The sequence below is a fragment of the Thermothelomyces thermophilus genome, chromosome 2, assembly GCF_000226095.1.
Source record: "Thermothelomyces thermophilus ATCC 42464 chromosome 2, complete sequence".
Taxonomy (NCBI): domain Eukaryota; kingdom Fungi; phylum Ascomycota; class Sordariomycetes; order Sordariales; family Chaetomiaceae; genus Thermothelomyces; species Thermothelomyces thermophilus.
This window is the reverse complement of record NC_016473.1, coordinates 362,887-614,499: the sequence shown is the minus strand read 5'-3', so window position 1 is coordinate 614,499 and position 251,613 is coordinate 362,887. Positions and strand designations below refer to the sequence as shown.

Sequence of the window (251,613 nt, the reverse complement as noted above, 5' to 3'; positions counted from 1 at the left end):
CAAACTCCCGAGCCGTAAATGTGAAGGCCGTCCGTGGAAAAAGGGGGGGGGGGAAAGAAATGATGAAACTGGAATAGAAGCCGCCATGCAGTCAGTCCCACAACTCACCGTAGCCGCCCGTAACCAGAGCCATAACCGATGCAATGCTGTAATACCAAATGAACCATCGCCAAGACAGCCTGAAATCATGCACCTCAAAACCCTAACGCCCCCCTTCTTCCGGTGCCTTGCGAACGTAGTATGTCCTATGCCTTGATGCCAAGTCTAATAAAGGGTGCCTCTTCACTCCTTGCCATTCCTTCTCACGCCCCAACGCGAACCATGCCATGCGAATCCCGGCTCAAATCCTTCACCTTTGCCTTCATCTCCTGTCGCACCAACTCCTCTCTGCGCTTTTTCTCCTCTGCCGCAGCGGCTGCCGCAGCTCCAACGGCGGCCTTGGCTCTCTCGGCGATCGCCTTCCAGTTGGCGGGATCCTTGGTCAACGTGGGGTCTTGTTGTTGCTGGTATTGGCGCATGACACGATTGGCCTGGCGCATTTTGCATTTCATGTGGTAGCCAGGCTCGTTGGCCTTGCGCCACTCTAGGTATGCCTCATACAACTGCTGTTTGACCGGGTCATGGTCGCGGGGCTTCGTAGTCACGGGGAAGTACGGGCGGGCTGGCTTACCGTTGGAGCCTATTGCGACCGGTACTGGTGTCACTGGTATAAAGGACACCGCATGAGGCGGGTATACGTTGACTCCTGAGATTGCGCTCTGTGTGCACACCGGCAACTGGAGTCCAGCTGTTGGCGGAAACGTGTTGAAGGCGTTGGTTGCTGGCAAGTTCGTGGTGGTGAGAACTTGCGGGCTCGCCATGGTGGCCGCGGACATTGTGGCTGCCACTCCAGCATGTGATATGATCTGCCCCGGGTACGCACCAACTGGCAACCCATTCGGGATCGCTCCCTGAACAGGGGTGGCGAACTCGAAAGGACGACTGATCGGTTGTGATCTGGACAGCGGGGCCTCAACATTGCCACTTTTGTTGACAAGACGATGCTCGTGAGAGATCGCTGTCGCTGTTGAGGCTAAAGTGGGCTGGGACGACCGAGATGGAGTGTTCCCCTTTGCCGCTGCGTGTGGGGTTATAGAGTGGCTCAACATCGCGTCTGGGAAGATGTTTGTGAGAGGGGGCCGTGACATCTTCTTGGGCGGCATCCAGGGTGCCGCGTCACTCTGGGCTGCCGACTTGAACTTAGCAGCGGCAGGGTTAAGGCGTTGCTCGATACGCAGCCCCGCCCCTGAGCGGCCGTCTGTGTCGTCACTTCTGTCGGTCGACCCGTAGCCAGAGTCGTTGGAACCTTGGCGTTCAAGCTTGCGCATCTGGTCAAGCTGCTGAGCGAAGAAAGTGTTTGCGGCCTCCTCGCTCTGTCCTAGATGTATGCTTCTGTCCAGAACTTCGGCCTCATTTTTGACCTTCAATGCCATAATTGCAGGGTCAAAAATGCGACGAGATGGCGCCGCCGCAACACCGGCCTCAGGCTTCGGGGAGGGATGCCGCCGGTTATTTTGCAGCCTGTCCAGCATTCTCTGAAAGCGCAGTTCTTCCTCGTCCGATCTCACCGTAGACGCATTGCTGGGTTGGATCTCGGAGGCCGATGATTCGGACCCACCGAGACCAAGGTGTCTCTGTTTCCCTTGAACACTCGGCTCTTCCGCAGACTCTCGAAGATGTGAAGAAGCCGAAGAAACTGAAGTGGCCGGATTACCCACATCTCGGCTACCATTCACCACCTTTTGCAGCTCAACAAAGAGGTCATCCGGATCTTGCGATGATATGCGCCGAAAGGCTGTGAAGCCATTGAGGCGTCTTAACTCGCCAACTGCAGGGCCTGGCGACATGTTTCCCTGATTGGCGGCGACGACATCAAAAGAGAAGCGGTTGGGCAGCGCGATGGTCTCCCCATTTACGCTGGCGAGTATCGGCTTGGCCTGCTTTAACTGAACATTGATGACCTCCTTTGCGTCATCCCCCGACGTGGACGAAGAAGAAGAGAGGAGCTGCCAAACCGGAGCGGAAACAGTGTTTTCCCAGGCAACCTTCTTCTCTTTTGGGAACCGGAACTGCGGTCCCGAGAAAGACTCGTCAGTTTCGAGGTCGAGACGGATACAAACATCGTCGCTTGGATCATAGGCTTGCTTGTGGATCTTGGTGCTGGCCTCTGTTGAAGACGCAGCAGTTGCTCTCTTTCGCCAGTCGTTTGATGCGATGCCTTGAGTTGTCTTGGTTTTCAGGCCGCAGGGCCTGAGCCGGGGAGCGCCCTTGATGCTAGAAACATGCTTGGTGTACCCGGCCATGTTGGCAAATTGCCGAATGCCAGCGGAGGCTGCTGTAGTTTGTTGAGCAAAGTTTGGAGTCACTATAGGGTTAGTTAGGTCATCATCATGACGAGTAGTTTGCCAAGGCACATGAGCGTTGTCTCAGCCGAGCGTGTTTCGAGGCCAGGCATTGGGAGTGTCATAGGGGACCGAACGAATTGTGGGTGAAAGCACGAATCCTGGGAGGAGAGAAAACCGGAGAGAAGGGAAAAAAAAAAACGAAGCCTAGATCTGTTCGTGCCAGCTGCTGGCTGATGTTTCCTGTTGCTCAAACTCACCTGCCGCTAGCGACTTGTTTGCTCTTTCTGTCATCCGCAGCCCAGGACTAGCTCAAAGCCTCCAACGTGCTAAGTATCTATCGTGGCCCGGGCTTATATCTGGAAAGACGAAAAGCGAGAAGAGAGCTTATGGAGCGGCCAATGTCAGCGTAGTTAGCTGGGCAGCTGGGACGCGGCGGCGGGGATCGATCGCGTTGGTGGTTTCTCTCCTTCGCCCGGGATGGAATTGCTTCCTCTCGCCAATTGTTTGCAAACAAACGCTCTGGTGTTTTGTTCGAACCCCGAAAACAACAAGAAGAAGAAGTCGTAAGGCTGCGGGAGAGACGATACGCGCAATGTACCCAAAAAAAAAGATCAGCGACAACTTTGTGGGATTGCAGCCTCTTCGCTTGGATGGTTTGGGTTGGTGAAGACGGGCGGGAAGCAGACAACAGCACGACAAGAAGCCGAGTAAGTAAGCCTGCGTTTGAACTGTCTTTGGGGGGGGGGGGGGTACCTCGACGAGGAAGGGAAGGCGATCGCCCGTTAAGTACCTGAAGCGCATGTAGAAGAAGGTGCAATTGCCGTCATCAGCTGCATGTGTCCACCGCAAACAGCATATACTCCTCTTTCATGCCCGTATCGGCGCTTGCTCTTTCCGGGGCGAGACCATGGCAGTTTACGCGAGGAAGTCGCTTTGTGACTATCCTCGGTTTCCAATTTGAGGTTCGAACCATTCAATGCCGAGTAGCTGCCCCTAGCACAGTGAGATTGTTGTGTTTGAGATGGGAGTTGTGACCTTGCTCAGGGAAACTGGGAAGTCATCGCAAGACGACGAGGAAACCAATGTTGGAATGAGAAAGCAAAGCGGCCGTTCGTTCGCATTGTACCATCGATTGTACCATCGCTTTCTAAACTCAGCAATGATAACCGTTCCAGGAAGGTGAACCTGATATGACTGATGAAGACCTACGGAGGAGCTCAGTGAGTTTCGCTTTGCTTGGCGGCCAACAGCCCAGCAGGTAGGCGTTCTCACCTACATTAACAGGCCAATATGAGACGGGTCATGTTCACCTATCAAAGCAAACTCTCGAATACTCAACTAACATGTCGCTTAGATACAAACGGCGGGGAAATGTTGAGAGATATAAACCCAATTTCAGAAAAGATGAGAATAGGAAAAGAGGAGCGAGTTGCCACTTGCTTCTATGAGCGTGACCAGGGGTGGCGTGAGGCGAGCACCAAACCAACTTAAGCATTTACCTGCTGGCCCCCCATGTAGGCCGTGAAGGATTTCTGCACAACATTGGTTAGCTTTCTGCGGTCTTTCGTCCTTCCATCGGGAAGTGCACGGGGAGGAATCGACGTACAGCGTTCCTGGTCTGAATAAAGACGGTGCCGGGGCCGGTGAACTTGCACACCAGGCCCTCACCGGAAGCCAGGCCGGAGATGATGCCGCCCGAGGCGACGCGCTCTAGGACGTATTTGGTGTTCCAGGCGACGAGGTGCCCGTTGTCCACGATGTACTTCTCGCCTTCCACGAGCTTAAATGTCGGTTAGCATGTGCGCCACGATCGAAGGCGGCGAACCAACTCGCTGGCGGTTCAAGATCAAAAAACGCAAGACGCAAGAGGAGAGGCAAGAGACTCACATCCTTGCGGATAATGGCGCCGAAGCTCGTCAACCAGAGCAGCCCCGTGCCCGAGATCTTGTACACCCACAAGCCCTCGCCGCTAAACATGGCCTTGCCCAGGCCTTGGCGTTTGTAGTCCTTGACGACGTTTTGCGTGCACGCGAGGAAGCCGTCGTGGCTGACCGACCACGACTCCTGACCCGTCAGTCGCAGGCTGGTGATGTCGCCCAGCATGGGCGGCCCCAGCAGCAGCTCGCCGGGTCCCGTGTAGGTGGAGCTGCCCATGTCGCCGCCGGCCACGAGTTTCTTCACGCTGAACTTGACGCTGCCCTTGAGAACGATGGAGGGAGACATGGCGATCATGGCGCCTGAGTTGAAAGCCTCGTGTGTCAAACAGGCGCAATGATGAAGACGTGATGATGGGTAGGGGCAGGGTGGTTGGGGAAAGAGACGACATACCTGGCCTCGCTTCGATGGGGCATCCGATGGCCAGCTGGATGGTCAGGATTGAGTTGCAGTCGCGGTGGCTAATGCGGTAGCTGCCTCCGTTGAAGGTGCCCACGTCGTCGACTATCGTACTGGCGCCGACGAAGTGGCCGGCGGCAGGAGTACCGGTCGGATCGATGATGGGGACCTGGGGCTGCAGTTGCGGTTGAAATTGCGGTTGCAATTGCGGTTGCAGCTGCGGCTGTGGCTGCTGCAGGTGCTGGGTCTTCTCGGGCGGATAGGTGCCTTTGTCATCCTGCACAGGGTATGAAGGAGGTGGCGCAAATTGCGGCTGGTTCGGCGAACCTTGCGACACGGTGGAGGGAGTCCGCAAGTGCTGGGGCAAAGCACCGTGCTGCATGGGAGAGGGCGACGCCTGGGGCGAGGGCGCATACTGCTGCTGTTGCTGCTGCTGCGGCGGGGGAGGATACTGCTGCTGCTGCTGGGGAGGCGGGGGGCTATATTGCTGCTGCTGCTGTTGTTGCTGAGGAGGGGGCGGATAATGTTGTTGCTGTTGCTGCTGCTGCGGCGTTGGGGGAGGCGGGTCTGAAGGTGAGGACGTCCCTGACGGCGGAGTGGGAGCTGGGCCGGCTTGAGGCGGAGGGGGGTAATTGACCGAGCCCTGCCCGTTGCCTGGGGGAGGGGGATACGAAAAGTGCGTCTGCGTGGGTGGTGCCGACATGGGAGGGGGAGGGTAGCTTTGTTGGCCTAGTTGTCCATGTTTCCTTGTCAGCGTCTTTCCACGGTGATGCTATACACCTCATTGAATGTCGTGCGTGTCCGGGGCATACATACCTCCAGGGGCAGCGCCGCCAGCTCCGGGAGGTACTAATAGACTGGGTCAGTTTGCGGCCAATGGCCCAAAACTCGGAAATTACCACTCACGAGGATAGTAGGCCGACATGTTGCGCCCTTCAAAAAGCTCGACTCTGCTGAGGCGATGGTGTTCTTCTCCGCCTGTTTTCTCCCTCTTCTTCGCGGCTGTCAGCAGAGATGTTGGAGAACGCTAATAAGTCGCCCGCACCCCGCACTCAGGATAGCCGTCTAACCACTCACCCCTCGCTCGGAGTCCCGGTCCCGTCTCAACTGAGAGGTGACAACTATTGCTGGGATGGTCGAGGGAGCGGGAATCAGATTTGAAAAAAAAAAAAGAAAGAAAAAAACCAAAAAACCACCGGCGGAAAGGCTCAATCATAAAGGAATCGAGTCGAGGATGGGAGCTTGCTGAACGCCCCGCGGCGCTTTTTGGGGCTGAGCACACAAGCAAGGGACTTGGTATCCCCTCCTCAGGTCGCATCGATCATAGCTAAATTGAGAGCTGACTGCCCTGGCGACCCAATCAGCGAGCTCCGTCGTCCATGGAGACACGCGCCGAGATGGTGGACAAGGGCGCTTAACTGGGAGGAGGAGCGGGTGGTAAATCAAGTCGGCGATTGGCTGACACCGCACGCGAATTGCAGACATCTCACACTACGGAATACAGTAGTGATTATAGTGTTCCAGTAGCTCAGCGGAGGACGCCCAAAGGGGACCAACTTGGGTTGGGCTGCGGCGACCGGCGCGTACGTCGCTCACTCACTGGTGTGCCTATTACACTACTCGCACGGAGGAATCAGATCGGGTTATGTATGTATGTACGGACGTGCTACAGTAAGGTACGTACCGGATTACTGTATTAGTATGTACCTCTTACCGAGCCTTTCCTTCTTCGGCGTCATCCAAATCTGGCCCCTGCCAATTCGTAAATAATGATTTGTTGTGGGCGACTCAGAAAGGGTTGCGGAAGTATGCAGATAGCTAGACTACTTAGTCTACGAACTACGAAACGGAGCGCAAGGAAACCAAGACCGACCTACACACACGACGTTGGAGATCCATGAAAGCTAGGAATGGGCGATGCTTGCTTGGTCTGTCAACGGACTTTGATCGACCTGAGGTGGGTCGGGAGGCCGATGCTTTCCGGACCGGCCGTTTCTCCGAGGGATTCAGGCTGTCCAATGGTGGATGAGCTGGAGCTCCCCACAAAAGAGCTGCCTGCCGGAAGAGGTGCATCACGGGCGGTGCGGTACGGAGATTCGGGAGCTGGGGGACGTCATTAAATTTTATTCCCAGCGTAAATCGCACCCAGCTCACCACAAACCAGCAATCAATCTTGAAATCGCCCGAACACCGCCACCCCCCCGGCAACCCTTTGGTTGTTCTAGCGTCGAAACCCGTCTTAACTGTCGAGGGAAAGACAAGTCCTGCTAACCCGGCAACACATTCGGCTTGCCCGGCCTGTGCTGGCTTCAAAAACGCGGCGTGCAAAGCATTGCTCTCGAAGACCCGAACACTCCCCTCCCGGCGGGCGCTAGAGCCTTGTCGTTGCTGAAGGGTAGAGATCGTCGATCTGGGCCGACCGAACACCGATGGCGATGCTACGAACCGCAGTAGGAGCGTTTGATGCTCTCGTAGGAGGGATCGCTGCCCGCGGGAATGGGAATATCACAAGGACTGCTGTTGGGGAAAGAATATGGATAACTAGGGCTTGTGCGGGGCCGCTCGCCGTACCTTGGCACCAGAGGGCGTTGATGTCGCAGCTCCGCACAGCAAGGCCTGCCAGCGCGCGACCCAGGCTCGCACTCACAAGGGCGCCACTCCCCAAGCCGAGACGCCCATTTCATTCTACAAGGCCACGGCGAGCGGATTCCTCCCAGAAGCGTGGGGAGGCGGTGCCTGAAGAACCACTGTCGCTGAGTGCCAGGCTGAAGAAGCTGTCGAGGGAGTACGGCTGGTCTGCGGTTGGGGTATACCTTGCGCTTTCCGTGCTGGACTTTCCCTTCTGCTTCTTGCTGGTCCGGACCGTGGGCACCGAGAAGATCGGTGAGTATGCTCGCACGGTGGAGCACACCGGCAAGAGCTGACTTGGCGTGATAGCCCATGTCGAGGACATCGTGATTCGCAGCGTTCAGAAGGTCATCCCTGAACGGGTTCAGAATTGGTGGCGCGAATACCGCCAAGCGGCGAGGGAGTTAAAGCGACAACGGACCGGCGGTGTGGACGAAGTCGAGGTCATCGGCCACGGTGTTGCTGAGGCTGAGCAGAGGACCAGGCAGGAGGGAGCTAGTGAGTTCTGGCCGGATGTCGTTGTTGGGGTGTGCCGCGGCTGACCTCTTCTCTCCTAGGCCTGGCCACGCAGCTTGCGCTTGCATACGCCATTCACAAAAGCTTCATCTTCGTCCGCGTTCCTCTAACGGCTGCTATTACCCCCAAGGTGGTCAAGGTACTGCGCTCGTGGGGATGGCAGATCGGCAAGAAGGCCAAGCGGTGAAGCATGGAAGCTTCCGTGTGCGTATATCCTTGTAAATGGCCCATACACATGCATGGGTACGCAATACCCCCCTCCATTCGCGTCTTTGAAAGGTGACGGCGAAGGCTTGCATTTGGGGTGGCGGTGTTGGGCGGTTAATGGCTGCATATTCAAATGGAGCATCTCCTCATAGACTGTAACATCACCTTGTAGTAAGTAGAAATCTGTATCGAGTATTTCCCTGTACACAAAGGGAGGTTAAGCAATAGACTTGCTCTTTCTCACCCGAGGTTTAGTGCATCGGGCCGTGGGTAGGGCTGCGTTCTGCTCCACCTCAACCGGGTACGCGATGATAAGGCAGGTAGGTACCTGACTAAATGGTAGATTCCTGCGAGAGTTTTCTGCCCCGCGCTACTCGAGTTCGGAGAATCCCTGTCCCGGTTGCATGGATAAACTGACAACAGCCGAGACTGGCAAGTCGCCGCTATAGATAATGAATCCGGATGCATGTACTGTACAGTACCTTACCTGGAACGCAGCATCTTGGATAGGCGCACTTCGGCAGCACCACCCCTCCATCCCGTCCGGTGTAGTATCAATCATCAAATGAGCATGGGGTAGTGCACCCTAGCAATTCAACGGCCGACAACCTCCGCATCCTCGACTGGGGCAGTTGCCCGCTGATCCCGTAGACGGCTCCTTCCATGGGACCTCTTGGTCGCAACTCCACCGCTGGTTGACTTTCAACCTGAGGCCGGGCCGCCACGCCATCGATCAACCATGGCCTCTTTCGACCTGGAGAAGCGCGCCATCGCCTCGGCCGAAGGCAACTATGTCTCGCAAACCTTTAAAGAGAATACTCCAAGGCGGCGGGGCTTCCATTGGTTGGCACTCCTCCTCGGCACCCTTTCCATCTTTTCAATCGCTGTGGCAGCATCCCGCCGATGCTCCGCGGCGACTTCGCTGTTCTCCAGCTATGGCGCATCGCGGACCTCCCGTTCTCATTCCGCGCCCGGATCGCAACCAGGCTACAACCGGTTACCAGGTAGGAAGGCCTGGGAGGCCACCACAGCGACCACGTCGTCCGCAACACCTCACCCAACCGTCCTCAAGACCTTTGAGGTTGCCCAGCCGGTCTTGATGCCGGACGGTCCCGCTGAGAGCGACGGATCTACTCGCAACGCGACGGATTATTCGCCCGAGTTGTGTACCGTCCTGCTGATGCGCCATGACTTTGCCTGGAGCTACGATGCGCCCTTCATGGGTAAGCTAGGCCACCCTCTGCCCTTGTGACGGGGCGGCAGTTTTGTGAGCTTGTATATGGGTCTAATGTTCGTGCGCGCCTGGCTTTAGGGGAATACACTCCGCCCGATTGCGAGTTCAATCGAGTGGTGCTTAATTTCAGCGTCGTGAGTGAGGGCCGGCAATTTGACCGCCTTGCCATCATGTACTTTGGTGATACGGAAGTTTGTGAGTAGCGCGACGATCAACGCCGTGGACGGGCTGATTGCGCTGACAGTTAAATGACAGGGAGAACATCGACAGCTGAACCCACTGCGCCGCCTGGGATCAGCTGGACATACCTTAAGGATATGACCCAATACCTTTACTTCTGGAAATCACCTCAAAAGATCATCTTTGATCTCGGCAACCTAATTGGTACGTTCGCAGCCCGGTTTCCACCAAGGGCCACTCAAGACTCACCCGTAAAGATGACAAGTACACCGGGATCTTCAACACCACCTTGACGGCCATTTTCTACAATCGTGATATCAAGACCGACCAGGCACCGCCGAGTGACCTGATCATCCCAATATCGGCTCACCGCGGGGCCAACAACTCGATCAGCCGCTTCATTTTGCCCACGGAGAACGCCACTAACACCATCACCCTCCCTCGAAACATCCGCCGAGCCGTATTCTCAGTCTCGGCTAACGGCCAAGCAAGCGAAGAATTTTGGTGGAGCAATGTCCTGCAGACAGACGTTGACACCTTCAGCGCCACCGCGGGCGAGCTTCCGGGTCTGAGCCCTTTCCGCGAGGTCCAGGTGCTCATTGACGGCCGTCTAGCTGGCGTTCAGTGGCCCTTTCCAGTCATATTCACCGGCGGAGTCGTCCCCTCGCTGCATCGGCCCATCGTGGGCATCCACGCTTTCGATCTCCGCGAACACGAGATCGACATCAGCCCGTTCCTCGGCCTGCTCTGCGACGGTAAGGAGCATACCTTTACCATCCGCGTCGCCGGTCTCAACAACACCAGCCACACCGCAGCCACGCTCACCAACACGGTCAACGAAAGCTGGTACGTGACCGGCAAGCTCTTCCTCTGGCTCGACTCGGACCCCTCTTCCATCACCCGCGGCGAGATCCCCATCATCATGCAACCGGCCCCGGCCATCTCCACCACCCGCTCCGTCACCAGTTCCCTCATCAACGGCACAACCGAGGCCAACGAGACGCTCACCTACACCACCTCGGTGCGCCGCTCCCTGCGCATCACCTCCAACACCGCCTCGTGGACCCAGTCCCTCACCTACACCAACAAGGGCCACGTCTCCGCCTTCGGCTACACGCAGTTCAACAACCTCCTCATCTCGGGCTCCGACACCCTCAGGATCGCCTCCCCGTCCGTCCGCTACCACGCCACCTACCGCTACCCGATCCTCTGCAACTCGACCTACTCGGTCTCCCCCCAGGGCAACCTCTCCATCTCGGCGTACCTCAGCCATGGCAAGAGCGTGTCCGTGTCCGGCGCGAGCGTCTTCCCCACGGGGCTGGAGGCGTTTCAGCGGTATGCTGGCAAGGGGTCGACGAGCCGGGTCGAGACGACCAAGGTGGGCACGGCCGAGTTCCGGCAGACCGGGGATGGGAGATCGAGCACCGGGTGGGGGGAGGCGAAGCAGTGGTTCTGGTTCGGTCTGGAGGAGGCGGTGGTGGAGGATGGTGGCTCTGGCACCGGTGCGAACCCAGGAACTGGCGGCGATGTCGAAAGCCCGGAGGACCGACGCGGAAAGGAATTAGAGCTCTACTATAGGGAGGTGGAAGCTGTCAACGGGACTGTGGTAGGAGATTTGAGGAGATTGGACGGGAAGGCAGTGAGTAGTGGCAGTGGTGGTGATGGTGAAGGGCAGCAAAAAGTTCTTGTGAACGCTGCTGCTATGCAGTATGCTTAGAAGGACGGATTGTAGGTTGGAGATTGATGTTTCCTCGGAATCGAAGCAGTCTATGGCCGCTGATTGATGGAATGAAGAGGTTATAGTTGCTCTGTGTGGCATAGTTGTCGTACTCTAGCAAGGATGATCTCGAGAGAGACTGGGAGTTGCGATGACAACCCTCCAAAAAAAAGTATCGAGATCCTCTGAACGTCTTCGTTCGACGTTTTGAACAAAGTTAGGTAGATCAAGTGCTAGTCGGGGAGCAGAGGCCCATGGCCTTGGCTGTAGTGAGATATCTAGGTCTTTCGAGAGGCTGGAGATAGCGTTCGGTTCCAGCAAACAAAACCTCTTGAGCAACTGTTTCAACAAAGTGGACGAAGCTTATCAAAAGTTCTAGTGATGTCTTGTTGAACTCATTAAGTTCACTCTACTGTTAATATCGGCTGTGATGGTCGGTGGTCTGTGGCATACGCGCAAGTATACATGTTAGAACCGCCATGACTCGTGTAAATAGGTAATCACCCGTTTGGGAACTGTCAGCTCATTGATGACCTCATTCACACCTGGAGTTACCTGTCTTGCAATGAACCGGATTATTCCGTCCTCTGTACCCTTCGGCTCGAGCAAACGCCGTCAGTTGTCCGGCCTCGGACTGGTTCAGAGCCACCAACCATTGATACATATGTACTCGTACACAGTTGCCCCAAGAAAACTCTGTAGTGTTGTATGTATGGATTATGTTCGTTTGGTAGCTCTGGAAACGATGTTTCACATTGAGGCGTTGCGCGGCACTTCGCACCATTCATGCACGATCGTTGCCGGGCCAAGAGTGGGGCCGCCCTATGTGGGTCGGGAAATCGTTTGGAGACCAGGGCCGTGCAGATCAACGATAGGTCTAGCCCCTCCCACAGCTGTGGGAGCACGGAGCGAGCGCATCGGGCGATCGAGAAAACTTGGCGTGTTGCCGCCTGTAACTGGTCAACCCATCCTCCTTAGTGTAGAGCAAGTGGCTCAGAATCCTTCGCTATGTACATATGAACACTAGTTTGGATTGGATGCATCAGCGCAGGCTTGTGGAATCAGAATGATCCAGCGGTTAAAGACAGCGGCAGTTGCATGTCGGGCCAATCGGACCCTGCAGGCAGAGAAGCAGGTTGAACGCACTTGCCCCACGCACCTGCCCCACGCTTGCCGTCATAGTCCGTACACCCGCTTTTTTTGTCCCTTCCCATGATGCTGCTCCCTTGCCAACCATCTTAGGAAACGACTCGCTGTAACTACACTCCCACGAGTGAAAACACACCATGTCATAGTGCAAAAACCAGTCAGACCCCGCCTCATATTATAGCTCTTCCCCTGCCCAAATTTGCACTTGACTCCTCCACAAATGAGCAACCTTCACCCACTTCACTAATACAATACGATAACCAGCAGGAGTCCGTTTTAGCTTCAGTTGGCCTCCAATACAGCCTCTCCAGTCAAACGCAAGCCTTCTGAGCCATCCTGTGAAAGTCTCGTTACCCCGAAGCGGATTCACCCCCCCCCCCCCCCCCCGCAACTATAGATACACAGTCGTCGTTGTCGTCGTCGTCGTTGTCTCACGCACTCCGGCTATCTTCAATAAATCACAGACGAGAACCGTCATCATGCAAAAAATACAGCTCATCCTCCGAGCGGTTCAGCTCCTCTTCATCATCATCCTCACCGGCCTGATCGGTAACGTGATCGCGAGCAACGAGGACGCAGCCAGCTCCGCGACGGCAGCCATCAACTTCTCCATGTTCGTCATCGCCCTCTCGTGGGTGGCGGCGCTGCTGGGCCTCGCAGCGGGCCTGTTCGAACGCATCGTGCTGCCGGTGCTCGTCATCCTCGCCGCCGACGGCTTCGCCACCCTCTTCACATTCATCGACGCCATCGTGCTTGCCGCCAAACTCGGGGCCGTCAACTGCTCCCGCACCCAGGGCCATGCGGCCAGCTGGATCGCGTACGGCAGCCACAACGACGAGAAGCGTTGCCGCGAGATCCAGGCGTCGACAGCCTTTATGTGGTTCCTCTTCGCCACCTTTGCGGCCGCGCTGGTGCTGAGCTTCCTCAGTTTCCGCCGCGGCGGCGGGAGCATGAGGTCCGGACCGACCATGTCTCAGGTCAGGGTATGAGGCTTGCGGCGCCTCGATGTCTGCTGAGATGCCAGGGCTTGTCTAGGGTCTGGCGTCTGGTCACAGGGTGCATGGACTTGGATACTCGACGGAAATGCTTAATGGACAGGGATTGAAACTAGGTATATGTATATGACCGGATTATGATTTCTATGGCTTTGATGATGGGACATGGGTACTATTGGGTCAGGTGTTCTCTAATGGGCATATATGTACATGGGGGAATTGTCTTGTTGGGTTCGGTAAGGGACGGATAAGGATCATAGGGAGGCTCTCTCTTAAACATGGGCATACCCCAGAAGTGTAGTTAGCCGGGAGGACTATTGTCTTGTTTTTCTTCAACCTCCCTGTTCCATGTTCCACCGGACAAGCCCCGTGGCGGGTTGACGCGTAGTCGGCATGAGCATATTCAATGCCCAGGAGACGAGCAATCGATTCAGATTGGAACAAGATGCTCCCAACCTACCATACCCAGAACCGTAACGCCGTGGCAAATGTGCGCCGCCCGTACAAAAACAGTCCCTAACCAGTATGTATATATATACTCAGGCGTCATCCCAGCCTGTGAAACCTCCCAGTCATAATGACGACGCAGCTTCGGCCGCCCCGGCAGCATTGAATGCGCTTTTGCTTGTCCACCGAATCTCGACGTTGTGCATCCATTCCATGTACCTCGCCCAGCCTGGAGAACAAATGCGGGTCAGCGAACGATCAACCCCCTTTTGCGCACCCGTGAGCAACCTACTCCAGTATGCGAACTTCCGGCCAAGAAACTTCCCCGCAAAGGGCAAGATAATCATGGTTAGCAGGAGCTGCAACTGCTCCAGACTGGCCTCCCATTCCCGCTGCGCGTCCGACGAGTCGGTCTCGGAGTCGGAATCAAGTATGCTGCTGGAGATGGAAGGGAGCGAGTCAATGTCATCGTCGCGGTCGGAGGAGGACGATGGCGGTACTTCGGGGATGACAAAGGAAGAGGACGCGGACGGGGTCCTCATTCCTCCCGATGAGGAGGTGCTTGACATGGCGGGTTTTGGGGGGGGGAGGAAGACGAGGAGGCGCCGCGCTGGTATTGGAGGAGTTGGAGTCGACCGATTAGGGAAATTGAAGGTCGAGACTGTAAAGACTCAGTCGGGCGCCGGCATCGGCTTCAGGTCGATTGGGGAGCTGCCGGAGGTCGGGTCGGAGCTCCTCTCGCTGACGATCGGCGGAACGAAGTTGCTTTGATGGAGGTGCACCGAATCCGGCTACCCGCGCCGTGGCTGCGATGCGAGACGGCACTGTGGCTTCCCGGAAGCTGCCAGCAGCTGCCAGATAGCCTAGGAGTGGCCATTGTTCTTTCTGGAGACCCACTTGTCAGGTGATCGTGGGACTGAGTCACAACGAAGACGGCCAACGTCATGAGGGTGAAGGGAAGGCGGGCAACCTCAGTCGGCCGCGGCGACCTTCCTCCTGACACTGGAAAAATACCGCTGCAAGCAGCAGGGGAAAAAAAAAGCCCTGAAAACAGAGGCGCCAAGACCCGGATTAAATTTCCGATTCTACAGAAGAAGTGAAAGTCTACTGCTACACATACATACAGCCAGCTTGGGACACGCAGAAGGCGGTGGAGTGAGCGACCTGGAAAGCACCAGGGTGGCCCGAAGATGAGCACCGAAGTAAGTTTTATTTGACCTCTCAAGTTTTCCCCCTCACCAAAACGACTCGCTTCCTTCTGCAACACGGCTATTGCCCCTCCAAAGTCGCAGCACCCCGCGGCCATCCTTTCTGTTTCACTTGGTTCTTTGCTTTTTTCCCCCAAGGGGCAAGAAAATCGACGGCCGAAACTTCCAAGGGATTTACTTTGTTATTTCCTCACCTAATTGTCGGTCGCCACATACGACCTTTTTAAATCAACAAACCTCGAGAAAGCGTAGGGACTAACTCGGACAGGAACCCACGCTCCAAAGACGAGCGTCATCGCGCAAATCGGTTGCTTTCACAGAGGAGAAGCTGGTAGTAGACGCCGACGGCAGCGTAACCATGGTTGCCACACCGAACGACGAGACCAAAGAAACGGCCTTGTCGCACACACCTCGTACGCCGCCTCTCACCGCCGCGCTCGGGGCGTTTACTGACGCCTCTTCAGCACCGGCCGACGGTGCGGCAGAAGGTGCAGCTCCGGCTGCCGACTCCAATCCGGATGGCCTCGATCTCTCGCTCATGAAGAAGAAGAAGAAGAAGGTCAAGAAAGATGATGACGAAGCCGCTGACGGCGCCGCTGCGGCTGGCGGCGAGGAGGCGATCGACCTGTCGATGAAGAAGAAAAAGAAGAAGAAGGTTCCCAAGGAGGAGGACGAGTTCGCCAAGAAGCTCGAGGCCCTCAACCTCGATGGTGGCGAAGGTGCCGAGGCCCCTGCTGAGGAGGGTGTGCAAGAGGGAGACATGGAGAAGGGGACGGGCATCTGGGCGCATGACGAGACGCGGACCATCGCCTATGATCCGCTGCTGTCTCGCTTCTTTGCCCTTCTGGCGCAAAAGAACCCCGATCACGCCTTGACCGGCACACGCTCCTACAAGATCCCGCCGCCGCAGTGTCTCCGCGAAGGGAACAAGAAGACCATCTTTGCAAACCTGCCTGAGATCTGCAAGCGCATGAAGCGAGCGGAGGAGCACGTCACTGCCTACTTGTTTGCCGAGTTGGGTACTAGCGGCAGTGTGGACGGCAGCAGGCGGCTGGTCATCAAGGGCAGGTTCCAACAAAAGCAGATCGAGAACGTGCTGCGCACGTACATCATCGGTATGTGGCCGACCCCGCGTCAGTTCTGTGCTGCTGCATGCGCTAACTAGGAATTCAGAATACGTGACATGCAAGACATGCCGGTCTCCCAACACGGAACTGTCCAAGGGAGAGAACCGTCTCTAGTATGTGCATTCCTTCCCCCTGCACGATGAACAGTCTGCTGACCCCCGACCAGTTTCATCACCTGCAACTCGTGCGGTTCTCGTCGTTCCGTCCAGGCTATCAAGACTGGTTTCTCTGCCCAGGTCGGAAAGAGAAAGAAGATGAAGGCCTAAATTCTCTCCCTGCTTATGGGCCTTCCTCTCTTTTGATGTTACTTTTCTGGTAGGATCCTGTCTGCTCTTTTTAGAGGGTGGGTTCCACAGCACTGTTGGGGTCATTTTAGCCTTTCTTGCAAAATCTTGGTTCTCGGTGGCAGGCCCTGGAACACGATCGCGTGACGATGTGACGACGGGCTCATTTGGGATCTGGGACGGTAGACCGGTTATCTGGTATGCTGCAGAACGGCCGGGCATGAGATTCATCGCAATGGTGAGCATCTGGGAGCGGAAAAGGAGGCAAAGCATTGTTTCTTGGGTGCGCATGACTGAGCAGGACAAGGACAAATTGCAGCAGGTAGTTGCTACGTCTTGACAAAACTGTAACGTCGGACCAGATTGGCAAGCGGAATGCAACAAGTACCCAGCGGTCAATGGTCATTACATTCGAGCTGATTTGGCGCTGTCTGTTGAATGTGATCGTATTCCGTACTGATTGTGAGGCAAGGTGGGGGGTGTTCCAGAGCTCCATCATCCCCATACTGAATCAATCAACCCACTAACTGGGGGGGCTGTATCCGTATCAGCCTCTCCCCTCTTTCTCTCATTCAAGACACTGACCGTGCTGAACCTGACTTACCCACTCGCAGCCCACCCATTCCCAACCGATCCGTATCGACGATTTATTTTCTTCTTTATTCTTCTTGTCGCTCATATACCAAGGAAACGAAAGGGAAGAAGAAAGGCCAAAAAGAAAGGAAAGAAGCAGGTTACAGTATAGGGAAGGGAACAAGAAGCAGAAATGACGATTCGCAAGATCAGCTCTACCGAAGCAGACAAGACCGGGACGCTGTCGGTGGCGCCCGCGGGCCTCCCGTCGCGCAACCCGTCAAAGTCTTACTGGCTGCGGGAGCCGTCGCGGACGCTGCTCGGGCACCGGGGCACGCCGGACCTGCCCGAGACGGCCGACGTCGTGGTAGTGGGGAGCGGCATCACGGGCGCGTTCGCCGCGAGGTTCCTCAAGGAGGGTCCCGACCGGAAGGGTCGGGCGTCCGACGGGGGACGCGGTGACTTGAGCGTGGTCATGCTGGAGGCGAGAGAGGCTTGTTCGGGCGCGACAGGGAGGGTGAGCCTTCACTGCTCTCTATTCATATTTCTTTGCTTGTTTTTCTGTTCTCCTTCTCTCTCTCGGAGAAGCTAACAAATAAGAGCCAGAATGGAGGGCACTGTCAGCCGTTAGTATACGGCTCCGTACCGGCCGTTGCGGCATTTGAGTTGGAGGTGTGTGACTTTCTGGAGAGGTTCGTGAGGGAGGAAAGTGTGGATTGTGACTGGTATGTTCCCCCTTTTCATTCCCCGATTTTCTCTCCACTTCTTCTGTCCCTGTCCCATGTGTTTTCGAGTTCCTTGTAAAGTAAAGTCTGTCTGGATCGATCTTCAGGGGGTGATGAATCTTGTATGCGCATGTTCATACATGAAATGCTGACTGGAACAGGGTGAGTCTCACCGGCGTCCACGCCTTCCTGTCCGAGAACATGTTTGAGCTTGCGGCTGCGGATGCCGAGAATCTGAAGAAGAGCCACCCCGAGCTAGCCGCTCAGCTTGAGGTCGTTCGAGCTTCAGGAGGCACCGAAACCCTGGCGTCCCTCCGCGTCCCCTCCGCCCAAGGTGCCATCATCCAGAAAAAGGCCGCATCCCTCTGGCCCTATAAGCTCGTTGCCACCGTGCTCGAGCGGCTCGTCGCCAAATTCCCCGCCCCGAGCTTCAACCTCCAAACTAACACCCCGGTCACCTCCCTCTCACGCGCCGAGTCGGGCCCCGGCTGGGCCCTCACTACGCCGCGCGGCAGGATCACCGCCCGCCAGGTGCTCCTCGCCACGAACGGCTACACCTCCCACCTGCTCCCGGCCTTTTCGGACTTGATCGTGCCCGTGCGAGGGCAGATCGGCGCTCTCCTGCCGCCCAGACCGGACCCGTCCGCCGGCAAACCCCCCGCGAAACTGGCCCACTCGTACGTCTTCGCCGCCGACCCGGAGCCGGGCTCTGCTTCCACGGCGCCGCGCGACGACTACCTCGTGCAGCGGCCGCTGCCCACCGGCGGCGAGCTGATCTACGGCGGCGGGCGGCGGCTCGCGCGCGGCCTGGGCGTGGGCGAGTGGCGGGACGATGAGGTCGAGCCCGAGGTGGCCAGGTACCTGCGGCGGGAGCTGTGCCCGCCGCTGGACCTGTCGCCTACAGCCGGCACCGCGGAGGAGGAGGAGGAGGAGGAGGAGGATGATGATGAAGGGAAGAAGAGCCGGGGGTTGGAGCTGGAGGCGTCGCTTGAGTGGACCGGCGTCATGGGGTACAGCCGGGACCGTCACGCCTGGGTCGGGCCCGTACCTGAGAGCCTGGGTGGCGGCGGACCCGAGGGCGGCTTGTGGATTTGCGCCGGGTATACGGGACACGGGATGCCAGCTGCTGCATTGTCTGCGCGGGAGGTGGTGAGGCAGATGTTGGCCAGTGGGGACGGAAACAGTGCGGCGCGGGAGGAGGAGGAGGAGGACGGCAAGGTGAGGCTACCCAGAGAGTTTGTGTTGGATGAAGAGCGGGTGGAGAGGGCAAGAAGACTTCCTCAGTTGACGCAGGGTTGGGAGGCCACCAACTTTGCGACTCTGTTCGGCGCTGGCTCGAGTGTGCCGCCTACTGGCGCAAAGGGGGAGTGAGGGCCGAGTCGGGAGGTCTGTCTGTTAGACGCTCACTCACTGGCTAACAACCCCCCCCCCCTTCTTTTTTTTTTCCCCCACCTTCTCACCTTCCTGCCGAAAACAGCTTTGTGATTTTGCTTGTCGCGGGTTGAGTTGGACTTGTAAACTTGCGCCGACTAGATGTCATCCTATAACACCCAAGTTCTCTGGGCGGGAAACGCAGGTGACTGAGTATGAAGACAAATAACTTACGTCTACCCTACAAACTACTGCTTGGTGGTCTAGCCCCTCTAGGTCTCTTTCATCGTTCCCCTATCTTGCGGTCGTCAAATTCACGTGTTTGTGCCATTTCAACGCTCGTGTCAAGTAAACAGGCTTTAGGGGCGAGCTTCAAAGTGACTGACAGCACTCCTTGATGGCAGAGGGCGGAAAGAGCCTCACGCATGATAGCCATCTTGTACATGTTCATTGTCGACGAATATGCGGTAGCATGTACTCCCTGATCAACCCCGGATGACCTGGAGTCTCTTCGCTGTTGAGGGGCCATCCGAACCTTCATCCGGCCACAACATGTTCTAAATCAAAACCATAGCCGATGGAGATGGGCTGCTGCCATACAACTTCCCAGCTTTCCGAGTCTGCAGTGTTGATGCCACCGATGATGGTAGGCGGGGAAGGAGGAGCTGATGCTCTGCATCGTCGACCCCTGCGGGATCTGCTTCAGATCCCAGTGCTGTGCCTGATCGACAGGACTCTCTGGGTCGTTCTCGTTTATCTGGACCAGCGGGCTTAGCCGCATCCACTCGGCTCGGCGCAGATGAGCCCTTGAGAAGATGAGGAGACGAGACTTGTCTATTTGCACTCAGAAGGTTCTTCTGTTTATGGCTGGCAACTGCTGTCGCCTGCCCCGCAAGGAGTGATCAATTGGGTCCTTCTTCAACCCGAAGGATTGCGGGTCTTAAGTCGTTGCCTGAGCCGAAGTGGCAAGTGTCAGCGAGCAACCTTAGGCAACAGAATAACGACTCGGCACCTTAAAGAAGCATAAGACGCTTCGTTCGAAATGCTTGGTGCCGTACCAGACTCATATTGTGTCAAGGCAGAGAACCAAAAGTGAATGGCGAAACAGGGCAAAGACAAACCAACCAACCTGTAAACCTGAAATGATGAGGACTGCAATGGATGGAAAGAGGTGGAAAGCCCAGTCGGTTCTAGTAGCGGGTATTTCAGGGAAGGAGCGGCGGTTGCAGCGGTCTATTCGGATCCGATCGGCGGGGGCCAGCGCTGAGGCGGCCGCTGTACGGAGTACCTCCGTACCACGCCCGATATTCGGTACCTGGCAGCAGACCCGGGTTCATTCGCACGCCGGGACGACCACCGACCACCGACCACCGACCGACCGAACGGGCATGCGCCCATTCTGCATCAACCTGACCGACATGCTTAAGCCATCGACAGAACCGGAAACCTGATGTCTTCGTGATTGGGGGAGTGCATTGACCGGATTTCGATTTTTTTTTCTTCTTCATTTCCATTCGCTTGTTCACAACGACCAGTCTGATGGAGCACTTCACCGACGAAGAATGGGCCGACCTTGTCGCCCACGAGCTTCCCAAGACATCCGACCCAGTCATCCAGCACTACCTCGAGAACCGCCGCGCGCTGATAGCCCAAGAGCAAAAGGACCGAGGCGGTACTGCGACCTCCCCCCGCTCCGATGGCCACAATCATCACCACCCTGCTTTGTGATGCCCATATCGCCACTGACCACCGCAGCGCAGACTCGTCCTTTCGGCGGGGCCTCTCGCCCATCGCGAGGGAGGCATGTGAGATAGTGTCCCGGATCCGACGCCAAGGCACGAGGTCGCCGGCTGCCGCGGCGCCCGCCGATTCGAGCAGGTTACGGCAGATCCTGAAGCGCATGCCCAAGGGCGCCCTCCTCCGTGCCCATTGCCATGCTCTCGTCGACGTCGACTACCTCGTGACAGCCGCCTTGGACAGGCCTGGTATGTGCATTTCGTGCCCCGTCGGGAGCCTCGCCGGTCAGCATGCCAGGAGGGAGGCGGACTTCGGTATCCATTTTAGGGACAAGGCAGATCCCGATCGCTCTTCCATATGGGCCGCCGACTACAAGGCGGGCACTTTTGTCACCCTTTCCAAGGCAGCGAACGAGTATCCCGAAGGCGGCAGGCCCGGATTCCTGGAGTGGTTGAAGGGAAGATGCAGGACTTCTATGCAGGACTGTCATCTCGGAAGGGGTGGGATGGGTTCGACTGTTGGCCGGGGGATCATCGGCGGCATGATTTACTATGAACCTATGTGGCGAACGTTCCTCCAACGGGTCATGACCAACATGGTGGAGGACGATGTCTACTGGCTTGAAATGGGGTGAGAAAACGATCCGCCGTGGCCTGCGAACCCGTCCTGTCTACGTCTGATCTTACTCTCCCCCTTCTCTTTCCCTCCTTTCTCCCACCCTCTTTCCTCTTTATTCTGCCAACATCCAGGCTTGAGGGCTGTGTCGTGGAGGGAAAGAGAAAGAGTGGCTGGGCTCAGAAGAGGGTGAGCTTGCTGACGTTTTTGATGGAATAGCCTTACATTTCCGTTGGCTTTTTACAGCGAAGGGTCGGAGGCACCGGACCGAAACTATGACCGAATGTTCCAAGCGATCGATGAAGAGGTGGCCAAGTTTCAATCTACCAGCCTGGGGAGGCAATTCTGGGGCCTCCGCGTCGTGTGGTCGACGCTGCGCAGCCAAGAGTCCCGGGCGATCGTCAACGACGCCGACAACTGCATTTCAACCAAACTTCTGTGGCCGCAGTTGGTGGCCGGCTATGACCTCGCGGGCCTGGAGAACCTGGGCAGGCCGCTCGCCGATTCGCTACCCGAACTGTTCTGGTTCCGAAAACGGTGCGCCCAAGAAGACGTGCAGATCCCCTTCTGCCTGACCGCTGGTGCATCTCCCGGTGACGACGGCGACGTGGCCACGGAGCGCAACCTCTTCGACGCCCTCCTCCTCGGGACGCGGCGAATCGGGAACGCCCTCGCTCTGCCTCAACACCCGCGTCTCATCGAGGCCGTCAGAGACAGGCGAGTACTGGTAGAGATCTGCCCCTCCCTGCCTGCCGGCGCGTCCAGGCATTACCCTCTCTGGGTGCTGTTGGCGCATGGTGTGCCTTGCGCCCTCTGCGACGACGATTCCGGCATCCTCTTCGGACAAGGACGTGATGGAGCATCGCGGATGACCAACATTTTTTGGCGTGCATTGCTAGCCGGGGACATGGCCGACCTCGCCACGTTAGGATCATTAGCTGAGAATAGCGTCCGCTGGGCCGCCTTTGAGGATCAGGACGCGGAGACGTGGTACGTGCGACCAAAACCTCCCCCCCCTTCCCCCCCCCTTCCTTCCTCTGCTGTCTCTCCGCTGTGTTCAGCAGTCGCTTGCTCGGCAAGCAGGCAGGCAAAGAATCCGGTTGCCTAAAAAGCACTGCCAGCGTTCCAACTGGACGGGGAATGGGGAGTTTCGGCTGACAGATTACCGTGTTCTCAAGGAGACGCGAGGTCCGCGCGGCTAGTGTGGGGGCCGGGATCAGGTCGGCTCGGCTGCAGCAATGGGCCGTCGGATGGGAGCGATTTTGCCTATGGATCGTCACTGAATATGGCGACGGCAATAGCGCGGCCGCGACGTAACTAACGCTGAGCGAAGAAAACAAACTTGCAACGCTGGGTTCCAGCAGTTGGGTGCACCCTCCCCCCTTCCCCTTCTCCTCCCTCTTCCCCTTCCCTCAATCATCCGTGAAGGAGAGGGGGAGAGGGGGAGGGACTGAAAGCGTGTTTGACTACTGTTCGGCCTCCCCGAGGTACCAGTGTGATGGATGAGATACGGCTATGCTGTGTTCTCTCGGCCTCCTGATGATGGTGTGGTGTGCGGCAATGCGCAGCTGCGATGTTTCATGCTACTCTACGAAGTAGTGGCATTAGCGGTCACTCCGCGCGGCCGTTGAGGCGCGGTGAGATCCAGTGTGGTGCGATCCAGTGCGGCTCTATTCCGTTATGGAGGGTGTTTCGTCGGCACGGATTGCTGGAGCAGCATTCTCATGCCTCCTCCACTGCTACCCATTGGACCCTCAGGAGCTACGACGTCTTCGTTGCATTTGCGAGTAGCTCGTTTACGCCAATACACAAAGAATCAACCTAAAGCAGGGAGTATCAGCTGCGCCGTACCTATGCAGTCCTTGGTATGGCCAACACACCCGGTGCCGGCCGCCAGAGCGGAGAAAGCTCGAGGAATCGCGGCAATTTCCCGCCATTCAGAACCTGTATTCGTCTAATATTCCAGCGAACGAGTGTTTCGCCATGTTTTACAATTGACGCCGCACCGCCGAGCGAGCGGGCAAGGGCCGGATCCCACAAGAAGTCAAAGCCACACCCGCGCTTGTTCACTTCCTTCGCGGCAGCCCTACCGGGACTCTCCGTCTCCCCAAGGCCACGGGACTGGACCGGGCCTGGTCGCGACCCCACTCGGTCGCCGAACCAACAGCGGCGCTCCGCAATCCGGCCTTTCACACCGCTACATAAAGGAAAGAGGAAACGGTATGGTAAATGGATATCAACAAAACAACAAGCTGCGCGGCACAGCACCCTGCCTCTCTACCCAAACGCCTAAAGGACAAAAAAGCAAAATACCACCCAATTGAAACAGAGAGAAGAATAGAAATAAAAAAAATAACGCGGTGCCCGAGATGGGACGTGCCCTGTCTAGAACGTGAACGCCCAGACGTTATCCAGCCATCTCCTGAAGGTCAGGGGTTGGACCTGGGTCGCCTCGTTGAGGTTGGTCTGGCGGACGTGATAGCGCCCGTTGGCGGTCTGCTACAGCCTCTGAAAGTAGTGTGTAAGTGGGTTCTTGATTTGATTGCGGCGTGATTCGGCAGTGCCTTTTTGGTTTATGTGAGTCGATGTTGCTGATGGTGTAAATGCCAGTCAGAGTAGTCAGCGATGGGATGCGGTTTCTTATATCTTCGCAAATTGCAAACTAAATCTACGGTCGTTTCCCAGTCAGTCCCCAGTCGTTTTCTGCCTATCGTCCAACTGTTGCTTGTGTTGTTGCGTGCGAGACCAGTGATATAATACGCCGCTCGTTGTAGGCAATGACATCATAGCGACCCCTGCGGTGCTGCGCAAATCTTCAGCCCTATGGATTGGCGTGCGCACGCATCTTCTTCTAGCAGGAGCACACAAACTGAACAGGGTTAATCCTTTAGAAACTCGGCGCATTCATAACATACTCGGGATGAAAGGTAGGATACCCACAACTCGCACATGTACGAGTAAAAGCTGCTTCTGTCCATTTTCTCCAGAAGTCGCCAGGTCACGGAACCGGCCAGTTGAAGTCCTAGCACAGACTACGGACATACCAAGGTACTGTACATACCTACCACATATATAGTAAGCACACACCCCGAAGGTCCTAAACTTCTTAGCTTACTTGTTCTCTTGCAAGCACTTCCAAAAGTTACCGATACGGGCTGCTAGCTAGACAACTCAGAGGCCCTTCACGCTGCATCAGCCGCCAAGGCCAAGACCAGCCGTGGCTTGTGGTATCATTCTTGCTGCCGACCAACAAAGAGGTATATGATATTATACAGATCGCCTTGCTTGTTCCCAGAACCGGCCGGGCTCATTGCCCGATAAAAATATGTAACACGCGTATTTTGTCTTGTTGCGCCCAAAAATCAATCCGCGACCGTCCCGCCAGCTTCCTCCCGCACGGACTCCCCTAAGCGATCTATCCCCTACTAATGCTGAGTCCACTCAATCGTGTTGAGATCGACGCCCTCCTGGACAAGCTCCCACAGGGGGCTGAGCTCGCGGAGGAAGCCGACGCGCTCCTTGACCGCCTTCAGGACATAATCGATCTCGGCCTCGGTCGTGAAACGGCCAATACCAAAGCGGATGCTCGAGTGCGCGTTCTCGTCGCTGTTGCCCAGCGCCCGCAACACGTAGCTGGGCTCGAGCGATGCCGAGGTGCACGCGCTGCCGGACGACAAGGCGACGTCCTTCAGCGCCATCAGAAGCGACTCGCCCTCCACGTAGGCAAAGGACACGTTCACGCAACCGGGGTAGAAGTGGTTCGGGTCACCATTCTGGTTGGTGTGCTCCATCGACAGGAGGCCCTTGAGTAGCCGATCCGAAAGTGCCTTGATCCTCTTGTGGTCATACTGTGCACAGTCAGCGACTGCCCGGGCCAGGACGGAAAAATGCGCCAGGGGCGGGTGACGGGGAGGAGAAAGGGAGTAAGATCAGAGAAGGTGCTGTCTTTCAACAAGATAGCCTGTCTCACGAGGCTTCAGAAAGCCATGCATGTATTTGAAGCAACTCATCATGATGAGAGGGGTGCGGGGCACCAAACTGGTGTCAAGAGAAAAGAAAGTTGACCGAAACGTACCTCCATCTCCTCCGCGGCAATGCGGCACGCCTCACCGAACCCGACAACGAGAGCCGGAGCAAGCGTGCCGCTGCGCAGGCCGCGCTCCTGTCCACCGCCGCTGATGAGGGGCTCCAGCCTGACTCTCGGCCGCCGGCGGACGTAGCACGCGCCTACCCCCTTGGGACCGTAGATCTTGTGCGACGAGATGGACATCAGGTCCACGTTCATGGCGTTGACATCCAGCGGGATCTTGCCGACAGCCTGGGCCGCGTCGGTGTGGAAGAAGACCTTGTGCTCCCGGCAGATCTTGCCAATCTCGGCCAGCGGCTGGATGACACCAATCTCGTTGTTCACCGCCATGATGCTGACGAGCGCCGTGTCCGGGCGGATGGCCGCCCTCAGCTTGTCGAGATCGATCAGTCCATTGCTGTTGACGGGCAGGTAGGTGACCTCGTAGCCTTCGTCTTGCAGGTTTCTGCAGCTGTCGAGCACGCACTTGTGCTCCGTCTGGCTGGTGACGATGTGCTTCTTCTTGCCCGAGCGGCCAAAGAACCTGGCCACGCCCTTGATGCTCATGTTGTTACTCTCGGTGGCGCCGCTTGTGAAGATGATCTCCTTGGGGTCGGCGCCAATCAGCTTGGCGACATGGCTCCTCGCCTGCTCGACGGCACGCTCGCTCTCCCAGCCGTAAGCATGCGTCCTGGAGTGCGGATTGCCGAAGATGCCGGTGTAATAGGGCAACATGGCGTCCAGCACGCGGGGATCTACCGGTGTTGTGGCCTGCATGTCGAGATAGATGGGCCGCTGGCCTTCGTCCATCTTGACGGCCTGTTTAAGGACATCTGGCGACACATCATGTTAGCTCCGACCTAGCTCCGAGCGCTGCGCGGCCAAGTGTGTCTGTCTCATACCAGCCATGGGGCTGACGAGCGTCGTCGACCCGTTTTGGGTTGTTTCCAGGGTAGCTCCCGCCTTTTCCAGCTCGGCCCGGTCCAGCCGGATGGCCGTGTCTGTTTGGACCTGAGCATTGTCGGACTTGCTCTGGGTCACATAGCACCTCCTGCAGTCGCCGCGCGCGGGCGCGGGCGCTGCCCTCGACAAGACCCGAATGCCACGTCGCGATGCGGTAGAAACAGACGATCTCGACGCCAGACGTGATGCCTGCCTGAGGACCGATGGCGCGATGTTGGCCATGATAGCGTTGAGGAATCAGGGGTTGGCGACGCCACGGTGTTGGATGCTGAGAGAAAAAGTTCAAAAGCTCTCGATGCGGGACAGTCGGAGTCCGTGGCTTTGTCACCGCAGGCCCTCCGCGGCGAACGAGAGGCGTGCCTCGGAGAATTGCCATCCAACTCCTGGCCAATGGGCGCCTGAGTTTGTGACTATGGTGCTTTTGATTGGTTGCATTTAGCAGCCTGCCCCACAATTTTCCGGTCCTGGAATCCGTACTGTATGTACATACACAGTAGGAAAGAGCCCGATTCTGTAAGGTGGGGTTCACAATACACCACTGGATTACGGAATAGTCAGCTAGCAGTGCGCACCATGCTCTGGTAGATATCAATCAGTGCCAGTGCTGTTAATACTGGTTGCAGGCGTAATGAGTGCTCGCGTTGGACTACTTATATACACTTGAGTTATCAGCATGTTGATTCTAGCGCATTCTTTGCGCTGGTCACGACGCCAGCAACCTTGGACAAAATCTCACTGACATTAATTAACTGCAATGCACCGTGTGTAATGCAAAGGGTAGCGACCCGAGAGAGAACCGAGAGCTTCCATAACTGCATCAATTCGCGCCCATTTCTGATTCTACGTGGGCTCGGCCACACGCTCCCGCAGTGCTAAGCATAAGATACCTGCGTATTCTTAGCTCCGGCACATAAGGCACATCGACTGCACATCTCCACTACATCCGTACACTAGGCTATCTCTATCTGCACAAGTAACGCAGGCACTCGGGCTCGGCATCTGGCTGCCGGACGAAGCGACTTCATTGGCGGTGCAGGCTTGGCAGAGGTCAAGATTCGGTCGGTCTTTGACGGCCGGCAGCGCCACCTTCCCATCCGTCAGCCAAGGAAAGCTGAAGCCGGGCTCCGCCCCGACAACATCGTCATCGCCCCGAACGGGCATCAGGCGCAACCTTCGAAAACGGTACCCTACAACTCTCCACACACGACAGCCCTATCCCGACAACCTTCCTAATATACCCCCACCACGCGACCCGACGGCCACCCAGCCAACCGAACCGCATTATCTTGCCTTCATAAGCGCGGAATTACGGCGGGAAGAGATGAGTTTGCGGGGTTTCCAGAAGGGGTTGGCCCGCGTAAGTAGTTCCTGCTGCTGCCCCGCGCCGAGGGAGAGAGATTGGCCGTTCAGAGGCGACTGACCGTTGGATCGCGGGACATGACAGGCGCCCCAACAAATTAAAGTCAAACTCAACATTGGCGAGCACACCAAGGACCCAGTCTACATCGATGCCGAGCGCCGGTTCCAGGATCTCGAGACCGAGACGAAGCGGCTGCACGACGAGAGCCGCAAGTACTTCGAAGCCATCAACGGCATGCTCGCGCACCAGATCGAGTTCTCCAAGGCCATGACGGAGATATACAAGCCGATCAGCGGCCGCATGTCGGACCCGGACTCGCTCGTGGTGCACGGGAACCCGGAGGGCATCCGGGCCTGCGAGGAGTACGAGGCCGTGGTCAAGGACCTGCAGGAGACGCTGGCGCCGGAGCTCGAGATGATCGAGAGCCGGGTGATCCAGCCGGCCAACGAGCTGCTCGACGTGGTCAAGGTGATCCGCAAGACGGTGACCAAGCGCGAGCACAAGAAGCTCGACTACGACCGCCACCGCGCCACGCTCAAGAAGCTGCAGGAGAAGAAGGACAAGACGGCCAAGGACGAGAAGGCGATATGGAAGGTCGAGAACGAGCTGGAGCAGTCGACCCAGGACTTCAACTACTACAACGACCTGCTCAAGGAGGAGCTGCCGAGGCTGTTCGCGCTCGAGCGCGAATTCATCCAGCCCCTCTTCCAGTCCTTCTACTACATGCAGCTCAACATCTTCTACACCCTCCACGAGCGCATGCAGCGGATGGACATTGGCTACTTCGACCTGACCCTCGACGTCGAGGACGCCTTCCACAAGAAGCGCGGCGACGTCCAGGAGCGCGCCGAGGCCCTGACCATCGTCCGCTTCAGGACGACGGGCCAGAAGCGCCCGCCCAAGTACGCCAAGCCGCCGCGCCCGGGCGCCCTCGAGGGCCCCAAGACGGCCGGCCTGCTCACGGCGGGGGGGTCGCCTTCGGCCTCGCCGTCCACGCCCGAGCTCGAGCCGGCCACCACCACCACGGCCTCCCCGGCCCCGACCGCCTCGTACCGCCGCCCGTCCTGGCAGGCGGCTGTCGCCGCCTCCTACTCCTCCCCGGACAGCAACCCGCCCCCGCCCTACTCCCCGGGGCCGGGGCTCGCCGCCGCCGCCGCCGCCGCGGCCAAGTCCAAGCCCCCGCCGCCGCCGCCGCCCAAGCCCAGGGCCTTGTCGGCCGCGCCCAAGGTCGAGACGGTCACGGCCCTGTACGACTACGCGGCGCAGGCGGAGGGCGACCTCAGCTTCCGCGCGGGCGACGTCATCGAGGTGGTTTCGAGGACGCGGAACGAGAACGAGTGGTGGACAGGGAGGATCGGGGGCAAGGAGGGGCAATTTCCCGGTAAGTTTTTTTTTATATCTTCTTCTCCTGTGTTTGTGTCTATCGATCTATCTATATCTCCTGTCATTTCCCTTTCAGTTTAAACCCTCCGGCCCAACCTCGCCTTGATGTGATGATGATGATGATGATGATCTTGAAGGGGGGTTTCTGTGTTGGGCATTTCCAGAGGCTGACTGTGTGTGTGTGTGTGTGTGGCAGGGAATTACGTCCGGTTGAATGCATAGCCGATATCGATGTGCGAGGGCTCGGCAGAGGTGGGTTGTCCGACTTGGGGCATTGGCAAGGAAGTGTGGGCAGGCTGCGCCAGCTCCTAAAGCGGGGTCGTTGTTGTTGTTGTCCCGGCTAATACCATTGATCACTTCCACCAAGTTGAAATCGGCCGCTTCGCGTCGTGATGAATGGTTTGTTCTTTTTTTTTTAATTATTTATTCCCCTTTTTCCTTGGGCAAGTCTCATTCTGGGCATACATTGGAGCGTGAACCATACTGCATATGTCTTGAGCGGGGGGAACAAAGGACGTGACACTGCGCGATCGCCGTGTCACCCGTGTCACCCGTTCTTGTGTTCTTCCCTTTCTTCGGCTTCAATCGGCCCAAACACGCACGCGGCCGGGGATCTGGTTGGCAATGAGGCCGCAGGCGATGGCGTGGTCGTATGCTTCGATGCGTGCGTGCTGTGCTTTGGGAGGTAGGGGAGGGGAGGACGCGGCTCTTCGAAAAAGGCTGTGGTGCTGCTACTGCGATGGCTCGCTGATGGCTGGATGGATTATGGGGAGGGGACATGGGGGACATGACTGGCCTCCGTTATATCGCCGAGGTGCTTAGACTCTAGACATGGCGTGTGCGCGGGGTTTGGCAGGTCGGTAACATCAACATACAGGGCGCTATTTTCAAATGCCGGTCGGCAATTGTTCTTTCTGATTGGGGTGTTTGGATTGGGGGGGGGGGGGGAGGGGAAGGGGTGTGTGTGTCAAGAGGCATCCAGGCAAGGCTGCTCTCGTTGCGCGGTGTTTTAAAAAAATCCATGAGGCTCGTTCCCTTACTTACCTCTGTTCTTCTGTGGGGGGAAATGCCTTGGGGTGCCTTGGTTCAGTCCCATGATTTTCCTCTTCCGAGATAGTCTGCATCTTGTAATGGGATGCTGCATTGGCATCAACCACTGCATCCACATGGTCTGTTTGTTTTGGGCGAGAAGGAAGGACGGCGGTTCGAAGATCAGGTTGTTGCTCGCTTGTGATACCTTACAGCCCAGGTTGACCTGAGATCCGAGGGTAAACGTTGGTCTGGTTCCCCCTATATCGGAGAGGCACGTATGTATTCCGTATATCGTACTACTTGCTGTCCCAGTAATGTGCTTCGCGACGTTTGTGCAACGTGGTGTCGAGGTCCTCACGCTATAATCGGGCAAAAAGTCCCTCAGCTTGGGGAGGGGTAAGGCGAGGCTGCGGCAACGTCAAAACGGTCTGCACCCAGTTGGGCGGAATATGCAATGTTGGGATGGAGAATCTGTTCCGGGCAGTCATGACCTACCCGAGAGAAAGTTCTATTGGCTCGTGTTGCATGCATACCATTTGTCTTTTTTTCTTTTTTTCTTCTCTGTTGAAACGTAGCAATAGCTCTTCGCTGTCGCCCTTTTGTTTGTCGTTAGAGGAGCTAATCAGAGGAAAAAAAGAAACATGGAAGGAAACGGGAAGCACACAAAGCGCTTCCTCGCTTCCAGCGCCTTTCCCCTCTTTATGTTGTAGCCCCAGTTTTTGCCCTCCATCACTCATTCCTCTCCCCTCGCTTCCATTTTGTCCCCCCCAACCGGGGACTTCCTCTTCCTCCTTCCCAGGCGGTAGGCCAAGCGATATGCCTGAGCCTCATGCGCTGCTCCTGCCTATGCAGAGACCGGGATCGTGCGTAGTGGTCACTATGCCTCTCTGCCCCCCGTAATCTCCTTTCTGCTCAACATCAGATAATATCGACCGCCGAGGCCAATAGGGAGCTCTTCCTTTCCAAAACACGCAACCATGGTGAATAGGTTGACTCAGGTAGGTTTGCTTTGTGGTGGGATAGGTGGTGGCGACTCTCACAGAGCGAAATGGTACCCTCTTGAAATCTCGCGGTACATTGCTGGCTGGATTCTCCTCCAAGAGACTTGGGTGCCGCCGCTGATACCATCCCGGAGGGGCGTGGCTGAGCAGGGGCTTGCCGTTGGACGAGAGGTCGCATCAGGCAGCAAAGTTGAATGCCGCCTGGCCGTGCCCACGGATTTGTACTTAGCGGGCGGGGATTCCTTGGTAGCGCAGCTGGGCGCCCAACTTCCAGGCCTGCGAATCGCCAGATTCCCGGGGAAAGCAGGCACGCCGGCCAAGTAGATTGCGGGGTCCCAAGAGACAAAGACCAGAGCGCTGAGGCCTCCAGAGCCGCCGCCGCCCGTGGCATACACCGTGGAGCGCTCGTCCCAGCTGCCGTGAAGATTCCCGACGTAACCTGGCGGGTTGAGAACGGCATACAAGTCGGCCAGGGCGGGGTCCTCGACGGATGGGTCCTCCTCCTGATCGGGGGGCCAAAAGAGGCCGGTGTCGCTCCTGTAGATGCGGTCGATTTGTCGTAGTAGAGCCTCGAGCCCTTCCCCCCTTTCCGCGGTCTCCTGGCGGCCGGACTGCGTGAGTTCGCCCGGAGTCCAGGGGCGGCGGGTGCCCCCGCGGATGCGGACCTTCTGTTCGCGCGGGTCAGACGAGCTAGAATCGTCCACGAGGTCTATGAAGGTCTGGCAAGCCGGATAGTAGGAGCGCAGGGGGCACCTGGCGAGCGTTATGTTGAAGGCTGAGTTGTCGTCGCCGGGGTGGACCAGGTGGGGGTCTCGCGGCCATCTTCTCGGGCCGCCTCCGTGTCGTCTCTTAGCCGCGTGGGTATCCGGAATGGGCCCCGCCATGACGTCAAACCCGATCAGCGAAGTATAGTAAGTGCGGCGCGGTGTGATGCTGCCCTCTAACCACTCCTTACGGGATTCGATGATCATGAGCCGGCCGGTCCCCTCGTCCTTCAGGAGACGGAGGAAGGTCCATCTGTCGTCGAGAGGGCCTTCGGTGTGGTCTCTCCGCCAGAGCTCCGGCGCGCGGTCTAGGGCATGGAGGGAAGCGAACCCGTCCACCTTGAGAGGGAATCTGAAGCAGGAATAGTACGAGACCCAGTCGACCTCCTCGACAGCCAGGCTCCGGAGGTTTGACAGGCCGTAGAAGTAGCCATCGATGATTTCGAAACAGACGGTCGAGCCGATATCGGTCCCGATGGCTTCCGGGACGTTCAGCTGGCCGGCAATCCAGGCGCTGGCGGTGATGTCAAAGCCCCGGATGGCCCAGTACTCATCTCCATCCTGATCCGGCCCCGTAGTGGTGCCGTAATAGAGGAAGAGGTCGTTGTTCCGTACGAAGAGCTTGGAGGTGGATTGCAATTCGACAGCGGTGATCACCTGGCCCTCGGAAGCGTCGAAGGCGATAAGAAAGTCCCTGCGGCCGGCTCGGCCGCCGCGGATCAGGGAGTAGAGACACGAGACGATGCCGTGGGAGTAGTACAGCAGCTTGAGCTCGTGCTTATGGGGCGCAGACGCGTCCGGCAGGGCCCTACGGACAAGGGTCCGGAGGTCGACGACGATCTCGGCGTCGGCCGAGCGGTGGAGGTCAAGAAGGCGCAGCTCACGGCCACGGCAGTAGCAGAGCACGCCGTTCTCGTAGATCCACTCCTGAGCAAAGCCGACAACGGCGACCAGGTACGGCGACACGGAGGCAAGGGCTTCTCGGCGCTTGAGCAGCCGTCTCAGCCCGGAAGCGTATTTCTTGGAGGCCCTGGCATCGCGGGCCTCGGCGCTGTGAGGGGCTCTGGTCTGGGGAGCAGGATCCTCTTGTGTCAGCAAAACCAACAAGATTGCTGCGTGAGCGTGCTGCGTGAGCGTGCTCGCAGAGCTCGAGCGGATTCGGAGCTCACCTCGAGAAGCCGCTTTGCCATTTCCGACTCCTGGATCAGGAACCGAAACCCCTTACATGTGCAGCTCAGGTTGCGGATGTCGTCGAGATCCAGGCCTCGGATCACCAAGGCCACTAGCTCGTAGGGCAACTGCATCAGCGACATGTTGCCCGGCTGCTGGGATGGGGCGTTTTCTGTCGAGAAAGTCCCGATTCAAGCTCTTTGGGCCGTAGTCTTGCTGTCGAGTGATGATGATTGTTGTCGGCGGGTGTGAATAAGCTAGGCAAGAAGACCGAGCTCCGCAAATATACCGAGCCAGCATGCCTTCTACTCTTCCATGGATTTTTGCTCTTTCTTTTCTTTTCTTTTCTTTTCTTTATTTCTTTTTCTCGTCTTCCTTTTTTCCCCTTTCGCTTCTTCTTCCAAGAAAAAGAGGAAGGGGGACAGGAAGGTTAGCAAGCAGGAACCTCGCAAAATAGTTCTGCGACACCAATTTCCAGCACATACCTTGGCTGCAGGGTAGGTCCTCGCGGGTGATATATTTATACTTCATAAAGAGTGGTTTTGACCAGGTCATCGCCATACAAAGGACAGAGAGGAGACAAGGCTGAGTAGAAGAGCCGCAAGACCCGGTTCATGTACATACGTGGAGGGTGCTGCTGCTAACAAGGGTAGGACCCGATTGCTCGCCATGGCTACCTGGTACAGGTAGGTTAGCAATCGGGGAGCAGTAGTTTGTCAGGTGTTCTAGGAGAGAGCTTCGACGTGGCCCTCTCGCTGGCATCAACAGGAAAGAAAAGAGAAAGGATAAAAGAATTGTGGAAGAGCCTTGCGATCGTCATGGTACGCATTCCCTGTTTTGGGAACTTACCTAATTGTGCTTTTGTTTGTGGTGGTTGGGGGTTTGTGGGTAGGCACGCCCGGCCAGTGGAAACAGCGTTGCATGCACTTTCTGTGGAATATGGCTCTGTGAACCCAATAGCTACATCATAGCCATCCCAAGAGGCGTTTACAAGAGTGGCACATCGCCTGCTTTCTCTATTCCCTGCTCTAGGATTCGGCATACAACGGTTGGTATATTGTACACTAAGAATGGAAGCGTTCCTGTGATCTCTTTCCTGGGTACAGATTCCAGTACATAACATACGCGCCACTGCACATCTGGCAAAAGCCCTTGCGGCTCTTAAGTATCGAGCTCAATCTGGCAGGAACCAATCAGCGGTGCAAACAAGGGTACCTACTCAGATGTGGTGACACACGGGAAGCCGCAAGCGTCCAAGTGAGGGGCTCGAACATTTCGCCCCTCCTCTTCGCTTGTGAATGTGCGAAATACATACAGTACATCACGCAGGTCTGTCTTCCTGATGTCTGTTACCAGATTTAACCACGGCATATATCACCGAGCCTGCATGTAGTATTTTTTTTTTAAAAAAATTCAGTTCCACCGGTACCAAAATGCTGCCGAGTCCATCGTAACTGATGTAGGTCAACACAAATGGCACATTAATCTGGGCCTGTTCTTTTATGCTTTTTTTTGGGTCTGCTGCGTAGCCCATGTTCTGGGGATCACCCAGGGACCCCTAGCACATCCATGGATCATGAGGCTCTTTGCTCGGCTAAGTCCCTGCTAAGTGATAGCCTTCCCTCACTTTCGCTCAATCACCTACCTACACACTTGTCATCACGGGCCAGGTGATGGAAATATCCCCTTCACCGAAACACCGCATTTGTTGATCCTAAACGAATACGATTTGAGACAACGGCAGATCCTCCAGGTTCGGGTTTCATGCACCAACCTGCACGATCCCCGCGTTGCGAGAGCCTCATCTTCTTGAGTTCCCGTTGACCCAGTTTTACACTCGGGGAGCCCCGGATGTCTCCATCTAGAAATGCGGTCTTCCATCACGGAACCCGCCAATCACTCTGCCGAAACGCCCGATAGTATATGCAGTGCACGTGCTTCCGAATGAGCCCCCTTCCCGTCTCTGCTACTCGAGCCCCACGATGGTTGAGACGGCTTGGGGTGGTTGAAACTTAGTACGCCCACAATGCGGACGTAGTGCTCCCTTGTCTTCTTATATTGCGTCGCTGCGGAGGATCCCGTGGTAGTAATGAGACATGCGAGAAGAAAGAACAGGACCGAATACAACGTAACCGCCGCCGATAACCGGCCGCTCGACCCCAAAGCAGGAATCCCGGTAACCTTCTACTTCGTAGTCCAGGCATGTATGTGCGTACTTGCCTCGCTCTTTCCCGAGCTTGCTTGCTTAGCCATCCTCAAGAATGGCCAACCTTTACACAAATGGCCGCATGTGACCAGAAAAGGTCATGCCAATGTTACGTACCCTGCTTTTTTTATGCTCATTACTCGGCGTTGTAGCACAAGGCTATATAGTTACCCCCCGTATAAGCTCGGAGCTTCAGGATCATGAGCGCTTTCGCTGCTCCTCTCTGCCGTAGGTAATCTAGCGCGCTAGGGGTATCACCCGACTTGTCTCCACCCGGCCTTCTTGCGAACCATGAGTAACTTTCGACTACTCTGTTGTAATCAGGCTTAAGGATGCCTTCGAGTTTGGCCCTAGGAGAAAGATCATATAGGGTTCAACGACCATTGGATAAAAAGGGATTTTGTTCTGCCCTTTATACACACGGATTTATTCTTGCTGTTCCCTAAGCAACCGTGCTCTGTAGAGGATGACCTTCCACTTCAAGCTTAAAAGCCTTGGTGTCCCGTCACTTAATAAGAGGATCTTAGTCAGAGCCGAACCTGTCAGATAAATCAGAGGCCATGTAATTGCCGTATTATTGTGATGTCTGTCATTTTGATTAGTCAGGTCCGTGAGGGATTGATAAAATCCGCTTTCGTGCCAAGCTTTGTTCAGAATGAAGGAGTGGGGGAGTAGAGTATTTCCACATTTCCCTTCCCCGTACTGTACCCCGCCATAGAAAGGGAGTTCCCGGCTGGGAAGCGGCTCAAAGACCAGAATACCCTTTCACTGGATCTGCCAACACGCGCTGACTGCTTCACGCCTTGGCGCCACGCCTTCACAGACGGGCATTTCATCCCCTTTCTTGCTCCAAGAAAAGCGGCATATTTGTTTCCTAATAGTTTGTTTCTCATTTCTCTTTATTCCTTTTTCAAATCTTTTCTTTTTATAGGACTCGAACATGCCGCACAAGGTGGATGCAGAGCACCTCCAAGAGGTAGATCTCTATGCCCCCTTCACAAGTGACACCATCCTCGAGGTACGCACAGGCAAAATGAAGCCCCTACCGGGGCTTGCCGTGCAGTCAGGCATCGACAAGACGCCGCGTGAGGGACCGGTGCGCGTGACGGAGCTGGGACTGGAGGGCGACGAGCACGACCCGACCTTCCACGGCGGCGTAGACAAGGCCATCCACGGGTGTAAGTCGTACATATTCTTTTTTTTCTATTCATTCTTTTGTATATATATGTATATGTATATATATATTTTTCTCTCATAGATTCCTACTTCTCCATGATGGGCCGTTGAAGGAGTTGGAACTCAAGATTCAACGCACCCAAGCGCTTACTACTCACACAAGCACGACAACAGACTGCTCGTCGCACTACGCAACCTGGCGCGCCGAGTACCCTTCGGCCGCCGACGCCTTCCGACCCGGAGGCTTCGGCGAGAACCTGGTGACGCGCCACCTCAACGAGCGCAACCTCTGCATCGGCGACACCGTGTCCATATCGCCGCCCGACCCGGGCCCGGACGCGGAGCCGCCGGTGCTACTGCAGGTCTCGCTGCCGCGCCAGCCGTGCTTCAAGCTCAACCACCGGTTCCGGCTCAAGAACTTTGCCCCGGCCACCTGGAGGACGAGCCGGACCGGCTGGTACTTCCGCGTACTCCGCCCGGGCGCCGTCCGGGCCGGTGACGTCATCCGCCTGGTCGCGCGCCCCCACCCGGAGTGGACCATCGATCGCGTCCAGGAGTACTTGCATCGCAACACGGGCGACCCCGCCATGAACGAGGCCCTGGCGGCCATCGAGGAGCTGGGCGCCGAGGCCAGGGACGCGTTCCGCGCCCGGGTGGTCCGGCACCGGGCGAGGGAGCGCAGGAAGGCCCGTGAGCAAGCGGGAGAGGGGGGAGAGAACGGAAACGGGGACAAGGAACGACAGCGCTGGAGGGAGTACCGTGTGGTGGAGAGGACCAGGCAGACAGAGCGCATCGTGTCGTTTGTGCTCCAAGCGGTCGAGCCGCTGCGCGAGGATGGGGAGGAGGAAGTGCAGCTGAGGCACGGGGCGCATGCCCGGATCAGGCTGGGCAACGGCCTGGTCCGGGCCTACTCCATTGTCGATGGCGACCGGAACCGGTTCCAGCTTGGCGTGGCGCTGGATGAGAAGAGCCGCGGCGGGTCAAGGTACCTGCACGAGATCGTTCAGGTCGGGCACACGGTCCAGGTGGGCGCCATCACGAACTCGGTGCAGGTTGCCACCGCCGCGAGCAATGTAAGCAGCACTCCTCTTTCTATTCGCTCCCTCCCCCCCCCCCCCCCCCCAAGGAACCCCTTAGCAGGGACCCCAATTGGGAATTACCTCGCTGACGTGGTGGGCAGCACATCTTCGTGGCCGGCGGGGTCGGCATCACAGCATTCCTGGCGCTGTTTGAACACTACAAGCGGATCCACTACAGCGCGACGCTGCACTACGCCGTGCGCTCGGTCGAGGACGTGCCGTTCCGGGAGCGCCTGGCCAAGCTGGGCGACGACGTCGTCATCTATGACAAAGCGGCCGGCCAGCGGCTCAGCATCCGCCGCATCATCGAGGGCATGCCGTGGAACTCGAAGCTGTACTTCTGCGGGCCAAAGCGGCTCATGGACGAGGCCGCCAGGGAGACGAAGGCGCACGGCATCGCCGAGAAGGAAGTGCACTTTGAGGCCTTCGAGGCTGACGTGTCGGGCGACCCGTTCGAGGTCGTCGTGGCCAATAAGGGCGGCAAGACCATCAGGGTGGGCGAGGAAGAGACGCTGCTCGAGTGCCTGCAGAGGGAGTTTGGCGAGGTCGACTCGAGCTGCTGCGTCGGCAACTGCGGTACCTGCCGGGTTGACCTCAAGGAGGGTCGGGTGGACCACCGGGGGACGGCACTCATGGAAGAGGAGAAGGCGACTTCCATGTTGGCATGCGTCAGCCGCGGAATCGGACGTATCACGATTGAGATTTGAGATCTAAGAGCTAAGCTGGCCGGCTCGGGCGCGCAGGGTGTATACCGAGAATTCACACCGAATTGGTCCGGAGATGGATCGGTCCCCCAGCGCGATCGGCAAACTGTGACAGCCTGATAAGTCAGTGACATTGTTGACTCTTACAGGGCGAAACTACATCTTCAACGAGGCGGAGAGCAGAAGATGATGATTGGGCCGAGTCGTTGTTTCTCAAGCGCCTGTGGTGCACGTGAAAACATGCAGAAAAAGTCGACAAGGCAGACTGAGATGAGTGGTAGTCGTTCACAGCTCGCCAGCTGAATACCCGGGCTATCGTGCCCTTGCAAATTGGAAAGGGCACCCTTAATAGGTACTCTCGTCTTGGTGTGGGACTGCCCTGGGATCGTTGAATGCAGGGCTCCGCGCCGGGCCAAAAAGAAATCGTGTCCATCGATGCTCGAGAGAGAGTCATCTGAAATCTTACTTGCAGTCCGAAGTAGGAACGGCATTTTTCAGAACCCAAGCATAGGATGCTTTGCTGCTGGAAAGTGCTTGGGAGGAAGTGGTCCTCCACACGTAGTGTATATTCATTGCAGCCAATCAGACCTTGAGCTCCGATAAGCCGCATCACTACCTGTGGGGCCCGAATTTTCTTGACAATTGCAGCAGATCGCTCTTAATTTTCCGACTCTCCTTCAGAGCCAATCCTCATCAACCACAATACAAAGATGCCTTCCGGTCCCGCGACCATCGGGGACTTCTCCGTCCTCCCTGTTGCCATCCCGCCAATACCGTCATTTCCCCACAATGTCGTGCACTACCTCTACGTACGGCGCCACACGCCCAAGATTCCCACTCCGACCGACGACCGCAGCCTCTTCCTGACCAATGTCCCCGCCGACAGCACCGAGGCGCACCTCCGCGCCCTGTTTGCGTCTCTCGTAGGCGCCGGCCGCTTCGAGAGCGCAAGCTTTGAGAGCAAGCGGAAGGACGCGCACTCGCAGACCCAGTCCCTCATCGACGCCGCGCAGCCGGCCCACGCGGCCCGCCTGCTCCAGGCTCACGGCAAGAAGCGCAAGCGAGAGGACGAGGAGGCCGAGCGGGCGCGGGAGGAAGCCGCCGCCCGGCTGCCCAGCACGTGGACCCGACCCCTGCGTAGGAGCGGCAACACCGCGGTCGTCCTCCTCGCCGACGAGAAGAGCGTGGAGCAGGTGCTCAGGGCGATCGCCAAGACGCACAAGACGAAGAAGTACCCCACCTGGGGGGCCGATGACGGCGCCGGCGGTGGTGACGTGCTGGCCGGCAAGGTCCCGCCGTTGGGTTCGGTCTGGCTCAAGGCCCACAACCGGCTCTCGTACCCGGACAAGGCGGCCCTGCAGGCGTCGGTGGACGCCTTCTCGACGCTGTTTGCCCAGCGCGAGCAGGAGGCGGCTGAGATCGCCAAGAGGCTGCGGAACGAGCCGGACGAGGACGGCTTCGTCACCGTCACCAGGGGTGGTCGGGCCGCGCCGGCCAGCCGCACCGAGGCGGAGGAGGCAAAGCGCAGGATGCTGGAGAAGCAGGAGAAGAAGAAGCAAGAGCTTACAAACTTCTACCGGTTCCAGCTGCGGGAGCGCAAGAAGGAGGAGCAGGCCGAACTTCTCAAGAGGTTCGAGGAGGACCGGAAGAAGCTCGAGGCAATGCGGGGGAAGAAGGCCAAGTTTGTGCCCGAGTCTTGATGTGTTGCGCGCTGTCGCTACGGGAATGGACAGATGATGTACCTGTTCTACGGCCGTTGCCAGCAGACGAAGAAGAAGAAGAAGATAAAAGGCATGGCACAACCCAGCAGGGCTACGAGGTTGCCTCCATGTGGGGGGCCAACCACCGATTGCAAAGAACCTGGCACAATTTTGAGATTGGTGAGTCATTGTCTTGTTTCTTTCTTATTCTTTTCCTTCCTTCTCCCATTAGCCTGTTGGCCACACCATGATGACGCACGCGGGGCCATCAGACCGTCCTCCTCGTCGCTCGAGCTCTCTTGCTCTTGCGCCGAAGGGTACATGGTGACAAGCACCGCGATTCCAATAATCTTCTCAAACTCGTCTGATGTGTGATTTTGATCACGGCGTATCATCGTCTCACAAGCCAGGACCATCGCAAGCTAACGTTTGATGATAAGCATCGACAAAAACAGTCAAGGTATCAGAACGGTGGATTTGCTTGATACTGAAGAGCGCGCGACTGGAGGGCGGCCGACTTGAGATGATGTGGGAGACCCGTTGGTTCGGTTGACCAAGTGGGCCGTTCCCGACCTTCCCTGATCGGAGGGTTTCAGGGACCACGACAAATGAAACAAACGAGTATGGCCCAGTCGATAGCGTGCCAAACTCGAAACATTCGGGACCCTGAAACACATGTGATTCATCCGTAGTCAAGGACGGAATATACTCGCACTACGCTCGGAGAGTGCATACGCGCATGTAGGGTACAATGCATTCCCGTCTCGGCGGAACCTTTCCGAGCCCAAATAAATGTGTAAATGGTGGCCCCAAATTCGGATCTGCGCCGAGAATCTGCAAGTTTCCTCTCGACATGATCTGACACTGCTGGGATGGTCCTGGGAGCGAGGGTGGAAGGAGGGCGGAGGGTTAGGGCTGGCTATGGGCTCCTCTGTGTAGTTATTGGAATGGGATGCTGATCCATGCCAATGCAATCCCGCTGCCACAGCAACGCCCCACCAAATAAACAGTACTCGACCACAGGCAGCTCGAGCTTGCAGCGGCGTCGCATTTGAGCTCGAGCTCTCGGTTGCACCTGCTAGTTACCCCGGAATTGGCCATGTTGGACATTGAGCGTTGAATTTTTCGTCAGCACGAAAACGGGGTCTTTCCATCCGCATTTTGTCTGCCGTTGCCCTTTCTTCCACTGCATCCAGGAGAGGGAGCTGCTTCCCAGATCGCGCACAGAAAAAAATAACCCGAAACCAGCAGCAGTCGATTGATTCCTTGCCCTTTGGGGCTGTGTGTGTGTCTCAGAACAAAACGATCCGAAGAGAGGAGGAGAACCCCATGAAGAGGAGCAAGCGTCGGCCGCGATGATCGAGTCCGAGAACTTGCGTACAGCGTCGCTGTACATCAACAACCAACTGCTGTCCCGCGGCTTGCTACGCGATGGCAACGGCATCGACTTTGCCCATCCGGGCGACACCGATGCCGAGGTGGCCGAGACCATGAGCCGCGTCATGGCTGTCATCAATGACCTGATTTTGCGGCGAGATGTGAGTTCTCTTTTGTACCCCAATTGGCAAACCCTCTTTCTTCGCTTTTGTTGCACCCCTCGACTCTCGTCACTAATCAAATCATCCCACCGTAGCGCGACGCTGAACATCGCGAGTCCCTCTCGACCACCCTGCGGACCCTCCGTGCCGAGTCCCTACGGCAGGCCAACGACATCCAGCGCCTGCAGGAAAAGTACGCCGAGGCGCAGCGGAAGGTTGGCTTGAGCGAAGCGGCCGAGGCAGCGCTCCGCACAAATCTCAAGGCGTCCGAGGCGACCGTTCACCGCCTGAAGGAGGAGGCCGCTCGCACGAAATCGCTCGTGGCCCAGACGCGGGCCTCCTGCGCCAACGAGGTGCGCAAGCGCGACCGCCAGATTGAGAGCCTCAAGAAGGCCGTCACCGAAGCCGCCCGCGCGAGGGGGGCCGGAAAGGGAACGGGTGTCACAAGCATCACAGTGGTCGGCGATACCGGTTCAGAAGCCGAGCATGGCTCGCGGCCTTGCGGCGCTGACGGGCAGAATTGTGACCTTCGCACGGAAACTAACGCTTTCCTGGCCGAGCTGGCAAGAAGTCTCAGCGAGGAGAACGAGGGGCTGCTTCAATTGATCCGGCGGACGACCGAGCAGCTCAAGGAGATGAGCGGCTGGGACGTCGTCAATGGCAATCCGCCCGAAAACGGGGACGGGCATGCCCTGGCCCTGGCCTCCAATCCTGCCGATCTGTCGATCGAAGTGGATGCGGTGCTCGAACACCTCCGCACCATCCTGACGAACCCGTCCTTTGTCCCTATTGAGGAGGTCGTCGTGCGTGAGGACGAGATCCACAGGCTGCGCGACGGCTGGGAGAAGATGGAGACTCGCTGGAAGGAGGCCGTCCATCTCATGGACGGCTGGCGCAAGAGGATGCAGGCGAGCGGTCGGCCCGTTAATGTTGAAGAGCTGAAGATGGGTCTACGACTCAGCCCGGTAAAGGTGAAGAATGTGGAGGAAACATCCCACGGTTACGCTCTGCGTTTGGGAGACGGCTCCGAGAACGAGGAGGAGGAAGACGATCCCCAACCACACTGCGACGAAGGGCCGTTGGATCTGGTTCCCCACCGGGGAGCCGATGATGACGGCAGCGATGCCTCTAGCATGTTTGACCACGACGTCGATGTCGACGATCTGGACGTGGAGGAGCCAAACGTTGAGATCCTACAACAATCGATCATGCTGCCATCGGCGCCAATGCCCTCTCCGCCAGAGCTCAGCCCGCTGCGTGACTCCTTCACGGCCGCAAACAGAGGCGAGCGCCCACACAACAGGAAGCCGCCAAAGGGCTTCCCGACCATTGCGGAAGAGAACGCCCGGAGCATTGACGCAGAAGAACCTCCCCTACCACCGCCCCACCTTGAGAGGTTACAGCAGTCACCGCACAGGAAGCCGATCCTGTCGCTGCGCACGGTGCCTCCAGAAGAGGCCGCGAAAGTCGAGCTTCCGCCTTCTGCCGCTGTTTCTACGCCAGACACCTCGGTAGAGACCATGCCCCTGAATAAGGCTGCCGACGAGCGCACGTCGAAAAAGTCCGCTGCCGCTGCCCCTGCGGCGAAAGCCCAAAAGCGTGTACCACCCACTACCAGGAACAGGGAGCCCTCCAAGAAGGTTGACCCTGTCAAGATCGCCGAGGCCGCCAAGAAGGTCGAGCCCTCCAAGAGGGAGACTACGAGGAGGGAGGTCATTAGGAAGGAGGAGGGGGAGAAGGCAAAGAACACGTCGAAGCCGCCAGCAAAACCCCGGCCCTCTCGTCCTCCGATTACTCGGGGGAGGTCGGAATCTCGGCCGGACGAGCACTCGAGCCACAGCGCCAGACGGCCGCGTGCCGCCTCGGCCACGTCGGCTGCGTCAGTGAGATCCACCGGCACGAACAGGAGTACAGCAAACAGGAGCGCAAACAAGAGTCCAAACAAGAGCGCAAACGCCGAACCGGCCAAACGCCCTCCATCCCCGTCAGCCCCTGCTGCGGGCCCATCACCCGCGCCTTCACCGAGCCGCTCCCCGAAGCGCGTAAACTCCCGCCTACCACTCCCCCGCCCCGGTTGTAACAATGCGCTCCCGGCGCCGCAGCAATCGCCCCTGAATATGGAGGCCATCACGGCCAAGCTTGCCGCCTCGGAACGCGAGGCTGACGCAGCCCGGGTACGAGCCAAGCTGAAAGCCGCCCGCCTTGGCAAGGGGGTGAACCTCCCCCCATCAGGCGCGACGACAGCTGCGGGCTCGACCGAATTCGCGGACACGGATTTCAACCCCGCAGATGCCGCCACCGCTGCGATCAGCACTCGCTCCGAAAGCGACAGTGCCACGACAGGAACCGCGTCCACGTCGGCCTCGACGTCAGACGGTGCGCCGCCCAGCTGCACTAGCACCGCCACAACCGCGACCGCGGCCGGAGATGAGGACGCGGATGAGCTGGGGTTCTCACCGCCGGTGAAGGCGCCTCAGCCGGGGCGGTCGCAGGCGCAGAAGCAACATGAGCGAAGGCGGCAACCACAACCGCAACAACAACAACAACAACAACAACAACAACAAGAACAACAACAAGACCGAGAACGAGAGCAGCAGCAGAGGCAGCACCAACAACAGAAACAAGTTGTGGACACCGACCCGAAAAAGTCTCCTGTCCGTAAGAGGGAGAGGAGGACGAGCAGGGTAGCATCCCGCAGGCGGAGTACGCTCAACCCGTGGGAGTTGGACGCGTTAATACAGGGGGGAAATGTCACAGTTGGACGGTAGCGGCTGATGAGTGTCCATCCGGTGTTTGGTTCGTGTTGTGAGGGAACGGCTTCATCTGCTCTTTGGTCTTTTGGGATCTGCGTTTTTGCTTCTGTTTTTTGGCGGTTTGTCCACGAAGAAAGACCGGGAGGAGTATTTTCCTCCCTTCATCGGGAAAGGGATAAGGTGGGAAGGTGCGAGAAGAAGGGCGAAAACGCTACGAGAGGGAAGAGAGGTCAGGAGGCCCCAAGGCATATCCGGGCTGTTGGTGCGTATGGAGACCGGGTCAGCAAAGGAGGAGTTGGCACGTCATGGGTTACGATTTTGCATTTCTCGTTCTTGGTCTTTTCTGTGTTTCATGGGGTTCCAAAGTTCTTGAATTGGGAGTTCTCCCTTGCATTCTTTTCTCCCCTCGCTCCATTTCTCGTTCTTTCCATTCTCACACACACACACACACACACACACATACTTACTTACTTACGGGCTGCTACTGGCCGTTGGGTTGCTCTGTTTGTCTGTTGTCCCTTTCGCTACTTGATGCATTTTCTGGGGGGCATACAATTCTTGGAAACGGGCATCTTCGTTCGGAGCACTGTGTTTGCTTGCTGTTGACTTTTGATTGGTTTCTTGCATTCTGCTGCGGTTGGTTTTGGAACCTCGATCCATGACCGGGTATTTACTGGGGATGCGGTTGTTTTCTTGGTTAGTTCTCGAGTTCTGTTGGTATGAACGTAACTCGAGGTAACAATGAATGGCATGGGTTTTGAACAACAGCAACAGTGTAACCTCTCAGAATGCTTTGGTGACGGAGGACCTACAGCAAGTGTTGTTGCATCGTAGAGTAGCCAAGCTTGCTGCGATGATCCTGTATTCCGTCTTTCAGACACTATTCGCACTCGGATTCTATGCTTTCCCCATATACATCCTTCTAGATCAAAGGCCACCCCTCCCTTAGCTCGACCTAGACTTTAAACCTGAACCCGTTGACGGCCCCCTCACCCGGAACGGCATTGATGGCGCCCTCGACCCAGATACCTGCGTCCAGCTTCTTGTTGAGTCTGACGAGGACGACACGCATCACGGTGGCCGTGCAGATGGCGATGAAGGCGGTGCAGCAGTTGACAATCATGGCGACCGTGTAGTGCGGGTCGGCGCTCTTGGGATACAGGTACGAGGCGTAGATGCTGCTGCAGTTGCTGACGGCGTTGACGAAGGCCAGCGCGGCGGCGCGCTTGGCGGGCGGGCGCGGCATCGTGTTGCTGATCCAGGCGAGGCCGACGACGAATCCCGAGTAGACCGAGGGGACCTGCATGTTGTTTCCCTTGTCTGTTAGTCTTGGAAAGGGCAAGGTAGCCCACTCACCCCCCCACCCACGGCGAGGAGAGTTCCAAAGGGAGAGACCGGGGGGGAGGGAGTATGTGAGGGGGGGAAAGGAGGGGAGGCTGACCATGAGCATCATGCTCAGATAGCGCGGCGCGATGCTGGTCGTGGTCGCGGCGATGATGTACGCAATCACGGCGACCCACATGGGGATCGTGATGTGCCAGTAGCGCTCGCCCGTCTTGTCGGCGTGGGTGGCGTTGAGGTAGGTGACGATGACGCCGAGCACGTAGGGAGGGGCGGTCAGCAGCAACGAGATGTTCTTGTTCTCCTTGTTCCCCAAAGCGCCTTCCTGCAGCGTGTTGACGACGGTCGGGAAGAAGTTGGTCACAGTGCCGCTGGCGACGATGCAGAACAGGAGGACCGTCTGGGGAGAACCGGGGATCCCCCACCCCCGTTAGCAAACCGCGCGTATGCCCCTGGATTCGTCTAAGCCGCTACTCACCAGGATGTAAGTCTTGGGGTCTAGGAAGGCCATCTTGGCACCCTGCCAGAAGGTCTGCTCCTCGCTGTTGACCCAATCGTCCTCTCCAATGTCTTCCTGGAGGCGCCTAGTATCTTCTGTTCAGCTTCCTCATCCCTCTCCCCTCCCCCCCCCCCCCGGGGAAAAAAAAACCCTGTCCTGCTTTTCAGGACAGTGAGCACGGAAAGCAACTTACCACGCAGCCAAAGTCCTCTCCTCTTCGGTGAGCCACTTAGTAGTCCGCGGAAAATTGGGCAGCACAAACATGCAAGCGATCGCCACTGCGATGGTAGCAGCACCCTCGATGATGAAGAGCCACCGCCACGCCCCGATCCCCCGGGCGCCGTCCATGCCCCACGACACGCCCGCGGCGATGAAACCGGAGAAGGCGCCCGAGATCAGAGCGCCCGAGTACAAGACGGCGGTGCGGAAGCCCAGCTCCTTGCGAGTGTACCAGCAAGAAAGGTAGTAGAGGCAACCGGGGCTGTCGACAGGGGGTGCCGGGCTCGGTCAGCACACGACGAGCGAGTCTTATTAGACAACAAAGAGGTGGCTCGATGACTCACAAGTACGCGGCCTCGACGATGCCGAGGAAGAAGCGATTTGCCATGAGACCGGCGGCATTGGTGCAGACGGCAGTAAGCGCGGAGATAAGTCCCCATATGGTCATCTAGAGATATTCGAGCGGCCCGTTAACGAAGCAGCCTCGTGAAGCGCCGCTGCAAAAGCCGGGGTGGCCAACACGTACACAAGCAGGTAGGTAGATGGCCGGTTTGCCAAACTTGTTGAGGAACAGGTTCGAAGGAATCTGCATCAGAAGGTATCTAGAGGAATGGTCAGCTGCTGCTTTATCTCCCAAAAAGAAACCAGCGGCCGGGAGGACTCTTACCCAACGAAAAGAATGCTGACTGAGGTCTGAAACTCGGTAGATGTCAGGTTGAGGTCCTCCTCAAGCCCGACTTTCCCGGCAAGCCGAGCAGCGGCGATGTTGTTGCTGAGCAGATTGCCAACCTCCGCGTTAGTTCTCACCCCCCATTTTTTTATCAACTTCTTTGACGGGGAGATTAATCTAATAACCCACCGGTCAATGTAGTTCATGATGTACATGATAATGATGGCCGGCAAGAGGCGAAGGTCAATTTTTCTCTTGAGCACCTTCTCCAGGCGCGCCCGTTCTTCAGGAGTCAGGTTCCTAATGAATTCAGGCGGCTGCATCCTCTGTAGCCTGGCATCTTCCACGTTGATCGTCTCGACCTTGTCGTCCGCGCTGCCCGTCTCGTCCCCCCTCATCTTCGCGTCTTGTCCCATCTCGACTGTTGTGGGCGGCCTGTCCCGTCTTGTTTAATCGGGTGGTGGATTGTATACACGGAGGCAAGTTGGCGCTCAATCTCGGAATAAGGGAGGGAGGGAGCTGGGGGGAAAGGACAGCCTGAAGGACTTTGAGAGAACAAAAGGGGGGAGGGGGGTTTGTTTCGTTCTTTTCCGGAGATCAAGGGACCAACATCCAATGGCTGCACCGCAGCCGACGTGGTACATACAAGTATGGATGTGGATATGTTTCGCTTGGGACCAGGTGGCAGGGCGGGTGCCACCGTCAACAGATGTGGTGCGACCGACCACCACTTATAGATTCCCGTCCCGTCGGGATGATTATGGCCGCCTGGGACGTCATCTCCCACATTGGCAACGAACCCTAACCGAGATCAGCCATTCTCGGGACTCGTTTACGGCTGTTGAGTCTGCCCGAGGGACCCTCCAAGACCCTCTCTTGAACGCGGCAGTGTCTCGACACCAACAACAACGGCTGGGTCGACGGCCTGACGTCAAAAGTACCCTTCGATGTCCCGGATTTCTAGCTCGTGGCCATGGTAGGAACGGGTGGAAGATCAAAAATAACCTCCATTCCGTCATTGGCCCCGGTTGAATGACCCCTGCACCGAATTCCGGGGTACCCAAGGGAGCTCAGTATGGGGCGGGACAATTCCCGTGCGGGGTGTTGCAGCGGAAAGACGATCATCGAAATGAAGCAGGGAAAAGGCAAGATGCAACTCGAGAAATGGGGGTTGTCGGAAATCCCGCCTGCCCTGCATCTCCGCACGCAATGGGGTAAAGGATGCGTCACCCTATGTATTGCGGAGCGTATCAGTGATACCGAGGGCACCTCCACGATGTTGGATCGGGTGGTTTCACAGCAGAGGTGAGGCAGGCGGGCCGGCTTGACAGTCTGTCTTTCCATTGGAGGTTCTGAAGCTTGGTATGCTTAGCTCCTAGTCCGTCTCTCGGCCTGATTCGAGCGGAAGAAAGCCAATCATAAAGGAAGGGCCAGGTTAGGTCGCCCTCGGGCCGGCGCTGACACCCTGGAGCGTCGGGATGATAGAACCTCATCACGGCTGGGAGACTGTCGCCCGATCCTTGTGGATGACGTCCTCTAGTTGAAAATGGCGTCCAAAGTACTTCGGTAGGTCCTTTGTGCGCAGTATTTGTTTGCAACCTGGCGGGAAGTCAAACCTGGCATACCCGAGGCCACACGTCCGATCCATTGCTGTTGTTGCTTCCATGTTCCCAGATCTTCGAAGCGGCGGGATTCTGGTTGGTTGGTTGGTTGGTAACTGCTGCCTCTCTCACCAAAGCCTCATTAGAAATCTTACAGTGCTGTTCGTTTCCAAAAGAATCGCCCCCAACTAACATTCCTCATCCCGTTCTTCGAAATAGAAAAAAAAAAAAAAAAGAAACAAAAAATGTACAAAGGCATCCGCTGGCTCACCCTTTCAAGGAGGCTGATGTACAGTAGTGTACATGCATGCACACACAATTAGTTCTTGGCATCCCTTTCATTTCATTGTTCCATCACTATTCCGTGTCGTGATTGCATCAATGCGTAACCGTTCTAACGGCCTGGAGGATCACCCCGAACATGAGGCCTCTCGCAACCTCCTCAATCTGAAGGCAGTCAAAGAGACGCCCTAGCGCCTCTGACGTGGCCGCCTGGCCCATGACGCCTGTAAGTGCGGCGGGCACGCCGCTTTCAATCAGCATCTTCCTTGCCTTGACCCGGAGGTTCTCCTTCTCCTCGGACGTCATCTCCGCCGGCCAGGCCGCCCGCTCCTGCTCTGTGGGAAGCGTGTTCTCCCGAAGTTTCTTCAAATGCGCCGCGATACCGGCGTCCGACGTGTTGGCGTCCAGGACGGTTGTCTGGATGAGGGATTGGATGGACAGGAGAGACGGGTTGCCCGGCCGCAAGAGGAACGACTTGGCCGCTGCGAGGAGGGTGCGGCGGATATTCCATGCTGACGAGAGCGTGTATAGCTCGTTAATGACCGCAAAGAGGAGCTCGACCGCGACCCGCGTTTCCTGTTCCGTCAACTTCGAGTGTTGCTTGCCCTGAAGCGGCGGTCCGTTCAGCCGTCTCTGCGTGTCTAGTGCGGGCATGGTCAGCGAGCGTGCATGATGGGAGTCGTGGGGGCGCGCGTTTGACGGGCTGACGGGGCTTTCGTAGTCGTCCGATATCAAATCGGGTGGCGGGGGCAATCTGAACTCGTCGAAACTGAAGCTCGACGGCGACCGCATCGGGGGCGCCCGGCTAGGTGCTCGACTCGATGGTCGGCTGAACTCCCGGCTGTTTCTCGCGGACGCTTGGGAGAACCGTCGGCTGTCAGGTTCCGCGTCGCCCTGCGAATTGTTGCTGGGTCGGCGATCCATTGACGGCACTTTGCCAGGCTGCAGCGCAATGACCGACGATCGTTGGCTGTCCAGGCTGTCCCGTGTCCTGCGCATCCCACTCAGCGAAGCACTGCTATCAACGCGGGGCAGTGTCGAGATCGATAGGCGACTGGCCGCCGTGACGTCTTGCAAGGCCGACGGTGGTGGCGACGGCGCAGAAGGCGCAGGCTTCCGCTGCCCTAGACCGATATTACCCAGCACTCCGGTCACGCCGCCGACCACCGCTTTAGATCCTTCGAGGGGAGCGCTGGTCAAAACATCCAGGACATTCTTGCCCAACTTCTCGAACGCCTGAAAACCAGTCTTCGGGGCGCTAGGGATATGTCCGTTGTCTCTTTCAAGGAACTTTTTCAGACCCTCGCTCTCCGCCAGGGTCTGGTGCGCGCAAGCATCTCGGAGGTAGCGTTCCAACTCACTGCGCAATGACGTTCGGGTATGTCCCTTCCACGACGGCAGCGCGCTGTGTCTCTCCGAGAATAGTGTTGCGCCAGAGATGGTTGCGATCCGCCTGAGGACTTCATGCAGTGTTTCGAAATCGCTGTACTTCCTAACAATCATCCACCCAGGGTAGAGCGTTGTCGCCGGTTCAATCTGAACCAAGTAATCCCATGAAGGCTTGTTTCTGATCCGACCATCGCCGGGTTCATCCAGGACCGTGATTGTTGCGTTGTGCAACGTTAAGGGGGGTTTGGGGGCCTCCTTTGCTTCAGCTTCTGGCTCGTCTCGCGCAGGTGGGACAATCTGGTCGAAACTTGTGAAACGAGAACCCTCCGTCGCTGAGGGTGGCGAATCATGCTTCGAGGACGGAGTCACACCAGATTGTGGCGTGGCGGGTGTATGGATGGCTTCGTTTCTGCTAGACGAGCCATCGCTGCTTGCTCTTTTGGAGTCGCCCGAGGATGTGTCCGGACGCTGGGGGAGGTTCTGCGTCTCAGTCGAATCCTTGCGGATGTCCTGCGCATTCGCGTGGCGCTCTAGGGCGTCATTGAGCCTCTCAGAAGCCTCTGCTGGGCTCCGGTTCCTTTCCGACTTTGCGTCTTGCTGTGCCTGCGCATTACTCTGCGCACCACTCTGCGCACCTTCCCTTGCAATCATCTGGTTCAAGCGCTTCATTTCCTCCATGGCCAGTTCCATCTCCTCCTCGGCCTTGCTCAGTTTCTTTTTATGTGCCATTGACTCCTTTCTCCGCGCTCTCTCAAGCTCCAAGGAACTCCTGTTACCCCTAGTGAGACCAATATTGCCCACGTTGCCGTCCAGATCAGCAAACACCACGTCCGTACTGCCGGGACCCGTCTGCATGCCAACGTCTATGGCCTGGCTAAGGTCGGGCTCCCCGGACTCGAGCAAGTAGACGATCCACGCATTGATCCATTCAGACTTGGAACACGACTGAAGCGTTGTTTCAAGAATGACCCCTGCGAGAATCTCCCTCAGAAAGATCCTGACAGGGTCACATTCGTAGGTCGAGCGATCCAAAAACCCCAGCATGTCTTCGGCAGCCAGGCGGAACTTGTGTGCCTGTTGCTTCTTGTCCAGCAGGGTGGCCAGGTTGGACTCGGGATGCGACGCAAGGTAATTGTAAACAGCGTCCGCAGCGTTCAACTTGGAATCGACCGGCAGCTCGGAGAAGGCGTTGGACAATTCGGACATGAAGACGACGAGAATAGAAGATGAATTCGTAAGAAAGTCGAGGAAGGCATCTGCGGGGCGCTTCCTGCTTAGGCGGTTGGAAACGGATGAGAGGAAGGTCGTGAGTGTCTTGCGGCATGCTAGCGGAAAGGATCTGTCGGAGGGCACAATTGGCGAGTACCACCACTTGACGTAGTTATCAATGACGGCATCAACCAGTTCGTTCAGGGCCTCACGGGTCTCGGGCTGAAGGTCGTCGAACGACCGCACGAGCGCGCTCTCCGCATCGCTGCTGCTTGGCTCCTCGACGGCGGCGTCCTCTGAACCCTTTCTCGCCGTCAAAAGACGTGCCACAACGTCTATGCCTCTTTCCCCCCTGACCGCCCGAACAACTTCGGCATTTCGCTGTTCCCATTGTATAAATGACACAATCCCGCCGAACGCGCCGATCAGCACGAGCCCCAGCCTGCCCAACACCAGATATGTGGTAGCGGCCAAACCCACGGCAACACCGCCGAGAGTCTCTGGAGTGGCCGTCGCGAGAAAGCTGAAGACTTTTGTTGATAAGCTCTCTTCACTGCTCGCGCCCGTCGACTTTTGTGGTGGGCATGCCTCGGTCTTCACTGGGCTGGCGGTCGGCCCGCCTTGTTCTTCCATCTTAGCGGGTATGGCGCCCGGCGTAGACGCATCTTCCTGTTTCATGAAGGCGTCAATTCTTTTAGATGGATCATTGATCCGAGCGAACGGTTGGGTTCGTTGGCGTCGAAAACCGAGAGGAGCACCAAGCTGTGATGGTTCGGTACCTCGGATTAGCGTTTGGAACTGGGTAGGAGATGCAACGCGTCTTCTTTCTTCTCGGGTGCGCTTCGGACCGGGAGCTCGTATAAGGCGCCCAACACTTTAAGCAAGCGTTGAAAGAATGAGCACGAGAGAATCTGGATGCTCTGGGCGCCTATGGGATGGGGTTATACTGATGATTTTTCGAGCTCGGTGCCATGCTGACGATTTCTGGTGGATCTTCAGGGGGCCTCTTCCCCAACATACTCTAGTAGACCGGGCTAGGCTCTGCCCGCCCTGAGGAGCCAAGGTCACCCAAAAGTACTCCGTAGTGCGTCTCCACCGGGAGGTTCGTGCCGCAATGCCAAGCCTTTGGTTTGATTGCCGGTGGACCCGTTTCCCCAGTATCACGTGCGAACGCGTTGCGGCAACCAAGGCGGGAATCTCCTGACGTCAGGGCGCCAGCGCGTTCTCTTATCGACAAAGCGCGGGTTTCACCACTGAGAGGTATCGACGGAAGAGTTTCGCGCCAGGAGACAATACTCCGCATCCTGAAAACTCATCTCGATACGGCACATGTAATCTCGGCACCTAACGAGGTCGCCCATCATGCCTTACAACAAGAAAAGGCAGGCCGGCTCTGAGAGCGACGCAGAGCAACAAGTGACCAAAAAGCCAAAGGGCGAGAAGAATGCGCAGAAGGACCTGAAGCAAGGCACGGATGCGGAGGGCAATCCGTATTGGGAGGTTGGTTGACCTGTTTTGTTCTGTTCCCCTTCCCTAGAACGTGGCAAGCGTTGCTAAATCGACAACAGATTGGCAACAACCGACGCATCGGCTCCTCCAAATTCAAGGGCTCCACCTTGGTCAATATTCGAGAGTACTACACTGCCCCAGATGGCGAGCTGAGGCCAGGGAAGAAGGTACGTTTGGTGTCTCTAAGCTGTCCAAACTTGCAGGCTTCTAACAGCCGTCAGGGTATCTCACTCACCCTGGAGCAATACAAAGCTCTTCTCCGGGTCATCCCGGAGCTTAATGAACAACTCCGCTCTCAGGGCCACGATGTGGGCAGCATACCGGCAGCTGAGGCAGGCGCCTCTGTGGTGAAGCGCGCGAAGCCGCAAAAGCCGAACATTGATGCCACGAGTGACGAGGAGGAAGATGACGAGTGAGGGAAACCCAAGCTATTTTACAATGCGTCTTATTTCCATTTCTGCATTTTGGGCGTCGGTTCCGGGGTTTGATTGTTCAATCGGTGCGAAGGGACGCCGGTCAGGTCGCATATAATACCAGATGAGAATTGACTGCGAATGCTTTTGGTCATTGCACTATTGAGATCACCATGATGAAGCTGTCCAAGTCGGTGCTGCCTACAAGCAATCTTCGGTTTTTTTTCCGCTGCAGAGCCAACCTAGTCTTGCATAGTAGTAAACCGCCGCAAGGGAGGTTGTTCGAGCCTCTATTGTAGAGCCTAATGGTAAAGGTCTAGCGGGCTGGAATGTTACCTTGCTTCTTCATACTGACTTCCGGCGGCGTTGGCAGCCGGCAATTAGGAATCGTATGTACATTATCATATCGTCAGCATATCTTACAACTGAACAACCCCAATTTATCATGATTTACTTTCTTCCTCCCGAAGCCTGGCTATCAGCTTCTCTTGCAAGAACGGACTCAGGCCAAGACTAAAACAGCCCGGTCAGTCAGAAAACACTCCAAAAACATACCGCAGGAAAGGAGAAGGGAAGGCGGGGAGGGAGGAAATTTGGGACATCTCACATTCCCTGGTTCGTCACAATCCGGTACGTGCCACTGGCCTGGTAATTGCCAATGATTTCCCCTTTGCCGTTAACCTCCACGCTGCCAAAAATATCCTCGGGCCTGGGCAGAAACGAGTCAGTCGTGAGTCAACACTTCTTCAGGCTCGTTAAACCTACCAAGCGATTCTCCCAAAGTCAGGCGGATTCCTCGAATCACTCAGGTGCACCCAGCCGCCCACCCCGGCACCTCCCGCACCACCTTCGGCACTGGCACCACCCGCCCCGGTGCCCGTACCCCGCTGATTTCTCGCCTGTATGAAGGTGAAGCCACCAGGAGACGCAAACGCTCGCGCTTGACTCTTCAGCCCTGGGTCGTCGGCGGCGTGCTTAGCGAGGACATCGTTGAGGATGGAAATGAAGCGCGGATTGCTTTGGAAGGAGTTAGGCGTCGGCGGTACGGCGGTGGTCGTGCCGATGGCAAGGGAGGGGTTTGGGGGTGTGGTGTCGAGATAGGACAGCAGATAGCTATTGGGTTGTTGAGGGTTTGGGAAGACTTTCTGCGCAGGATTAGATACTGCATTGCCATCTGCAACGTTGTCGAGACATACTATGCTAGGATTCGAAGCTAATGTTGAGACAGTCCTAGAGAAGTTGCGCAACTCTCTTGCGTGGAATAACCGTCTGGTAAACATCCTTACTGCTGCGTATCCGGCAAGTCAACTGCTCGATCGAGGGATGTTGGTAGACGATGCGGTCATGATTAACACGGCCTAGGTATGTCTGTAATCCGTACTTTGCAAGCTTAGAAAGCCCCATTGAGCTCCACATTTTGCCTGCCGGAAAGCCAAATGAACGCTGCCGCAATCAATCAACATCCCTGTTGCCCCCCCGCTCCGCACCGTGTCTCTGCCCCGCTACGGTAAATACACTAGACGCGCTCGACGCGCCCTTTCAAGGTCATTAACGCGTCGCCGAGGACAGACGCAAGATTCATCCACATCACCAAACCCAAAACTCAACAGAACGCCGGCAAAATGATTCCCATACAGAGTCCACGGAAAAGCCCTCGAAATAACCAACAGCAGAGCCCAGGGAAGGGGGACAAGAGGGCAAAGCCACCGCCACCCTCTTTCTTTGGACCTAAAGTCGCTGCTCCCTCAAGCGCCATCCCATCGTCGTCTCCCGCTTTCGCAACGCCGGCGCACCCGTTGAGGCCATTCCAACCACCCGCACCTGCAAAAGCAGCTGTTCTTCCCATAATCCTCCCCCCTGCCACGTTACGGCCGTTGGCGTTTCGAACCTTTACCAAGAAACATAGTTTGACGCTGACATCCTCGGCACTGCAAGAACTCGCAACCTTTATTGGCAGACACTGTGGCTCAGGATGGAGGGAGGAGGGCCTAGCGGAGAAGGTTTTGGAGGAGGTTGCTCGGACATGGAAGAATCGCAATGGGGGGGTCATCGTGGACGGAACGAGTCCGGAGCTGAAGGACATCTTGAAGACGCTAGAGGGGAACATGAGCGGCGGCAAAATAATGAGTGGGCCGAGAGGTTTGAGCCGGCAGAACAGTCTAATGCTGGAACCGACAGAAGATCCAAACCATTCCAAGACCCGACTGGGCTTGAGGCCGACAACGACGCTCACACGAGATGATAGCCAGACCAGTTTCGGCATGTCGAGCGTCGAGATCGACGAGGAGCCAGATGAAGAGGAGCTGCAGGACGTTAGAAGGTGGATGAAGGTTATCAATGCCTTCGAACAGCCCCGGTACACGTATAATGTCGCAAAGAAGCAGTTCGAGAAGTACGGCTACTAACTACACTGCCTCAAAGACGAGTATTGATGCTAACGCAGACAGGATCGCCTCTAAACCCTCCCTCCTGCCGCCAGCCTCGCACAAGACCGAGGCGTTCCGCAACAGGTACAACGCGATCCACCAACGTCTGCTCCGCAACGAAGCTTTCCAAACGTCGGCCGTAACGAGCGCCCGACTCACGGCGCTGCGTCGGAGCGGATCGACAATGCAGTCGCACAAGATAACCCCTGTGGCAAACCTTCTAGGTCGGCACGGCACCAATCACATGCTGCTCGGGATGCTGGTCATCCTACCCACGGGCAACTTGGCGATTAGTGACCTGACAGGGACTATCGGGCTTGACTTGTCTCACGCCGTGGCCATACCAGAGGACTCGGCCTGGTTCACGCCAGGCATGATCGTCCTGATCGATGGGGTTTACGAGGAAGACGAAGAGACGACAGGCAAGGGGTTAAGTGGTAGCAGCGGCGTGGGAGGAACTATTGGCGGCCGCTTTCAGGGCTTCTTTATCGGACAACCACCCTGTGAGAAACGGCGAGCGACACTGGGAGTGAGCGGCTTGGACGGCGGAGTAGACCATACAATCGGGGGCGGGTTTGGCTGGATCGACTTTCTGGGCGTCGGCAGCGCCCGAGCGGTCGGTCCTCGGATGCGAAAGGTGGAGCAGAGACTGGTGCGGCAACCGGCGTTGGCTGATCCAGATAGTCCTGGGCGCGGCCGCGTGGTCATCGTGGGCGAACTGAATCTCGACCAGCCGCGCAGCCTGCAGGCTCTCAAGAAGATCCTCTCCCTTTATGCCACCGACCCCGAGGGGTCGACACCGATGGCGTTCGTTCTCTCCGGCAACTTCACTACCCACGCCGTCATGGCTCGTGGGGGCAGCGGCGGGAGCATAGAGTACAAGGAGTACTTCGACGCTCTGGCCTCTACGCTTGCCGACTTCCCCACGCTCCTGACAACTGCAACATTCATCTTTGTCCCGGGGGACAACGATGGGTGGGTATCCGCCTTTTCGGGAGGCGCCGCGGTCCCGCTGCCGAGGAAACCCGTCCCAGATCTGTTCACTTCCCGTATCAAACGGGTATTTGCCGCAGCCAACGCCGAAGCAGGGCTGCTGTCTACTACCGAAGGGAAGGGTGGCGAGGCCATCTGGACGACCAACCCCAGCCGGATCTCCCTCTTTGGACCAAACCACGAGATCGTCCTCTTCCGGGACGACGTTTCGGCGCGCCTGCGCCGCTCTTCGGTCCGCCTAAAAAGCAAAACCGCAATCACTGCCACTGCCGTCGGAGATCCACAACCCTCCCAAACAGAGGACGTCACCATGTCCGGAGCAAACCCGACCCCCTCCTCCCCGCTGGCACCGAACCTCGAGGCGATGGACCTCGACGACAACACCCAGGCCCGGCAACCTCGGTCCCCGAGAGAAGAAGGAAAAGAGGCGGCGCTGCCTTACGACGTCCTCGCGGCCCGCAGGCTCGTCAAGACGCTCCTGGACCAGGGCTACCTCGCGCCCTTCCGACAGGCTATCCGCCCCGTGCATTGGGACTACGCGTCGGCCCTGTACCTGTACCCGCTGCCGACGGCGCTGGTGCTGGTGGACACGACGGCGCCGCCGTTCTGTGTCACCTATGAGGGATGCCATGTCATGAACCCCGGTAGCGTGCTCGTCAGCGGGCGGAGAGGCGTCGCGAGGTGGGTGGAGTATACCCCTGTTGGCGGCGCAGGGAGAGGTGGTCGTTTGAGGGAGTGTACTTTCTGAGCCGGCGCATGGGGGTTGGGGAAAGGGGTACAAGGAACAGGGAGGGCGGCGGTTCCGTGCTGATATCAGGTTGGATGATTCTGGATGAAGGGGATTAGAGAATTATTTGGAGTTGATGTTCCTATGTAATGGTGTCATGAAATCCGGTATCTGGTGGCGTTGAGTGGGTGATTAGAAGGTGCTCTGAGCGGGCATAACTCGGAGGGCTCTGATGGTACCTGATAGGGAAAAGCAGGTCGACTTGCGCATGGGCGAGGTATGACATGGCGATTTTCTTGACACGCGTGACAATAGCATGTACGGTACGGTACATACAATACATACATTTTATTCGTATATCATACCTCTCTACGAACTCACGGCAATTAGAGGAGCCTGCTTGACATATATAGTTTGTCCGCACTGTATATTCGCAGACGGGAATGTACTACGTGCCTGCCTGTATACGGATTATACCTTATGCACTGTACAAGACATATCTTGCGTGTGTATTTTACCTTATGCCTCGGAATGTATGCACAGTACATACAATACGTACAGTACGTATATTGTTGATTGTCAGCTCGCAGGCCATTGGGCCAGCCAGCTGTCCGTTTCAACTACAATGAAGAGTACATACACACAACGCAGGACTATCCTAGCCACTTTTCCTTTTCTTTATAGTATATTAGTATTCTAAATTAGGCATTAAAGGAGGGATAGAGGTTTTTATCTAGCCTATTAGGTATAATTTCCTTTGTATATAACTAGAGAGGCTCTAGTATACTTATTAGTATAGTGGTATAGGACTAATAATAATAATAATAATAATAATATATAAGTAGAATGTTTATCTGTGACATTGTAACTATATCTGTAGTTTTGTTAGCGCTCCCCTATCGTTCTTCTCTTTGTTTTTCTTTTTGTTTTCTTCTGACAATATATTGCTTTCTACGGCTGCGCCTGCCCTTCTAACTCCTCCCCCCCTTATCACCCCCTTAAGCGCCGTAGGACGGCCAGGGAAGATAAAGCTCGAGGTCTTTTCTTTCGGCGGGGGGACTGCTATGACTCTAGATGGTTTGCTCTGCCGAGATAGACATCATGTCGTTCGCCGGTTGACCGTCAGAGGTCAAGCATCATACCGAAGGAAAGAGAAAATGGCTCTTATGCCTAATTAGCTCATTAGTTCACATGTGATAAGATTTTGAGCGGATCATGAGTGGAGGCTCTCAAATACTACGCCCGGCTGGGTCCTTTTAAATCCTCGGGGACGGTAAAGTAAGATCCCGCTGGTGTAATTCCCTGACGAAACTCTTGCAGAAAATGCGGTCACTACACCTTGGGGCCGTTGTCTGGACAATGGCTTGCATGAAAGTCCGGATATGGGCCAGTTTCGGTCCTCGCTACGCGCAAATTTCGCGAAGCTTTCCCATTTCCGTCACTGTCAGTCAGTTAGGGTCAAGTCGTACGTGTGTGTATGTGTGTGTGTGTGCGTGCGGCAAGTCTCTGGAAGCAGCGTCAGGGGCCAATGCTCTCGTGGCTCGGGAGGGCGTGTTTTTTCTTGTGTCTTCTACGCGTGGAATCGCGTCCTGGGGAGCAGACTGTCGTCATCTCGTACAAGCCATGGCCAACTTGCGGACCCGAAGCGAGTTTTCAGAGCAGACTCCCCGCGGCTTTGCTTCTCTTTTCCTTGCCACCCAAGGAACTTTGAGCCGGCGGAACCCCGGCTGAAGAGCTTCTTGCCCCGAAGTCCTGAGACGTGACGGACCGACGAGCAGTTGCCCAGTGTCAGAACAGGTATGTATGCAGTGTGCTCGAGGTTTTGAACCGGCCTCGTAAGGCCTGTAGTGTGCCGAGTCCATCCGCGTCGTCGACCGCGTTGTGTACGTAAGTTCCCCGTGAGTCTGGTGTATGCGGTGTGCATGAGCCGCAGAAGGTATGGGTAACTGTTCCCTGCCCCCCCTAGAGTCATCTATATATTCTCCTCTTGATCTCCCGTCGTATGGTGGTCATCTCCTCCAAGATCTTACACTCATAATCCTGGCCTGGTACACGACGATTCTCCTCTCTGCTGCACACCATGGCTTCCAACATCACTTTCACCGGGGTCCTCAACTTCAACTACGCGCCCAAGGTGGTTGAAGTTGACGGCATCCCCTCCCACCATCCCGTCAAGGAGAGCTGCCAGCCTTGCTACGGGATGAAGGTCAAGTGCAGCGGCCACAATGACAGGGCCCGGCCCTGCCATCAGTGCATGACACGCCCCAGCGTGGAATGCTTCTTTACCCGGTCCAAGCGACCCGTCCGGAGGGGGGCTAACAACGCCGCCGTCCCTGCCGCCTTCCCTCCCGCCGCCCCTTCTGCTGTCCCGGCCGCCGCGTTCCCCGCAGTGGCAGCCCCTGCCTTGGTCTCCTTCTCTCAAGGACCAGTGGCTATCCCCGCCGCTCCTCCCGCCATCCCTGGCTTCCCCGCGCCCCCGACGGCCATGTCCGGTCCCCTTGGCGTTGCGACTCACGGCGCCAATCCTGCCGACCTCGCCTGGGGCACCCTTGGCCCCTTCCCAGGGGCAACCAACCTCGTGCAGGCTGCTGCTGCAGCTCCTGCCGCCTCCATCTCGCTTGCGCCCGGCCCTCCGCGCCCGCCCGGTCCCGTGCCCCCGTCCCAGTCCCGGCTGCGGCGGTTCGGCTGCGAGATCCACCGGGACCTGTACGACGAGCCGCTGGAGCTCTCGCGGCTCGTCAACGCGCCCCAGCACGCGGCGGTCCCATACTCGGCCGACTCGCTGCTGGGCCAGAACTCGGCCTCGCTCAGGTCGTGCTGGCTGGTCGTCGACTGCCCCCGCTGCGTCGCCCGCCCGGAGGTCGTCGCGGCCACGTACGAGGTCGCGCTCGAGATGTACACCATCTACGAGCGCGTCGCCCGCATCGCCGCCAATCCCGAGCCAGAGCCCGAGCCCGAGCCCGACCCCACCTTCCCTGCCGCCGCCGCCGTCGTCTCCGGCCCCTTCGCGCTGCCGTCCCCGCCGCCCTCGCCCTTGCTGCCGCTGCCGCTGCGGTTGAGCCGCGACGCCGAGGAGTTCGACTGCCTCGCCGAGCGCGTCGCCGTCCTGCTCGCCCCCTACGACCAGGACGGGGCTGTCGAGCTTTGGAACCGGGCAAAGAACCTCCGGGTAATTGCCGGTTGGGAGACGGACGAGTCGGGGGAGGAAACGGGTGGGATCGAGGAGGAGATTCAGGATTGGGTTGGCGAGGAAGAGGGGAACTTGCCGTGGTCTGGTGAGGTGGATATGGGCCTGTAATATTTTTCTTTTGCGTCTTTGTATATTTGGTTGTTTCGGCTGTGGTGAATTGGAAAAACACTATACGATTGCGCTAAACATGGAGACAGGTCGCAAGGCCACGGAAATTTAGGCCAAAATAAAAGCCGGCGTTTGGCGTTCTTGTTCAAATCTCTTACTCTGTTCTCAGCCCGTTAGAGAAGACGAAGAGACGAAATAGCAAGCGCTTTGTTGACACTACAAGCTACTGATTGAATTTATTGGGTTTTGCTGTACACTTGCCACCTGCCGCATTAGAACAATCCCATCTAACATCTCAACGCGCAACTTCCTGGTTCGTAGGCCTCTGCGCGACCTGGCACAGCTGATGTGATGGACAAACAATCAGGTTCCTTCTAAAGTAAAACTTCTGAACGATTCGGTAGCCTCCGGGCCGTATGGCCGCAGAAACGAGGGCAGACATCTGAAGGCACTAGAACACCACTGCCGACAACCTGAGGGGGCGAGCGGTGCAAAGTTCACCGTGATTCGTCGCGGTTTCAGACGCAAAAATGGCGTGCAGAATATGACGAAAGCAGTCCAGTCAACCTCTTTCCGTTGAGTTAGTGGGGGCGCAAGTGCCGAGGTTGGGCATAAGCATTTCTGGAACCGCGAGAGGTCTGGAAAGTGCGCCCGACAATGTGAAAGCCCCATATCCTACACGTGATTCCGTGGCTGCGTGGCTTCAAGAACCTGAATTTTAGACATCGCGCTCTATCACATGCTTCTTCCTATAATGGTCAGAATCGTTGTCTTACTCGCCTAGCCTCTGATATTTCTTGGGTGATCGACTGAAGGAAGACGGTGCCTCACAACCGTTCGAGTTCAGTAAAGACGCTATATTCAAGCGCAGGAATAGAGCCCTGCGTCTCGGTCCCTACCTAGTTCAGGCACCTGGTGCCTGTGCTCGGTGATCGTGTGTTGTGCCTGCAGTGGATGTGCAAAGCAGAAAGGGACTCTCTCTGACCATCATGTGTCCCTGACGCGTTCATCTAGCGAAGTTGCCCAGGCACGCGCGGCCCCTGCGACTGCTCCTTCCGTATCGGGAAGAGAGCGAGGGGTCTAGGCCAATCATAGTTAGTCCCTAGGCGCATTGACTCGCCACTTCCCTACTAAGTCGAGGGCCAGGCGCACGGGCAAAATCCAAGTTATGTACTATACTGTTCAGAATGAAGCCCTGTCTCCCACAAATGCAAGTTATTAAGTTGCTGTTTCATTGTTAGCACTCCCAAGCAGAGGCGAGCGATAGAGCAGGAATAGCCCGACGTTCGCATGCAGTACATATGGGAGTGCTCCGAAAGCCTCAAACCCGCGGATCAACCAGCGGCCTGAAAGCGCTAGAGATGCGATTGGCAACGTTCCGAAGTCATAGATGGAGCAACATAACCTAATTGAAGCGAAGCTTCAATTTCTGAGTCTCTGAGATGTGTATACACATTGAAGAGCGAAGGAAGGAGCTTCACTTCTATCTAAACGGCTAATCCTCCAGATTAATCTGTGCGCCCATTGGATGCCACACTCTTAGCATCCCGCAGTGCTCTTTCCCTCTCTACTTTAACTAATTAGTTATCACAATCGAGGGTGCATTCGAAGCGAAGCTTCATGCCTACTGTGGGCCTCGATGAGAGCTGCGCGAAGTGTACACCACAGTCAGGGTATTTATGCATTTATACAGACATTGTACATTTACTAATTGACGACTGACACATCCCTCTTCCGCTGAAACCCTTGCAGTCGGGGACCACTGCCTGACCGCTACCACTTCGGTTTTGAAACTCGATATATACCCTCCCTCCTAAGATCCGCCGCCTAGTTGTATTTTGACAACCTACGGAGTCAGGTACGACGTCTCAGATGGCAATCAATGTTTGGAGGTTTTGAAGCAATAGGATGGGCTAGGATGACGAGTCGCAGGCGGAGCACAGGTATTTGTTAGCCTGGCCATTCCCCTTGACTTGGCCTGACCAGACCCCCCTTAACCGAGCATCACGTGACGTAATCTGACCAATAGTGTATAGCCTAAAATATACGATTCGATTCAGAATTGATTCTTCGGCTTAATTACTCTATAGTTTATAATCAATTCCAAAGTGATCTAGAATCCCTTATAGAATGATCATCCTCAGGCACCTCTAGTTTAGGCTACTATTCAACCTCCTTTTTAAGTTCATTTATAAGCTAGTAAGAGACCTCTTTAAATACCTCAGGTTCCAGTAAATCAAAATTAAGATATTATTCTTAAGTAAGATATTTATTAGACTAAATTAGTTAAGAATCCATTTTAAAATAGTTAAGTATTATTATTATTATTATTATTAATCCTATACTACTATACTAATAAGTATACCAAAGCCTCTCTAGTTATATATAAAGAAAACCATACCTAATAGGCCAGATGAAAACCTCTGTCCCGCCTTTAACGCCTAATCCGGAATACTAATACATTATAAAGAAAAGGAAAAGTGGCTAGAATAGCCCTATAGAGGCCTCGCCTCCCGGTCTAGCCTCCTTATAAGGCAATGCTTAGCCTCCCTAGGTCCATTAGTCACTATAGGACCCTCCTTGCCAAACGACGGTTATAGGCCCTTATACCTTGTAAAATGAGGTCTAGGTCCCTTTGTAACCGAATTTCCTAGGATTCTCACGTTTGGCTTCTTGGTAATATAGGCTTATATAAGTACTATTAGCCTTTATAACTTTCTATTTAAGATTTAAATCCTAGGGGATCCTAGGGGTTAATACCCCTTATTATACCTATAGCTAAGAGAGAGAGATTATAGAGTACCTAGTTATATAATATCTAAACCTACTAAGAAGCTAAATATACTACTAAGGATAACTTGTGTGCTATACCTTGTACTCTAGCACCCATTACCAAAGCCTAAGACGACGTAGCACTTTTCCATCTCTGACCATATTGCCCAGCACTGAAGAATATAGTTGTATATCAAATATACGATGTAACAATAACTATAAAACACACGCTTCAGTCTGCACCCTTCCGGGTTCGCTGCTAAGAGGACAGGGGCCGAGACGGTCAGTCGCAGCTTTCGTCTATAAGGGCCTCCCTGATGAAGCCTTCCAGTTGCTTGGCCTGCGTTCCTGTGAGTTAACATCGCAGCATCCTCAAGTGATGATCTTGGGAAAGGCATACCAGCTCCCCGTGAATCATGGTGAAATGATTCCCAGGCATGTGTCTGAGCTTCAACTTGTTCACGTCCAGATACTCGTCCCATCGGTTCGGTCCAAAGTCGGTGCGGTTATCCAGAAGAAAGAGGGCGTGGCCCTTCGGATACGGCTCCGGTCGGGGGTCCGTGGGCAGGTGGCACACGCCGTCCTCACACCAGATGGCCATGGTCTTGGGGCTCCTGTCCTTCGGGATGGGATCGGCATAGTAATTGCTCAGGGCCGTGATGGAGGCGGCAAAATGGGGAAGAAGCCACTCCGGTACCTTCTTCTCACCCCCATCTTTCCCAGAATCTTCGCCAAGCAGTCCGATCGAAGCGAACCATGCGTGAAGGCCTTGAGGAAGCGGTTCGATAGTGACCGGGGCGGGGGCATCGATGAGAATAAGGTTCTCTACCTCCTCGCCGGACGTGGTTAATTGATACACCATCTCATACGCAATGACGCCGCCGGCGCTCCACCCCGCAACAGAATATGGGCCGGAGGGCTGGCGACGTTTCATCTCGGTGATGAATTTTGCCGCCATGCCGTACACTCCGCAGACATACTCCTCGGGTGTCTTCATGAAGGGAGAGAAGAGGCCCCAGACACGCCAATCACCCCCAACCTTGGCAATCTCCGTGTACGATGTGGCGGAGCCGCTGCCGTCCGGAATCATGAACAGCTGCTTGGAACACTTTGATGTCCCAGACAGAAGGACAGATCTGGCCGTGCGTTGTGGATAATCGTCCATGATTTCTGTGGGCCTAGGAGGTTTTGGAGGGGCGGGTTCCTCCAAACCAATCCTCGGATGCTGCTTGACAGGAGGGCCCGTTTTTGAAGATTCCTCGGTCTGTCTCCGAGACTTCTCGGCTTGCTTGGACTCCTCTTCAGGTCCCTTCTTGTTTTCCTTCTTAGGCTCCTGCTTGGGTTCCTCTTTCGTTTCCTTCTTGGATTCTTGCTTGGGCTCCTGCCTGGCTTCCTTCCTGGGTGGTGCCTGTTCGTGTTGTTGTTGCTTCGGTTCCTGTTTGGCTTTGGAAGACTTCTTGGGCAAGTCCTCAATACCGAGGGCGCGTTCTATCTCTTTGAGCGTTGTGTTCGTGAGGAAGAGGTCTTTCTCCAGAGCGACACCAATCTCCTCGAGAACACGGCCAACGATAGCCAGACCCATGATAGAATCGACGCCAAGACTGGGCAGATCCCGCACGGCAAGGACTTCTTCGACTTCAACCTTTGCTTCCTCGGCAATGGCCCGGCGAAGTGTGTCCCGCAGTTTTGCACCCTCGTCAGCTGAAGGGGCTTCGGCCGGTTCGCCGGCCTTGGATGAATGGGTTTCGCTGTCGTCGGGCGGCGTCGTTACGTCCGAATCTGAGTCAAGCTCAGGGGACTCGTCGTCCGGCGACACTTCTGAGCCTCGAGACGGCACGCTTTCCTGGCGACCCGGCCGAGACTCGAATCTCGCCAGGTACTGCTTGAACGCGCCAATAGTGGTGTGTTCAAGGAAGACGTCCGAGTCAATATCGTCCAAAGACAACTCTTCACGGAACTTGCCAGTAACCGTCAAGCCCATTAGGGAATCAACGCCGAGATCATTGAAGGAAACGTTGTCAGCAAGCTCGTCAGGGCTGCAGCCCAACTCCCGGACAAGGATGTCCATGACTGCCGTGACCACGCTCTTCAGATTCTGGTCCACCGTACGTATGTTAGAGGGTGTCACAGTCTTCTCCTTCTTCTTCGTCTTGGTGGCCGCAGACTTGTTTGGCGGCTTGGTTGGTGACTTGCTTGGTTCCTTGCTTGTCTGCTTGCTTGGCGCGGCGGTCGTGGTGGGCGGTCGGGCAGCAGCAGCAGCAGCAGCAGCAGCAGCAGGGGTCCGAACCGCTTGTGCGCCTCGTGGGGGAAGCACCGTGTTGAGGACATGGCGCGGAATGCATTGGAACTTGATGTCGCCCGTCATGCCGATGATCTTGTCGCCGTCGAAGACATAGGCGTCGCCGGCCATCATCTTGCTATCCTTCATCTTCTGCATGCGGATATAGCTGCGATACTCCTTGTTGGCGTCCGGAATCTCGGTGAACCTCATGGAGCCCCAGCCGTGAGAAATAAAGACCTGTTCGCGGGAATCCACGGCGTCGGTGCCGTTGATGATGAAACCAGAGATGTGACAGACGCTGTCAATGTGGTAGGGACTGAAGTAGAAGGTACCATCCTGCTCCGTTGTCTGGAAGCGAATCCTGGCAGTCGCCTCGCAAGTGGCACTGTCAAGGGTAACCTCCTCCATGCCCCGATAACGCGGGGCGTAGTCGACCAAGGCGGAGAAGAGCTTGTAGGCCAGGCCACGGCCAACCTTTGACGCTTTCCCCCTCTTCTCAGCCTCCTGAAGGAAGTCAATTCGGGACTTGACGAGATAGGCGGCTCTGTCAAACTCGCTCTGCCAGTCATCACGGTTGCCGTAGTACACTTTGCAGTGGGCATGGTTGATCTTCCTCTTGCCGTCGCCCGTGTGCCAGGTCAAGTCGGCGAAGCCGAGTTTTGCATTGGCCGTCACCGTCAGGCGGAGGATGTGACTTTTAGCTGTTTCATCAAGAATGAGCGTCTTGGGGACCTCCATGTTTGAGACGTTACAGCCGATGTCTCGACTCTCGGGACGCAGCAGCTTGTAGGCATAGTCGCACACGGTCATGGCCATATCGCCATAGAGAGATGATGGGCACAGCGGGGCCCCGTTGACCCGATGGCCAGATACGGCATTCCGGAGCTGCTCCTGGTGGAGGTCGGACTCAATTTCCACCGTGGCCACGTCGCCGTCGACTTCTACCTTGACGACTTTCTGTACCGAAGTCGTGGAAATGGTCGGCCATCGAGGCTTCGACTCCGACTCGCTGGCCGCCGCTGTTCTGTGCTTGATCAGGCACCAATCGCCCGTGTATTGGATCCAGTAGTTACGTTCGTCGAAAGCGTAGCTGGGCAAATCCAGGAGGCGCACAGAGTCGGAAAATTCGCGGTGATACTCGTTGAAGTCTAAGTCGACACCCTGGCTATGAAGCGTGGAAATGCTCTCCGTCACCGTCTTGTAGCACGGTTCATCACGGCGCAGGGTAGGGACTGCCACCGTAGTGGTGCCAAAGGTAGCCCTGACCATGGTCGTAAGAACGGGGTGAGCGCCGATCTCGAGCCAGACAGTTTCGGCATCAATAGTGCCGTTCCTCTGAGCATCAACGAGCCCGCCGAGCATATCGACGGTGTTGCGTGAATGCTCGCGGAGATACCTGGCGTCAAATTCGTCGGCCACAATCACCTTTCCACGGGCCGTCGAGATGACGGGGACTTTGGGAACATTATACGTGACTCCTTGCGCGAGTTTCTCAAAGTCATCCATGATGACCTCCACCTGTGGGGAGTGGAAAGCATAGGCTACTTTCAACGGAGTGCTCCTGAAGCCGCGAGGGGACAGGAACGACGCAACCTCCAACGTCTTGGCAACCGGACCGCTAAGGACAGTCTCACGGGGCCCGTTGATGCAGGCCACATTGAGCCCAAGGGCCCGCCGACCCATGGCCTCCATGATGGCGTCGTGTGCACCCGTGACGGCGAGCATGCCGTGGGTGCCGGGTTCGCATGCCTTTTCGAGCAGTTGCGCACGAGAACCGACGAGGTAGATGACATCGCTGGCGGAGAGCACGCCGGCGATCTCGAGAGCGGCATATTCTCCAAGGCTATGGCCCACGACGGCGGCGGGATTGATCCCCCACGACATCCACAGTCGGGCGAGCGCCATCTGGAAGCATACCAAACCAAGCTGCAGCTCAACCGCCGACAGCCGAGACACGTCTGGCTCGCTGCCGTCGATGAGCCCAAGGAAAGATGGAAAGTTCTGCATGCGAGCCAACTTAACAAAGCCGTCAATGCTCCTGCGGAACACCGAGTGGTTCCGATAAAATTCCTTGCCCAGCGCGGCATAGAACGTGCCTTGACCAGTGAACATCAGGACGACTTTAGGCTGCTCGGCTTTGACAGGCGAAAAGTTGCCCTCGCCAAGGGCGTTCTGAATTGCCTTCTGGATGTCTCCAATCTCGGAACCTGTCACGCTTATTCGCCAATAATGCTGCATCTTTCTCGCCGTCGTGCTGTATGATATGTGCGAGACAGGCGTTTCCGGGTGCTGTTCCATCCAGCGCAGGAGCCGCTCGGCGTTCATCAGCAAGGAAGCCCTGGCCTTCCCGGTCAACGTGACGATGTGGTGACTGCGAGGATCAGGCTTAGCCGGCGGAGGCTTCGGAGGGTCTTCTACCAGAATCCCGGTGTTACCACCCGCAGCGCTGAAGTTGTTGACGAAGACGCGCCTCGGCTTGCCGTCTCTCCTCTTGAAGGGCGTCGTGTGGAATGCGATGTTGACGCCTCGTTCCGAGAGATCCTTGGGGAAGGTCTGGTTAATGATGCTGTTTGGCTTGATACCAACGTGACGCGGAATGAGGTTCTTTTCGAGCATCAAGAGGACCTTGATGAGCGCGGTAACGCCGGAGGCGGCCTCTCCGTGTCCGACGTTTGCCTTGACCGAACCCAAGAACAGCGGCCTGTCGTGGGGCCTTGGGCGGTCTGCAGGGGCAAAGACATCGGTGACTGACCGCATCTCGGTGCCATCCCCTGCCTGCGTACCGGTTCCGTGCATCTCGACGTAGTCGACATCATGAGGATCGACGCCAGCCTCGTCTAGAACAGTGGTTGACAAGATGGCCTGCGTTGGGCCATGCGGGTGAGTGATGGAGATGGCGTCTGCCGAGTGATTCGTGGCGGTGCCGAGGATGACACCAAGAATCCGGTCGTTGTCGGCCAATGCATCATCTAAACGCTTGACGACGACAGAGGCGCAGCCATCGGCACGGCAGTAGCCATCAGCCTTATTGTCGAAGGTGGAACACGGCCCGTTCTTGGAGAGGAACTGGCCTCGACTGAGTCCGGAAAAGATGTCCGGGTTCGTCATGCACGACAGGCCGCCAACAACGGCCGTGTCGCAGTCCCCGGCCCAGAGAGCCGTGCAAGCCACCTGCATCGCTGCCGCGCTGGAAGAGCAAGCGGTATCGATATTGAGACTGGGTCCGCTGAATCCGAAATGGTAATTGATCCGGCCAGGCCCAAAGGCGCGAACGCCGCCCGTGATGAAATACGTGTCAATCGTCTGTGCCGCATTGATTTCGCGCCAGTCGTCGGACGTCTGGCCATAAAACGTTCCGATCCGGTCAAGCCTCGTTGAGGGGGTCCTGTTGGGGACGTAGCCTGACATCTCCAGTGCCTCGTATGCGGTCGTCAGCGCCATCCGCTGCATCGGGTCGGTCTGGGCGGCCTCGCGAGGCGACATGCTGAAGAACCGGGGGTCGAAGAGGCCCGGCTCCGGAATCCAACAACCGTACGGGGTGTGGCTCGTGTTGTCCTTCTGGCCGGTCGGGTCGAAGTGCGTCTTCACATCGAAGCGATCGGGGGGGACCTCACGGTGCACGTCGAGACCCTGTTCCAGCAATCGCCAAAGCGCCTCGTGGCTGGGGGCATCGGGGAAGCGGCCGGCCATGCCGACGATGGCAAGTTTGGGTCTCCCAATCGAGCCCTGGTTTCCTACCGTGGATGCCGTACTCTCTGGTGAGTAGGGCGGCGGCATGCGAGTCTTCACCTTCAACTTTGCTTCCTCTTCGAGGAGTTTCTTCAGCGTTCCCGCGTTCTGAGTCGGACCGAGGGGGAGGATGAGACATCTCCTGTCTTCGAATTTAAATTCGCGAGCAGCTTCGACACAGCCCTTAAGCACCTTGGTAAAGTCCAATGTCTCTTTCAGGATGGTAGTGGCAACCGCGGCCACGAGCGACAGCGTGTCCGTCTCGGTAAACCACGTTCCGGCGCCGCAGTTCATGATGGGTGACCGAGGACTTGTCATGTACAGTGCGTCCCGCGTCTCTGGCTTATCCAGGTCTAGCAAAGCCTTGACGTCTACCTCGGCGTGCAGGTGCGGCGCGTGGTAGGGACCATGGACGGGGATGGAGACCGGTTCCGCTGGCAAGATCTCGTTCTTGACCAGCGTGTCTAGAGTGCTGGGCGGTCCGGATATTGCAATGTTGTACTCGGATACCGCACTCACGTATGCGCGACAAGCGGGCGGGATGTTCTGCGGGGCCCCGGTGACGACGGTTAGTTAGATCACTGGTCTATCCGACACATACATACACATCTCTGGCGGCCGGGTGGGATACTAACACACACGCGGTTGAAGGCATCTAGCCTGGCTACGACATCGTCCTGCTCCAGCCCGGAGAAGACGTACGTCCAGCACTCCGACCGGTCGAATGCCGGGCTCAACTGTTGCGAAACCGAGTGGACGTATGTGCCCGTCTTGAAAGCGAATAGGACAAATTGAACCCCTACATGGACGAGGTCCGGCAACGACGGTGACACCGATATAGCGGATGACGCCCAAAGCCCGGAGCAAAGTCCAATGAGAAAGGTCTGGTGAGGCTGTGTGATGTCCTCGCAGTGTTTTTCAGAGTGACTGGGGAGTAAGTGTTAGAGACAACGGCCTAAGTGCGAGCAGCAGGGTATATTGGTTATTGGAAGCACTCACTTGATATAGTGCACGATCTGAGCCATTGCCAGCAAAGCTGCGTCGATGCCTGCGTGCTTCAGCGTGGCACTGTGGTATCGCTCATTGAGTTGCTGCAGTGTCCTAAATTCGGGCAACATTGCTCTCTCGGCCGGGGGCATCTTGTCGATGAGTTTCTTCAGATGATGAAAGGCCTGAAGCAAGAAGGCCTTCGCCAGGTGGCCCTGGTCCATGGCGGGCTTGCGGAAGAAGTGAGCCAGGAAGGTGTGGCAGTTGAGCGACTGATCTCCAAACAGGAGGAACGCCGGCCTCTCGGCCCAGCGCTCGTCGATAACGGGCTCCATGTCGGCTTGAGAAGCCTGCTATCGTCGCGCTGGTGCTTGACGGGGCGGCAGGAGTTCTGGCTTCTCAACCCTAGAACGAAAAAAAAAAAAAAAAGAAAGGCTGCAGACTAGAGAAAACAAAAGCACATTAAATATAGAAGCCCAAGCCCCGAGCACGTCCATGTGTTAAGTTCAATTCCGTCTGGATTACATTACATGTTTGTAAGGTATGTAGATGTACAGTACCTATGTATGCTGTCACTGCCAAACGCCAAGTCCTCCTTTGCAGTTTTTTTTACTGCGAGCGGCAAACGCCAAGTCCCCTTTTGCAGATTTTGGGGCCTCTACGGAGCTACACCCCTTCAAATACGGCTCGAGACAGAAATCAGGGAAGTTCAACTTATAGAGATGTTAATATGGGGGGTGGTTTGGCCCGGCTTTCTGTAGCCAGTGGGGACTTGGCGTTTGGCGGCCACAGTGTATGTACAGTACAGTACAGGGACATCTCCAATCTGCTCGTCATGTTGACTCTATTAGTTGCACATATGTTCCCGAACAGACATCGGTGCTTGCAGTTCCATTACAAGGAGGCGAAAACGATATGCGTGGAGAATACACCACGTTAGCTGCGATTTTGCCGAGAGCCATCTCATTCCCGTTCCCTTACATTTTCCCCAGTGGAACAGTCATTCTCGGCAATTCTCCCATCTGCCTTCATCTTCTTCAACAGGCGTTCACTATGGCTATCACCCAAGCTCGTAGCTTCCCTCTGCTGAGCAGGACCCACAGCAGCTGACGTCGGTAACGTTAGACATTCCTCCGAGTCCGTAGCCCCTCCCCCAACCCGCAACACCGACACCGTCTCCACACCACCACCGGACCCCCGATTGTCCGGCCCGTCACGCGACTCGGCAGCGGTGAAAGCCCTCGTCTCTTCGCCCCGTAACACGAACTCCTTTTCCCTTTACAACGTCCGATCTAACAATATCCGGTTCCAGAGCAATATTTGGCTCTTGCGAGAGGGCCTAGCGCGTTTCCTCGAGCCAACGAACTTGATGGCCCCCGACTCTGGCTATATTGTTGGTGCAATTTGCTTGCTTACTACGTCTCCAAGTAGCCAGCAGGCTCTCCTCTTCAAAGCAACCTTGTCGAGTACACACTTGTTGTGTGCTGTAACATTGTCCGTACACTCTCCTACCCTCGTGAAAACGGCTCGTATTTGGTTTTAGCTTAACGCCGTCATCACCCCCGAGACGTTCCTTGCCGGTAACACAAATGGGTCAGCGGAGCCAGCGGTGAATCGCTATCGCGCTCCCGAAACTTGCAGGTCCAGCCAACCAAGAGCGGCCGACGTACGGACACCCATCACTTGCTCATGTAGTACATACAAATATTCTACGAGAAGCAAGTAATATCTACCACGGTCAGTCAGACGCTCAGAATAGGAGCAACCCCCTTGAATCATGGCTCAATGGCTTGTTGTGAAGTCAGGTCCCTCGGAGAGATCGCGGCCTTTCCCGCATCATGGTATCACCAAGTGGCTGCTTGACCGGCCGTGACTCGAATCCTCGTCAACCCGCGCCAAGCATGAGGCGCGTCTTGCGAGCTGATGACCGCTTGTTGCCTCTCCTTTCGTCTTTGCTTATGGTTTTCCAGGCTCCCTGTACGACATCCAGGGGGCCAGGAGTGGCCTCTGAGACGCCCTTAACCGCTCGCTTCGGAGTCCTTCTTGACTTACTCACATGGCATGCTCTTGGGTCAAAATGGTCGGCCATCAAGACCAGCCTGACAAATGTTCCCCTCCCTAGCCGCTAAGCACTCCATGCCTCTCAGCTTGCGTCAATAGTTCACCAAATTATCTAATCATTACCAACTGGCTTCCCCAATGTGAGACTGACAACCGACAGATGTGAGAGCCATGAGAGCGAATTTGTGATGTGATGTGCCTTACCCATCCTACCGTTGCATGAACAGACGCGCTGTCAAGGGTAACGAAACTATTAAGTGCCCCTCTCCACTATCATTTTTGGATCATCAACTCTTGGTTTCAGCTCGGTCAACCCCTCCTGGGTTATAACATAGGTATACAGGAAGTTCCCTTCACAGCTCAACTTGGTAGACGATGTGATCAAGACAGGCTCCTACTCGATGATATCTCTCTCTCTCTCGTTCCTTCCCTCCAGAATACGGACCACATATAAAAAGGTGTGGGCTTGGTTCCCTTTCCGTATCAGCGACTTCTCCAGGACCAGGTTTCAGATACAGAAGAGCTGTTTCCTCGTCGCCCCGAGCACCCACGAACCGCGTAATCCTTGTCCTCCCATCTAAACGATACTACGAACGCCCAGCTAACCCTGTGGCCGTTCTTTCGTTTCTCTCGCGCATCCTACTACTATAATCCTTGATGGAACTCCAGACACCCAAACTGTGCACTCCATTGAACTCTCGCGTTCCCCGACACAGTTAGACTGACAGGCCAAAGCCAGGTGGCCGTGCGTTCCGTCTTCTTCTCCAACTCGGTCATATACTTACACGGCACGAAGGCCACAATGCCACTCCCCAGAGGCTTAACAAAAGACTCGAACTTGCGCTGGAGATATGCGGAACCACTTCCCCCTTTCCCCTCACCACCTTAATACCAAACCGATCCAACAACCTACAAAACCAGGAAACGAACTGACACAAGGCATTACTGATTTGGAAGATCAGGAAAAGCCAGCTCCAAGCTACGCGTAGGAAATTCAGCTACAAATGTGTATCTAAGTACCTTTATAGCTATTATGTCAGGAGAGAAGAATGGTTAAAAACATGCCGGACATATTCATTTTGGCTCTCGCCTAGCTCTTGACGCCCGTCAGCCGTGGTCTCAAAAGGAAGCTAATTGTTCCCTAATGATGCCATAGCCAGCCGAGCTTGGCAAATGGTACCACTCTTTTTCTGAGCATTGGCTGTGTCGGCGTATGACGCTTCCGTTGAGACGTGGTGTTCGGGGGCGGGTATGTCGAGCTTATCGGAATGGAGGTTGTCAGTAAAACTGATAACGACGCATTTTATAAATTTCTCCAGCGTTGATGAGACAGACAGACAGACAGACAGAGAGAGAGAGAGAGAGAGAGAGGAAGGGAGGAGGACACGCACCCGTAATAGGTAGTCGGCGGCACCGTGATAAAGCCCGTGGTGTCGGTCGCGTTCCCTATATTCCCGGCAGCGTTTCCCTGGTACGGCGTGCCAGTCTTCTTACAGGCGTCAATGTGGTCGTCAGGGAAGGCCATGTTGCGCAGGCGGTCGGGGGCCTCGATGACGGTCGCCGTCAGGCCCATCTCGACGTGCCACTCGATGTGGCAGTGGAACAGCCAGACGCCCGGGTTGGTCGCGCGGAAGCGCAGGACGACGTACGATCTGGGCATGACGGTGATCGTGTCGCGCATGGGCGGGTTGGCCGCGTAGTTCTCGTCGCGCCCCGTCCAGTTGCCCGCCCCGCTCGCGGCGCGGTACAGCACCTGGAAGTGGTGGCCGTGCAGATGGAAGGGATGGGAGGCGGTGTCAATGTTGTTAACGACGATCTGGACCGTGTCGTCGTAGTCGACGATGAAGGGATTGACCTGGCCGTAGATAACGGGATTCGTGTTGGAGTCGCCTGTCGTGGCGGCACTGTAGAGCGTCGGGACCCGTTGGCTGATGTAGGTCAGGTTGTTGAAGCAGGAGCGAGGGTAGCCGTTCTGGTCGAAGCAGAAGGCAAAGTCGAGCTTCATCAACTTTTGGTACGTGCTGTAGGCCGCGGCCCCATCATAGGGTTGGAATTGGGCATCGTCCACCGGCTGCCATTTGTCCACCACGTCGAGCCTGTCGAGCGGTTTGGACTCGTCCATGACGAGGTAACCCGTGTAATTGTGTGGCCACACAAACCTCTCGGACGAGTTGGTCCAGTCCCGGTTAATGTCGAGAGAGACCAGGAAGGGGTAGTTTCCCTCGTCACTATCATTAGGCGAGAGCAAGACGTCGTAGCGCTGAGCAGGGGCAAGCCTCAACTGATAAGCGTCCTGTTTCTTGATGTATGCTCCGTCGTTCATGATCACGTTCATTGTGTGCGAGTCGAAGTGAACCATGGCGGCGCCGAAGGCCGCAAAGCTTATCATGCGGATTCGATATCGTTTGCCCTTGGTGAAATTGATATGCAATCCCTGCCCTTCGTTCACGGTGAGGTTGTCCGGTATCGGGGGCTGGAAGAGGGTGTTGGACGGGGTGAGCATGTTGCGGACCGAGGTGATACTGTCGTTGTGGTACCTGCAGACCATGAGCCTCTTCTTCGGTCTCGGAGAGAAGCAAGTCTTGCGAGCTCTTACCAATCCGAGACAGTCAAGATGTGCTCCTCGTCATAGTCTCCCTTGTAAGGATCGTTCGGATCCTGCACAACCAAGGGGCCGCGCAACCCGTCGGGATACTGGCCCATGTTGTGGGAATGATCTGATCTCTGTGTGTCAGCGTCTACTAAGGGGTTATGGAAGCACGGAGGCGCAATGAGCGTACACCAAAAGGTCCCTGGGGCGTCGACCGTGAATTGATACTTGATTGTCGAGTCCGGTGGTATTGCGCACTGAGTGACGCCGCTGGGGCCGTCCATGTCGGCTGTTTGTATCTGGTTTATGCCGTGAAAGTGTAGGCCTGTCGTCTGATTTCCCAGCTGGTTGCTCAAGTTTACGACGACGACGTCGCCTGCGGTGGCCTGGATGGGAGGGCATGGCCACTGGTTGTTGATTCCGATGACGGGCCTCCCAAAGCCGTCCGGGGTTGCCCACACCCAAGTCACATTCCAGTCATAGTTCACAGTCTCTGCCCTGGATATTTTTACCAGGCACATTAGCAACCTCGCCAGCGAGAGAAGGGTCGGTCGAAACATGGCAATAACAGCTGGACGGACGTGCAAGCTAAACGAAGCAGGATATCGATACTGAGAGAGATCGGCAGAACATGTACGCAGAAGGAACAACGAACGTCGGCAGAGCTGGCGAGAATGGACTGTCGGCTGCAGGCCGCAAGCGCGGCGCGCGCTGCCATTCTCTTATGATGACGGCAGATGTAGAGGGCCGGAGTGGGGGACTTTGTGACGGAGTAAGCTCGTGATCGAGTAAGCGCAGGATGCTCCAAGCCAATAATCCGGCATGAAACACCTCCACTGGGGGGTCATGGTAGCGATCGCTAGTTCCGCTTTCTTCACGCGTCCAGCTGTCAAGCGATGTGGAAGCCCGGACGACAGACAGGGACGCAACTGCACGGCAGGAAACTGGTCTCTAACGATCAACCGCCACTCCGTCAGGCCGTCTTTCCCATCCTTCCCGAATCCACGAGACTCCAGGTCGATTTCCTTTGCCGTTAGCTTGATCAAGACTGCTGGACGCGCTGGACCTGTCCCATGGCCTCGAAAGAAGCTTGCTGAGAGGATAGCGTGCAGATGGCTTGATGAAACAGCACCTTCATGCAAGGCCGTCGCGAAGCCTACGGAAAGATATCCTCATCCTGCAACACCCCCGGGGCAGCTCTCGCGCGAAGAGCAACACCGCCACTGGTACGGCTGTTGACAGCCCAAGCGCCAAGGAATTACCGATACAGCTCGCGGTGTTTCTTAATAAAACCATGTGTTTCGGGAGCCAAACAAGGCTGAGCCGTGGTAGTCAGTGCGATATGCATGCCGCGAGCGTGACGACGTCGAATTAGCCCAATGGTGAGGCCGAGGAACGCTAGAAAGCATAAAGACGCGGCAGCTCTGGTCTTGCAACGACAATGGGCTTAAGCCCTGGGGCAGCCAGCGTCAGACAGCTGCACAATTCCTGCCATTCAACGGTCGTCTTACAAACCTAGGCCGCCCCCTCATGTTTTCTCCGTATGTCAAAGCGAAGTTCTTGGAGCGCATACTGCATATGTGTGGCCTCGGCATTAAGCGATGTACGCTGTCGTATGCCGCTGTCATGGAAGAGGAGAGTCGCTGAATCTGTTCATAGAAACTCTTGTATTCTTCTGCTTTCCATGTGTTTGCAGAACTGCAGTCACTGGGCCGCGCTGGAACCAACAGAAGGTGAAGAGAAGAAAAAAGAACAACAGAAAAGGGGAAAGGATAAATTGAGGATCGGCCATTGTTGCGAGTGAAGTCGTGCTGGCGAACCTTAGGTAGGTACCTATCTACCTAGGTACCTACCTACGCACGGGAGTCTTGTTGGGATCCAAATTGGAAGGAAAGCTTTCTGTTCAGGGCGATCGACTGCATCGGGCTTCAAGAAGGACCGAAGGTTCGATCAAGTCCACTTATGTCAGCCCGTACACAGTACATGCGTAATACGATAGCGACACCTGAATACGAGAGGACGTGCACTCATCAGCGCTGCAGCTCCTGCAAGGTACCTGCTCGAATGACGTTCAGTCTCCCGATAGTTGAGGCCGAGGTGAGATTCGTCATCATCGACTCGATAGAAAGGGACCAAGCTCGACAATCGGTTTTGGGCCTCGCTGCAAATGGTGCTTCCTCTTCTCGTTGTTGTTTCTCTTCCTGGGGCCATCTCAAGAGGAGCAGGAGTTCATCCTTACCTGCCCGAACTTGCCACTTCGTGCACCTGCCTCGAAGCGAACCCAGTTTCCCAAGCGATTCCGTCCGGAGATCAGCAACCTGCTTCCTTACCTGCAGAGTTGTCAGGCAGCGGAAGTATCGCTGCTCAACACCCTCGACTTCCCTCGACTTGAAATAGCAACCTGATTGAATTGGTAGCTAATGACAAGCTGGGAGTGAAGGCCTGCTTGATTCATGCGTTGACCGGAAAGCCGAAGAGTTCTCCAAGTCGTCGACAGCTCCCACATGCAATCAAGTCATGCATTCAATGCTGTAATCTTTGACTTGGACTATGCAGCATTGATGGCTATGTGTCAACGCAGTGGTTTTTGGTTGGCCCCTGAGCGTCGAATCGGCGTCCATCCGCTTCCCGCTAATGTCATGCAGTGGCGATCCCGTTGGACAGGGACAAGGGGCGTGGCTGACCGGTATGTATGCTAGATTGGGTCGGTGAGAGTGTGCTAGTTAACTCTCAATTCCACAACAAGTCTGGGATGCAGCATTGCACTTCCTGGGACGCAGGGGCAGCCCGTGTGTTAATGAGAGACGGAGCACGCTCACCCACGTCTTGTCTGTCCACTCCACTCCTCTACCGTTTCCCCCCGTTTTCCTATCTGGTTGGTCATTGGCTCGGGTTCTACTTGAGTAGCTGGCCTGTTGGTGCTAATTTTGATGCTGTTCACGAGGATGCAGATCCGAGCGGTTCTCTGGCCAACAAAGTACGGGGTCCGATGACACTATTCTTAGACTTGATAAACACGCACATTCATGCCACCCACCCAGCTGCGGAGAGATTCTATCGTGTAGCATGCTTAGTGCTCAAAGCGCGGGTAGAGACTGCTTTCCTCTCCGGTGTGTTCCCGTTTTGGCCCGGACCTGCTCTGCTCCGAAGCTGAACAAGTGGAACGGTGCGGTTGAAGCTCAATTGACCCCGAGCTGTATGTACACAAGGCTTAGCGGGGCTGAGAGTGAGCTGAATTCGGTCCCAGGACGACCAGGCTGCGACGGAAACTAGAGACCCTCAGCCAAGGTGCACCGACGCAGACCAGCTGGCTCGATCTCAACGCTGACCCTCATCCCCTATGAGGGGTCTGCTCATTTTCGTACCACTCGAGGTTTTCTGCTGTTCCCTGCGCGCCGCAAAGGGCTGACTTTGGGGCGGGTTGAAGTCTGGAAGCCGACAATCAGGTCAAAACCGACTTAGAACCTTCGACGAGAGTACCGAGCAAAGACAACACAGTATGTCAGATGACCAACTCTTTTCGGCATTTTTCCTCCGCCCGTGGTGGTGACAGAACATCCATTCAGAGGCCGCATGCTCATGTCGTTTTGCTTGGTCTTGCCTATTCGCGTGTTTGCTTGGCTCATGACGTGCAAGCCCCTGTGGACCATCCGCGGCCATTTGGGCTCGTCCGCTGCGGGTCTCGTGCCTTCCGCAGTAACACCGATAGATTGGACTTCTAGTTGACTTTGTGTATCCCTTCTCCCTCTACCTCTTGCCCAAGACGGCAAGGGCACAGCTTCCTTCGCGGAGATCGGGGTGGATATTGATTCTCGCTGGGACTCGGCGAGTACAACCGCACCACGTTTCACCAGGTGGATATTGTGGTAATGTCCGCTCTTTGACAGCTTCACGGCTTCCCCTCTTGTTTGTTGTTGTGTTGCTGTTGCAAAAGCATCTGTATGCCGCCAGCCGTCTTACGAGTTGCACTGCAAGAAATGCTTTGGCGAATCAATCGACTCGGAACTGTACAATGTGGGCGTAGGCTGCTCAACCCTGAAGCAATACTACTGGAGCGGGCGACACTGACATACAAAGCAGCAACAACCGAACATGCTTCACCTCGCCAGTTCCCGGCCCTAGTTAGTGATCAGCAGGTGTATGCGGAGAACAGGGTACGCGAACCGAAGGCAACAGGACAGAGCTACGGCTCTGCGAACACCGTGGTGCGAAGCCGTAGCCGCCATGATGACAGCTAGTCTCCTTCATCTTGTCTCGGCCGCTCCAGTGATATTAGTTCAAGTTGTTCGGTGGCCGCGATCGGTTGAATCGGGTGTCAGGCTATCCATACGGCTCTCCTGGCTCAAGTCATTAGCTGACAACCTGAACAAATTTCTCCACATCACCTCTCCGTGGCGGCGAGGTCCCCATTCTCCAACTGGTCAGGTACTACTCATGTAGGGAATCTTGTGAAGGCAAGATTAATTCATCGTCTGGAGGAAATTCATCGTCTGCTGAGCCTGTCCCAATCAAGGCACCCAGTTCCGTTCATCTTCGACATGGCTGGATGAAGCTGATGACGCTAAGTCGGAAATATCAAGTCCATTTATTAGCCTCAACGTTTGATGGATAATCGATACTCAAGGCCTCTTGTCAGGATTGAACGCAGCTGGAGTTGTCTGTCGTTCGGGCTCTGACGTCTTTGGCATGGTACCAAAACATAGAGTCGGTGCTACAATCCCAGCTGGTAGCATACAAGCTACAAGATTGGTCGCCCGAAGCTGCCCTCGTTTCCATCCTGACTGGGGCGCCACAATATGCGGTGGGGGTTCTTGCCACGTGGTGGGTTGGAGCCGCAAGGCACAATCCCGCCAGGAACCTTCTTCGGCATCATCGAATTTCGTTATCGTACCTGGGAAGATAGCATGAGTAACCAATGAATGCCACAAGTCTCTTGTCAAAAACTAACCTCCTCAGGCTTCTCAGAGTCAATCAGCCTTTCCAGCTTGGTTGGGAGTCAAGGGGCAGTCACGATTGACCAGGTCCTCCCGTTAGATCGCCCCTAACCCCCCACCCCCTACGGACATCCGATGTGACTGAGCCAAGGAACGTGAACGTTACTGCCCGATTCTAATACGCTTCATGCACAACATGCGGAAGACGCCTGATCTCTATTTCCGGGTCAAGGATGTTGCTAAACGAAGGATGACAAAGACACGAAATCAAGGACAAGAGACGCCAAGCGATATCGTACAATGATGTTTTGGAGCGTCGTTTTATGCTGGTGTGGATTACAACGAGAGCCTTCCGAGGAAGGTTTGGGCCTACCTCGCAATTCGTGTGGGCCTGGTAAGTGGCTTCACCGCGCTGAGCGGTTTGATAAGACTGCTGAAACAGGCAAGGCAGCAGCAGTGCACAGGCACACAGCTAGCCGAGAAGAAGATTTAGAGAGTGCACCCAGAATTGGAAGGCTGGTCCGACTTGGGTAATTCGCAATTCCACATCTCCTATTTACGCGCGACTAAAGGTCGGAGCTGCTGCTGCTTTTCTTGGGCTCGCTGCGCTAATGGAATCTATGAATTGACATACCGAGGTGCAAGCTTGAAGCCTTTGCCGCGGTGCTCCCTCAGCCCGCATATGTTGCTGCCCTTGAAGAAATCGCAATCGCCACCAATCGGCAGGCACGAGCCACTCATCACGGCAGCGCCTCGGTCCGACGTCAGGGATCCGCTGCTATAACGTATAAAGCGCTACACACGAAGGTACCTCTATGCACGTATGTACAGTACATGGCCAAGCAACTTGCAGCTGCGGGCCAACGGGTACTAATCAGGTTGTCGGTCGTTGGGTTTGCTGATCTGTCTCCTACCTCTCAGGTTCTTTGCACAGAAGCTCGCAATGCTACCGGATGGGCGTGTACATGTACCGATTCGAGCAAGAACACCTCTATCCTGGACTGGTACTTCTCCGTACCTGACCACCAGCGACGGAAGCTCCACCACTCGCTTCAGTCCACAAAACACCGCATCCAGCCGTTGTGCGTTTCCAACACAAGGTCACCCTGCCGACTGCAGCACAACAATTGCGCGCAGGGTTTATTCTTCGGTCAACTTGTCGTTGCCGTACCCCGCGCTTGCCGCGTCCTCAGATCTTTGAGACGCGGTCTGATCCTTGTCTTGCAGCATCCTCGCCTTCTGTTCCGCTATTTGCACTCCGGATAAACACAGTGCCGGTCTAAAGGAACTTCCCGTATTATGCAATCCTGTCCTCCTCTGATATTTTGGAAACAGGAGCACTGGGACCACCTGGCGTTCGTGGGATGAATAGACCTCGCTTCTCGCCGTGCCTCTATACGAGGAGCCAAGGAACTAATGCCACATCGCCGACTTTCAGGCCTCGCCCCTCCGGCCAACATGATCAAGCCAGTGCAACAAGGTGGGGTTGACTGGCATTACGGGTGCCCGCCGGTTGGGTTTCCGCGACCCCAGCTGGACATTCTCCCCAATTCCAGTGCGAGTCATGGCACCTTCGTATTGTGCACTCCCTTGGTCATCTGGATTACTCTCACCCCTCGGGATGCCAGCCTCGACATCTCTGTCAGCAAGATAAGAGGGACACAGAGTTACGCAGTAGAGCTAGTGCAGCCCCTCGGATCGGCACACCGCAGCTGGCTCCACATGGAAAAGAGACTGCGTAAGGGGGGGGATTGAGCTACATTGTCGAACGACCCCGGGGCACGCCGTAGAGTCGAGAAAGAAGCGAAAGTATGTACGTCCTGGAAGCTATCGGATGGAGCACCCCCAGCAATGGTCGGAACGACGAACTCTGAACCAACGGCAACATTACATGGCAAGAAACCAGCTCCTTCTCTTCCATTCGTGCCTCGGAAGCTGGTTTCATTATGTTGTTGTTATTTAGTATCGAAGAAGCTCGCAAATTGCTCAACAGTTTCTAGCAAGGTTGGTCCCTAGTTCTGTCCTCTGGCTTATATGAGCATGACTTCTGTGATATCAGCTGCAACCTCTGCTGCTTCACCATCATGGGGAGCGTCACGTCCTAATTTTGATCCATGAGGAGGCTAGCGGCCAAATTCGTTCGGAAAAAGGTTGTGTTCCGCCTGCCTGGTCTTCTCCCAACTCGCCTGATGGGGGCGAGAGCAATGTCGTCATTGCTGCGTTGGGAATCTTCCAAGAGAAGCCTCCCGGCGTTCACTCCTGAGCCCGGGAGGATACACAGGAGTGTGCTCTTCGGGACTTATACTACTCCGTAGCTCATCGTCTCTACATATTGGGCCTTTCCCCGTGGCATGGGGACAGGTCCTTGTGTTGCAACTGGGGACAGAGAACCCCACACCCACGCCCTTTGTGTTGGGAGGGGAGCCTCCTGTGGGTGGGCCGACAGGGTGCAATGCCAAGCCTGCGACGGTGGATCCTGGATGAGCTTATTCTGAGTACGGATTCCATAGTCCATACATATGTACGTACTCTGTACATACATACATACTTGTGTGGATGTACAGTACGGTACAGTAACCCCCCCCCTTTTCATGTCTACAATGATTTAGGACCACAGGGGCCGAGTGGCAGCCAAGGTGGGAAAGGTTCCAGGTCGACGGCACGAAGCTGAACATGTAGTGTACCGTATATACCGGATTATTGTCCCGCCCGTGGGGTTGAACTAGACCGCAGCATCCTTGATCTTCAACTCGTGTCCTGCCAAGCCCGGAGATCATTGGTTCCCCAGCATGCACACATACCAAAGAATCCCAAGGGGAATGTTCACAAGCATGATCGAGAGAAAGTCTCCGAGCCACCTGTCTGTCGCGCATTTCTTCCGATCCCCCTGTCTACCTGGAACTGTGCAGGCGGATGTGGCACCAAGGCAGGCAGCGTGGCCAGAAAACTGTGACTGAAACGAGACATTCTGAACTGCCCCAATTGATAGGCCGAGATACTGGAGTAAGTGATTACAGAATGGACTCGAACTGATCAACGGCATGCCGAAACGGACCTCCAGCGCCCGCGCCTGCTTCCTCACCAGATATTATTCCCCCGTCTCATGCCCGTCATCACGAGGGTTTGTTCAACTGCCCCACAGCTGACGACGACGCGACTGGAACAACTGATCAACCGTACCACGGTCTCAAGCGCCGCTTGACTCGAAAGATGGATTTGCATTCTGGTGCCATTCATGTGCATACCAGTGTGATCAAGACCAAAACCTGCGTGCGTCCAAGACATTGATGGGAGCGTGTCCAGAGCAGGACAGACCCGGGCTCTTCAAACCAACGTGCCAGCTTGTTCCAAGTGCATCTTGGCTCATGTGAGTGGCAGCCCTTAGCCCTCTTAACTCCCATTCCGTTAACGTATGTGTGTACCAGAGAGATAAAATGCCATCTCCTGAAAGAATGAACCGGCAATCTCAAAGAATCTTCCCAGCAAAGGATGTATGGGAGGTGACCGCAGCATTGCAACGTTGGCTTCAATGTCAAAGGAAAGGAAGGAAGGATTCTGAAGCGCTTTACATAAGAGAAAATGGTTAACTAAATGCAGAAAGAACAGCTAATTCATCTTGAGGAGCTTATCGTCGTGGGTGACTGTTCTCTTTTAGAGAAAGAAAAAGGGTATGGAATGGTGCCACAATCCCGATAACGTATCCGACAGGCCTATAACCCCGAAAGCCATGGGTGTTCTCAACTAGAAAGTAGTTTCGAAGGTAGTCCCGAACATAAGCCAGCTTTTGTTGGGGCGTGTTGCTCGTCTCAGGCTCCTAACATCCAGCACCAGACGGTGACAACACCGACACTTCCAGATTCCAATTCTTCCCTAAGGAGATCAACTTCCGCTTGATACCCTCCCCAATTCTCGAGCTATAACAGGTTTCAATGTCGTTGATAGCACAGGTAAGGAGACGTCCTGGATCATCCAAGCCAACTTGTGTACCCCTCGGTTGCGTCAACAAGGGCATTCCATTGCCGCTCCACAGGTAGTTGATAAGTGCCGGATGCTCGAGAGTTAGCTGATCAATCATGACCAGAACAGACTCCTGAGATCCAATATTCCCATGTTCATCTCCCCGGGCATTAGGATCGACCCTTGATATGCTGTCGGCCCATAGAGTCAGCATAGCCCGGTACATGGCCGCTGGCCACCACGCTGGCCTGCATTCCTTGGGCATCAGACGTAGGAGCCGGATGACCTGACCACAGTGAATGATGGCTTTTTGGCGATGAAAGATGCACTTCCCGTGGCGAATTGGCAATTCCCACTGCAGACCACCGAACTCCTCGCGGCGTGCTAACCTCTCGATCTCGGAGAAGTCAGCTACCGTGTTGAGAGAAACCAGATGGTACATGATCAAGTTGCAATGGGTAGCTGGACACCCTGGGTTGGTCTTGCTGTAGTTCATGGTGATGTCGTACCATTTCTGCAATAACGCCTGCACCTCGTCCAACCGGTGAAGTATCGATTCCTTGGTCACAGGGCAGCCAGCGGGGTGCGGCGTGCTAAAAACGTCGGAAAAACACGACACCATCTGGCGCAAATGGCAGACCATTGCCTGAAGTGGATGTAGAAGCAACCTTAAGTGCTGCGGAGAAAGGCCGGCCTGTCCCATCAAGGGGTGATCTTGGAGGAACTCCTGGAAAAGTCCATGGAGAGATTGCGCAGCAGGCGCGGTGCTGAAAATCGGCTGGGTGCCATTGACTGTACAGACGTTTAATGACTGCATTGCACCAAGCCATTGCGCCGAGTCGGCCGACATCCAGAGTACTTCAGGGGCTGGGAGGGGGCATTGAAGCTCCGTGATCGCAAACAGAGGCGCGGTGTCATGGAAAAGGCTGAGCTCCTGGTCCAGCATGACGTAGTTGTAAACCAGTCTGATCAGGTTGTGAGCCCATACTCCAGTCTACTACTGCCAGCAGTTTAGGAGGGCAGGCAGTTTGGCTTACCTGTGCCGAGTCTCACGCTCAACCCAGGCGCGCCATTGGACCTCGGAATTTATTGCATTGTCATCGAACTTCGGATTCTTCGCAGTCTGTGATCCCAGCATTCCAGCATGCTTGAGCATCTGAAAAACAGATGTTAACATTGACAGTCCTGTCTTGAGAGTGGCGGATCGGTTATCACTTACCGACATATACATGCCCCGCTGGCCCATGGCGATGTCCATGAGCCATTTGTCCCCGCTCCAAGCGCCAAGGACAAGAAATAAGAGCGCACAGCGAAGGGTAGTGGGATCTGCCGACAGTCCCATATCCTTCTCAACAATGTCAAAGAGGGATATGCGGCAAGTTTCCGTCAGGCCCGCGGAGAGATAACGAGCTTCCTGAAGTGGCATAGCTGCAGCTCCCTGGGCAATCATGAGCAGCACCAGAAGCGTCGATGCCTGGTTGTCTTGTAGCATCTCGTTTGGATCTACACAGCCAGCAGTTACCAGGGGGTAGTAAACTGTAAGGCTGCGTAGATAGCTCCGTAAGAAGTACTCGAGGATCTTCGGCGGGGGTAGGACTATGAAGTTGCAGTCTCCGGGGCTGCAATACCCGCTCTTCCTGCAGCTATTATGCCCCCTCCGGTGGATTTCTAGAGCTTTATGCAAGAAGCTCTGGGTGATGGCGAGCAACTTGTCCCGGGTGCAGGAACTTATAGGCACTACCGGCGCCAAGTCAGACGCGTCCCCCTCGACCTTCTCCAGATACTCTTCCAAAGCGCTCCACGTGTCTTCCTGTTTTGACTTTTGCTCTAGGATTCGGAGGTGAACAACCGCCGTTTTCGGGCAATGTCCAGGCGGTGGTGGTGGGTTGCAACGCGCCAGATTCCACTCAGCTTCGGCAAGGACGACTGCTTCAAACTCGGGTACCGCGCTGTCTGAGTGAACTGCCGTAGCAAAATCCCTGGTGCCCGGCACCGCTGCGTATTCAAGTGACATTACGCTAGTCTCTGGGGTGTTGATGGAAGTCCTGGACGACGCCACTACCAGTTCTGAAGGAGACGGGATATTGGCAAAATTGGGAATGGCGCACAGGGACGTGTCCTGTCTGGTGAGCTGAACAGTGCTCGGGTATCTGTCTAGCTCGTCTTGAAAGTCGCTCCACGGAAGATAGTCTGGGTACGAACCGTCTGCGGCTGCGAGGTCGTTTCCCATTTGTTGCATCAGGTCTTCCAAGCCACTCTCCATTCGCATATCACCTAAGGGGAAGCTGAGGTGCGGTTGAAAGTGATGTGGCGAGACTGTCTGTGGTGATCCATTTTCTCGATCGCTCGGTAAAACGACCTCAATAGTGGAAGGAGAGCCGCCAAGTCTCTCGAGCTTCCCTCCTGACCGGCTCATGCTCAAGAATGCAGGGTTGGTCACTCGTGAGGGTTGTGGCGAGGGACCCTGAGTCGTGGCGCTTGCTGCTTGCGCGGCACGAATAGCCGCCTTAGAAGACCGTCTTGCGTAGCGGGCCTCGCATGGTAGATTCTTGTCTGCACACCTCGTACAAGGAACCTTCTTGTCGCAGCCTGTCTTCGCATTTGCGCAGTTCTGACACGCAATTGGGGTGCGACCAGCAGCTGGCGGCAGGCCCCCCGGCAAAGGATCCATGGAGTTCCTCGCCTCGTGGTATGTGGTGAAGTGTCGTTGCAGCAAATCTCTGTTTAAGACGCAAGTCAGGCCAACCACTCTGCCAACACCACCTTTGTACGGCCGCCAAGTGACTGATCTACTCACCGTCTAGCAAAGCCCAGCTGGCACGCACTACAGCGGTGAGGCTTCACGTTGGTATCTGATCGGCAAATGTTTTAGTACCGGCAGTGATCCGGATATTCTCGGAGTACTGACGCGTAGGTAGGTGCCGCTCCAGGTGCTCTTTTCGGGAAAATCCCTTTCCGCAGTATGTACAATAAACTCGCTCGGTGGCCTTGTGCGCGCTCGGTTCCGGTTCTGGCGCTCTTGACTCTGGCATTTCGCTACGGGCTCGGCGGACAACCCGAATGGGACGTTGTGGGAAAAGGTGTAAATCGGCCCCAGGTCAATGAGGGATCAGCACAGCAGTCGCCGTTGTCGGGGCGTTTCTGAACTCGTTTCCGAATGTATCTCTGTAATGGCGTCTAAGGAACAGGGAAGTATTGGTATACCAAACAACAATGAATGGCCATACAACAGAGGGAGGAGAAGGCGAAGAAAACAAGTGTCCGAGACAGGGAGCAGTGCTAGAGTCGATGAGGAGATCAGTCGAGGAGCTCAGGCCCAGAGATGGTATAGAATCGGGAGCAGAACAAGGTTGACCCGAGACGGGGGGTGTCAGGGTGAAAGTTGCCGGGTGATGGTTCCTCTTAGATACCGGAAACGGTGACAAGATGTCGGCCGCCTGCAAGCACTCCTTGTGTGCTCAAGGCTGAGGCGGGGGTGCGGAAGCTGAGCCTGTCAAGACAGTCCAATTGGCAGTGAGATGGCATGAACACTAGGCATAGCAGGGGACCGGGGTCTTGCGCGCTGTGTCGATGAGAGGAACATGGATGGTGGTGGCTGTTCTTGTGATACATACCTGTAGTTCAAGACGCTTTCGAGGAACGGAACTCTACCCACCCAGCCTACTAACAGTGTTCGGCAGTTGATCAGATGGAAACCTTATAGCCATACTTCAGGTCCATTGACACGTACCTGGCTGTTCTTTGAGGAGACCTTTCGGAAACGTGGTGCCGTAGTGGTGAAATTGAGAGTGATGTGAAAACACATTGGTATGCCGACAGCTCCCGGACCTACAGCTTCAACAAGAAAGCATAAAAGAACACCAATATTCTGGGAAGTAAGAGAAAAACGAAGACCATAAACTAGCAGGCCAGGGTATGTTGCTGGAAATTGCCTCTACGTTAGAACCCCGGAGGGCGACTTCCTTTCTAGGGCGTTTTTTTAAGCAGCACCTCTGAGTCTGATCTGACGAGGAAGGTGCTGTTTCCGTTACATCTTCATATGGATACCTCACCAAGGTTCTGTACGCGCCCTTCCACGCGAGTTTGCCAAATCTGAGAAGCACAAACTGGGTTATCAGCAGCAAGAGTTCTCAACGACTCGAAACAAGGTGTGATCGTACACTATACAGCGAGGTGAGGCGATAGTGCGAGAATGACCATTCGGTGTCTGTTTGAGATGCCCTCAGTACCGAAACCAAAGTTGTAACTCCACGTACCATAAGTTGTTCAGTAAAACTGAAGCGACCGGTAGGTACACCCGGAGAGAGCAAACCGCTCATCAAGAGGACGACCCGGCTGAGACCTACAGGTTGGGACGCAGCGGCTTACATACACACTGACGACATCATGTGTCTTTCCTTGGAAAACGCACAAAACTGGAGTCCTCAGGGAAGAGAAACAGCAGATCAAACCCCATCGAAAAGCATCTGTTTTTACAGCATCGGGTACCTTGGGTACCAGGAATCTCGCGCACTTCACCAGTCTCCCCAAACCGAGCGTTGATAATAAACAAACCTTTCGAGAGGTTCTACTCGTCCAGCAATTCGGAAGCCTTATCTGGAGGGGCAGACGAGACACAGGTACTCGACACTAATATGCTGAGCCTGCGGCATCGCAGATTTGACGCCCCGGAGCTCGCGTAAACTGCAAATCCATGGCATAGTTGAGGTGCAGAATAAGGGTTCAGAAGCGCTCTCGTACCTGAAGCCGGAAACAAACGATACGGGCTCATTCAAGGCTGGGAACGAGGCCGTGTGGACCCGGGTAGGCGGTCTCACGAACCGGCCTCGAGGTCTCCTGGTCGCCACCGCCAACAGGTAGTGGCATAAATTTTGGCAAAGGCACCTTTAGCTAGTCTTACCAGGTAGGTATTCATGATACAAGTACGTTTCCTTATGGAAGGAGTCCGTCTGTTGCACCCTGGCACTTCCTTGAGGTAACAGCAGTTGAGAGATTCGCCCGTTATTCGCCGCCATCACTTCCTCGCCCGGGCTTCGATCTTGCCGACATCCAATGCTGCAGCATATGAAGTGTCCAGATAGCCAACCAGCAAGGAGATATTAAGCGGGAACCAGAAGAACACTCGGCACCGGCACGAGGCGTCTAACCAGTGTGACCGAGACGGGCAGGTTCAGGCACAGCGTCAAATTCCCGCTCGTGTTGCGCCAGAAAAGGTACGGCCTGATAGGGCGGCAACCAGGGAAGCTGACTGGGGGCAGATCACGGTCGGCGGCATCGAGCCGAGCAGCTAGAACGGGGTAGGATTTCCTAACACGGCGCAAAGGCACCGTGATGCATACGATTTCGAGGTCTTATCACTAACAAACGTCGAAGCTAGGTGACGTGATTAAGAAGGTTGGTGATCAACCCAAAAAGATTGACGTCTAATACGGCCACCCCATAGTGTAGGGGCGCGGCGGGTTGGATGGAATACAACACCATGAGCGCCTGCTCTAGCACTTTGTGTATATACGTACAGGTGCCTACTTTCGTACTAGCAGGACCGCCCCGTGCCTGCAGTGTGGGGGCACCAACCCCGCCGAGCTTTAACCTCCTTGTAGCCGCTCCCGTCTCGGGAGGATTTCAGCAATCCCTCCAGCTTCGAGACGTTTACAAGGCTCGGCATCGGCGGTTCGTCGGCGCTTTGAGCACTCTACTGGGTGGCCAAGTAAAACTCTGACGGGACAGCTTCTTTACGGGGACTACCTGTGACGCTGTACTTGCTCACGAGAGGGTCGGATGAACACCCGGATGGGGGCCCTGAGTGGGCCGCGCTCCCATCTCATGTCTCTCACATCACTCAGTGCACAATGCATCTCTGGGCAGGCTATGATTCGCCATGCTGAGTTCACGCGAGAATGAGACAGCCGCGGTCTGCAGGCTCGGGTGGACCGCGCTCTGCCATCGCCCAAAGGGGTTCCTGTAAAAGGGGTTCCCGAAACCAAGTTGCCAATAATCCCGTGGAGCGCTAAGAAGAAAAGAAAAGAAAGGAGAGGAGAAGAAAGTAAAGATTTATAATAGCTTCTATTTCACTCGATGGTTAGCAACGTGATGGACAGTGCTGGGTAACTATAGCATCATTCTCAGGCCAGGTTCTCCCATCCATAGCCGATGTGCGACTGGGTTCAGGATTCTACGGCTACCTTATGTGTTTAAACCACAATCCAAGGCAATCCTAACAGACCAAAGACCCTGGAAGTGGGTCTTCCATGTGCCCAAAAAAAGGGGGGGAGAGGCGGGAGAGTGCACTGTTTAGGATCAGAGCTGGGCAAGCTTTCATCTTCTTTTCTGCAACTAGATAGCTGGACCCGGCAACCTGGGACTTGAGGTGTCACCTCGCTGGGTACCGCCACAAAGGCAATGCTACCCGTTAGCAGTCTCTCACAATCTGCGGTGCGGCTAAACAGAGGTTACCAAACTCTGAAGTGTGACAGATTGGTGGGTACAGGATTGATGGAACCACGCGTGGTCGTTCCCTGACCGTCTGCCATCGGAGTACATATGCTTGGGAAATGTTAATATCATTTTCCAGGGTCGAGGCGTCTGTGTAAAGTGCTCGGAACGGGAAAAAAGGAACAGGATTAAAGGATTGGTGTAGGGAGCAGAATATGTGGAATGGATGGATAGATGCGGAAATCAACGATCGTATAATAACTGCTATGGAGTTCGATGATGGAGGAAGAAGGAAGCTGACCAGGGTCACCCTGCAGGGAAGATGTGGGTGGCTGCAACCCTGGTGGGGCCGGGAACCCTAGTGGGGGCCCAGTCCACCGCAGAATAGGAACGGAAGCCTCGCACTGCGTAGGCGGTAACCTTAGGCTGGAGATTATCTATGGCTTACTTCACTCCTCGGCTTTCGTTTTCTGCAGTAGCACCGCATGAGGATGCTGTAGGTCAGTGTCGGGAATTGCTCCCCGCCCGACGGGTGGCAACCCGAATGCCGCTCCTGGAGATCGTCTCCACAAATGCGGGAGAGAAGTAGGCCATGATTTTTTGCCGAAATAACGGACACATTGCGAGTTTATCATTGTCAAAAAAGATCCCGCTGTCTGTTTATCAGAGCTGACCACTGCTGTGTACCTCGAGCAGGGTGTTTGATTCTCGAACGCAGCCAAGATAGGCTGGATAGACACACGTGTTTGAGGACTCTCCAGTCTCATCCCAAAATACAAGTAATGCACCCAGCAAGGATCACTGTGTATGTATTGCATTGGCAACAACTGATTTGTTCCCGATAGGTGATATCGATAAGTTTGACTGGTCTTCCCAAACTCCTCCGGTATCTTTGGTCACTGATTTAGTGTGCTGTACGTCCGTACACTACAGTGGATTACTGACAATGTTCTTGGCCCCGTGACTGGGCCAATTGGGTCGCGGAACGGCAACCCTGAATTTCCAAATATGGATGCTCCCGGATGGCTCCACCGGACTCGCCAAAGTAACCGGGCGTTGAAGCATCCATAAACGTTACCAGCTAGATCGGATTAGCAGCTGGTCTCATCAGCCCGGGCTTTTTTCGCTAGCATCTCCCAATGAAGGGCGTATAGTACTCTTGCTACGCTGACTTACAAAAACCAGTGTTGTCTGTCGCGAAAGTTGGGTGACGGAAGTCATGGAAGCAAGAGCTCAAGATGGCGAAAACAAACGCGATGTCGTAAGTCTCGAGGGAAACTGTATAAGAAATTCCTTGACCGCTAACCTATGAGTAGTCTGCAAAGGGATGGAGGGCCTGGGAATGCCAATTGAAAACGATATGCATCCGACGGCAATTCGGGGCTGAAGATCGCTGCGTGTCTTCGTATTTGGGATTCGTAAATGGCATCATTGCTTGTCTCAAATCTTCCAATTAACAATGTGTGGGTGAGACATGAAGCCTCATGGGAGCGGGGCGGCCTGGGTCTACGCTGCTGGCAGTCGAAGCCCAGTTTGTCTGTGCATAGCACCGGTTCCTTTCTGTTAATGAGGTGAACTGCCGTTCATGCTGCTCGGAAATAACAGAGTGCTTTTTTCCCTGGTTGCACGGCCGTGACTCGGACTCGAAGGCCGAAGAAGTAAACAATATTAGATACTTACTGATTTGGTCATTTGCAGTGATTCGGACCGTCTCAATTTTGTGAATGGTAAATACAGACGGAAACCAGACCTCAAATCAAGCTTTCCGTGACTCAGTCGATGATGCTGCTGTTAGCTTGACCCTACACTTATACGAAACTAATTAGTTCCCACTCCAAGATCGGTTGTCCGGAAACTTTTAGGCATGAAATCACCGTGAACCACCTAAAGCTTTCAAAATACGCACCGGCATGAATTGGTTAGTACCTAAACTCGGCAAGATGGCATAAGCCCCCGCCAGCAACTGGGGCTTGGATCCCGCTCGGGAAGGTGTTGGTGGCTTATGCGACTGCCGTATTTAACCGAATTAGGAAAGATCTCTCCCAGCATAGCAGATCAAGCAAAGCACGACCCCTTTCCTCAGCCTGGCTTCGTTCCTCCTGCCGGGCTTTTTAATTTCTCTGCGAAACACAGAATGGGTTCTCGAGAGGAGGGTGTCGAAACACGTCAGAGAGGCACGAAAGATGCATGTTACACAACTGCAATTTGCGTGCGGCTGCCCGGTTACTCGCATTGGTCGGCGCTTTTCTCTGTCCACCATGACCCGTCTCTGTCTCGCCTTCTCAGCGACCACGGTTGCTCCAGCCTCTTACATCAACACCAAGACGTCCCCTTGGTTGCTGAACCGGAAGGCGGTCCGGCTGCCGAATATCGCGTCTGAAGATCAGGTGCGATATTTCGCCGAGCATGCTTCCTAGAAAATGAGAACAGACCCAATTGCGGCGCCTTGTTGGAAGAGGTCGTGAGACCTCAAGCATGCGGTGAGTTCTTGCGCAAGCATTGACTACTGGCCGATGGATGGAAACAGGCTGCCAACTATGGATTAACCAGACACTTTCCTGTCATTGCCGCTTACAAGCTTACCTAGGACCTGAAGCAGGACAACTGAGCACCCGGGCATTCGCCGGCGCTTTACCTGACCGAGGAACGACCGCTGTGCTACGGCGATACTCACAGGGCAATGGACCCTGGAAAACCCTTTCAAACGCGTCCACCCTAATTCACCAACTTGAAGAGAGCCTGCCTCCTTTTCCAGGACGACGCTGACTCTCCTGCATGCCACCTGTGCAGTCAGGCCATTCATCACCAGTGAGTCTAGCATTCAAACATCTTAACAGCGCTTGTTTCGTGTTGCATTACTACAGTAGTACGATCATGCAACTACGGGCTTCACCAAGACATTGTTTACACTCCTCACGCTTTACTCTGGGCCACCCCACCTACCTAAAGCTGCACTGCTGGATCTCAACACCCAAAACCCCCCCTTCCGCCTGTGACCCTCCGCTCTGACATATGTGGTATGTGGATTCAGCACACCCGAAGAATATCTCATCCGAATGGGCCTTGGAGTAAGGGTCCAGTCACAGTCATCGAGGCTACTGCGATCAATACCCGTAACAAGGTCACAGGAGAAGCTGACTTTCCCACTGCTGAACTTTGCCAGTCTGTTCTTGGTGTGCACCACCCACTCGTCCTACAACTGCGGGATACACCGTGGCAGCCCCGGCAATCGCTTAGTCGGATCACGACTTCCTAAAATTTCCTGTGGTGGGCAATGGCCAGGAGAAAAAAGGCCAAAATGTTTGTCACAGTGGTTCAATGTGGATTGGCAAAGGCGAGGACAGACACGGTAAGTCATCACGGTTATGGGAGAGCGTGGCATCGTCCCAAGGCTGCCTGTTCTTGCCATCGAGTTCGGTCGCAAAGTTGCTGCCAGACACCCACAACGTTCCCTGGCTCTTGATCTGATATGGAGCGTCTCGAGACGGGCTATGACTGCAGGCTGTCTGACTAGCGATCAACTATGGGAGAACCACGTTGTTTGTGTTGCGTTTCCATGACTCTCGAAAACCCCCTCCCACCGAACCAGATGTGAAGTAAACAAATGCATGAAGCAAGCCTCACTATGCTCACTCTCTAGTCTGCGTCAACACTTTGAAGGATTTGCCACTCGACCAGTGGGCGCTTGAGGTCGTCATGAAGGACAGGGGGAAGCATCATCAGGAATGACGTAGGATGCTGCATGAGCGTGGTGCAGGTACTGCGGCGCTTCGGAATATTGAGGCTCTTAGGTATCTTCACAAGATATTTTGATTTCTTTTTCAAGGACAAGCCCGAGTTCAACATTACGTCCGCCAGAGGCAAGGAAACTGTTGGGGTGCTTCGCTGATGCGGTAGCTTAGGTACTCAGTGTTCGAAGCTAGCCATGCCTTTGCATTTGGACCGTGATAGCCCGGAGTCTCAGGGACCTTCAGTTCTATAGCCGATCGGGAGATACTTCTCAGAAGTTTGCATCCCTGTTCAGTTTATTGAGCCATTTCATTTCTTCAGATATCGACTCATCCGGCTGAGGCTGGCTGCTCCCTGAACCCTGGGAAGGGAATTCCTATGCATGGCCGTTAGCTTTGGGGATATGGCCCCGCGAAGTGGGAATCTCTCTTATCGGCATGTTGGAGTCGCGCATGGAGGGATCTCCGGGCCCGTTGCTGCTCCGGCCGGTGGTGCCAGACACGTTCCCTCGTCATTCACTGGCCGTTGCAATCTCCATATGGTGCCGTTGTGAGCTGTTAAATTCTCCAAGAGTTGGGATCGTATTAAGCTCCTTTGTTGCACACGCAAAGGGACGCCGAAGTCGGAGCTAATCGAAAAGCTTCCAAGACTCATTGCGAAGTCAGCCAGAGCATACCAGAAGGTCAACAATGGTGATCCAAAGCCCAACTTCTGTCTAAACAGCTGAAGATGCGGAAGATGGAGACACTCCGATCGGGCTTCCGGTTCAGTTACTGTTCACACACATCACTGCTCACACAAGTCCCTTTTACGATGCTGTTTCCCTGCTCATCCCGGACAAACTACTCCAATATGGTCCTCTCGTTGTCTGTCGCAGAGAACGTTCGAACGGAGCCGCCTGTTATTACCCGAACCCCTTCACATCGAAACATTGTTGCTGTACAGCCAGTGATAACCTCTGCAGGTATCGAATTGCTACAGGTATGACTTATTGTGTCCTGGCCCTGTTTCCGGAACCTCATGCCACCGGTTGTCTGCCTTCCAGATCTACCATTCGTGGTGTAATCGTCCCATTTGTATGCAAGACGGCAGCAGGTCAAACCGCTGATGTTGGCGGACTTTGTCCCGCAACCTAGATTGACCAGCGGTAACAGGAGAAGATGGGTATTAAAGGGATCTGAAAGGACGAGTTAATTTCCGTTTTAACGTTCTTGACTCTCTCCCTTGTCCTATACGCTGACCACGGTGCAGCTTTCCTAGTCGACGCCTAACATGTCATCCAACCGCGAAACGAACGAACTATGCATGTACAAGTATGCGTATACTCAACAAACCTTTATATACTGCGTCACCTTCACACGTTAAATTTTGGCTAATGACGCAAACCAAGATTCGCAAACAATATTCATCGAGGAAATGTAAGGGACGGATGGCGAAGGTCTAATGATGGACCATTGCGGAGCATGTCATGGTACAAGGGCGATGGAAAGGGCGACAAAAAGCGGCCTCAAGAGGATTGTAACAGTTGCGCAAGAGGTGGAATGTGGATACATAGTTGAAGAGTAGGAATGAGCTGGGCATATCACCGTCGACATGCCCGGGGAACACTCGAGTCCGCCTCAACCGCCCAGTCTCGCCCGACCGGATGAGGTGGACTGGAGACGGGCACTTGAACGCAACTTCAAAGAGGGATGATAAGAACAAAGAGATGAGAAAGGATCAGTGTGCTAGAGTGAGGTCGAATGAGATCACAGCCTGTCTGGTTGGGGACTGAAGTGGTCTCGCCTTGGTGAGGATTTGGAGCGAGGACAAAATGGTCCTCGAAGGAAACCTCGACGGGCTCGCTGTGATCATTGGGAAGTGTTTGCAGAACCTTACTCAGCAAATTGGGATAAGCGGACGTAACGCCAAATGTGCAATTCCTGTTTAGGCAAATGCTCAAGGCCGTGAATGGGTAAATGATAAAGGAAGATAATGTCATAGATACGCATGTACTGTAAACAAAGCAGTTTACGTAGGTGTCTTAACAACCAAATCTGGCAGGCAGAAGGATCATGAATTCTTGAGAGCATGCCAGTCTCGGCGCAAGCAAACCAGAGAAGTAGAGACTCGTTTGGCAAGGGTTAGGGCTGCTAATTGCTTCTCTGATCAACCGCCGCACGGGCCATGTTGCAGGTAAGTCGAGGCAGCTGACGAAGCCTAGGATCGGTCATTACCTTGACAAGCGTCGCACCTGCAGGTAGCATTTCAAAAGAGAAAAGGGAAAGACCATGCGGTACGGAGGGAACTGCAAGTAGACCGCTTCTCCCCCGATCTTGGAGTTTCCTTTTCATCGTCTCTCAGGCAAGACAAGATGAAGCCCGCCATTGCCATTCCCGCAACGCTCCTGCTCGTCTACCGGGCCTACTCCAAGAAATCGCTGACGCCGGGCGGTCTCTTGGCCGCGACCTTGACGGCGATTGCGCACGCCATTCATCCCTGGAACCTGCCCTTTGCCCTTCTCGTCGTGTTCTTCCTAGCCGGGACGCGGGCCACCCATGTATGCCTCTCACATCCGAGGAACGCATGATCTCTGCCTTTCTTCCGGTGTTGACGCCCCGTGTTCAGGTTAAAGAGAACGTCAAGGCTAATCTCACGCTGAAATCCGGCGGCACATCTGGCGGTGAGGGCCCTCGGACCCACGTCCAGGTGTTTGCCAACTCGCTCAGCGCGTCTATCTTTTCCCTGCTGCACGCCTACCAGCTGCGGTCTCGCCAACGGGCGCTGCTCAACTCGCCCAGCGACGATGCCGGCAGCCTCTGCTTCGCCTGGGGCGGCGACCTGCTGGTGATTGGCATCATTGCCAACTACGCCTGCGTCGCAGCCGACACGCTCAGCTCCGAACTGGGTATCCTGGCCAAGGGCGAGCCACGGCTGATCACCAGCCCGACGCTGCGAAAGGTGCCCCGAGGGACCAACGGCGGCGTAACCCTAACGGGGCTTGCTGCCGGGCTGCTCGGCAGCGTCATCATCGTCACGGCGGCGATGCTGTTCCTGCCCTTCTGCACCGACGAGACCGCGGGCAGGCTGGGCGGCGGGGCGCCGTGGTCGACCGAACAGCGGCGGACGTTGATCCTGGGGCTTACGCTCTGGGGTCTTTTGGGCAGCATTGTCGACAGCATCCTCGGCGGACTTTTCCAGAGCAGCGTCAAGGATGTCCGCAGCGGCAAGATTGTGGAGGGGGAGGGCGGTGTGCGGGTGCTCGTGTCTGCCGGCGCGGGCCCCCGTGGCTCGGAACGCGAACACGACGCGACGACTGACGGGGCGTCTGCTGTCGAGGACACCGATCCGACCTCGGGGTCAGCAGCCGGGACCACGCCCCGCCCAGACAGGTACAACGCGCGCAACAAGCACCGCAGGCCGAGTTTTGGGAACGAGAAGCCGTCCAGAATAGTCGAGAATGGCTGGGATCTGTTGGACAACAACGATGTCAACTTCTTGATGGCCTTTGGCATGAGCGTTGGCGCCATGGCGGTGGCTTCTTGGTACTGGCAGGTGCCGCTCCGGTCGGTTTTCCCGGGAGCCTAAGGCCTGTCCTTCCTTCCGGTCTGGTTTCGCTGGGTTCTTGGAGCGGTTTACATCTTGCGTTCGCGAGCAGAAGAAGCAGAAGGGCCCCGGGCCATCGCATGTGCATGTACAGTCACATCCAAAAAGTGATTAGCCACATCAGGATTAGTAGGTCTTTTATACACCACCCCACCATCTTATAAGACATATAGCAATAGCAACACTAGGCATTTGAACATAGAAATAGGTCTCCTGATTCCTTAGAAAGTATAGAAAGAGCTTAGATATATAGGAAATTCAGTAGTATATAGCTCCTCCCTTGTTATAAATACATTCCTTACACCTATTTATAAATGACAGGACCACCCTCTCCTAATCCTGGCGCGTCAGTCTGTTCTACTCTTTATATAAGACCTCTTCTATATACCTAAGGTTATAAATTCTATAGCGCTGCTGGCTGATCCGAATCTTTATAATACGTTAGAGGTTCTTAATAGGGTTTAAATCTAGGCTCTAAGCTGGCTACTCTAGAGTAACTATTTATAATATAGCCTTATAGTTCCAAGTAGCCTTTAAAGTATAGTAAGTAGCCCTATCTTCTTATTAAACTACCTAGCCTTAAGCTTTAAAGACCTCTTTATAAAATAGGTAGGTATATTTATTAAAGATAAGCTAGATATATTAGCTAGAGTTTATCTAAGTCCCCCTAGGTAAGATAACTAACTTAGACTTATAATTTAAGGAAATAGCCCCCTAAACGCTAATCAAGGACTTCTTAGATTTGAAGCTTGGCTTTAGATTCTTACTCTTATATACTATACTAGTCTTCCTTTATATCTAGGGGGGTATTATATAAATGCCGAGCTTAAATATAGCTTTATTAGAGAAGTAAATATAAGCTATATCTTCTAGCTTTAAATATTATATCTAGTATATAAATTAGAGCTAGCTTTTCTTATAGGCTAGGGTTAGGTATAGCTTCTTATATAACTAGAAGGTATAGTATTTATTCTTTATAAGATATACCTATATAGTATTTAGGTAAAGCTAGTAGCTAGATTTCAAGGGGGTACTTATATAAGCTAGGGTTTCAAAGGGGTTCTAGGCTATATAATAAATAAGACGTTGTTTAACCTTAGAATTAAGCTTCCTTGGCTAGCTAGTTCGTTTTCTAGGTTAAAAACTAGGCTTAGTAGCCTTTTGTTTATAACAGAGGATAGCTATAATAGTAGACTTTAGAAGGCCATTAATATCTTATATCTTTGAGGCTAAATAACCTAACTTATAGAGCGTTTTGATGACTTCTACCACTATAGGAGAGTGCTCTCTACGGTCGGTTTTCGGTTTGTACCTTATATTGTATATTGTAGATAGAAAAAACTGGTTTTGTTGGTGTAGGAGGTGGAGGGGGTATGTAAGTCAGGTCCCACCTTCTAAAAACGGCTAATCGCTTTTTGGATGTGACTGTACAGTACATAAGAACACATTCCCCTGAGCAATCCGTCCCTAGCATCTCTTATGCGACCTCCGTACTCATTTATTCGGCGTTGCCTCGGCTAGGGGCTCTTGACATGAGAAGAACGCTTTTTGATGTGCTTAAAACGATAAGAATGCGTCGCTGCATGTAGGGACTGATTGAGCCATTTCACCTATAATACGTATGTATGTGCATACATACCTTTTCCAGAAGGGTATTATGGCAGCGCCGGGCGTTACACACTAGTACCCGCGCCGTTTCATCGATTCTCTCGGCCATGCTTGACGCGCTATATCCCGGGTTTATCTCATTGCTTTATCTTTTACCTTTTTCCCTCTTGTTTCTAGTTATTTCTTTTCTTTTCTTTTTTTTTTTTCATTTAATGGTCGTTTCCTTTCTTAGGAGAGAATGTGGGGCGCACACGTCGAAGACCATGATCACTCTTGCGAGGTTGATTTTCTTGGTGGTCTGACCCGAGGTCCCCCGGGGAGGTGAAGGCCGAGTGGGGCGCCGCCAATCTAGAGGTGGGGCAGGGCCGGTGCTGGTTGCCACATCTTGCCTGTACGCAGTAATGGGGTGCAGGCCACAGCCCCTCCAAGAAGCGGGATACTGTGCACGTCCGCTGCCTTCTCTCGCTCGTCTATCCCCGTCCTTCCAACGGGAGTGGACACCTGCCTTGACCTCGACAAGCTGGTTTCTCCAGCGACTCCACACGCACAACCTGGAGGGGGCTCCATCTTGGAACCCATTTTAAAACGAGGAGAGTGGAGGCTAAGCCTGCGGGTTCCCCGGCAGCCATGGCCCCGGCCCACGACGACGAGGAGCTGTCCATCTCGCTGTCCCCATCGCAGATCCGGCGACGCAGGCGGCCAGGTGAGGGACAGGACCAGAGCACCGACAACAGCCACCACCGGCACCACCAGACGACGACCCCGCGCTCATCCATCGACGCTGCCGTCATGGCCTCCGGATCCGCACCCACCACCGCCCAAAATGCCCCGCTCCGCGACAAGACGCGCACCGAGCAGCGCATCGGCGCCTACAACATCGTCAAGACGCTCGGAGAGGGCAGCTTCGGCAAGGTCAAGCTGGCCGTCCATCGCGGCACCGGCCAGCAGGTCGCCCTCAAGATCATCTCGCGCAAGAACCTCATCAGCCGCGACATGCAGGGCCGCGTCGAGCGCGAGATTGAGTACCTCCAGCTGCTACGCCATCCTCACATCATCAAACTGTGAGCCGCTCATTTTCTTCTTTTTTTTTTTTTTATTTTATTTATTTATTTATTTTTTTGGCCGGTTTCTCTTGATCTCCCAACTCCCCCTCCCCGGCAGCTCAAACCCAAGTCATTTCCGTCCCCAGCTGACCATTCTTGTCTTCTTCCGCATCGCCCAGTTACACCGTCATCAAGACCCCGACCGAGATCATCATGGTCCTTGAGTACGCCGGCGGCGAGCTCTTCGACTACATCGTCGCCCACGGCAAGATGCAGGAGAGCGAGGCCCGACGTTTCTTCCAGCAGATGCTCTGCGCCGTCGAGTACTGCCACCGCCACAAGATTGTCCATCGCGATCTCAAGCCCGAGAACCTCCTCCTCGACGACAACCTCAACGTTAAGATTGCCGACTTTGGCCTAAGTAACATCATGACGGACGGTAACTTCCTCAAAACGAGCTGCGGCTCGCCCAATTACGCCGCCCCCGAGGTTATCGGCGGGAAGCTGTACGCGGGACCCGAGGTTGACGTCTGGAGCTGCGGCGTCATCCTCTACGTCCTGCTCGTCGGCCGCCTCCCCTTCGATCACGAGCACATTCCCACCCTGTTTGCCAAGATTGCCCGGGGCAGCTACATGGTGCCGACCTGGATGAGCCCGGGCGCAGCGAACCTCATCAAGAAGATGCTCGTTGTCAACCCGGTCCAGCGCGCCACCATCGAGGACATCCGCCAGGACCCCTGGTTCCTCAAGGACCTGCCCGCCTATCTTCAACCGCCCGTCGAAGAGTTCCTCAACACAGGTGTCGACCCAAACAAGGCCATCAAGGTGAGCGACATTGCACCTCACGCGCCGCCACAAGAGCAGGAAAAGCTGCACAACGAGGTGACCGAGAAGATCAGCAAGACCATGGGCTACGGCAAGCGGGACGTGGAAGAGGCTCTCGAAGCCGACGAGCCGTCCGCCATCAAGGACGCTTACATGATCGTGCGCGAGAACAAGATCATGGAGAGCACCCAACTCGCCGGCCTCGCCACGGACGATGCCACACCGAGCCCGCACCCGGACCCAACCATGTCGTCCACCCGCTCCGTAGCTTCCACCAGCACGGGAACGTCATCAGCCAGACCCCCCTACGTGAGCAAGGTGGGCATCCTTCCGAGCAGCTTGCCCGTCTATCACAAGGCCTTCATGGATCGCGAAAGAGCGCGGGCCGAGGGTATCGACATACCCGAGGCACCGATTGCCGTGCCAGACCCCAGCTCTCACACGCGGAGCCCGGCCGAGCAGGAGGAAACCCTGCGTCGACTGAAGCCTCATTCTCGCAGTCTTGTCCCCCTCGATGACCCGAGCCGTCCCCGAGGGCTTACCCCCGTCAACCCGCCAAAGAAGAACAAGCCCATCCGGTGGCAGTTTGGCATCCGCTCTAGGAACGCGCCCTGGGAAGCCCTGCTGTGTATCTACAAGGCGCTGCACAAGCTCGGAGCCGCATGGATAGTGGATGAAGACTACGACTTGTCCCGCCAGGACGACGAGAACGGCGACTGCAGCGGCAGCCGTCACTCCCGCAAGCAAAGCTCGTCGTCGGGCGTGGACCCGCGCGAGTTGTACAAGCTCCCAGCTGACCCGTGGCACATCAAGATTCGCTGGGAAACAAACAGTACGCCCACCCGAACTCCGCTCGATAGGCTCATTCTCAGGCTAAGCTAACCTCGTCCTCCCTTGCAGACCTCCAAAAGCATTCGGCTGCGTCCGGGCTCGGCGAGACCAGCGCGAATCCGCAGGTCACCCGCGAAGGGGAAGACTTTGACATAGTCGCCATGCGTATGGAGATCCAGATCTACGAAATGGAGCCCGGCGTCTTCCTCGTCGACTTCAAGGTTGACGGGTACGAAACGCCCGAGGGAAAGCTCTTCGAGGACAAGGAAGTCGCGAGCCCATTCCCGTTCCTCGACATGGCCGCCAGGCTTATCATGCAGCTGGCCGATGCGGATTAGAAACCCCGTCAGGCAATGGCAAAGGAATTGGCGCTGGCACAGGCACAGGTACAGGCACAGGTACGGGCAGAGGCACAGGCGCAGCCGCTTGATCAGCAGGTACAGCCTATAATAGATGTCCCGATCGCCTCGGCTGAGGCTCCCTGGCACGACCAGCGTGGCTTCGACGACAGCGACGGTCTCGAGACCAAGGGCTATCCAACGCCTGCCGAGAGCGAGGATGGGGAAGACCTTGTGTCATCGGAGACACAGACACCAAGGCGCGCGGCTTTCTGATCGCTGTGCTGCGGCCTGTCGCTGGTGATTTATTGGGGTTCCCTCGCCACTCGCCACTCACCGCCGGACGTTGGAGTCGCGGTGGTAGGCAAATGGCTTCGCGGGTAGGGCACCAGGCGCAGTGAGAGCATCGAGAAGGGGCAATGGTTGGTCTCCAGCCAGCCGTTTGCGTCTTGCTGTCGGTGGCTGCGCTCCCAGCTCCAGATATACTCGCAACTTTCGCTGGGTGGTAAACAAACCAATCAACCACCTGCGGTGCCCTTGCTGCGGTCACGCTGGCCCATGCACTACCTGGGCTCCGCCAGCAAAGGCCGTTTACGAAGTGGGCGGCGACCCATGGCTCGCCGGCCATTACTGCGTGAAACGGCGACTGCTTTCCCGATCTTCCCATTTCTTACCCCCGGACTCCTCCACATCCGGGTTTCTTCTGATACTTGGACGCTTGGCAAGGAGTCAAGCAAGGGATCAGCGTAGTATTTCCCTTCTACGAGCGTGATAGAGGTGAATGAATAGAAGAACATCAGCCCAAAGATTTGTCTAGTAAGCCGCGTAGCTCCAAGTGGCACCAAATATGGCCCACGCTCCCCCGCCAGGTGACTGCAAGAGACAATGGTGATGATTGCTACTACTTTCGCATCATATGCCTGTCTACTACACGTTTTTGCACGGGAAAACCCATTAACCATCCTTCAAGCCTGCAGTGCCGTCTCTTCCCTCGCGGCATGCGATCCCTTCTTCCAGCTCTGCGTGGGATCCGCCTTCTCCTCGAGTGCCTTGGCCTCGCCGACCTTGCCCCAGCCGCCACCGCCCGGCGTGCACACAATGATGCGGTCGCCAGCCGCCATGAGCGCGCTGTTCTTGGCTCCGAGGTTGATGAACCGCTCTTCGTACTCATCCCCCTCCTCCTCCTCCTCCTCCTCCTGCCCCCCTTTGTCGCCTTGCACAACCCCATTACCGTTGCCGAGTCCTTGACCTTCCCTCTGCAGCTTCCTCAGGCTGCTCTCCCAGCTCGACTTCTTCACCTTCCTCACCCACAGGTTCAGGCCGCACTGGCCCGGCTCGCCGCCGGCCATGCCGTACGGCCGGTAGACCCGCCGCTCGCTGAGGATGGAGACCTGCAGCGGGATGCGGAACTCAATGTCCCTCACGACGCCGTCGCCGCCGCGGTGTTGGCCCTTGCCGCCGGAGCCCCTGCGGATGGAGAACTCGCGCAGCAGGACGGGGTAGCGACGCTCAAAGATCTCGGCGTCGGTGATGCGCGTGTTGGTCATGTGCACGTGGACGCCGTCGGTGCCCTCCCAGGTCGGGCCGGCGCCGCTGCCGCCCGCGATGGTCTCGTAGTAGCCGAAGCCGCGGACCTCGGCCTGGCCCGTGACGTTGCCGCCGAAGCCAAAGGTCAGGTTGTTGCAGTCGCCCTGGCTGGCGGCGCAGGCCTCGAAGGCGCGGAAGATGACGTCGGTGACGCGCTGCGACGTCAGCACGTTGCCGCCGACCACGGCCGCGTTGTCCGACGGCGAGAGGAGCGACTTGGGCGGGATCTTGACCGTGATGGGCTTGAGGCAGCCCTGGTTGAGCGGTATGTCCTCCGAGATCATGCACCGCAGCGCGTAGATGATGGCCGAGTACGAGATGGCCTCGGGAGCGTTGATGTTGGCGTACACCTCCGGCCCGGTGCCGGCAAAGTCGAAGACGGCCTCGCCCTTATCTGGGTCGATGGTGATCCGGAGCCGGATCGGGCTGCCGTCGTCCATGAAATCCTCGGCCCAGAGGTCCTTGCCCCGGAAGCGCTCGTGGACGGTCCGCAGGAGGTTGCGGACCTGGAGCTCGGCGTTGTTCTGGATCGCGAGCATGTAGAACTGGACCGTGTCCTCGCCGTACTCGGCGATGAGCGCCTCGATCAGGGAGATGCCCTTCTGGTTGGCCGACACCTGGGCGCGGAGGTCGTTGATGTTGTCCGCGAGGCAGCGCGTGCCGCTGCAGCCGGGGTGCTTGGCCGGTTCCTTGTAGAACAGCTCGATCACGCGCTCCTCGTTGAACCTACCCTCGCTGACCAGCTTCTCGCTCTTGATGGCGGCGCCTTCCTGGTGCAGTTCGCGAGAGTGAGGAGGCATGCTGCCGGCCGTGATGCCCCCGATGTCTGCGTGGTGAGCCCTCGAAGCCGCGTAGAAGAGGATCTTGTCCCCGGCCTCGTTGAACGCAGGCATGATGAGAGTGACGTCCGGGAGGTGGGTGCCGCCGTAGGAAGGGTGGTTCGAGATGATGACGTCTCCCTTCTTGAGCTTGCCTTTCCAGATGTCGGCCTGCCGGCGGACGCAGGTCGACATGGAACCCAGGTGGACGGGCAGGTGAGGGGCGTTGGCCACCAGCCCCCCGTTCTCGTCGAAGATGGCGCACGAGAAGTCTAGGCGCTCCTTGACGTTGGTGCTGACGCTGGTCTTCTGCAGGGCGCGCCCCATCTGCTCGGCAATGGCCATGAAGCGGTGCCCAAAGATGCTGAGCATGATGGGATCCACCTCGCGTTCTTCGGACGCCTTGGAGTGCCGGTCCTTCTCACTCTCGGGAATGTCGATGACGACGTGCGTCTCGAGCACGAGAGCCGTGGTGTTGGGGGTGACCACAATGGTCTGGGTGCCGTCAGCCAGCATGGCGGGCCCCTTGACGACCTCGCCTACCGAGAGAACCCCGAGCTCGTAGATGGGGGTCTTCACTCGGCCGCCCTCGAAGTAGACGTCGGCCTCGGAGTGCTTCTTGTCTGCCGGCACGTCTTTCCGCGTGACGGTCTTGAGCTGCTCGTCGACGCTCTTCTCGTTGTAGCGGAAGCTTTTGCCGATGCCGCGAACCCGGACGTCGTCGACGATGATGTCTCTGTCGTCGAGGGTGAAACCGAACTCGTAGCGGTGGTGCTCGACAAACGCGGTGCCGAAGTCCCATTCCCGCTCGCCAGTGGGCTTGACGATCATGAGCGCAGATTCGGTGCCGCGGTACCTCATGTTGAGGTACTCCTCAAAGGCGATCTCGCTGTCCTCAAAGCCCTGTTCCCGCAGCGCTTGGCGGGACTTCTCCTTGAGACCTTCCATTTTCCGCTTCAGCTGGTCTACCACGTCCCCCTTGTCGGACCAGACGGCCGATTCTGGTTCTTGCCTCTCGTCAACGACGTCGGCCAGGGCCATGCCGTAGGCCGAGAGGACCGAAGAGTACCGATGGATGAGAATCTGCTTGATGCCGAGGGACTCGGCGATGGCGACGGCGTGCTGGCCACCTGCGCCGCCGAAGGTGGCCAGGCGGTGCTTGGACGTGTCGTGGCCCTTGGCCTCGGTGATGCTCCTGATGGGCCGTGTCATGGCCTCGTTCGCGACGGTCAAGAAGCCGTAGGCGACCTCGTCCACCCCCATCTTCCGGCCGGTTTCTCGGTAGATCTGGTCAGCCAGCTCTTGCAGCACCTTCCTGCTGGCTTCGGGATCCAGCCCCTCGTCCTCGTTCTTCCCGAAGATCTTGGGGAAGAACTCCGGCAGCAGCCTCCCCAGGAACAGGTTGGCGTCCGTGACCGTGGCAGGGCCTCCCTTGCGGTAGCATGCCGGGCCGGGATGGGCGCCGGCCGACTCGGGCCCGACCACGAAGAGGCCGTTCTTGAAGAATAGCATGGAGCCGCCGCCGGCAGCGACGGTGTTGATGTCCAGCTGCGGCGACTGGATGGTGACCCCGGCCGTGGTGGTCTCGAACGTGTGGTCGTAGCGGCCCTCGCCGTACCGCGAAACGTCTGTGCTCGTGCCGCCCATGTCGAACCCGATGACCGGGATCCTGGTGTTCTCGTCGTACGAGGTGATGGCGTATCCCACGACGCCGCCGGCGGGGCCGGACAGGATGGCACGCAACCCGGTGAACCTGTCGACGTCCACCAGGCCGCCGTCGCTCTGCATGAACTCGCAGCGGGCGCCCTTGCCGCCCTTGCCGTGCTCGACGCTCTTGGTTCCCAAGCCGCCCTCGAAGCCCTGCTGGAAGCCCGAGATGTACCTCTTGATGGCCGGCGTGAGGTACGCGTCCGCGCACACCGAGGTCGCGCGCGGGACCAGCTTGATCATGGGCATGAGCTCGTGGCTGAGCGAGATGTGCCGGAAGCCGATCTCGCGGGCGACCTCGCCGACGAGCGCCTCGTGGTCCGGGAAGGTGTAGGCATGCATCAGGCACACTGCCACGCTGCGGATGCCGCTGTCGAAGACGGCCTGCAGCTGCTCCCTCACCGCAGCCCGGTCGGGCCTCCTCAGCACGCGCACCGCCTCCCCAGACAGACCCATGACCAGGTCGGCGCTCGCAGCCTCGGGGGTGCCCACCCTGACGTCCACCTTGGTCACGGTGCGCTCGGGATCCTCGGCATAGTCCTCCAGCGTGACGCGCTCGTCCACCTCGACGACGGTCGAGTAGAGCACCTCGGGCTTGCGGATGGCCAGGTCGAAGATCTTGGGCCGCGACTGGTTCCCGATGACGAGGCAGTCACCGAAGCCTTTGGTCACGACCAGGGCGATCTTCTCGCCCTTGCGCTCGAGCAGCGCGTTGGTGGCAACCGTGGTGCCCATGCGGATCGAGTCGATGCGGCTCGTATCGAGGGGGCTGCCGCGCGGTATCTCCTCGCCCAGAAAGTGTGACATGATGCGGCGGATACCCTCGAGCGGCGCGTCGCTATAGTTGGCCGGGTCTTCCGAGAGCAACTTGATGATGACGTCCTGGCCGTTGTAGTTGCCCACGCAGTCGGTGAAGGTGCCACCGCGGTCGATGGCGATGCGGATCCCCCGCTGCTTGGGCGGGGTCGTGGAGGCATTCGTCATGGTGCAGCGTGGTTTCTCTCTCTTTTTTTCTTCTTTTTTTCCTTCTTTTTTTTTGGTTCTATAGAGGTCAAAAGAGACGGAGAGAGAGAGGGATTGGGGTGAGCGCGTCGTATCCCCTAGCTGGCCAAGTCCCCTGAGCTTCTTTCGAACGCAGCAGGCATCAGATCGGGATGCAAAGCGCCTGGATAGGAAACGGTGCGACTCGAATCAATCTCAAGGAAGCTCGGAATAGCTAATAGTAGCTAGGTAGGAGAGGTGAAATACCCGAAAAAAAAGGAAGAAAGTGATAAACAAAAGAAAAACAAAGTATTCAACGGGGTGTATTCGCAGTCACCCCAGAATCGAATTCGTTCTTGCCACTATCCGGGACCTCCTCGTGAGAGTCGGGTTCTGTTTGCTTGTTCTTGGCTTTTACCAAAAAAAAAAAAAACGGAGCAACTGTCCGGTGCAGTGTACTGCGTAGACTACGTGGAATCTGTAAAATCTCCGTTAAGTGCCTCAATGTGTGCCTCGGTGGTGCCTGAGTGTGCCTGAGAGAGAGAAGTGGAAACGCCGGGTATTGTCGTCATGAGCAGAAAGGGCAACCCTCCGGCAGCGGCGGCCGACTTCCCCGCACTCGGCTTACAAACCGCCGATCCACTCGTGCCAGAGGCACCCTCGGCACTGTCATAGAATAGTTGCAATTTCCGTCATGCTGAGAGAGGAGATTCAACATTACACATCTCCAAAAGTGAATACAAGGTCCTGTTCAGGTTCTCCGGGGTATTCTCGAGCTTCCTGAGACGACCAGCCTGGATTATCTACGTACCTGTGAAGTTGGGGAATGAACTAGAGCATTTGTTTCACCACACCCCACACCTCTCTCTGGTCGGTCGTTCTGATCTTTTAAAGTAGCTTTCTCTTAGTTATAGTACATGGGGTCGGCTTGGGGCTAACCCCCCTGATGCCGCCCACCGCTCGCCAGGAACGGCAAAATGTAAACACAACCTAACAAGATTAAACCATCCCCATGGCGGTACGCTACTCGCACTATGCAACCTCTACGCTGTGATATTATCACATCCATGAACGGTCAAGCACGACGGGCTTTCGAAAGGACTCGCTGGGGGCCGCCCATCTAAGCAGCGAAGAGATCCAACACACCAGTCCAGGACCCCTTTGCCCTCTCCTCCCAGTAGCCGTCCTTCCCGCCCTTCAGCCGCCACACCTCCTCGCCGTCCTGAGTCGTCTCCGCCTTGACGAACCACCTCGGCCGGTACTCCTCCCCGCGCTCCTCCATGGCCCTCCTCCTCTGCCGCTGCGCCTCCTCCAGCTTGACCTTCCACTCCTCCGCCTCGTCCAGCTGGCCCTGCTCCGCCAGCCGCTGGTCCGGCCGCAGCCGGCAGTCCGTCGGCGGCAGCTTCCCCTTCTCGATCGACGTGATCTCGTTCAGGCTCGCCGCGAACGTCGTCAGCCCGTACGTGTTGGCCGCGTTCTCCACCAGGCTCCCGACCTTCCACACCTCCTGCCCGGCAGCCTTGAGCGATCCGGTCCACGTGCCGCTCATGCTCACCCCGGTCTGCTCGCCGTCCGGTCCGAGGAGCTCGACGTGCACCTCCTCTCCGCGCCCGCCGAACACGCCCTTGGAGCGGAACTCGACCGCCGCCTTGGCGCCCGTGCTGTCGTTGCACACGTACATCGTCCCCACCGGCTCGACGTACTTCTCGCCCATGACGACGTTCCGCAGGAACACCGTCGCCACGTTCCAGCTGTAGTACTCCTCGCTGCCGTCCGGCAGGCGCAGCGTCACCCGCACGCGCCCGTCGGTGGTCAGCTCCGCGCTCTTGCCCCAGAACTTCTGCGTCGGCGCCGGCGACTGCGCGAGCGACCACTGCGCCGCGTCGGCCTGCATGGCCAGCCGCACCGGCCGGTGCGACACCTTCTCGACCAGCAGCCGGAACCCGCCGGGCACCTCGCTCTCGGTCCGGACCAGCTCGAACGTCTCGCCCAGGAGCGGGTTGAAGGGCTTGCGGATCGCCCGCTCCTTGGCCCGCCCGTTGCTGAATTGGGAGATGGCAAACGCCGCCACGCGGAGGAGCCGCTGGTGCGCCTGGCTCTGCCGGGCCGCCTCGTCCAGGAGCTGCGCGTACTCGAGCTGCTCTGCTATCCGCTGCAGGAGCGAGATGGGCTCGTTGGCCGACACGGGCATCGAGATCGTGCTGAGGTCTTTTCCCACGTTCTTGCGGACGAAGGCGATCAGGCTGGGTGGGGCGACCTTGGCCGGCGGGATGGTCTTGCGTCGGGCCACCATCTCGGTAATGGGAAGCGGCGAGAGCGCTTTCGGCTTCGTCGGGAAGAGGCTGCCGACCCCGTCCCCGGTGGGCGGTGCCTCGTCCTCGTCCATCGACGAGGCCGAGGAGGACTCGTGGATCGATACCTCCTCGGCGTCGGAAGCCGTCGTCTCCTCCTCGCTCTGGTGGTTGATCAGCATGACTTGGTTCTGCGACTTGTCTAGGTCGCCGGCCTCGGCGTCAAAAAACTCTTCGACAGTCGACGTCGAGGACTCAATGCTCCTCCTCGGAGGCTCGGCGGCTTCTTGCAACGGCATCCGCCTCCGCTTGCTGGCGCTGAGAAGGGTCGAAAACTCAACGACCACCGAGTCTAGGTCCTTAAGCAACGCCGCGCAGTTCTCGTACGTGTCCCGCTCCTGACCCTCCTGCAGCGCTCCGTAGGATTTGGGCCCGTTCGGAACCGGTGCGCCAGCCGCGGGCGTTGTTGGGACCGCTAGCGAAGCGCCCGTGGCAGCCTGGAAGGATTGCGGCGTCATCGGAGACGAGGGGGCGCTCGCTTTGCGCTTCCAAAACGACCGCTTGTCAAGCTGGCCGGCGGAGTAGCCATCAGAATCCTCGGGCACCGTCGAGGTATTGGGAGGGAGGTATGCTCCGTGATTGCTAGGTGGCCGCTTTTCGGCCGCTAGGTCCTTGACCAGGCGCCTAAGCGCATCTCTGGTTCCCACTATCCGGCTGACCAGAGACTCGACGTGTTGCCAATCCCTATCCTCCTCCTCTTGCTGCGCATTTCGAGCAGTCGGCGCGGGCTGCGACGCAGCGTCACCCTGCGGCCCGGGGGCTACCGTCTCGTTCGCCGAATTTTCCAAGCCCCTAGCAATCTTGCTCGCCCGCTCCAGCGACCGGGCCCATTCGGTGAACTCCTTCGCATTCGACGCCCTCAGGTGCCAGATCTCGGCCCCGGAATCGATGGTGATCTCGCGCCGTCTCTCGTCCGCGGCAATGGCCGCTAAACTTAACGGTATCGCACCCCTGAGGGCCGACGAGTTGCGGTGATGGTAGTACGAGAGCGTGCACGTCGTGTAATCGAGGGAAAAGAAACGCCTGGCGTAACCCTGGCCCTTCTTGCGCCTCCTCTTGAGCAAGACGCCAACGTGATAGGGGCTCGAACCCCCTCCGTCGCTCTTGCCAGCTGACAATGTCGACATTGCACGCCCGCGTCCCGGAGCATGGCTGTGCAGGCTATCGACCGAGTCAGAAGGTACGGCGCCCAGGTGCGGGCTGTTAGATCTCCCCAGGCTGGACCTGCTAGTGCTAGCAGCCGGGCCAGCCTGGAGGTTGGGGAGATGACGCGCCGTCTGTGGGGGGGCGCCCGTCGGATAGGTCAGAAGGACAAATGTCGCCGTCTTGGACGTCTGTTTTGAAAATGTGTTGTCGAAGACTAGACCAAACATACCACCTTCAGTGACATCGTACGTCCCAACCGAGACCTTGTCTGCTTCGCATTTCCCGTGCCATTTTATGGGTATGAAGCCCTTCTTGGCGAGCTGGTCTTGTGCGGTGCTGACATCTTTCTTGGCGAAAAGACCAGCTTTCGAGTCGGCGGTGCCGCCCGTGTGCTGCTCGAGGCCGCCGACTTCGTCGGGGTGGGAGGAGAGGCTCGTAGCTCCAGTTCCGGGGTGTTTAACGATCGCAAAGTTTCTGGTCGATGCGAGGTCAGCGTGCCCGCCTGGAAGATGATTCGGGGCGTTGGTAGTGGAAAGGGCCCCGGGGAGGGAGTTTGGGGGGTGCGCACATTGATTTCTTGTGCGGCTGCACGCTCCATGATATTGTGTGACCGGCGTCGACCTTGACCCATCGAACAATGTACGCCTGGAACGAGGGGGCACGGGCGGCCCGAGTTAGCAATTGCTACGGCACGGGGACGGGCAAGCCTAGGGCTAGAAAGAGCCATGGCCAACGAGGCGGTCGGGTCCATCCCGCATGGTTGAAGGATCTCGACGCGGCGGCGAGCTAGGGAACGCACCTTGCTATGGATCTCGAGCTGCTCGATGCCAGCCATGCTGGCGTACTTTTGAGCTTTGGAATTCGGCGCGCCGAATAGAATGCTCTGCTCGCTGTGTGGTGTATCGCGCGCCTCAAGCACTTCATCGACGGCGTGACGGTTGTATTCTGGTGCGGGTGCCCAGGAACCTTTCGGTATATGTGGCAAGATGAGACGAACCGTGCAGGCGCGGTCAGAGAAAATGCGCCGCCTGTCTGTTCATATGGTGTTCAACAGCGAGTCGGCAATGCCGGGCTCGCGTCAGTGGGGCCCCCCCAACCTCTCAACCGGCAATCCTGTTCTTTTTAAAGGCCTAGCTTCCGAGCTTTCCCCTTTTCGAGACAGCTCCCTACACAGACAGTAGTGTAATCAGGGTTCTGGCACGGGCGCACGTTGTCAGCCCTACAGGATTCGCCCCATGAATTTCCAAGCATTTGTCAGAAGTGAATGGGTTATGGCAAAGGATGTCTTCTTGTCGAACGCGAGAACATCCTATGTAATGATTATGGTAATGAGGGGGGATAAATAAGAGGGAGGCACTTTTTCGTCTTGTTCCAACAGCAGTTTACTCCCTAGTCCGAGGTATCCTCCTCCGCTCTAGGCAACAGTGTCTGCTTACTTGTATGTACAGTACAGTACGGACCAATCTATGTACGAATTATATATTTGCTTTGCACGCTTCGTACTGCGATCAGTAATCCTTCGGCAAGTCAGCCTGCTCAAACGCCTAGGCTGGGCATTCCGAGGGTGAGCGGTCAGCAAGAGGCGTTGCAGCTCCCGGGGCGCGCTAAGAGTGGTTGTTGCTATTGCTCTGTCGCATTGGGCTTCTTCATGAGTATTGTACAGTTCGATTTGTCTAGAAACCTCTCCTGCCATGCCTCAAATCCTCACGCCCGCCTCCCTGGTTTAGCCATAGCATAACCTCACGACAAGCTAACCATTTTATTATTAATCACTTGCGCCCCCACCTCCAAACAACAACAAAAGTGATGCTCCGCGATGTTGATCAATGGCCCCTAGCCCCCCCAGCTTGCTGCATCTTCAGCATCTCGCTCTGATATCGCAGCTTAAAGCCGTTACAGAGCGCTCGCATGTCCGGATATTGGCTCTTCATCAGCTCGTACGCGTGCGGGACCACCCGGACCATCCAAGCAACAACTTTTGAGTTGCGTGACGCCTTGAAGCAGAGGAAGAAATATCCCGGATGCTTCGTGTCGAGGCAAAACGCGTAAGTGGACCGATTCGGGTTGGCATCGATATAGGTGGTCAACCATTTCTCTGCAAAGAAACGTTAGACCTAGCTTCAAGCCAGTGCTTGGGGGGGGTTGTGGAACGCTTACCAAGATCCGCACGAGATCCCTTCTGGAACTTCTCATGCTGCATGAGCTCATCCACCTTCTTGGCCATCGCCTTGACGTGGTCCACAATCAGCTCGTCCAGATCCGTGTACGTGTACTTGCTACCGACCCGGAGGACCTTGCCAACGGAGAACTCGTTCTCCTTCTGCAGCTCCAGCACGTCAATATGCTGATAGACACCATCGGCGACCTTCCACGTAATCGCAAGGTGGTCGTTGCCCTTGGAGGACGGGCGAATAACCACTTCGCCAGGTGGCAAGCCGCCCAGGTACTCCTCTGCCTGTGTACTGTTGAAGGGCTTGAACAGAGGGTGCTTGATGACCCTCTGCGTGCGGCCAGTGACCTTGTCTTTCTCCCGCAACTCCTCTCGGTCTTCCTCTTCCTGCTTGTAATCCCACTGGCCCCGGCCATAGTCGTAGTGCCTTCGGTACGGGCGCCGCAGCTCTTCCTCTCTCATGGAAAGCTTGCAAACGAAATCTTTCCTGTTGATATCTATGATCTTGGCCTGCGCGGTCTGCCCGACTTGGAGCATGTCCTTGATCGAGTGCCGGTAGGACACCTCGTGAGCCTCGACTCGCCCCTCAATGCCGCAGTCCAGCTTGACGATGGCAAAGTCATCTTTGACAACGCGGACATTGACAGGTACGATCATCCCCTCGCAAAGCGAGTCACGCGTTTCACCCGTGAACATAGTGAAGATCTGATCCGTACTGAGAATGGCGAAGTTCTTTCGGAGTTCCTCAAACGGACCCATCAGCTCCGCCCGAATCGCCTCCAGGGTCGCTCGCTTGCGCTGCTGATATTCGCGCTCCAGTTGCTCCGCGTACTCCTCAAGGATGAGCTCGTTAACCTTTTCTTGTTCCTCTTCCTTGAAGAGCTTGCGGACGATGGCGCCGGGCCCGTTCTCGTCCGTCTCAGCCTTGACGTCCTCCTCATCCAAACCCAGAGCATCCGCCGCAACCTTGCGGGCCAGGTCGTAGTCCTCCGGGTGGATACGCGTGTTGTCGAGCGGGTCCGAGTCGGGATTGGTGCTGTCGTGCTCGATATACAGGAAGCTGGCGCAATTGTTCCAGACCCGAGGACCGAGAACCGGAATCTTGTGCCGTTCAGGGTCACCAACCAATTCATCGCGCGAGGTGACAACACCGCCGTTCGCATTGATGCCCTTAATAAGAAGTTGCGCTTTACGCGGGCCGAGGCCGGCAACATAAGGTAGGAGATTGGCTGTGTAGGGGTCCCCCATGGCCTCGTTGATGTCCACACCACAAAGGTTGACGATGTCCACCATGGCTGTCTCAAGATGCTTGTACAGCTTATCTTGAGGGAGATACTGCTGGTATGGGTGGATCAGCAACGACGTGACGTCCTTGCCCAGTGCTGCGTATTCCTTCATTGGGTTCTGCATATACCGGGCAAGCGCGATGCAATAGCGCGTGAGTGGACTCAGCGTCGGGTGTTCGGTAGCGGCGCGGGGGCTGTCCTTGTACAAGCGCGCCACCTCGTCATTGACGATGACAACCTCGAGAAGATCGCTGCGGTACTCGTTGGTTTCCGGATCGTCGTACTCGGGTCCCATGAGGCCCTTCTCACTAATGATACCCTCCACGTCTTTGACCAGTCGGTGGCTATCCGCCGAGAATCCGGAGATGCCAATGACATCGGGATTTCTTCGCCGTACCAGCTCGGCGAAGAGCTCTCTTTGGCTCTCATCCCTCGCCAGATTGGCGAACTTCCCGTGCTCGAGGACCCTGCCATCCTCCTCGACCCATGTCCATGAGATGGGGTCGCGGTTGGGATCGCCCATTCCATTCGACATCGTGAGCACACGTGGTGTGGTACCGAGGACCATGCCCTTGGGCTTCAGAGGCGCCTGGTCGAGCCGCTTGAAGTACTCTTCCCGGCAAGTCTTCAGCAGCTCGTCCTGACAGGCAGTCCGAAGGGAGTCCTTCACTCCCTTCGCAATGACCTTCTCAAGTTTCGAAAAGGCAATATCCAAGACCTTCTGCCGCTCCGAGTTCCACGCATCAGCCAGGTCACTGAAGTTATCTGACGCAAACTCGTTGTAGAGCTGTCGCCGGAATTCGCGCTCGTTCTCAAGGGTGAGGTGGACCTCCACAAGGCCCTCATCCTCAGCTTTCATCATCTTGAGAAAGATTTCTGGTCGGACCGCCAGGTCCCTGATGGTGTGATTGATGAGATACTTGATCTCGTAGTAAGGATGGGCTTCGTCAATCTTTCGAAGGCCCTTCTCCGTCCGGCGGCAGCTTACGATGCCCATCGAATAGTACTGAATGCGGAAGTGCTTGCGCATCCGTGGGCTGACGAATAGCTCCTCCGCATACATCTGGCGAGCAGCATTTATTACTTGATCACCAGTGGGGAAATCATCGTCGACCAACTGATCAGCTAGTTCAGTCGGCGGCCTCGGGTCGTCTTCTGATGACTCCTTCTTGCCTTCACGAAGAGCATTTTGGGCAAGCCGATCGGGCGTGATACCGAGCGCCAGAACGAACTTGTACGCTTGGGACCTCCGAATGCGCTCAAAAAGAGCAGTCTTGGCACCGGGTCGCTTCACCTCTTTGGAGACACCGTTGCCCATCGCGGCAATGTCCTTGAGCTGCGCCGAATACTGGAAGTTGAGGTAATCCTGTAGGTCTTGAAGCTCTTCCAGCGTCGCAGCCTGACGTATCATCTCCTCGAGCATGTTGTCTTGGACGCCCACTTCCTTCAGACTCTCGACGGACCTCTCGAGCGCGTTCCTCTTCTCGACCAAAGACCGGAACTTGATGTCGAGTTCTAGGATACGCCACAAATCATCTTGAGTCAATAATTTCTCGGCATCGACAGTGTATTCAGGCGCGTCTGGGTTATCGCGGGCATCCGGGTTCCTGATTTTCTTCGCATGAATGAGGTAGTCTCTCCGGTGTTGGAAGACATAGGGAACTTCGACGCCGTCGATGATGAAGAACTCGAGGACCTTGCCGATTGCTTTGTTGAATGGCCCATGAAGGTCGGCGGGCAGCTGCTTCTTGGGCCACATGAGATTCGTTATCCAACGTGCCTCCTCCTTGAAGTACTCGGCTGACGTCTGCTGCTCCTTGAACGGTTTGCGGTCGAGCTGGAACCGCTCGGGCTCGTCGACGACGCGAATCTGGTTGTCCTCGTCGGTGAGAAGCTTCTCCTTGAGCTGAGAGGGCTCAAACACGTCCTTCAGCTCAATTGTCTGCTCCTCACGCTCCCGATCTTCTTCTTCCTCTTCAAGTTCCAAGGCCCAGGCATAGTCGTCGCCATTGCCGAAGATAGCCTCCATGTCGTCGAGGGCGTCCTTGTCGAGCCCAGTCGTATCGACCGCGAGTCCCTTATCTCTGGGGCGAGCCACCTCCAAGTCCTCCTGGCGCTGGATGCGCTCCTCGTCGTCCTCCGGGTAATCATCCTCGATGAAATCATCGAACTCATCTACGTGTGCGCGGTGGCTCGGACGACCGTAGCCTCGCTCGTCGGCCATGTCCTCCTCGTCGTCTGAGAATATCTCCGCCAGGTCGGGACGCTCATTTCCACGATCTTCATCGCGATGGCCGCGCTTAAGACGCTTGAACTTCGTCTATGTATTGTAAGTCTCCAGCAGCGGCTGAATACACGCAGGGACACATACCTGAGTCTGGGTTTTTCGTTCCCATTCTGGATTAGCCTCACCAATGAGGTCGAGGTCTTCCTCATCAAGCTGCTCTTCTTCCTCCCGCTCGATCCGACGGCGTTTCTTCTTCTTCCGGCGCTCGCGCTCGGAGTCGTCTGCCTCTTCTTCTTCTTCATCCTCATCAACGATGAAGCCTTCTCGAATCTGCGCAGAGACCAAGTCAGGATAGAGCAGTCAACAAGACGGGCCCATAAGCAGCCATACCCTTCGAGCTTCTTCCTCATCCTCGTCATCTTCCTCCTCCTCACTGGAATCATCTAGGATATTCTCCCGCTCTCTGGCATGAGTCTCACCGGTCTCCTCGTCGAAGGACTCATCCTCTTCCTCCTCGTTCAACTCGGCCTCCCCGTCAATTAGATCGCGCATTGAAGTGCTCATCTTGTTGCTGCGGTCGTGACGCGTTCGAACCTGCTGTCGCTTGAGAATATGGAATACAAACGTGGTCGGAGCGATGGGTCGGTTGGCGATGCGCGGAAGCGCTCGAGGGCAATGACGGAAAAGGAAATGGAACGAAGAGCAAGCCGAACGCAAAGCGGGGAACTCTGTTCAACGAGTCGATGGTATTAAGAAGAGAGCGGAAGGCTGAATTGTCCCAAGGTGGAAATTTTGGGGGCATTCGCACGCCGACCAAATCGTCACGACCATGCGCGTTCCGTTCAGCCTCGCCCCTTCAGTTGTCGCAGTGCTCGCTGTGTGATCCGTGCTCCCAGTTTGGGTGGCTACTGTGTGATTTGACTAATCTACCAACGATAACTACCAGGTTGACTTCCTCCTAGATAGGTCTAAGAAAAGTCCTTGAGATATCAATATTTTCGATAATCGATGCGATGAAAAAATGAGAAAATCGTAAAGTAATCTAGTTTCTATTGAAATTTCAATTCCGCGATGAAGCACCTCAACCTAAACCTTAACCTGTCGGTCTTCATAAAAACACTTGGAGCCTTACAGTACGGAGTCCTCTTTCCTCTTTGGGTGTCAATGGCTGCGATGAGGGTTAGGGTGTGTACACACCTCCAACGACCGAAGCTAAACGAGGAGGCGAGCCTTTGTTCTCTTTCTCGTAAGCAGCTCCGATGTAGTCCGTAATGCCCTCTGAACGATATGAGACGCACCATAAATAAAGCAGTGCACGGGATAAATTGTAATCAATGTTTTCAGCCTGGCGATTCCATGCAAGGGATGGCGCTTGTTGATTCAGTTGGCTGGCGTTGTCGCTGAGCGGCATGCGTGGAGCAGACGCCGAGAAGCATGGGCCAACGGCCGAGGTGCAGTTACCGCTCCGTACCATCGACAACCTGGAACAGCCTCTGGGGACCCCACCTTGACTGACCATCGGCGGCAGCCCAGCCAGAAACCTGACCTCCCAAACCCGAAAATTTCCAAAGCACACGTCTCTTTGCTGCCCACATATTCCTGAGGGTGTCGTCGAGGCCGCTATTCCCCTCCCGAGAGTGAGTTCTCGTGCCTCAGTTCCTAGCCGATCTCGTGAACCCCATCCCACTCGCACCGGGACCTCGAGTACTGCTCCGCAGATCACTGCCGACGCCCTGCACGCCTGGCCCACCACTACCATCTGTCCCAGCGACTACACATATCGCGTTCCAGCTGTTACGTGCATCATCGAAGATCACTAAAGCCTTCCACTGCCCCGGCCAGCATTTCAACACAAACTTCGCTCGGCAGGCATCGAAAAGGGGCTTCTCCTCTTGGCGTCATCCCTTCAAACACTCCCCCCGCCCCCTGACGGTTTTGGTCAACCCGCGTAAGTCTCCCGAGAGCCCGAACGTTAGCGCTAGCGCCTTCACCAAGTTCCTGCCTTCGCTGCAACATTTCATCGGGGGATGCGACCGGAACAAGTGCAATAAGCAGTTCCAGAAAATTTCCGTCTCAACAATCACGACTCAAACCAGCGATTTCGACGCTACATAGACCTCCGCCATGGCTGACGCCTTTGCCCCGCGCTCCATGAAGCGCAAAAATGTCAAAGGGCTCGCCTTGAAGGCACCCGCTCCGAAACCCCCTCCGACGGCCGAGAGTGCCGCCCGTATGGGCGCCGGAAATGGAAGGGGAGATGATAACACCGCGCAGCTGGAAATCGGGATTGAGTTCAACCTGGATCTGAAGCCCGAGGATCTTGAGATCATCAGGGATCTAGGTGCTGGGAATGGTGGGACTGTCAGCAAAGTCAGGCACATCCCGACCAACACGGTCATGGCGCGGAAGGTTGGTTTTGTTTCCTTGTAGTTCTGGTGTTGCTGTGGGTAGTGCTAACTTGGGAAACAGATCATCCATGTCGAGGCGAAGAAGGAGATGCGGAAGCGCATAGTCAGGGAGTTGCAGATCATGCATGGATGCCATTCCGACTACATCGTTACCTTCTACGGGGCTTTCCTTAACGAGAACAACGACGTAATCATGTGCATGGAGTACATGGACGTTGGGTGCGTGGCCACGAACCCGCAAGCTTCATCTGGGAAGGAGCTAACCACCACAAAACAGCTCTCTCGACCGCATTTCAAGGGTATTCGGTCCTGTCCGCGTAGATGTCCTGGGCAAGATAGCCGAAGCGACTCTGGGCGGCCTCACATATCTCTATTCGAAGCATCATATCATGCACCGCGACATCAAGCCTTCTAATATCCTCGTCAACTCACGGGGTTCCATCAAGCTCTGCGACTTTGGCGTCTCGGGAGAGCTCATCAACTCCGTTGCCGACACCTTCGTGGGCACCTCCACATACATGGCTCCGGAGCGGATCCAAGGCGAGAGGTATACGGTGAAGTCGGATGTGTGGAGCTTTGGCCTTACCATCATGGAACTAGCTATCGGCAAATTCCCATTTGCCGCGAGCGAGCAGTTGTCAGATGCGGAGAGTGCACCAGCCGGTATCCTCGATCTGCTACAGCAAATCGTGCATGAGCCGGCGCCTCGACTGCCTAAGAGCGATGCCTTCCCGCAGATCCTCGAAGACATGATCCAGAAATGTCTTTACAAGGAGCCTGAGCGGCGGCCAACGCCGCAGGAGCTTTATGTATGGTGTTCCTCGTTGTCCGCGAGGCCGGTAATTCGTTGCTGACCACATATCAGGATCACGACCTCTTCGTACAGGCTGCCAAAAGAACCCCCGTTGACCTGAGAGAGTGGGCATGCAGCTTGATGGACAGGGACAACCGCAAATCTCACCTGGCCCCTCAGCCTTCGCCCGCGACTCAGGAACTCCTGCGTTCCAGTGACTCCCCCACATACGCGACCCAGCAGACACCAACAGCATGTGAGTTTCTAGCCGCGGAGTTACAGTATGATCCATTCTGACCGATATTCTAGCATACCGGGTCGACCCACGGCAGGCGGCCGACCACGCCAATCTAGCAGCCCAGGTGGATCGCCTGTACATCCGCGAATGGGACCACGAATGACTTTGGCAACCTATTCTTGGACAAGCTACAACGAATCGCGGCTAGAATTGTAGAAGTCACTTTCGGCTCTGGAGTCTAAAGGCATGACCGCCATTTTGGTCCCGATACCAGCAAGCGCCTCGCGACGCCCAGAAACGCGTCTTTTACAAACGCTGGCGGGAGGACCAACAGGAGAGACAAAAATGGATGACTTCCCCGCGACGTCGCCCTCCCATTGTGCGGTCATCGATTTTTCCACTTGGGGCCTGGTATGAAGAACCATCGTTTATTTTTGCTTGGGTTCTCTTCGCTTTGCAAGCTTAGCGCTGCATCTTCTCGACAGGGGTCACCTCGTGTTAGCAACCAGCATTTACGGGCGTCAAGCTCCGTCCTGCTCTCTCGTCTCTCTACTCCTCTGACAGGTCTGTCTAAGCAAGAAAGATGACGTTCGCGCTGGGGACCGCGTGCTATATTTGCGTGGCAACAACAAGGCGAGCGTCGCTGCTGGCCAGCGCGGCTGTGCAGACCTAGGATATGCGTTGGGTTTTCCTTTCTGTGACTAGTAGAGCCAGCGTGTTTGTGGTCTTCGTAGAGCATATAGTCAACCATCTACGCTATACATACGTGGACCGACCTTGGAGGGTACAAGGGGTTATGTGTCTGTCAAGTCTTGGTATTCTGATTAGAGCGATCCGTTTTCAAGGACATCGATCAGCTCATCTAGCCGTGTTATTGCCAGATCGGTGTGCTCATGGTCAGCTAGATGGCGGTTGACATCGTTCACAAGCAAAACGGTCTTGGCTCCCGCTCTCCGACCTGCCGTGATATCATCAATGCTGTCACCCACCATGATCAACCCACTCGCATCGGCGACCTCTTCCCCCACCTGGGTCTGCAGCAGATCCGGATTATCGGTCTCTTCGCCCCGGGCGTGAGCGCCCTCCTCCGCAGCCGCTCGACGCTCTTCCTCTGCGGCAGGATCGGCGGGCACCCCGGCCTCGCCGGTACTCCGCCGCAACAGCCCCCAGCTGCGGGCGATATGAAGGATCCCCGCCGGGTCGGGTTTGGGGGGCCGAAAATCTCGCGTCACAATAGGCGCAAAGACGGTCCCCGAAAGGAACTTGCTCAGCAGATTCTTGACGGGCGTTTCGAAGTTGCGCGTGCAAATCCCCTTGCGAATGCCCCGCGAGTCCAGGTAGGCCATGAGCTCGGTAAGCCCGGGCTGTGCCACCTGGTGCAACATGGCGCGCCGCTCGATGTCGCGGATCAGCTCCATTGCGCGGTGTTGCTCTTCCTCGGTTGGGAGGCTGTAGATGTGTTCGAGGATATCTCTGGACTTGGGAATGCCGAGGGCGGAGCGCATCTCGGCAAACATATAGGTCTGTGGTTCGCTGCGGGAAGGTGTTAGCACGAGGGTTTCTATAATTTTAGGCTTACTGTAAGTGTTGAATGCGAACATTGTCGTGGGGAGAGCACCCGAAGCAGCACCCCCCCGCTCCCACCGCTCTAACTCCAGTTCCCGTCTAAGAACTTGGAGGACCTAGGTCTCTTGCCGCAACTCATCTTGGAATGGCCAAGTGGTTCGACTTGCATCGGAAAGGCAGCCGTAAAACTTACCATAATGTACCGTCAACGTCAAAAACGATGCCCTCCAGCTTCCGCCTCTGTGGGCTAGGAGTGTAAGGCCGGTTTAACGGCGCAAACTTCCAGGTTGGCGAAGCAGACGGCATCATGAGCCAGGGTCTGCGCATGAAACAAATGCTAGGGGCAGCCGTGAAAAACCTTCCATGACCTGACGGAAAGTTCACGGAACGCACCAGCAACTTTGCGCTAAGATCCTCTTGTTGCACGCAGTATCAGTTTACTCTGGTAAGTCAAACCCGCAACTCAACCAGCCCCACCCCAATCAAGATTGATATCGGCCCCACGCCGGGGTCCCTGCCGAACAAGAGTGACGTGCTGAGGTGGGACCTCGGCGGCTGCAATTGCCGTGTTGCCGCGCACCAGCACACCCAAAGGCACCGCCCGGTGGCAGGCTGAAGTGAGGTGGGTCCTCACAGCTCTCGTGACAGGCTCGGCACGCACTGAACGGATCCATACGTACTTTACCTCACACGGAATCCGTAAGGTATGTACTGTACATGCAAGTGTTCCGTACAATCTGCCTGGGATCGTTACGTAGTTTGAAGAAAATTAGTAACTACCTGAACTTTAAGTATGTATGGAAGGTACATATCTCCCTTCTATACAATATTAAACCACACCAAGGTATCATCATGTAGGTACTTGCGGATTACTGTGGGTCGGCTTCTTCTGTCTCTCTCCTGTAGTGTAAGCCTAGGCGGGCGCGGCCAACCAACCACAAGGCTCGAGAAACAAGCTTCCTACTTCCCCACATCTTCGCCTCGTTGGGAGCCATGCACAACGGACCATCTTCGTAAAACAAGCACAACAACGCACCGCGACCGCAGCAGACGAACATGGTGGGATCGACGTCCGCGCGGAGATGAACTCGTCGCCAACGCCCTCGGCCGGCCACTGGCCCCCGCGAAGGCCATCCAAGAGAAGCGTAAGTTGGACCGGACATCCAGCCTTCTGTCCTGGGCTTTGCGGGAAGCCGACTCGAACTTTGCCAATGGCGTCTCTGACCAGGCGTCCTACAGAAACTGCGCAACGGGTCCGTCATCATTCCCTCGACCGGCGAGCGGTTGCACCGGGCTTTCACCCTTCGCCCCTCCGGCCTTTTTACTTCCAGACAAGCCGATGCGTCCGAGTCATCCACTACGGAGCCGTTCTTGGCCCGCGGCTCTTTGTCAGACCGACTGCAGGCTGCGGCAAATAGCGCCCGAAAGGGAGGCGCCCGGCTGCTTCGCTGGCTTGACTCGCCTGCCGGCCATGGTGTGATCAAGTGTACACTAGCATACACCCTTGGGAGCTTAGCAACGTTCTTGTCCCCGCTCTCCAACTTCCTGGGCAGGCCGGATGGGAAACACGTCGTAGCCACCTTGACCGTCTACTTCCACCCCGCGAGGTCTATAGGATCCATGATTGAGGCGGTCTTGATCGCGATCGTGGCCGTCGCATACGCAGAACTGGTCTCGATCTTGTCGATGTGCACATCCGTCCTGTTCGGTGGCATCATGGGCATGGTCGCCCTCGCACACGGCCTCGTCCTGGTTGTTTTCATTGGCGGCGGCTTTGGCTTCATGGGATGGGTCAAGCAGAAGATGAATAACCCGCTCGTCAACGTGGGCAGCACTCTTGCCTCGCTCGCCATCACCGTCGTGGTCACCAAGGAGACGGCCGTCTTTACAAGTGTCTTCTCGAACCAGAAGATTGTCCAGTTGTTAAAGATGCTCATCATGGGCATCACCATCACCACCGTCGTCAACATTCTGATTTGGAGAGTGTCCGCCGTGTCGGCCTTGCGTCAGTCGATGAATAAGGCGTCTATCTCGTTGGGCGACATGCTGTCGATGGTCACCCGCGGCTTTCTAAGCGGGTCCGAAGACGACATGCTATCCCCCGAGTTTGCTGCGGCATCGTCCGCGTACTCCTCGGTTTATCCTCAGATGACTAAGAATCTCCGCGAGGCCAAGTTTGAGCGTTACTTTCTGGGCCATGAGAGACTCTACCAGCTTGATAGAGCTGTGGTAAGGTCAATGGAGACCCTGGCCCAGTCCATTGGCGGATTGCGAAGTGCGGCCAATTCCCAGTTTGCCCTGTTGAAGGAGCCATTATTCACTCCCTTGTCGCGCGTCATGTCCCCTACTGAGTTTGCCAGCTCCCCGACGGCCTCACCTGGCCTGTATCGAACGATGTCTGGCCCAACGCGAGTTGGTAGGGATAAGTTTCTCACCCTATCTTCCATTGACGAGGCGTCCGAGGACGGCCATGAGGAGGGGAGGACTGCCGTTGGAGAGAGGCGCCGGTCCGACGCCACCGCCACAAGCCTGCCGCCCTTTCAACATTCGTCGGAGATATTCGAGCTGTTTATCCAATTGCTTGGGCCCTCGATGAGGTCGCTGGCATACACTCTATCTGAGGTGCTCCGGGATCCGCCCTTTGGAGAGGCCCCGGACTATAACATCACCATCAACGCCAATTTCCGGCACAGCCTTACCGATGCCCTGTCACTCTTTAACGAGGCGAGAGCCCATGCCCTCCAAGAACTGTACAAAACTCTCGAGCTAGACCGGACGCGGTCCAAGAGTATCCAAGCCGACTTTGAAGAAGTTGCGGCGGCCTGCGGACACTTTACTTTCAGCCTGCAGACATTTGGGGAAGAGATGCAAAAGTATCTGGACGTATTGGAGGATTTGAAGTTTGCCAACGAGCATCGCAAGCGTAGTTGGAACTGGCTCAAGTGGTGGAGAAACAGTCGCCAATCAGCCCATAATGCCTTGGCTCTGCCCTACGACAATGCGGAACGCGTCGCCTTGATCAAGCCTATCAAGAAGACTGCCATTCCCAGAGGAATAGCGGAGCCATTAGTCAGGCGGAGAGATACGTACAATTGGGAAGCCGCTCCCGAGACTAAGAAAACAGGGCTCGTCGCGAGGTTGTCTCAAAAGATCCTCGCGGTGGCGAGGAGTCTGGCCAGGGATGACGGTACGATACGGTCTCATGCTGTGTTTTACGAGTGCAGAATGCTAACTCCCGAGCAGTTCGATTTGGCCTCAAGGTGGGCGTAGGGGCTGTCCTTTGGGCCTCGCTCGCCTTCATGCCACAGACCAGGGACCTGTATCGGCACTGGAGAGGCGAGTGGGGTCTTCTGTCCTTCATGATCGTCTGCTCCATGACGGTAGGCGCATCCAACACCACCGGCTGGGCAAGGTTCGTAGGGACCGTAATCGGCACCGCCGCTGCCGGCCTGAACTGGCAAGTGTCAGGTCACAGCGCGGTCGCCCTCGTCCCCCTTGGGTCGCTGGTTGCCTTCTGGAGCTTCTATGTAATCATCGCACGGGGGAATGCTCCGTTGGGCAGAATTACCCTGCTGGCCTACAACGTGTCGACACTGTACGCGTACAGCCTTACGCAGAAGGTGGAGGACGACGACGACGATGAGGGTGGAGCGGACCCCATCATCAAGGAGATATTGCTTCACCGCTTCGTAGCTGTGACGGTCGGCATTCTCTGGGGCCTGATCGTATGCCGCGTGATCTGGCCCATCTCAGCCCGCAGGAAGTTCAAGGAGGGCTTCAGCATGCTCTACCTCCAGATGGGCCTCATCTGGAAGCGCGGACCGCTGGCCATCCTTTTGCGGAGCGATTGCAGCCGCTCCTACCTCCGCACGGGCGAGCAAGCAGCGCTGCAGAAGTACGCGGCGCGCCTCGACGACCTTCGCGCTAGCGCGGCCCGTGAGTTCGAGCTCCGCGGCCCATTTCCGTCGGAGCAGAGCCGGCGGCTCATGGCTTGTACGCACCGTCTGCTCGACGCCTTTTACGCCATGTCACTCGTCACACAGCGGAAGGGTCACCTAAGCGAGGGCGAGCGCGCCCTGCTGCTTTACACGGCCGATGAGCGCGCCATGCTGTGCGACCGCATCTTCCATGTCTTCCAGGTGCTCGCCTCGTCGCTCATGTTGGAATATCCGCTCACGGACGCGATTCCCAGCGTGACTCGGCCGAGGGACCGGTTGTTGGGAAAGATTTTCCAGTTCAGGAAGGAGCATCAGCACGATGCTGCGGGTGAAGGTGTGGATGGCACTAGCAACGGCAACGACAGCAGTGTGGCCGGTTCTCGAGGCTTGGGACAACTCAGGCACGTGAATGTACAGGAACGCGACTACGCGCTGCTCTATGCTTATGCCCTGGTAACCGGCCAGGTTGCAGAAGAGCTGAAGGCGGTTGCTAAAGAGATTGAGGACCTGTTTGGCGTTTTGGATAATGAAACGCTTCTACTGCAGTGATCGTTCTTTTTTTTATTCTTGTTCATTGAAGCAAGATCAGCTGTGGGGGGATTCGGTCAGGCTAGGGCTTGGGGTCTAAGGTTGGAAAAGGAGTTGGATTCAAGGAGTTGGATTCAAGGAGTTGGATTCAAGGAGTTGGATTCATTCGTTGGCATACATGAGAATGTTTGGTAAAAGGCGTTCTTCCCGTCATGATTGGTTATGCGCTCTCTTGTGAGAAGTGGAACACCTGGGCAGGAAACAATCGGAACACGACACTGAATCGAATGCAAGTCTCACAAGGCCCTTTTCAAAAAGGTAGTCCGTACTAGCCCAGTATCGGTTGTTCGGAGTTTTTTTTTTTTATAGCGAATGAGTCGCAGATCCAAAGGAAAAAGGCTTACGAAAATTTACAGGATATAACCCTAACCCTAAACTGCAACAGGTGTGGAACCTGCAGCGCCTACTCGACTTCCCCGGGGCGCCTCTGAGCCGCGTCCTGTTCGCCTCAGAACTTGCTGCTGGACCGTCAAGTCAGCAACATTTAACAACCACGACAACCAGCAAAGACGCCATGGCGAGTAGGCGCGATTTCCTTAGCCAGCCGGCGCCCGAGAATTATGTGGCCGGTCTCGGTCGCGGAGCTACTGGCTTCACAACCCGGTCAGATCTCGGTCCTGCGCGCGACGGACCCAGCGAAGACCAAATCAAAGCCGCCGTCGCAAAGCGGTCGGCCCAGCTCGGACTGACTCCCGCGAAAGACGACGACAATGACGACGATGAGCGGTACCAAGACCCCGACAATGAGGTTGGGCTTTTTGCTGGTGGCATCTACGAGAAGGACGACGAAGAGGCTGATCGGATATGGAAAGAAGTCGACGACAGGATGGCCAGGCGCCGCCAAAAACAGAGGTTAGTGACACCGTTTCCCTTTCTTCCTCTTCCCCTCTGCCCAAGCACATCCTCCCAAAATACCAAGCATGTAGTTTATCTGTCCGCGCCTAGATGAGCAAAATACCGACCGGTAATCGCACAGGGAAGCACGAGAGAAGGCCGAGCGCGAAGAATACGAACGCAAGAACCCAAAGATCCAGCAGCAGTTTGCTGGGCTCAAGAGGGCGCTCGAGACGGTGACGGACGAAGAATGGGCCAACCTCCCGGATCCCAAGGATCTAACCGGTCGCACGAAGAGGGCTCGGCAAGAACGGATGCAACGATTCTACGCTGTTCCCGATAGCGTCCTGGCGGCTGCGAGGGACCAGGGGCAGTTTGGGACCACCGTCGCCGACGACGGCACGGCCACCGAGGTGAACAAGGACGGCACCGTGACCGACTTTGCAAAGATCGGCGCGGCCCGCGACAAAGTGCTACGGGCCCGCCTGGAGCAGCAGTCGCAGACCAGCGGTATCGCCACCGCCGGAAGCGCGACGAGCATCGACCCCAAAGGTTACCTGACGTCGCTATCGAACGTCCAGATCGCCGAGCAGAGCATCGGGGACATCGAGCAGTTTCGGAAGATGCTCAAGTCCGCCGTCGACTCGAACCCGAAACAGGCGGCCAGCTGGATTGCCGCGGCCAGGTTGGAAATTGCGGCCGGGAAGCCTGGCGCTGCCCGCACACTGATCGCCAAAGGCTGTCAACATTGTCCTAAGAGTGAGGATATCTGGCTCGAGAACATCCACCTCAACGACAACCGCAGCGCTAAGGTGATCGCTGCGCAGGCCATCCAGGCGAACCCCCACTCGGTCAAGCTGTGGGTGGAGGCGATGAAACTTGAGAACGACTTGAGGTCGCGAAAGAAGGTGATCCGGCGCGCGCTGGATCACAATCCCGAGTCCGAGGCGCTGTGGAAAGAAGCGGTCAATCTGGAGGAGGACCCCGCCGACGCGCGCATGCTGCTCGCCAAAGCCACGGAGCTCATCCCCGAGTCTCTCGACCTGTGGCTGGCTCTGGCGAGGCTCGAGACGCCAGATAATGCTCGCAAGGTGCTTAATAAGGCGGTCAAGAAGCTCCCAACTTCGCACGAGCTGTGGATCGCCGCCGCCCGTCTCGAGGAGCAGTTGGGAGAGGGCTCAAAGCGGCCGGTGATGAAGAACGCCGTCACGTTCCTGGCCAAACGAAACGCCATGCCAAAGCGTGAGGAGTGGATTGCCGAGGCCGAGAAGTGCGAGGAGGAAGGAGCGGTGCTGACATGTAGCAACATCATCGAGGAGACGCTCGGATGGGGCCTGGATGAGGACGATGACCGCAAGGAGATATGGATGGAGGATGCCAAGGCCAGCATCAGCCGGGACAAGTTTGCGACCGCCCGCGCAATCTATGCCTACGCGCTGCGGGTGTTCCCCAACAGCAGGAGTCTGTACCTGGCTGCAGTGGACCTGGAACGGAATCACGGCACCAAGGACGACCTGTGGCGGGCTCTCGAGAAGGCCGTGGAGGCTTGTCCGCACGTCGAAGTCTTCTGGCTCATGCTGGCCAAGGAAAAGTCTGGCGAGCTTAACGAGGCCCGCCGGGTGTTGGCCAGGGCGTTCAAGCAGAACCCGGACAACGAAGACATCTGGCTGGCCGCGGTCAAGCTGGAGGCCGACAATGGCTTCACCGACCAAGCCCGCGATCTCCTCAAGACGGCTCGCCAGAACGCCCCGACAGACCGGGTCTGGATGCGGAGCGCGGCGTTCGAGAGGCAGCTGGGCAACAACGAAGCCGCGCTCGACCTGGTGCAGGACGCGCTCCAGCTCTTCCCCGCCGCGCCAAAGTTGTGGATGATGAAGGGTCAAATCTACGAGGACCTAGGGAAACTCCCGGAGGCCAGGGAGGCATACGGCACCGGCGTGCGCGCGGTGCCGTCTTCGGTGCCGCTCTGGCTCCTGTACTCGCGCCTGGAGGAACGCTCCGGCAACGTCGTCAAGGCGCGCAGCGTGCTCGACCGGGCACGGCAGGCTGTGCCCAAGTGCCCCGAGCTCTGGACCGAGCTCATCCGGGTGGAGCGGCGGGCGGGCAACATCAACCAAGCGAAGAGCCTCATGGCGACAGCGCTCCAGCAGATGCCCAAGAGCGGGCTGCTGTGGGCGGAGCGCATCCTGCACCTGGAGCCGCGCACGCAGCGCAAGTCGCTCATCACCGAGGCCATCAAGAGGGTCGAGGACGATCCAATACTGCAGGTGACGGCGGCGCGGATCCTGTGGGCGGAGCGCAAGCTGGATCGGGCCCAGAACTGGTTCGAGCGTGCGCTGCTGCTGGACCGCGACATGGGAGACACGTGGGCCTGGTACTACAAGTTCCTGTCGCAGCACGGCACAGAGGAGAAGAGGGCCGAGCTGGTGGCCAAGTGCGTGCTGAACGACCCGCGCCATGGCGAGCACTGGCAAGCGATAGCCAAGGATCCCAAGAACGCGGGCAAGAAAACCGAGGAGATCCTGAAGCTTGTCGCAGCGTCCTTGAGCTAGTCAAGGAGAGAATTGTGCACATCGCAAATGTCTGTAGCGTATCCGCGGGCTCATTTAACGTTCGTTGTTCTTTTATTCCCAAATATTCAGAACCCAGCCAACGATGCAGCCATGGATGTTGTGATGTTTATATCAGGTATAATCTGCTGGGTCAACTGAAGAGATTCATCAGAAAACGCCTATGGAATAGAAGATGTTAAACCCCCAAAACTAGCCTTGTAAGTTGGCAAGACAAGAAAAGATTCCCCTTCCTTTCCAAAACACTTCGAAGAAGCCTTTAGCTATTTGCTGCCGAACCACGATGACAGATAGCTCTTGCCCTTGGCGGCGCTGTCCTCCACCTTGCGGTCGAACTCGTCGATCTTCTTGAGAGCGTCGGCCTTTGCGGCCTTTGCGTGCGACTCAGTCTCGCTCTTGGCCTTGGAGATGTCCCTGTTGACGGTTTCGACCTGTTGAATCCCAACGGTTAGCAGGACCGTTTCACGTGTCCGCTCCGCAGGGGAGAGCACGGCAAAACAAAGCGACTTACCGCGCTGTCGACCTTGGCACCGATTTCCTGACCCACTTTGCGACCCTGCTGCTCAGCGTCGGTCGAGCGATGAGGAACCTCGCCCTTGACCTTAGCCGCGACGTGTTGCGCGTCACCTTAGAGGGACGTGTAAGTGATTTCGGCCACGACAATATAGGGTTGAACCCGAGCGGAGGGGCTGTTGTGCTTCACTCACTCTCAAACTGCTTCTCAGCTGCCCGTGGAGAACCGCCGGCCGAGTAGAAGTAATAGCCGATACCACCCGCGGCGGCGAGGCCGATGGCAAGGGGCACTTTTGAGCGAGACATTGTGGTTATGTTATGGAGTGAAAGGTGGTTCTGGTTGGTTTTGGTTTTCAAAAGAGAGGTTTCACCGATGGTCAGATGATGCGAGTGCCCTAAGAGACTAACACTGTTCTGTTTGCGACAGTGTTCGAGGTTGATCAAATATGAGTGGGGTGTGGTTGGATGCTGGTGACGGGTTGTGCTCACAGGAGGGACTTCCCACGGTTATATTTCTAGTCACGCATGCTTTTGTACATCCGGCTCCATGTTTTCCGCAGCAATCGTCCCATTCAACCAATCCCATCCAACCAACCTTTTTCCACCGGATGTGCAAGTTGCCATGCTTCGCCTGCAATCCCAGAGCTTTTTCCCCAGTTCATGACATGTATCTATGACGTATGAGCGGGGGAGAGCGGCGTGCCCACTCGATTTCACAGCGCCGTCGAGCCCCACTCGAGCTTGGGCGTTGCCAGGAATGCTTGGCGCAATAACCAACCGCAAACTGGAGCTCGCTCATGAAGCCGTGGCTGGAAAAAGCCCGGGATTACATCATGGTGCGCGGCAGCCACCCAGCTCCCATCGATTTCGGCCCCGACGCCGTTCACTGCCGCCTCCTGCAGTGATCGCTGCAGCGAAACCGTTCCCCCACACCACATTGCGAATCGTCACTTTACCTGGAAACTGCGCAAACCTCATTGCTATTGTTGCTCCTCGTACTGTATGTGCTAGTGCACCACGAGTCACCACCGTATGTAAGCAAGCAACCCCACCACGCGATATTGTCAAACGGAACGGCGCCGTCTCGGTAACGCCATTCAATTATCTGTCTCGATCCTCCTCTCCCCACTCGAGAATCTCATTGCGCTCACCAAGGCGTCGGGTCCTCTACACATACGCCTTGGGAACTTCATACTGGTCAATGCCCCACTATATGGGTAGTACGGCCGGGCACATGATGGCATGAGGAGCTATGCCCAGGACCAGACATCACCGGTCGTCGCGCCGCGTACCGCCTCTCAAGGACAGTGACTTCGACCACGAAATAAACCTCGTCGACAAGGATGGTGAGGAGGAAGCACCCCTCGGGCCTTCGTCGGCCGGGCCGTCCTCGCAGCGTGGTGCTGCAGCGACCGGTGCCGTGATGTCTCTGGCAGCCGACGGAGAAGGCGACGCGGGCGGAGAGACGGGGGAGCAGGAAGAGCAGGGGCAGCCGTCCGTTGTGATCGACGGTGAGTTAGCAGTCGGCGTTGCCGACCAGCCCTTCCTAGCAGCTGACGAAGCTGACGAACATCAGAGCCCACGCCGCAGGTCGGAGCCGGCGATTCAGCAACGTTGGCAAAGACGGCGCATGTCCACGGCAAGCCCAAGACGCCCGAATCAGAGATTGACGTACTTTACGAAAACCAACGGGGCGGGTTCCTGTGCGGGATACCCCTCTTCTCCTCCAAGGCGCTCGGTAACCTCGACCCGCCCCCGTGGACAAACTTTGCGCACAAGCCGAGCCCAACCGATATATACACGGCACAAGTGCCCGATCCCAGCTGGGAATGGGCCTGGCCCGAGTGGCGCATCAACTATGACATGGACGTGGACGAGGACGGCTGGACGTACTCGTTTGCCTTTTCCAGCAAGTTCTCATGGCATAAGGCGCGGTGGTGGAACTCATTTGTCCGGCGACGGGCGTGGATCAGGAAGCGGGTCAAAAAGAACGAAGGCTATTCCGTGCAGGACCAGTACATGCTGAATCCCGACTATTTCACGGTTCGGCCGTCCTCCGAGATGGCGAGGGACCGCAGTCCCAGCCGGGCTAGCACCGTCCCGGGCAGCAGAGCAAGCATGAGCACGGCCAACATGGAGAGTGCGGAGCCACCAGCCATTGAACATTCCGACGAGCTCTTGCGCGTGCTCCGCGTGTCCCGAATCGACAGGGAGAAGATCGAGGCCGTCGGCAACTATCTCGCGAACGCCAAGGAGGATTTGGAAGGTCTGCAGGCCATCATGCACGAGATCATTTCCCTTTTTCTCTTCCAGGCATCTCGCCGGGTCCTCCTGGCCAACCTGACTGAAGCCTACGACCAGTCGGTCGCCGAACAAAAGGCCGCCAAGGAGAGCAATCCAGAGCTGGACCGGAAGGTCGAGAACCTCGCTGCGGCCATCAAACACGCAGATGAGGAGATGAGAAGGCTCGAATACTGGAGCGATGTCAAAGGGATAGCCGAGGAAGGAGAGTCGAAAGCCGCCGTGGACCACAAGCAAGGGTGGGATTCAAAGACTTGGCAAGGGGTGGACAGTTCTGGCCCATCAGCGCCATCAGCTCCTGAACGCGAAACCAAGACACGGGATGGGAAGGAAGCTGAGGACGGCCAGTATCCTTAACGAATACTGTTTCACGTCGTAGTCGGTTTGCATCTAAGGATCCTCTTCGAGATGCCGGAGGGATGCCATTACGTTTATGTACCCTTCCAAGTCCTTTGTCATTGAGTCAGTCCTAAACTCGAGAATTCGAGGCTTTCACCTTTCTTCCCATCTCCAACCAATAATGAGAAAAAAAAAAAGGAAAACGAGTACACGGCACGGAGAACCCGAGCGAGATTGCTAAGTTCTGCTAAATCAGAAACTCAACACCCTTCACCCGGCTTCGATAGATGGAAACGGGCACACAGGTTACCGAGAATACCTGCTCGGCCATATCTGAATTGAACCTGTCACAATTCCCACGGGCATGAACGGCACGAATCCAGGTGGAAAAGAAATGGCGGAAAAAAAAAAGGGATGCTTTGCGTTTACTAATGAGGTACGGAGTATGTACTTTGGGTACGTACCTAGGCCACCCGGTCAAGAGTTGCTATTGGCACTGTGTAGGTGGCCTTCGGGCGATAACCGAACTGCTGTGTGCAGTGGGTCCCTAAAAAAAGTCCCTGAAGCGTACCATCGCGTTCCGAATCTCTTTGATCAGGGCGATGAGCGCTGCGGCCTGCAGTAACCTCCGCAGCATAGCAACCTTGCGCCAGCCCGGGACCCGGAAACGGCGCAAGCAAACCGGCTGAAACGACACAGACATGCCCCGACCATAGCTATGACCCTAGGTTCCGCGCTGCCATGGAGAGCGTGCTCGCCCCAGGGTCGCATCCAACAGCGATTTGCGCTCGCTGCGCCGAGGAACCCGCCCTTTGTCGGCTACGCCGCGCTCGTCGCCCGCGCCCAGTCCACTGCCTCCGACAAGACAAGGCCCGCGAGGCGCCTCCGTCCTCCTACAGAGCCGTCCGCCGATACCGATACCGCCTCGGCCCGCCCGCCGCCGTCGCTCGTCGACCGCCTCAGTCGCGTCCCCGTCCGGCCGCACGACCCCTATGGCTCCGTCGTCGTGAAGCCCGTCACGCAGTACCCCGACAAGCGCGAGAACCGGGAGGCACTGCTGAAGCATCACCGCGCCTACACGCAGCAGCTCCGGCTCGAGCAACGCCGGCCGCCGGGCCGGGGCGGCGACTGGCGCGCCGTGCTCAACAAGCTCGTAAAATGGACCCCCCCACACGAACGCCAGGGTCGAATCAAGGTCGTCATCCCGAAGCACTCGGTCGCGCTGCTCTTGTCCGATCACGAGCGGAACCTCTGGAACATCCGGTCGAGGACGGACTGTGACATGACGCTGTACCGACCCGCCGACGAGGCGGCCCCCTTCGACCCTTACATCGTCCTCAGCGGACGGCCGACCGCCATGACGGCTGCGGTCGACGACATCTTGAAGGTCAGCAAGGGAGTGACAGTAGTGAACCTGGACGACTTCCTCCAGGCCGGAGTGGAGAGCAGCCAGGCGGGCCAGCCCCCCACCGAAGGGTTGGACGATTCGGCCTTTACGGCGACCAGAGTGCTTCCCCACCAGATGTCGGTCCCGTGCCGGCCCTACAGGCTCAACGTGAGGGCGGACCAGATCCCGCGACCCGGCGAGTGGACAGCCCAGGCGTTTCAGCAGTACGTCGCGGCGCTGATTATGGGCAACCTGGACGCGAGCCGCGCGCGGGAGCTGTACCCAGATGGAGAGACGCACAAGGAAACCGTGGTGCGGCTGCTACACGCGGTCTTCAACGACCCGGCCGCTTCCGCGGCGGTGTCGCTCCCGGCGCTTAAGCTGGCCCTTCGGTACCTCACGGCGGCCGGCGCAACCCATGTCAAGGACGCCCAGGCGCTCTTCAACCGAGCCGAGGAACTGGGCTTGCGCGTCGACACCGACACTTACAACCTGATGGCCGAGACGTCGGTCAGGTCCAAGAACCTGCCCGCCTTTGAGAGCACCGTCAGCCAAATGGTCCGCCACGGGTACAGGCCAAACCTCGGCACATGGCTCCTCTTTCTTCGCCTCGTCGAGTCCGAGGAGGTCCGGCGGTACATCCTGCAGGCCATGGACACCAAGAGCTTCTTCCTCGACCCGACGGTCGTGAACGGGGTGTCGGGGATCATGGCTGACCACGACGCCTATCGCGCGATCCAGCAGGGCCAGAGTTTCGACGCCTTCATTGCCGGTCTGCGCGAGCTCTACGGCCCAGAGTGGCGGCTCGGCCTCCGCGCCGCCAACCGATATCTCGACGTCTTTGGACAGCATAGCAAATTCGGCGAGCTGCGGCAGCTCCTCGAGTACATGTTTGCGAGCGAGCACAGCAAACCCACCACGATATCGCTCAACACAGCCATCACGCGCTGCAAGCATCAGAGGAAGGTCGACCTAGCCGTTGACCTCGTTCGCATGTTCGACGAGCGCGGCCACCACGTGGCCGACCGGACCACGTTTCATCTCCTCTACGAGCTGGCCCGGAAGACGAGGAAACCCCACCTGCTCGGCGCCGTCTGGCGGTACGCCCACAGGGTCGGCATGACGAACCACCGCATGCAGGCGCATGGCACCAAGGTGCTTGCCGGTGAACGGGAGTCCACGCGCCTCACGGACCGGATCCGAGGCTTGTGGGAGGAGCCGCGTCGCTGTGCAATCACCAGACAGGAGTTTATGGAGAACCTCTTGCTGTGCGACTACAAGGATAGCCGTCCCGAGCTCAAGAAGCAACCACGAGCGACAAGCGGTCAAATCGAGGAACCCTGGAAGATGTCGCCCGGTGTTGTCACCTCTCGGGCTCCCTCGAACGGTGACACCATACCTCATGCAAACGTCAGCGCGGTTTCCCCGGAGAACGAACCGCGGGGCTCTTCGCAAACACCTGTTGGGACACAGCCTTCACCTTTCCAGGACATCCACCACGAGACTGAAAACCCGAGCAGGGCGGCGGCCGGGGCGGATATGCCGGCAGAGGGTATCAAGGACACCCCGCCTAACGCTCGTTCAGACGATGGTGCTCGGGGGGGAACCGGCCCGCAACAGACGCTGCTGTTGACTGCTGCGGAGAAGTACGAGCTCTACGCCAGAGCCATGTCCAAGACGGCCCGGCAGTTCGTACCGTCCGTCCGGCTCGGCGACTTTTTGCAGGAGGCGCTGGATCGCGACAGAAGCTTGCACAGACTGGCGCACAACGATGAGGCGCGCAACAAGGCATTGCAGGTTGACTTAGACCCCGTCAGGTTACCCATAGCGAAACGAAGAGGGCCGATGTTTGACGAAAATGGCCTGCTGAGGTGGCTCGCAGAGAAAAGGAAGAAGGAGGAGGAGGAGAAGGAGGAAGAGATGACTACCGCCGTGTCGCACAATGATCACGAGTCCGCGGACCGGGAAATCATTGATGTCCGTTGGACATATCAAGAGAACCCTAAAGTGGATGGGTCTGGAGGAGCAACCTCGGAGAGAGCGAACTGCGAGAGAGCGCCAGACTCAGGGGCCCTAGAGTCCAACCACGGCGCGAATGACGGAACGACAATTGAGAGGGTCTTCTGCAGCATGGTTGAGAGCCCAGACCATTACGGAGGACAAGGAATACTTGGGCAGCCTGCTGCTGGCAGGTTTTGAGACCTCAAAAGGAAAGGCAAGTCAGTCCGGATGTAAGAAAGAGCGAGAAAAAAAAGCTGGCAAGGGAACCAGTTAAAATACGCTTGTGACTATAGACCGTGGAATAACATTAGATGGGGCATGTATATCATCATAGCATCCTGAGGCAATCAACTCAATTTACTTGGCCATGACTCCCGTTGCCTTCAATTGAGCGGTCATAATGTCACGCTAGTCTTTTCGATGAAAGAACGATTTGGGGCTCATTGTGCCACCCACTGGTTCACCCCAATCTTAGCAATGAACCACAGCCGATCATGCTGTTCAGACGATAAATTGGCTAACTCAAAAAAAAGGGAGAGAAAGTAGGTCAAGAACGAGTTTTAATTCATTTCATGTCATTTTTTTTTTTTGTTTCAGACTTACCGCTTTTTCCAGCCCACTTCGCTCCTTCCCCCGAGACTCTTCATCATGTGCGCTCAAGGCATCTTCGTGTCCTCTTAACAATTTCCCAGAGTGGGGGAACTCTCTGCTTCCACACTCAACTTGGATCAAACAAACATCCAACCAATCCTCACGTTCGCTTGACGAGGACACAAACCAAGGCATGGCGTCAAATGAAATTGAGATATGAAGATAAGGGCACTGCCTGCAATGTAACAAGTATTCTCAACCATTCTGCCGTGGGAAATAGCACAGGAAACGTCGAAACACACTTATCCACATTGAAATCGACCCTCGCAAAACAGCAGACTGATGAGATTAGCAATCACTATCTACTAAAGTGTCTATACTACGCGAATCTCGAGCATGGCCAACGCGCTACGGACATCCAGCGTGGTTCCGGCCCAGCTCGGTTTCCTAGCCATCTACAACCCCAGCTTGGGCACGACCGACGAGACCGTCGATGACCAGATTGTCTACTATGCCTCGGCCAGCACCTTGTCGAATGCAAAGGAACGCCGCCGCCTCCTGCGCGCCGCCAAGGACGGCCGCCCAACCGACAGCATCTCCAGCGAGGAGCGCAACGAGCGTCTCAGGCAGATAGGCCTCGCCCAGGGCATGGTTGAGTTTGCCAGGAGCTTTTCCGGTGGCAAAGCCGTCGACTCGATCGACACGGAGCGCGCCCGCGTGGTGCTGCATGAGCTGGAACCGGGCTGGTGGATTCTCGCTGTGAGTTCTTTTCCCCTCTTCCACTCCCTCCCCCGTACTCTCTACCTATCATGGCCGGCCTCGCACTGAGACATGAACGAATTAAATAAACAAACTAGTCCATCGACCTCACTCGCCTCCCCCTTTCGCCAAGCAAGACACCAGCCACCCCTCCCACCTCATCTCCGCCGCCGGCTCAAGCCCGCGGCACTGCTCCTCAGCAAACCCGTCCTCCCGAGTACGAGTACTCGGCTCGTGAGGTCAAGCCGCCCGCCCTCCTGCTCCGCGACCTCCTCCGCGCCCACGCCCTCTTCCTCCTGCACCACGGCCCCTCCCTCTCCGCCCTCTACTCCGCCCTCCCGCGCCCACAGTTCGGCGTTGCCCTGGCTCGCTACTGGGACTCCTTCCTGCTCACCTGGAACGTCCTGCTGCACGGTAATCCGGCCCGAGACGTGCTGGGAGGCATCAAGGTCGCCGCCTCCGGTGAGCTGGGCATGGGCGTCGGCGAGGAGGACAGGGGGAGCGGGGAGCGCGAGGTGCTCGAGGGGATGGCGGGAGGAGCGGTGGCCGGGTTGGTCGATCTGGTCGTCGGGAGGTTTGGCGATGCGGGCGCGGCCGAGAAGGAGGGAACGAGGACATGGCATGCCGGCGGTGCGGGGAGCGGCGGGAGCGAGCACCAAAGGTGGCTTGGGCAAGGGACCGACGTTGGTGCGGAGGATGGGGCCGTGTTTCTGGGCGTAGGGGCACTCTCGAGGCGGTCACTGCGCGCGGTCACTGACTGGATGGAAGACGTGTATACGTGGGGCGAGAGCGCGTATGGCGTTGCTGATGCTCCAGCAGCGGCGGGATCACGGGTAAAGAGACGACGGCGGGGCGAGAGGAGCGGCGGTGTCGCCAAAGCGTCCCCTTCTGGGGTGGGTAGTAAGACTCAGAAAAAAGAGAAGGGTGAGCCTGGGGAACCGGAAACGGGCGGTGACGCCAGCAAGGCGGATCGGAATGACCACACAAAAACCTCGGCCGAAGGCGGCGAAGTCGCCGGTGGCATGGACAAGATGCTGAGCTATCTCAAGTTTGGGTACGGCACGTACTGGTCTCTGGGAACCACCAGCCCCCCAAGCAACTCAGACGCCGGCGATGAATCAGCGGCGGACTCGGCCGCTGCTGAAGATGCGCTCGGCCGGGAGTCCTCGCGAGCCCTTGATGATGGCTACTTCTTGCTTGGGCTAGAGGAGCCAAAGGCAGACCCAGAGCAGCCAGACCGCCCATTACAGGGTGGCCCAGCAACGCCGCGGACCGTCACAGTCGAGCTTGAACCCGAAGTCTCCAGACAGAGGGATCCGAACAATGCCCGGTCGCCGGACCCTGACGCCCCACACACTTCACAGCCAAGGACAGCCCAGTTACGTCCCGTCATCTATATACACAGACCCTTCATATACATTCTGCTTTTTCAGCCGACCGGCACCGTCCTCCCCAGCTGGGAAGAGCTCTCTCGATCCCTCCACTCGCAGCTCACTACCCTCCACAAGCCCCTCCTCAGCTCAACCGCCTACCGGCCGGAGAAGCCCCTTCCGGCGTCGCTCCAGAGCGAGATCTACGACCTCGTCTTTGATCCCAAAACACTCACAATCCACTCGACCATCCCCAGCATCCCCGACCCGGTCTTTGTCGCCGATTCCACCCCTGGAGGGCTCTTTGGCCCATCACCACCGCCGCCACCGCCGCCCAAATCCTCGCCAACAACAGCACCCTGGACCCGCGTGGAAGCGCTCAGCACGCACAATCAGATCCTCAACATGTTTGCCGGTTCGCGCGGGGAGGCGGGTGCGTTGGAGCGGACTTGTAAGACGAGCCGCGGGTGGTGGGTCGTTTGGAGCCGCGTCCTCGAGCAGGGCCAAACAGCCGGGGCGGACAGGCGATCGCCTTCGCCCGGCGGGTCGGATGCGGGTCAGGAGGGCGCGAATGACGGGGATGGATCTGGATGCGGCAGCGGCCCAGCGGTGGGCAAGGAGATCTTCCTCGTCCGGCGAGCGAGCGACCAGGGCGCCGGCGCCGGCGTCCGGAGCGTCGGCGCGGCGTCGTATGTCGGCGGCGGTGCCTCGGCGGGGTGGGCGGAAGGGGCGAGCCGCCTGGCGCAAGGCATCGGCGTCGATACGAGAAGGTACATTGAGGGGCTGTTGAGTCTTAACCGGTGAGCTCATGAACGAGCTATGGAGATACTAGTAAAAGGGGGGATCGAATGACGACTGTAGGAGGGCAAGCTTAGGTCAAGTCATGATTCATTCCTCGAAAATGCCTCGAATTTACCATGGGGTGTCACGACCATCACATCGGTTCGACAGTTGTGGTTTTCACGTCAAACAAGCGAGTCAGGTGCCATCATGTAAATGAGCAGTCCAATTTTCGGTACCGCGCTGTTTCTTTGTAAAATATGTACAACGAATGAGAAGTCTATCAGCCGGACGAAAATACCGGCGCCCTGTTTTCCATTTTGTTTGTTTTCCTGGCTCCATGCCTAGGAGCGATCCGGATGAAAAAAAGAAACGATGTACCAGAAATGTAGCTGTGATTTTTGCCGTTCTGTGCCTCCGAGAGAAAAAAAAGAAAGGGTATATCCTTGTACCACCACGTCTGGAACTGGTAAAGCAGAGCAAATTGGGATCACATCATAACGCCCGGTTGGGAGGATGAGATCATCCAAATCACCAACTCGCCGCTGTCCCGGAATGCGCGGAAATCAACTCCACCCGGGAGGATATCGCCCTCAGAAAAGAAAGGGAAGAGATGAGGAAATGAAGGGCTTATTCGTTGAAGTACCACTCAACCTGGCCCCGACCAAGATCAAGCGAGCCGAAGAGCTCGAGGAAGAGCTTCTCGGAAACATCGATGTCGTTGGGGGCGCAGCTCGGGCACTTGTCGTGGACGACGGCCTGGGCCGTCTTTCCGTTGGCCTTGACGGTGATGGTCTTGCCGCACATGGGGTTACCGTTGGACTGGGCACCCATCAGGGACGAGGAGACAGCGACGATGTTGTCGGAGTTGTCCTTGCCGCTGTCATCGACGCCGCAGGAGCCCATGCCGAGGGCGTAATAAGTGATCTCACCACTGCGGGTGTCCTGGCCGCCTGATCCACTAGATCCGTCACCGCCAGGAGCTTCAGTGGGCGGTGCGGACGATGACGCAGGCGGCGCCGCAACGCTGGTAGTGCTGGGGCTTGGCTCGGGGCTGGGCGATGGGGACTGCGGAGGCGGCGGCGGCGCCTGCGACGTCGGGGGAGCTTGCACCCTGGTCGAGGTCGTCGAGCTTGTCTCAGGTTCCTGGATGAAGACTCCCGGGCTGGCCGCGGGCGTGGTCGAGGTCAAGAAGGTGGTGCTGGCCGGCTTGGTGCTCGGCATGACCAGCTCGGTGGTGGTGTCGTCAACGTAGGCGGTGACCGTCTCGTAAACCGTCTCGGTCACCCAGGTCGTGACCACGCCCCGCTTGTTGTGGCTGTGCTCCTTCCTGCGGTGCTGGTGGGCGTGGCCGTGGCCGTGGGGCTGCGCGGCAGCGAGCGAGGCCAAGAGGCTAGCGACGAAAACAGTTGACTTCATGATGATTGAATGCGTCTAACTTGGCGGGTATCTGATGTGAATGCTGTGCCGCGTGGGAAACACGTGCGTGGTGTTCCAGCCGGTGTATCAGAACGTAAAATGAAAGTAGATCAAAATCCGGTAAAGAGCAATGAATGAGGGTCGAATGCTCTTGAATTGTCGTGCGGAAAAGTGATTGTTCGCGGTGCCGAAGATCAAAACTGCCAAAAGGAAGGTTGGGCTCGCTGAGCCAGTTCAATGAAAGGAATGAATGTTGCCTGTTGCTGGTGGTTGGTACAGACAAGAGGATCAAGAACCGGCGAGAAGAGGGAGCAGGGAGGACTTTTAAAGTTGTCCGACTGGCGGCACAAAACGAGAGTGGACTGGACGAAGAAGCCTGGACTGTTCTTGGAGCCAGAGCTCGTGGGTCTGCCCTGACTTGACGTCCCACTATCCCGACCCCTTGCAGGAGTACGGTGGCGTTTCTCAGTCTCTGTTAAGAGAGACCATCCCCTGAGCCACATGGCTCAGCTCATCTCCGTGCGTTTCAAGGGTAGCGGGCAAACAGGCTTGGCAGGGGTACCGTGTAGCGCTCCCACCTCTTCGTTAGTGGCGCTGAGCCTGGCGCGTCCGAGGTTCGCCAACCAAAATAGCGCCAGGGGCCCGTTCCTTGCAGCTGGGCTGCAAGGCACGACCAACGAGAAAGATCCACATCCCTGTCATTCCAGGAACAGAGTGCCCACGGTCATCCGAAGCGGAAACCAACCCAGCCAATGGGACGTTTGGCCGGTCGGAAACACTTTGGTCTGGCCCACTGGCCAGGCTCCCAAGCAAGTTCCATGACCACATCAACTCGCCTGCGTGCCTGACGAGTTCGATCGGCTGTTGACAGAGTCAGGGTGGCGACCTCTGTGGGCGCTGGAGCGTTGTCCATCCCATGAGGACGATTGTGGAGTATGGAGTCGGCGTGGGAGCTGGACAGATGAAACCGTTCATCCGAGAACTGCCGGCACGGGATGGGACGACTCAAGACTTGGGGTACGACACCCACAGCACGCACCACACTGCGTAATCAAGCCATGAGAGATTCCGTTCTTCGACATGCCTGGCGGCTGATTTTCCGGCAGATGCGTTTTTACTCTCTTCATAGCCGTGATCCAATAGATTTGCAGCGACAATTTTGCACTTGGCAGTGTCGACATCCACAAGGGTTCAATCCAAACCCCATTGTTTGCTCGAGTCTGATGTGTCGCGCCGTGCGTTATAGGGCTGGCTTCGGGTGGTGTGGGACCGCGGGGTCGTTGGGGCTTCTCTGATCGAAACCCGACTTCTCGGCGCTGCACACGTGTTCCTAGCGTACGGAGTACTTCGTAGGGCAATCCCCGTTGAAGCTGCGCCTTGTGGGCCCCCGTCGAGCGTTCGAGCCCTCGCCGGCATTGGCCTATTTGCCTCTCGCCTTCCCCCAAGCATTCGGTCCGAGATTCGAGGTGCGTCATCGATGATCTGGGAGAGTTTCGAGTCATTATTTGCGGGTAAAGGTGTAAAGGAACAAGCAGTCTCTGCTAAATACAGGTCGATCCTCGTCCTCGATCTCAGTCACGGTAAAGGTTTTCCTGGCGGCCTTCAGAAATTGCATATCGGCCCTACGCCTCTTCTTGAAGCAGAAGAAAATGGTGGCGGATGGTTCCACTGCCAACAAGTCCTGCAGAGTTTGCAGAAGCAGTGGGAAAGCGGGTTCAAAGTAGACGCAATCTGCAGCGAGGATGATGTTGGGCTTGTGTTCGAGAACTTCCTGCGAAAGCGGTTCGCCCCTACATCGACACCTGGCGTCAGAACATAACGGGGTCCAAGACACAACCCTGGCTCGCCCAACTGACGAGGGTACGACACCTCACTGTTTTTCTTCTGATCTGAGCCTGGGTGATCCGCTAGCAGCAGGAGCCATTCACACAAACTGCGCTTGGCACTTTGCGGGGAAGTGCACACGATGTGTATGTTATGTATGTACCTGGAGGGGATGGATGGGGGGTGTACGTGTGTGTGTGTGTGTGGGGTATGTCAGGGTAGGCACAGTACAAGCTGTCAGCACTCACCAGTTGAGCACTCTTGCTTTGACCCGGTCTTCGAGTCCGTTCAGTGAGATATTTTGTCGCATCAGCGGTTCCATCTCCACCATGTCGGTAAGGTACAATGGGTGGTCGAGTCTGGCACAACCCTTGGCCACAGTGAGCCCAACAACCCCGCCGCCAGCGCCGAGTTCGAGTCTATCAATGAAACGATCGGTCAGCCGCTTTCAAGTGCAGGAGCATATCGCCTCACAGCACCAAGAAAAAAATACAAACAAAATTGAAATCATAAGTCAAAATCATCTCATCCCCCGCAAAAAAAGAGAAAAAAAGAAAAAGAAAAGAAAAGAAGAAAAAGAAAAGAAAAGGGGAAAAATCTACAAGATTAGATAGATGGAAGAAACAGGGCGATGCGAGCTACAGCAACGGAACTGTGGCCTTGGTCAAAAGTGTAAGAACAGGACTGACATTCTAGCGCTTTGCAGTCTCTCCCGATGGTAGCGCAGCATGTGTTTGGCCAGCACCATGCCGGCGGGCCAAAGCTGGCCGCCGCATCCCGACTTGAGGTCTTCATGGAGCTTGAGTGGTTCGCCAAGGAGGCCCGAAAAGTCCACTTCTGTGGTTCCTGCCGCCTTGTACTCCGGGAGCGGTGCGAGGTCCTCGCCGAAGGCAAGTGGCGAGAATTCGGGCGACGGCGATCTCTCCTTGTCGTCCATTGCGCAGCGGTTGCCGAGGGGTCGGGCAGAAGAGAGCCCGAGGGTGGCGGTCGGATGTCGAAATTTTTTGTGAAGTTCCGTCGGAACGGTTGGGCTGCGCCTGCCCGCTCCGGTGTGCCGCTGCGCCAGCCCACCGAGTCTCGGTGTTTCCACCGAGTCCACATTTAATCGTTATGCTATCCGTTTCTTCGATTGCGGGTCCTCCTCCCCGCAGCAGCGTCGTCATGTGAAGAACCAACACGTCCATACTGAATCGTCGAACATGCGACGCCATGCAGTTGGAACTGCCGTATACCTATCTCTGTCTTGCACCCATTACATAACAGATCTCTGTCACGAGGGTTGACTGGCCCTGTCTTCTTTCCCACTTTCTGTTCTTTACCCATCTTCTTTCTACCCGCCGAGGTGCCTGGTGGTTGCTACTGGAATATCCATTCAGCATGTGGTCCGGCAGGTATGAAGATGCACGCCCAGTGAGACGCAGGTATGCCGTTCACTTGGGAGCAATATCTATGCTGTCCGCCATCTACCTAGCTCTGCACCTCTTCCACGACTGAAATCCTCATGATCGACGAGATTCTCTCTCTACAAAGTTCCTGTCGCCATAGTTCACCGATGGTGTTGTTGCCGGGTCCGTCCATCATAAGGTACTCCCTGAGAAAGAAGAAGCGACGTCAGGGGCGTCAGATTAGAAGGCTGGGAGCACTCCTTGGCCAGGTTCGCGACCGGATGCGCAAGGTTAAAAGAGGCAAGGGACAATCTATGGTTTCTGTACGTATCAACAGCCAGCCAACTATTTTTCGGCTGAACATCCCAACCATGCCGGTTAGTGAAGCTCTTCTGAGATGCTGTCCTTCTCTTCCCCTCACTCGTTGTCATCGTATCTTCTTGTCGGGTTCTCAAAGCTGTCCATGCCACAGGGACCTCCTATTCTGGGTCGTTAACCAGACCTAGAGAGTGCGTGTGACCATGGTATTATGGTTGCAGCCTGGGCTATGGTCTCCTTGCTTCTTGTAAAAAGGCTCTCTGCCGCCAGGCCGGGGTGTCGTTTCCAGTAAACCTCCGGAGTGGCTCTCAATCGACAGCGATTCCCGGCGGTTGCCCGGGGGCTCTTATGCCAGACGATGCCGAGCCGTGAGGTGTGAACCCTCTGTCTTTCTTGAGTCTAGTCGCCGCAGATACCTCTGGGCCGACAGCATTAGGGACAACTCCGGAGGTCCTTGTTGAACCTGGGCCCGCGGCTTGAGGTGCCTCTGCGGAAGAAAGCCTTCGATTTCGACACGTTTTCTCGTCTATCCGCGATTCTGTCGTCCCCTGGGGAGCTTTTCTCGTTCCGGATGCACCCATACATTCTCGAAGCTGTCCGATGCCGTAGTGAGCTATTACGCAACCATGACTGATGACACCCCAGCTTCCTGTTTGGATATCCTTTGATGCGGCCATCCTTCACTTCAGTGGTCAGACACCTCCCGCCAGTTCAGGCATACGGCCATCACAGCGTTTCCTTTCGGTTCATTGCAACCGACATAATAGGCTTCGCGGGGGCGATATGCTTCGATATTGCCGTGGGTGTTCACTGTCTCGCAGCTAACCAGACTACGATCGTTCTGAATGCGGCGCGCGGAGCCGTGTTGTCCTCCTCAGAATTAAGAGGCACAGTCAGGATTGACTACAGACCCTCCTTTCCCGTTAGCACCGTCATAGCTTCCCGTCTCGCACTTCCCGCCGGCTCTTTGTTGACAATAGCACATGAAAGATGTACGGGTGTTCCTTCCGATGCCGCCAGTCGACCGAACTCGCCCTAATACTCCGCGATACCTCCTCTAACAACTTAACACTGACGGGATTCCCCGTCGACGTCCACGGCGGTGAAACAAGCCTCTATGCACAAAATATCCTCACGCTTGTCATTGCCCCAGAGAAAAATCTTTCCCTTCGACTTTCGTCCCACGTTATCAGGCCCTACAGAATGTCCTCGGCGTGTCTCTGACCATATCGTGACCATGGACCAGGGACAGGGTAAGTAGTTCCCTTAGCTCCATCACCGAGAGGAGGCACGATATTCACGGGCTGCAGGGCCAAGTTTCTCCGGATCTACCCCAGCAACGGCCGCTGTGCCGCGGAGGCAAGACTCTCCAGACGCTCCCTATCCCTCGTCTGCATTGCGAGAGAGGAAGACTCTTCTCAGTTAAGAGTGAAGGACAGGAAGAGAGAGGTACGGCACCGGTGGCAGGTGTATGTAGAGACCGAGCGAGCAGCCTAGCTGATTGACGATCTTCCGAAATGGACGCATGATCATACACCAGTATTCCTGTGGCTCGAGGGAGCGATGCAGACGACCTGGAAACACTTGAGCCTGACATTCTTCTCCTCACCGAGTTCTCCGGCCGAGCTTCCCTCAATCAGCCGCCGACCAGGAGAGGCTCAACGACTAGCGGAATCTTTTTTTTTTTTTTTTTTCCCGGGGGGGGGGGGGGGGCGGGCTTGATCCCAGAACGTCTCCACACGGGCGGTGCGACTGCAGGCTCGACTATACCCGTTCCAAGTTCTCTCGGCATGGGGAATCGTCCCGCGCACGGCTCCAAGACACATGGTGGCGGCGGATCCTCGCGGGTGTCTCCAAAATCTGCAATGGCGGCACAAGCTGATATGCAACGGCGATAAAGGTCCTAGAGGAGAACATTGTGTCTTCTCTGGCGCTGTCACACATTCAATAAGGGAGAGAGGTCGAAGGAGGCGGAGGAAGAGGCATCGGTAGCGCGGTCTCGGTTTCTATCTAGCTCTGGCTCGGTTGGTTGGACGAGGAAGGAACGGTGAGCGGGAATGAACGGGACGGACACAGGAGATTCAATCAGGGGGATTGTCGCTGCGATTCGAGTGATTTCGGTAGAAGTATGCTGCCTTCTCATAAGCCTCACACCAAGAAATCAACAAGGAGTATGGGGTCAAGATGTACGGAGTCCGAAATACCTAGCTCAGCGCCGTAACCAGGGGGTGTTTTACTTCCGGCGATGGTGTAGCAATCAATTTAGATTGGACAAGGCGTCTTTGATCTGACAATCTCCACTCAGATGAATAAGTATATTCTTAGTCTTCTAATATTTCTTTGTTTTCTTTCCATCTCTTTACGTGGGTTGTCTTAGTCTCTTCTAATTGATTGTGTGACGGTCGGTGACAGACGTGCCCGTTTGTTGGCAAGATGGAGAGAGACTTTTGTACGGAGGCTTATGTGCTGTTGTTTCCCGTGATTTGCGTCAGGAGATCTCCAGGAGTTCCCCCCCACCCCGATCTTGGCACACTGTGGCAGCCCGATTTGGCAATTGAACAGCCGGCCAGACCTTTCGCTGGCTGAAAGCTGGGTCGCAGGCGCAGACAACGATCACGCAAGGATGTGGGGCCTATCATGGCTTCGTGTTTATCACCCGAGGCACGAGTGTATCGTTGCCATAGTGTCCACTATTTCTTCCTTACATCTAACACATATAAGTTACTGTTTACGTATGCAGATAGAAGACATAGGTACGTACAAACACGTACCTAGCAGAACACGTTTAGGTGGGAAAGTGTACTCGTGAGAGGGAGGGTAATACTCGGTAAACACTTGCATCCGTAGTGGAGATTGGGAAAGGGTATTTGCCCCGTGTATGTAACTTCAAGATGTTAGGTAGGCAAACCCCACTGAAGCCCTCAAAAGCGCTCTCTGCCTTGCCACACGCAACGAAGAGCAAGAGCCGCTGATATCGGGATCCTTCTCAGTTGCCTATTAGTACAGGATATAGTAAGTAAATGTGCCTGGCGTCCCGAACAGGCCAGTTCAGCTGCTGGCATTTCTGCCGGGCTGGAAGCTTAGCTCTCTCTCTCTAACACCCGGCATCTCTGAGAAACTGGTCACACTGTAGGCGTATACTTCTTTCTTCACCGAGTCGGATGAACTTGGTATGGGGGTAGATCGCTGGCAAACACTACAAACCCTGGGGGCTGTTAAGCGCGGACGATAACCCGTTCCGGCCCTGGAACCCTCGTCTGCTTCGCCTTGTCAGCGCTGCACGATCACGCCCAGGCTCGGTTGCCACGCCAAAACGAGCACGTCGCAGGCACCGCCCGCTCCCGCCAAACCCCGCTCCACCACCACTTGAATTTGCTCCGTGCACGAGCAACACAAACCGCCCAGCGAACCGGCACCGGCGACCGAAGGGAAACCTAGAGAGGCACAAAGGGCGAGGAGAGTCTTTGGCGGGGTTGCACCACGACACATCAAATTCCACCAGGGGCGTGACCAATCCATACGGTTCAACGTCATTCACGAAGCTAGCTACTCAGCTTCAGCACAGCCGCCGAGAATTTTTTTCGGCTCGATCGCTGTCTCTCTGCCTGCCCTTCACTCACTTTCCCACGACCAAAACCACCCCTCCACCCCACTGGTAGCTGCGCTGCTGCCGAATCGCATTTCCACACCACATCACCATGGGCCAGACACTCTCTGAGCCCGTTGTCGAAAAGGTACGTTTTTTTTTGCTCCCTGACGAGCCGGGCCCAGGCCGTGTGCTGTGTCTGTCGGGCGTGTTCTGCCTGGAGCGAGCGCCGTGGCTGCTCGGCTGCCCCTCCCTGCCTCGCGACCCGCACGCTGTCGCTCTGCCGAACTTGCTTTCGCGGCCGGGCTCTCCATTTCGCGCCGCCGTACTCGCTCAGTCGATGCCGTCGATATTTTTTATTTCTTCCCTCGTGGCTCCTTCTGCGGTGTTCCGACCCGATCCTCGAGAGCCGAATGGTCGCTGACAGAGCGGTCGCTACCTCTCTAGACATCAGCTCATGGCGGGGACGAACGGCTCTTCTACGGCCTGTCGGCCATGCAGGGCTGGCGCATAAGCATGGAAGACGCGCATACGGCCGTATTGAACCTGCTTGAGGATAACCCCAAGGCCGCCAAAGAGCACCCTTCGAAACTCTCCTTCTTCGGCGTCTTCGATGGTCACGGCGGCAGTAATGTCGCTCTCTTCGCCGGCGACAACATCCACCGCATCGTTGCAAAGCAAGACACTTTCAAGGCGGGAAATTACGAACAGGCCCTGAAGGACGGCTTCCTGGCCACAGACCGAGCCATCTTGAACGGTATGATAATGCCCGGTCATCCCGGAGTTCTCGGGGGATTTCGCGGGGTGGCAGAGCCAGGGCCCTTGCGGCCGGCCCCCACCACCACCATCACGGGTATATCGTCTGAACTAGCAACGACAACCACTGATATACTTCTTCTCGAGCAGATCCCAAATACGAAGAGGAGGTCTCGGGCTGCACTGCTTGTGTGGGCTTGATCACCGATGACAAGATCTACATTGTTGGTTACCCCCTCCCGCAATTTTTTTTCCGCTGGGGGGGCCCAATCTCATCCCGCGCGCTCACTTCGTCAGACATTGCTGACCACACAACGATGCTGTAGGCAAACGCCGGCGACTCGAGGAGCGTTTTGGGCGTCAAAGGCCGAGCCAAACCTCTGTCATTCGACCACAAGCCCCAAAATGAAGGTGCGACGGCTACCGCACTCTCTGCCGAGATCCGAGTGAGCGCCTCGTTGCTAACCAGGTGCTGCGTGGGGCTGTAGGCGAGAAGGCACGGATCACGGCTGCGGGCGGTTTCGTCGACTTCGGACGCGTCAACGGAAATCTCGCCCTGTCGAGAGCCATTGGAGATTTCGAGTTCAAGAAGAGCGCCGAGCTCGCACCAGAGCAACAGATCGTCACAGCCTACCCCGATGTCGTGGTGCACGAAATTTCCGACGACGACGAGTTCCTCGTGATTGCTTGCGATGGTAAACTAGCTAGCCTACTCCCAAACCCCCTACACGTCTGCATCACTACTGACACGCATGTTCTGCCAGGTATCTGGGATTGCCAGTCCTCTCAGGCCGTGATCGAGTTCGTCAGGCGCGGGATTGCTGCTAAGCAAGACTTGGACAAGATTTGCGAGAACATGATGGATAACTGCCTGGCGTCCAACTCAGAGACAGGCGGTGTGGGCTGCGACAACATGACCATGATCATCATTGGCTTCCTCAAAGGCCGGACCAAGGAGGAATGGTACGAGGAGATAGCCAGACGGGTTGCCAATGGTGATGGCCCTTGTGCTCCTCCCGAATATGGTAGGGATACGCCATCCCCTTGAAGCGCAGTTGTCATCACCATCTCTCCCTCCCTCCCTCTATCCTTACCAGTCCGATATACTTGCCTTTCCTCCCCTCTGGTCCCCGACGCTTGCTCTGTTTGGTGTGTCGGTAACGCCGCTTGTCCTTCGAAGTTGCCGGTCCTTTTCTGGTTAGTCTCGTCACTAATGCTCGTCTCTCCTCAACTACAGCCGAGTTCAGGGGGCCAGGTGTGCACCACAACTTCGACGAGAGCGACAGCGGTTACGACCTTGAGGACCAAAAGCAGGGCAAGAGCTTTGGTATCGGCGGCTATAAGGGGCGCATCATCTTCCTGGGGGATGGCACCGAGGTCCTGACCGATTCGGACGACACGGAGATGTTTGACAATTCGGAGGAGGACAAAGACCTTGTTAGCCAGGTCTCCAAAGGCACATTGCAAGGGGGGAATGCTTCGGAGGCGAAGGCGGACACCCCGGCGGATACTGGCTCGTCATCATCGCAGCAGCAGCAGCAGCAACCGGAGCAGCCGCAGGCGGAGACAAAGGCGCCCGGGAACAACAGCGCGGATAAACAGAAGAGTGGGTAGGCATGACGATTGAACGGAACTTTGTGACGGAAAGGAAGGGGCGGGCGAGGTACAACCCCGAGACACGAGATTTTTCTTTTATACCAACTTTACCGGAAGAAGCATGATGATCATACTATACCATACCATACCCAAGCCGTACCAAACCAGCCTAGCACATATCTCATGGTTGCATGCCGGTCTAGGGGGTTGGATGGGTGGGATGGGCTGGATGGGTTGGATGGGGTCGGGCCGGGCCATCAGGGCACGGAGAGGAATGGGAAGGGGAAACTTCAGTGCAAGGAATGGTGTTTCGAGGCTGGCTTTGTGATGGAGAGGAGAAGGGGCTGGGATGCTCGGATTGTGCTTACTTTGGCGGTCCTATCTTGCGCCCCTAGCCTGCTTGTCCCTTTCTCTCTCCCTCTCTCCCTCCCTCCCTCTCTCTCTCTTTCTTTCTTCATTTGTTGAGAGACTTCCTTTTTGGTCAATTTTATCGCTGTCTGCATCTTCTCCCGCGTTTATCCCTTAGTTCCTCTTGCTTCCATTCCATTGTGATGCTGCCGTGCTGTGTGCTGTACATCTTCCTGTAGTTGCTCTACTCGGACGACAGATGACATTTTAAGCAAACGGGATCTGGCCAGTACTGATATCATACTGTGAGGCACCTGAGACCGAGCTGTTCAGTCACTCCCATCAGGTCCCTGATTCCGAACAAAGAGCTCGGCAGCAACTCCCCTCTGTTCTGTAGGGCTTCGATACGCCGTAAGAGTCACTTGGAATAACTGAAGCGAAAAGGTACATCGGTCCGCTAGACAATTTGCTAATCGGCAACGAAATCATTGTTGAGATACGCAGGGTTGTTTAGCGTAAATCGTTGGATATATGATAGGACAATAAAAGCATCAGTGACAATGCTCAAGAGAACTTTGGTTCTCAGCGTCCACTACGCACGACCTCGACCCAGAAGCCTTTGACTCCAGAAAGAGCAATGCGGCCCTCCAATCTCCCATTCACCCCTTTCCCCCACCCCCAAGGCAGTAAAATCCCGACAACTCACTACCTAACCACCTGCCTGACCGGTGATGAATCTGATCAGGGACCCCGACCCAATTTTGCCCCATAACTTGAGAAAGCCGCTCCATATATCGGCAGCCCGTCCGAGCACGGACGTGGCTTGAAAGCTGATCATAAAATACTCACAGATACATCAACAGACGAAACAGAACTGACAAAAGAAAACGGCAAAAGAGATATCCGAGTACGTGGCAAGCCCGTGTTCCAAGAGCAAATAATGAAAGGAGAAAATGACAACAAGGATCCGATCAACGGAGTAGCAAAGAAAGCCAAACAAATTGGCAAGAGATTCAGTGTCGGAGGAAAGTTGGTCAGACTTCAATCTCCATCCTCGCAGCGATATCCTCGCTAACGCCTCTGATGGAGCTCCCACTCCTCCTCCGCTGGGTGTCATCCTCTTCCTCTTCTTCGCTGACGTCCATGGCAAAATCTTCTCCCTCTTCGTCATCCTCTTCGTCGTCATCGTCGTCGTATTGACAGTTTACATCGCCGTCAGCGTCGCGGTTCCAGACTAAACCGTCGTCCATGTCATCGTCGCTCGCTGTGATGCGTTCGGCGAACTTGTCTCCCAACCAGTAGCGAGCTCGCTTGTTGGCGCCCAGGTCGTCCACGTCGTCGTCCGCGAGTCCAGCCAGGCTGCGTCTCGTCCTGCGCGCCATGGCAGAGTGCCCCGTCACCCGAGGGCTGTGGCTCATGACGGGTACTCCCCGGACATAGAGGTAGCATACCCTCTTCAGCGCCTTGTTGAAGAAGAAATAGTGTAACGCCCAGATGGCGCCCTCTTCTTCGTCGAACGGGTCATCGGCTGGTTGGTATGAGAAGACGGTGCAGTCCTTGAGGCTCATTTCCTTGTCGATCATGGCCCACATCTGCGGGCCCCATGGAGGAGCCGTCGATACGCCGGTATTGAAGTCGGTCGGTTTCGCGGGGGAGCTGCGTGGTATGGCGACGTCGAGGAGCGTCGATGTGGGCCGGACGCTGCTGAGTGTGCTGTCAATCTGCGTCATGACTCGGCGGAGCACCCGCTCGCGCTGAAAGTCAGCCGGTCGCAAGACGTGGGAGAAGTCATAGTCCGGGTGTGATGCGTTCAGCGTCGCAATTAGGTAGGCAAATGTGCGCCGGTTCGAGATCTCCTCCAGCGACCCGAACGGCGAGGAGCGACTCAGATTGAGGCTCGCAGCCATCGAGTCACGCTGGGGCGGCGAGAGGGAGGCGCCGAACTTGAGAAGCGCGGCATGCTGCGATTGGAGAGATTGTTGGATGTTCTTATACAGCTTCTTGTCGGAACCGGCAGCCTTGGTCGTATAGAGGTCGCAGCTGCCTGTGACATGGCAGTCGGGCGTGTCGAAATTGAGCGCGCTCGTCACTACGTCAAATGATGGAAGTGATAGGTACTAATCGGGATTCGGTAAGCCAGTCTGCCGCTGGGATGTTGTAGAAAGCTCATGGATAGTACCTTCATCTTTGCTGCGGAGGTTGAGTGCACGAAAGTATGGTGGTTGCGGGGCGTGCCACTTGGTCATTCGGGGGTGATCATCCAGATATGGGCGGTGACGTCGGTGTGCGGCACGTCGCTTGCAGCGCACAGAACGCAGGGATTCTCAGACCCAGGCGCTGATGCCCGTAAAACCAGGTGATGTTTAACGCGATGTTTCGCGATGTTGAAGGTGTACGAAAGTCAGCGTTGGAAAAGCCGGCGCGATGATTGGAGGTGCTATTGAGGCGGTCGACTGGAATCAGCGGGGAAGTTTGCAAGCTTGGCTGCAATCATTGAACCAAGGGGTGAACAGAGCCAAGAAACGTGGGGTGGGCGCCAGGATGCGATGGGCCCGGGGAGGGCTCTGGGCCTGTCGATGGAGTCACGAGTGGGCAGTCGAGAGGTTGAATGGGCGACAGGGGTGATTGACGGGAGACGAGGTGACGAAAGCAAATGAGTCGAATGGATTGCGACAGCTGGGGCGGTTGTCGGTCGGTCATGGCGCGCATGAATGAATCGCAATCGGCTGTAGCCTCGTGTCGCAAGCCTGCACATCCGCGGCCCATCTCTCCCAGAGGCGGTCTTGGCCCGGCCTAGCTTCTAGCGTGATCCTGGTTTCGAGAACAGCACGTCTATGGACGGGATCGGCAACCCCTCTCCCCCCCCCCCTTCTCGCAAAAAGGTTCGCAGCACTGCTCCGGCTTTGATGCTGTGAGTGATAAACGAATGAGATGGCCCAGAAACCCCACGAGCATTCATTTTTTTAAATGCTGAGGGAGCAACCTTAAAAGAGCCTGGATCACGACCTGCGATCATTCCCGTTCGCCCACGCGGCGATAGCTCGTGCGACAAGAGTAGGCGCTTGTGCTGGCAGGATCGGATGACGTCGGATGTGTAGAAGAGAGGAGGAAGTCGGTCCTTGATCGCTGAACTTCCATCTGCGTGGCTGCGATGCCCCCTTGAAGATGTTACGATGCTGCGCGCGGCTCCGCTGGGCCTTTAATAGGCCTAGCACTGGTGGTCTCTTTATCTACAATGCCCATATCTAGATTCTGCGAATACTGCGAAAGGAGTTTGCTCCCTCCTGATGGGTATATGTAGTCTGACCCCTTCCACCGTTTGTCTCGTAAGGCAGGGCCTTCCAAGCGTCGTTGCGATCCGCTCAATCCCGTAACGCCAGTAATGCCCGTAACGCCGTGTCACCTCGAACTTGTATGTCGTCGCTTGTCGGTTCGGCTTTGCCGTCAGAGTGGTATCATCCAACTGCGGCAAAGGTCACAAAAAACCCCCTTCCTTGAGTGCGTTCTTGATCTGTTCCATCTCCTGTATCGCACGTGTCAATATGAATCAGTCATTGCACCAGTAACGATATCGTCCACCGCAGAACTCGAGCAGTCGTCGCCAAGCAGACAAAGAGGATCGATAAGGGTCCAGCGTCGCTGTTCCTCTACATGATTTTTGTGACTTCGTCCTCAACCTGAGTGGGAAGTCGGCACGTCAGCGCCGCGGCCATGAAAAGACGAGAGGGAGTCATCTGCAACCAATCAGGCAAGCCTGGAAAGAAAAAGGAGTACCAACCTCCATATCTTCCAATGCGTCCTGCTGGGAGATGCACCGAAGAACATTTTTCTTGCTGCTCTCCTGGAGCTCTCCCGCCAGCAGAAGTTCATCCAGGATATAGTAAGCTTTGGTGAAAGAAAAGATGATGTCCAGCTCGCAGACGTTGCCGTAGTACTTGTCCATCTGCTCAACATATCGGTGAATGATTTCGAGCGTAATCAATTCGTTGTCATCGGAGGAGCAGCCGGCAATGAAGAACAACGAGGCATATCGGCGATAGACGATTTTCGTATCTGGAAGCCGAGTCGGCTCGAGCTCCCCGAGCAACAGTTCCAAAGCCAGTGACGCACTCACCTTTGTACTCGAGGAAGTTGCACATCCGTGTCCGCCTTGCTAGGACAAGTTGTGAGACATCTTTCACAATCTTGGCCTTGTCCCTCGGCGACAAAGTGGTGAACCACTTGGCCAAACGCTGAAACGGAGTAAGCCTCGTCGTACTTTGACCCCAAGTCGGGAGGGCAGCGAATAACTGACCACTTTGCCTTGCCGAGAGAGGAGAATCAGATAGCTAGCGGCATGTCGGTTAGCTCGAGTATGCAGGCGGGTGCAGCACTGAAAAACTTACTTGATTGCCATGATGAAGCAGGCCGTGCTTCACTGGCAGCAAGATACTATCCAGCGATGCAGATGCGGAGTGAGCTCAACCACCGCAATGGACGGTCAAATTGTTTGCGCACTTCACAGGGTTGGCCACGAGAATTGTGCTACAGGGGTCTGTCTGAGTAATTGCACAGCACCTAAACGCACGGGCCCACTCTGGAGGGGCACCATGCCGTCAAAGCAGCGCGAGGGGCTGGTGGGGCCTCCCGCAACTGAATTTACAGCCTTCGGTCTCTAGGGTGTAATCTGTTCACTAATCCGTAGTACTTTATGGTCAACGAAGCTTGAAAGTATCAGAAAGGAATAATAAGCAAAGAGGAACTCAGGCCCAATGCCGCCGTGATCGGAACTCGCCGTGACCTGAGTGACATCCCTTCTGGCTGGCCGGCACAAAACCCGCTCCTGGAGGCGGCGATAGCAATAATGTAGCCAGCTCGGTCATTGGAGCCCGGCTCAACTGATCCAAGGAAAGCCTCTATCTGGATCTCAGTTGCGCCGCGAATACGGTGAATTTCATATGGCCATAGCTGGGACGCGATGCGGGAGGTGCCCACACGGAGGTGGCCTTTCCCACGCACTGAAAGGCATAATTTCATGCCATAGCGCCGGTTCTGCCTGGTCCGGCAAAAAGGTTAGTAGTAGGCAACTACAATACCGACCCGTCTCCGTTAGTAATCCCCCGCACACTGGGCATCCGAGAAAGCGCGGGAGGAATCTGAAGAACCTTTGACATGCGCATACTTATTCCCGTCAGGGTGCCCGCAACTGGCCGCGGCCCGGAATGTTGAATTCGACCAGTTTGGAACACCCACGAGACACGTTCTCCAAACCCTGGCTTGCTACTCTCGACCGCGCGGCGCGGCGGCAAGCGTCCACGGCCTCGGTAGGCGGGGCTCACGAATCATTAATAATTGCCGGGCAACCCTTCGACCTCAAACCCCACTAGAAAACGGGAAGAGGGCTCGTCAAGACTAATTTTGACCTTTCTCTCGTCGCTGTTTTGAGAATATTCCCTGTCAGCAAGGTGTAGCAGCAATGACTAAATTAATCCTCTCTACTGGGTAATTGGCACCCCCGCCGAGACGTGGAATTCTCAGTCCGAGTTTCTTAGTCCGAGTCGCCGCTGACCTTTAAGGATTGCAGAAACATTGTCTCGGGCGGCCCCTCCATCATCCGTAAGCCCGGCGCGTTTCGATTGAATCTCGAGCTGACAAACTCGCTCCGGAGCAACTTCCTCGCTGCGCAGGAAGATTACGCGGCCGAAGTAGCGCACAGCAACGGTGATGCAAACGGCGACAGCAACGGCAGCGCCAATGGCGGCGTCGACCTGAACCATGGCACCGGCGGGCGCCCCGCAGCGTCGCTCTGGACGGCCGAGAAAGACGGCGTGCTGTATGTGCCCGCGATCGACAGGGGCGACCATGGCCTGCAGGAGGACCCTGCGCAGTACGATATAACGGCCAAGCTCTTCTTCCTCCCGGGCGCGCCCGTCTCGCAACGGTCGCATCACGCAAGGGAAGCGCTGAAACACGTCCTGAGGGAACTGCGCGCTCCCGCTGTCGACCTACTTATCGTGTCCTTTCCGGGCATGTCGTTTGAGGGGGATTGCGAGTGGGAGGCGGACCGAAAGAACGCGGCGCAGGGCAATGACGAGGACGAGATTGCGAGCTGGCCGGCCATCGAAGAACTGCATCGCGCCGGACTGGCGAAGAAGCTCGGCCTGGCCGAGTTCGGCAGCGAAAAGCTCTCCCGCTTCCTTCCGAGGGTTCAGGTCCGACCCGCGGTCGACCAGATCAACATCAAGGACTGCTGCAATGTCCCGCCGCCGCTGACGAAGCTGGCAAAGGAGCAAGGCATCGAGCTGCTGGTCCACAGCGACTGCACCGATATTCTCCCAAAGGGTACCTTGAGGGAGCTCCTCGGGCAGGGGCTTGGCGGGGCCGGCCTGCTGGCCGATCCGGAGACGGGCGCCGGCGGCCTGCAGGGCGATCTCACGCCGCAATGGGTGATAAAGTACACGGCCGTCGTTCGGGACCGGGGAGTGATTGAGAATAAGGGTTATTTTGCGGGCGCAGAACTGGTGGACGAATAAGTCCGAAATGTTTTGTTTGCAACAGCTGGGAGGCATGAAATTGTCCAGGAGTTTTCAGGGTAAGGGCGGGGTTTTGATATAGTTACACGCATCTGGGAACGGAGCACGGGAAGAGGTTATGGCATTGCTCTACAGACACGCTGCATAGCGAATCAAAGCGGGAAGGTCTCTTTCTCTTGGATCCTTGGGCCCCTTGGAGGTATTGGGTATCTTTTTCTACATCTCGGGAACTATCCCAGCATGCTCCTCTTGCGCCCACGCATCCTGACGTCCTCTAGCTTTATCAGAACGGAGGATGCCTTCTTAAAGGTTTCCTTGTACGCCTCAAGCACCGCGGCGAACAATTTCTCGGCCCTTGGATGTGTGCTCGCAAACGCCCTCTCAAGGACGTAAAGATCCACGGCACGATCCTCGTCCGACATGCTCTGCGTCGCCAGCCCAAAGTCGATGATGAACACGTCCCCATTGAGCGCCTCTCCCTCGTCCTCGTTCCCAGTGCTTCCGCCGGCCTGGCCGCTTTTCCTTGGCCTAAGCATCATGTTGCTCGTCGTCAGATCCCCGTGCACTACTCCTGTCTTGTGCAGGGCGCCGATCGCAGCCCCGATCCTCTTCATCAAGTCGGCAAGGAGTGCCTCGTGTGTCTCGGGCAGGGCCTCTTCCTCCGGCCTTGGACCCAGCAACTTGTTGATTCCCACGCGCACCGGGATCCCGTCAATCCACTCCATCATCATCCAGCCCGCCGCGGGGTCCATGGCGTAGACGGCAGGGACAGGCACGCCCTCGCGCCAGCATCTCTCGAGCACCTTGGCCTCGGACGAGATGCGCGCCTTGGTCAACCGGGAGTCGAGGATCGGGTGCCGGTATGGCTTCGGCGGGCGGTACTTGAGTGCGCACGGCCGGTCAGACAGGAGGTGTGTGGTTTTGTAGAGGCGCCCTTCCGCGCCTTGCGTAACCAGTAATGGCGGGGTCGACGCGGGGTAGGTGAGCACTTTTGGCAGGGGAAATTGCGCGTCGGTGGCGGCCATGTTTGAGCGGTTTATTAAGGTCTAAAGGGAAGACCAAGACGAAGCCTGACGATGGCTGGTTCTTGGGGAGAGTTATTGGTGCTGCAAGGCCCTCGAAGATTTGGCGATTCGGGGGCTCAGAACCGATTGGTGTCGACCACTTTGGTGGGGTTGGAATTTCGGAGTGATGGCAGGCCTGTAACAGCAAGCTGCAGTTGTGGGCGGGGAGACCGCGCACAGCGCGGTAACCACGGCATGCCCGCCGCAGAACACAGACAACAAGCAGCGCATAATAAGGGGCCTCTTGCATATACCTAATTACAGCAGTAGCAGCCTGATTGCTTTGGGAATAAAATCCCTGGACCATCGTCATCTCTGTCTTTTTTTTTACTACTCCTTTCTCCGATCATCTCTAACTAACCTTCGCATCATTCTATAAAGGTGTTTTTTCTTTTTTCCTTTCTTTCTCCTCCCGATGATACCATCTTTCGCCATGAATCTCGCTGGCGCCCCGCATCCATCGTCAATTCGTACCCCGCAGACCTGTCCAACACAAAGAACTCCGTTCCTCGGTCAAGACGGACGGAAATGCTGAAGAAGCATCTGGGACGAGCGAGGCCACGGATCGTGTTCATTTTCAAATCACCCTTCTACACTAGGTTCATATTGTCAGTTGTCGGGAGCTAGTCTAATGCAGCAGGGAGGTGTCTTCCTGCGTCAGTGGCTAACGATGGCTCTGTCAACCGCAACCCCTGTCAATGCAGTCCTGCGGGCGGTTAAATCACACACTCAGCAGCGAGCCGTAGCGGCCGGCGGCGGGTGCGCGCAAGCAGGTTCCGGGGACTTACTGCGGTTCCGTCAACCGTTTTCTTGCCCTGCACCTGACAGCAGGGGGGCCAATCCACACCTGGACACACAAAAAAATGTCCGGAACATGCGATCAATTCCCATCCATCAGCAGCAGTGTCGCTCTTATGCTACGAGCTGGCATGCCTCGACGTAGCTACAGCGCTCCCTTTTTAACATGACCGACTCGTCCGCCTGGCAGTGGATCCTTGTCCTCTCGCTCACCGCTCTTCTCCTCTCCCTCGCCGTGCTCGTCCCGATCGTCAACCGCTACGCAAAGGCGTACCTCGATGCGCCGAGCGAGGTGTCTACCTTCCTCGACGTGGTTGACAGTTCCGTCGCCGAAAACGAGTCCTACGACCGCGACATTACCAAGGTCCAGCGGTTAGAGGACAAGCTCCGGCTCGCCCGGCTCCTGCGGGATATTCAGAAGAGCGGAGATGCATTGCGGGAGGAGCTGAACACCCTGCTGGTCGGAGAGGGCAGCCCTCGCCTCCGCAATGGTGCTCGCCTGTGCTGGGCTAGCCATCGGCAGAGGCTAGAGGAGAAGGTACGGCGGCTCGACCTGCTCAGGATGCGCTTCCTCGTCGTCCACATGGCCATCATCGCCGGTACGGCGACCGAGGCGGCAGCGAAGAAGGACGTTGCGCTCCTAGACCCGGAGAAGTCGGCAGGTCTGCCGCTTACGCCACGCCCGGGGGCGCTACCAAAAGCTCTGGCAGACGGGATCAAGTCAGAGTCCCCGCTGCGGCGGTTGACCGTCCAAGCGATCGGACACCAAGAGAACGTCGAAGGCGGCCACCGCAAGGGCTGGGCCGGGGTCGTAATGGAGCTACAGAAGAGCCCACTTCTTCGAGAACGGCATGCAAGCATTGAGCTGGCCATGTCACGGTCACCCTAAGTGTGTCCGATGTCCTTGCCTTTCCTCGGTGCGGCGAAGCGCCGAAGATTCGAGTTGCCCCCAGATATGCGCCCATGACAGAATTAGGATGATTGATGACGCGACGAAACCCACTTACCATACGAGTTCATGAAAACAAATGCATCACGACAGTTTTTTTTTTTTTTTTTTTTTTTTTTTTTTTTTTTTTTTTGAACTGGAGGGGGAGCAGAAGGAGGAGAAGACGAAGACGCAGTTAGTTGAGCTGGTTCTGGTCGGACGAATTTCGTACGGAGTCGTGTCACTTCACCTGAGATACCCCTTATTCCCTTCACGGTAATCACAATATTAATTTCCGCATTGTGTTCCTTTGTTCTCGTCCGAAGCCCTCACTTCGTATGTACAGAGTATCTCCAGCATGGAGGTCCTTGCTCCTTTTCGCTTAGATTCAAGTCTAATACCAACGGGTGCGTATCATCGACGGTTGCGGGGTCGGCCATTAAGAAGCTCGAGTTCCCCTTACAAGAGTCTCTACATCTGGTGACCAAGCGACCAAGTGCCCTTGACGCATATGTAACTCGACTCTGACCCGGTAAAGCCCTCAAAGGCCGTTTCCCCCCTTCCCCAACCCCCCCTGCTCCTTTAGTGCACTGCATCGGGTCCAAGACCGTTCTTCTCGCCGACTACTCTCGTGTCAGCTCACACGCCGCAAAGAATCGACATCGATCGGGGCGTGTAGGGCGGCTCACCATCCAATGCCACCAGGAAGCGGCTCACACAGTTGTAGCAAGCGACCTAACCGAAGCGTCAGCACGTTGGGCCGTTTCGTCCATGACAGAGGGGAACAAAAAAGCAGAGAAAAAGCAGAGAAAAAGGAGACAGTAAATGAAAGAAAAAATAAAAAAGAACAACCACCCACCGTCGCCGTAATCTCAACGACCTCCCTGTCCCCAAACGCCTCCCTCAACCGGGCGAACGTCTCGTCCCTCACCTGCACGTTCCGCGTCATCTCGTCGGCGTAGCAGGCCACGAGCCACTGCTTCTCGGTCAGGCCGGCGGGGACGGCGCCTCCGGGCGCCTCCAGCAAGAGCGGGTCCTCCCGCTTGATCACCTCCATGCCCTGCTTGCTGACGCCGCCCTGCTCGGCCAGCGGCGCGTGGTGCATCCACTCGTACCAGGCCCGGTTGACCACGGCGACGCGCGCGATGGCGATCTCGCGCAGGTCGGCGGGCAGGGTCGTCTTGGTGCGCACCGCGCCCAGGAACGAGTTCCACCCGTCCGCGACCGGCGGCGAGTGGAGCAGCGTCAGGTCGAGGGCCTGCAGCGGCCGGGGGGCGCGCCGGGCTTTGATGCGCTCCACGATCGCCGCCTCTTCCTCGGACGTGGTCTCGGGCGGGTTCGGGACGTAGGGGAGACGCATGGTGCGGATCTGTTAGTGGTGGTGGTGGTGGTGGATGTGTTGCTGGAGGTTTGTAGCTTTTCCCCCTCGCCCCAAACGAGTCAGCATTTCTCTTCTGCTCTGATGTCGATGACGGGTGTTGACGGCTTGATTTGTTTTTGTGTGTGGAGAGGGGAAGAGGAGGGTGGGAAGGGGAGGCGCGCCCCCAACTCACCGAGTTGATTGCTGATCCTGATCAGAGAAGGGGGGGAGTGACGAAGTCTTGGGAGTGCAAAAAATATGAGCAGCAAGGACAAAGCAGGATGGCTGGTTAATTTAATATGTTGTGACTGTCACGCTCGTCACAACGGGTAGGCCCGGCCCTTCAAGCATACCCACCCACTCCGCCGATCCCGGTCGTCGGGCCGGAGGGGTGGTGCGGGGACCCCGGGATCTGGTCTCGGCAGCCAAACTTGAGCCGGAGCCTCAAATAATCCTGGATTAGCATGCGTCGGCAGTGGGGAATCCAGGATCAAGGCATTTGGGTTACACTGTAATAACGAGACACTCGTAGGGGCCTTAACCGAAAGGCGGCAGACTTCCTCTTGCTTGGGACAACTACCCATACAGCTCGGCAGAGAGGAATTAAAATGAGTTACGTTGAACGAGACCCCTGAAAGGTGTTGTTTGTACATGCAATTCAGCCAACTTGATGTTGTCCCGTCTCCTTTTCTACAGATGATGCAAATCCCGATTCAGTCCCGCCTCGCTTGCCCATGACCCGCAGAAGGATTGAGCAGATAACCGCCAGAGGCCAAATACGCTGCTTGAGAACCACCACAACGCCGAGTTCACCCGTCCACCATCATTCAATCTTAGGATCGGACGAGCAGATCCAGAATGGTATATTTCAGGGGAAGAAGAAGGAAAAGGGAGAAAGGAAAAGATGGGGGCAACACGAGGATTGCCAGGAGTGTTCCTGAAATGAGCAGTGCTTCCCGAGCAAAACAGGTCCCCAAGAACATTGAGCCTGCGTCAGATTCGAAGGGTCTTTTTCGACGACCCCTACCTGTATCATTGTACCTCAGTAGGAGGGACACTCGCCGAGATACCCGTGCCATTCGCGAGAGGGTCCTTGACCTCCAACTCGGGCGTCGCCACAGGAGTCTTGTCGGGCGTTGTCCTGCGCGTCAAGCTCGACGTTTCCGGTTCCTCCGGTATGGTCGCAAACTTGGCCAGGACTTTCTTCAATGCCGGCCTCCGAATGGGTTTGCTCAAGAACTCGTTCATGCCCGACTCCATGCACTCCCTGACGTTGCTCTCTTCGGAAAAAGCGGTCAAAGCGACGATGGGAGCCGAATAGCCCATCTTCCGAATCAGGCGCGTTGACTGGAGCCCGTCCAGGTTAGGCATCTGAACGTCCATGAAGATGACATCAAAGAGCTGGTTTTTCTCCATGTTGGCCTTGACCAGCTCATACGCCTCTTGACCGTCCTTTGCAATGGTCACGTCATAGACGTCCTCCAGTTTCAGAAGCCTGCTGACAACCTCGATGTTGGTCGAGTTGTCGTCGGCCACCAAAACACGGAGTTTTCCCTGACCGGACTTGGTCGCCATCGCCCGGTCGATAGCAGCCATCTGGTCCTCCTTGCTGATCCGGTTTGGGGTGGTCGACGCGAAGAACGGCTGGCTGAGGCCAACAAGGCGCGGTTGCTGGTCGAGTACAGGAGCAGCGGCCGGTTGACGTTGAACTTCTGTCGAATTCCGCGGGGCTAGACTCCGCGAATCGCCTTCCATCGAGCCTACGCTTGGCGGTCGTGATTTCACGCTGCTGGAGGCGGTGCTCGAGGCACTGAGCAGGCAGTAGTTGTTAGCAAATCTGCGGTCCGTGGAAGTCTGACACGCAAGAGCTTACCGTTCCTTGACGTATTTGAGAGGTATCTGCATCGTAAACGTCGTCCCCACACCCGGCGTACTCTTGAGCGAGATGTGGCCGCCCATGAGAGTAGCCAGCTGAGAGCAAATGCTCAATCCGAGGCCAGTGCCGCCATACTTTTTGCTCAATCCCAGATCGCCTTGGACGAACGGCTCAAAGATCTTTTGCTGCATATGCTCGGGGATTCCGGGCCCTGTATCCTCAACTTCGAATTCGAACAGGTATGTCTTGGCGTTTGGCGGCGGGGGGGTCGGTGAACGTTCCCGGATGTGGATCTGCGGCGTGGCCTTTGGGTCCGCGGGATTGATGGCGAGAGCGGTCCCGCCATTGACCGAGGAGAGAGGCAGATGCGGTCCCTTGGAGCTTGCCGAGTTTGTCGACCCCGAACCCACCCGGTGCCGGGTGCGGCCCGCCCTATTGGAAGAGCCTGTCTTGGAGAACGACGAAGTCCTGCTCTCGTCGCTCGGTTGCTCAACCTCGCCGACGCAGCGTATCCTGAGGCTGACCGTGCCCCCGGGTGGGGTGAACTTCAGGCTGTTGCTGACGAGGTTGATGATAACCTGCAGTATCCGGTGCTGGTCGCCCCAGAGGCACATGTCCTTTAACCTGCCTACGCCCGGAGGACCCAGAGCCGGGAGTCGCTTGTCCGTGCTGGATCGGCCGTCCGGACCGGGGGCCGGGGTGTCGGAGACAAAGGTGACCGTTAGCCCGCTCCTGCTCTCGCGAACCTGCTTGTCAAAGATGGCCAAAACCTGCGAGCGGACGTCGCCCAGCCGAAACTCGCGTTCTTCGAGACTGACCTGCTGTCCGATCTGATTCTTGGAGAAACTGAGCAGGTCCTCGAGGAGATGGAGCAGGAGATCGCCCGACTTATAGACCGTCTTGAGGGACTGCTTGATCCGCTGCAGGTCGTCATCTTCCATGCAAACGGCGCACATGCCCATGATGCCATTGAGAGGTGTCTTCAGTTCGTGCGAGATATTGGCGATGAAGAGAGTTTTGCTCTCGTTTGCTGCCTCGGCCGCCTTCTTGCTGATCTCCAACTCCCTCGTCCGTTCTGCCACCTTCTCGTCGAGAGACGTGTATTGCTTGAGCAATTCTTCGGTCATCTCGTTGAAGGTCTGGGTGAGTTCCGTCAGCTCGTCTGTGATGAAGTGCTTCCCGCTCTCGACCTTGGCGGGAATCTTGAACCGGCGGCGCCCCGGCTCGACCGTCACGGCTTGCCTCAGCTTGGCCCTTTGGTGTTTGCGTATCTTGCGGCGAATATTGGCTAGCATTCCCTTTTCCGACGATCTGCCTGACGTCGTCCCACCCGAGCTCGGGTTCTCCTCGCCGAAGACATCGTCCTCGTCATCCTCGTAGCCCGGAGAATCGATCGAATTCTCCGTGGCTATTTTAAGGCGCCTGATCGGCATGACGCTCCAATGGGCAAATGGGAAAACGAGCAGCAGAACCAAGCCCAATGTGCCAAACACACATCCCAGGAGGATGCTGCGGAGCGTCCTGATCGGCTGGTACGCCTCGGTCCGGTCCTTCTCCACCACGATAGCCCAAGACACCAGCGGGGTTTGCGGCCGGGCGACCCCTACGGCTACCGAGTACCCCTGCTCATTCGTCGTGGAGAGCTTGCTTGTAGCGTTATTAGGGGACGGATTCTGGTCGCGCAAAACATCCAAGACTGCTGGGTACTCACGTAGCCGGAATGGTTCGCCATATTTACCAGATCCGAAGCTTCGCAGACTATGCCGGTCCGGCTGGCCATCTGGAGGTTGGGGCGGCAGCAGGAACCGCACTTCCTGCTCTCCAAACTCTTCGAGAGGCGGGGTCCAGGTTGAATTGCTTGCGGCCACCGGGGCGCTGAAGTGGTTCCATGGGTTGGTAGAGCCCACGAACAGTACCCTCCCGGTGTTTCCCAAGCCTTCCCTGGACGTCTGCACCTCGACCAGTGTCCTCGTGTTTGCAACCAGCGTCATGTAGCCGAGAACATAGTCGTTGTTTCCGGTGTCGCGGATCGGGATGGTAAGTGAAATGAGCGCGTATGTGGAGTTGACGACCAATGGTCCAAGAAGGACACCGGCCTTTTCACTGCCATTTCCAAGCGAGACCCCGGGAAACACGACGGCGGTAAAGGCATTCGTGTTGGGCATCACATTGCTTGGGCGGCCGAGGTCCCGGTAGGTGATGTTGGGAAAAAGAGACGGCGGAAAGCCGTACTCGGGATCCCCCAGATGAACATCAGAGCCGTTGGGGGCTTTGTACGGCAGCAGGATAGGACCGGAGTCGATGGCCCCGTTGCCGGTGAGGCTCACGAGGCCCTTAGGGTTACCCGTCGTGTTCCGCGAGTACAGGCGAGCCTGCAGCAGGGCGGAAAATCCGGTCTTGTCGAGAGCACTCTGAATGTCGTCTTGAGCGTCCGCCCAGGTGTCGTCATCGGTTGTATTGTTGGCTTGCGACGCGTAGAACCTCCTGAAGGCGTCCTGCAACAGCAGGCGTGTCGCGATGCTCTGACAGGCCGTCTGAATCAGCTTGATTTCGGACGCTATCCTCGCAGCCTTGAGCGACGCAGTCAATGACAAGCCGTCGGACTCGACGCCGAGCGTGAAGTTGTTGACGAATATCCATGTTGGGATTGACACGACGGCAAGGGCAACTCCGACCGCGAGTATCACAACCGTTGCGAGCTGCTCTCTTATGGCAATCCTCATCTTCTAGCATGTCTCAGCGGGCCGGAGGGCGGAGTCAAAGCGAGACCGCCGCGGTCCAGGCATATTCCTTGCCCGGCTGGAGACAACCCGAGGACGGCACCTGTAAGCGGAGGACCGGCACTTGGGCAACTGTCCCGTGGTCGGTGTCTTGTCGAGGTTTTGGTTCGCAACGTCTGAGACCGCTGATGAGTCGAGCTTCCTTTCTTCTTCCCGGCTGCCGAGGGTTGAATGTGTTGTTCGTCCCGGCCGCCCGATCATCCGAAGGCGGCAAGCCCAACGAGCGGACTTCACCCCGTTCTAGATCCGGGAATCGCAGCCACGGACGCGGCTGCTTTTGCTACTGCTGCTGCTGTCGTGCGATTCCTGCGTGCATTCGGGTAATTCGCGCGGCGAGCGACAACAGATGGATCATAGGGAGGCTTGTCCGTAACAACGGAAAGTGGACAGTTGGTGAACTATCCCGCTTGCGCATCGCAAGGTCAGAATGAATCGGCGAAACTTCAAGAGGTTCTGGGCCTTTAGAAGAGCAGTGGGCTCGGATCGGGGAACTGGGCGAGGCCTGGCCGAGGTCGAGGAGTATAATTCGCTGGCTTAAAGGCGCCAAGAGAGCCGAGTCAAGTCTAGAACGCGTTCGCCAGGTGCAATCCAAGGCTATTGGTCGCCAAACTGCAGTCAATATCTCGTTGGAGAAGAGGCCGAGTGCTCCGTGAGCAAGACACCACCAGCAGGTGAGGGCAAAATCTAAGCTTCAACTGTTACGAAATCGTATCTGCTCATAAACAATTCATTTTGTTCATTCGTTTCAATCGTGATATGGACAAAGGAAAAGTCATTACAAAAGTCGTAAGTGTCAGGAATCATCCGTTTCCCATGGTATCATCTCTTTTTTCTCTTCGTTATCCGACCCGCTCCCTGGTCATGTCCTCCTTCAACTCCATGTTCCGATAGGCCGACTGCTGAAAAAAAAAAAAAAAAAAAAAATAACAGCCATGGCTCTGAAATAAATATGGTTTGCAACCTGCTACGCGACCCTAGGACCGACTGAATATCAGCGGCACCAGAGCAGTCTGGCTTTCCAGGCTGCGGTGATCGGGAGCGATGGCCACGTTGGCCATGCTCCGCCCAAACATGTTATCGCGGAGGCGGTGTCCCACGCTCGACGACGACGCGCAGCTCAGCCCGCCGTACTGTTGTGCCGGCAGGTTCATGCTGAGGTTGAGCGCCGACAGGCTGGCGATAACGGCGGCCGAGTCCTTGTTGCGCGGTTTGCTTCCGTCCATTCTCCGCTTGGAGAACTCGCGCGACAGCTTTGTAATGACGGCTTGCTTGGCTCGCTTGAGCGCCGAGGAGCGCGCCGCCGCCTCTTCGGCCTCGGCGAGCATGTCCGCCTCGATGGAGCGCTGGGTGGGAGAAAGCCCGTCGTCGGATATGGGGGAAGACTCGGGCGTGTCCAGCAACGGCCCGAATTTGGCCGACGGGTCGTAGACTGTTGGCTGCAACAGCACGGGGAGCGGGTCCAGGTTAAGGATGGGCACACTGATGTCCATCTTGGGCCGCGGGGTCTCGGGCGGGCGGTCAGCCTCATCGTCCGTGCCGACGACTCCAGCCATGAACGTGGTTTCGGCTCCTTCATCCGAGCGGTGCCGGCGATGGTGGCGGTGTCGCCTGTGCGAGTCCCGGCTGGATGAGTGACGATCACTGATATCGTCGCTGCGTGAGTGCTTGTGGTGGCTCCGGGTGCTGTGGTGCCGGGAATCATCACTGTGGTGCTCCCTCCTGCGGTCCTCGGCCCTCTTCTCTTGATGCTTAGGGGCTTCTTCCTCTTTTTGGTGCTGACGGGGTCGCCTGCGGACACGGCGCTTCTTCAATTTAGTACTGAAACCCTCGCTCGCCTGCTTTGCGGCCTCGATATCCGAGGCCAAGCCGCTGTCATCCCCGCTCCTTCTCCCGGCGGAGCTGGGCCGTGCATTCTCGTGCCACTCTTCGGCTGTGCTTGGGCGCGAAGCCCCTTGGGCGGCGGCGGTGACCCCGCGAGCCCACTCCTCGACACCCGCCTCCAAGGCGTCGACGTCGTTCATGCCACCAAACATCATGCCCTCCAGGTCTACTTCGAACAGCTCCCGGCTGGCCGCCGCTGCCGCCGCCGAGGAGGCCGGGAGATACTCGTCCTCCACCGAGCTGGCGACGACAGATCCAGACGCGTTGGACCTCGACGTCCCCGGCCTGTAGTCCCTGTTGCCCAGGGAGCGAGGCGACCACGCATCGCTGCTTTCGCCCTCGGTCAGCGGAGCGAGCGCTTCCTCCCAGGTGCCGCCCTTGATGAGCGCGACGTTCTCGAAATCGAACTCGCGCACCGTGTGCTTGTGGCTGGCTACGAGCCCGCGCAGCTGGTCGACGCTCATGGTCGTGTTGCGTACCGACATGTACCGAAGGCGGGGCATGACCAGCGGTCTGCGGAAGGGCCGCGGCGGTAGCGGAGACATGGGGCTGGTGACCTCGTTGAAGAGCTTCTTGGAGTTCCGTGGCGGAGCGAAGAGGGGGTCGCCCGAGAGTGCGATGGGGCAAGGGCCCCTGCGGCCGAGCCAGGTGAAGGAGAGCTTGTCGAGCTGCGGCGCAAAGGCGCGGATGTAGTCGTCGATAATCATGAGGTGGTCCAGGCCGGGTGATGGACCGTAAAAGTCCCAAGACTCGACCGAAATGTAGAGCTTCCGGATCTGGCGCCACCGCACCGACGCCGAGGGGAGCGCGCCGAAGCCCGGCGCATGCCGGAGGTAGTTGAACGCAGAGGGATGGACCCCCGACAGCGTGAGCTTGGAAAGTTTGGTAAGCGGCGCACGCTCAAGCGAGATGCGCAGGCTTATTAGCGCGTAGTCTACAATATCCCGGCGGTAGCGCTCCGAAGGGTTCTGCCCGGGCGTCTTGATGGTGAGGTGCCGCATGTTGGTCATGTGCTTCATGGCGTTGATGAAGGAGGGCACATGGGTGGCCGCGTGGAAGAGGGGTGGGTATTGCTGTGTCAAGATCTCGCCCAGCTCCGAGCTGCCATACGTAGGCCTCGTCAGGCCGGACTCGGCCGACGTGTGTGGGTTGTAAAGGAAGCAGATCTCCTGGCCAGTCTGGGGGTGGATCAGGGGCGGCAAGAAGGTGGCGTTGGAATGGGGAAAGTAAAAAGTGAGGTGCTCAATGTGGTGCCCAATCCTCGACAGGGCGTCTATCCTGCTGGCCTTGGTGAGGCTGTTTGCCGAGAAGGTCAGGTGGGTTCGTAGGAATAGCCTCTTGGTGACCAGGTTGCAGCAGGCCGAGTTGGCCAGCCGGACCGCGCAGATGTCCTCTTTCGGCAGCAGCTCGAAGAGTCTCTCGCGGATCGCCTCAATTTGCCACAGGCAGTAGAATGCTTGTGGGATGGTCGCCATGGTGCTTGCATGTCGTGAGAGCGACGAATGTCGATAGAATTGGGTATATGCGTGACAATTGGGACGGCGCTTGCCAGCGATAGTTAGCCGAGAGAGGGCGGCCTTGGATGTGGGCTCGACAAAAGATGTATGCTTTCTTGTCCTTAGAGTGGCTGGTGGGTTGTGGAAGTCGGTCTGGAATCAGGTCAAGGACGCGGGACACAGACTCGATCGACTGCTTATTGACAATTCAATAGGAGAAAAGTGGAAAACGTAAAGGAGAGATAGGCTTGAATCTTGCTGGGTGGGAGCACGGAGGGCACCACCAGGGAGCCGCGGAGTATGAAGAGATGATGCCAGAGATATCAGGAGAAAGGGAGGAAGCCTCGATCCGGCCATCGACAGGAGCAGAATCAAAGAAGGGTCCTGTTATACTGGGTTCTTCCATATGAGCCATGGAAAGCCATGGATAGGACCTCTGTCCTTCGTCACCGACAGCCTCCGCACTTCCTTCTCGTTCCCCCATGCGCGATTTCGAGGTTGCGGATCCATTGGAGATGCCACCCCAGAACCGTTGAGGGCCGAAAACGAATGGTGATGGGTGACTCACTAGTACTGTGTGGTGTTGCCCGCATGCGTTGTGCAGCCGTGGTGCATGTTCGGCATGCAGGAGCAAGGGCGGGAACAGAACAGGGAATGGCCGGTCGCCGCGAGCGCGCCCGACCTCGCGGACCGCGCCGGGCTTCCTGAATGGTCCGGAGGGCAGGCGTCGTGCATGACGCCAATGCGGCCATCTGCAGCAGTCTCAGGGCCGGCTGCTCCCATCCAGTAAGAAGGTTTGAAACAAGAAACACTCTGCCACGGGTGCAGATGAGGGGTCCTAGTGGCTGCGGGGAAGGCCAGGGGAGAAGCGCTATCGATAGACGGTGAGGCGGGCCTCGTGGATGCGTGTGCTCCATAAACCAATCAATCGACGCGAAAATGACAAGGGCCTTCTTGACTGCGCAATGATTGGACCTTGACTGCCACGCGGCGCGAGAGACGCGCGACTGTTGCGCGAAACTGGCGCGATGTCGATCCGTAACCGATTCCCATAAAAGCAGAACCATCCCACGACGGCGTTGGATCGACACGACTGGTTCATGTTCGATGTCGAGGCGTGTCGGGAACGGAGAAAGGACCCTCCACAACCTCACGATCCGCCTTTTTCGGTTGTGGCGCATTGCATCCTCTGCTCTTTGGAAGTCTTAGCACGAGCGCGGCACTTCCCCCTTTTTGACGGATGTGTTCGAGAAAATGCCAGACACTCGCGGGCGTCTTTTGGTCGGCCCGTTCCTGCTAGCGAATCCACCACCAATTGCTTCCTTCCCCACTCTACTCCGTAACCCCTCCTCCCCTCCTACCCTTTTTGATTGTCCAGACCGCTCTCCCGGAAGTGGCCGCTAGGGCTCTCTTCTGCGGATAAATCTCTCACCGATCGCTCTCTATCCTCACCGCCATTGACAGGCCCGGAGGTCACGCCCGATGCAACATGGCACTGACGGGAGTGGTGATGGCGCACTTTCGACCCTCGAAGGGTTATGAGGAGTCGAGATTGCCCTTTCTCAGTGACAAGTCGAATCCGGCAACCGGACATGCTTTTGCAAATTCGAATCCCCACACACAATTCTTATCTTCACCCAAAGAGGTAACTCGTTTACCTTCTCAGTTAGATTCCTTGAATGGGGAATGCGACCCTCCGACTATTAGTTTGCAGTCCCTGGGCGGAAAACCACCTCCCCGCGATTCATGCCCCTGACTCGTCTAGTATCTTCGCCCTCCACCTCTGCGCCGACCGCCGCTCCTCCCGTTCGCCTGGTGGCCTTGTGGCGGCAAGGGTGGGGGAGGCCCAGGAGGGAGCGGTGGTTGCGTGTACCCCAATCTTCCATTCTTGTCATTGTGTTGATTGCTTGGCCCTCTTCCGCTGCGGTTCCCTCCATCCTTGCTGCCGGGGAAGCTGATGTGTCCAAACCGCATGATTTTCTGCACGGGCGGTCTAATGAATTCCTCCGCCTCATCGTCATCGTCCGTGTCCTCGAAGAAGATGTGTCTCTGAGGGACAATGCTTTTGCCAAAGTCAGGTCGCTCGGACCGCGGGCCGGAGCTGGTAGAGGGCGCCTCAAATACAGTAGCCACGTCCGAGGAAGCGGGATCCTGATATCGGTCACAATTTGCTTGACTCCATGTCTCCCAGGGTCCCTCCTCCCCCCTCTGCGGGTTCAGGCCACAAGCGGGGCCGTAGTGGCCTTCGCTGCCGCAGCAGTAGCAAAACACCGGCAGAGAACGGACTCTGCGGACCGTGGCGGGGTTGAACTTGAAGCTCCGCCAGATCTCGTGGCAGGACGCGTCGACGTGATCGCGCGACTGACAAAAGATACACTCCACTTCGTCGGGCGGTAGTGCCAACTTCTCGCTGCAGTCTTTCTTCTGGTGGCCGAGTTGTTTGCATTTCGTACACCGAAGACGCGTCGGGCAGCCGAAGGACCGGTGCCCGGCATCGCCGCAAAAACGGCACGCCGTCTCTGGGCACTCAGTCGCGTCGTGGTCGCGAGATGCGCACATGTGGCAAATAGTCTCGTTGGGGCCGAGTCCCGGAAAATACTTTTCGCGGTATGCTGCGACCTTCTCCTCGAGCAGGTCGGTCCCTCCGTCACCGGACGTCTCGTCCTCGCCATCGGAGACGGCACCCGTCGGGGAAGGCCTGGGATCATTCCGTGGCGGCGAGACTGATCCGGTAGTTTGGAGTTCGCCGCCGGGCGAAGTGCCGGCGAAAAGAGCCGTGAGAAGCGCGCTATTATCTTGCGCGTAATGGATCGCTGTTCGCCGAGCAGCAGCGGCCTTTGCTTTCGATAGCCCGTCGATGGTCCCGACCCATCTCAAGTATAACTCGGCCACTCGATTCCGTTCCCGAATGGTGTCGACTTTGATCTTCTGTCCGTTCAGCTGGATGAGCGACTTGCACCATGCCACGAACCTTTCCTCCCAACCACGTTGATCCTTGTGTCTGACGTCGAAGTCTGCGCACGACGGCGGCGGTGGCAGAACCCAGTCATTCGTTTCCTGACACCCCGCTGGTGCAGACTCAGCGCTTGCTGGCTGCCCATTGCTCTGTTTTTCCGTTTCCACGCTCTCCGCCTGTCCGGTGATAGTCGGGGGCGCGTCCCAGGGGTTCTGGAGGTCGGTTTCCAGCGCCTCGGAAAACATGGCTTGAAGTTTCTCCGCGTCAAGACATGTCTCCTTAGCCACCTCCATAGCAGTTGTGCGGTGGGCGCGTGGCAAGGACACCTTTGTCTCGAGCCATAAACCCCAAGCTTCTCTCAGAAGGGCTGGATCATCTTTGAGTCCCTTCTGGCTCTGGTTTAGGGCCATCAATCTCACACACCACTTCGTGAATAGAGCCTGCCAGTCATCCCTCCGGATCGCCCCAGATAGGTGACTGGTTGCAGAGGGCATAGCCAGGCTGTCGACGTCTATTGACCCGGTAAGTGGTTGGACGGGAGAACCTGAAGCCTGCCGGGATAGAGGCCTCCGAAGCTTGTCCTTGGCGGCGAAGGATGTCCGCAGGCCGCTGGTGATGCCTCGATTCCAACCAGCATGCGCCCTTGGGGGTGCGTGAAGAGCTGCATTATCCGCTTGAGATGGGGGAGGCCCACTCGATAATGAGCTGGCCGTCTCATCAGCCTCGGTGGAAGAAACAGCGGCCTTAAGTCTCTTTGGGGATGGGAGACCAGCATCGTCCGCCTGTTCTTTTCTGCTGCCAGGACTACCCTCATCGTTGTGACCCCCGGATTCGGGGATTGCACGCTTCTGACCTGGCGTGTGTTGGCGTGAGGATTCGTCTAAAGTCGCCTCCGGCTTGGGCATTTGGCTTGGCGCCTGCATCGCGGTGTCCGCGGCCCTGACCTCGCCTCGGTCACCGATGTTTGGCTTCCTGAAATAAATAGCCCTTGGCGCAAGTTTTCGCCTTCTGTCTCGTGCCGCCGTTTGTCGGAGATGGGAGTCGAGAGCAGACCAAGAGCAACCCGCTGATCTGTAAGGGCAATGACCGGCGTGTGCTTCCGGTGTTTGAGGTTATGAGATGAGATTAAACATAAGCTCCGAATAGGGACTACTCTAAAATTAGCCGTCTCGCGTACTCACCCTGGGTTCTGTGTCAAGGTTCCGAAATGCACTGAGGTTTTCGGGAAGCGAGCCAAGATTTGCCCCACAACCGAGGGGGAAGGCACTTGCACGGATTATTCTGCACCGCGTAAGGAAGTTCGGTTGAAATACCAATCATTCGTACTCCGTACATGGCTCCGTACTAGTACATACATACATGTCCATGAGATAACAAAGTGGCTCCTCACCATCTGCAAAACCCCACGTAACGTATTACAAGCACTGACTGATGTCCGTACTCTACGCAATACGGATTTTGCTGCATCTGCTGCATACGCGAATTCCTTGGCTGTAGGGGGTTCGGAGTGTGTGCCTTACATTAGACACATTAGTAGTGTAAGGTACCTAACATCAGTCAGTCCGTACATGTATCCGTAGGCAGGTACGGAATAACCGTACACACATCATTACAGGGAGTGTCCACTGCTTTATGGGCCTGTGTGCTCCTCAATCTCCGGCATCTTGGTTTTGGGAGGTTCTGGCCAGGTTGCCAACTGCATCCAATTTCCAGGCTTCGTCGTCTCTCCCTACTTTCTCTATCGCCCGCCGATTACGCGTTTCGAACCCGGATTCTCGAACCCGACCCATTGTAATCCTTCCACGCAGCTTCTCTTTTGCCATCTCTCGTTCAACTCCGACCATCCGAGCCACTTCCCTTGCGTGGCAAGTCAGCGTCGCCGCGTGCTGATCCAACTACGATAGCTAGATAACATTAGTCACATCCATTCGAGCCGTCACCGAGCCGTGGCACCGACCTCGACGGATACACCCCTTCACGTCCGCCTCTGGCAGCGCGCACGAACAACCCTTTCATACCAAATCCACTCCCTAATACCTGCTTTCCAACTGTGTGGGTTGAACTCGAAGAAAAGAAGGCAAAACGAAGCAAGAAAAAAAGCCAGATCACGGAGCTTGGCGGGCGTGTTGGGACACCGCGTCTGTGACATCATCTTGTCAGTAGCGTACGCAGCGCACAACCATCGTTGTCCGACATTGAGCTCGGACACAGTCGAGCGTGGCTTTGCACCCGTTCGGACTCCTCTCCTGAGCCCAGCCCTTTCCGTCCCGGTCCGCTCGAGCGTCGCACCTGGCGACACAACACCGTCAAGCTGTCGTCCCCCATTCTACTCTCTCGCACGGTCGCTTACGACGCGAGCACCAACCCTCCGCGTCGTGGGGCTACGCACGGCATGATGGCGGACAAGACCGGTAGGAGGAGGAGATCTAGTAGCATTCTTCAAGTCTACCACGAGCCGCCCGAGCCCATCGAGCAGCTCAGCGATCAGTCCGCGCTGCCGAATCTGAACGCAAATTGGGTCAACGCAAAAGGTACGCTGCGATTCAAGTCGCTGACAATGCGTCCGGGTACAAGCCATAACGCTCTCTCTGCAGCAGAGTACGAGGAGTTTGTGGACTATGCTGACAAGATCTGTTTCGTTCAGGTGCTTGGACCATCCACCTGGTCTTGATCATCTGCCTGAAGATCTTCTACGACATCATCCCCGGTGTCTCGCAGGAGACATCATGGACGCTGACCAACATCACATATATGTTTGGCTCTTACATCATGTTCCACTACGTCCGTGGGGTGCCGTTCGAGTTCAATGGAGGAGCCTACGATAACCTCAACATGTGGGAGCAGATTGACGACGGGGCCCAGTACACTCCTGCCAAGAAATTCCTCCTGAGTGTCCCCATCGTACTCTTCCTCCTGAGCACTCACTATACGCATTACGATCTGGCATATTTCACCATCAACTTTCTCGCCGTCCTGGCAGTTATTATACCGAAACTCCCTTTTGTGAGTCAACCACCCCGTCTTTCTCTATATTTGCTCTGGGGCCGCTTCTTATACCCAGCCATAGAGTCACCGCATGCGTGTAGGACTGTTTTCGGGTGTACCCGAAGAGTAGGGACGAGTGTACGTTAAAGATCTGGTCCAAAACAACAAGATGTCGGCTTGTTATCAGGTACAGCAGCGATCATTTTGCCAGTTTGGGCGGTCGGAGCACTGGAGTGGCTGGAGGAGCTATTGTCATTGCTTTTTTTGCGGAGAAACCCGTTTGTCGATCGAACAGAAACTCAAATCATTCTCGTTCAACTGGAGCGAGGTGAGGTGTTGACCCTTCAATCGGCATCTTTTTGCACGGACTCGCATGCTATAGCCCCCCTTCCCCCGGAAATGTCAAAGAGCGCCTAGGAGATTCCGGGGCGCGAACCGATATAGAGCAAGTACCGACCGGATCTCAGGTGTGTTGATGCTTAACACCGGGATCCAATGTTTGGGCTTGCCATGGATCGAATGTTTACCCTCTCGCTAGACCACATCATACCGTCCTAACCCCACCGCTCGTGTTTTGCTTCGCGCTTTACGTCGCCACATGACGGCGCGGTGACCATCTCCCCTCGGATAATGAGTAGGTAGCCGTGCTTTGCAGCACCCATTCGCCTTTGACCTGGAGTGAAACTGGGGTTTTCAGCCGCTCGTATGAAAAGCAAGACGGGCCTGAGACACTGCTATATAACATAGCCCTGGCTCCGTAAATGTGATCAGGTATCCCTTTGACTTTCCAGACGGCCGCCTCTCCTTCTTCACAGAGCCAATATTATCTCGGCCAGTTATCCTCGTGTTTGTGAACTTCCCTGCCAACCATGAAACCCACGACTGCCGCCGTTGGTGCCGCCTTGGTATGTCAAACTCGTCCTCTATCTGGTAGGAATGGAATACCTGACATGTGTGGACAGGCAGCCTGTGTCTGGACCTTGCCACAGACGCCTACCGGGCGCGCCGCCATCACGACAAGGCTCCTTAGTGCCCGAACAGTTGAAGCAATTCCCGTTTCGCCCATCCCGGATTCCACCGACTTGCCCCGGAGTGTCATCACAATCGACAAACGGACGATCGGCGTAACGGGTAAAGGTGCACCCAAGGATAATAACAAGGGAAAGGGCAAGGAGAAGGGCAAGGAGAAGGGCAAGGAGAAGGGCAAGGAGAAGGGCAAGGAGAAGGGCAAGGAGAAGGGCAAGGAGAAGGGCAAGGAGAAGGGCAAGGAGAAGGGCAAGGAGAAGGGTAAGGAGAAGGGAAAGGAGAAGGGAAAGGGTGAGGGCGAGGAAGGAAAAGGCAAGGACGGTGGTAAGGGCGGAAAAGGTGGACACGGGAAGAAGGGCGGGCATGAGAAGGAGAAGGCCAAAGACGAGTTCAAGCACAACCATGGCAAAGCCAAAGACGAGTCTAAGCACAACCATGGCAAGGCCAAAGACGAGTTCAAGCACAACCATGGCAAAGCCAAAGACGAGTCCAAGCACAACCATGACAAGGCCAAAGGTGAGAAGGGCAAACAGCCCCGTCTCGTTGGGGACGGCATGCCCCAGGACGCGATCAAGCAGGACGGCGTCCCCCACTTGATTCGGAAGGGTATGGGCGCCGACCAACAGCTGCTGGTCACTTAGCTGGAGACTCAGAAAGAAGACCACGTCCACTCCCGTTCCAAACGGAGCTCGGGTGGCCATGGTGAGCACGGGGGTTCCGGATGCGGAGGAGTCCAATTGTAAGGGCTCCGAAGAGTCTTCAAGCAGGTCACATAGTACGTTATCTGGGGAAGAGGAGGACAGTGATTGGGGTAGTAACGAGGAAGAATGCCAGTGCAAAGGAGGAGGTGAAGGAGAGAGCGAAGGTGATGATAATGGCGAAGACGAGCACAATGGTGAGGGCGAGGATCATGGTGAAGGGGTGCGTAATGGTGAGGGTGAAGGCGAAGACGAGTGCGAGAAAGAGGGTGAGGGAGAACGTGAGGGTAAAGATGAGGAGGGCATGAGGGGTGGCAGAAATCAGTGGCCTAAACATGGATCTTTTGGCCATCGCCGCGCTCATTTTCGCCCGCCCTTCTTTTTTGCGGGGAATTGAACACTTGGTATGTGAGACAGCAAATGGTTGAGGGTACTGTCGCCGGTGTGGCGAGAGACGTACGCTGTAGCATTAGTTTATACCTTTCTGGCCATTTTCGGGACCAACACCGCATGCTCAAAGGTTGGGGGGTGGAAGAGATGAGACATGTAACTACCTGTCAGGTGAGGGTCTGCCACGGAAGTGGTCCAGATCTAAGTACCAGCAATAGGAACAATATAATGCAACGTGATTTCCATGTCTAGATCAGCTGTTCCCGTGGTTTGAACACTGATAAATTGCCATTGCAACTCAACTTACTTGCTCTAACTTTAAGTTGGCCTGGGCTTGCTATGGCCTTCACGTAAGTAAGGATAGGTAAGCCCGGTAGTTGTTATAAATACTTCTTGTTTAATCGGTGTCGGTTTATACATTTGTTCAATATCCATCTTTAACGGGATTGACCTGTGTTTTTCATCAGACGTCAAACCATACCAAGCTTGATTGGGATTTTGGGAGCCTGGCACAGGCACTCACTCTCTGTATATTGCGACACGATGAACTGGTCGTCAGGTCATGGAATGGGAAAAGGGGTGGGGTCGCAGTCGAGCCACTACTACTACTAAAGGTATGTACGTATGCCTTACTGCCGATCATGAGCAATATCTCCTAAATGAAGGGAGCGATTAGTTATCAACATTCCATCCAGGCTGTTTTGCTCCCCTCGTCGAGACTCGGCGAGTCTAGAGCCCGAGGACAGTCGCAGCCGGGTAGCTTGGCTAAGGTGGTCCTCTTTGTTGCTGCAAAGCCTTTTGCCATCCCTCGAGAGAGCACTTGGCACTTGAGACTCATACTCCTCCTCACACACAATTAATCCATGCTATTTGGGGAACTTAGGCAAGGGCTACTGCTAATGCAAAGTCTTGCTTTCCAGTGCACCGCACAATGGACGCTCGGAAACTAAAATATTACACTGTGTAGTGTGGACTTGCAGGTGATGGAACAGGCATTACGCAGTCGAATCTCATCGCTTGACTAGTGTTCCTGAGATGGTTTCACTCCCCGCATGTGCCACTGCATGAACTTTGAAATCACCGACAACGCTTCCAGGTTGGTCTCCGATCCTTACTTGTATTATGGAGTCACTGCAGGCTTTTTCACTCGAAGCGTGGTGGAACAAGCGTGCAAAAGCGAAGAGAGCGGCCTCCTTTACGTAGTCATCCGGGTCGGCTAACAACCTAATGCTTCTTTCGATTAACTTTTAAATATTAGCATAGCTGTAAGTATTATGGAGTAACTATTGTGCATAGAACAATGAACTATCGGACACTAGTGAACTGCGAATGTAGCTAGCGTCGGTTACCTAGATGTGTTTCAGGTCTTAGGGTGCCTGGTCGAGTGGTTAGTATTATAGGTGTCTTACTTACAGGGTAAGTACTTTACTGACTGTATACTCCGTACGATAGAGGAATTTACCAAGTATACCTATAATTATATACTCCATTACCTTCCTTACCTCGGTAGTAAAGGACTCTCCTGTGTTTATAATATGTAAAACGTACACTCTTAGTATAGTACGTATAACTATACATCACAAGAGCACTTAGTCTACTGCAAGTACTCTGTAGTTATCGCGCAGAGTGCAGTCCTCTCCCGCGTCTTAGGTAATTTACTCGGGTCATATAGAATAGAGTGTGGCGTGAGAGAATTCCAGTCGTTTTTCGCCGCTCGAGCACCGATCCAATCCCACCTTTGCCGGCAGTGCTCCAGAGACAAGGAGCTCGAAGATAGTGGTCTCAGTGTGTTCCGTACTGTGTAGTTACAGTAGGACACAGCATTAGGGGTCGGTTAGCAACTTTGCCTCCCAGGCACATCTGCGTTCATCCTGGCCTCGAAGATCTGAGAACCCGAGCGGAAAGCATCTCATCCTCCCATTCTACCGAGTATCAACTCGTAGTGTAGTGGATTCCCGCTAGAGAACAATTCCAGTATTCTGTGAACCCACACTCGGACCACATCCCTTGCAACCTAGCCCTTGCAGACCCTCCGGGACATTTCCAGGGTCTCTGAAGCCAAGACAGCGCTCCTTGGCTGTCGCATGGAACATGGGACGGATTGCCCACTCAAACAGCCGGGAAGTCATCCCAGAAATAACCCCTTTCTGCGCACTAAACCGCTCTGGGTTGAAGATGTAACATGAACCTGGGCCTGTGCCGGGAGCACTTCAGGAGCGAAATATCTCTCCGAGCCCCAGCGTGAAAGGAGGTGGTGAATGGCCTTGAGCTGCTCGGATCCTGCTGACCACCCCGACTTCTCCAGCCCTTATGCGCCGCTCGCTTTCCACGAGTAAGTCGGTGTATGCACACGCAGTCCTGTAGTTGCATCAGATCCGTGCAAACTGCTGTGCCGACAACTCGCCTCGGTGCGCCGGAACAGACGCAGCAAGTTTCCAGCACGCGCCGCCGCCCTCTCCTGTCTGGGCAACACCATACTTGGGGACCTGCCGAGATCCAATCACGTCGTCCACGAGTGGTGTTTATTGGGCCGCGCCAGTGGCTCTGTCGCGAGCAAGTTCTCACCTGGCAGGTGCGTACAAAGTGTTTCCCTTCCAGTCACCCCGTTTTCTCAAGTGTCTTGCTGTCGGCAGCCCGCCAGAGTGGAAATCTGCCAACAGTGAGCCGTGCAGATGGCTTTTTCTTTTCTCGCCGAGACCTGGTGTCACTTTTTTCGTGACTTGGTCGGCCCAGTGCTTGCCTGTCCTTCAACTACCTACTCGTGGGTCATTCAGCGTGGCGTCCGGCAACGGCGCTGGGGAAGGCCATTGCCTCACGCTTGCATCCGTGCCGCTGAACCTAAGACCACGGTGCTGAGGGGCCTGCCATCCGAGTCGTGCACACATACGCGTCCGATCTCCATCTTCATACTGCAGCGTATACTACTTTGGTTGTAGTGGTGTGCAACGGCGGGGCTGTGTCTTGCAAGTGCCACTCTCGCGCAGTCGACTTGTTGTCTGGAAACCCGGAGAGGCCGTTTCCTTGTGTACGACGGATTACGGATTACATACACTCCTGTGTGTGTAGACCTGCACCGCATCGCGCTGCTCCGGGGAGGGGGCTAGTGTACTGTAACAGTACAACCCGCCTTCCTATTGGGGCCGTCACGTTTCGAATTTCCAGCATCGCTTTAATGTTTCAGTTTCCGCTGCGCGTGGTTGCGCATCTCGGCGAATCGCACCCAGCCGGCTAACAGAGAATTCAGCCCGCATTAGTTTCCGGACATCCCAGGCCCTGCGAGATCGAAGAACCGCTGCCCGGTTCGCATCACCGATTCTGGTCATCCAATCCCTCGGTCCAATCCATGTCTCCGTTGCCAATTCTCCTCCCAACCATCCAGGCGGTTTCCGAAAACCACATCACACCGCAACCCGCGCAGCGCACCGCTCGGCCGGCCGCCCGCATTTGACACGCGCTGTGCGCCAACACGAGCGCAGAGAAGATCGGATGCGCGGAGCTGTCACTCCCCTGCCGCACCTCTCAGCTTCCCAAATTGGTTGACACGCTACAGAAGGACAGCAGCCGCGTCCCGCAATCCCGGGAATTCTGCACTGTGCCGGGCCTGGTGCCTGTTTGCAGCGGCCACCCATGGCTTCTCCATTAGAAGCGGCTGTGTCCCGGCCATCCTCGGGGATGGCCTCTCCCCCACCGAGGATAACATCGCGGTCGAGGACACAGAGTATCTCCAGCGACCGACCGTCGACCGTCGCGCACAGTCTGATGACGCCTCCACTGGCTGTGTCGCCTGAACCGGCCTTCATTGCCGCTTCGGCCGCCTCGCAGATCGTCACCAACGACTACGACAGCCATGCCGAAGCGTGGTACGACCAGCATGGTATCGAACCTCCGGGCGAGGCTGCTACCGTGTCGCCCACCGCGCTGCAGTTGGTCAACAGCTTCCTCGACCAGCTGCTCTTCAACTTCCTCTCCGTTTCGCGCTCCACCGCCCTCTCCGCCCTGCGACCCGCCGTGACCGAGGTGCTGAAACCGAAGCTCGCCAAAGATGCTATCAACCAAGCGGACGAGGAATTGCGAGAGTATCTCGGCGAGGATGGCCAAGATGGCGCCCAACCGCAGACGGCCGACGCTGTGTCGCCCACGGGATGGGATCTGGAGCTGGCCTGGAAGAGGACGCGCCTTCGCTGCATGGTCTACTCATCACTGGGCGACATGGAAGAAGAGGACGAGGACTACTACATGGAACAGGGCCACCTTGCCTCTGGACCAGACGACAAGCTATCCGAGTCCGTCTCGCCCGCCGTCGCAATCTTCCTGACGTCGATCCTGGAGTTCATGGGCGAGCAGGCACTGATCGTCGCCGGCCAAGCCGCATACCATCGCATACGCGCAAAGTACGAGAAGGAGCTCAAGGAAGGCGCCCGGAGCCCGACCGGCGTCGCCGATAAGGTCGTGATCGAGGACCTCGACATGGAGCGAGTCGCGCTGGACCGTACCCTGGGCCGGCTGTGGCGCTCGTGGAAGAAAAAGATCAGGTCGCCCGCCATTAGCTCCACAGATCGCCTGAATAGGTCCTATTCCAAGGACTCCTTGCACTCGTCGTCTGGTCATTTGCGCTCGTCTGGCAGCGTTGCCGAGTTCGCCGTCCCAGCCACCGTCCCTGAGCCCGACGCCGAGCCCGGTGCGCCGCCGAGCAAGGAGGACCCGGCTGATTATCGCGATCAAGGCGCGAATACCTCGCAGCCTCTGGAAGAATATCTCGTTGCTGCCAGCATTCCCTTGCCGCTAGGCCCAGACGACATTGCCGAAATTGAGGTCCCTGGTCTTGCCTTTTACCGTCACGAAAGAGAAGAGGACGGCGACGCGGAGAAGGAAAGGACGCCAACCCGTCCGAAGAGCATGATATCGATGCCGCTGCGTGAGGCGCCGGGCCCGCTGTCGACCGCTTCGTCTCAGCACCAGATCACTCGGAGACGCTCGAGCACACTCCCAGCGCCCGCCCGACCCCGTTTCAGCATCCCCGCGGAACCTCGGCCGGATGTGCCGGCCGAGATGCAGGATTCCCCGGCTCAGGCCAGCCGTTCGACCCGTACCCTATCGCAGAATGCCGCAGAAGAAGCAGAGCAAGTCCAGGCCGTCGAAACCTCCCAAGCCGCCGACTCTGGCGTCGCCCCTGGTGGAGAGGAGCTCAAAGATGAGATCAAAGATGATGATGACGACGACGAAGTGTCCATTGAGGAGCCAAGAATCGTCAGATCCTCGAGGGTTTCGATCTTGGGCCGAACCCCGTCCACAACATCCTCGGAACCGGGAAAGCCTGCGTCTATCAACACGAACCTGCCGATTCGAACGCCAAGCATCCACTCTGCGCGGCTAATCGAAGTGACCAGTCCGCGCAGCCCGGTGGTAGGTTCGCGGCGCAACTCGGTGGCTGTCACCGAGTCAGCCCGGCATGCTAGCCCATCCAGTGCCAACCGCACGGTCACTCCTCCGCTTTCAGAGGACCGGCAGGAACAGTCTGTTGGTAGCAGCTCAGTTGGCAGGCCAGCTATCAGCCACGGTACCAGGTCGTCTGGACTGGCGTCGAGCGTCTCTATTTCCGAGAGCGGCGAGCCGGCCGACCGGGACTATACCGTCTCACCGGTGACACCCGTAACTCCCCCTGCTCCTGCTCACGCAGGAACTAGCCTGCCCACCGTCCCGGAACCTTCGACGCCCCCAAAACCCGTCATCAAAAACGTCGTACTGCCCGCGACGTCCTCGCCGGTGTCTACCGCATCGACGACGAGTGGCACCTTCTTCATCGAGTCTATGCCGGTGCTGCCGGAGGGGAGAGAAGCCGCAGGGCCATCCCAAACCGGCGGCCGACGGTATCGCTCTCCTTCCACCTCCAACCCCCCTGCCGTTCCCGAGCGAAGCGCCGGAAGGCAAGCAGTTGCGAATACGTCGGCCTTGCGCCAGCCAGCAGCTATCGGCCAGGTGTCGGTGGAGCGTACTCGTAACCGCAGTCCGTCTCAAGGGTCCTCCTCCTCCCGGCCCCGCGAGCCGTCGGCGGGACGAGGCCGGCAGCAAACCGCTGCCGAGTCCCCCTCGTCGACGAAGCTCAAGACGGTCCAGACATCAGAGGAGCAAGTGCAATCTCGTATCGATGTTGTGCGGAATTTCGAGGAACTCATCCAGAGCGACCAGACGATCCAGTACACGCTTACTCCCGAGAGTATGCGTGATCTCGAGGTAAGCAGATAGCGCTCTCTTGCACATACACAACATCGTGCCGTGCCACAGCTTTGTCTAACGAGCGAAACGCAGTCGCAGGGTCAGTCGGGGCGACCCGCCACAGCTGCAAGCCCAGTTGTGTCGATTAAGACACGGAAGAGCGAAGAAGCCTGCCGGAACGGTTCCCGCTCCCCCTCGTCGTCGGTTCCTCGAAACGACGCGAAATCGCCGTCATCAGCGCCTCGTTCGTCAGGATCCGGGTCCCATTCCGTCACCGATGGGCATCACCCCAGCCGAAGCTTTGCCCTCTCCCCGGCCAAACATAACGGTGTCGTCCCGCGTTCCATCCCCCCGGTGCCTTCGAAGCCTCGTGCCACCAACGGGCCTCAAGCGAGAGATGCGAGACTGGAGCGTGAATCTCTTGCCGAATTCGCCGAGTTTATCCGCTCAACGGGCCCTGCTGACGCTCGCGCCGCTTCCGCCAATGCCAATGCCAATGGATCATCGGGATCAGGGAGACGGCGTAATCAAGGTTCGATCTCGAACGGGGATGTCGGGACCACCAGCCTGGCTTCCGCGACTAGCAACCCCAACCGGCCGAGACTGCAGCCTCGCGGTGCTGTCGTCGATCACAAGGACGACAATTCTGACTTGATCGATTTCATCCGGCGCGGGCCACCGAGCAGCGCTGGTAACCCGCGTATCCCGAGATCTGTTGCTCCGTTCCGGACCACGATGGACTCGGACCAGCTGTCCGCTGCTGTTGGGGGGAGAGCTGTGGACGCCCAACTCCGGGACGCCGAGCTCGCTGATAGCCAGGCTTCGACGAACGCCACCGACTCCTCGGTGCCACCCTCGGTACAGTCATCCATCAACTCCCGCAGTGCTCTGGTCGCCAAGAACAAGCCCCTGCCATCGGATGCGGGGGATGTTGACATGCCGATGCCGAAGCGCAAGACTCGTCGTGTCCGTGACCCCTACGCCATCGACCTGAGCGATGAGTTGGAAGACGATGACGAGTTCACGCCATTGCCCCCCAAGAAAGCACAGACCCAGGAGGAGAGCCTTATCGACTTCTTGAACAATTACGCCCCGCCACCGGAGCCTCCTGTGCAGCCCTTCAACATCTCACAGACACGGAACGCGATGCAGCCAAGGAAGAAGGCCAGCACATCAAGCTTGATGGCCAGGTTTACGAGACGGGATAGCGCGCAATCGAGCGCAGCAGGCTCAACCGTTTCTGCGGCCTCCAAAGTTCCAGAGACTAGGTCCGCCAACGGTCGGGCAAGTGCGCCAAAGGCCGGCCACATACCGATCCAAGTGAACATTCCTGGGTCAGCGAACACGCACGAGAACTCGAATGGAGATTCCGCCAAGGCGGCAGCGATGATGGGTGGCGGTGGCCCGGGCCCCGTAAGAGGCCGGGTGCCGATGAAGAAGTTTGAGCCGCGCGAGGCGATTTCGGTTCCTACTAGGACAACGTCAGACCTAGCCGAGTTTCTAAAACAATCGGCGCCGCCCGTCGGCACGACTCCTATGGCGAGCGACTTTTCGGAGACGGCGGGGCGGGATGAGGCGAGCGGCATCTCCAAGGTGTTCAGCCGGAGGAAGAAGCCCAGCGTGTCCCATCCTCGCCGGATGCCCGAGTCCGAATAGCCCTCTGAAGGTTATGTTCCTTTCATGTGTAAGCTTTTTTTTTTTTTTTTTTGCCATCTTGTATGTTCATCCTACATTCTTCACCATTCGCTCGAGGTACATTTTCATGTGATGAAACTGTTTGGATGCGTCGAGCAGTTCTTCAAAGAAATATCATTTTGAGGCATATTGTTGCGGCAGAGAAAGCAGGCTTTTTTTCTTTCTTTATTCTTTCCATTCAATATTTTCTGCTGTGGCTCGGCTGTTTGCTGTTCTCTCCTTCTCGTCGTGTCTTCTACGGGTCGTAGACAAGCGAGGATATGCCGGTTGACTAGCACGACCTTTCTACCCCTCATGATACCATGGAGGCTTCCTTTGTTCCAGCTTGATGAAACGGGAATTATCTGTTTTCCAGTGAGTGAACATATCACCATTCACCGTCGGCAGCAACCTTGCTCCCTTTTGGAAATGCAACACGAGGAGCAAACATCACTCAATATGCATCCTTCTCTCTCTCTTCGCACACCGATTCCAACCTTGCCCTCCGGTCCCCGAATGTAGCAGCGAAGTGCAACAGGCCGTTGTCCATCGGGAACAGTCGAATCCCAAGAGACCCTAATTCCTTCGTGCCTTCGCTGCAGTGGTAGGTATTGATTACAAGTAAGGGGTCGTGCACCTCAAGGCCATAGGAATATGCTCTGGGTGACACTAAGCAAGAAGTCGCGTTTTGGCGGTTCATGGAACGCGAGTAGACACGGAGTTTCCATGGTAAGTCCGACAAAGGACAGGACTCAGAGCTGTCTGAGAGGAGACGGGCGGAGGTGAGCCGCCGCTGATGTTGCACGGCATGAGCTTGCTGACTAGCCCGGGTTGTGTTGGTGGATTGAGAGTTGCAACCTGTCGCGTCAGCTCACAACCAGGCGGGCGGCGACATCATCCAATTGCTTTTTATGATTCGGATAATGCCGGGCGAGAGAAGCTACCAGCAGACAGCTGCATATGATATGTATTCGAATGATTGATCATCTTACCCCTCTCGTGCACAATGGTACCTCTCGAGCCAGATGAAGGAAGATGAAGCTCCCAACCGGATGTCCCCGGGGCTGTCGTGTCCCTCGCGATTCCTCCATCCGTTCTAAGCAGATTCATGTCGGCCCTGAGTCAATTGCTTGGATCGGCGGCCCCGTTTGCCCGACTTTCGCCGCCGCTGGAGTGTTTCGGGCGGTCGCTTCTTGATTGCTGATCTGGTGGATCAGGCGCATGATCAGACCTGATAGAGAGCAGCGGCAGATCACATAGCCTGGTGCCTGCCTGCGTCACGTCCACCTGCAGCATGCGAGTGCATATTGGGTGCCGGAGCGTGGTGAAGGATGGGGGAATCCCAAGGGTGTTCAGTCCGGCTGAGCACCGCGGCGTACGCAGCTTCCCGGGCGTTCTCGAAGATGAAGAAAGTACCTTACCTTACCTACATGGACATTCAACAGTAGTATGTACAGTACCCGCACAGCGTACACAGCTACTCTAGGCTCCTTCTGTATGTACATACGGATTACATACCTGGGAACCTAGAGCGGCGCTGGGCAGGCTGTGCCTTGCCGGCCGCATTTGTTGATCCCATTGAGGGTTACACAGAGTGCCCCTCACAGATAAGCTACTGCAAAGTAATCCGTACTGTAGTAGTATGTGCGCCTTCCGCAGTGCATTTGTTACCTCATACTCCGTATTGCAGTAGTATTTTACCATGCAGTCTTAAAAATTGAGGTATGCGGATTACTCTTCATGCATACTTGAGTACGTTGGTAGCTCAGGTATGTACGGAGCTACAGTACTTGATAAACCCCCCACCAATGCCGGGAGCCCCTCCACAGCCCCTCCACAAGTTTCACTGCATCCTGATTCGATCTTCACCGCGCCACGGGTGCCCTTGGATGTGTTGCTGGCAAATAACTACAGTACATGGAGTACCCTGCCAATCGGTAGAACCATCCTATCTAAGTACTGTACGTATCTACACAAAGGTACTTGGGGCTATCTACTTCATACAACGCTTTACAACGCTCAACGGGACTGGCCGACCCGCTCGCTATATCGGGCAGCCTGCATCTTCGCCCTCGATCCCACCATCAATCGACCCTGGCGTTTACCCCGCCGGATCGACCTTACAGCACCCGGCACCGAAGAGCAGTCGCAGACAAACGTGCTGGTCCAGATTCCCGAGTGCGTTCGGAGACTGTTGCCTTCTTGATCTTCATTCCTCTGTCGGAGAGTCGTGGAGAGGGCCGAACAGGCAGGCAACGTCGGAGGGCGGGGGGAGACGGAATAGAGCGCGTGCGAGTCGGACAGTTGCAGAGTCGCAACACGATGGCATCACCATCGGCATCGTCCACCGGCTCGCCCGTCCCTGGCACTCGGCCCGACCGTCGCCGAGACAGCAACACTCCGGATACAGCTTCCACGTCGCTCCCCCGGATCCTTTGGAGCCTGCAGGTGCCTCTGTACATCACCCACGCGTCCAAATCGACGGACCCATTCATCGTCTCGGTGCCGCGCTTCAGCTACCTGGCGCTGCTGGTGCCCCGCCTGACCGCCTACTATGGCCTGCCCTGCTCCAGCTTCCACCACGAGGAGATCCAGCTCCGCAACCTGGCCGTCGGCCTCCTGGTCGACCTATACCAACCCGCCTCCCTGCCCTGGCGGCTGGTGGTCAGCGACGGGCCGGAATGGGACATCGCCGACACCTTCACCAACTCGGCCAAGGAGGCCGACTTTGTCCGGAATGGAAACGCCAAGCAGATCATGAGCCTGTCCAAGGAGCATAGCACCGCATTGTGGAACGCCGTCCAGGATAGTGAGTTGAGTCCTAAATCACTCCCACTGACACCACAACCAACAACACCCCAACCACCACTACACTCAACCACCACTACACTCTCCTCCTCCTCCTCCTCCTCCCCTCCTTTTGGCCGTTGACCCCCGGGCTGTGCTGGAAAGCGACGAAAAAGGGCACTGACAATCATGGCCCCGGTTGGTTTAAGATGACTATGCCGCCTTCAACAAAGTCAACAGCCTCCTCCTCAACGCGCCCACTCCGCTCAAGAACGTCCCCATCCGCATCTACATCCCCTCCTCGCCGAGAGAGGCAAGCGGCGCCGCGCCAGCCTCTTTTAAGGTCGTTCAGACGCTGGTGCCGCCGAGATTGCCCAACAGTAAGTTTCAACCTGCCATTTCCCCTCTTTTTTTCCCGTCCTTTCGTCTTTGGAGAGCGGTCAGGGGGATGATATCCGTCAGAAGCTTTGATGGCAAGGATTTTCTAACTACGAGAAACAAAATATAAGGGGCGCCGCAAACGCTGGGCGCCGCCCTAAAGAGCATTCTCCCAACGCTCTTCCCCAGTAGTCGGGATCCCGTCCTGGCAAACGTGCTGCTCCATGGCGGGCCAGTGCCCTTCCGGGCGCCGTTGGAGGAACTGATGCGCGAGGCTGCCTACCCTGACGGGTGGCTATGTTTTTGTGTCGTTCTGTTATGACATTCCCCCCCAGTCATGGCCATGTGATTCGCGTCGGACACGTACTTCTTCGAGATCCGACGACAGTGAGGAAATGATGATGGTATTGAAAGGGAGGAGGAGGAAGGAACGTCCCAGGGCGCGCGCGCTTCCATCTGCTGGAGTGAGCAAGGCTATATCTCGGTGGCTCTTGCTTGTGAATGTACAGTACAATACTTGTACATACATACATACATAGTACGCCTAACGCGGCTGTCTCTCCTTGGAGGGTTTTCCGCCCATCTGTCTCCGCCTCAAACAAAAAACAAGAGTCACCGCTCTAACCATCATCCCGCACGTAATCAGCATCTAACGACGTCCGCCAATACCCCAATTCCCGTCCTCGTTTCTTCCCCAACATACACGCATCCGCTCTTTCACCCAGATGACGACTCCAAGAAGTTTGGTATGTATTAGGAATAATAAAAGGACAGTTTGGCTTCTTCTTAATGCTTGCCAAACAAGCCCTCGGATTCAGCCCGCGTGAACACACGGGCGGGTACACGAGCAACGAGGTATTCTTGATGTAAACCCACAAAGCAATGAGATTTGACCACTCCCCTTCCCGAGCCATGCAAAAACCAAGACAAGACAGTGAGAGACGAGCAGAGAGCCGCCACAACCTCTCCTCCCCCCTTTCACCAACCAAGACATGTTCGCACATAGTGGTATCTCCGCCGCTGCCATATCGAAACAAGGCCATGCACATGTTACAAAAAAACAGGCCGAGATAAGACGGTGGATGGTCTCGGACCAATTCCCTTTGCATCAGAGTGGAAATAAACAAATAAAAACGAAGACAAAAAGAGGAACTTGATCCCTGCCTTCTCCAGAAGCAATTGTAGTTGCGTGGTGGAAAGACTGATGCAGGCTTCCGTGGGCGGCTGTTTTTTTTTTATCAGAGGGTGGAGAGATCGAGCATGGTCGCCCTCGGCTCGATCCAACGTTCGCTGTTGGATGAGTCCAAGGACCGGGGACTGATCGAATATGGGCTCGTCGAAGGCGAACTCCGGGAATGCCGAGACTGGCAAGGTAGAGTTGAAAAGAAAACGAGGGGAATCAGGAGAGAGCCGCGCGCAAGGGGATCTATCTCCACACACTTCTCTCCTCCAGCGAGAACCCCTCTCCTCTCAATGATGGGAAGGTTGGTGTTGCATGGGAGGTAGCATGCCGCCGGGATATGGCCCCTGGCTTGGTTCAAGAGGTGACACGGGTACTGGGGTCGCCGACCCAGGCATCGTTGCCGGGAGGGGCGACGGCAGTGGCGGAGACATACTCGTCATTCCGTTGCCGACGTGGTCTCCCGGAGAGGAGCGAACGCCAGTCGGGCCGGCAACGGGCGGCATCGGAGGCGCTGGAGCCATGGGCTGGACAGGCGGTGGCCCGCCGCTCGCCGAGCTGGAAAAGCTTGATCCGGTCGGATGGTCTACCGCCTCGGTGCTGCTAGACTTTCCCCAGAGCTTGCGCTGGAGGCCTTCCAGTATCCGTAGGTCGATGTGCAAGGCGCTTGTTGGGGGTGCAATGATCTTGAAAAAGGAGATGGTTTTGGCGAAGAGCTCCTTGAGGAGTCGCTCGTCGATATAATTACTCAATATCGGATCTCGGAACGCGGCCGCGAGGGTGAGGAGGTTGCCCCATTGGCTACAAGAAAAAAAGAGGGTTAGATGCGCTGCTCGAAAGCTCTCCAAGCCAAGCCAAGTGGAAGGGGGGGGGGGGGGGTTGAAGAGGGGTGAGGGTCTTACGCATGAGCGGTTCCAAAGATGTTGGTCACAATGAACCGCTTCTCCTTGAGTCCATGGAACGCCCGGGTGCTCTCAATCAGGGCCCCGACACCCTTGACCGCGTACTCGATCATCTGCGGAGGGATGTCATTGTCGGGGCCAATGACGGGCACCACAACGCCGGAGCGGAAGTCGGACGCAGGCAACGGGGTGTCGTTGGCCATCTTTTGGAAGTTGAACTCGAGGATCTGCCTAACAAACGGCCGGTACGTGATGACCTGCGCGCCCCAGTACTTGGCGCGGAGCCGAGCTGACAGGATATCGCTGGCCGGCGGGTCGGTAGGCTCAAACATGAACTCGGGCGGCACGAAACTCAGGTGCATCGTCTCCTGGATATATTCGATGATGTTGGCCGCGCCCGACGTGACGTCTAGCGGCAGCGGTTTCTCCGGATTGTAGAGCATTCCGTGGATCTGATTCAGAGTCTTGCGCAGGTATAACTGGGCCAAATAACTCTGAAGCACGTGCTCATCGAATCCTAGCTTTTTGGCCACCTCAATGTTCGGATACGGCATTATGTCCTCGTAGGCCAAGATGTGCGATTGCGGGAGGGGAAGCTCGGCGATAATGTCGCTAAGGCGGGTTATGTTAGCGGCCAGACTCCGAGGGCGAGCGCTCCTGTGTGGTTTTTCTCCTTTAGTGGTGTTGTCAGTTTAAGCTCACCTTTCAAGTTGCAGACAGGTCCAGAAGGCAAAAACGAGCTGGTTATCAGACTTGTCGCTTACCGCACCTTGGCGGCCCATCTCGTTCAACCTCCGGAATCGATCCAGGCTCCTGGTTGCTCGCAGATTAGTGACGAATCTGGCAAGAGTCTTCCTTCATTTCTATTTTTGCTTAAAAAATAAAAAGGAAAGAAGGTGAAAAAAAGGGAGGGGGGAGGGGGAGGGAAAGAGGGATCTCAGCTACTTACGGCCTCAGTTTCATCTGCAAGGCAAAGCCGGCTTCCTTGATGTAAGCGTAGCTCTCCAAAACCCTTCCTAACTGTCCCTGATAGAGCCCGGCCAGGAGAAAGGCGTAGATATGGCGCAGACTAGTCCCGGCCAATTGACCGCCGAGGATGTCAGTTGCGTAGGCGAAGTAGTCCAGGCCAGGAATGACATCCATGTTCCTCTTTGGAGATGTTCCCCCCTTGATGGATGCTCCGCCTCCCTGAAACGACGCCCGCCTGCTGGGCCCCGGGCGCTCGGCGCCGTCCTTGGGAGAAGGAAGGCCGGCCGAGGAGTGAGAGTGGGAGGCTTGGGAGGGCGACGAACCCTGGATCGGGGAAGCCGGGTAGCCGTTCCGTGCCATGGGCGAGCCATGCGCGGGAGGCTCGCTCACCGGGACTACGTCAGGGATCTTGTCCTTGTGCAGGCAGATCTTGCCCAGTGCGAGAACCAACAAGACGAGGGCGTTGTTTATGGAGCGTTGAAAGACGGGCCTGGACGACTTGGGTGACGCTGAGGACGGCTCGGCGGCGTCCGGACCAGGGGACCGCTTTCTCTTGGACCCAGTCTCGGACTGGGTCGACGGCGTGGTGGCAAACTTGGCGATGGTGGTTCCCCGGGGCTGTTTGCCCATGGTCTGTTGGACCGTGTCCAGAAACAGCTTGACCATGGCGTTCAGCTCGCGGGGGATAATGAGCGGATGCATGTTCTGGATGTTATCCTGGAAGCTCTTGACGTACTTCCACACCAGCGCCTCGCTGAAATCTGGCGTCGGTAACGAGATGGAAGGTTTGCCGTCAACGGGAGCAGGCGAACTGCTGATACCGCCCCAGCAGTCGCCCGGCGAGGGCGCGCCGGTATCCGAAAGGTCGTCCGCCACCATCTCCACGACGCCCACGTCGCGCAAGGATTCCCTATCGACCTTGTCGACTCGGAGGCTGCTCTCCAAGCCCTCGCCACGGCCCCAGACTCGGAGAAGACCACGCTTCTCTTCCTGGCGGATCGGGAACTCGTCCACGTACTTTACGTTCTCAGCTTCCAATATATCCCGGACGAGGACCGAAATGGGCCTCCACTTGAGCAGGAAGGCCGCAAGAGTGGTGTGGTTTAGCGGGATGGACGGGGCGCCCGGCCGCACGGCCGGGCCGGGCTCTACCTCTTTCTCTTCCTCCATGCTGCGCGTGATGGTCCTCGCCTCTTGGCTGTTGATCGGGGCCTGCGTTCCTGCCGTGTCCCCCGGAGATGATGATCCTGCATCCTCAGCCGTGAGCGCCGCCGATTCCGCCGATTCGGGCCGTTCGTCGTCGTCCAGCGGCGGCTCGGCCGGAACGTCGACTGAAGTCCCATTGCGGACCATGGCACGCTCAAGCCTGCTCATGCGCTGGTCGAAGGTGTCGAACCTGTTCTGCAACGCCACGATAGCATCCAGGATGTCTGCGGTGATCTTGTCTTGTCTGCATCCCGGTGGTTAGCCATAGCCAGCCGAGGTGGGAATTTAAAAAGCTTCTCAATTGCTTAATTGTTATTCAAAAAAAAAAAAAAAGAAAAGAAAAACTTACTGTTTCGGGGCAGCCTCCCGGTACTTGCACTCAACCTTCTTTTCCTTACAGCTCTTGCACGGCTTGAGCTCGTCACACTTTGCCTTGAGCTGCCGACACATATCGCAAGCCTAAACGCGTCCATAGTTAGCAGATGCTCTCTCCCTCTCTCTCTCCCTCTTAACTCTCGGTAAGGACGACTTCGGGGTCCGGGCGACCAACCTGCGATGCCCGCTGGGCCTTGCGCTTCCCCGACGCGGCGGCGACCTGAATCGGATACGGGAGCTCGCCATGGGACGCATACTGCGGCGGGTAGTCGTAGGGCTGAGGGTGCGGCAGGGGCGTCTGCGGTTGATAGCTCGGCTGACGACTGTAGACCGGGGGCTGGGGGCTGTTGTCGAAGCTCACGTGCCGCCTGTCGTCGCCATAGGGCTGGGTGTGTGGGGGGGGAGGAGGGGGGGGGTGGACGGCAGAGTGCGGCGTCACCGGCGTCATGGTATCCTGGGGAACACCACCGGTCGAGAGAGGCCTGCGCAGCTGCGGGAGTGTGTCATCGGTAGGATCCGTCTTGATCATGGGATCGCGAGGAGGGTAAGGAGGGAAGGGCGGGTGTGCCGGCGACTGCGGGGGCTGCCTGTTTTCTTGCATTGGCGGGAACCTGTCTGGTTCATGTTGCCGTCGGTCGTCGATGGGCGTATGCGATGGGGGAGGTTGAGGTTGAGCCTGGGGTTGAGGTTGAGATTGAGGACGTGGGTGCGGATGCGGATGCGGATGCGGATGAGCATGCGCAGGCGCAGGCGGAGGCGGAGGCGGAGGAGGAGGAGGGTGTGGGTGCGAAGGATGATCCGCGGAACCGAGAGGGCGCGCAAAGGAAAGCGGTGAATGCTGCTGATACTGGGTCGATGGCGGGGGATGAGGCAGCTGGCCGGCGGTTGGGGACGGAGTGGGATGAAGCAGTGATACGCCGTGGTGGAGGGAGCCCCCTACTGACCATGACGGGCCAGTCGACAGGCGTGGTCGCTTGGTGTCGGGCGGCCCTTGGTCCATCGCTGGGGTCTTTATACGTACATGTACATGTACGGAGGTACATCCACTCTATGTGTTCCTTGACACCAGGGCGGCGTTGGCCGGAAAGGCGAGGTTCAGACAATGGGGCAGCAGCAAGCCTGCCGCGCCAGCATGGAGCACAAGCCGGGAGGGAAGAGAAGGGAAGGGGGGAGAGGGGCTCGAGCCAAGCAGGGGATCGATCCGGCGGGACCCCGTGACTGTGAGCGTCAGACACGGCTGCGCCGTCCGGTCAGCGGCGGAAAGTTTGAGGGCGGCCGGGGCAAGCGGTCTGTAAAGAGAGAGCGCGTGCGGTTTTGAAGGGGAGGGAAGCGGAGGCGTGTGTGTCTTTCTCTCTCTCTCCCTCTCTCTGTCTCTCTCCGTCCCTCCGTCCGTCCGTGTCTCTCTCTTTGTGTGTGTGTGTGTGTGTTTGTGTGTGTGCGTGCGTGTGCGCGCGCGATATCCAGTTTTCCTCTTGTTCGTACTGGGAAGAGCGAGCCCCTCGGCTCACTGAGCAGAGCCCACCAAAGTGACAGCAGCTCGGCCGAGCAGGGACCAGTCGCGAATCGGGCAGCAACGGGATGTGGTCTGTGTTGCGCGTTCGGGGGTTCTGGGGCGAGCAGAGTGGGGAGGGCGCAAAAACGAGAGCTTGGTCCCAAAATCTAAAATCCAAAATCCAAGGGTACGGTACGGGTTTCGGTAACGCTGAATGGCAGCCTCCCTTCTCGTCGGGGTACAAATGTATGTACGCGGGAGATGCACCAATTGCGGGCCGCAGAAAGAAAAGGGGAGTAACAAAGTTGTACTGGCGTAGGGCAGCGGAGCGTATCGAAATCCCACAGAGAAAGCCGATGCGCGCAGGAGACCTGCCAGGCGGCGCGGGGCGACAGACCGGTCGCTCAAGGAACGGATCAATGGGTCGGCAGGAGCGGGAGCTGGTCAGGCGGCGTTTTGGGGCTTGGTGAGAAAACACATCGCAAATTGACGAGAGTTCTGCCCCGGTCATCAGTCAACCGTGCCGAAGCACGTCTCAAGGACCTCGGTCGGAACCAGGGTGCTGGAGCGCCAGGGGTCGCTGCTGAACAATCAGAACCGCGCAAACGGTGGGCCATATTTCCCCACTCGGTCCGGGGTGGGGCCGAGGGTTCCCTTCTGCTACTACAGTAGTGTACTGTGTAGCTGGTTGAAGTCTACGCAGTACAGCGCCTGTTTGAGGAATGCGGGCTCTTGCTAATCCCCCGGTCTGTACACTACTACCTTTGGCACGCTGGTTGCTTGGGTTGCGCCATGGGAGGACGAATGGGCACGCAGTGCCTTGGGTGTCGATTATTCGTTCGCATTTGTTTTTGTCCCCGTCTTCGCTGCAACATTCTTCAATTCTGGCTAGTGTGTCCACGGCCATTTTCTTGTACTGTATGTACATACAAGTAATGGGCGCAGTAGTGTCCAAGGAAAGAAGAGACAAGATGGTCTGTGACAGACGCTCGGGAGTAAAAAAGAAAGAAAGAAAGAAAGAAAGGAAAGGCTGTCAGCAACCGGGTCACACAGAGGCGTGCCTAGTGCGTAAAGGTCACGTACGGATATACTGTTACGGACCCTACAGCATTAATCAGGAAAAGGTAGGTAGGTAGGTATTGTTCATCTGCTTTGATGTACGGGGTAGAAAGGGGTAGAAATCTGATTTTTTGTATGGCGTACGAAACTACCTTTAAGTACGGACTACTGCAGTTAAGGTACCAGCAATGCACAGGAGGACCGCTGCAGACGTTGACGCATCGTACCACACTCGTCAAGAGCTGACGGCCCTGCTAGTGGAACGGTGTAATGAGGGGCGGCTGGAAGCTTCGCTTCAGCCGTATCATGCAGGCGTCCACAAAGGCGATCCTTTTCTTCTTCCCTTTCTTTCTTTTTCTTCTTTCCTTTTCTGCTGCTTCTCACCCTAGCCTGCCTTGGCAGGTTCCTTCTTGTCTTCTTTGTGACGGGGAATCCGGCGTCCGGTGGGTGCTGAGATTTGATGCTGAGGCGGCGATTCGACCCGCAGGCATGGTGCGCAAGGAAAAAAATGTCCGCCAATCCCGGGCATAGGCGCCAAGCCTACACTAGCGTAAGCTCGGCTCGACGTGCAACCCCATCCACAAGTTGCGCAAACCTCTCACCCAGGTGAGACACCGCACAGCACTCCAGGTTAGGTTTGTCCCAAGCGCCTGGCCTACGACCACCGAGATGGCGACCGAGACTCCGAGGTGAGAAAAGTCGACAGTGGGGAGAGCTGCCTTTCGTATGTACGGTACGTGCGCAGTAAATGCCGTCGGTATACCGAGTACACACTGGCAGTGACGGGGTAGCCAAGTCGCAGCGGAGAGAGCGCGCGATCCTTGGCAGCATGGGCCGGGAGTGGGCTGTCTAGTGTACACTACACTAGTGTAGAACATTGCCCTTGCGGCCGCGGCCCGTCAAGGTGTAGGTCGGAAGGCCGCCTGCCAATCCCACGGGGAAGGGCGCTGAGAGGTGCCCATGCATGAGGCGCGTGGCGGGCAGGGAGCAGAGGCGGGGGGGCGAAGGCGGGTGGTCGATCAGCAAGTGCACGGTTCGACAGTACGACCCCGACTCTGCTCTCGCAAGGTGACGTACACTACAATACGCGCGCGCGCGCACCCTCACGCACCGTGTCTGGCCAGGAGCACCACGATGGTCTGCCAATGTAGCATGTATTGGTACCTCGGTACACTATGCTACTCTGTGCGGTGCCAACGATCTGGCAATGGATATCTCGTAGGTGAGTTTGTTGGAAGGGAGTGGTTCCAGATCGACAGGAGAGAAAACGCTGCTCCCTGATTTTGGCCGCGTTCGGAGCCATGGGGCTGGCGCAGCTGCACAAGCATTACTCCGTACGGGATCGCATAAGGCGGAAGTTATGCACCTGCGGACGCAGCATCAACCACATTCTGTTCCCAGAGTAATCTTAGTCTCGCTACTCCGTAGATCTGCCGAAATTCTCCATGCAGCTCTGGGGGAAACCTCGGAAAAGCAAAAAGAAAACGAGCATGGACCGCATCGGCAGCGCACCTTGCTTTGAAATGTTAGCTAGTACGGAGTATTTCCTGCCGGTTCTGATGAAGACTTCAGGCAGCATCATGTCAAACAAGCAACTACGAAAGGTACTCCGGCCGTACTGGGTTCAGAGAACGAACCGTCTGATATTGGAGGACAGAGGTCCTTTGACAAAACGAGTTCCAATAACGAGACCGTGGGGTTCCCAGAGCTTGCGCCAGGAAGGTTCTCCAATCTCCCTCGTGGTATACAGTACAATATACAGTACTAGTACGGAACACAGGTTCTCCCTCAGCGTCCAAATTCCAGGAACAAGCGCTCGCTAGATTCGCCACGTGACTGGCAGCTCTGTGTGATTGATGATTGATCGCAAACCTCGCTGCTCACCGCACACCCGCCCACCGCGGGTGGACGGGGATCGGATCATTTTTTAGCCCACATCAAGCGACCTTCCCGACTAGGTGTCGGCTGTTTTGTCGGCGGTTCAAGCACTATCCTACAAACGCTCCGCTAGTGTCAAAAATACTTCGTATTAGGTATATCATCGGTGTATCAAATACACACCTGAATGGTATTGTACTCCTCGGCTTTGATGCGGTCTTGATTGCGATGACGACTTTACGCGCAGTATTCCGTCAGTATTCTGTATGTACAGTACGTGCCTGCGTCTACAGCTGCCCCTCCCATTGACATGGCTTCTTTCCGGACTCTTCACTGCCTCTAGGCCGAGTCACCGCTTTTTGCTCAGAACGTGCGCCGTGCCCAATGCCACCCAAAGCCGATACCCGCTTCTGGTGGAATGGCTCATCCAGAATGCGACACTACGCAGTAGCATACGACAGTAGTTGCATGGTGCGAAGCTTATCAGGTGGGAGCTCGGTGCCGACCCGCAGACACGGTCATGGAACATGTTCCAGCGCCCTGCCCAATCAGTGCGAGTTAGGGGGACCCAAGGTTCTGGGAATGGCAAGGCCCAGCCTCCACTTTGGGTCGCTTCTTGTGTCCACTAAGCCTCGTGCTAGGCTGTTTCGGCGACTGGTTTCAACCCACGGACGCTCGAAATTTCCCGGGCCAAGGAACGGATTTGCAGGTCACGGCACACGACCCTCGTATGTTACCGCATTCGTTGCGAAACGATCGGCGGCGGGCAAGAGCGAGGGACCGGTCGCGGGAGGTGCCATGTGAACGACATTGACAAATCTCGCGCCACGCATTCCCTTTTTTTTACGGATACCTCTTATTCTTTGCCCCTCTCTTATCTCCCCCAGTTACGGCATTACATGGGAGGATGTACGGAGTACTGTACGTGTATTCCGGGCATACATTACGCACGAAATGCTCTATGCGCCCGGACATCCCACGCCGAGATTACTCAGGTGTAGCTATCTGCCTTGAGGATCGATTCTTTTCGGCCCTTTGGCCATCTGGTCAGTTCTACAACGGCCAGATGGGCGTGGTGTCAACCCGAGCAATGAGACTGGCGGCAGTTGAGGGTATGTGTCGATGATTTCCGTGCGGCACAGGCCAAGAATCCGTCACGCTGGAGACGGGGATCTGCGCCGTCGCCGTCGCTGATTGATCTGGTTAGACGCTGGAACAGGTAAAGGTCGTTGGAGAGCAGCGGGGTACGCAGTGGTGTGTGTGTGTGTGTGTGTGTGGATGTAGTGTAAGCCGAGCCCAATTGCGGCCGAAAAAGAGATTCGGCACTGGCGGCAGCGGCCGACCACATTGGTCCCGAGTCACTGTATTATGTACACATTCATCGACATTCCACGCGCTGGATGCCATTGCCTCCCCACTTGATGAGCGGTTCTGTCGCTCATTCTCTCTGGTGCGTCATCTTGGGTTTCATATATCCTAATGAGCAGGTTCCAGCTCGTCATCCTCCCTTGCCTACCATATCGAGAACGTATGCGTTTAGCAATCACTTAATGTGAATACCTAGAGGCTATTATATTCGACACACATTGTCCACGTAATCAAGGTAAAGAGATACCTATGTTCATTCTTTTTCTTTTCATTTATTTCTTTATCCTTCTCGTTATCCTTCTCTTTTTGGTAAGTAGATGAGGGTCATTGTCACTCCGCAGTCCCTGCACATGGTTGAGCGGCCCAGCCTTGTCGGGAAACAATCTCCGTAAAACCAGGCAAGCCTTGGAGGAATGGCTGGCCACAGTGGTGTTTGCGGTCTTGTGAACTGCTATTTGAGAACCAACCTGGGGATTCGGATGTCTTGCGAGCTGCTGCACGATCTGACGATGGTCATCCCACGCCCCGACCTCGAATTGTAACCACAAGCTCAAGAATCTCGTCATAGCACGCGGACCGCAGAGGCCCAATCGGTATGCGCGGCAATGCCGGCACTATGCGAGCCAAAGATGGGCCCTCCAAGGTATTCGTGATTGGACAACGATCCAAGAAAGCCTGTGGGAGAGGGACCACGCCCGCTCGCGACAAGACCGACGCTACGACCCGAAGGAGTAGGAGGAGGGGAAGTAGTAGTGTAGAAGAAAAAGAAAGACCCCGCGGTAGTTGTGGGCGTGATGTCGCGGATGGTATTGTTGGCAGACCGGGACTGGAGTGCAATCCGTACGGAGCGTACGGATCAACCAGTGTAGTGTAGTGCATTGCAATGCTGCGCGACACAAATTATGAAGGCCATCGGTCCAGCCCCTTCGTCAAGAGTATTGCCGAATGTCCCCTTCGATCCAATAGTAGGCGCGCGGCGTCTTGTTGGGGGGGGAAGGGGCCAAATGGAAAACGGCGGCGGCCCTTTGGTTATTGCTATTGCTTTTCTTCCAAAGTTGAGAGCCCGTCGTGGGTGGGATTGGCGTCCCGGTGCCATGGTTGCGGAGACTGACAGACAACACAAATTTGTAACGATTTGAGAATCGTGTCCCCATTGTCGCCCATACAACTATGCAGTGTACACCATCTCCTAGAGAAGCACCACAAGTGCGTGCGTCTGTCATATGTTATGTATGTACGAAGATGGAAGGAGGCATGCCCTTCCTCCCGTTGAATCTGCACCCTTGTGGCCCTTTGTGGCTCTTGTGGTGGCAGTCAATTTTGCTTTTTGTTCTTTTCTCGCTTTTCCCTCAGTATCAAGAAGCCTGATCCGGTAAAAGAACGCTCCGTCATCCTCATCGAGGTATAATGTGGATGCCGTCATTGATGTTCCTCGACGGAGATCTCAGTGTTCGCCACCTTTCTCCGTTTCGGTTTTGGGGACGTATGTGAAACTGGGGGTTCGTCGGCGGCTTCGAAGCCCCCAGAGACCAAGCAGGGCGACTTGGTGCTCTGCACAACCTTGGTCGCCTCCTTGGCCTCTGTTGAGGCTTCGGTGAAGACGACATCCCCCCTCTTTCCAAGGGCCTCGCGGCCAGCCTCTTCCAACAGGATGCCAAAGGCCAACAAGGCAGACTCGTCCATACTCCTCTCGTCAACGGTCCTGGTCCCAACGACGCAGCGAGGACCCAGGCGGGCAGCCGCCGTTTCGTAGAACTTGCTCGCATAGCTGTGGATTGACCTCAGAAGGTCGCTGTCCGGGAGACTACCGTAGCCAGCATTGGGAAGGTCATCGCTGGCCCAGTAGATGTCGTACTCGGCGTAGCGAACTGGGGCGTTCTTACGCCTGAACAGGGCCTCTTCTGGGGCCAGTCTCGGATTGCGCGACAAATAGCGGTCGGAGATAGCCCTCAGACGGCGTTTGCTCCTGCTGGTCGCGTCGTCTGCGTCACCGAGGGCCCCGTTAAGAGTGACACGTCCTGACAAGATTTAGGCCGTTGTCCAGTCTCGGAGTATGAGAGGATAATAGAAGCATACCTGCGACGGCGTCGAAAACATTGGCCGGCCGGCGCCGATGTCTTTGAGAAGACTTACTTCTCCTCCTCCTATTGCTGCTGCTGCTGCTGCTGCTGTGTGATTCAGCGGGGGAGGACAGCCGTGACGATGGTGTGGTCTCGCCTGAGCTCAGAAATATCGAGTCCGGGGACGCCTCCATGCAGTCTGGTTGGAGAACAAGTGGTTATATTTGGTTGCGCGTGTACTCTCCGTTGATACTTCAACATGCCGCGGATCAAAGAGAGATTCTTCGTTCAGGTGTTCTGACGGATGGTATCGCAGCCACGATAGGCAAGATGCAAGGAGCCGGGCAGTTCTCACCCTTTCTATCCTTTCTCTTATTCTTATTTTTTGTTGAGAGAAAAAAAAACCTTATCTATTTGCAGAAGCCGGTCGATGGATGAGAGGAAGTGTGTCAGGTCGTTTTGTTGGCGAACTGAAGGTTTCGAGATCGCTTGCAGCGGTTGCTTAGCTTGCAGCCCACAGCAACCCCGCCCCACCCCGCCGAGCCCGAAATCCAACGGCGGACGAACACTCCAACGTCGAAGCAACTATACGTCATCAACACCGATTGATCCCGGACTGCCCAGAGATCAGCCCCATGGCATGAATTTGCTTCTGTTTGAGCGATCGTCGGGCAGGCTGGGTCCGGACGAGTTCGCCAGGATCCAGGCGACGACGCTGCTGCGTTCCTTCGCTCGTGCTCCTCACTTTCGCTTCGACGGCGGCGAACGTGATGCAAGCGTTCCCGTCGGCCGCGGAAACAGAGCCGTAGCTTCGGCAGCTGATGGTTCTGGCTCGGGCGGCGATGCTGCTGCCCCGAGGGTTTCTCTCTGGGCGCACCAGGCCGGTGTCAGTGCCCTGGCTCTGGAGCGCTTCGATGGCCGCATGTGCGTGGTGAGCCCTCCTCCCCTCCCCAATTTGATTTTGGGTTGTTTCCCCGGTTGATCTCACGCTCACATTTCTTTTGTAACGCCTAGACTGGTTTCTGGCGGCTCGGACGCCACTATCAAGCTCTGGGATCTGGAACAGTGCCCAAACCCATGGCGGTATTATACCTACCGCCCCGTTGCTGTGGTCTCTCGTGCTGGCAGCGACTCCGCGGCAGCCGGGCACCGCTTCGGCGTCACTCACCTGTCTTTCTACCCGTTTGACAGTGCCGCATTTCTCTCCTGCTCGCATGACCAGACGCTCAAGCTGTGGTCCACCGAGAGGGCATCCGTGTCCGGTTCGTTCTTCCTCGGCTCCAGGGTCTACACTCACGCAGTTTCCCCGATAGCCTCCCATCTGCTGGTCGCATGCGGGACTCAACACCCGGCCGTCCGCCTCGTCGATCTGCGCTCTTCCGCCGCGGTGCAGTCGCTGGTTCCGCCGGGCCAGACCGGTGGTTCTGCCGGCGCCGTCCTGTCCGTGTCCTGGTCCCCGGCGTACGAGCACGTCCTTGCTGCCGGCTCGGCGGACGGGGCAGTGCGCATCTGGGACGTGAGGAAGTCCAATGGCCTGGTCGCGCTCCTCGACCAAGAGGATGTCGTCGGTCTTGCCGACGGGGGCACGACGTCGCAACTACGTCCTCCTCGGCTCGCAGCAAAGGCACATGCTGGGGCCGTGAACGGCCTCACCTGGACGGACGACGGAGCCTACCTCGTATCCGCTGGCCACGACCGCCGCATACGCGTCTGGGACGCGGCGACCGGCGCCAACACACTTGCCAGCTTTGGGCCGAGCATCCGTAACAGCCAGATGGGCGCCGTCACCATGTTTGTCTCGCCCCTTGGTCTCACGGCGCCAGGGTGTGAGCTGTTGTTCTTCCCGAACGAGACCGAGATACTGGTCATGGATCTCCACGAGGGGTCTACCGTCGCAAGATTACGCGGAATGGGCCCGGCTGTAGCCTCTGTCGGTACACATCAGGGGGGTGAAAGGGCCATCAAGAATCGTGTCACGAGCCGTATGTCACCGTTCTTTTGCGTGTTTTCTCTGCTTAGTGAAGCTAATGCTCTGGCAACCAGTCGCATGGAGAGGGGCCGGGGGGAGCGGAGGTTCAAGTGGTGTGGTTATGGGCGGCAGTAACGCTGCCGGTGGCCTACTCAGCGGGCACTTGGATGGTCAAATCCGGGGTTGGCTCCCGGAACTTGAGGGTGCGGACGACGAAGGGGATGATGACGACGACGGCGCAGCAGATATCTCTGCCGCCAAGACGAAGAAGAGAAAGGCTCTGGATGATGCCTTTCGAAGTTTGATGGGCAGACAAGTCACTTTCTCCTAGGAGCAGCAACAGGGCCCAGAAATTGGCCACCTGTACGCACTCACGTTATGAGAAAGCACATTCTCTACACGAAAACAGCCGCGTCCATGATTTTCCAGTCGTTCTTGCATTCTGATTCCGCAATTTTAGACCCTTCGCCCTCTTGGCTGGTATCTGCTCTAAAAATACAGCTTATTGAAATGACAGAGGGAAAAAAAAAAGAAAATGAAAGATCTCATATTCCGTCATAATACATTGTTCCCATTACCCCCACCCAGCGGAGGACACGCAATTAGATACCGCGGAAGGTTTCCTGGTGTGTCTTGATACTGTTTCTCCTCTCACGGTGGTGGGTGACATCCTCGTGTTCGATCGACGGTTCGCCGAGATGCTTCCTCAGGACTGAAGGAGGCACTTGGGCAGCGTCGGTGGGATCGCGTCGCGCATCCGACATTGTTCCAGATCTGTTGTGTTCGGCCCGCCTGGTCAGCTTGGGTTCTGTGAGGTGCCACGAGACTGCATGGGCCAGTGAAGAAAAAAAAAATAATCAGGCAAACAAAACGGCACGCTACTTACTTACTGGTACGTCTTGTTCCCACCCATAGTTCGGCTGCCGTCAAGATCCGAGTCGACGCGGGGATCCATCTTGTTGGCCATGTCGCTGCTGTGAGGGCCGGCAGTGTTGGGGGCAGGGCCAGGGCCGGTGCCGAGGGCGCCGCGGCCGTCACGGTCCGAGTCGACGCGAGGGTCAGCAGCGTTAGCCACGCGGCTGCTGTGCGGGCCGTAGGTACCTGCCGGGGCACCGTGGGTGCCGGTCACACCGGTAGCGCCGGAGCCGGCGCCGCCAGTGATACCCGAACCGTAACCGCCAGTGGTGCCAGCGCCGAAGCCAGTGGCGCCGGTGCCGGCCGTTCGACCGGTGCCGATAGTGCGCGAGTTGTCGAGATCCGAGTCGACACGGGGATCAGCGGCGTTGGCTACGCGGCTGTTGTGCGGACCATGTGTTCCTTCGGCGGTGCCAGTGCCGTAGCCGGCGCGACCGGTACCGTAGCCAGCACTGCCGTACTCCCCGTGGCCGGCGGTGCGGCCAGCCCCGCGGCCGTCGCGATCCGAGTCGACACGAGGGTCGACGGCGTTAGCTACACGGCTGTTGTGGGGACCGTGGCTGCCCTCAGGGGCTGTGTTGTGGTGGGACTTGCTGTCGGGGTGGACAGCCTCCTTAATCTTGTGAACGATGCCGGACATGTTGGATGATTTCTGATGGAAGAATATATGATATTGTTTTGCGTTATGTGGTGTTTGTATGTAGGTTCTTAAGTCTGCAGCAGATAATCGCTACTTGGAGGAGGAAGCGCCTCCCTTATATCTTCCTCTTGAGCGGCCCAGATCCCACTCCTGGTGCTGCCTTGAATGGACAACCTACCTTGGGCGATCATTACCGGTGACGGGCCGGCCATGTCGTCAGTGGCATATTGGTTTGGCATTGGGTTAACCGGCATTGTCCCAGCAATGGCACTCGTACTTGTCCAACTTCCCCAGGCGACCCCTTTTACCGGGGCCAGTAGATCATTACCTCATCGACATCATTGTTGCATCTTGGACCCTTGAGGCGGGAGCAGCTAATGGGTAACGCCCGACAAACGATACTAAGTAGTACCCCAGGGCACACTCAGCACAGCATCAAGGCATGAGACTCTCCACAGCTCTTCCCACAAGCCATGCGCGGCCATCCACCGCCTTCCCCACAGCCACTCCTCTGTTGGGGGCTTGGAAGGAGAAAGTCTTTGGTATTGAAGTACGTCATTGGGGAAGGAAGCTTGTGGCGGGTGACGTTTGGTCTGCCCGCACTTGCCCGGATGTCACTTCCATCACAACCATTCAGGTTGACGCTCCTTCCTTCACTACGATTACGTGCCATAGGGGCATGGAATTGTGTTAACGACCTGTTAAGTGATCACACCAAGGCAGTCAGCTCCTGTGTAGTCCGCTTCCTTGATTCGTTTTCTATATTTCGGACCGCAGGCTTAAAAGGAGCTGTGACGTCATCCACCCCATGCCCTCAAACGAACCACCGCGGCCATCGCAGACGCCAAAACACTGAACATTACACTAGGGTAACTGTTATTCGAGACCCTGACCCGCTGCGAGTTTGTAGGTGGCAAAATCCATGTCACCACGCTTGCTCGAGGTTACCGCGGACTACTTTACTGCCCTGAAACAGCGCCCATTTCAAGGGCATGAAGAGGGACCTGGAATTGTTCCTATATTATAGTACTTCTCCTCAACTTCTCGGAAAAAAAAAGATCCAGGACCGTGATATCAACATTTGAAGCCATCTGTTGCCATTCGAAATGGGAATAAAGTGTGCTACTATGACACGACAACGTTGAATAGCTGGAGATGAGGTGAGAATCGTAGACGACAGCCATAAACCTAAGGAAAGAGAAACGAAAAAAAATGATAAAAATGAAAGTGCAGCAAAACATGTGGCCACAAAGAGAGGGTACGGTATCATGGATTTGGGTCGGGGAGACTAATGGGTGTGTACTGGGCTGTGAGCAACTGGCTGCGCATTCTCGCATCCTGAGAGACCACCCATGACAGGTCAGACACGCGAGCGGTACCAGCGGTGGCGGCGTCGGTAACATCCGCCGTCAACCGGGGCAACATGACGGCGGACCCAATAGATACTGTTCATTTTATCGGTCAGCATTTCAACCGAGCTCGCTTGAACACAGGGGAGACCGTCAGAAAGGAAGCAGAAGAAAAAGAAGAAAGAAAGAAAAAGACGCCTACCCCAGGATAGCACTAACGAGCCAGCAAAGGGCGCTCAGGAATGAGAAGGCAATCGTGGTTTTCCACTGGGAGCACGAGGCGGTTCCGCGGAAGGAGATGCCGTCCCAGTCGAATACATCGCTATAGTCTAACCCATCAGCACTTTCCCGGGCCTCTTCTGCGACAGCTGCTCTTGAGGACGGAATCATGACTCGGCTCACCCGCAGTTTCCATCCAGCCAGTCAACGAGCAGCCCAAAAGCGGCAAACCAAGCCGCGCTAATGGCAAAGTCGGCCGGCCAGTGGACGAAGGAACCACTGAAGGGGAATAGCCAGATTATAGCGAAGAAGATGGACACGCCGGCGACGACCTCAGTATATATCTGGCGCCCGAGCTGCCACGAGTCGGCATTGTGAACCGAGCTGAGATAGTCGCCGTTCAGACCCGCCACGATGGCGGCAAAGGCCAGTTCCGTGAGGCGGAGGATGATGGAGAAGAGGTCTGCGAGAATCATGCTGTCGAAGAACTGCCGGCTCCACGTCAAGCTTTGTTTCTTAGGATTTCCTGTGAGAGCGAGTATTTCTTGGGCTAGCGGGGGTTGGCCGGCAGCGAGTAGGAGCTTTCTTTGGGACCAGTTGGATGGAACAGTCGATGCCAAACGCACTTGGGGCCCGCGGAGTGAATGAGGAGCAGCTGGCGGGTTATATACCGCGTATCACAGCGGGCACGGCGTACATCTTGTTTTGCAGGCCGACTGTGACCCTTCCGTCGTCATCGCCGCTACTGTTTGTGGCCGGCCAGCACACAAAGCAACCGACCACAAGCCGGGGCTGGCACACCGTGGGACACCGACCCTGTTGTTTTATGATTACTGGTCGGCCGGAAGCTGCTCGACTCTGATTCGTCTCGAGGGCTGCACGACCACGCGCGCGTCGGCCTCGATAGCCATCCCGAGAGGTAAGTGGCTGTGGCTGGACTCTGGTGTGTAGTGTATAAGTTCCCAAACGGGAAAAGATGATGTCATCTGTAGAGGTGAGTTCTGTCCACGGTACATACTACGTACCTACCTTGAGTACCTGATTATTTTGACACTACACCGATATGCTACTACCCACGCCATTCCAATGCCACGGCCTGGTCTTGTCTCAAACTGCGAATACCGATGGTACACCGCTCAGAGCAGCGAGATTTCGCTATAAGTGGCAGGGTTGGTGGACGTCAATCAAAACCAGAAACTTCGCGTCCTCCAACAGAGTGGTTAGAGGAGGAATCCAACATTCAATGCTTCTTAACCCTCTTTTGCCTCGAGGGTCCTGTTTCAATATACCTTATTGTCAATGCGTGTCTGAGTGAGTTGCTATACAGACGACGAACCGGCGGGACGCGAAAGTCTCAGGTGAGCATCGCCGCCTGGACGTCAAATATACTGTTCCGCCAACCATCTCTTTCATTCTCGCGAATCCTTTGCGGTGCCTGGGTCGCCTCGTCCCTCCAGAGCTTGACGATGCTTCCCGGGGCATAAACCCCCTCGAATACGCCGTGTCCCGGCTGACCGACCCCAACACGAGTGTGGAGATCCGGGTCGTCCGGGGCCGTCAACCTCGCCAAGACAGCCTTGAAGAAGGTCCTGAGGTCGTCCGGGTCTGCGATACGCGTAGCGCGGAGTCTCTCGCGCGCATAGAGCAACTCGCGGTTTGCGAAATGCAGCGCCTCCCCGATAGCGGTTGCCATCTTCACCTCCATTGTCTTGCGGATGATGGGCTTGAGAAGCGGCTTGAAGAGCCACGACAAGAGGCTGAACTTGCTCCTCCGCAATTTCCAGTTGAGTTTGTGAATGCGCACTTTGACACCCCGAAGGGAGAGAATCTTCTCGAGCCTGTCCCTACCGACCTCGATGTCGAGCTGAATATCGAGACCCCGTTCGTCGAGTTCGAACGAGGCAATCCCTTCGTCTGCCAGCCGCAAGAGTCCCGAGTGCACCCTGAGCCAGTACCCAATCTCCTCTCCCCGGATGGACAGGCCGTCCACTCGGATCCTCATCAACGTCTTGACAGCCGAAGTTGTCCTAAACCTTGCCTTGCGAATCTCAATATCATTGAGCGTTTCCACGCGGAGCCTGTGTGGAAAGAAAGAAGTGTGGTTGACGGTTGTACCGGGCTCGAGGATGAGATTCTCGAGCAACAGGTCTACTTGCGGGGTGGACACTTCCAGCCTAGGTATGGGGACGTAGTTGATCGACTGGAAGAGTAGCGGGACAAATACGTTGATCGAATCCGCCACAAGATCGGTATTCGCATAGTGGTGCTTTGGCGAGAGGATCTTACCGATGGTGGTTGACGTCTTCATGAGGTTGGCCACATCCTTGTCCCTGATCACCGAGCGGAAGGTCGCCTGTAACTGTGACAGCAAACCGTCCATGTCGTCGCGCAAAGACGAGTGACTCGAAATTTGCTTGTACCGAGTCCGGAGCTCCTGGAAGCGTTGTTCGGCATCGTCGAAAAATGAAGGATCGGTGAACATTTCCTGCAGGGCGCTCGCCAGCTTGGCCGCTAGGTCCTCAAAATCGGGGTCGTCATGGCCATGGTTCACCACCGTCTCGAACCGTGCCTCCAACTCCTCCCACTCCTTCACCTCGCCGAACGACCTCAGAAACGCCCAGAAATTGCGCAGAGCCCGGTCCGTTTCCGGATTACGGTCTACGTCCTCTTCTGCCGCCTGGACCGTGTCGCGGGCGATGCGTGAGTACACCATAGCATAGCGCTTGAGAAGAAGCGACAGAGTAGAGACCGAATCCGAGTAGTCGCGCCGCCGGCGTAAATTTGCCACTGCGTTCTTCAGGCGATGCATCATTGTGTCCTTTTCCGGTCCGTCCAACTTCCGCAGTATGCTGTTCTCTGCCTCGTCTACAACGGTGGAAGCAGACCCGCTACAAACCTTGGACACTTCGGCGGTTTGATCAACCAGTTCTTGCTGCGATGGCGCGCTCTGAGAGCCATTGCCCTGCTGCTTCACCGAATCCTGCTGCTCGGCGGACGGTCCGATACGCTTGCCGGCCTCCTCTGAGGCTTCCGACAAGGCGAACGCTGCGTCCCTGAAAACCTCGCGGGCGACGACGTTGAGATCGCTGAGGAACAAGCGAAAATCGGAGTTAGTAAGCAGCAGCGAGCCCACTGTCTGCAGGCTCCGATAGACTAGGCGACTCTGTCAGCACCCTCCTGGAATCATGCGGCGCCGCGGTGGATCCCAACGTACCTGCCGCCGTGTCCGCTGTTGCCTTTGCCCTGCTGGCGCGCTCGGCGACATGCTCCATGTCAAGCGAGACCCTCGCCTGGGATAAATACCAGGTAAAGTCCTGAATTTGGTCGTTGGCATTTTTGTGTTGGAGGAGTTCGATCAGCTGCTTGATCCACTGCTTAGCGTAGTGCGCCAGGGCCTGGCCCGAGTCGCTGAGTTGCGACGAGTCCGGGTTGAGCACGTCGGCGGCAAGGAGGGTGCGGAGGTTGGCGATGGCCTGCTCGTTGGAGGGCATGTACCCCTTGGAGAGGGCTCGGAGCATCTGGTACGTGTGCAGTTTCTGATGCAGCTGCCTCTGAAGCGACGTATCGTCGTCATACTGGGGAAGTAGTGGCTCCTGCTCTGCGGACCGCCGGTCACGGCCAGAGCCGAAACACGACGAAAACATGATGGCAGTGGTGGACTAGGGCCGATCGAAGCCTCAAACCAGATCCGCAAACTGTTAAGATTTCTGATAGGATCTCACCAGAATCGTTGTGCGATGATGGGCCCGGTAGCCCGGGTGAAGGAATTGCGAGTCGACCATGCTTCGTGCTTCTCGTCGGTTTCGATTGGTTTCCCGGCGTATCTTGTTCGGCAGCGTTGTTTGGCTATTGGGGGTGGAATGGTAGTAACGATGACGTCGTGCAAGAGACCCCTCCAACAAAGCGACTTAGATTCTTGAACGTAAAGTATCTAGGTACCTCCACTTGATACCAGAAGTAGGTATAAAAGTTGCGTCTCTAGTACATCTACATACATGTGGAGTCGAGCCACCGCATTGCTTAGCGCACATATGACGAAGCGCCCGTAGTGTAGATTTCCTGATATGAAGATTGGAATCGTCGAGAACCTGGGCTTGCACAGCCACAATTTGACAGGAGCTCGTTGAATCCCGCCCCGCGCCTGCGCCTGCGCCCGCATCTGCTTTCGGTGGGGGTCTCAAAATGAATCTCGAACACAGGCCGGAGGCCAATTTGCTTGGCCACGGATGGCAGTAATCCAAAGCACAGCTAAATAACCCCAACTTTTCCATTTTCTGATGGGACGAGATTGGGTACAGTTTCCACGTAGATACGTATACCACGGTAGGTAGGCACAGCACATCGAGATACGTGCCCGCATGTCGAAGCTTCGGGTTGAAATATGGAAAGAAACACGAAACCATCGATAACTGCAGAAACCGTACAAGGCAGGAGTCAGCGACAAAAGTCGGCGTAAAGGTGTGTGGAGCAGAAGGCCGGGGCACCCGAGTGATCCATCGCCATGGGATCACGGCGTCACAAGTCAGCTGTTCGGATTACATCCACGCGGTAACCCCGTCCTCGGCGACTCGGCTTCTGGCACTGCCACAGATTGCTCTCTCTCTTACGTCTTGCTTCGTATTATCCTGGACCCAAGACAGACTCCCTCCTGCAGGATCTAACACACAAGCTGACAGTACTCGCTACTGTACGGATTATTTGCGCCTGTGTGTATAGAGCACTCATTTCCGTACACTACTCCGTACTACCCTACATTTCAGATACGTATGTATGTACATACAGTACATCATTAGTGGAAGAGTTAGCGTTTCGGCGTTCTGTTAGGCTGATCGCTGCCAGTTCGTCACCTTCCGCTCACCCCTGCTCCCCTTGCCAAGCCTCCAGGCGGCAAATCCTCAACATCCGTTGCCTATCCCTCCTAAAGGTCCGCCAGGCCCCCGCAGGCTTTGGTGTCTACGCCGGGATATTCAGGTGTCGCTGTCGACGGCACCAGACCGAATGACTGACATGGACTTCAACGGGTTGAAGCGCAAGGACACAACAAAAGGGCCGCCTCTGCGCATCCTGTCGCTTGGTATGTCCTCTTCCCCCCCCCCCCCCCCCCGGCGCAACAAGCACGGCCAGTTCCCTTCCCCCCGTACGCAGCGTTGGCGAGAGGCTTGCTGACTCCCTTCGCCCAGATGGAGGAGGCGTGCGCGGCTACTCCATGTTTCTAATCCTCCAGGAGCTCATGCACCGAACGTTTGTCGAAATCGAAGGCCGGGCACCGCGACGATCCGAGATCCCCAAACCATGCGACCACTTCGACCTCATTGTCGGCACCGGTACTGGCGGCCTAATTGCCCTCATGCTGGGCCGGTTGCGCCTCGATATCGAAACATGCAAGGAGTTATACGTCCGCCTCACCCGCATGGTCTTCGAAACCGACAAGACCATCGCCGGCATCCCCTACCGATCGACCCTGTTCAAGGCGACAAAGCTGGAGGAGGCGATCAAGGAGTGTGTCCGGGAGCACACCGTCTACGAAAAGGAGGGAAATGATGGCTCCGATGTGGGGAGCACATATGATTCGCTGAGCCCGGTCTCCCGCTCGAGCGCAGCATACCCTAGGCGGCACGCCAGCAACGCCAGCGTCTTGAGCTTCAGCGCGCGGAGCCCCAGCGCGCAGGCCGCGAGACCGGTGTTTTCCCGCAATGGCAACCCAAATGCTCGCCTGTATGACGAGCGGGAAAATCGAACCAAGACGTGAGTTTCACTTTGCGCCGGCAGTTTGACGGCGACCTTACTCTCAAGTAGGTCTGCGTAGGCTAACCCCCTTGATTCCCCAGTGCCGTGACGGCCGTTTACAAGGGCACCCCGAAAGGTGGGGCACCGGCCATGCTCCGCTCTTACGATTCCAGGCGGGAGCCGGCCCCCGAGTTCGACTGTAAGATCTGGGAAGCCGGACGTGCGACTTGCGCCATCGGCCTCGCGTTCAAGCCCATCCAGATTGGGCAGTCCGTGTTTCACGACGATGGTGCGGGCACGTTTAACCCGTCCATAACAGCACTCGACGAGGCGGTCGTCAACGAGTGGCCGGGCCGGGAGGTTGGCGTCTTCGTCAGCGTGGGCACCGGGAAGCGACCAAGGGGTAGCGACGCAAATTCGGCGCTGTGGTACGAGGGCTTTCTCGGCGAGTTTGCCGAGGCGCGGAGGAAGCTGATCGCAAAGATTGAGGGTTGCGAGAAGATCCACGAGCAGATGAAGAGGGAACACCTGTCGAAGCGGGGCGTCAACATCGAGAACTACTACCGCTGGAATGTCGAGGTCGGTGTCGGCGAGTTTGGCATGAATGAGTGGAACCGGCTGGCGGACATCAGCACGAATACCAGGAGGTATCTGGCTAGGGAGGAAGAGCAGAAGATGGTCCAGAGCGCGTCGGCAAAGTTGGCCAAGATCCACTTTGCAAAGCAGCGCTGGGAGCGCCTCAGCCAGGCCAGCCCGGAGGCGGCGCAAAAAGTCCCCCAGATCTCGCTGCCCCTGGCGGCGGAGCTGCCGGGAGACATTCCCCCCGTGCCCGCTCGCGCCCCAACCCCAGCCTCGCCAAGCCGACAGTCGTACGACTCGGGCCACGATATATTGCCAGTGCGGGGATCTACGCCTTCTCCGAGGAGCTCTTGCGAGCCGCCACGACAATCACCCCAGCCGAACCAGCTGCCGTATCCGCCCGCGCCCCCCTCTGGCGGCCACCCGCCAGCAGCACCGAGCCACTTTGCGGACGGCGCGGCCGAGGACTCGGACCGCCTAGTGGTCAGTGCCCCGACGCCGGCGCAATACCGGATCGCCACGGGCGCGGATAAGATCGCGATCGCGGGGCCGGACGACTACCCCAGGCGATACGATGATCCGCTGATGCAGCCCGCGCCGTTGCGGGTGCGGCCGCCGTCGGTACCACCCCCGCTACCCCCAAAAACACCGCTCCCGGAGATCCAGGCTGGCCATGGCCGAGCGTCTGCCCCTGTGTTGCCTTATCCTCTCGACGAGGACGCACCGCCGGCGGTCAATATGGCGAGAAAGCCATACTACTACAGCTCGAATTAGTTGCTAAATTCGTCTTCGCGAACGGATTTGCCATGATTCCATTCTGCTGGCGCTGACCGCGATCAGCGAGGTCGACTTCTTTTTATTTGTTTTGTTTTGTTCTTTTTTTCCCCGCTTCTTTCTCTTCTTCGATGATTCCATGAGAAACGATATCCAGAACGTGTTTGCCATGTATATCCGGGTTGGATGTGCTCGAGACGGTCAATCGGCACAAGGGCCATATGCACGATAGGCATAAGGGTTATAGGCACGACAGGCACAAGGGTTATAGGAGTACGGAGTTTTGGGGACACGATCTCTTGGGTGATATGTGTGTGTGTGTGTGTGTGTGTGTTTTGTTGAATGGATACCAGGCAGAGCAGCTCAGGCCCTTGAGTCCAGTGGTCGTCTGTGTGACGTTATGCTCTGATGGCAATTGAAATTGCTTGTAATGTAGTGTAGGCAGCGGACCGGAGTAATCCGTACTACATACATACATACATAATAGACTCACTTGACCCCCAAGTTGCGTGACACATTGGGCCAGCCAGCTTGGGTCTAGTTACATGTGTAACCGAACTCCCTTTGCTTTGTTTCAATTTTTCTTCAGCACACTGCCCTCCAGAATGCTCGTGGTCTCATTGACTGATCTAGACCTCGAGGCCCTGGAAGCATGCCCGCTCAGGGCAGCCAATCGCCCACCGACCCCACCCCTGTGGGTGGGACCTGTTCCCGATAAGCTTCCCACTAAACCCAGCATGGCCCAGCCTGTCGGTGCCATTCCCAGTAGCAGCCCGGCCAAGTCCGCAACTTTATTTCAACAAACGCGGTCCATGACGAGGGAGGGAGCAAAACCTGCCCGCTTCACCGGCGCATGGTAAACACCTACTATTGGAAAGCTCTCCAGTTGACGGTTTCGTAACGACTTTGGCCCGACCAGAAGAGGAAACGTTTGCAATCGAGACTCCCAGAACGAAAAAAGAGTCATGCCGGCCCTAGATCGGCAACCGGGGTACAGCTGCAGTCGGGTGTCCGAGTTGGATAGTAGTCATGCAAGTCTGCAATGGTCTAAACTTATGCTACTGCGGCCCACGGCCAAGCGGTTCTGGCTCAGTCCAGCTGCAGCAGCCGCGAGCCTGATGAAGTGTAGCATCGGATGGTGGGACGGAGCGTTGGGATCTTGCGAAAGTGCCATCCATATCCATAGCCCATTGGCTCCTACCACCGACAGCATCTTCCCATACTCTTTGGCCGATTCCCTGTTCTTAGTTTTCATAGGCTGCGCGCTGCATCCTGTTTTGTTCATGCCTAGAACGCCGTGGGAGAGGGTTAAGGAGAGCGGGTAGGTTATTCAATGCTCCCATCCATCTTGGCCCTCCACCCATTCTTCCCATCCCAATTTGCTTTCTTTCCGATAGTCTGGCCCCCGGGCATCTGCAGGATATACACCAGGGCAGCTATTGTCAGGCGTCTCGGGTGGGTTACCAGCCGAGCGGGCCCATGCCACTCGCCGCGCAGCGTACGGAACGCACATGCATTGCCTCCGACACTTTGCATATTAAGTGCTTACATACACTAGCGTAGCGGCTAGTGCAGAGGCAGGCGAGAAATACACGTTAGCCTTACCTTGCCTCCCTTCAATGTGGTCTTTAGTCTGCCAGTGGTGCGAATGCGCAGATCATCGGTAGTGGCGTTCCATTGGGGGCCTTCACGCCGCAGGTGGTGTGTCCTTCCCGCCCAGGTTGTGCTGCACGTGTTAGTGTACAGTACGTATGTATGTATGTATGTACCTTACTACGTGCGTGAGAGCCTCATACGTTGTCGGTAGGCGGGACCCGCTACCGGTATGTAAGGTAAGCTTCTGTTGCGGGATACCTCTGACATTTTGCCTTTCTGCATTTTCTTTTCTTTTATTCTCAGATCTGAAATGACCAAGATCACAATATGACGACGGCTCACCACTTCTTGGCAAGAGCGATGGCCGGCGCTGACCCGCTCACCTGCTGGTACTGCTAGGAAGGTAAGGTACCTACTTAAGCAGCTTAATGCCTGGCGAACACGAAATAGCGTCACTTGCACTGCCCCCGGCACCAGTTTACCGTCACCCTCCTCGTGATTTTGAGAACAAGACGAGCCTACAGGTCGCTGCGCTGACTCTGCAAGTCAGACTGATTGTCAGCTCATCAGCTTCAGCTCTCTCACCACCGCCTCGTTCCACTGTTCCAATAGCATTGTTTCTCCAGTTGCCGCACGGTTCGGAGGACGAGTGAGCCAATCCCTCCACCCCCTTCTTCGCCCTTCTACCCGAGTCCCTTGCGGTCTGGCATCTTGTTTGGTAACATCTTCTACTTCAGTCCGGGGAAAGAGTCGCATCTGTCATACAGTCTCCCCTTCCCTTTTCGCCAACGCACGCACCTGCGCGTGAATGTGGGAGTGTCGCCTTCTCTTTCCCCAGCTAGATCGTTACCGAGGCCTCACAGCCCAGAACCAGCCGGGGCGGTTTCATACCTTATTTGCCAGTCCCCAGAAAGGTCAAGTCCGAACCCTTGCATGCTCGGGACCAGCCATACCATCCTTGTTTGAGCCCTAAATAGGGTTTCCATTTTATAAGTCAGCCCTATGGTCCCTGTGGGCTCTTAGTGTACGCAGGTGTCCCTGTGTAAGACTTCAGCGGGGCAATGTCCGAACAGATGCAGACTACTGTGCCACGGCCTCCTCGTGCAGAGCGGATGACAACGTCGTGCGGCGAATGTAGGCGAAGGAAGCAAAAAGTAACGTCGATCAATCATTCTGTCAATGGTCTGGAATGCACTTAGATGTGTCCTTCCCTGCCGCCACCGCCATCTCCCCCACAAGCACCCAGATGTTTATCACAGACACTCCAAAGTTCAGGTCTGCAAGGAACTCAATACTCAGCCTGTTCCAGAGAGTAACACCCTGCTGATCTGTCATAGTGCAACCAAGGCCAGCCGTGCAGCAACTGCGCGAGGAGGTTTCCGCAACCAATCTGTGAATACAGGCAGAACCACAGGTGCGTCGGCCTCTTACCACCACCCAACGTAAGCCGAACGCTAGGTGTTAGTAGACGGTTTGCTCATCTTCAAGGGAGGAAGCAGGCGCCCTGCCAGTGTACCGTTGCCACAGCAGTCGGCCTTTATCGTCTCCTTATCTCCGTCTAACCCGACCCGAAGCGAGAACTCGAATGTCGGAGACCCTCAATAGCGTTTCCCCCTCGAGATCTTTCCGTTCGTGTCGTCCTGGGACCAGCAACACAGCCATGGTGATGCGGGCAGCAACCTGTCAGGCTGGCCCACACTTTGTCTACCCGAGCAGCCTTCAAGTTCCGCGCCAGCTCTGGCCGGGCAATATTACTGGAGCACCGACCAGCAGAGTCTCTCCATGTCCATCACGGCTTGCCAAGACGGTTGTACATGTACATCGCACTCCGCCGAAGTTCACCATGCCATCAGGACCCTCCGAGCTTATCGATCGGCTCAAGATGGCTGGAGCAGCACAAGCTGGTCGCAGGGGCAAGAAATAAGTGCGTGGATACTGGTGCCGGCTGTCTTCACGGAGCCGGACAGCTTGAGCTGGCCTATTTCCGATCCGGTTCAGGGGCTCGGTCGGACGCTGTCAGCACAGACCATGCCAAACCAGGAGCTCTTGATGGTTTGTAAGTCTGGCCCAGCTACCCTTTGCATCTGCTCCTTTGAACACCTCTCTGACGCAAGCCGGTACCACAGTCACCAACTTTCTGTCCAAGTTCACGGCTTCGCTGGACGGAAATCCAGAACCCTCGAACCCGTATATCAAGTATTACGTCCCATACTGTGTCAACTCTCAGCTCTTGTTGCGCGTGGCCATCTACTCAGCTGCCTGCTTCCTCACCGACACTGGTCACGTCGACAGAACTGTGGCGATGGCTCACAAGGGCCATGTCTTCAGGCTGCTGAACGAACACATCAGGTCACGGATGCCCACAACTGACGAAGTGATTGCTGAAGTGCTTCAGATCATCCTGAACGAATGGTGCGTGCTTTCTTTAGGATCAATGCTGGCTGCGCCCGCCCCGGGAATGGAGAGGGGCTCGGCCGCCTGAAGTCTATTGCTACCCCTTTCCTCCCCACTCACAGCCTGCGCGACAGGGAAAAAAAACAAGGCAGTTGACGATAGTATAGGCTCTGGGGAAACGCTGATGATCTGCGAGCTCACCAGCGCGGACTCCGGGATATGATCAAATGCCGCGGAGGATTTCGAATGCTCGGCCTACATGGCCTGATTAGCAAGCTTGCGATATCGTGAGCCCTTGTTCCTACACGCTAGACCTTGGTTGTGAAAATATATAACTGGCTCGCTAGTGCCGACGCTGCGATTTCCCTGTCTCTGGAAGTCCCGCCGTACCTGCGAGGAGGGCCCGAACTCGAGTTCAGCGACAGCTCACCTTTCCCTCTCCGTGTAGCCCTCAATACGCCCCTGATCCCCACGCTTGTGCGGTTTTCGTCATGTGCCGACGCCCTTCGTATCCACCCTGCCGTTGCCTCCATTCTCGATGACATGCGCTTTCTTCTCGCTGCGGTCCTTGCGCTTCCGGCAAAGCCCTCGGCGAAGGAGCTCCAGAAGGTACAGGCCACGTCGGCTTGGATTCATGAGCGCATCTCGGGCCTCTCCGAAGACTCGCCGGCCACGCGACGTCCCCCAGAAGCGAGCTCGGCGCCCAGAGCCGACGGCTCCATGGTGGCGGAGATATCCAAACAGGTGCAATCTCCCCAGTTCCTGTCCCTGTCCCAACATCAGAAAACCCACCCGGAGCCGCCCTGGGCACGGATGCAGATGCCGACAGACCTGAGGCAAGAACAATACCCGACAGCGGCTCCGCCTCCCTCCTCTTCCGCCTCGTCCTCCTCTTGCCTCCAGACCACATCTACCAAGCCATCCGTCTCGCCGCCCTCCTGTACAGCCGCGCCATTATGCACCGCCGGGCCTTCAGCCGGGTCGTCATGTCCGATGCGTACCTCCGCCTCTGGACCACGGCGTGGCGCGTGCCGCTGTCGACGTGGCGATCCCTGCTGGGCGTGCTCACCTGGATCCTGCTGCCCCTCGTGCCAGGAGGCGGCGAGGCGGCAAGGCCGCACAGCCGCACGACCGCTACATGAGGGGCATGCTCAACATCTGCATGTTCCAGATGGGCATGGACAACTGGGAGATCGCGAGCTCGGCCATGGAGGCAGGCCTGCGTTTACAGCGACGGTTGGCGGGTGAGCCGGTGAGCCCTTCGGAGGCCGGCGAGTGAAGCAAGTGAAAGTGAGTTGGCGCCGCTTGGTGGGCGGTATGAAGGCGGTAGGCCTCGTAGAGGAGGGATACTGTCTGGCGATACCAGAGGAGACGGGGTTAGGCGGAGGGTCGGCTAGATCATGCGTGCAGGAAGAGAGCAACATACCTGCATACGAAGGAAGCCGGGCCCCTACGGGGAGGGGCTCTTGGTAATGTTGTACGCTAGTTGGGGCGTCACCGCCTCTGGAAAGGTGAGCTGTCGCTTGATGGGCCCGGCCAACCGTTGCCTCCTTAAGAAGGATCTTCGGGGGTTTAAAAACGGTATCAGATGTTACCTATATAGGGTCTGGATCGCATGCTGGAACATGTTGAACTTGCTGATACCGCATCTTTTGAATCTTTCGGAGCACAGTTTCCGCCACCGGTGACCATCAGCGCTATGCTTCGGAGGTAAATAAAAGGGGGTGACACGAAAAAGTAACAGGAAGGGTGTGTGTGTGTGTGTTAGGGAAGACGCTAAGCATGTTTAACAGCTGACCCCTAAAACATTGCGACATGCTGGTTTTGGTCATATTTTTTTCTAGCGGCTCCAACTCGGAACATGGTATGGATAGATGGTATCGTCTGCTACTTGAGCTTTGGCAGCTTGAGCGCCAGTGTTGCCTGTCGACCTCTTCTGGGGAGTCCTTCACAGCTGCTGCTCTGCCTGCGATGGGCCCAGTGCAATGCCAAAGCAACCAGCCGCGAGATTGATCCGTCATCTGCAGCTGGGAAACTCCTACACGAAGGCAGACAGAACATGCGCGCCAACTTGATGTCTTCTTCCCCAACGGAATCTCGAGAATCAAATAACCACAACTGCCCTTTTAGCGGACCTTAAACGGAACAGGGCCCGGCCAATTCGGTCAAATCGCTTAATCGAGCGCCGATCGCGGACTGAGGCTTCGTCGTGCGATAGAGGCACCCTTTTACCGCAGAGGATGCGATGATGATCGGTGTGAAGACTCCTAAATCCCCTCGGCCACAAAGCTGAATCCCTCCGGGGCATGCGGATGAGGCTGACTCCAGACTCCGAATGATACTAATGAAGGTGTCTCTAGAAGCGGTCAGGGACTGTTTCTTTCACTCTCCTGGGTAAACCGCTGTCCGATAGACTGATGAACTGGCCAGAGTTGCACCAATCGTAGCTGCAGGCAGCTGCAGAAGGCTGACGCTCTCCAATAAAATGATTCGACGGCCGCACTGCTGCAGCTCTGCCTGGTAAACGTAAGCACGGTCGTGCAGGGCCCAATCGCTGATCTGATTCGTCCTTGACATCAACGACCCCAAGAGAGGAGAAGCCTGAGACAAGACAGGAAATATGAATGGACCACGACGGAAGAGCAAGGTTGGGCAGAAACGCATGGATGCGACTCGAGCTGGGAGATGGTCGGGCTGCTGCTGCTGGTGCTCAGGGGGGGTGCTTGCCATCATTTGTCTGTGTAGGTGGGCAACCTGCTCCGTTCCTCTCTGCTCCCGACCTCTCTCGTCTGCACCGCGTTGGTCAAACCTCGTCGCTCCAGGTAGGATAGACAACTCCACCGAACAACTGGCTACCTGGCATGCAGACGAGAGCGGTGTCGGGGAGGGTTTGGAGAGCCAAGTAGCGACGGGTTACGGATTACCTTGTCTGGCGCCGCAGAGTTCGGTCGGTCGGTCAGCGACTGCGAGCCCGAAGCGGAGCAGGCGCCATCAATGAGAAACTGAGGGAAAGTCAATGGGAGCAACAACCGCAATCACTGCGACAAGGAAGTGCGGATAGAAATGTACTCGAGGTATGCAAGAGAAAATCGAGAATGGTTCTTGCGAGGGCCGGCCATCAAGCCGGATTTGGAACGACTTTGCATCGGACTCAAGGCCACAATGGACACGCCTCACCTCTCTCATCCGCACACGACTGCATCAATTGTAACGGCGGCACTTGAGTGAGTGGGCAGCGAGCCATGACAGGCCCTCCCGGCCAGCCGAGCCCAGTCAACCGAGGCCCGGTCTGTGCACCGTCGTCATTTGGCAGCCTGTGAATGGCTGCAAGGCATCTGGCCAGCCCCGCTCCCCCTCCTTGCCTCTCGCCGGTCTTGCAGGGCGAAGGAGAGCCGAATTGCACAAGCCGACCAATCAGGCTGCACTACCGCCATGCCACAAGGCTAAACCAGAGCCGAGTGGTTCAAGGCAGCTTGGCACAGCCTTACCTTGGGAGGTACGCTCAACCTACAGACCACGGCACCTTCCTGCAACCCGTCTTTGCCCACCACACCCCTCCCCCACTTCCTCGGTGTGGCCTCGCACTTTCGCCTCGCTTTCCTGGGCTGCCGTGTCTCCTCTTTCCCACCACCATTTCGGCTCCGGTTTATCTTGTTTACCACGTCTCCGACACTGTCCTGCGCCCATAAGGTGGCACACCCGCCCGAACCTGCCACACCAGTGACCAAACCATCTTCCTCCGAAAGCTCTTGGCCAAGCACCTTCAACTTCCCAGCCGCTGTTGCCCGCCCAGGCGCCGTGAGTGCGCCCTCTCCAGGCGCCATCTCGGGCCATGGAACCCTCTTCGAAACGGAGGAGGCTGGCCCCTAAGGTCCCAGACCCTCCCGCCGTGTCAGCGCTCCCTCCGACACCTCAAGCCCAGGCACAGCCCCCACCACAGACATTCTCGCAAGATCAAGTAGGTAGACGGGCCCAAGTGCCTACTCGCTCTAGGGATCGGTTTCGTTTTGCCTTATTAACCCCGTCCCCTCCAGGTACCGTCGCAGCACTACGCGCACGCCGAAGCTGCTCCGCGGCTGCCAGAACGCGATGAGTTCGAGGCATTTGCACGTCACCTCCAGGATGCGGCCATCCACATCCAACAACAAACCTTGAGACCCAAGCATACTAGCGTGTCGGTGTTGATGCTGCAGTGGGAGGAGGACACTTCGGTCGAACCCGACATGCTGGCCCTGGAGCGAGTTTTCCAGGAGCGGTACCACTACCACACCGACAAATGGGCTATCCCTACCGTCCCAAATCCCAGCGTCAAGCTCGGGGTCAGGATAGCTTCCTTCCTCGACAATGCCCGCCCCGACCATCTTCTGATCATATACTACGCCGGCCACGGATATGTCGGCCCCGACCATCAGCTCTACTGGGCATGGTAGGTGCAATACCGTGACTTCCGGCTGCGTCTCTCGCCCCATTTTTTGGTGCTGACGGACAAACGTAGCAATTCGCGCGATGACGCGGCCAAGCTGAAGTGGGATGGCGTTCGCTGCTTGTTTGAGGATGCCCAGTCGGAGATTCTGCTCCTGATCGACTCGTGTGCCGTCCGCGACGCGCCTGTGGCTGGCAGCCACGGTGCCAAGCAAGCAATCGCTGCCTATAGCCCCGATCAGAGCGCGTTGGAACCCGGACCCCGCTCCTTCACGGCCGCGTTGGCCGAGACGCTTCAGAAACTCAGCTTCCTGGGTCGGCCCTTCAGCGTGCAAAAGCTCTATGACGATCTTTGCCAGCAGAGGCAGCAAGACAGCACGCAGGCGCTTGCCAGGCTATCCAACGGATCTACGAAGCCTAATCACACGCCCGAAAGGTCACCGGCTTTCTTTACCCTCACGCCGGCCAGGGGCCAGGGAATCGTGTTGGTTCCGCTTGACCCAAAGGCAGCCCAGCTCCAGTCGCCCCCCCACTCCGCTGATGCGGACGCTCAAGGAGCCTGGAAAACCAAGCCCGAAGACCACCCGCTCCACCCAGATGAGGTGCTCGACCTGACTTTGGAGGAGCAGAGGGTGTTGGTGTGCACGACGTTCGTCGGCGACGCGAGTCCAGACATGGCATTTTTCAATCAGTGGCTCCACAGCGTGCCAAGCACCACGTCCAAGATAGCCGTTGAGGGCATGTTCCTCGGACCGCCGACCATGCTGCTGATCTCCATGCCCCTCAATGTCTGGAATATTGTCCAGCATGACAAGGTTTGCTGTTTCCTTGGTTACATCAGCTCCCACAACATGATTCACCTCTATCAGCGACTCGTCAACTCGCCTCCGAGAGGCTTGGTTGGCATCAAGGACGAGGAAGACAGCCGCGCTCTCAAGCGCACTCCCTCTATGCATCGCAACGAGACCTCAAGTCATGGCGCCCCTGTTCAGAAGGAGACGGCTCGACGTCAGGATACCTATCTCAACCAGGCGGTTACAGCCTCTATCCCGAACATACCTCTCCATGCCAGCCCGGGACAGACCCCTCCGGTAGGTCCCAAGGATGAGGTCGAAGACTCGGCGGAGATGCAGGAGGCAGCGGAACAATTGAAGGCACTGAGCCATGTCCGACATATCGGTGGTGACTCTCCAGCGACGCTCGATCGCCAGGCTACGCAGGTAGGGGACAGTATCGCCGTCCGTCACATCGGCGACCCTGATTCTCCGGCAAGCGGCGTTGTAACCGGGTTGGACGGACCCCTCTACGGCGCCGAATACAGCACCCCCTCTGCGAAGACGAAAGCCAGGAAACCACTCCAGAAGCAGACGCCGAAGCAGGAGGTGCGGTGTGACCATTGCAGTCATGCGCCCTTCAAGGATTCCTCGTCGCTCCGCAAACACGTCGCGGCTGCACATACGAGGCCTTTCCCCTGTGCCTTCTCGTTTGCCGGGTGCACCAGCACCTTTGGGTCCAAGAATGAGTGGAAGCGGCACATTTCTTCGCAGCACCTGTGCTTACAGTTCTACCGGTGCTCGTCGTGCCCGCAGAGCAGCGCCGACGGCAAAGGCAACGAGTTTAACCGCAAGGACCTGTTTACGCAGCACCTTCGCCGCATGCACGCGCCATTTGCAATCAAGAAGGCCATAACCAAGAGCGACAGTAAACTGCAGGCCGAGTGGGATGCCCACGTCAAGGAGATGCAAACGACCTGTCTCGTCACCCGGAGGAAACCTCCTCAGCGGTCAGCCTGCCCCAAACCGGACTGTCAAAGCGTCTTCGAGGGACCAGGGTCATGGGACGAGTGGACAGAGCATGTGGGGCGGCATATGGAGAAAGGCGAGGCCGGTCGGATGGGAGTCGACCCGCTGCTAGCGAAATGGGCGCTAGACGAAGGCATCATCGAGGAACTCGGAGACGGCGAGTACAGACTCTGCGCTGGTAGTGGGTCAAGTGTGAGCGAAAATCAGGTGAACAACCACAACCACCAACACCACAACAACGACAACAACGACAACAATATCAACAGCAACCACAACAACCACAGCCACAATAACAACGACGGCAATGACAATGACAACGACAACGACAAGACCTCTTCGGATGGCGTCAGGAGAGCAGAGGGGGACGACGATCCCTCTATCACGGTGGCGATGCCAATTCCGGTCTCTGACAATATGGAGGTCGGCTGAACACAATGTAAGAAGCGGAGGGGGGACGGAAACGAACGATCTCATGAGGCTTGGAAGCCATGTTTTTTAAGAATGGCCATCATGCCATGGTGTTACGACTCGGTTGTGAAGAAAAAAAAAAAAGGGAGTTTGGACGGCGCCGTCCATTATCGTATTTGTTCTTGTTCAAGCGTAGCCCCATCATATTGAGCGGAGCAGCGCGAGGACATTCTTGCTAAGGCTATATAAATAAGGAAGGTGCTTATTGTGTATACATGTGTATACCTGGTATGTAAAGTACCATGTAAGGGAGGTCCTGCATGTGCTCCTCCACATCAGCACATGTAGGTATGTAACTGATGTACTGTACTGTATGTACATTCATCTACCAGGCGTCGCTAATGTTACGGACATGTTCGGCCCTCTTTTGGTCCGGTCGTCCATTTTTCTCACTTTCTTCTATCAAGCGTAGTGTATAATACCCACTACTTGTACCACTCTATAGAACCTTGCTTGTATTTCGTCTTCTTTTTGTTTCTTCGACGTCTTGTTTATTGCTCCACTTCTCCAGGTTGACCCACCACGGCACCCCAGCCGCCGTCTCCAACAACCCCAGCTTGGCACGGCCGAAAGTCAGTTGGCCCCGCTTAATTCGGCCCTTTACAGTCTTACCACGAACCACGAACCGTGCTGTGTGGTCGGGCCACGGCATGGGCATCCCACACCAAATGCTACTCAGAATTGACGAGGCAGGTACAAGCCCCAAATGGCGCCAGTCCTATACACACTACTCCGTATGCCATGGCGTCGGTAATGCGGGGATCGCGGAGAGTGTGGGACCCCAAAGCAGAAAATATGTCCCTTCAGCCGCGGCCCAAGACAACGGCGCTCGAGCGAAGATGTCACAGCTCGGTAGACGGTGGTCAATGTCAAGGACCAACAAGCCCTCGCACGTGCTGCCAAGCGTCAAACGGCCCTTTTTTCTTGCCATTCGGCAGACACGAACTAACCAACTCGGAAGAGAGTCATTGTCAAGGGCGGGTTGTTTGTCGAGCTACATACACTAACTGGAGCCCTGCAGGGCCGATGTCGTATCATCATCGGTGCTCGGCCTGGCTTCCACGAGGTGTGCGTGCAATCCGCCAACCCGGTTCATCCGATTTACAGTGCCCGCAATGGCATGCGGGCGGGCGGAGTTTGGCGGAGTTGGAATTAGTGTACTTGGTAAGATGATGCATGCACCAATTCGGTGTAACTCTGCAAAAGCGAGGTCTGGGGTGCGGTGTCCGTCCCGAAGAGAGAGATCAACGCGAGGGAAGGGAATGCAGCGTCCCAACGCTCGATCGTGGATAAATAGCTGCGATCTTCCTCCCTCGCTCTGATGCTGAGGAGGCAGCAAGCTCCGGGGTCGGTTTCTCTCCCCCCTATCCAGATAGTCAAGCAAGTACTAGGACTTCGTGCCACGTGCTTGGAGATAACATGATCGGCACTCGTCTCGCAGGCCTCGGCCTGCTTGTAGCTGGCGTTTGCTCCGCTTCTGCCAGCACGTCGGCAATTGAGCTACGCTCTGCTGAACGACCCTTGAGCGAGTGTCCCGGATACCAAGCGGTCAACGTCAAGACCAGTGCCACAGGTCTCACTGCCGACCTGAGACTCGCCGGGAGTCCCTGCAACACCTACGGGACTGACTTGGAGAAGCTTCGCCTGGAAGTCACCTACGAGACTGGTAAGCGGACGTCGTCGAGTAGAGCTTAGATTCATCGCTCGCGTGGACGCTAAAACTGAGGGGTGAAACACTGCAGAAAACCGTCTTCACGTCAAAATCAGGGACGCCGACGAGCTGGTCTACCAAGTGCCAGAGAGTGTCTTCCCGCGTCCCAAGGCCGACGGCATAAGCGCAAAGAAGTCGGCGCTCACGTTCAAGTACAAGGCCAACCCCTTCTCCTTCTCGGTCTCGCGGACCAAGACGGGGGAGGTCCTGTTCGACACCTCGGCCGCTCCCCTCGTCTTCCAATCGGAATACCTCCGCCTGAGGACCAAGCTGCCGGAGAACCCGAACCTCTACGGGCTCGGCGAGCACAGTGACCCGTTTCGGTTGAACACGACCAACTACATCCGCACCCTCTGGAGCCAGGACAGCTATAGCACGCCAGAAGGGGCCAACTTGTACGGGAACCACCCGGTGTACTTTGAGCACCGCAAGAGCGGAACGCACGGCGTGTTCTTCCTCAACTCGAACGGGATGGACATCAAGATTGACAAGAATCCCCAACATCTCGAGTACAACACGCTAGGCGGCGTCTTCGACTTTTACTTTGTGGCCGGCCCGAGCCCCGTCGACGTCGCGCGGCAGTACGCCGAGATCAGCGGACTGCCTGCCCCTGTTCCGTACTGGTCCTTTGGCTTCCACAACTGCCGTTATGGATACCGGGACGTATATGACGTTGCGGAGATGATATACAACTACAGTGCCGCGCGCATTCCTCTCGAGACGAGCTGGATAGACATTGATTATATGGACCGGAGAAGGGTACGTGAGCGAGCGATCGCCATCATGGCATTTTCCAGTAATAGACACTCCGGACCTTGTCGGCTAATAACCAAATGCACCTAGGTCTTCACTAACGATCCGGAAAGGTTCCCGATGCCTCTCCTGCGGATGCTTGCGGACAAACTTCACTCCAACAACCAGCACTTGATTGTGATGGTCGACCCTGCGGTCTCGTACTCGCCGAACCCCGCGTATCAGCGCGGCATCGAGGACAACGTCTTTCTCAAGCGCAGCAATGGCTCGGAATGGCTGGGTGTCGTGTGGCCCGGCGTCACCGTGTTTCCCGACTGGTTCTCGGCCAATATCACCAGGTATTGGAACAACGAGTTTGCCCAGTTCTTCTCCAAGGAAACTGGCCTCGACATTGACGGGCTCTGGATCGACATGAATGAGCCGTCCAACTTCCCCTGCTTCTTCCCCTGCGACGACCCCTTCTCGGCCGCGGTAGGATATCCCCCGGACCCGCCCCCCGTGCGGCCCGCTGCACCACGCCCGCTGCCTGGGTGGCCGTGCGAATTCCAACCCGAGGGTTCCAACTGCACTCAACAACAGGAGGAGGCTACGCCATCAGTCAGCCTTCCACGGCACGGAATTGAGCCAAGGACAGCGCCGATCGCCAATCCGCCTCGCGGCGACAACAAGTGGAAAGGCCTTCCTGGCCGCGACCTGCTCTTCCCCAAGTACTCGATCCACAACAAGGCAGCGTACAAGGATTCGTGGAACGGAAAGCACGGCGGACTCTCGAACAAGACCGTCAACACCGATGTCATCCATGCGAACGGCCTGGCCGAATACGATGTCCACAACCTATACGGCACCAGTAAGAAGAACTCTCCCCACGTCTCGCTTCACCGTCACCTCATCTCCCCAACCCCCTTGTCCCCCAACCCTGACATAATAATGACTTCCACCTCGATAGCTGGCGGAGACTAACGGAAACCTCCCCCCCCCCCCTTTTTTTAACAGTGATGTCGGTGCAATCGCGTCAGGCTATGTTGTCCAGACGACCTGGTCTCCGGCCATTCATCATCACGAGGTCGACTTTTGCCGGGGCGGGTGCATCGGTTGGGAAGTGGTTGGGCGATAATCTGTCCACTTGGGACCACTACCGCGCCGTCATCCGGACTGTGATGGCCTTCACGTCCATCTATCAGGTGCCCATGGTCGGCGCCGACGTCTGCGGCTTCGGCGGCGACACGACCGAATCGCTCTGCGCTCGGTGGGCGATGCTCGGCGCTTTCAGCCCGTTCTACCGGTCGCATAACGAACTCGGCTCTATCCCGCAGGAGTTTTACCGCTGGCCCACGGTGGCCGAGGCCGCTCGCAAGGCCATCGATATCCGCTACCGGCTTCTCGACTACATTTACACCGCCTTCCAGCAGCAAACCGTCGACGGCACTCCCGCCGTCAGCCCCATGTTCTTCCTGTACCCCAACGACGCGAATACCTTTGGCCTCGACCTCCAGTACTTCTACGGTCCCGGTTTGCTGGTCGCGCCGGTCACCGAGGAGGGCGCAACAAGCGTGGACGTCTACCTGCCGAAGGACATCTTCTACGACTGGTACACGCACAAGGCCATCCGTGGACAGGGCAAGACGATCCGCGTCAGCAACCAGGGGCTGACCGACATCCCGCTCTTCCTGCGCGGTGGCGTCATCATTCCCGCCCGGGTCAAGTCGGCCATGACGACGACTGAGCTGCGCGAGCAGAACTTTGAGCTGCTCATCCCCGTGGGTGCAGACGGAACAGCGACAGGCCAGCTGTACCTGGATGACGGCGTCAGTCTCGAGCAGAAAGGGACGACGCTCATCACCTTCAGGTACAGGAACGGCGTCTTGACGGCGAGGGGCACTTTTGGGTACCATACCAAGGCCAAGATCACCAAGGTGACGGTGATCGGAGCTAGCCGCAAGAGGGACGAAGAGGCGGACACGGCGGTTGTGACTGTTAACCAGCCGCTGACTGGCAACTTCGAAATCAAAATTAGCGGTGCTTTGTAGATAAGTCACATAGCAAGTAACTAGCATAATTCTTTAGTAATGAAGCCCGATTTTGGCTGCAATTATGCTCCCCGCTCTCCCAAGTGTTCTAGCACGGTAATGTCCCCAAATAATGCCTAGATCATTACCATACAAATTGATATTCATGAACAGAAACATGGAGGGGGAATGAAGGGGTTGGGACCTATTTTTAGTGGATATATGATAGAGAGATGGAAGAAGGGGGGGACAGAAGGGAGGAGAAACTAAGAGAACTTAGAGCACAAGAAAAGCAAAGAATGAAATGAAAGGGAAAAGGAAAGAGAGGAAGAGAATGGCAGGGGAAAGGGGGAAATGGCGATAGGAAATACCCGGGAAAGATCGAGGAATAGTGTGGTGGAAATGGCTTAAGCCTGGGAGACCAAGGTAACCCGCCCGCCTCGATCACTTAAAGAACCTGCCTAAATAACGGCTGCAAAGATGCCGGACTCCAGATTGTAATCCCTTATGATGTATGGTCGCAATGTCTGGTTGTTCGCTTGAATCATGATTGCCACCGAGTGCCGAGTTCTGAGAACGGTGCGCATCCTCCACGGCTGCAGGACACAAACAATATGAACTGGACCCAAGTTCTCCTCGCGGCTCTGATCTCAAGCTGGGGTCGGAAGGTGCATAGAAGAGAGGGGCCTGCTCGAGGGACTTTCCAGGGTAAATAAACATTGGGATACCATGACCCGTACAGTTCAGACGAAATCCACAGAGCAGTAAGTTGGCGCGTTCAAGTGTAAGAGTCACGGTTGCCCAGCGACCTGGATACCTTAAATACCTCTCCTTTCCGGCCAGTCCCTCCCCTCTCTCCTTCTCTTTCTTCCTCATCGGTTTTCGATCCTGACGCTTCACATTGATCAACATTGCACCTGCAACGCGATCAATCACTGCATCCGTCTACGCAAATCTTGCCTACGCTCGCAATCCAAACTGACAACGACTCGGCCTTCGGCCTCGCTTCGTTCCTCTCCTCGCTCTTGTTCGGCTTGTTCCCGCTCGCCGATTCCCGACTCCGCTCCGACACGTCTGCGTTGAGGTCCCCGGCCGCAACAATGTCGTCGACGAGCGCCCTCTGCTACCTCTACCTCTTCGCCCTCGCGGCACTTACCGCCCTCGTCCTCCAGCTCCCCACGCGGCTTTCCGAGCTGGTGCAGGTCGCAGGTGATGTGTTCTTCCTCCTATCCTTCCTCGCCGTGTCATGCATGGCGTTGATTCCCTTCTGGAGCCGCCCCCCTCCAGCTCTATTGACGGTCGCAGGTTACCTCTTGTTCTGGACGGTAAGGATCTCGGTTGTTGTCATTGACTTTGGCGTTCGTAGTGTAGGACTCTCCCTCGAGATTGTCGACAGCATTCTCCGCGACGAGGAGCTTCGGTCAAGACTCGAGCTGGCTGCGATGAAGCTACGACGCAGGTACGCGAAGCAGCAATCGACCCTCGCCGCCCTCAACGACGACATTACCCGGGTCTGCAAGGAGCACAACGGACACTCTCGCGAGTTTCCGACTGTATTTCGGCATCGCGGACCCCGGCTTCTGTCTGCGGCAAAGGTACCCAGCACCGGATGGACAGAGCCGCCCTTGCTTGTCAAGATGTGTAAGTGCCCGATCTCATCTCTTACGTCGTTCACCTCAGCACTTCCCATTTGCCCTCTGTCGCTTGCGTGTCGCATATGACGACACCAGGCAATCCCATTATGCTTATCCCTTTTTTTGCCGTGTCTCGCACCGCCTCGGATCTCTTTCTTCCCGCGAGTTGCCGATTGATGCCAACCTGCCATCTAATCTTTTGATTAATTTACAGTCTACGCCACCGATATGAAGGCCGTCTTCCTGTCGCGCAAGGTCAGGCAGCTTTACGCCGCTGTTTGCATCAACCAGGACCGCATCCGGAAATTGTCGACCATCCTCAAGGAAGAGCAGCAGGCCTTGGACGACCTCATCCCGCGGATCCGCAGGCACAAGGACAAGCTCCGCCACGAAGAGCTCGAAGCGGTGCGGCAGCTGAGGTTGATGGAGAGATACGAACGCTTGCGCATCGGTAAGCCCACCGAGCCACAGTGTCACGCACTCCGGCGGCCATGGCGTCACCGGGACTGACATCGACGTATACAGAGCGCCAGAATTCCAAGCCCACCTGGATCGAGGAGCTCTACAAGAGGGATCGGTACCGCGATCGCGCCCCGCTTCCCGATCCTGTCCCCCGGTTCCGACAGGAGATAGTGGTGCAGCCTCCGCTGTGCGCAACCTCTTGTCGCGTTCTGGAGACGGAGAGGGACCTGGCAGGTTGCCAACGGGCCGTGAATCCGGTTCCCCCTTCTGGTACGGGTTTCGAGGTCTTGTTTGGGTGCCCTCTTCCGGAGGTCCTGGTCCCGGTTTCCGCCCCAGTCCCCGAGCTACGGCAGACCGTTCCTCTTCCGGCCACGTAGGATGTGGTCGAGGTCGATACAGTTATGCCGGACGCACCCGAGTTGATTGAGCCCGACGAGGATCACGATGTTTCGGTGCATGATGCTGAGGCAACGGACCTGGCGGTTGACATCGACATGCCTGACGCTGTGAGTCCTATTTCTCGTCTGACCGTGATGGCGCCTCTCCCCTGCCCGCCGCTAACACCGTAACACTCCAGCCCTACGACTCGCCGCTCCCCTTGGCTCCCGTGCCGACCGCCTCTGCAGACATGGCCATGGATGTACGGTACGACGACGACGTCGAGATGTCAGAGTCTGCCGTTGTCCAGGTAAGCGACACGACATTGTGCCATCTCCAGTCGTTGGCTAGCGTGCTGATCTCCTTCGCTTTTCAGTCACCACAGCAACAGCAACAAGAGTTGGTGTCCTCCTCGGCTGCAGATCCAGTTGAGGAGGTATCGGTTCAGGCTCCGGCAAACTCTGCTCCCCCGATGGCCATCAGCTTCGACTTCCAGGAGGCTGAAGCCAGCGAAACTCGCCGGATTGCCAAGCCCAGGTCCAGGCTTCGACGGTTCCAAGCACGAGCACCCGCCCCGGCTCCGGCCATGCCACCAGCTCCTGCTCATTCCCAGCCTGTACCGCCTCCCGTCCCCGCAGCTCCGGTCGTCGTCGCAGCACAGTCCCCGTCGTCGGTGGGTGACAAGGACAAGGGCAACGCCCCCGAGTCCTCCGCCGACGCCGACGAGCCCACGGACCCCACGCACACGTTCGAGTCGGTTATGCTGCCAGGCGACCTCATCCGCCGCCTCTTCGAGAGTTGGATTGAAGCATGCGCGACATTTATGGAGACCTCGGACCTGTGCGCAAACGTCTCGCCGCGGTGGACTCGTTCCTGGAAGCAATCGACCTTGGTTGATCTGGGCGAGAAGTTGCCGGCGGACGTCGAGGAGGCACACATGGCCCGGGAGAACGTCGCGATACTGGTCAAGAGGTTCTTTCAGTACAACCTCCTTCGAAGGATGGATGGTCCGGTCAAGGATGGCAAGAACGCGGTTTTGAGGCATGTGAAGGAGCTGGCGGCAAAGGAGGGTATTGACTTGGGCCAGGTGGATATCTGAGGCTGGTGGTGGCTCATGTTCTTGCGAGGAGGAGGAGGAGGAGGAGGAGGAGGAGGGTGGTGATGCTGCATGGTTTGCTCTTGTTGGCTTTCGTCGCTGCTTTTTTGGCTTTTGGTTTTTTTTCCTCGTTCCGTTCGCCTTTATCTTTTTTCTGCTTTTTGTATTTTTAGTTACCCGAGGGTCGCCGTGCTCGCGGGGGTGGTGGGTGGGCCATTTTGTATTATTAGGTTTCTCTTCTTTCGTCTACTGTCTTGACACTTGAGGCTCTTCAAGCTCGAGGGGGCGGTGTGGGTGGACCTTTCAACATGCTTGCTTCGCACACCTGCAATGTCTCCCTTGAATCCGTGGTTTTAAAGCTGAACACCCTGATGGAGGCGGAAGTAAACACGTTCAACTACCTCTATGAATATTCATGCAAAGCGACATCAGCGGGATCCTGCAACCCTGGGCTGGTGGGTAATTATATTTCTAGTTGGATGGTGTTTGGCAAAGTCCCATCTTCTAATATTACTCGATGGACGGTCTCATGATAGACTGAGAACGCGCGTTTAGGCCGCCACTGTCGGTATCTAGCCCGTTGAGGGTTCTGTCGCCGTCACCCTCTTCATTTGGATTTTCGAATGCGCTCTCGTACCCGGTGCTCTCTCCATAAATGCTGTGCTCTTCGCTCTCATCTTGCCTTTCGGATGCGGATCGATGATTGCTACAGGACTCAAGGTCCGATTCCGCGCCGAATTCGCTCGCAGAACTTGCCATCTCGGAGGTTTCGTCTTGATACCCGCTTTCGGAGTCCTCCCCGACCATGGCTAGCTCGTCGGCGAGCGACATCCGACGCCGGAGCGGTGGTTTCGTCCTCGAGTTCCCGGGAACTGTAGACCGCTTAGCATCCGGGGCAGACCGGTTCGTGACTTAAGAGCCACGGTGCCTTTGGCGGGGGAGCGCACCAACGGTACTTACCCTCTTGCCTGATACCCTGTATCGTGTTCCTGCGCTCCAGCGACCGCCTTTGGAAGCCGGGAGTGCGGGTCTCTCCGTAGCCTCGCGTGGTGCTGGCTGGAGACTGGACCGACGAGACGCTTTGAAAAGAGATTGAGTGTTGCCGGGGCCTCGCTCGCATGCCAGTATTATTAGTAGTAGTAGCTGCATGCCTGGCGAGCTGCGGACATGGCTGCTCTACAGACGCAACAGAGATCAGGCTGTCCCTGCTCGACTGCAACCCCATCTCTCGCCACTGAAGCTCGAGTGCGCGAGACAGCAAGCGATTATAGCCCTGATAAAAATGCCTCTGGAGGAGGTCGAAATCTGGATACCGTATCAATATCGGGTACCTGAACCGAGACCGGGGCACTTTGGTGAAACATGGAGCCCACGCGCATGCGATCATGGTCCGCCGTGCTCTCCCATGCATCAATGCATCAGGGAGGAGGGAGGAGGAGAACAGAAGGAACAGAATAAAGAAAAAATCATAGAGGCGGCCAGGGAGAGAGTGTAAGGTGAAAAGAGTTGGAGGGAAGAAAACCGAAAGAGGTTTTTTTTTGGGGGGAGGGGGGAACTTACTGCCTCCATGGAGCCGGTTGACTTCCTTGACCATCTTCAGCTGGCCCTCGGCGAACTCGAGGGATTCGATGGCCACGTTGATAGCGGCCTGGACACGCATCTCGGCCTGCAAGGCGTTCACCAGATTCTCCGCCGGCCTGCGGCGGATATTGATCCCGGTGTGGTCGAGACGGCCAGCAGTTCGGCTGTCCTCGAAAGGAGGGAACCTCTCTGTTTCCGTCCGAGCGGTCTGCGGGCGCGAAAACCCCGCGGAACCAAATTGCTCGCTCTCCTTGACCGCGGCTCGCCCGCCATGCCCGCTGTGTCGGCTGCGGGGGGTTGATAGGTGGTGGTGGTGGTGCTCTCCGGCGACGTTGGCCCCCCCGGCGCGGGGAGTGGCCGTTCCGGGGGTGCTGGCGGGTGGCGTGGCGGAGGCTTCGGGAGGAGGCGCCTGCCGTGAAGTGCTCCGGGCGAAGGAGGAGAGGGTGCTCTGGAGCGAGTCCAGGAGACTTCCGAGGGTCGGGCACATGACCTCGCCCAGCCTCTCCTGCGACTTCTCCTGGGGCAGGATCTCCTGGAGCATATCGAGGGCGAGGTGGAGGCTGGAGCTCATGGTGAGGACGGCGCCGACCAGGATCTCTTTGTCCGCATCCTGGAGCGGCCGGCCCAGAGAGTTGAGCTTCTCGACGGCCAGGACGGGGTTGTCGGCTGGCTCGACGCGGCGTAGGCGCAGCAGCCAGTCCGGCAGCAGAGCCATCACTTGGGGCGGGAGCGCGATCGCGTCCAAGGTCCGGAGCGGCGGCCAATCACCTGGCGCAATTCCGATTCCGGTGCGCCTGGGTTGGTGTTGTGGGTTTGGCAGCAGCGGAAACAACCATCCTCGGTGATTGTGTGACATGCTGTGGTAGGCGCGCCTACTGCTTTAGTAGCACTATTAATAGGCTATCATTGGTGAATTGGGGGACCGTAACCCGGGCGCACGCTTCTGGGTACCAGTTACTTCTTTGGTATTCCGTTACCCAGTAATCTGTGCAGTTACTGCGTACTTGCGGGATACTTTCTTCGTAGCTTCCTGCAGGTAGGTGCTAGGTAACTGGCGGTGTGCGGCGCTCCACACACCGCCGAAAACTGACCCGCAGCCACGATCGTGCTGTGGACCGACTGGGGGTTAAGGGGGCGCTAACCAGAAGTGTCGAGGAAGAGACTGCGGATGACACTTCTTGGTAGGGTTTCAATATTATCTCTCTGGGTTGTTTAAATGTTCAGTAGCGGCGCCAGCCTTACGTAGGGCCTTGTGCCTCAATTTACGGACGTAATTACTGTGTGTTTGTATGTACATACAAGATATATAGCACACAATACTCGTGCTTAGTCCCTTATCCCTCCTGCTTCAAGTGGAATCTGCCTTTGGGGTCTACCATATATTTATACACAATCGAAACACGCTAAAGTCCTACGGTAGGCCAGCGAGTATTATATGTATGTACGTAATTACATTACTGTGTTGTTGAGTGTAGTTAAGAGATCCATTGAACTTGAAGAGATTCCAAGAATCTAATTAGGACCTCCATGGCCTCGTACAAGATGAAGAATAGGAAAGAAGCAAAGAAAAGGCTTACACAGTACCATTGTGTGTGGAAATGTGTAAGAAATCAACTCAGCAATTCAAGTAGTTGGCAAACTCTTGAAACACACCTGGCGATGGGGAATGTTGAGTTTGATTGGTCTGACCCTTCGCCTTTTGGGCTTCCTGGCAAACTTGAAACCCCCCTGCCAACCGAGAAGAACAAAAGCATAAGAGTTGAACTTGAAAACAAGTCCTCGCCGGTACCAGTGGCGCAGTGGGAGGTCGCGGGGGCAGTGTTGGAGCAGTCATGATTCCTCCACCTCTTCGAATGTCAAGGCATGTGCATCAATCGATCAAGGCCGTGCAAGCCTTTTTCAAACACTGATCCGGCTAAGCGCAAGGTTCCGTCCGTCCCTGCGGCCCGGCCCGACTTCCCAAGCTATGCATGACCCGGCACATTTAACACATGTCGCAAAGTCCAAAAGCATTTCGCTGACTTGAAATCAGCCACGGCGGAGGACCATACCGACTGTCTGTCTGCCTGCTTGAGTGATTAATACCTTGATAGATGCCCTGTTTGCGACGTGATGTGGCAAGGCCAAGGACCGGCGTAATCGTCGTTATCATGTCGCTTTTCTTTTCTTTTTTGTGTGTGCGATCCGTCAGCCTACGCAGCTCTGGTGCGACGGGGGCAAGAGTAAATACCCAGCTCTGAATAAACGCTCGCCATCATATTGCAGGTGGTGTCTAGCCTCCGGTGCTGACAAACCTCATCCCGGTGTTCACACGGCCTGCTTCGAGAGACAATACTACGATTTCCGTATCATTATTAGACTTCCGAGCCCTCCACGTTGCGTTGGTGGGATCTGCGCCCCGCGCTGGACGCAACACTTGGGTATGTAACCTGTCTATCTTCCGTGTCACCGGCGAGGAGAGATGGCTGGTTTGGGAAGGAGGGGAAGTACTCGGCCTCACGAGCCTGACGGTCACGGCTGTCCAACCGGTCACATCGGTCGAGCCCGACAATGGCAGTAGAACACCCGAGATCTGAGCCCCGGCTGATGATGGTAATGAAATGACTCCTGGCTGCTCCACTAGCAGGACACTAATACACGCCTTGGTCCACAGAGATGGGCTGAAATAGCATAGCTCTGCCGGGCTGGAGGCTGGAGTTGAGCTTGGGATCTCGCTGTCGCTTGCTGTCGCAAGGTACTTCGTTCTCGGTTCTTCCCGTCCCGTTCTGGAGAAGGAGGGCATACCGCAGACCACGGGAGGCCCTCGGGGGCGTAGTACGGGAGGTGGTAGGGCAGGGAGCAGAAACAAGAAAACAAGGCAGTCAAGGTCTCGGAAGAGTCCCGGAGAGTCCCGGGTCCTCGGTGCCCCCGGAGACTGGCCTCGAGATTGGAACGGTGGAACATTCCGAGTCATGGCCGAGCTGAAGCTTAGCTCACCACACTTCCCCCGAGATCTCGTCATGTCAGATATCCTATCAGATCCAGAAAACCCCCACCAATGCCGAGCAGTCGCCGAGTTTCCTGATGATCTGTGATGATCTGGGACAATTTAGGCGAAGAGCATGCGCGATGCTGGACATAGACACAAAAGACATGATGGTTTTGTTGGGTTGGGTTTCGGTTTGGGGGGGGGGGGGGGAGGGGAGGAGGGTGGGAAGGGATGCAACTGCAGCAATCAATGCGTGTGACGCGGAGACGGAAAGCTTGACCAGCCGCTTCCAAATTGGGTCTTCGTCTTTTCCCTTGCAGCCTCTTTTAACAACCGGCATCCCCCCCACGCGGGGAGGTGAAGTCCGCACAGGCAGCCGGAAATAAGGAAAGGGCTCACGGGAGCTAGTCACCCCAATTCCCGAGTTTCCAATCGAAACCACCTACCTCGTCGACTGCCTGTCTTGGCATCGATCCCGACGTGCAGCACCGTCTTAGCAAGCCAGCGTCGTACTCGATCCCACCCACCTCGTTTTCTCGCCCAGCAGCAAACAGACAACATATTTGCAATGCTTGTTGACCGAGTGCCAGGCAGCGTCAGCGTGATGCAACGTGCGGTCAGGTCCACGTCACCGTTGCCCCTTGTCTCATAAGGAGATGGGAAGGGAAAGAGAGAGAGGAGGAGAGGGGCCGCAGATTGATCCTCGGAAACACGCATCTGTTTCCCCTCTCCCTTGCTCCCTCTCCCTCCTCGCTGGCCGGACAGGGGGGAGTGGAGGAGGGGGGATGCATCTCGAGGCAACCCCCGGCTGTCGCATTTGACGATACAGTGCCGCACTCAAACGATGGTTGACCAGGAGCGGCAGCGGCGTCAATGTTGTGTCGCCGTGGAAATCGTGCGCAGCATGACGGATCTAGAAGTGAGTGTCAAAGAGGGGTAATTAGATGCCGAACCACCGACCCCAGAGACGTGTAAGAGGATAGGATGATAAGTAGGGGTGTGAAAAGAGACGATGGGGAGGTGGACAAGATGAAGGCGTCCGTGACATACACAACGAGGGGGACATACCTCGGGAAGAGCAACACGAAAGACCTCTATTTTCCAGTAATTAATTAGCACTCTCCCTTACCCCCATCCGCCACTCATACTCCTCTCGGCGGGGTATCCTGGGAAGCAGTATTTCTACCGCGTCTAGAACATCGAGCATGATGCAAGCACTTGAAAAAGCCAAAAAGTCTATCGCAACGGACTATACATGGCAGCGGGCTAGACAGCTCACCGTGTCCGGCGCCCGTGCCCTTCCCGGTGCCGCTGCCGAATATGTGACCGACAAGTTCCCCATCATCGGCTGGCTGCCTCGATACCGACCTCGCTGGCTAGTCAACGACGTGATCGCGGGGCTGACCATAGGGTTGATGCTGATTCCCCAGGGCCTGTCGTACGCCCGGATCGCCACAGTCCCGGTCCAATACGGCCTCCTGTCCTGCTGGTTCCCCCCAATGCTTTACGCACTCATGGGGACAACAAAGGGTGAGTCGTCCGTCTCCGCAGCCGCGGGCAAGTGAGCAACCTGTTGGTATATTCAATCATAGCACTAATCTTTGTTTTTTTTTTTTTTTCGACGCGGCGGGTTGTCAGATCTGTCTACCGGCCCGACGTCCCTGATCAGCCTCCTGACGGCCGAGACCATCGAGTCTCTGCAAGGCGGGGGTTGGTCTGCCCAGGAAATCGCGTCTGCGGTTGCCATGATGATGGGGATCTACGGGTTAGTCATCGGTCTGCTGAAGCTGGGGTTCCTGCTCGACTTCATCTCGCTCCCGGTCCTCAGTGGCTTCATCTCGGCCGTCGCCATCACCATCATCCTCAATCAGATGGACTCGCTCCTCGGCGAGCCCGACGTCCGGGACGGCACGGCGAACCAGATCCACGACGTCTTCCAGCAGCTGCCGCGGGCCAACGGGTATGCCTGCGCGGTCGGCTTTACCGGCATCTTGCTCCTCGCCGCGCTGGACCGGGCCGGGAGACGATGGGGGAAGAGGAACAAGGTGGTCTGGTTCCTCTCCATCACCCGCGCCTTCATCACCCTCGTCATCTTCACCGGGGTCGGGTACGCCGTCAACAAGTCGCGCGGCAGCCCGGACAGGTTTCTGTTCGACGTCACCCAGGTCTCCTCGGCAGGCGGTCGGGGCATCCAGCACCCGCGGGTGCCCGACGCCGGGCTGCTATCCCGGGTGGCGGCCCGGAGCGTGGCCGTCTTCGTGGGGAGCGCGGTAGAGCACACGGCCATCGCCCGCAGCTTCGGCGTGAGGAACGGCTACATTGTGGACCAGAGCCAGGAGCTCACGTACTACGGCGCGACCAACGTCGTCAACAGCTTCTTCCACGCCCACGGCGTCGGCGGCGCCATGTCGAGAACGGCAGTCAACTCGGCCTGCAACGTGCGCTCGCCCCTCTCCGGCTTCGTCGCCGCCGCGGTCGTGCTCGTCTCCATCTACGAGCTGCTCGGGACGCTGTACTGGGTGCCCAAGGCCACTCTTGCCGCCATCATCATCACGGCATGCTGGCCCCTGATCAGCCCGCCGTCGGTCTTCTACCGGTACTGGCGGGCGTCGCTCGCCGACTTTGTCTCCTCGATGATCGCGTTCTGGGTCTCCCTCTTCGTCTCGACCAGCGTGGGCATCGCCAGCGCCGTCGGGTTCAACATCGTGTACGTCCTGCTCCGCCAGGTCTTTGCCCGGGTGGCCACCATCCCGGATCCTCCTCGGTCCGAGCTCGCGGCCGCCCTGGACGAGTCCAGAGACTACCCGTCGTCGGTGCCGGCGGACACGCGCGTCTTCCGGCTGACCGATTCCCTCTTCTTCCCCAACTCGTACCGGGCGAAGACGGCGATCATGGACACGATCAAGACTCGCCATGCGCCCGCCCTCGGTAGCGCCGAGAACCCGGAGGCCGGGAAGAGGAACTGGTCCGTCAGTCGGGAGAAGCACGTGGCCAAGCTTCGCCGACGCGAGGGCATCGCCGAGACCGCCGTGCTGCCGCCCATCCGGGTCATCGTCATCGACTTTCAGAGGGCCAACCACGTCGACACTACGGCGTGCGTGCATCTCGAGACCATGCTCTCGGAGATCAGGGCATATGGGGGCTCCGGCGTCTCGATCCGCTTCTCGGGAATGTCCGAGTACGTGCGACGGCGCTTCGAGCGTGCGGGGTGGACCTTGGTCGGCGGCGGCAGCGACGACGCCGAGACTTGTGCCGGGCGGCAACAGGAAGGCCTAGTGGTCCGGACCTATCGCAACGCCTTGTCTGCGGTCAATGGCTCGCGGCAGGAGCAGGCCCCAACCCAGGCCGAAAGCGAGGGGGACGAAAAGGGGGGAGCGGCCGTTGCGAGACATGTCGAAGAAGTGGATCCGTGAGGAGCGCCCATGACGGCGAACTTGGGTTCCGTGATTAATTATATTAATCGTCCGCCATCAGAGATCCAGTGACGGCATTTCTCGAGGTTCGGCACGAAGTACTTGAAATACGTACAACAAGTATGCGGGAGGCAAGTGGTGAGGTGGAAGTGACAAGGGTTTGCTTTCTGCCGAACGCAGTGATGAGCTTCCGGGAGCGTTGAAAGCAGTCTCCAGTGGGTGGCTATACGAAGGAAAAGAGTGCCTTGTTAAACTATCTACAAAGGAGACAAAACGACTGATATTTATAGACAAAGGAGCTAGCCAAAGCGTTAAACAGCCTTATATAGCTATAGCAAACGCGTGGCTAATACGTTTAGAAGCTCTATAGCTTCCGATACACCCCCTAGTTAAACGCGGTAGTCGTTTAACTACGCTTTATAGTAATATTGTTCTTGGTATTATATCCTTTGTTGCTCTTACCTTGATAGCTCCTTTAGGGGCCTACTTTCTGTATTCGGAAGTCTGAAAGAGTCGAGTATAGTAGAGCGATTCCTTTGAAGCTATAGATTAAATATAGCTATTATAACCATAGTAGCGACGATATTACTAGTTTCAATCATAATAATAATAGGATAACGCCTCCTATGCTCGAATTAACGGATGACTTATTAGGTACGCCCGTCGCAAATACTATAACTACTAGTAGGTTGACTTTTGCTCTTATAATACCTCGAAAGTATAAGTGTACTAAGGCTTCTATATTATAAGTGTTCTAGTCATATTAAGATCGTTCGAGCTAACTAAATATAGTAATATCAAAGCTAGTAAGCTTTATAAGGTGCCCTATAAAATATATATATAGTCGGCTCTAGTAGGATGTTCTTTTGGTAAATATTACAATCATTCTAGTGCTAGCTCTTACTATTACTATTATATATATAGTTCTTATAAATGTAAGGAGATATATACTAATCGCTTATATGTCTAATAGCTCTTATGATGCTTATACTAACTATAATAGTAGTCCTACTTCTTATATTAGGTTAGCAAAGGATTTGACGAAAGCTTTATTAGATAAAGCTAAGGCTTCTATAAGTCCCTAGATCCTAAACCTCTACCCCCGACATATAGGCAAATCGCTAACAGTTATATGTAGGATCTTAAGAAGTTATATACAGTTCTTTAGAGTGACTTGAAACATACCGGTATAGATGATATAGAGGAGTACAAGCTTAATAAGGCTGAACTTACGCGTTTTACGAAGATCGCCTGCTCTATATATAACATCTTCCACTAGTTAGGCAAGATCAAGGAGGCTCGTAATACTCACGTTAGCGTGTCTAATGACACGTTAGGCGCTATATCATCGCCTGGCTAGGATAAAGGCAAGGGTAAGGCTATTAATCCTAATGACGGCTAATAGTAGTAGATAGAGAGTATTAGGCGGTATTTTGTTTGACAAATTTAACTTATCTTCCACCCCTTAGTTACGTAAGCCTATAACTAATATCTTAAAGATTAAGAAGAGCCTTCTAGTGCTTAAAGGCTTATTAGCTAAGTTGTTTAGTAAGCCTATCTGCTAGTATCTGACTAATTAGTAGATATATAGCTTTGAACGTCCCTTTCGCTACTTTCTAGTATAACTATATATTATAGATATCTATATACTATAGGTAAGTATTAATATGTTCATTCTTAGCTATTACTAGTCGAATAGTTTGCTAATTATTATAGTAGATGTTCTAGGGTTCCCTAAGCTTAAGATCGATATCTATAAATAGCCTTTTAAGTGCTATAGCCTCTCTTACTATAAGAGAAAGCGTTAGAAGTTCTACTTTAGTGCTTAACGTTATAATAGTATCCTAGTACGACACCTTCTATATAATAGGGCCCTTAAATGGAAAGAAGATATATCCCTATAATAAATACTATATATTTGGATTATCTATATACGATATATCCCTAATAATTATAAGCGTTAGACTTTCTAGCGCTTGCTTACCTCTATACTAGATTAATAGGCAAAAGCTCCTAAATAGATATCTTACTACTTACTATACCTCTAATAAGTAGTCTAGTCCTAGGTTAGTTAGGTATTAAGAGAGTATTAAATAGGTATATATAATACCTAGATATAGTATAACTATATAGTATAGGATTAATCTAACGAGCTTCTAATACTCTTTAATCCATATACTAATAGCGCTCCCTTCGAACTTCTTAAGTTCTTTATAACTTAAGGGAGTTAGCTTATACATACTAGGCACGTCAAGCCTATATCTTCTTACTACCTTTCTAATATATTAGTTATAGACTAACTATATCTTATATATAGGTCGGTCTCAAATCACCCTAATACTAAGGAACTAACCGACATTACCCTACTTATAGACATTATATCGAGCTTTAATTCCTTCTATTACCTACTCAGCCGCTATAGCATTACTTTTATAGAAGAAGACTAAGAAGTCGTCAATATAGAAGATTAGGATGACTCATTTGTTATAGCTTAAGAAGAGGCACTTCTCTTCGCCTAATGGTTCTATACCTAGATCTAATAGCGTTTTACAGAACTCTTTATACTATAAGAGCAGCAAGTCTCTTAAGCTATATAGAGCTCTTCGTAACTCTATACATTTCCCTAGCTACTTAAATCCTTCTGGCAATTTATAGATAATAGGATCGTCTTTGGGTCGTTTAACATTAAGGAATGCTTACGCTACATCGAACTACTTAACTTCTAAGTCAAAGTATATAGTAATCGCTATTATTATATAAAACGACTATGCTACTAGAGTAGCTATATATATACCTTCTACTAAGCTAATATCTTATAGATCTCCTTGTATATGAATCCTTACCTTATACTTCTCTAGGAAACCGTTCTTATTAAACTTGTATACGAAGACCTATTTTAATGGGATAGGTCGCGCTTTTGCTTACTTATATAGTACGATCTTCTATATTCCCTTACTCTCTAAGTTATATATCCCCTTATAAGCCGTATCTTTAAACTATTATTCCAATAGGTAGTTATATAGGTCTTACTGGTTAGTAGAAACGCGAGTAAGATCGTCGATATACTAATATAGCTTATTTAAGGCTACTTCGAGGTATATAGTATCCTTCTATTGTATAGTAATAACAAATACTATATATATTATTCTTATGCTCTGGTCCTCTAGGTAAGCTTCCTATTAATTAGGTAGGTAAGTCTTATAGAACTATTACTAGAGTTCCTTAGTTATATAGATAAAGGAGTAATAGTAATTAACCCTCTCTTTATTTTGTAACCTTTCGCTTAACTAGATAGGGTCCCTAGGCTTATAAGCCTTCTTCCTACCTCTGCCTCTCCTTGTAGGAGGTTACTAAATAGCTTCTCCTTTGCTCTTACGTTCTAGAGGATATATTAGCTAATCCAGACTTTGCTTAACGCTTTGTTCCTCCTGCCTAGCTAGATATAATATATCGGCAGTACCGTCCCTAGCTTCTAGCTCTTCCGTTAATATATTATATATACTTAACTCTTCCATAGAAGGTATTTCTCTATTAGATCTAACGGCTTCCTTACTCTCTCTAGCGTCTAGTTAGCTAGCTAGCGACTAGGAAGGCTCTAATCTAAACCCTCCTACTTCCTAGTAGACATCCCCTTTACTAGCTAGCGTAGGGCAAGTTACTAAGGGCTTAGGCATATATTTAGGGGTTAAGAGTTCTCTAAAGCTCTCTATCTATCTAAGAAGTTTAGCTATTGCTTACGTCTCCGCTATAAGAGTCTCTAGAACTAATTACTTACTTATAGGCTATATATTAGAGAGCTCCCTTACCCCTAAGTCTTGACCCTATTAGAGAGGTTAGTCTACCACCGGACTCTTTTATAATAGAGGTAGCTAAGCCACTATAATAGAGTCTTCTACTGGTTACTAGGTTTATTATAACGCTTCCTAGGGAAAGTTAGTATCCTAGGAATCTTTGCTTAGATCGAACTAATTAACTTCCTAGCTTGCTACCGCTAGCGACGACTCTGTCGGCTACTCTTTGCCTAGATGGTAGAAAGTCTTCTTATCGAAGCAAACGTTACAGGTTATAATGACCCTATCGAGCTCAGGTATCTAAACACAATAGATATTAAATGTATAATATCCTATAAAATACCCTATTAGCCTATATAGTAATACCTTAAAGTCCTTTATATATTACTTAGCTTCCCTATTCTTATAGAGAATATATACCTAGCATCCATATATAAAGATATACTCTAATCTAGGTATAAGTCGCTAGTTAATATAATTATTAAACTAGGTTTATACTAGTGAAAATACTATTTAAACTAGCTATAGAGTACTTTATTAGAAGTTTTAAACGAGTAAGTATAGCTTAGGCTTATCGTATATAGGTATACTACCGCTTATATACTTTCTAACTAGAGCTTTATAGGGAGATTTATATTATTAAGTATCTTAATTAAGTATAAGATTAGTTCTTACCCTACTCGCTTTACTAGTCCGTTAAGCTTATAGGTATATAAAGGTAAAAGTTTAAGATTAATACTACTTTCTATAGCCTAAGTCTAATAGTATATTAATATATGCCCTATTAAACCAATCATTATAGTATTATTATCCTACTTGATCTTGTAGATAGCAAGCTCGTATTAGCGTCTTACCTAGCTTTTAAAATTCTAGATAACTCCTATAATCTAGTCTAGCAACTTCGTTATTAAGATGTCATAGAAATATATATACAGATGCTACCTAAGCTACTAGTACAAACAAGCCAATCAAGCCAAAGGAATAATAGACCAATTAGGACAGGATTACACTTAGTAAGAAATGATCCTAATAGATCATCACTAGCTTACGACATAAGCCAGGTAAGCTAGTATAGAGGATTACTACGACTACTAGTAATCCTAGGATTATATATATATATAGATAGTCACTCGTTACAGTAGACTCTAAGAGTTTACTAGTAATAGCAACCTATAATTATAGTACTTATACTAAGCATTGCTAATTACTATAAGAGATAACTCTAATGTTATTATAAACCCTTTAACTTTACCGAATCCCTTAGATAACCTGCCTACTTGTCCTACTTAATCTACCTTCGTCTAAATCCTTTTAGAAGAAGTCTAAGTTAGGTTTGTCATACGTTGCTATTACTCCATTTGTTCTATTATAGTTTAGAACGGAGGTGACTTCGACCTTGACATCGACATAGCTACTAACGTTACGGCCGAATAGCTGCTCGCTTAGCTTGGTCATCTTTAGCAGCAGATCTAAGAGTTAGACTAGAGAGATAAGGCTACTTAAGCCCGAATTAAGGAACTTAAGAACGGCGAAAAGCACTTATAGAAGTTAGTTAACGAGGCCTATGCCAAAATTAAGGCACTCGAAACCGCTAAAGTGAGCTATATTAAGATCGAACTACCTGGTAAATACGGAGGAACTAAGGAGGATCTTATAGGATTCCTAATAAACCTTTAATCCTACTTCTAGCTTAATGATAATAAGTTTCTAGATAATAAAGCTAAGGTCTTCTATATAGCTACGAGACTAGAGGGTAAGGTACTTAGATAGTTTAAATCTATATAAAATGACTATCTTACTAAGGAAGATAAAGATAACCGAGACGTGTTTATATAGGTAGTCTTTTGATCCTATAACTATTTCGAAGAAAAGCTTTAGAAGGTTTTTAGCGACAAAGATAAGAAGATTTATATATAAGAAAGACTTGTTAATCTCTAATAGACTAAGTTAATAGCCTCTTATATTATATAGTTTAGATAGGACATACTTAAGTCTTAGCTTAATGATGAGGCGTTAATATAATTATTCTATAATAGCTTAAAGGAAAAGGTTAAAGATAAACTATATAAATATAACTAGCCTAAGACCCTAGATAAATATATTATATAGGCTATTAAAATCGATAATCGACTCTATATATAAGAGTAGTAGAAATAAGGCTAAATAAATAGAACTACGGTTAAGGCTAACGACAAAAAAAAGCGAGTATATGTTAGTACCTTATATAGGACGTACCCTAGAGCTATAGATATAGACGTAACGTAAAAGCAAGATTAGAAGAAGATAACTAAAGATAAGTCTAATATTACCTACTATAACTATAGAAAGAAAGGGCACTATAAGCGAGAATGTCAAAGCCTGAAGAAAGAATAGAAGATAGTCCCTAGAAAGGAAATTACGGCTATCGACGAAACTACTAAGGACGTCATCAAAGTAACGGCTATAAGCTACAAAGATAGGGGTAGTAATACGGATAGTCTCGAATATAATGGTAATAGTAAAGACAAACAAGTACTATACTCCGAACTAGTCACTATGGACCTAGAGATAAGTCTTACTAAATAGGATATAGTAGGAGAATACGTACCACTAATTTCGATTCTCCTAGCCTTAAGGTAGTAGGGTTTTATAGTTATATAGAGGTAGGACGGATCGTAGACAACCGATACCTAAGGAATTAAAAGACCTAGACCTAATATTCTATTCCTCTAGGAATAAATCGAATAGTATTGTAATGAAGTTTTCTAACTTAATATGGAACTATATGAATAGGATAGGCGTTTAACTTAACTTGCCTAGTAGAGCGATAAGATAAGGGATAAAATGAAGGAACTCCAACGTATCGTAGAAGCTATTAAAGGAGGATAGCCTATAATATATAATAGGCCTAATAGCTATGCCAAGTACCTTGATAACTAATAACTTAGTAACGATATATAGAACCTAGAATACCAATTTATATATACGAACTATAGAAAAGACAAGCGTATATAGAGAAGCTACTAGAAGAAACACTCTTACTTTAGTATTAGAGTACCTATAGTCTATATATAATAGAAAGGATTTAGGAAAGAATTCTAATACCTCCTAGGTAACGCTATATAACTATACCCCTAATACAAGGTATATATATAAGTGCCCTAGTTCTAGTGTATAGTATACAAATACCGATATCACTTCCGCGACAAATTCGAAAACAATTACTAGCTAACCCGATAGGAAAACGGGGATAGAAGCTTATACCCTATAGAATAGGTCTATAACATAGGAAATAGAGCAGCCGAATTGCTCTAGAAGATCGAAGCCTATAATCTAGAAGGCATTACAATAGTTCTCAGACAAGCCTAGCCTAGGCACTACGGAATAGGACGAGATATATAGGACTTGTGCTAGAGTAACGATTGCCTCTATTATATAAACAAAAAGAAATCGCGAATTCGGGAACTTTAAATAAAGCTATAGTATATATGACGAAAAGTAGAATAGACTTGATAGTAGGAAGCCGTAAGCACTTAATAGCTTACGGAAATAAGCACGATTAACGAAGCCACTATTAGCCGAACAACTAAAGAGGTTAGTATTAACCTAGGAAACGGGTCAGGGCCCTTCGAGGGGCCTAGAATTTATTAACGCCCGCGTAGTGGCAAGTAGTAGCATAATATAGGAGGAACTAGCATAAGAGACCACTATATCGAGACCTCCTAGTAGAAACATAAGAAATCGCTACAATCTTTAAATAATGGCGGCAAGACAAGCGACTATAGATAATAGTATAATGGAAATAGTATAAAATGCTCGTACTAGTGAATAGTAGAGTAGAAATAAACCTAATTTCGCCGACACTTGTAAATTAGCTATAGATACCCTAGAGAATAAAATAGAAGCATAGTATAGTCAAAGGGCTATTTCTAATATAATAGGTATATAGGGAGACTAAACTAATTGACATTACTATAGTAGGGAAAACTATAGTAATTATATTTGGTATTATAGATATAGGTAATGATAAAGATATAATATTAGGGTTACTATAGTATAAGAATTATAATCTAGATATTAGCTGGAAGAATAATAGCTATCTATAACCCTAAACGGAGTTATATTTGACTAGTAAGATAGGGAGCGTGTAAGGATTACGAGTAGACGATACTTAGGGGAAGACATATCCTATAGATTTACCGTAAGAGACAGATAGTAATAGATAGACTATTACAGACTCTAGAAGAGGTAGTATAACGATATCGATATTATAATAGAAGGAACAAGCCGAACCGCCGATAGCTATTCTCTCCGTTAACGAATACGGAGTACTGCAATTAGTGTAGTAGGCTGAGATAGGAGAAATCGCTAGCATCGCTATAAATAGAACCAAGTTCGTATACTATTAGAAAACCGAGAGACGAGACAAGACTAGGGAAGTACCGAAAGAATACAAAGGATACCTAATATTCGAACCGAAGCATCTGGAAGAATTACTAGAATATGGCCTATAGGATTATAAGATCAAGCTTAAGGAAGGAGTATAACTAAAGTTCTTTAAGATTTACTATATAAGCTAGATATAGAACAAAGAACTTAAGTAATATTTAGAGGAGAACCTTCGAAGAAGATATATCTATCTATTAACATTATTAGCAGGCTACCTAATCCTATTTATACCTAAGAAAGACGGAAAGCTATAGTTATACGTCGACTATCGGTAACTTAACGAATAGACTATAAAAAACCGATACCTATTACTACTAATCTTATAGCTCTAAGATTAGTTAGCAGGAGCCTAATATTTTACGTGTCTTAACTTGCTATTAGCCCATAACTATATATAGATTAAAGAAGGCGACGAGTAGAAAATAGCCTTTAGGATACCTTATAGCTACTATAAGTACCTTATCATGCTATTCGGACTTATAAATATACTAATAACATTCTAAGCCCTAATTGATTAAGCTATCCGACCCTTTCTCGACAAATTTACGGTATATTATCTCGATAACATACTTATCTTCTCTAAGACAATAGACGAACACCAGAAGCACGTGAAAGTAGTACTAGACGCGCTATATATATATAAACTATTAGTTAATAAGGAAAAGAGCGAATTCCACGTTAGGAAAACGGTATTTCTAGGATATAAAATATCCCTAGGATAAATCTAGATAGAACCTTTAAAGGTCAAAGCTATTAAGAAGTAGTTACGACTAATATTAGTTATAGAAATATAAAGCTTTATCAGATTTATAAACTTCTATTAAATGTTTATTAGGAACTTTAGAGCAATTATACGACCTTTATATAAACTTACCAAGAGGAACACTAAATTCTAATAGGAAGAATAGCATAAGCAAGCATTTATATAGATCCGCGACGCCATTACCAAAGATCTAGTACTAGTACTACCAGACCCTAAGAAGCTATTCGAGGTAGAAACGGACGCTTTAGACTATACTATTGGAGGATAATTAGGACAACGAGATAAACAAGGAAAGCTATATCCTATAGCCTTCTTTTCAAAGAAGCTCGATAGATTACGTCTTAATTATCTAATCTATGACAAGGAACTACTTATAATTATCAAAGCTTTTAAGGAATAGCGACTATACCTCAATAGTATAATTAAACCGGTATAAGTATATATAGATTATAAGAATTTACGATACTTTACAATAATAAAGAAGCTTAATAGATAATAAATACGATAAGTAGAATTCCTCGTGGAATTTAACTTCGAGATCTGCTATAAGAAGGGCAAAGAGAATGTATAAACAGATATCTTAAGCTAACGAACGGATTATATAGAAGGACGAACGGAAATAACGCTACTATTATTTAAGGAACGAATAGACGGAACGCTATATCACGAAACGTAGACACCTGTGGAAGATAATCTACTTGACTCGTTCCTAGAATATTATATAATCTTTCGAGAAGAAAGGATTAACGAGGCATAGTATTAAGTAGCACCTAGACCACTAGTACCTAATAGAGTAGAAGAAAAAGATAGGAAACTCTAGTACCGAGGTAAAGTATATATCTATGACTAGGATTAATAGCTACGGATGATTTGAGAACTCTATAAGTCGAAACTTAGAGGATACAAAGGAGTTACAAAGACTGTCGTACAAGTTAAGAAACATTACGACTTTCTACAGTTAATAGTACGAGTTAAGGAAGTTATATAGAACTGTAATATTTGCAATCGAAGCAAAATGGTACGATATAAGCTATATAGGCTACTTTAGCTACTACTAACAGCTAACAAACTATAGAGCTTGGTTATAATAGACTTTATTACAAAGCTGCTAGAATCTAAAGATATAGCTATAGGAGTAACCTATAATAGTATTCCTACTATAGTAGATTGCCTGACTAAATAGGTATACTTCTTTCCCTATAAGGAGTCCTAGACAGCTAAATAGCTAGTAGACATAATCTATTAGCAAGTTACATTAGTATATGCTTAGCTATAAAAATAGATTACCGACAAAGTGTTACAGAAATATATATATAGATGCTACCTAAGCCACTAACATAAACGGGCCAATTAAGCCAAAGGAATAATAGACCAATTAGGACAGGATTACACTTAGTAAGAAATAATCCTAGCAAAGGATCACTAGCTTACAACATAAGCTAGGTAAGCTAGTATAGAGGATCATTACGACTACTAATAATCCTAGGATTATATATATATATAGATAGTTACTCGTTATAGTAGACTTTAAGAGTTTACTAGTAATAGTAACCTACAATTATAGTACTTATACTAAGTATTATTAACTACTATAAGAGATAACTCTAGTATTATTATAAATCCTTTAGCTTTATCAAATCTCTTAGACGACCTATACACTTATCCCACTTTACCTACCTTCGTCTAAACCCTTTTAGAAGAAGTCTAAGTTAGGTTCATTACACGTTGCTATCACTCCCTTTGTTCTATTATAGTTCAGAACAGAGGTAACTTCGACCTCGATATCAACATAGCTACTAACGTCACGGCCGAACAGCTGCTTACCTAGCTTGGTTAACTCTATTAGCAAATCTAGGAGTTAGACTAGAGAGACAAGGCTGCTTAAGCTCGAATTAAGGAACTCAAGAACGGCGAAAAGCACTTGTAGAAACTAATTAACGAGGCCTATGCTAAAATCAAGGCACTCGAGGGCGCTAAAGCGAGCTACATTAAGATTAAACTACCTAGCAAATATAGAGGAACTAAGGAAGATCTTATAAGATTCCTAACAAACCTCTGATCTTACTTCTGGCTTAATGATAACAAGTTTCTAGACGATAAAGCTAAAGTCTTCTATATAGCTATAAGACTAGAGGGCAAGGTACTTAGATAGTTTAAGCCTATATAGAATGACTATCTTACTAAGGAAGATAAAGACGACTAAGATATATTTATATAAGTAGTCTTTCGATCTTATAACTGTTTTAAAGAAGAGCTTTAGAAGGTTTTTAGCGATAAAGATAAGAAGATTTATATATAAGAAAGACTTACTAATCTCTAATAGACCAAGTTAGTAGCCTCCTATATTATATAGTTTAGATAGGATATACTTAAGTCTTAGCTTAATAATAAGGTATTAA

At 55.6% G+C, this 251,613-nt stretch overlaps 71 protein-coding genes across 71 annotated transcripts; 37 read left to right on the top strand and 34 right to left on the bottom strand.

The window, feature by feature from the left end:
- Positions 1 to 189: 189 nt before the first annotated feature.
- On the bottom strand, positions 190 to 2,573 carry MYCTH_2300215 (uncharacterized protein). Its single transcript, XM_003661101.1, has one exon. It carries the CDS (start codon positions 2,340 to 2,342, stop codon positions 303 to 305), a length of 2,040 nt encoding a protein of 679 aa, XP_003661149.1. The 5' UTR covers positions 2,343 to 2,573; the 3' UTR covers positions 190 to 302.
- Positions 2,574 to 3,644: 1,071 nt separating this feature from the next.
- MYCTH_2300213 (uncharacterized protein) lies at positions 3,645 to 5,669 on the bottom strand. The gene is made up of 5 exons (XM_003661100.1): positions 5,535 to 5,669; positions 4,713 to 5,447; positions 4,272 to 4,621; positions 3,991 to 4,164; positions 3,645 to 3,916 (listed from the first exon to the last, which is right to left on the bottom strand). Exons 2-5 carry the CDS (start codon positions 5,419 to 5,421, stop codon positions 3,872 to 3,874), a joined length of 1,278 nt encoding a protein of 425 aa, XP_003661148.1. The 5' UTR covers positions 5,422 to 5,447; positions 5,535 to 5,669; the 3' UTR covers positions 3,645 to 3,871.
- A 1,133-nt stretch (positions 5,670 to 6,802) lies between these two features.
- Positions 6,803 to 8,354, top strand: MYCTH_2300201 (uncharacterized protein). The gene is made up of 3 exons (XM_003661099.1): positions 6,803 to 7,601; positions 7,656 to 7,844; positions 7,904 to 8,354. Exons 1-3 carry the CDS (start codon positions 7,310 to 7,312, stop codon positions 8,047 to 8,049), a joined length of 627 nt encoding a protein of 208 aa, XP_003661147.1. The 5' UTR covers positions 6,803 to 7,309; the 3' UTR covers positions 8,050 to 8,354.
- A 191-nt stretch (positions 8,355 to 8,545) lies between these two features.
- Positions 8,546 to 11,626, top strand: MYCTH_2300199 (uncharacterized protein). Its single transcript, XM_003661098.1, has 4 exons — positions 8,546 to 9,292; positions 9,382 to 9,498; positions 9,559 to 9,687; positions 9,741 to 11,626. Exons 1-4 carry the CDS (start codon positions 8,809 to 8,811, stop codon positions 11,198 to 11,200), a joined length of 2,190 nt encoding a protein of 729 aa, XP_003661146.1. The 5' UTR covers positions 8,546 to 8,808; the 3' UTR covers positions 11,201 to 11,626.
- Positions 11,627 to 12,577: 951 nt separating this feature from the next.
- Positions 12,578 to 13,678, top strand: MYCTH_2314426 (uncharacterized protein). Its single transcript, XM_003661097.1, has one exon. It carries the CDS (start codon positions 12,829 to 12,831, stop codon positions 13,336 to 13,338), a length of 510 nt encoding a protein of 169 aa, XP_003661145.1. The 5' UTR covers positions 12,578 to 12,828; the 3' UTR covers positions 13,339 to 13,678.
- A 238-nt stretch (positions 13,679 to 13,916) lies between these two features.
- Positions 13,917 to 14,333, bottom strand: MYCTH_2058204 (uncharacterized protein; the record flags this gene model as incomplete). Its single annotated transcript, XM_003661096.1, has 2 exons — positions 13,917 to 14,020; positions 14,084 to 14,333. The coding sequence occupies 2 exons, from the start codon at positions 14,331 to 14,333 to the stop codon at positions 13,917 to 13,919; spliced, it is 354 nt and encodes a 117-aa protein (XP_003661144.1).
- A 409-nt stretch (positions 14,334 to 14,742) lies between these two features.
- On the top strand, positions 14,743 to 16,934 carry MYCTH_2300192 (uncharacterized protein). Its single transcript, XM_003661095.1, has 4 exons — positions 14,743 to 14,993; positions 15,268 to 16,114; positions 16,173 to 16,239; positions 16,293 to 16,934. The coding sequence occupies exons 1-4, from the start codon at positions 14,982 to 14,984 to the stop codon at positions 16,390 to 16,392; spliced, it is 1,026 nt and encodes a 341-aa protein (XP_003661143.1). The 5' UTR covers positions 14,743 to 14,981; the 3' UTR covers positions 16,393 to 16,934.
- A 242-nt stretch (positions 16,935 to 17,176) lies between these two features.
- On the top strand, positions 17,177 to 19,079 carry MYCTH_2116566 (uncharacterized protein; the record flags this gene model as incomplete). The annotated part of the gene is made up of 3 exons (XM_003661094.1): positions 17,177 to 17,500; positions 17,590 to 17,708; positions 17,870 to 19,079. 3 exons carry the CDS (start codon positions 17,177 to 17,179, stop codon positions 19,077 to 19,079), a joined length of 1,653 nt encoding a protein of 550 aa, XP_003661142.1.
- Positions 19,080 to 20,775: 1,696 nt separating this feature from the next.
- MYCTH_93330 (uncharacterized protein) lies at positions 20,776 to 22,539 on the top strand (the record flags this gene model as incomplete). The annotated part of the gene is made up of 2 exons (XM_003661093.1): positions 20,776 to 21,446; positions 21,651 to 22,539. The coding sequence occupies 2 exons, from the start codon at positions 20,776 to 20,778 to the stop codon at positions 22,537 to 22,539; spliced, it is 1,560 nt and encodes a 519-aa protein (XP_003661141.1).
- A 1,277-nt stretch (positions 22,540 to 23,816) lies between these two features.
- On the bottom strand, positions 23,817 to 24,409 carry MYCTH_2124857 (uncharacterized protein; the record flags this gene model as incomplete). Its single annotated transcript, XM_003661092.1, has 2 exons — positions 23,817 to 23,930; positions 24,347 to 24,409. 2 exons carry the CDS (start codon positions 24,407 to 24,409, stop codon positions 23,817 to 23,819), a joined length of 177 nt encoding a protein of 58 aa, XP_003661140.1.
- A 110-nt stretch (positions 24,410 to 24,519) lies between these two features.
- MYCTH_2300189 (uncharacterized protein) lies at positions 24,520 to 26,762 on the bottom strand. The gene is made up of 3 exons (XM_003661091.1): positions 26,400 to 26,762; positions 25,507 to 26,330; positions 24,520 to 25,279 (listed from the first exon to the last, which is right to left on the bottom strand). Exons 1-3 carry the CDS (start codon positions 26,680 to 26,682, stop codon positions 24,857 to 24,859), a joined length of 1,530 nt encoding a protein of 509 aa, XP_003661139.1. The 5' UTR covers positions 26,683 to 26,762; the 3' UTR covers positions 24,520 to 24,856.
- A 792-nt stretch (positions 26,763 to 27,554) lies between these two features.
- MYCTH_2300185 (uncharacterized protein) lies at positions 27,555 to 29,539 on the top strand. Its single transcript, XM_003661090.1, has 3 exons — positions 27,555 to 27,817; positions 27,905 to 29,201; positions 29,400 to 29,539. The coding sequence occupies exons 1-3, from the start codon at positions 27,782 to 27,784 to the stop codon at positions 29,423 to 29,425; spliced, it is 1,359 nt and encodes a 452-aa protein (XP_003661138.1). The 5' UTR covers positions 27,555 to 27,781; the 3' UTR covers positions 29,426 to 29,539.
- Positions 29,540 to 31,271: 1,732 nt separating this feature from the next.
- On the bottom strand, positions 31,272 to 33,337 carry MYCTH_2089701 (uncharacterized protein; the record flags this gene model as incomplete). The annotated part of the gene is made up of 2 exons (XM_003661089.1): positions 33,170 to 33,337; positions 31,272 to 33,068 (listed from the first exon to the last, which is right to left on the bottom strand). Exons 1-2 carry the CDS (start codon positions 33,311 to 33,313, stop codon positions 31,272 to 31,274), a joined length of 1,941 nt encoding a protein of 646 aa, XP_003661137.1. The 5' UTR covers positions 33,314 to 33,337.
- Positions 33,338 to 36,155: 2,818 nt separating this feature from the next.
- On the top strand, positions 36,156 to 38,399 carry MYCTH_2300183 (uncharacterized protein). Its single transcript, XM_003661088.1, has 3 exons — positions 36,156 to 36,554; positions 36,727 to 37,625; positions 37,733 to 38,399. The coding sequence occupies exons 1-3, from the start codon at positions 36,317 to 36,319 to the stop codon at positions 38,336 to 38,338; spliced, it is 1,743 nt and encodes a 580-aa protein (XP_003661136.1). The 5' UTR covers positions 36,156 to 36,316; the 3' UTR covers positions 38,339 to 38,399.
- Positions 38,400 to 39,001: 602 nt separating this feature from the next.
- On the top strand, positions 39,002 to 40,653 carry MYCTH_2300182 (uncharacterized protein). Its single transcript, XM_003661087.1, has 2 exons — positions 39,002 to 40,215; positions 40,476 to 40,653. The coding sequence occupies exon 1, from the start codon at positions 39,046 to 39,048 to the stop codon at positions 40,033 to 40,035; it is 990 nt and encodes a 329-aa protein (XP_003661135.1). The 5' UTR covers positions 39,002 to 39,045; the 3' UTR covers positions 40,036 to 40,215; positions 40,476 to 40,653.
- A 459-nt stretch (positions 40,654 to 41,112) lies between these two features.
- Positions 41,113 to 44,486, top strand: MYCTH_2300181 (uncharacterized protein). Its single transcript, XM_003661086.1, has 2 exons — positions 41,113 to 41,573; positions 41,669 to 44,486. The coding sequence occupies exons 1-2, from the start codon at positions 41,391 to 41,393 to the stop codon at positions 44,339 to 44,341; spliced, it is 2,856 nt and encodes a 951-aa protein (XP_003661134.1). The 5' UTR covers positions 41,113 to 41,390; the 3' UTR covers positions 44,342 to 44,486.
- Positions 44,487 to 45,108: 622 nt separating this feature from the next.
- Positions 45,109 to 47,570, bottom strand: MYCTH_2300179 (uncharacterized protein). The gene is made up of 7 exons (XM_003661085.1): positions 47,053 to 47,570; positions 46,912 to 46,987; positions 46,730 to 46,833; positions 46,360 to 46,647; positions 46,146 to 46,251; positions 45,768 to 46,067; positions 45,109 to 45,626 (listed from the first exon to the last, which is right to left on the bottom strand). The coding sequence occupies exons 1-7, from the start codon at positions 47,469 to 47,471 to the stop codon at positions 45,282 to 45,284; spliced, it is 1,638 nt and encodes a 545-aa protein (XP_003661133.1). The 5' UTR covers positions 47,472 to 47,570; the 3' UTR covers positions 45,109 to 45,281.
- Positions 47,571 to 48,453: 883 nt separating this feature from the next.
- MYCTH_2300177 (uncharacterized protein) lies at positions 48,454 to 48,882 on the bottom strand. The gene has a single exon (XM_003661084.1). It carries the CDS (start codon positions 48,701 to 48,703, stop codon positions 48,548 to 48,550), a length of 156 nt encoding a protein of 51 aa, XP_003661132.1. The 5' UTR covers positions 48,704 to 48,882; the 3' UTR covers positions 48,454 to 48,547.
- A 1-nt stretch (position 48,883) lies between these two features.
- Positions 48,884 to 52,322, bottom strand: MYCTH_2300176 (uncharacterized protein). The gene has a single exon (XM_003661083.1). The coding sequence runs from the start codon at positions 52,212 to 52,214 to the stop codon at positions 49,035 to 49,037; it is 3,180 nt and encodes a 1,059-aa protein (XP_003661131.1). The 5' UTR covers positions 52,215 to 52,322; the 3' UTR covers positions 48,884 to 49,034.
- Positions 52,323 to 52,726: 404 nt separating this feature from the next.
- On the top strand, positions 52,727 to 53,701 carry MYCTH_2300175 (uncharacterized protein). The gene is made up of 3 exons (XM_003661082.1): positions 52,727 to 53,036; positions 53,105 to 53,212; positions 53,267 to 53,701. Exons 1-3 carry the CDS (start codon positions 52,899 to 52,901, stop codon positions 53,459 to 53,461), a joined length of 441 nt encoding a protein of 146 aa, XP_003661130.1. The 5' UTR covers positions 52,727 to 52,898; the 3' UTR covers positions 53,462 to 53,701.
- A 22-nt stretch (positions 53,702 to 53,723) lies between these two features.
- MYCTH_2300173 (uncharacterized protein) lies at positions 53,724 to 54,836 on the bottom strand. Its single transcript, XM_003661081.1, has 4 exons — positions 54,655 to 54,836; positions 54,224 to 54,603; positions 54,066 to 54,167; positions 53,724 to 53,971 (listed from the first exon to the last, which is right to left on the bottom strand). Exons 1-4 carry the CDS (start codon positions 54,736 to 54,738, stop codon positions 53,902 to 53,904), a joined length of 636 nt encoding a protein of 211 aa, XP_003661129.1. The 5' UTR covers positions 54,739 to 54,836; the 3' UTR covers positions 53,724 to 53,901.
- A 179-nt stretch (positions 54,837 to 55,015) lies between these two features.
- MYCTH_2300172 (uncharacterized protein) lies at positions 55,016 to 57,963 on the top strand. Its single transcript, XM_003661080.1, has 2 exons — positions 55,016 to 55,850; positions 55,906 to 57,963. The coding sequence occupies exons 1-2, from the start codon at positions 55,081 to 55,083 to the stop codon at positions 57,623 to 57,625; spliced, it is 2,490 nt and encodes an 829-aa protein (XP_003661128.1). The 5' UTR covers positions 55,016 to 55,080; the 3' UTR covers positions 57,626 to 57,963.
- Positions 57,964 to 59,684: 1,721 nt separating this feature from the next.
- On the top strand, positions 59,685 to 60,902 carry MYCTH_93342 (uncharacterized protein; the record flags this gene model as incomplete). Its single annotated transcript, XM_003661079.1, has 1 exon — positions 59,685 to 60,902. One exon carries the CDS (start codon positions 59,685 to 59,687, stop codon positions 60,900 to 60,902), a length of 1,218 nt encoding a protein of 405 aa, XP_003661127.1.
- Positions 60,903 to 63,773: 2,871 nt separating this feature from the next.
- Positions 63,774 to 70,924, bottom strand: MYCTH_2300170 (uncharacterized protein). The gene is made up of 3 exons (XM_003661078.1): positions 70,684 to 70,924; positions 70,320 to 70,611; positions 63,774 to 70,230 (listed from the first exon to the last, which is right to left on the bottom strand). Exons 1-3 carry the CDS (start codon positions 70,893 to 70,895, stop codon positions 64,030 to 64,032), a joined length of 6,705 nt encoding a protein of 2,234 aa, XP_003661126.1. The 5' UTR covers positions 70,896 to 70,924; the 3' UTR covers positions 63,774 to 64,029.
- A 2,605-nt stretch (positions 70,925 to 73,529) lies between these two features.
- On the bottom strand, positions 73,530 to 75,441 carry MYCTH_2300167 (uncharacterized protein). The gene is made up of 3 exons (XM_003661077.1): positions 75,329 to 75,441; positions 74,124 to 75,269; positions 73,530 to 73,991 (listed from the first exon to the last, which is right to left on the bottom strand). The coding sequence occupies exons 1-3, from the start codon at positions 75,433 to 75,435 to the stop codon at positions 73,874 to 73,876; spliced, it is 1,371 nt and encodes a 456-aa protein (XP_003661125.1). The 5' UTR covers positions 75,436 to 75,441; the 3' UTR covers positions 73,530 to 73,873.
- A 1,272-nt stretch (positions 75,442 to 76,713) lies between these two features.
- MYCTH_2300166 (uncharacterized protein) lies at positions 76,714 to 77,188 on the bottom strand. The gene has a single exon (XM_003661076.1). It carries the CDS (start codon positions 77,112 to 77,114, stop codon positions 76,947 to 76,949), a length of 168 nt encoding a protein of 55 aa, XP_003661124.1. The 5' UTR covers positions 77,115 to 77,188; the 3' UTR covers positions 76,714 to 76,946.
- Positions 77,189 to 84,070: 6,882 nt separating this feature from the next.
- On the bottom strand, positions 84,071 to 86,443 carry MYCTH_2059558 (uncharacterized protein; the record flags this gene model as incomplete). Its single annotated transcript, XM_003661075.1, has 3 exons — positions 84,071 to 85,178; positions 85,251 to 85,336; positions 85,433 to 86,443. 3 exons carry the CDS (start codon positions 86,441 to 86,443, stop codon positions 84,071 to 84,073), a joined length of 2,205 nt encoding a protein of 734 aa, XP_003661123.1.
- Positions 86,444 to 96,558: 10,115 nt separating this feature from the next.
- MYCTH_2300162 (uncharacterized protein) lies at positions 96,559 to 98,167 on the top strand. The gene is made up of 2 exons (XM_003661074.1): positions 96,559 to 96,913; positions 96,982 to 98,167. Exons 1-2 carry the CDS (start codon positions 96,728 to 96,730, stop codon positions 97,939 to 97,941), a joined length of 1,146 nt encoding a protein of 381 aa, XP_003661122.1. The 5' UTR covers positions 96,559 to 96,727; the 3' UTR covers positions 97,942 to 98,167.
- Positions 98,168 to 100,030: 1,863 nt separating this feature from the next.
- Positions 100,031 to 102,657, top strand: MYCTH_2300159 (uncharacterized protein). Its single transcript, XM_003661073.1, has 3 exons — positions 100,031 to 100,628; positions 100,790 to 102,267; positions 102,336 to 102,657. The coding sequence occupies exons 1-3, from the start codon at positions 100,195 to 100,197 to the stop codon at positions 102,602 to 102,604; spliced, it is 2,181 nt and encodes a 726-aa protein (XP_003661121.1). The 5' UTR covers positions 100,031 to 100,194; the 3' UTR covers positions 102,605 to 102,657.
- An 817-nt stretch (positions 102,658 to 103,474) lies between these two features.
- Positions 103,475 to 108,133, bottom strand: MYCTH_2300157 (uncharacterized protein). The gene has a single exon (XM_003661072.1). It carries the CDS (start codon positions 107,698 to 107,700, stop codon positions 103,570 to 103,572), a length of 4,131 nt encoding a protein of 1,376 aa, XP_003661120.1. The 5' UTR covers positions 107,701 to 108,133; the 3' UTR covers positions 103,475 to 103,569.
- A 402-nt stretch (positions 108,134 to 108,535) lies between these two features.
- MYCTH_2300156 (uncharacterized protein) lies at positions 108,536 to 111,685 on the bottom strand. Its single transcript, XM_003661071.1, has one exon. It carries the CDS (start codon positions 111,173 to 111,175, stop codon positions 108,818 to 108,820), a length of 2,358 nt encoding a protein of 785 aa, XP_003661119.1. The 5' UTR covers positions 111,176 to 111,685; the 3' UTR covers positions 108,536 to 108,817.
- A 1,079-nt stretch (positions 111,686 to 112,764) lies between these two features.
- On the bottom strand, positions 112,765 to 117,709 carry MYCTH_2300154 (uncharacterized protein). The gene is made up of 4 exons (XM_003661070.1): positions 117,268 to 117,709; positions 117,022 to 117,207; positions 113,352 to 116,970; positions 112,765 to 113,289 (listed from the first exon to the last, which is right to left on the bottom strand). Exons 1-4 carry the CDS (start codon positions 117,439 to 117,441, stop codon positions 113,018 to 113,020), a joined length of 4,251 nt encoding a protein of 1,416 aa, XP_003661118.1. The 5' UTR covers positions 117,442 to 117,709; the 3' UTR covers positions 112,765 to 113,017.
- A 934-nt stretch (positions 117,710 to 118,643) lies between these two features.
- MYCTH_2133010 (uncharacterized protein) lies at positions 118,644 to 121,300 on the top strand. Its single transcript, XM_003661069.1, has 5 exons — positions 118,644 to 119,286; positions 119,347 to 119,504; positions 119,563 to 120,094; positions 120,151 to 120,334; positions 120,388 to 121,300. The coding sequence occupies exons 1-5, from the start codon at positions 119,002 to 119,004 to the stop codon at positions 120,477 to 120,479; spliced, it is 1,251 nt and encodes a 416-aa protein (XP_003661117.1). The 5' UTR covers positions 118,644 to 119,001; the 3' UTR covers positions 120,480 to 121,300.
- Positions 121,301 to 122,851: 1,551 nt separating this feature from the next.
- MYCTH_2300145 (uncharacterized protein) lies at positions 122,852 to 126,789 on the top strand. Its single transcript, XM_003661068.1, has 3 exons — positions 122,852 to 123,027; positions 123,122 to 125,069; positions 125,126 to 126,789. The coding sequence occupies exons 1-3, from the start codon at positions 122,965 to 122,967 to the stop codon at positions 126,367 to 126,369; spliced, it is 3,255 nt and encodes a 1,084-aa protein (XP_003661116.1). The 5' UTR covers positions 122,852 to 122,964; the 3' UTR covers positions 126,370 to 126,789.
- Positions 126,790 to 126,922: 133 nt separating this feature from the next.
- Positions 126,923 to 129,794, top strand: MYCTH_2057284 (uncharacterized protein; the record flags this gene model as incomplete). The annotated part of the gene is made up of 3 exons (XM_003661067.1): positions 126,923 to 127,260; positions 127,385 to 128,780; positions 128,844 to 129,794. 3 exons carry the CDS (start codon positions 126,923 to 126,925, stop codon positions 129,792 to 129,794), a joined length of 2,685 nt encoding a protein of 894 aa, XP_003661115.1.
- A 140-nt stretch (positions 129,795 to 129,934) lies between these two features.
- On the bottom strand, positions 129,935 to 130,740 carry MYCTH_2300142 (uncharacterized protein). The gene is made up of 3 exons (XM_003661066.1): positions 130,520 to 130,740; positions 130,324 to 130,439; positions 129,935 to 130,243 (listed from the first exon to the last, which is right to left on the bottom strand). Exons 1-3 carry the CDS (start codon positions 130,629 to 130,631, stop codon positions 130,076 to 130,078), a joined length of 396 nt encoding a protein of 131 aa, XP_003661114.1. The 5' UTR covers positions 130,632 to 130,740; the 3' UTR covers positions 129,935 to 130,075.
- A 717-nt stretch (positions 130,741 to 131,457) lies between these two features.
- On the top strand, positions 131,458 to 133,485 carry MYCTH_2300139 (uncharacterized protein). Its single transcript, XM_003661065.1, has 2 exons — positions 131,458 to 131,836; positions 131,902 to 133,485. Exons 1-2 carry the CDS (start codon positions 131,578 to 131,580, stop codon positions 132,981 to 132,983), a joined length of 1,341 nt encoding a protein of 446 aa, XP_003661113.1. The 5' UTR covers positions 131,458 to 131,577; the 3' UTR covers positions 132,984 to 133,485.
- Position 133,486: 1 nt separating this feature from the next.
- On the top strand, positions 133,487 to 136,783 carry MYCTH_2300138 (uncharacterized protein). Its single transcript, XM_003661064.1, has one exon. It carries the CDS (start codon positions 133,684 to 133,686, stop codon positions 136,549 to 136,551), a length of 2,868 nt encoding a protein of 955 aa, XP_003661112.1. The 5' UTR covers positions 133,487 to 133,683; the 3' UTR covers positions 136,552 to 136,783.
- Positions 136,784 to 137,252: 469 nt separating this feature from the next.
- MYCTH_2300136 (uncharacterized protein) lies at positions 137,253 to 140,001 on the top strand. The gene is made up of 2 exons (XM_003661063.1): positions 137,253 to 137,703; positions 137,802 to 140,001. Exons 1-2 carry the CDS (start codon positions 137,341 to 137,343, stop codon positions 139,875 to 139,877), a joined length of 2,439 nt encoding a protein of 812 aa, XP_003661111.1. The 5' UTR covers positions 137,253 to 137,340; the 3' UTR covers positions 139,878 to 140,001.
- A 56-nt stretch (positions 140,002 to 140,057) lies between these two features.
- On the bottom strand, positions 140,058 to 141,543 carry MYCTH_2314413 (uncharacterized protein). The gene has a single exon (XM_003661062.1). It carries the CDS (start codon positions 141,270 to 141,272, stop codon positions 140,484 to 140,486), a length of 789 nt encoding a protein of 262 aa, XP_003661110.1. The 5' UTR covers positions 141,273 to 141,543; the 3' UTR covers positions 140,058 to 140,483.
- Positions 141,544 to 142,773: 1,230 nt separating this feature from the next.
- Positions 142,774 to 144,033, bottom strand: MYCTH_2124828 (uncharacterized protein; the record flags this gene model as incomplete). Its single annotated transcript, XM_003661061.1, has 3 exons — positions 142,774 to 143,062; positions 143,345 to 143,515; positions 143,786 to 144,033. 3 exons carry the CDS (start codon positions 144,031 to 144,033, stop codon positions 142,774 to 142,776), a joined length of 708 nt encoding a protein of 235 aa, XP_003661109.1.
- Positions 144,034 to 148,216: 4,183 nt separating this feature from the next.
- MYCTH_2314411 (uncharacterized protein) lies at positions 148,217 to 151,254 on the top strand. The gene is made up of 7 exons (XM_003661060.1): positions 148,217 to 148,533; positions 148,833 to 149,142; positions 149,292 to 149,365; positions 149,468 to 149,552; positions 149,630 to 149,836; positions 149,906 to 150,166; positions 150,379 to 151,254. The coding sequence occupies exons 1-7, from the start codon at positions 148,498 to 148,500 to the stop codon at positions 150,753 to 150,755; spliced, it is 1,350 nt and encodes a 449-aa protein (XP_003661108.1). The 5' UTR covers positions 148,217 to 148,497; the 3' UTR covers positions 150,756 to 151,254.
- Positions 151,255 to 151,553: 299 nt separating this feature from the next.
- On the bottom strand, positions 151,554 to 153,743 carry MYCTH_2077028 (uncharacterized protein). Its single transcript, XM_003661059.1, has 2 exons — positions 153,265 to 153,743; positions 151,554 to 153,202 (listed from the first exon to the last, which is right to left on the bottom strand). Exons 1-2 carry the CDS (start codon positions 153,268 to 153,270, stop codon positions 152,120 to 152,122), a joined length of 1,089 nt encoding a protein of 362 aa, XP_003661107.1. The 5' UTR covers positions 153,271 to 153,743; the 3' UTR covers positions 151,554 to 152,119.
- Positions 153,744 to 154,286: 543 nt separating this feature from the next.
- On the bottom strand, positions 154,287 to 155,628 carry MYCTH_2300125 (uncharacterized protein). Its single transcript, XM_003661058.1, has 5 exons — positions 155,471 to 155,628; positions 155,380 to 155,413; positions 155,200 to 155,317; positions 154,864 to 155,138; positions 154,287 to 154,762 (listed from the first exon to the last, which is right to left on the bottom strand). Exons 1-5 carry the CDS (start codon positions 155,479 to 155,481, stop codon positions 154,733 to 154,735), a joined length of 468 nt encoding a protein of 155 aa, XP_003661106.1. The 5' UTR covers positions 155,482 to 155,628; the 3' UTR covers positions 154,287 to 154,732.
- A 580-nt stretch (positions 155,629 to 156,208) lies between these two features.
- MYCTH_2300124 (uncharacterized protein) lies at positions 156,209 to 157,712 on the top strand. The gene is made up of 2 exons (XM_003661057.1): positions 156,209 to 156,566; positions 156,649 to 157,712. Exons 1-2 carry the CDS (start codon positions 156,541 to 156,543, stop codon positions 157,595 to 157,597), a joined length of 975 nt encoding a protein of 324 aa, XP_003661105.1. The 5' UTR covers positions 156,209 to 156,540; the 3' UTR covers positions 157,598 to 157,712.
- Positions 157,713 to 158,799, bottom strand: MYCTH_2300121 (uncharacterized protein). Its single transcript, XM_003661056.1, has one exon. The coding sequence runs from the start codon at positions 158,620 to 158,622 to the stop codon at positions 157,828 to 157,830; it is 795 nt and encodes a 264-aa protein (XP_003661104.1). The 5' UTR covers positions 158,623 to 158,799; the 3' UTR covers positions 157,713 to 157,827.
- A 600-nt stretch (positions 158,800 to 159,399) lies between these two features.
- MYCTH_2300120 (uncharacterized protein) lies at positions 159,400 to 160,499 on the top strand. Its single transcript, XM_003661055.1, has one exon. It carries the CDS (start codon positions 159,626 to 159,628, stop codon positions 160,346 to 160,348), a length of 723 nt encoding a protein of 240 aa, XP_003661103.1. The 5' UTR covers positions 159,400 to 159,625; the 3' UTR covers positions 160,349 to 160,499.
- A 319-nt stretch (positions 160,500 to 160,818) lies between these two features.
- Positions 160,819 to 161,975, bottom strand: MYCTH_2300119 (uncharacterized protein). Its single transcript, XM_003661054.1, has 4 exons — positions 161,941 to 161,975; positions 161,247 to 161,803; positions 161,077 to 161,122; positions 160,819 to 161,010 (listed from the first exon to the last, which is right to left on the bottom strand). Exons 2-4 carry the CDS (start codon positions 161,745 to 161,747, stop codon positions 160,970 to 160,972), a joined length of 588 nt encoding a protein of 195 aa, XP_003661102.1. The 5' UTR covers positions 161,748 to 161,803; positions 161,941 to 161,975; the 3' UTR covers positions 160,819 to 160,969.
- A 614-nt stretch (positions 161,976 to 162,589) lies between these two features.
- On the bottom strand, positions 162,590 to 166,514 carry MYCTH_2300117 (uncharacterized protein). The gene is made up of 2 exons (XM_003661053.1): positions 163,621 to 166,514; positions 162,590 to 163,557 (listed from the first exon to the last, which is right to left on the bottom strand). The coding sequence occupies exons 1-2, from the start codon at positions 166,344 to 166,346 to the stop codon at positions 162,780 to 162,782; spliced, it is 3,504 nt and encodes a 1,167-aa protein (XP_003661101.1). The 5' UTR covers positions 166,347 to 166,514; the 3' UTR covers positions 162,590 to 162,779.
- Positions 166,515 to 167,080: 566 nt separating this feature from the next.
- On the bottom strand, positions 167,081 to 170,219 carry MYCTH_2300116 (uncharacterized protein). The gene has a single exon (XM_003661052.1). The coding sequence runs from the start codon at positions 169,757 to 169,759 to the stop codon at positions 167,378 to 167,380; it is 2,382 nt and encodes a 793-aa protein (XP_003661100.1). The 5' UTR covers positions 169,760 to 170,219; the 3' UTR covers positions 167,081 to 167,377.
- Positions 170,220 to 171,252: 1,033 nt separating this feature from the next.
- MYCTH_2300115 (uncharacterized protein) lies at positions 171,253 to 173,974 on the bottom strand. Its single transcript, XM_003661051.1, has one exon. It carries the CDS (start codon positions 173,657 to 173,659, stop codon positions 171,542 to 171,544), a length of 2,118 nt encoding a protein of 705 aa, XP_003661099.1. The 5' UTR covers positions 173,660 to 173,974; the 3' UTR covers positions 171,253 to 171,541.
- A 1,034-nt stretch (positions 173,975 to 175,008) lies between these two features.
- Positions 175,009 to 176,204, top strand: MYCTH_2300113 (uncharacterized protein). The gene is made up of 3 exons (XM_003661050.1): positions 175,009 to 175,267; positions 175,381 to 175,739; positions 175,804 to 176,204. Exons 1-3 carry the CDS (start codon positions 175,129 to 175,131, stop codon positions 175,849 to 175,851), a joined length of 546 nt encoding a protein of 181 aa, XP_003661098.1. The 5' UTR covers positions 175,009 to 175,128; the 3' UTR covers positions 175,852 to 176,204.
- Positions 176,205 to 176,555: 351 nt separating this feature from the next.
- Positions 176,556 to 177,611, top strand: MYCTH_2300111 (uncharacterized protein). Its single transcript, XM_003661049.1, has one exon. It carries the CDS (start codon positions 176,672 to 176,674, stop codon positions 177,386 to 177,388), a length of 717 nt encoding a protein of 238 aa, XP_003661097.1. The 5' UTR covers positions 176,556 to 176,671; the 3' UTR covers positions 177,389 to 177,611.
- A 3,851-nt stretch (positions 177,612 to 181,462) lies between these two features.
- Positions 181,463 to 185,704, top strand: MYCTH_80023 (uncharacterized protein; the record flags this gene model as incomplete). The annotated part of the gene is made up of 2 exons (XM_003661048.1): positions 181,463 to 184,066; positions 184,142 to 185,704. 2 exons carry the CDS (start codon positions 181,463 to 181,465, stop codon positions 185,702 to 185,704), a joined length of 4,167 nt encoding a protein of 1,388 aa, XP_003661096.1.
- Positions 185,705 to 188,044: 2,340 nt separating this feature from the next.
- MYCTH_2116523 (uncharacterized protein) lies at positions 188,045 to 189,209 on the top strand (the record flags this gene model as incomplete). The annotated part of the gene is made up of 3 exons (XM_003661047.1): positions 188,045 to 188,531; positions 188,719 to 188,889; positions 189,019 to 189,209. 3 exons carry the CDS (start codon positions 188,045 to 188,047, stop codon positions 189,207 to 189,209), a joined length of 849 nt encoding a protein of 282 aa, XP_003661095.1.
- Positions 189,210 to 190,176: 967 nt separating this feature from the next.
- Positions 190,177 to 193,411, bottom strand: MYCTH_2300105 (uncharacterized protein). The gene is made up of 4 exons (XM_003661046.1): positions 191,919 to 193,411; positions 191,672 to 191,782; positions 190,970 to 191,581; positions 190,177 to 190,868 (listed from the first exon to the last, which is right to left on the bottom strand). The coding sequence occupies exons 1-4, from the start codon at positions 193,289 to 193,291 to the stop codon at positions 190,358 to 190,360; spliced, it is 2,607 nt and encodes an 868-aa protein (XP_003661094.1). The 5' UTR covers positions 193,292 to 193,411; the 3' UTR covers positions 190,177 to 190,357.
- A 7,226-nt stretch (positions 193,412 to 200,637) lies between these two features.
- On the bottom strand, positions 200,638 to 201,829 carry MYCTH_2300101 (uncharacterized protein). Its single transcript, XM_003661045.1, has 2 exons — positions 201,393 to 201,829; positions 200,638 to 201,334 (listed from the first exon to the last, which is right to left on the bottom strand). The coding sequence occupies exons 1-2, from the start codon at positions 201,568 to 201,570 to the stop codon at positions 200,736 to 200,738; spliced, it is 777 nt and encodes a 258-aa protein (XP_003661093.1). The 5' UTR covers positions 201,571 to 201,829; the 3' UTR covers positions 200,638 to 200,735.
- A 118-nt stretch (positions 201,830 to 201,947) lies between these two features.
- On the top strand, positions 201,948 to 203,676 carry MYCTH_107255 (uncharacterized protein; the record flags this gene model as incomplete). Its single annotated transcript, XM_003661044.1, has 3 exons — positions 201,948 to 202,300; positions 202,391 to 203,358; positions 203,420 to 203,676. The coding sequence occupies exons 1-3, from the start codon at positions 202,017 to 202,019 to the stop codon at positions 203,674 to 203,676; spliced, it is 1,509 nt and encodes a 502-aa protein (XP_003661092.1). The 5' UTR covers positions 201,948 to 202,016.
- A 250-nt stretch (positions 203,677 to 203,926) lies between these two features.
- Positions 203,927 to 205,112, bottom strand: MYCTH_2300099 (uncharacterized protein). The gene is made up of 2 exons (XM_003661043.1): positions 204,236 to 205,112; positions 203,927 to 204,119 (listed from the first exon to the last, which is right to left on the bottom strand). The coding sequence occupies exons 1-2, from the start codon at positions 204,898 to 204,900 to the stop codon at positions 203,948 to 203,950; spliced, it is 837 nt and encodes a 278-aa protein (XP_003661091.1). The 5' UTR covers positions 204,901 to 205,112; the 3' UTR covers positions 203,927 to 203,947.
- Positions 205,113 to 206,475: 1,363 nt separating this feature from the next.
- On the bottom strand, positions 206,476 to 207,081 carry MYCTH_2300094 (uncharacterized protein). The gene has a single exon (XM_003661042.1). The coding sequence runs from the start codon at positions 206,942 to 206,944 to the stop codon at positions 206,648 to 206,650; it is 297 nt and encodes a 98-aa protein (XP_003661090.1). The 5' UTR covers positions 206,945 to 207,081; the 3' UTR covers positions 206,476 to 206,647.
- A 721-nt stretch (positions 207,082 to 207,802) lies between these two features.
- Positions 207,803 to 210,312, bottom strand: MYCTH_2300093 (uncharacterized protein). Its single transcript, XM_003661041.1, has 2 exons — positions 209,683 to 210,312; positions 207,803 to 209,621 (listed from the first exon to the last, which is right to left on the bottom strand). Exons 1-2 carry the CDS (start codon positions 210,110 to 210,112, stop codon positions 207,823 to 207,825), a joined length of 2,229 nt encoding a protein of 742 aa, XP_003661089.1. The 5' UTR covers positions 210,113 to 210,312; the 3' UTR covers positions 207,803 to 207,822.
- Positions 210,313 to 211,325: 1,013 nt separating this feature from the next.
- MYCTH_2300091 (uncharacterized protein) lies at positions 211,326 to 213,681 on the top strand. Its single transcript, XM_003661040.1, has 3 exons — positions 211,326 to 211,542; positions 211,649 to 212,213; positions 212,297 to 213,681. Exons 1-3 carry the CDS (start codon positions 211,476 to 211,478, stop codon positions 213,546 to 213,548), a joined length of 1,884 nt encoding a protein of 627 aa, XP_003661088.1. The 5' UTR covers positions 211,326 to 211,475; the 3' UTR covers positions 213,549 to 213,681.
- A 2,379-nt stretch (positions 213,682 to 216,060) lies between these two features.
- Positions 216,061 to 216,838, bottom strand: MYCTH_2300087 (uncharacterized protein). Its single transcript, XM_003661039.1, has 2 exons — positions 216,719 to 216,838; positions 216,061 to 216,586 (listed from the first exon to the last, which is right to left on the bottom strand). Exon 2 carries the CDS (start codon positions 216,477 to 216,479, stop codon positions 216,321 to 216,323), a length of 159 nt encoding a protein of 52 aa, XP_003661087.1. The 5' UTR covers positions 216,480 to 216,586; positions 216,719 to 216,838; the 3' UTR covers positions 216,061 to 216,320.
- Positions 216,839 to 216,926: 88 nt separating this feature from the next.
- On the top strand, positions 216,927 to 218,817 carry MYCTH_101172 (uncharacterized protein; the record flags this gene model as incomplete). Its single annotated transcript, XM_003661038.1, has 6 exons — positions 216,927 to 217,200; positions 217,271 to 217,556; positions 217,706 to 217,825; positions 217,886 to 218,296; positions 218,395 to 218,626; positions 218,662 to 218,817. 6 exons carry the CDS (start codon positions 216,927 to 216,929, stop codon positions 218,815 to 218,817), a joined length of 1,479 nt encoding a protein of 492 aa, XP_003661086.1.
- Positions 218,818 to 221,048: 2,231 nt separating this feature from the next.
- MYCTH_2300082 (uncharacterized protein) lies at positions 221,049 to 224,523 on the top strand. Its single transcript, XM_003661037.1, has 3 exons — positions 221,049 to 221,496; positions 221,573 to 221,964; positions 222,034 to 224,523. The coding sequence occupies exons 1-3, from the start codon at positions 221,371 to 221,373 to the stop codon at positions 224,189 to 224,191; spliced, it is 2,676 nt and encodes an 891-aa protein (XP_003661085.1). The 5' UTR covers positions 221,049 to 221,370; the 3' UTR covers positions 224,192 to 224,523.
- A 926-nt stretch (positions 224,524 to 225,449) lies between these two features.
- MYCTH_2300079 (glycoside hydrolase family 31 protein) lies at positions 225,450 to 228,778 on the top strand. Its single transcript, XM_003661036.1, has 4 exons — positions 225,450 to 225,896; positions 225,973 to 226,700; positions 226,785 to 227,541; positions 227,688 to 228,778. The coding sequence occupies exons 1-4, from the start codon at positions 225,650 to 225,652 to the stop codon at positions 228,719 to 228,721; spliced, it is 2,766 nt and encodes a 921-aa protein (XP_003661084.1). The 5' UTR covers positions 225,450 to 225,649; the 3' UTR covers positions 228,722 to 228,778.
- Positions 228,779 to 229,800: 1,022 nt separating this feature from the next.
- MYCTH_2058462 (uncharacterized protein) lies at positions 229,801 to 230,421 on the top strand (the record flags this gene model as incomplete). Its single annotated transcript, XM_003661035.1, has 1 exon — positions 229,801 to 230,421. One exon carries the CDS (start codon positions 229,801 to 229,803, stop codon positions 230,419 to 230,421), a length of 621 nt encoding a protein of 206 aa, XP_003661083.1.
- Positions 230,422 to 230,551: 130 nt separating this feature from the next.
- MYCTH_2300073 (uncharacterized protein) lies at positions 230,552 to 231,343 on the top strand. The gene is made up of 2 exons (XM_003661034.1): positions 230,552 to 230,785; positions 230,860 to 231,343. Exons 1-2 carry the CDS (start codon positions 230,563 to 230,565, stop codon positions 231,171 to 231,173), a joined length of 537 nt encoding a protein of 178 aa, XP_003661082.1. The 5' UTR covers positions 230,552 to 230,562; the 3' UTR covers positions 231,174 to 231,343.
- Positions 231,344 to 231,545: 202 nt separating this feature from the next.
- MYCTH_2300071 (uncharacterized protein) lies at positions 231,546 to 232,600 on the top strand. The gene has a single exon (XM_003661033.1). The coding sequence runs from the start codon at positions 231,647 to 231,649 to the stop codon at positions 232,271 to 232,273; it is 627 nt and encodes a 208-aa protein (XP_003661081.1). The 5' UTR covers positions 231,546 to 231,646; the 3' UTR covers positions 232,274 to 232,600.
- A 389-nt stretch (positions 232,601 to 232,989) lies between these two features.
- On the bottom strand, positions 232,990 to 234,913 carry MYCTH_2300069 (uncharacterized protein). Its single transcript, XM_003661032.1, has 2 exons — positions 233,831 to 234,913; positions 232,990 to 233,575 (listed from the first exon to the last, which is right to left on the bottom strand). The coding sequence occupies exons 1-2, from the start codon at positions 234,564 to 234,566 to the stop codon at positions 233,154 to 233,156; spliced, it is 1,158 nt and encodes a 385-aa protein (XP_003661080.1). The 5' UTR covers positions 234,567 to 234,913; the 3' UTR covers positions 232,990 to 233,153.
- A 2,935-nt stretch (positions 234,914 to 237,848) lies between these two features.
- Positions 237,849 to 240,261, top strand: MYCTH_2300067 (uncharacterized protein). Its single transcript, XM_003661031.1, has 2 exons — positions 237,849 to 238,349; positions 238,458 to 240,261. The coding sequence occupies exons 1-2, from the start codon at positions 238,025 to 238,027 to the stop codon at positions 240,230 to 240,232; spliced, it is 2,100 nt and encodes a 699-aa protein (XP_003661079.1). The 5' UTR covers positions 237,849 to 238,024; the 3' UTR covers positions 240,233 to 240,261.
- Positions 240,262 to 251,613: the final 11,352 nt, after the last annotated feature.

What these genes read in the sequence shown, in the direction of transcription:
- MYCTH_2300215 (XM_003661101.1), bottom strand. Translation starts at nt 2,342, where the DNA reads ATGGCCGGGTACACCAAGCATGTTTCTAGCATCAAGGGCGCTCCCCGG.
- MYCTH_2300213 (XM_003661100.1), bottom strand. Translation starts at nt 5,421, where the DNA reads ATGTCGGCACCACCCACGCAGACGCACTTTTCGTATCCCCCTCCCCCA. An exon ending in CCCCATCGAAGCGAGGCCAG is followed by an intron (nt 4,622 to 4,712) that starts GTATGTCGTCTC and finishes CTTTCAACTCAG; the next exon opens with GCGCCATGATCGCCATGTCT. An exon ending in GCGCCATTATCCGCAAGGAT is followed by an intron (nt 4,165 to 4,271) that starts GTGAGTCTCTTG and finishes CCGACATTTAAG; the next exon opens with CTCGTGGAAGGCGAGAAGTA.
- MYCTH_2300201 (XM_003661099.1), top strand. Translation starts at nt 7,310, where the DNA reads ATGTCGCAGCTCCGCACAGCAAGGCCTGCCAGCGCGCGACCCAGGCTC. An exon ending in CGTGGGCACCGAGAAGATCG is followed by an intron (nt 7,602 to 7,655) that starts GTGAGTATGCTC and finishes TTGGCGTGATAG; the next exon opens with CCCATGTCGAGGACATCGTG. An exon ending in GACCAGGCAGGAGGGAGCTA is followed by an intron (nt 7,845 to 7,903) that starts GTGAGTTCTGGC and finishes CTTCTCTCCTAG; the next exon opens with GCCTGGCCACGCAGCTTGCG.
- MYCTH_2300199 (XM_003661098.1), top strand. Translation starts at nt 8,809, where the DNA reads ATGGCCTCTTTCGACCTGGAGAAGCGCGCCATCGCCTCGGCCGAAGGC. An exon ending in CTACGATGCGCCCTTCATGG is followed by an intron (nt 9,293 to 9,381) that starts GTAAGCTAGGCC and finishes GCCTGGCTTTAG; the next exon opens with GGGAATACACTCCGCCCGAT. An exon ending in TGATCTCGGCAACCTAATTG is followed by an intron (nt 9,688 to 9,740) that starts GTACGTTCGCAG and finishes TCACCCGTAAAG; the next exon opens with ATGACAAGTACACCGGGATC.
- MYCTH_2314426 (XM_003661097.1), top strand. Translation starts at nt 12,829, where the DNA reads ATGCAAAAAATACAGCTCATCCTCCGAGCGGTTCAGCTCCTCTTCATC.
- MYCTH_2300192 (XM_003661095.1), top strand. An exon ending in GCTGCGCACGTACATCATCG is followed by an intron (nt 16,115 to 16,172) that starts GTATGTGGCCGA and finishes CTAGGAATTCAG; the next exon opens with AATACGTGACATGCAAGACA. An exon ending in AAGGGAGAGAACCGTCTCTA is followed by an intron (nt 16,240 to 16,292) that starts GTATGTGCATTC and finishes ACCCCCGACCAG; the next exon opens with TTTCATCACCTGCAACTCGT.
- MYCTH_2300189 (XM_003661091.1), bottom strand. Translation starts at nt 26,682, where the DNA reads ATGGCCAACATCGCGCCATCGGTCCTCAGGCAGGCATCACGTCTGGCG. An exon ending in GCTCGTCAGCCCCATGGCTG is followed by an intron (nt 26,331 to 26,399) that starts GTATGAGACAGA and finishes ATGTGTCGCCAG; the next exon opens with ATGTCCTTAAACAGGCCGTC. An exon ending in TTGCCGCGGAGGAGATGGAG is followed by an intron (nt 25,280 to 25,506) that starts GTACGTTTCGGT and finishes GACTGTGCACAG; the next exon opens with TATGACCACAAGAGGATCAA.
- MYCTH_2300185 (XM_003661090.1), top strand. Translation starts at nt 27,782, where the DNA reads ATGAGTTTGCGGGGTTTCCAGAAGGGGTTGGCCCGC. An exon ending in TCCAGAAGGGGTTGGCCCGC is followed by an intron (nt 27,818 to 27,904) that starts GTAAGTAGTTCC and finishes GGGACATGACAG; the next exon opens with GCGCCCCAACAAATTAAAGT. An exon ending in CAAGGAGGGGCAATTTCCCG is followed by an intron (nt 29,202 to 29,399) that starts GTAAGTTTTTTT and finishes TGTGTGTGGCAG; the next exon opens with GGAATTACGTCCGGTTGAAT.
- MYCTH_2300183 (XM_003661088.1), top strand. Translation starts at nt 36,317, where the DNA reads ATGCCGCACAAGGTGGATGCAGAGCACCTCCAAGAGGTAGATCTCTAT. An exon ending in AGACAAGGCCATCCACGGGT is followed by an intron (nt 36,555 to 36,726) that starts GTAAGTCGTACA and finishes GCACGACAACAG; the next exon opens with ACTGCTCGTCGCACTACGCA. An exon ending in TTGCCACCGCCGCGAGCAAT is followed by an intron (nt 37,626 to 37,732) that starts GTAAGCAGCACT and finishes CGTGGTGGGCAG; the next exon opens with CACATCTTCGTGGCCGGCGG.
- MYCTH_2300182 (XM_003661087.1), top strand. Translation starts at nt 39,046, where the DNA reads ATGCCTTCCGGTCCCGCGACCATCGGGGACTTCTCCGTCCTCCCTGTT.
- MYCTH_2300181 (XM_003661086.1), top strand. Translation starts at nt 41,391, where the DNA reads ATGATCGAGTCCGAGAACTTGCGTACAGCGTCGCTGTACATCAACAAC. An exon ending in ACCTGATTTTGCGGCGAGAT is followed by an intron (nt 41,574 to 41,668) that starts GTGAGTTCTCTT and finishes ATCCCACCGTAG; the next exon opens with CGCGACGCTGAACATCGCGA.
- MYCTH_2300179 (XM_003661085.1), bottom strand. Translation starts at nt 47,471, where the DNA reads ATGGGACAAGACGCGAAGATGAGGGGGGACGAGACGGGCAGCGCGGAC. An exon ending in GTCAGCATTCTTTTCGTTGG is followed by an intron (nt 46,988 to 47,052) that starts GTAAGAGTCCTC and finishes CCATTCCTCTAG; the next exon opens with ATACCTTCTGATGCAGATTC. An exon ending in ACCCCAAGACTTACATCCTG is followed by an intron (nt 46,068 to 46,145) that starts GTGAGTAGCGGC and finishes GGTTCTCCCCAG; the next exon opens with ACGGTCCTCCTGTTCTGCAT.
- MYCTH_2300177 (XM_003661084.1), bottom strand. Translation starts at nt 48,703, where the DNA reads ATGGATCGGACGTGTGGCCTCGGGTATGCCAGGTTTGACTTCCCGCCA.
- MYCTH_2300176 (XM_003661083.1), bottom strand. Translation starts at nt 52,214, where the DNA reads ATGAAACAGGAAGATGCGTCTACGCCGGGCGCCATACCCGCTAAGATG.
- MYCTH_2300175 (XM_003661082.1), top strand. Translation starts at nt 52,899, where the DNA reads ATGCCTTACAACAAGAAAAGGCAGGCCGGCTCTGAGAGCGACGCAGAG. An exon ending in AGGGCAATCCGTATTGGGAG is followed by an intron (nt 53,037 to 53,104) that starts GTTGGTTGACCT and finishes AATCGACAACAG; the next exon opens with ATTGGCAACAACCGACGCAT. An exon ending in AGCTGAGGCCAGGGAAGAAG is followed by an intron (nt 53,213 to 53,266) that starts GTACGTTTGGTG and finishes AACAGCCGTCAG; the next exon opens with GGTATCTCACTCACCCTGGA.
- MYCTH_2300173 (XM_003661081.1), bottom strand. Translation starts at nt 54,738, where the DNA reads ATGTTTACCAGACGGTTATTCCACGCAAGAGAGTTGCGCAACTTCTCT. An exon ending in GACTTTGGGAGAATCGCTTG is followed by an intron (nt 54,168 to 54,223) that starts GTAGGTTTAACG and finishes GTTTCTGCCCAG; the next exon opens with GCCCGAGGATATTTTTGGCA. An exon ending in ATTGTGACGAACCAGGGAAT is followed by an intron (nt 53,972 to 54,065) that starts GTGAGATGTCCC and finishes GGGCTGTTTTAG; the next exon opens with TCTTGGCCTGAGTCCGTTCT.
- MYCTH_2300172 (XM_003661080.1), top strand. Translation starts at nt 55,081, where the DNA reads ATGATTCCCATACAGAGTCCACGGAAAAGCCCTCGAAATAACCAACAG. An exon ending in GCAAAGAAGCAGTTCGAGAA is followed by an intron (nt 55,851 to 55,905) that starts GTACGGCTACTA and finishes TAACGCAGACAG; the next exon opens with GATCGCCTCTAAACCCTCCC.
- MYCTH_2300170 (XM_003661078.1), bottom strand. Translation starts at nt 70,895, where the DNA reads ATGGACCAGGGCCACCTGGCGAAGGCCTTCTTGCTTCAGGCCTTTCAT. An exon ending in CAGATCGTGCACTATATCAA is followed by an intron (nt 70,612 to 70,683) that starts GTGAGTGCTTCC and finishes CTTACTCCCCAG; the next exon opens with TCACTCTGAAAAACACTGCG. An exon ending in ATGCCTTCAACCGCGTGTGT is followed by an intron (nt 70,231 to 70,319) that starts GTTAGTATCCCA and finishes GGGGCCCCGCAG; the next exon opens with AACATCCCGCCCGCTTGTCG.
- MYCTH_2300167 (XM_003661077.1), bottom strand. Translation starts at nt 75,435, where the DNA reads ATGGGCCAGTATCCCGACGGGTTGCGCGGCCCCTTGGTTGTGCAGGAT. An exon ending in ATCTTGACTGTCTCGGATTG is followed by an intron (nt 75,270 to 75,328) that starts GTAAGAGCTCGC and finishes CATGGTCTGCAG; the next exon opens with GTACCACAACGACAGTATCA. An exon ending in CCGCCGACTACCTATTACGG is followed by an intron (nt 73,992 to 74,123) that starts GTGCGTGTCCTC and finishes CATTCCGATAAG; the next exon opens with CTCGACATACCCGCCCCCGA.
- MYCTH_2300166 (XM_003661076.1), bottom strand. Translation starts at nt 77,114, where the DNA reads ATGGCCGATCCTCAATTTATCCTTTCCCCTTTTCTGTTGTTCTTTTTT.
- MYCTH_2300162 (XM_003661074.1), top strand. Translation starts at nt 96,728, where the DNA reads ATGAAGCCCGCCATTGCCATTCCCGCAACGCTCCTGCTCGTCTACCGG. An exon ending in CCGGGACGCGGGCCACCCAT is followed by an intron (nt 96,914 to 96,981) that starts GTATGCCTCTCA and finishes CCCCGTGTTCAG; the next exon opens with GTTAAAGAGAACGTCAAGGC.
- MYCTH_2300159 (XM_003661073.1), top strand. Translation starts at nt 100,195, where the DNA reads ATGGCCCCGGCCCACGACGACGAGGAGCTGTCCATCTCGCTGTCCCCA. An exon ending in CATCCTCACATCATCAAACT is followed by an intron (nt 100,629 to 100,789) that starts GTGAGCCGCTCA and finishes CGCATCGCCCAG; the next exon opens with TTACACCGTCATCAAGACCC. An exon ending in GATTCGCTGGGAAACAAACA is followed by an intron (nt 102,268 to 102,335) that starts GTACGCCCACCC and finishes CCTCCCTTGCAG; the next exon opens with ACCTCCAAAAGCATTCGGCT.
- MYCTH_2300157 (XM_003661072.1), bottom strand. Translation starts at nt 107,700, where the DNA reads ATGACGAATGCCTCCACGACCCCGCCCAAGCAGCGGGGGATCCGCATC.
- MYCTH_2300156 (XM_003661071.1), bottom strand. Translation starts at nt 111,175, where the DNA reads ATGTCGACATTGTCAGCTGGCAAGAGCGACGGAGGGGGTTCGAGCCCC.
- MYCTH_2300154 (XM_003661070.1), bottom strand. Translation starts at nt 117,441, where the DNA reads ATGAGCACTTCAATGCGCGATCTAATTGACGGGGAGGCCGAGTTGAAC. An exon ending in AACGAAAAACCCAGACTCAG is followed by an intron (nt 116,971 to 117,021) that starts GTATGTGTCCCT and finishes TACAATACATAG; the next exon opens with ACGAAGTTCAAGCGTCTTAA. An exon ending in GGGATCTCGTGCGGATCTTG is followed by an intron (nt 113,290 to 113,351) that starts GTAAGCGTTCCA and finishes GTTTCTTTGCAG; the next exon opens with AGAAATGGTTGACCACCTAT.
- MYCTH_2133010 (XM_003661069.1), top strand. Translation starts at nt 119,002, where the DNA reads ATGGCTGACGCCTTTGCCCCGCGCTCCATGAAGCGCAAAAATGTCAAA. An exon ending in ACACGGTCATGGCGCGGAAG is followed by an intron (nt 119,287 to 119,346) that starts GTTGGTTTTGTT and finishes CTTGGGAAACAG; the next exon opens with ATCATCCATGTCGAGGCGAA. An exon ending in ATGGAGTACATGGACGTTGG is followed by an intron (nt 119,505 to 119,562) that starts GTGCGTGGCCAC and finishes ACCACAAAACAG; the next exon opens with CTCTCTCGACCGCATTTCAA.
- MYCTH_2300145 (XM_003661068.1), top strand. Translation starts at nt 122,965, where the DNA reads ATGAACTCGTCGCCAACGCCCTCGGCCGGCCACTGGCCCCCGCGAAGG. An exon ending in GAAGGCCATCCAAGAGAAGC is followed by an intron (nt 123,028 to 123,121) that starts GTAAGTTGGACC and finishes GGCGTCCTACAG; the next exon opens with AAACTGCGCAACGGGTCCGT. An exon ending in GAGTCTGGCCAGGGATGACG is followed by an intron (nt 125,070 to 125,125) that starts GTACGATACGGT and finishes ACTCCCGAGCAG; the next exon opens with TTCGATTTGGCCTCAAGGTG.
- MYCTH_2300142 (XM_003661066.1), bottom strand. Translation starts at nt 130,631, where the DNA reads ATGTCTCGCTCAAAAGTGCCCCTTGCCATCGGCCTCGCCGCCGCGGGT. An exon ending in AGCTGAGAAGCAGTTTGAGA is followed by an intron (nt 130,440 to 130,519) that starts GTGAGTGAAGCA and finishes CGTCCCTCTAAG; the next exon opens with GTGACGCGCAACACGTCGCG. An exon ending in GTGCCAAGGTCGACAGCGCG is followed by an intron (nt 130,244 to 130,323) that starts GTAAGTCGCTTT and finishes GGGATTCAACAG; the next exon opens with GTCGAAACCGTCAACAGGGA.
- MYCTH_2300139 (XM_003661065.1), top strand. Translation starts at nt 131,578, where the DNA reads ATGCCCAGGACCAGACATCACCGGTCGTCGCGCCGCGTACCGCCTCTC. An exon ending in GCCGTCCGTTGTGATCGACG is followed by an intron (nt 131,837 to 131,901) that starts GTGAGTTAGCAG and finishes GACGAACATCAG; the next exon opens with AGCCCACGCCGCAGGTCGGA.
- MYCTH_2300138 (XM_003661064.1), top strand. Translation starts at nt 133,684, where the DNA reads ATGACCCTAGGTTCCGCGCTGCCATGGAGAGCGTGCTCGCCCCAGGGT.
- MYCTH_2300136 (XM_003661063.1), top strand. Translation starts at nt 137,341, where the DNA reads ATGGCCAACGCGCTACGGACATCCAGCGTGGTTCCGGCCCAGCTCGGT. An exon ending in CGGGCTGGTGGATTCTCGCT is followed by an intron (nt 137,704 to 137,801) that starts GTGAGTTCTTTT and finishes TAAACAAACTAG; the next exon opens with TCCATCGACCTCACTCGCCT.
- MYCTH_2314413 (XM_003661062.1), bottom strand. Translation starts at nt 141,272, where the DNA reads ATGAAGTCAACTGTTTTCGTCGCTAGCCTCTTGGCCTCGCTCGCTGCC.
- MYCTH_2314411 (XM_003661060.1), top strand. Translation starts at nt 148,498, where the DNA reads ATGGGCCAGACACTCTCTGAGCCCGTTGTCGAAAAG. An exon ending in AGACCGAGCCATCTTGAACG is followed by an intron (nt 149,143 to 149,291) that starts GTATGATAATGC and finishes CTTCTCGAGCAG; the next exon opens with ATCCCAAATACGAAGAGGAG. An exon ending in CCACAAGCCCCAAAATGAAG is followed by an intron (nt 149,553 to 149,629) that starts GTGCGACGGCTA and finishes GTGGGGCTGTAG; the next exon opens with GCGAGAAGGCACGGATCACG.
- MYCTH_2300125 (XM_003661058.1), bottom strand. An exon ending in TCTCTCGGCAAGGCAAAGTG is followed by an intron (nt 155,318 to 155,379) that starts GTCAGTTATTCG and finishes ACTCCGTTTCAG; the next exon opens with CGTTTGGCCAAGTGGTTCAC. An exon ending in ACGCATTGGAAGATATGGAG is followed by an intron (nt 154,763 to 154,863) that starts GTTGGTACTCCT and finishes CTTCCCACTCAG; the next exon opens with GTTGAGGACGAAGTCACAAA.
- MYCTH_2300124 (XM_003661057.1), top strand. Translation starts at nt 156,541, where the DNA reads ATGACTAAATTAATCCTCTCTACTGG. An exon ending in AAATTAATCCTCTCTACTGG is followed by an intron (nt 156,567 to 156,648) that starts GTAATTGGCACC and finishes TAAGGATTGCAG; the next exon opens with AAACATTGTCTCGGGCGGCC.
- MYCTH_2300121 (XM_003661056.1), bottom strand. Translation starts at nt 158,622, where the DNA reads ATGGCCGCCACCGACGCGCAATTTCCCCTGCCAAAAGTGCTCACCTAC.
- MYCTH_2300120 (XM_003661055.1), top strand. Translation starts at nt 159,626, where the DNA reads ATGACCGACTCGTCCGCCTGGCAGTGGATCCTTGTCCTCTCGCTCACC.
- MYCTH_2300119 (XM_003661054.1), bottom strand. Translation starts at nt 161,747, where the DNA reads ATGCGTCTCCCCTACGTCCCGAACCCGCCCGAGACCACGTCCGAGGAA. An exon ending in TCGTTGAGATTACGGCGACG is followed by an intron (nt 161,123 to 161,246) that starts GTGGGTGGTTGT and finishes CGCTTCGGTTAG; the next exon opens with GTCGCTTGCTACAACTGTGT. An exon ending in CTTCCTGGTGGCATTGGATG is followed by an intron (nt 161,011 to 161,076) that starts GTGAGCCGCCCT and finishes ACACGAGAGTAG; the next exon opens with TCGGCGAGAAGAACGGTCTT.
- MYCTH_2300117 (XM_003661053.1), bottom strand. Translation starts at nt 166,346, where the DNA reads ATGAGGATTGCCATAAGAGAGCAGCTCGCAACGGTTGTGATACTCGCG. An exon ending in CTCAAATACGTCAAGGAACG is followed by an intron (nt 163,558 to 163,620) that starts GTAAGCTCTTGC and finishes CTGCCTGCTCAG; the next exon opens with TGCCTCGAGCACCGCCTCCA.
- MYCTH_2300116 (XM_003661052.1), bottom strand. Translation starts at nt 169,759, where the DNA reads ATGGCGACCATCCCACAAGCATTCTACTGCCTGTGGCAAATTGAGGCG.
- MYCTH_2300115 (XM_003661051.1), bottom strand. Translation starts at nt 173,659, where the DNA reads ATGCAGGCGCCAAGCCAAATGCCCAAGCCGGAGGCGACTTTAGACGAA.
- MYCTH_2300113 (XM_003661050.1), top strand. Translation starts at nt 175,129, where the DNA reads ATGATGGCGGACAAGACCGGTAGGAGGAGGAGATCTAGTAGCATTCTT. An exon ending in AAATTGGGTCAACGCAAAAG is followed by an intron (nt 175,268 to 175,380) that starts GTACGCTGCGAT and finishes TGTTTCGTTCAG; the next exon opens with GTGCTTGGACCATCCACCTG. An exon ending in TTATACCGAAACTCCCTTTT is followed by an intron (nt 175,740 to 175,803) that starts GTGAGTCAACCA and finishes ACCCAGCCATAG; the next exon opens with AGTCACCGCATGCGTGTAGG.
- MYCTH_2300111 (XM_003661049.1), top strand. Translation starts at nt 176,672, where the DNA reads ATGTGTGGACAGGCAGCCTGTGTCTGGACCTTGCCACAGACGCCTACC.
- MYCTH_2300105 (XM_003661046.1), bottom strand. Translation starts at nt 193,291, where the DNA reads ATGGTCCGCAATGGGACTTCAGTCGACGTTCCGGCCGAGCCGCCGCTG. An exon ending in TTGCAGATGAAACTGAGGCC is followed by an intron (nt 191,783 to 191,918) that starts GTAAGTAGCTGA and finishes GCGAGCAACCAG; the next exon opens with GAGCCTGGATCGATTCCGGA. An exon ending in ACCTGTCTGCAACTTGAAAG is followed by an intron (nt 191,582 to 191,671) that starts GTGAGCTTAAAC and finishes AACCCGCCTTAG; the next exon opens with CGACATTATCGCCGAGCTTC.
- MYCTH_2300101 (XM_003661045.1), bottom strand. Translation starts at nt 201,570, where the DNA reads ATGGAGGCGTCCCCGGACTCGATATTTCTGAGCTCAGGCGAGACCACA. An exon ending in TGTTTTCGACGCCGTCGCAG is followed by an intron (nt 201,335 to 201,392) that starts GTATGCTTCTAT and finishes AAATCTTGTCAG; the next exon opens with GACGTGTCACTCTTAACGGG.
- MYCTH_2300099 (XM_003661043.1), bottom strand. Translation starts at nt 204,900, where the DNA reads ATGTCCGGCATCGTTCACAAGATTAAGGAGGCTGTCCACCCCGACAGC. An exon ending in GGTGGGAACAAGACGTACCA is followed by an intron (nt 204,120 to 204,235) that starts GTAAGTAAGTAG and finishes CGAACACAACAG; the next exon opens with ATCTGGAACAATGTCGGATG.
- MYCTH_2300094 (XM_003661042.1), bottom strand. Translation starts at nt 206,944, where the DNA reads ATGATTCTCGCAGACCTCTTCTCCATCATCCTCCGCCTCACGGAACTG.
- MYCTH_2300093 (XM_003661041.1), bottom strand. Translation starts at nt 210,112, where the DNA reads ATGTTTTCGTCGTGTTTCGGCTCTGGCCGTGACCGGCGGTCCGCAGAG. An exon ending in AACAGCGGACACGGCGGCAG is followed by an intron (nt 209,622 to 209,682) that starts GTACGTTGGGAT and finishes AGAGTCGCCTAG; the next exon opens with TCTATCGGAGCCTGCAGACA.
- MYCTH_2300091 (XM_003661040.1), top strand. Translation starts at nt 211,476, where the DNA reads ATGGACTTCAACGGGTTGAAGCGCAAGGACACAACAAAAGGGCCGCCT. An exon ending in TCTGCGCATCCTGTCGCTTG is followed by an intron (nt 211,543 to 211,648) that starts GTATGTCCTCTT and finishes CCCTTCGCCCAG; the next exon opens with ATGGAGGAGGCGTGCGCGGC. An exon ending in CGGGAAAATCGAACCAAGAC is followed by an intron (nt 212,214 to 212,296) that starts GTGAGTTTCACT and finishes TTGATTCCCCAG; the next exon opens with TGCCGTGACGGCCGTTTACA.
- MYCTH_2300087 (XM_003661039.1), bottom strand. Translation starts at nt 216,479, where the DNA reads ATGACAGATCAGCAGGGTGTTACTCTCTGGAACAGGCTGAGTATTGAG.
- MYCTH_2300082 (XM_003661037.1), top strand. Translation starts at nt 221,371, where the DNA reads ATGGAACCCTCTTCGAAACGGAGGAGGCTGGCCCCTAAGGTCCCAGAC. An exon ending in AGACATTCTCGCAAGATCAA is followed by an intron (nt 221,497 to 221,572) that starts GTAGGTAGACGG and finishes CGTCCCCTCCAG; the next exon opens with GTACCGTCGCAGCACTACGC. An exon ending in CATCAGCTCTACTGGGCATG is followed by an intron (nt 221,965 to 222,033) that starts GTAGGTGCAATA and finishes GGACAAACGTAG; the next exon opens with CAATTCGCGCGATGACGCGG.
- MYCTH_2300079 (XM_003661036.1), top strand. Translation starts at nt 225,650, where the DNA reads ATGATCGGCACTCGTCTCGCAGGCCTCGGCCTGCTTGTAGCTGGCGTT. An exon ending in GGAAGTCACCTACGAGACTG is followed by an intron (nt 225,897 to 225,972) that starts GTAAGCGGACGT and finishes GAAACACTGCAG; the next exon opens with AAAACCGTCTTCACGTCAAA. An exon ending in CCACAACCTATACGGCACCA is followed by an intron (nt 227,542 to 227,687) that starts GTAAGAAGAACT and finishes TTTTTTTAACAG; the next exon opens with TGATGTCGGTGCAATCGCGT.
- MYCTH_2300073 (XM_003661034.1), top strand. Translation starts at nt 230,563, where the DNA reads ATGAAGGCCGTCTTCCTGTCGCGCAAGGTCAGGCAGCTTTACGCCGCT. An exon ending in ATACGAACGCTTGCGCATCG is followed by an intron (nt 230,786 to 230,859) that starts GTAAGCCCACCG and finishes CGACGTATACAG; the next exon opens with AGCGCCAGAATTCCAAGCCC.
- MYCTH_2300071 (XM_003661033.1), top strand. Translation starts at nt 231,647, where the DNA reads ATGGCCATCAGCTTCGACTTCCAGGAGGCTGAAGCCAGCGAAACTCGC.
- MYCTH_2300069 (XM_003661032.1), bottom strand. Translation starts at nt 234,566, where the DNA reads ATGGCTCTGCTGCCGGACTGGCTGCTGCGCCTACGCCGCGTCGAGCCA. An exon ending in CAACCGGCTCCATGGAGGCA is followed by an intron (nt 233,576 to 233,830) that starts GTAAGTTCCCCC and finishes TACGGTATCCAG; the next exon opens with ATTTCGACCTCCTCCAGAGG.
- MYCTH_2300067 (XM_003661031.1), top strand. Translation starts at nt 238,025, where the DNA reads ATGATGCAAGCACTTGAAAAAGCCAAAAAGTCTATCGCAACGGACTAT. An exon ending in ACTCATGGGGACAACAAAGG is followed by an intron (nt 238,350 to 238,457) that starts GTGAGTCGTCCG and finishes GCGGGTTGTCAG; the next exon opens with ATCTGTCTACCGGCCCGACG.